This window comes from Schistocerca piceifrons, chromosome 11, assembly GCF_021461385.2.
Source record: "Schistocerca piceifrons isolate TAMUIC-IGC-003096 chromosome 11, iqSchPice1.1, whole genome shotgun sequence".
In the NCBI taxonomy this organism is placed as follows: Eukaryota; Metazoa; Arthropoda; class Insecta; order Orthoptera; family Acrididae; genus Schistocerca; species Schistocerca piceifrons.
Window position 1 is genome coordinate 19,682,978 of NC_060148.1, and position 288,358 is coordinate 19,971,335.

At 41.1% G+C, this 288,358-nt stretch overlaps 2 protein-coding genes and 2 non-coding genes across 5 annotated transcripts; 3 read left to right on the forward strand and 1 right to left on the reverse strand.

Annotated features, from left to right (window-relative positions):
* Positions 1–211: 211 nt before the first annotated feature.
* Positions 212–141,117, forward strand: LOC124719926 (6-phosphogluconate dehydrogenase, decarboxylating). The gene is made up of 9 exons (XM_047245123.1): positions 212–451; positions 77,389–77,609; positions 89,071–89,315; positions 103,898–104,074; positions 110,525–110,609; positions 114,531–114,766; positions 127,814–127,947; positions 133,995–134,217; positions 139,498–141,117. Exons 1-9 carry the CDS (start codon positions 441–443, stop codon positions 139,615–139,617), a joined length of 1,452 nt encoding a protein of 483 aa, XP_047101079.1. The 5' UTR covers positions 212–440; the 3' UTR covers positions 139,618–141,117.
* On the forward strand, positions 19,996–20,070 carry Trnas-cga. Its single transcript has one exon. It is a non-coding gene; the product is annotated as a tRNA-Ser (tRNA).
* Positions 77,113–77,187, forward strand: Trnat-ugu. The gene has a single exon. It is a non-coding gene; the product is annotated as a tRNA-Thr (tRNA).
* A 73,276-nt stretch (positions 141,118–214,393) lies between the features above and the next one.
* On the reverse strand, positions 214,394–237,947 carry LOC124720353. 2 transcript variants are annotated; one of them, XR_007006135.1, is made up of 9 exons: positions 237,515–237,947; positions 237,297–237,427; positions 235,924–236,055; positions 231,833–231,962; positions 216,007–216,103; positions 215,611–215,877; positions 215,317–215,428; positions 215,169–215,240; positions 214,394–214,904 (listed from the first exon to the last, which is right to left on the reverse strand). XR_007006135.1 is itself a non-coding variant. In XM_047245680.1 (9 exons), the coding sequence occupies exons 5-9, from the start codon at positions 216,040–216,042 to the stop codon at positions 214,725–214,727; spliced, it is 612 nt and encodes a 203-aa protein (XP_047101636.1). In that variant the 5' UTR covers positions 216,043–216,103; positions 231,833–231,962; positions 235,924–236,055; positions 237,297–237,427; positions 237,515–237,947; the 3' UTR covers positions 214,394–214,724. The 2 variants fall into 2 exon arrangements, 1 of the variants encoding a protein (XP_047101636.1); XM_047245680.1 differs by having other exon boundaries at positions 215,317–215,373.
* Between the last annotated feature and the right edge of the window lie 50,411 nt (positions 237,948–288,358).

Sequence of the window (288,358 nt, forward strand, 5' to 3'; positions counted from 1 at the left end):
AGATCCTCCTCTGCATGGCTTCAGTGTGTAATATTAAACTAATTGGCACTTACTGTCTAAAATGTCTTGGTTAAAAGTACGAGAGACAATGGATGTCGCGCGGAAAGCAAATTCATTCTTTCCGCGCAGTCAGTTTCAGCAGAAGTGCAATGATTGGCAGGTTCGGGTGCTTCGCGTGCCATCATCTTTGGCGAGCGCCGTCTACGTCACACGTGTGCTTCATGGCGGCCGAGTGACCGGTTCGTGACGTTGCCGACGTGTTAGAGTGCCGTTATGCAATAGGCGAGTGATTCTGTGCGCCTGATATAAGTCGTTAATATCGCCACCCGCCGTAGTTGCACTCTCACTGCGCCGCCGAGACGTGGACGCCCACGCTTGTCTCGAAATTCCGCTTGTTCCAGCACCTGTATCTCCAGACAACTACCTTCGCACGGAAAACAATGAGTGAAAAGTAAGTAAAAAGTCGTGTTACGTGCAATGAGGAAGTGCCTCAATAGATTCGTAACATTTTAGTGGGACGTTCGGATAACCGTTCGTCCTCTAACCTGCTTTTAGAGGTTATAACCTGCCGTTCCCAGATGATTCAGCACAAAACGAACCAGTAAGAAACTGCAGATTTACGCCCTTTTGTCCGCAGATTAAAATGCTGCCATATCGCCGGGCAATTGTTTAGTGCAGTATGTTTTGTTGCAAATAGAAATTAAGCAACTTACATTTCCTTGATGATTAAATAAATCGTTGAAATAAACTCAAATACGTCGCATTGGTTGACAACTACTTTTCCGAGTATTTTGAGGCATATTTTGTGCATGAATCGTAAATCACCTGTGAAAAGCCTGGGGTGTGGTCCGTGGGAAGAGTGGGGACATACTAATAACGCACGGTAGCTCTTTATGACGTTATTAGTGTACTATTTTTCGCTCTTAAAGTACTACTATTGTATATCGAAACTACCGTAATCGGTACATTCAAACATTTCATCCCGAATAATTGTTAACCTGGAAGACTATCGTGCAGAACTGTGACATTGGGCCCCCAGAAATCTTTGTAGTAGTGATATCTGTAGTGTAGTCCAAGGTCTAGGTCAGAGTGGAGTGATGATTTGTTTGAGGGTTGAAGCCAGCGAATGTGCCACACACAGGTTGTGGTAATAGATTAACTTATAATGTATCCTGATGTTTACATTCGCACCATATTTATTTCCACTGTTAACACACTTCGTGTCATAAAAACAAAAACTGCAAAGTAAATTCAGAAATTGTATATCGGATACTCTGACAACTATTTTGTATTATTTGCTTATACACTGAATAAAATTCGAGAAATTCAAGGAGTGATTCATTATGTGACTTTAGCAAACTTCGTAGGGAGTGATTTGTCATTGGTGTATAGGGAACTCCTTTGCAGTGAAGACCCTCTGGTATTTTTATTTAGTTTCACAATGACCACCTTCGACATAATCTTGCTGACATCATTGGAAAATTTTTATTAATATGCATACCAGCCACTAATGCAATAACACTTTTCGCTCAGGAAATGACACCACATTAGCTTGTCAAACACATAAGAATGGACATATAAAATATCCATTGGACATCTGCATGCTCAGGAATGGACAAAAGCAAATAGAAAGTGAAGTGGGGGGGTCCAAGCACAACACAGGAAAAACTTTTTTACCTGCTGGTACATGTAAATTTAATCACAGCAATTCATGTGGAATGTGGGGATTATTGGGCTCCATAATTTGTTATCCTTTTCGTATGCAAAGATATATGAATACCCTAGATTGCTTTTCTGCTTCTGCTAGAGTATTAAATCTGGTGGTGTTCCTGAATTATGATCAGCAGTTAATGATAATTGGTATAAAACAATTATATGTACTGTGTGCTTGTTAGCAATTTAAGCAAGGTGGCATGAGGATGTTTCAGTGTATGTTCCAGAAATTGTCCTCACTGTGTGCTGTTGATATTTAATATCATGTGTTTGCTGTGTTGTCTGTAACTCAGTGGTGAGTTCTAATCATAATTTAAGCTGGAGAGGGTATATGCTTTTTACTTGGTTTACATAATGTGTACAAATTGTAAAACCTGTGTGGGCTCTCTCTTCAACAGTCAATTGATAACTTTGAGGTTTAGCAAACTAGACAAACTATCAGTATATTCTGTCAAGTATTAAGTCCTAGGTTACATAGATGACATTTACAGTTATTTATTTTTATGTTTCAGTTTTACAGTTTTAGATTTTACTCATGTGTGTTTTTTCCTGTAATAAGTCATTTAGTTCTCATGTGTGTTTCTCCCCCCCCCCCCCCCCCCAAACCTACAAAGATTTAGTGTAGATGGTGATCCTTTGAGAGGAACAATATTTCATGTTGGCATATACCACAACCATGCAGGTTCCAATGGTAGTCTGTAGCATCTCCCGAAATCTGTGTTGGTTTGGAAGGTGTTTTGGTGATGAGTTGGCAAAGCCAACAAATGTGTGAACACACACACACAAACTGTACATTCCTAATATGGTCTAATATTTTCCTGTTTTTAATATGTTTGACGATAACAAGAAAATCCCAGTCTGAAAACCCTCGGTTTTCCTGGAGGTTTTCTTGGTTTTTGTTTTTCTAATGTATTTGAGTTGCTGGTGACATTGGTTGCATCTTGAGGCTCGCATCTTCACCATGTTAATGATCTCCCTCTATCACTATTGAACTGTTGACTAATTAATGATCATCTGCCATAGACCTACCTTTCGTGGTTTTGTTTGTGTGTGTGTGTGTGTGTGTGTGTGTGTGTGTGTGTGTGTGTGTGAGGGAGAGAGAGAAAGAGAGAGAGAGAGAGAGAGAGAGAGAGAGAGAGAGAGAGAGAGAGAGAGAGAGATGGATGTATGGTTTCCATTTCAGTTTTTAAAACAATTTATGGTGATAGGAGAACATTTTATTGGCTGGCCAGCGTCATTTTCTGAGCATTTTGATATGATTGACCCATGGTCTCTGGTGGCTTGTTATAGAGTAATTGTATTTCTTTTGATTTCTTATCCTCATTCATCCTTTTACTGGTATTGCAGTGGAAATATCTGCACAAAAATGCAAATGTTGAGTGTGTCCTTTGTATCTTGTTTGGAAACAACTTGTTCCATTCATCCACGGTATGTACTGTTGACAACAGTAATCACACTTTTCCCTCAAGCTCAAACTCAGTAATGCTCAGGTCTGTCTCAGATTAATTTTTGTGTTAGTGTTGGTAAAGTGATTACAAAGTGTGTCCCTATAGTGTGTCCACATATTCCTAGATGTCGCATTGTATTAATGTGGGATCATGGTAGTGGACAACTTTGACGTGGCGTGACTTCTTTATTGTTTATTCCAAAATGTTCATATGTATTTATGTGTGTATTTATAACAGAGTATAATTGTACACCATGAACAATGAGAAAATGTCAATATTGGCAGTGAGATGGCAGCAAATACATGTAAATAGCATCCCTAAGTTTGTCAACTGTCTTGTAATGTGCGGCACTAACTTTATGTGTAATGAATCCCCATAATGAATTGTCATGAGGTGACAAGTCGTGACTTCGGTGTAGCCAACTCAAAAGATGCAGGCAAATGGTCAGAAGCACATCCAAACCATTTATCAGGAAATATCTCCTTGAGATATTCTCTAATGGCAGCAACGTAATGGGGCACTGCTTCATCCTGCCGGAACTGTACATGACCGAGCAGTTCCTGATCTGGTGGATGTGCAATAAGCCAATCACCTAATGTGGTGAGATACGCACAGCATTCACCCACAGGCCTAGCAATGCTTTTGCATGTCATTATCACTCAATTTGTCCACAGTCGAAGATTTGAATCCCATAACTTCCAAATCATTCTTCATGTGTTTTTGTAATGTCAAACATGGAACGCAAAATTCTTTTGATTGGACATTTGTGGCAAACCTTTAACAAATGCTGCAGCCTCGACACACATTTCCAGTTGTGTTTCTGGTTGTCCTGAGTGTGGCTTACCTATTGTGCAACCAGCTGCAGAGAGCCTTTTCTCCCACTATGAAACTGTTGTTTTTTGTGGGGAAGGCTTCTGAAACCCTACAGTGAAATTGCAGAATTATCTCATTGATTTTACTGTATAGAGTTGTTTGTGAGCCCATATGGTTATTACGATCTGTTCCTGCATGGTGCAAGTAGGCCGATCAACTGGGATTAAGATGTATATCACCATCTGCAACAATAAGAAACAATCATTCATTAACACCTATGTAATACATAGGGGGTAATGGACTTTGTGCTCAGTCTGTACGTTAACAGCGAGAAATACGGAAGCGTCCGATCCCGCCTGTCTGCTTTGACCCACGACGTAACAAATATGGCGGAAACGACCATAAACCACGATTCTAATATGGCGCATATAAAGTCGTTTCGTACACATTATGAGGATGAAAATACATCGAAAAACAAACACCCACCCGTTCCACAAAAAGCCTAATGACACTAATGGGACATCGCGGGAAATGGGGGGGTTTTTGAGTGGGGACAAACTAAATATAAACAAATTTAGACACCCACCCCCATACAAAACCACACAAAACGACGAAAAAAACTGACTTCACAAAACTCTCCAAATACCACTAAACACAATATCATCTGGAATCGGACACTTCCCTTGACCTATATAGCTCAAAAACGTCTCCCGATACCAATACTGACATTAACAGCCACACTTTGGGATCGAACACTTCCCTTGACCTGTTATCCTTACGACATCTCTACATACATCCGCCCCCGGTCCGAGACGCTGGAACTTTAAATAGGCCTCATTTCTTCACAACATACTGAACACTTCACGACAAAATCCAAAAATCCGAATAGTTGAAGAAATTTTATTAGAGACAACGCACTGTCCCCCATCATAGCCGACAACCGAAAACTGTTGATCCTGACAGTCATATCCATACCTACCAAAGACATAAAAAAGCAATTTACCAAAATTCACACACGACGCCACACTCGCAAACTAAACCAAAAACATCACCTAGCACACCACCAGAGAGCACCACCGATCACATCAAAACGACACCTACAAACACGCCACTCTCACAAACTAAATTCCGCGCCGTCGTGGTGTCACACACCACAACAGCCTTACGTCACGGCTCAAAGCCGACAGGTGGGATCGAACGCTTCAGTCGACCCTAACAATGGTACACAGCAGTAAGGATAGCTTTACTGTAGGAGAGCTTGTTAGTAGGCAATTCATGTGTGGATCCATTGAATGCAATGAAAGAGCATCACAACAAGACTATGCTGAGCTGTTCTGGCAGTGATGGCAACTCTTGCATCTGTGCATGGGTATGACTATCTCAAAACTGAGTCTCTTGTACCAGAATACTTGGAAAATGTCGCTACGAGCAATCTCTGAAATTCTATCACGGTCGCTTTCGGGATCTCCCATATATGTGTCATCAACTCCTTAGTTTCCAGGTTTCCAGTTGCTGCCAGTTAAGTGGTCCGTGCATAATAGGGATCACATTTCTGTCCATTGGCCAAGGAAGGTTCATAAAGGGCAATTTGCTTTTCTCTGGGATGAGCATATGATACTGTTTGGTGGTGGCCTGAATGAAGTAATTTGTGAACTAACACTATAGCTTTAAAGGACTTGTCTGTACAGGATTTGTACATTAAACTCCTATGCCTTGTGCTTCGTTTTGAGTCAACTGAAGAATGTGGGCTATTAAAAACATAACCTAAAGATATTTCAGAACATTTAGTCAATTTGTATGAATTAAATCTTCTGTAATGTTAGATATTCTCAAAAGTTTCTGGTTGATTCTTAACTTCCAGATTCCCTAAATGCAATATCATTAGGAACTCCCAAAGCTTTCATTTTATTCCCTGAAGTGTAATTTGTTTTTCGTATTTCTGTTTTCCTTCACGGATGATTGAATGTACAGTAGAATAACCTTTCAGCCCCTGTATTATATTCTTCCTATCTTCAAAATTTCAAAGAGTGGTGTTCACTCAAAACCTTTCTACAAAATCTGTAGATGTAGGTTTGCCTTTCTTCATGCTGTAGTCTAAGACCAGTTGTAGTGTAAGTATCGCCGTACATGTTCCTACATTTTGTGTGGAGCCCAAACTGACCTTCCCTGAGGTTGGCTTCTACCAGTTGTTTCCTTTCTTCTGTGTTCTTGTCAGTACTTTGCAACCATGGCTTACCAAACTGATAGTTCAATAATATTCACATTTATCAGCAGCTGCCTTCTTTGGAATTGGGATTATTAGAATCTTCATGCCGTGTGTAGGTATTTTGTCTGTCCAAAAATGGGATTAAAGTGTCCAATTCCACCTGTCTGCTTCGACCCATGACGTCACCAGTATGGTGGAAATGACCATTCTCAAGGTCTCCAATATGGTGCCTATGATGTCATTACATAAACACAAAAATACATACAAAAACAACAAACGCATCTCCCTCCAAAAATATAATCAAACTAATGGGAGCAGTGCATGAAATTGGGGTGTTTTGGATGGGGAATAACTAAATATAAACATATAAAACCACACACCATGATCCCAAACCACACAAAATGACAGAAAAACAACACAAAATTCCCACGTTCTGCTACACTCAAAATAACCACAGGAGTCGGTCACTTCCCTTCACCTACATAGCTCAACTGAAATAGTTGATACCGCAAGATAAAAACCAACAACACCCAAAAACTATAATCAGACCGCAGCTATTGATACCACCAAAAACAACAAAAATTGGAATCGGACACTTCCCTTGACTTATATATAGGTCAACTACAACTAACGATACCAAAACACCTATGACAACATACGTTGGAATCGGACACTTCCTTTGACCTATATAGATCAACTACAACTGTCAATACCAAAAGCACAGGGAGCTGCTACGACACATTGGAATTGGACGCTTCCCCTAGACCTATGTAGGTCAATAACAGCTCAAGATACCAAAACGCATCGACTACAAAAAATTGGAATTGGGTACTTCCCTTAAGTTACATAAAACAACCCCAGATGACGATACCAAAACATCATTTACACCTGCGATAAATAACACTGAACAAACAACACATGGAAAAATCCCATAAAACTTCGTAAATTGCAAACACACTAGGTCAGCCGCCCCAGTCTCTCTCTCTCTCTCTCTCTCTCTCTCTCTCTCTCTCTCTCTCTCTCTCTCTCACACACACACACACACACACACACACACACACACACACACACACACACACACACACACACACAAAAACCAAAAACAATTCCCAACGCACCCACCACTTACCAACCCCAACCCTTCCCCCCTTCCTCAAACTTCACCCTCGCCTCAAAAACAAAAATCTCCCAACGAATAAAAACCAGAAAATAAACGGAACGCAATTGCACACTACAACTGAAAAACAACTGCAACAAAACAGATCATCTGTAACATAATTGTAACCCCCCCCCCCCACCCAATCTAAATTCACAAACATTACCAACAACCTGCTCCACCCACCCCCCCCCCCCTTGCCACATAAAAAAAAAACCCTGAACTAACCACCCTTGGGCTATTATACATTTTACTAACAGCCATAAAAAAATGCAGTACTTCCCAGGGATGCTCTTCCACCAGCAATACTCTTCTAAATGAGTTTGCAGGTTAGAAGAGTGCCTCTTCCCCCTACCTATGACTGATTTAACCACCACCCAAAACCCCTCTATTGTATTAGTACACGCCCCAGTTTCGTAATTCTTTAACTCTAAAACTATGATTTACAGCTAAATGATGATAACCCCTTGTCCCCAACTCCTTATACGACAAAAAACCTTCCGACACTATAGTACTCCCCTCTCTATATACTCTTCAACTAACCCCACCAATTCCCTCTTTGTACACTCCTCCAAAACTCTGAAAACACCATCTGCATCCTGCCCCTGCCCCCCCCCCCCCCTTGAAATAATGTCCCCCACACCCATAAACCTACTGGAGACTTATCCATCCCATATTTTCTCTTCCCAAATTGTGATTAATCTATCTTGACCACCAACTCCGGCCCACCCAACTTCCCCTATACTTCACGTATTCTGAACACACGTCCCTGAAAATGGTTCAAATGACTCTGAGCACTATGGGGCTTAACATCTGAGGTCATCAGTCCCCTAGAACTTAGAACTACTTAAACCTAACTAACCTAAGGACATCACACACATCCATGCCCGAGGCAGGATTCAAACCTGGGACTGTTGCAGTCGTGCGGTTCCAGACTATCGCCTAGAGCCGCTCGGCCACACCGGCCAGCTACACTTCCCTACAAAAAGAAAACCAATCTAAAACCATCCTTACACTCGCACCAGTCTCATGCACGCAAAAACTGGAGGAGGATCTATAACAAAAATAATAAGTCATCTAAACAATCTCTCTCATGGGCAACCTAGGCTTCTCGAACCAGGAACCGTGTCTGATGGAATGCCAAAGGTTATCCTTTTGCCACAGCGACATATACCAGTCCCTGGTCAGAGACACAGGAACGCTCGCCTACCGCATAGTGTCTTTACAGACACTGCACTTGATTATTTCAGCCAGCAGTTCAAACACCTGCAAAAATTTCGTCAGGGACAGCATGTGTCACCTATCTCAGCATGCAAATGCAAATTGTTAAATTTCACTGCCATATCCATACCTAAAAAAAAAAAACAAGAAGCCACAAAATAAACACCTTACCGCATGACAAACAGCAAACTAATAACACCAGTTGACACCGCGGTCACATAAACAAAACAAAAATTTCTCCTTCTTTCCTCTCTCTAACTGTCTTGACGTTCATTCCCCTTGTATAGCCCTTGTATACATGCCTTCAACCTTTCAGCTTTCCCTTCTTTGCATCGTAGTGGCATACAGTCTGAGCTCTAGCTATCCATACAGTTGTTTCTCTTTTCTCTAGAGGTCTCTAATTTTCCTGTAGGTGGTATTGTCTATGCCCTATTTGTGCATGCTTCCACAGCCCCGCATTTGTTATCTAATGTTTTTTATTAAGGTTCAGTGACAGTCTTTTGAAACAAAATTCTACGCTGTTTGTCAGTGCGTGGTACATACTGCTCTTGTAGATATATTTACATCCAAAAATGTAGCTCGTCAAATGTGGCACTAGATGTTCAATAACAATTTTAGAAACGTCTTGTTGCATCTTAGGTCTTCAGACAACAGCCAGAAAGCATCTAATGCAGTGGTTCCCAACCTTTCTTAGACCATCAATGAAAGACTTTTTTAGAGATATTTATTTTTAAAATGATGTAAGATGAATGATATTCAGTTTGCAGATGAATGAATTTGTGGTGCATCGCAAGTGCTACCCACAACTACTCAGAAAAGAAAGCTATCCACAGTGAGGTTAGACACATGTAACAAAACATGCTTCCCCTTCGTTACTCCTTTCCAGTATGGCACTTGCTTGACCTCACTGTGACCTCATTTAAAATCAAACAAGTTCAGATGTGTGCACTGTACTTACTGTTCATAATCACCTCATTGCTGCACTCCCTATTTTCCAACTGGCAGAAACTGGACGACTTCAGGCTGTTCGTGCTTCGTGTCCAACCTATCTAAAAATAATAAAACTGTACACCATACAGTAGTCCTTATGTAGTTACTGGTGTATTTTGTTGTCAATTAATTTATGTCTGTTTTGGAGTGAGTGAGGAAGCAATTTCTGGACTAATTCAGGTACCTCCTACAACTTGGAGAAAACATTTTGTTGAGTCATTTAGTATTTATGTATGTCTCACTTTTATCATGAGCAATGTACAGAACAAAGCACAACGTATGTGTGGAACCTGTAACCTCCACCACATTAATGCTACTAATTGAGAAAAAGTAGCTATTGATAACTTGCACAATCAATATTAAAGTATTACAAAATTGGGGAATACGGAAGTGTCATATTCCACCTGTCTGCTTTGACCTATGATGTCATCTGGCGGAAATGGCTATTTTAAGCGTCTCCAATATGGTGCCTATGATATCGCTACATACACACGGCAACAAACACCTAAATACGTATAAATAAGACAATAACATCTCCCTCCAAAAATACAATCAAACTAACGGGACAGCTGCGGGAAATTGGGGGTTTTAAGGAGGAACACGCTAAATATGACAGTAAAAAACACACAATGATCCCAAAACACATAAGATGACGAACAAAAAAAATCACAAAATCTACAGGAATCGGACACTTCCCTTGACCTATATAGGTCAACGGCAGCTGACGATACCAAGACACCAATGCCTACAGCAAATACTACGGAAATTGGAATCAGACATTTCCCTTGAACACAGCTAACGGTACCAAAACACCTATACCTACATATAAAAATACGAAAATTGGTATCGGTCATTTCTCTTGACCTATATATGTCAACTATAACTACTGATACGAAAAAATAAACACCTACATCTACGAAAAACAAAACCAAAACGCCTCAAAAATTAAAAACTTAAACATCCCTATGTAAATTAAAACACATTCAATACACAATAAATACTCAAAACATTACAACTCAATAAAAGTAGACCCAAAAAAAGTTACTTACCACCAACAAATTTCGGCTGGTCATCACACACACACACACACACACACACACACACACACACACACAACCAACTCAAACTCCGCACTTTAATGACGTCACACACCACAACTTGGAGAAAACATCTTGTTGAGGCATTTAGTATTTATGTATATGTCTCACTTTTATCATGAGCAATGTACGGAACAAAGCACAATGTATGTGTGGAACCTGTAACCTCCACCACATTACTTCATGGATCAAGAGAGACTGGTGGAATCGGACGCTTCCTTGACCTCAAAATTGTGATACCTAGTGGTTATGTTTTGATTGGTCATACGAACCCATTGGATTCCCTAGCACTATTGTCATTGATAAAGAATGCAAAAAGCTTGTAAACCCTCGCGATTCATCTTAGTCGATTGCTCAGCTAAGACCGTGCGTGCCAACACTCAAATGTCTGTGAAGAACTGGAGCCTAAAACAGCAGTTTCGTCCTGCAGTTGGCACAGCACTGCATCATTTTGGTCTGCGTTATCGAGCTGTACAAAATTCTTTCACGGCACAGACCATTAATCACAAAAGAACATAATGTCTTTCCAAGTTTCAACATTTTATAACCTTCAGATGCATTTAATACAGCACAGTGTGTGGTCTAAACAGTAGTGAAAGATCCATAGCTGAGGACTGGAAAGTTGCACAGGTCGCAGATTACACAGCAAAGGAAACAGATTTAATCAGCTGAGTTATAGACCCATATCACTGACACCAGTGTGCAGCAGAATTTTACATTATTATGCAGTATCTGGAAGAATACGATCTGTATATGGTTAGCAGAAAAAATCTTCTTCGAAACAGAAGTGGCTTTTTATTCACGGGAAGTGCTTAAGGGGAGTACGTACATCCTATACCTATAGTGTTAAATTTTCATTATTGATGACCCATTGTCTCAGAACCTTTGACAGGAAGTGTAGTCTCAGTCCTTTTCTGATTACTGAACCAGGATTATAATATAAAACAAATTATTAGTTATTTATGATTTTTAAAAATTTATGTTCACTTTTTTGTTCTTCTTCTGTAAGTAAAAAACCAATACAGGTAGAAATGTTTTGGTGGTTCAGTAGTAGCAGCAGCATACTAAGAGATAACACAGTTTAAATAGTTCCTGAGATAAAGTTAAATATTAAAAATAAGTCTTTTTCAGGAAAAAAGGTTAAACGTCTCATTGGATACTCACTCATGTAGGAAGCATGTCAGCTCCTAGAAACAGCCAGGCCCATAATCAGCATTATCTGGATCCTGTTCTTGATCAACCTGCAAACCTAAAAGCTTCTTTTTTTTCGTGCCTCGTGTTTCTTCAGTCATTTCCTCTGCTACACGCTGGGCTTTCATGACCGTAAATCGATCTATTCGGTGGAAGGTTTGCAGTGTGTTGGCCCCTGGAGTGATACCAAGTTGCTCTAGTACCCTAACTCTTATTGTCATCAGTAAACATTATCACAGCGTCACAGACTCCCAAGCATAGTTTTCATTCCTACAAAGACATTTTTTGGTGTGCGGGTCCAAATGACATTATTGAAAGACTCATTCGGGTTTTGCGTTCGGCAATAGACATTTGGAATGGAGGTCAGAATGAGCTGATTCAATTTTTGCGCCTAAATCGATCCTCTGCACCCGCTGCCTGAGCTTCGCGGTACTTGCACCATGAATCAGCACTAGGTTGGTGAAGGACCATGTATAACTGTATCGTAAGTGGATAATTTGTTGACAAAGGTAGCCCACACTGCTCTGTTCATCCCTTGTAGATCATTTGTATCGTTTCTTATTGCCATTTCATAATATTGCTGGAATTCATAGTCCCTCCCCCCCTCCCCACATGTCTTCCTTTGCCATTCAGTCTCCACAAACTGCATGTGCAATACCGCCATTTCTGTTTACACACTGCATCCAATCTTAACAAGAATTGAATGAATAAATATCTGAAAACCACAGCTGTCTAGATTAAATAGTTCCGGAGATGGAGATACTTAAGGAAGTCGGTGCAGAACTACCTTTTTTACGCTTGCAGTGTTAGCTTTGAAATAATAAAAACTGCACTTCCAATTGGAATTAATCAACAACAAATGACTCGTCAAATTATTCAGGAGAGATCAAATATTATTAACAGATAATAACCGTAAAATGTAACTTTTTGAACAATTTCTCCGTACGTACGTACGCCCCTTAATGAGTGCGGTTGACAGGGTGTCTCAAGTTGACTCCATGTTTCTGGAGATCCGGAAGGTTTTCGGCACCTTTCTTAAGCGGCTTCAAATCAGATCGCTTGCCTATCGAATATCGTCTGATTTGTGCGACCCGTCCTGTCAGATATGTCACAGTTCGTAGTAATTGACTGAAAGTCACAGAGTGAAACACAAGCGATATCTGGCGTTTCACAAGGAAGTTTTATACGCCCTTGCTATCTCTAATCTACGTAAACGATTTGGTGACAATCTGAGCAGCTCTCTTAGATAGTATGCGTATGTTACTGTCATTTACCATACAATAAAGTCATAAAATAGAAATGCCTTGTGGCTAGGGTCTCCCGTCGGGTAGACCGTTCGCCTGGTGCAAGTCTTTAGAGTTGACGCCACTTCGGCGACTTGCGTATCGATGATCATGAAGTGATGATGAGAAGGACAACACAACACCAAGTCCCCGAGCGGAGAAAATCTCCGATCCAGCCGGGAATCGAACCCGGGCCGTTAGGTATGACATTCCGTCGCGCGGACCACTCGGCTACCAGGGGCGGACAGTCATAAGATGAGCAAAACTAATTACGATATGGTTTAGACAAGATATGTGTATGATGCGAAAAGTTGCATTTGACCCTAAAAAAGGAGTGTGAGGTAATCCTTATTGAGTACTGAAAGGAAATCATTACAGTTGGGTTACACGATAAATCTCGCAAATTTAAGGGCTGTCATAATAACTACACACCTAAGTATTTCTATTAAGAACATCGTAAATTGAAACCTTCGCATAGAAAATGTTGGGGGAAGGCGGTCTTCTTCACACTGAGATGACTGACGCCATGGAATAGCTATTTCCACGCGCGCGCGCACATTATGGCGCTAGTATCGCATACAAAAGGGTTGAAAGGGCAGTGCATTGGCGGAGATGTCTTTCGTGCGTGGGTGATTCATGTGAAAAGGTTTCCGACGTGAATATGGCCACACAATGGGAATTAAGACTTTGAACGTGGGATGGTAATTGGAGCTAGCCGCATGGGACATTCCATGGAAATTCAATGTTCCTACAGGGTGGCGCACGAAATGTTACCATTTTGTTTCTGAATATAAACTTTGTCAATACAATCTGAAAGGAACATATACTACAATGAAGAGCCGTCCATGGAGATTTGTTCTAACTCAGCACATGCTTAATATGTCCACCATTTCGTTTCCTAACTCCCTTCCCATGACTTCTGACATCTAAGTGTGAAGAAGACCGCCTTCCCCCAACATTTTCTATGCGAAGGTTTCAATTTACGACGTTCATAACAGAAATACTTAGATGTTTAGTTATAATGACAGCCCTTAAATTTGTGAGATTTATCGTGTAACCGAAACGTAATGATTTCCTTTCAGTACTCAATAAGGATCACCTCACACTTAATTTTTAGGGTCAAATGCACCTTCTCGCATCATACACATGTTATCTAAAGCATTTCGTAATTCGTTTTGCTCATCTTATGACTGTCCGCCCCTGGTAGGCGAGTAGTCAGCGGGATGTATGGAAAGCAGATGTAAGTCTTGAGTCTGTGAATAGTGGAAGTTTAATTTTAAATCTTGTACATAATCTGACTGTTCTTAACTGAGGATCACTGAAATGAATAATTTACTTTAATTTTTGACAATAATTGGTTATAATAGCCAAGAAACTAGCAAATGTCTGAGTGATGGATTTAGTGAAAGCAGATGTAAGTATTAAACCTGTAACTATTAGAAGTTTAAATTCAATTCATGTACATAATTCTACTGTTTATTGTCTAAGGATCATTAAAATTAATGAAACTCAAGTTTTTCTAATTACATTTTTGTAATGTGTTTATCTGATATGTTCCACACCCAGGAGGATTCCCTCTTTTATGGGTCTGTGGAATGAATAATTAATCTAATCTAAAATACGCTTTAACCGCGTAGCCGCTACGTTCACCCTTCCAACGATCCATCGCAATTAAATGGCGGGACATGCAGGTAGAATGGAGCCGTCCACCATTACCCCCCCCCCCCCCCCCCCCACCACTAAGTCAAGGCCATCTCCGTTTCACTGGCTAACCCTGTATGTTCAGAGAACACCGAATTTGAGGCATTACCTTTTACCGCGGGTTAACGCGGTGGCCGACGGCCTGCACCGAGACCAGCGGCGTTTGCGTGTGGTTGTCAGTGCTAACAGACAAGTAACACTGCGTGCAGAAATCGATGTGGGACGTACAACGAATGTATTCGTTAGGACAGTGCGGCGAAATTTGGCCTTTAATGGGCTGTGGCAGCAGACGATCGACGCGAGTGTCTTTGCTAACAGCACAACATCGCCTCTCCTGGCCTCGTGACCATACCGGTTTTTTTTATTTTTATTTTTTTAAATCTCATTTTGGTCGTTAGTGTTCGTTTCAATTGTTCGTGGCGGACGTCACCTGACGCCCGTTGTAGTTCGTTATTGATCCATTCACTCAGTTTTTTTTTATTACAGAGGGCAACTAACCCTCTGACCGAACACGCTGAGCTACCGTGCCGGCTTACCGATTGGACCCAAGGTGGTTGGAAAACCGTGAGCTGGTCACATGAGTCCCGATCTCAGTTGGTAAGGGATGACGGTAGTATTAGTGTGGCACAGACCCCACGAAGCCACGGACCCAAGTTGTCAACAAGGCACTGCGCAAGCTTGTGCCGGTTATCCATAGATCTACGTTTATACTCCGCAAGCCACCCAAAGGTGTTTGGCGGAGGGCACTTTACGTGCCACTGCATTACCTCCCTTTCCTGTTCCAGTCGCGTCTGGTTCGCGTGAAGAACGACTGCCGCAAAGCCTCCGTGCGCGCTCGAATCTCTAATTTTACATTCGTGATCTCCTCGGGAGGTATAAGTAGGGGGAACCAATATATTCGATACCTCATCCAGAAACGCACCCTCTCGAAACCTCGACAGCGAGCTACACCGCGATGCAGAGCGCCTCTCTTGCAGAGTCTACCACTTGAGTTTGCTAAACATCTCCGCTTACCATATAACCCTGTGACGAAACGCGCCGCTCTTCTTTGGATCTTCTCTACCTCCTCCGCCAACCCGACCTGGTACGGATCCCACACTGGTGAGCAATGCTCAAGTATAGGTCGAACGAGTGTTTTGTAAGCCACCTCCTTTGTTGATGGACTACATTTTCTAAGGACTCTCCCAATGAATCTCAACCTGGTACCCGCCTTACCAACAATTAATTTTATATGATCATTCCACTTCAAATCGTTCCGTACACTTATTCCCAGATATTTTACAGAAGTAACTGCTACCAGTGTTTGTTCCGCTATCATATAATCGTACAATAAAGGATCCTTCTTTCTATGTATTCGCAATACATTACATTTGTCTATGTTAAGGATCAGTTGCCATTCCTTGCACCAAGTGCCTATCCGCTGCAGATCTTCCTGCATTACGCTGCAATTTTCTAATGCTGCAAGTTCTCTGTATACTACAGCATCATCCGCGAAAAGCAGCATACAACTTCTGACACTATCTACTAGGTCATTTATATACACTACTGGCCATTAAAATTGCTACACAAAAAAGAAATGCACATGATAAACGGGTATTCATTGGACAAATATATATACTAGAACTGACATGTGATAACATTTTCACGCAATTTGGGTGCATAGATCCTGAGAAATCAGTACCCAGAACAACCACCTCTGGCTGTAACAGCGGCCTCGATACGCCTGGGCATTGAGTCAAACAGAGCTTGGATGGCGTGTACAGGTACAGCTGCCCATGCAGCTTCAACACGATACCACAGTTCATCAAGAGTAGTGACTGGCGTATTGTGACGAGTCAGTTGCTCGGCCACGGTTGACCAGACGATTTCAATTGGTGAGAGATGTGGAGAATGTGCTGGCCAGGGGAGCAGTCCAACATTTGCTGTATCCAGAAAGGCCGGTACAAGACCTGCAGCATCCGGTCGTCCATTATCCTGCTGAAATGGTTTCGCAGAGATGGAATGAAGGGTGGTGCCAATTGTCGTAACACATCTGAAATGTAACGTCCACTGTTCAAAGTGCTGTCAATGCGAACAAGAGGTGACCGAGATTTGTAACCAATGGCAGCCCATACCATCACGACGGGTGATACGCCACTATGGTAATGACGAAGACACGGTTCCAATGTCGGTTCACTGCGATGTCGACAAATACGGATGCGACCATCGTGATGCTGTAAACAGAACCTGGATTCATTCGAAAAGTGACGTTTTGCCATTCGTGCACCCAGGTTCGTCGTACAGTACACCATCGCAGGCGTTCCTGTGTGTGATGCAGCGTCAAGGGTAACCGCAGCCACGGTCTCCGAGCTGATAGTCCGTGGTGCTGCAAACGACGTCGAACTGTTCGTGCAGATGGTTGTCGTCTTGCAAACGTCCCCATTTGTTGACTCGGAGATCGAGACGTGGCTGCACGATCCGTTACAGCCGTGCGGATAAGATGCCTGTCATCTCGACTGCTAGTGATACGAGGCCGTTGGGATCCAGCACGGCGTTCCGTATTACCCTCCTGAACCCACCGATTCCATATTCTGGTAACAGTCATCGGATCTCGACCAACGCGAGCTGCAATGTCGCGATACGATAATCCAAAATCGCGATAGGCTACAATCCGACCTTTATCAAAGTCGGAAACGTGATGGTGCGCATTTCTCCTCCTCACACGAGGCATCACAACGACGTTTCACCAGGCAACGCCGGTCAGATGTGTTTGTGTATGAGAAATCGGTTGGAAACTTTCCTCATGTCAGCACGTTGTGTGAATGCTCAGAAAAGCTAATCATTTGCATATCACAGCTTCTTCTTCCTGTAGGTTAAATTTCGCGTCTGTAGCGTGTCATCTTCGTTGGTGTAGCAATTTTAATGGCCAGTAGTGGATATTGTGAAAAGCAATGGTCCCATAACACTCCCGTGTGGCACGCCAGAGGTTACTTTAACGTCTGTAGACGTCTCTCCATTGAGAACAACATGCTGTGTTCTGTCTGCTAAAAACTCTTCAATCCAGCCACACAGCTGGTCTGATATTCCGTAGGCTCTTTGTTTATCAGGCGACAGTGCGGAACTGTATCGAACGCCCTCCGGAAGTCAACAGGTCTGGGCTGTGTTTACATGGGATGGACTGGGTTCTCAGGCGCAACTCAACCAATCATTAACAGGAAATCCTTATGCTCGGCTATTTAGAGACCACTTGCAGCAAACAGTGATGGAAATTTTATGGATGTCGATACGCCATGTCCACAATTTTTCGCGACTAGTTCGTGCACAAAACCCTTCACTGGCAACGCTTTCAGAATTGTGGACGGCTGTAGAGGCAGCATGTGTTGGTATTTCTGCAGGGAATGTCCAACGACCTGTCGAGTCCATGCCACGTCGGGTTGTTGCGTTACGCGAGGCAAAAGGGCGATCCGTCACGATATTAGGGAGTATTCCATGACCCTTTTCACCTCAGTGTATGTATAAAAATTCAGCCGGCGTTTGTTTGTCCTCGCTAACCTCTGAAAGTAGTCTGTCGATTGACTTGAAATTTCAACAAAGCGTTACATGCGAATATGCTAGTTTTTTCTATACCATTTTATAATAATATATGAATGATCAAATATGTAACATATAAAGGGGAAACATTGTGACCAAAAATCTGAGTACTTGACAGACTTCCTTCAAATTTTTACACGCTTCTTTAATAAACTTTTTATTTTTAATTTAGGGGGCGATGTCAAATACATTATAATTTTAGAATGATATAAAAATTTAAGGATATAACTTACAGAATTGGTAAAAGTCTCATTTTGCAACGGACCACATGAAGTTTGATTCAGGTAGTGCATAAGTACCTCATTTCCTCACGGAAGTTAGAGGTTTCCACGATAATCGCTTCTCAGGTCGGTGGATTGGCCGTGAAGGGCCAATCACATTACCTCCTCGCTCCCCAGATTTGACGCTACTGGATTTCTTTCTCTGCCTTTCGTTACAGGCCGTACGTATTTTCCTCACCCAAACAGTTTAGTCGACCTGAAAAATCGAATCTACTGCCGTTGCATTCTGTCTGGCCAGGCCTTTAAGCCACAGCGCCGGCCCGCTGTTACTGACCCCAGTACGATCAGGCGCTAAGGCCGGTATTACACTATCAAATTTCTTTGTCAAAGATTTGATCAAAGATGTGATCAAATATTCTGTCAAATATATTTGACAAAGATCTTTGACGTAGCGCTAGAAGGGGTATTACACTGTCATCCGATGTTTCGTCAAAGTTCAAGATGGCTGACAACAAGTTGTTATTAACCGCAGCAGTTGCATGTACCACAATTGCACTGGGTGCACATGCGGAAGAGAAGCGGGGGAAAAAAAAGGAAACGTACCTGGGTGAAGCCGTGGGTTTTACGACGACACGACAAAAGCACTCAACAAAACTTGTTACGTGAGCTTACAGTGGAGGACGTCAAGTCGTACATCAATTATTTAAGAATGGATGAGCACACATTTCTGAATGTGCTCAATGCAGTGTATCCTCATATCACAAAGCACAATATTCACTTAAGATCTGCGACATCTGCATAAGACAGGCTCACTGTAACACTCCGATTCCTTGCTACAGGAGAGGGTTATGTTAGGTTATGTTAGGTTAGGTCAGGTTAGGTCAGGTCAGGATCTTCTTAATCTATTTTTGTATTCAGGGTGCCTCACGTTGTAAAGCGCCTCATCAGCTTCAGACATCTCTATTAATTTTGTAGTTGTCGGCACACACCAATTGTATTTACCGGCAATGGTTATAAAAACACTACAGACGACAGAACGCTGCAGCGATGCTAGCGCTCCATGTGGTAACATGTCACATTGCAGTGAACAGAAGACAAGCGATTTGTTTGATCAAATCTACAGCGAGGCCCTAGATTTGATCAAATATTGGACGACATTTGACAAAGTTCCCTATTACTCCATCAAATATCTTTGGCAAAGGTATTGGACAAAGATATTTGACAAAGAAATTTGATAGTGTAATACCGGCCTAAGCCATGTCTGCAATATCCTTTCTTCCAGCAGAGCTAGTTCTGCAAGGTTCGTAGGAGAGCTTCTGTGAAGTTTGGAAGGTAGCAGACGAGGTACTGGCAGAAGTAAAGCTGTGAGGACGGGGCGTGAGTCGTGCTGGGGTAGCTCAGTTGGTAGAGCACTTGCCCGCGAAAGGCAAAGATCCCGAGTTCGAGTCTCGGCCCGGCAGACAGTTTTAATCTACCAGGAAGTTTCATATCACCGCACACTCCGCTGTAGAGTGGAAATTTCACTCTAGAAACATCCCCCAGGTTGTGGCTAAGGCCGGTATTACACTATCAAATTTCTTTGTCAAAGATTTGATCAAAGATGTGATCAAATATTCCCTCAAATATATTTGACAAATATCTTTGACGTAGCGCTAGAAGGGGTTTTACACTGTCATCATATTTTTCGTCAAAGTTCAAGATGGCTGACAACAACAACTTGTTTTTAACCGCAGCAGATGCATGTACAATTGCACTGTGTGCACATGCGGAAGAGAAGCGGAAAAAAGGAAACATACCTGGGTGAAGCCGTGGGTTTTACGACGACACGACAAAAGCACTCAACAAAACTTGTTACGTGAGCTTACAGTGGAGGACGTCAAGTCGTACATCAATTACTTAAGAATGGATGAGCACACATTTCTGCATGTGCTTAATGAAGTGTATCCTCATATCACAAAGCACAATATTCACTTAAGATCTGCGACATCTGCGGAAGACAGACTCACTATAACACTCAGATTCCTTGCTACAGGTTAGGTTAGGCCAGGTCTGGTCTGGTCTCCAATCTTCTTAATCTATTTTTGTATTCAGGGTGCCTCACGTTTTAAAGCGCCTCATCAGCTTCATACATCTCTATTAATTTTGTAGTTGTCGGCACCAGTGTGCGAATTGTGCTTTTACCCGTGGGGGGGGGGGGGGGGAATGTCTTAGGGGGTTATTACAAATGTTACTAGCTTGGACCGTGGCGTTACCCATGGTTAAACAGTTATTTATAAACAGATGTTAATGCCGAAACTCACTATTCACGCGTATGCAATGTCAGAAAAGCCATCCCTTGTTATATCTTTAAAAGTACTTTATAGGTAAAGCTTATTTACAAAATCATCTATATACAGATATACGACGGCAATTCAAAAAGTAAAGGCACATTTGTGAAAAGCTGCACTTATTCTGATGATGATAGAAAACTGAAACATGCGTTACTTTTCTACGTAACCTCCCTGGACTTCAATGCAGTTTTCCCGACGTTTTACGAGGTTTTTTTTTTTATTTCATCAGAAAATACTTTCATCGGTTGCATCTGTAACCAATTTTGCACCGCAGCAATGACGCCTTCATCACTTTCAAATCTTCCCTGTAGTGCTTCCGTTAAGCGTCCAAACATGTGAAAATCACTTGGAGCCAGGTCTGGACTGTATGGTGGATGTTCCAGCACCTCGAATCTCAACTCCTTTATTGCGACGGCTGTCCGTTTGGCAGAATGTGGGCGAGCGTTATCTTGCTGCAGGATGACACCTCTTCGCAGTTTTCCACGACGTTTGGATCTGGTTGCAGGTTTTAGTTTCGGACGCAGCACATCACATCGACCATACAATACAGACCTGGCTCTAAAGCCGCGTTTACGCTGGGGCGACGTCTGGCAACATTGTAGCATGCTACGGAAATGTGGCGTGCGTCGTCTTGCAGCATGCTACAACAGGTAAAAACTTGCGGCGTATGTTGCATGCGGCAGGTTAATTTGTACCAAAGCAACAGAATTTGTGCCACACGTGTGTCGGTCTTGCAGTATAAAGGATGATAAAGTATCGCAACGGCGGCCTACTTGGTACTTGCACGTGCAGCTGACAACGGAAATGAAAACCAAAGGAAAAGAAAAAGATGGTGGAAGAGAAGAGTATTTAAAGAAGGTCCACGAAATAGTATCCTAGGAACTAGAAGCAGACGATGGTGCGTTATTTAGTAATGTGTGCTTTCGTCCCAGGCGCGTTAATCCGCGCCATACTGTAACGGTGAATGTTCGCACAGGTAGCGGGCCGGCCGCCACCCCGTGTCAGGGCCCGGGGTGGGACTTCGAGCCACCAGCTCACCCAACTCTGCGGTACGACTGCTGCGGTATGACTGCCACACTACTTCCCTCGCAAGCTCGTAAGTAAACGGATGACGCACCTTAGACGAAAGCAACAATGACAACATGAGAATGATGATTTAGTTCTAAATGTTTTGAAATGCTTAACTACTACATAACACTTTTTCAAAATTAATAGGCAAACATATTAATAGTAAGACTGTATTAAAAACTTTCAGTGTTCGGCTCCACAAATTTAAATTATATGTAAAGTTTTACTCCAGTGCGTGGGAAATAAACATCCCAGGTTGGGATGCATAAACTAAAGTCAGAGGAGGGGATGGTCTGATGCAGAGGGGGGGAAATCCTCACCATCCCCCCCTGCAAATCGCACACTGGTCGGCACAGACCAATCGTATTTACCGGCAGTGTTTATAAAAAACACTACAGATGACAAACGACATTTGACACAGTTCCCTATCACACCATCAAATTTCTTTGACAAAGATATTTGACGAAGAAGTTTGTTAGTGTATTACCGGCCTAAGCCGTACTCGGTTCACAAGGTTTAAAAATTGCCGGCCGGATGCTAAAGATGAGCCTCGTTGAGGACGCCCTTCGACGTCTACCGATGTCGCTCATGTCGGGAACGTCAACGAAATTGTGCCTGCCAATCGAAGACTGTCCGAGAGATTGCAAGAGAATGTCACATTTCGGGTGGATCATGTCAAGAAAATGTGAGAAGCGAAAGGCCTGACATGTGGCGAGACAATTTGTGGCTCTTGCATCACGATAACACATCCGTACATTCATGCCTGCTGGTTCGCGACTGTTGCATAAGACGAAATCACTGTGCAGCCTCATCCTCCGTACTCTACAGAGCATGGCCCCCTCGGACTCTTTATTTCCAGTGTTGAAAACCCCGTTGAAAGGAGAGGATTTGCTACGATAGACGAGGAAAGGACTTGGAAGAGCAGTTGAACGGAATGGACAGTGTCTTGAAAGGAGGATATAAGGTGAAAAACAACAAAAGCAAAACGAGGATAATGGAATGTAGTCGAATTAAATAGGGTGATGCTGAGTGTATTAGATTAGGAAATGAGACACTTAAAGTAGTAAATGAGTTTTGCTGTTTGGGGAGCAAAATAACTGATGATGGTCGAAGTAGAGAGGATGTAAAATGTACACTGGCAATGGCAAGGAAAGCGTTTCTGAAGAAGAGAAATTTGTTAACATAGAGCAAAGATCTAAGTGTCAGGAAGTCATTTCTGAAAGTGTTTGTATGGAGTGTAGCCACGTACGGAAGTGTAACATGGACGATAAATAGTTGGGACAAGAAGAGAGTAGAAGCTTTCGAAATGTGGTGCTACAGAAGAATGCTGAAGATTAGGTGGGTAGATCACATAACTAATGAGGAGGTATTGAATAGAATTGGGGAGAAGAGGAGTTTGTGGCACAACTTGACCGGAAGAAGGGACCGGTTGGTATGACATGTTCTGAGGCATCAACGGATAACCAATTTAGTATTGGAGGGCAGCGTGGAGGGTAAAAATCGTAGACGGAGACCGAGAGATGAATACACTAGGCAGATTCAGAAGGATGTAGGCTGCAGTAGGTCCTGGGAGATGATGAAGCTTGCACAGGATAGGGTAGCATGGAGAGCTGCATCAAACTAGTCTCAGGACTGAAGACCACAACAACAGACGAGGAAAAGAAAATTAGCAGACGCCGGTTCTCGCGATGCAGCAAGAGGCGTATCAAGACTGCTTCCGGCAGTGGAAACGGCGTTGGCAGCGGTGTAGAATTGCGGAGGAGACTATTTCGAAGGAGACCATGCACAATAAGTAAAAGGTAAACGGAGAAAAAATTTTTGGACGAAGTTCCTTAATTTTTTGAACAGAAAACCTCGTAGAAGGACGTATTGCACAACTTGTGCGCAGCGTTGAGGATAACGTGCCGTTGCAAGTATTCCATTGCATTCCGTAGCTTCGGTTGACATCAGCACTCCGAATTACAACCTACGGCCTCACGGAGCGCCTTTTCGCCTAGTCATGTTTCGTGACATTCGGAACGTTTCCCGCCTTATCACGCTACCATAGGTGCCGTATTCTTCAAATAGGAACGTGGCGGTCTCCTTATCTTGCCGATTTCATTCCCAAGACGCGCTAATGAATGCGCGTTTTCACAGGGCAGCAAGCAAATTGATCTACGTTGCACAATTTTACACTGAAGCGCCAAAGAAACTCGTATACGCACGCGTATTTAAATATAGAGATATGAAAACAGGCGGAATACGGCGCTGCGGTCGGCAACGCCTATATAAGACAAGAAGTATCTGGCGCAGCTGTTAGATCGGTTACTGCTGCTACGATGGAGAGTTATTAACACTTAAGTGAGTTTGAACGTGGGGCAACAAGGATGGGACACAGCATCTCCGAGGTAGCGATGGAGTGGGGATTTTCCCGTACGACCATTCCACGAGTATGGCGTGAATATCAGGAATCCGGTAAAACACCAAATCTCCGACATCGCTGCGACCGCAAAAAGATCATGCAAGAAGTGCAACCCTTCTTTAGTTCACTGGGAGCATCACTGATATTGGTGAGGTATTTTTTATTTGACAAAGTTCCTCATTACACCATCAAATTTCTTTGCCATAAATATTTGAAATATTTCTTTGACAAAGAAATATGGCAGTGTAATACCGATCTTAGGCATGGTCGATTGTAAACAACCCTGACTGTCGATAGCTGGTTTTGGGAAGCATGGTTACCACCTTCCGATCTGTGAATACCCTAAGAATATGAAAATACAGACATAAATTCCATTAGAACTACTGACGAACTTGGGAGAGCCATCTGGTGAGCAAGATGTATAAGATAGGCGAAGTACCCTCAGACTTCGAGAAGAATATAATTATTCTAATCCCAAAGAAAGCAGGTGTTGACATATGTGAAAATTACCGAACTATCAGTTTAATAAGTCACAGCTGCAAAATACTAACACGAATTCTTTACAGACGAATGGAAAAACTGGTAGAAGCCGACCTCGGGGAAGACCAGTTTGGATTCCGTAGAAATGTTGGAACACGTGAGGCAATACTGACCCTGCGACTTACCTTAGAAAATAGATTAAGGAAAGGCAAACCTACGTTTCTAGCATTTGCAGACTTAGAGAAAGCTTTTGACAGTGTTGATTGGGATACTCTCTTTCAAATTCTGAAGGTGGCAGTGGTAAAATATAGGGAGCGAAACGCTATTCACAATGTGTACAGAAACCAGATGGCAGTTATAAGAGTCGAGGGACATGGAAAGGGATGCAGCAGTTGGGAAGGGAGTGAGACAGGGTTGTAGCCTCTCCCCGATGTTATTCGATCTGTGTATTGAGCAAGCAGTGAAGGAAACAAAAGAAAAATTCGGGATAGGTGTTAAAATCCATGGAGAAGAAATAAAAACTCTGAGGTTTGCCGATGACATTGTAATTCCGTCAGAGACAGCAACGGACTTGGAAGAGCAGTTGAACGGAATGGATTGTGTCTTGAAAGGAGGATATAAGATGAACATCAACAAAAGCAAAACGAGGATAATGGAATGTAGTCGAATTAAGTCGGGTGATGCTGTGGGAATTAGATTAGGGAATGAGACACTTAAAGTAGTAAAGGAGTTTTGCTATTTGGAGAGTAAAATAACTGATGATGGTCGAAGTAGAGAGGATATAAAATGTAGACTGGCAATGGCAAGGAAAGCGTTTCTGAAAAAGAGAAATTTGTTAGGAAGTCGTTTCTGAAAGTATTTGTATGGAGTGTAGCCATGTATGGAAGTGAAACATGGACGATAAATAGTTCAGAGAATAGAAGCTTTCGAAATGTGGTTCTACAGAAGAATGCTGAAGATTAGATGGGTAGATCACATAACTAATGAGGAAGTATTGAATAGAATTGGGGAGAAAAAGAGTTTGTGGCACAACTTGACTAGAAGAAGGGATCGGTTGGTAGCACATGTTCAATGGCATCAAGGGATCACCGATTTAGTATTGGAGGGCAGCGTGGAGGGTAAAAATCGTAGAGGGAGACCAAGATTTGAATACACTAAGCAGATTCAGAAGGATGTAGGCTGCAGTAGGTACTGGGAGATGATGAAGCTTGCACAGGATAGAGTAGCATGAAGAGCTGCATCAAACCAGTCCCTGGCCGGAAGTCCACACAACACCATAAAATTAATTTACAATAAATAGCATGTGCATTTTAATAGCAAAGCGGTGTTACAACATACCTTGTTAAAAGGTTATTTTGGTCTCTTCCATGCCAGCTGTAAGAGTATTCTCTCTGAAACATTTCCAGGTGTGTGAGAGTCGAGATGAACGATGCGGCGGCCAGTCAAAGTTTAAACCACAGCGTGCAGAGTAATTCGCCAAATATTCGTTTACGGTGTTATGTTAAGAGTCTCCTTAAATTTATATTCGATGTTAACAAATTTCGCGTCGTCAGTAACGCCTTTCTTATGTAAAGGCTTTTTTTAAAATTACCGCTACCAATCACAAACTTCGTAATTTATTGTATTATTTATTTAGCGACGTGTTTCGAGGGTTGTACCTGATCTTCAGGCTAAATGGCATTACAAAAACAACTTTACAATAAGGTCATACTGATGTTACATAGTCTTTTCGTAAATGCTGTGTTCATCTTTACGAAAAGACTACGTAAATTCAGTATGACTTTATTGTAAAGTTGTTTTTGTAATGCCATTTAGCCTGAAGAAGAGGTTTAACCCTCGAAACATGTCGCTAAATAAATCAATAATACAATAGTTGACAAAGTTTGTGACTGATAGCTGCAATTTAAAAAACCTTTACATATTTCTTGAGACAGTCACGGTCGAAAAATAGTCAAAATGGCTTCGAACGTCTTTCTTGCCTTTGTCAGTCTGAATTCTGTCGCCTCTACTTCGGCCATCGTCAGTTATTTTGCTACCTAAATAACAAAACTCAAACTTCTTTCTCTCTCATTTCGTAATCTTATTCCCTGAGCATCTCACGATTTAATTCAGGTACATTCCCATTACTCTACTTTTTAATTCGTGTTGATGTTCTCATTAAAACCTCCTCTCAGTAATATATCAATTTCATCCACCTGCATTTGCAAGTCCATTGTTGTCTCTGATTAATAACAAAGTCATCGCAAACCGCCAAGTTTTTATTTCTTCTCGCTGAATTTTAATTTCTTCGTCAAATTTGCCTTCGGTCTCCTTAGCTGCTTGCTCAGTGCACAGATTGAATAACATCGGGGATACAATGCAGCCGTAGCTTATTGACATCTTAGCTACTGCTTCTCTTTCTTGTCCTTAGATTTTTAATAACTGCACTCTGGTTGTAGACAACTTTCCTTTCGCTCCATGTGTTTTATTACTGCTGCCTTCAAAATTTCAGTGCGTATTTCAGTCGACATAGCGACCTGGTTTTTATAAATCTAAAACTGCTATAATACCTTTGCCTTTCTTGATTCTGTTCTGTAATATTCCTTATGACATATAAAAATTTACATTTTCGGCAAATACACTACTGGCCATAAAAATTGTTACACCAAGAAGAAATGCAGATGACAAATGGGTATTCATTGGACAAAAAGGCCTATATTACACTAGAACTGACATTTGATTACATTTTCACATTTTAGTGCATAAAACCTGAGAAATCGGCACCCAGAACAACCACCTCTGACCGTAATAACGGCCTCGATACACCTGGGAATTGAGTCAAAGACAGCTTGGATGGCGTGTACAGGTACAGCTGCCCATGCAGCTTCGACACGATACCACAGTTCATCGAGAGTAGTGACTGGCGTATTGTGACGAGCCAGTTGCTCGGCCACCATTGAACAGACGTATTCAATTGGTGAGAGATCTGGACAATGTGCTGGCCAGGGCAGCAGTCGAACATTTTCTGTATCCAGAAAGCCCCGTACAGGACCTGCAACTTGAGGTCGTGCATTATCCTGCTGAAATGTAGGGTTTCACAGGGGTCGAATGAAGGGTAGAGCCACGGGTGGTAACGCATCTGAAATGTAACGTCCACTGTTCAAAGTGCCGTCAATGCAAACAAGAGGTGACAGAGACGTGTAACCAATTGCACCCCATACCATCACCGCGATGTCGCCAAACACGGATGTGACAATCGTGATACTGTAAACAGAACCTGGATTCCTGCGAAAAATGACGTTTTGCCATTCGTGTCGAGTACACCATCGCAGATACTCCTGTCTGTGATGCAGCGTCAAGGGTAACGGCAGCCACGGTCTCCGAGCTGATAGTCCGTGCTGCTGCGAACGTCGTCGAACTGTTCGTGCAGATGGCTGTTGTCTTGCAAACGTCCCCATCTGTCGACGCAGGGATCGAGACGTGGCTGCACGATCCGTTACAGCCGTGCGGATAAGATGCCTGTCATCTCTAATGCTAGTGACACGAGGCCGATGGGATCCTGTACGGCGTTCCGTATTACCCTCCTCAACCCACCGATTCTATATTTTGCTAACAGTCATTGGATCTCGATCAACGCGAACAGCAGTGTCGCGATACGACAAACCGCAATGGCGATAGGCTACAATCCGGCCTTTATCAAAGTCGGAAACGTGATGGTACGCATTTCTCCTCCTTACACGAGGCATTACAACAACGTTTCACCAGGCAACGCCGGTCAACTGCTGTTTGTGTACGAGAAATCGGTTGGAAACTTTCCTCATGTCAGCGCGTTGTAGGTGTCACCACCGGCGCCAACCTTGTGTGAATGCTCTGAAAAGCTAATCATTTGCATATCACAGCATCTTCTTCCTGTCGGTTAATTTTCGCGTCTGTAGTACGTAATCTTCGTGGTGTAGCAATTTTAATGGCCAGTAGTGTACTTCGTTTCAAATCGCGTGATAGATTGGCGAAATGAAAAGTTGGGTGAAATGAAGGAAAAATCTCTCCGTAATATGAAAGGTAATGATTTGTTGAAAAATTAATCCGAGTACGGATGTGATACTCATTATTTTTTTTAAATACGGAAGTGAAATGGGACAAGTTACTAACAATGTAGCGGATGTATCACTTAGCTAGAAGTGAGAAGTTTAAGCGGTAGCCACAGTATGGGCCAGTTTCCTGTACGGCGGAATATCGCAGCGTGTGAAACAATTGAAGAGCGGTGACCTATGGCACCGTTAGCTTCTCACTGGCGTGCGTGACCTTGGACGAACACGTGGGTCAGCTGAGCCTCGTTCAAGGTCGGCGCGATAATCCAAGCCGCTTATCGTCTGTCGCAGTCTATTTGTGGCTCTTGCCCCACACTTCAAACATCGTATGGGCAGTTTCCCGAAGGAGTTTGCACTATACTCTGTTCATCATAAGAATGAACCTGATGTAAACATTACATCGTGTATCCTTCCCCGTTTGCTTGAATCTCATTGGATTTTGTCTCACGTGGAGCAGAAGCCAATTTGTGACCAGTACAGTCAAGTACGATCATAAGGATACGCTCTATGCCGTCTTTGCGCACATAGACTGAGCGATAATGCGCGGGACAACAGTTTTACCGGTGCTTTAAACTTGGACAGTCTGGCCAACCAGCGGTCCAACTAGCCTGCAACGATGTGAGCAGTTGCAGGTCAGACGTAATAGTTCGTTAATTACGTGTTCCATTGATCAATAGCACGGAAAACCGTTATAATGTGGAACGTGTCAAATGCACAAGAAATAAGTACAGGAAACAAGTTATCTATTCCATTCCCTTAAATGCCACAAAATGCATATATTATATCTCCAGATTTATTTACTCATATTCAAGAATTCATCTATGGTATAGGAGGAGTTGTCAACGAGGTATGATTTCAATTTGTTTTTGAAACTATTACTGCTGTCTGTCAGACATTTTATTTCATCTGGTAATTTATCAAAAAGTTTTATAGCAGCATATTTTACCCCTTTCTGTGTGCCAAAGATAGTTTAAGTGAAGGATAGTGTAGGTCTTTCTTTTTTCTTGTATTGTAATCATGAAAGTAGCTGTTGATTTTTAACTGGTCCATGTTGTTGAGAAAAAATTTCATTACTGTGTAAATGTACTGTGAAGCAGCTGCAAGAATTCCCAACCTTTTAAACAGATGCCTACAAGATATGCGACTATGAACCCCACACATTATTCTAACTACGAGTACTTTCTTTTGAGCAGTGAATACCTTTTGCCTAGGTGTTGAGTTGCCCCAGAGTATTATTCTGTATGACATCAGAGAGTGGAAGTATGCAAAGTATGTAAGCTTACTATTTTCTACATCCTTAAAATTGGCAGTTATCCTGATTGCAAAAAGTTGTGAACCTAGTCGCTTTAGGAGATCCAAAATATGAATTTTCCAATTAAGATTCTCATATATATACAGGGTGTTACAAAAAGGTACGGCCAAACTTTCAGGAAACATTCCTCACACACAAATAAAGAAAAGGTGTTATGTGGACATGTGTCCGGAAACGCTTAATTTCCATATTAGAACTCATTTTAGTTTCGTCAGTATGTACTGTACTTCCTCGATTCACCGCCAGTTGGCCCAATTGAAGGAAGGTAATGTTGACTTCGGTGCTAGTGTTGACATGCGACTCATTGCTCTACAGTACTAGCATCAAGCACATCAGTGCGTAGCATCAACAGGTTAGTGTTCATCACGAACATGGTTTTGCAGTCAGTGCAACGTTTACAAATGCGGAGTTGGCAGATGCCCATTTGATGTACGGATTAGCACGGGGCAATAGCCGTGGCGCGGTACGTTTGTATCGAGACAGATTTCCAGAACGAAGGTGTCCCGACAGGAAGACGTTCGAAGCAATTGATCGGCGTCTTAGGGAGCACGGAACATTCCAGCCTATGACTCGCGACTGGGGAAGACCTAGAACGACGAGGACACCTGCAACGGACGAGGCAATTCTTCGTGCAGTTGACGATAACCCTAATGTCAGCGTCAGAGAAGTTGCTGCTGTACAAGGTAACGTCGACCACGTCACTGTATGGAGAGTGCTACGGGAGAACCAGTTGTTTCCGTACCGTGTACAGCGTGTGCAGGCACTATCAGCAGCTGATTGGCCTCCACGGGTACACTTCTGCGAATGGTTCATCCGACAATGTGTCGATCCTCATTTCAGTGCAAATGTTCTCTTTACGGATGAGGCTTCATTCGAACGTGGTAAAATTGTAAATTTTCACAATAAACATGTGTGGGCTGACGAGAATCCGCACGCAATTGTGCAATCACGTCATCAACACAGATTTTCTGTGAACGTTTGGGCAGGCATTGTTGGTGAGGTTCGATTGGGCACATGTTCTTCCATCTACGCTCAATGGAGCACGTTATCATGATTTCATACGGGATACTCCACCTATGCTGCTAGAACATGTGCCTTTACAAGTACGACACAACATGTGGTTCATGCACGATGGAGCTCCTGCACATTTCAGTCCAAGTGTTCGTACGCTTCTCAACAACAGATTCGGTGACCGACGGATTGGTAGAGGCGGACCAATTCCGTGGGCTCCACGCTCTCCTGACCTCAACCCTCTTGACTTTCATTTATGGGGGCATTTGAAAGCTCTTGTCTACGCAACCCCGGTACTAAAAATGTAGAGACTCTTCGTGCTCGTATTGTGGACGGCTGTGATACAATACGCCATTCTCCAGGGCTGCATCAGCGCATCAGGGATTCCGTGCGACGGAGGGTGGATGCACGTATCCTCGCTAACGGAGGACATTTTGAACATTTCCTGTAACAAAGTGTTTGAAGCCACGCTGGTACGTTCTGTTACTGTGTGTTTCCATTCCATGGTTAATGTGATTTGAAGAGAAGTAATAAAATGAGCTCTAACATGGAAAGTAAGCGTTTGCGGACACATGTCCACATAACATCTTTTCTTTCTTTGTGTGTGAGGAATGTTTCCTGAAAGTTTGGCCGTACCTTTTTGTAAAAAAAAATACTTAGTATGCTCTACCCTGGCTACTGACTTCTATTGATGTGGTACGTTTATTGAAGGAATTATACTTTTTGCAGCAAAAAATTGGTTGTACCGTGTTTTTTCAAAGTTCAGAGCAAGCCCATTCGCAGAAAACCAATTACTAACTTTTCCAAAGACCTTATTTGTATCATTTTCTATCTGACTTTCTTTTACTGGATTAATAAATATGCTTCTATCAATAGCAAACAGTCAGTTCAGCATCTTGTTTCACATAAGAAGGAAGGTCATTCACTTATATCGAGAACAGGAGGGGACCCATGATCGAACCTTGTGGAACACCTAATGTAAATTCACGCCAGTTAGATGAAGTGGCAAACTCCTTTGTATCACTTGAAGCATGTAAGGAGACTTTTTGCTTTCTGTTCTGTGGATATGACTCAAACCACTCATATTCTGTTCCATTTATACCATAGAATTGTAATTTCTCTAACATGTCATGTTTCACACAATCAAATGCTTTGGATAAGTCACAGAATATTCCTACTGGTGACATTTTTCTATTTAAAGACCCTAAAAGAGAGGCAAAGAAACAGTATAGTTTAGAATGTCATTTAATTTATAAAGAGAATGAAATAATAATATTCGGAGAAACTCGAGCGCGCTACTGAGGTGACGAGACGGAAAGCATAGAATGCTCTCGTTCCCGCCTCCTGATATGCAATTCTAATAACAAACAGTAGTGATAATTCCTTACACACAGGGTAATTTTTCTGAGCCAGCTGTGACTGATGCAAAAACATGCTGCAGGGATTTCACTATATTGTTGAATACCGAAGCCATCGAAGGTTTCAATTACAGTCGTCTAGTAATCTCTTAGCTCCTTCCATATCCGAATCCAAGAAATAAATTTCAGTACTGGAACTGTCATCTGCTACGTTGATAGCGAGTCGATCAACAACAAAATCCACGAAGCCAAACAGGCGCCGCATTTTCTCCTCCTCTTTTGTGACGTGCAGGTCTGCATCTCGCCAACGTTGGCCACTGACATGTGAAAGAGCTGCGTGCGTTAGTTCCAGTACATCTGGTAGCGTAACAGTCCTGTTATTTCTCGGGCCAAATCCCTCAACTTGGCTCCAGGTCAGTTCTGTTGGGTTCCTATTGCAATGGTACCTTGGAAAATGTAAAAACGCAGCATTTGTATGGTGTGCTCGATGCTGTGAAAACGATTATTTTTCATGTTTCTACGACACATACCTACATCTTTGGTATAAAGCAATGGACAGTACTCAGTTTTTTATTTTTCCTTAAAAATTAAATTGTTAATTTACGCAACCTTTGTTAAGTCTTTCATAAAATATCGGCAATTAAGAATTTATATTTGAAATGAAAACTGAAATTTCGCGTCCAATGTGCAATTAAAAACAAGACGACGTGCATTATTCATAAAACATTATCATGGATTTTACAATTACGAGATGTGGGTAACTCAAATTGAACGAGAGAAAGATTGCTTCGGGCGATATTTGACGTAGCAAAACGTTTATTGTAATGCGTTATTAGGCTACTACGCTATCGGTTCTGCTACTGACGTATGTGCAAATCTATAGCGCCTCGGGAAACTTCAAAGCCAATTATCTCTTTAAATTTATGATAAATATTAAGAACAATACGATGTATTGGAATCCTGAAAAAATCCGATGTGCTTTCTGAGAAAGTGCTGCATTACATATTGAACGACGCTGTACAGAGTGGTCCTTTGATAGTGACCGGGCCAAATATCTCACTAAATAAACATCAAACGAAAAAACTGCAAAGAACGGGAAACTCGTCTAGCTTGAAGGGGGAAACCAGATGGCGCTATGGTTGACCCGCTAGATGGCGCTGCCATAGGTCAAATGGATATCAACTGCGCTTTTTTTAAATAGGAACCCCCATTCTTTATTATATATCCGTGTCGTACGTAAGGAAATATGAATGTTGTAGTTGGACCACTTTCTTCGCTTTTTGACAGATGGCGCAGTAATAGTCACAAACGAATAAGTACGTGGTAGTACGCAACATTCCGCCAGTGCGAACGGTATTTGCTTCGTGATACATTACCCGTGTTAAAATGGACCGTTTACCAACTGCAGAAAAGGTCGATATCGTGTTGATGTGTGGCTATTGTGATCAAAATGCCCAACGGGCGTGTGCTGTGTATGCAGCTCGGTATCCTGGACGACATCATCCAAGTGTCCGGACCGTTCGCCGGACAGTTACGTTATTTAAGGAAACAAAGTGTTCAGCCACGTGTGAAACGTCAACCACGACCTGCAACAAATGATGATGCCCAAGTAGGTATTTTAGCTGCTGTCGCGGCTAATCCGCACATCAGTAGCAGACAAATTGCGCGAGAATCGGGAATCTCAAAAACGTCGGTGTTGAGAATGCTACATCAACATCGATTGCACCCGTGCCATATTTCTGTGCACCAGGAATTGCATGGCGACGACTTTGAACGTCGTGTACAGTTCTGCCACTGGGCACAAGAGAAATTACGGGACGATGACACATTTTTTGCGCGCGTTGTATTTAGCGACGAAGCGTCATTCACCAACAGCGGTAACGTAAACCGGCATAATATGAACTATTGGGCAACGGAAAATCCACGATGGCTGCGTCAAGTGGAACATCAGCGACCTTGGCGGGGTAATGTACGGTGCGGCATTATGGGAGGAAGGATAATTGGCCCCCGTTTTATCGATGGCAGTCTAAATGGTACAATGTATGCTGATTTCCTACGTAATGTTCTACCGATGTTACTACAAGATGTTTCACTGCATGACAGAATGGCGATGTACTTCAAACGTGATGGATCACCGGCACATAGCTCGCGTGCGGTTGGAGTGGTATTGAGTAGCATATTTCACGACAGGTGGATTGGTCGTCGAAGCACCATACCGTGGCCCGCACGTTCACCGGATCTGACGTTCCCGGACTACTTTATGTCGAGAAAGTTGAAGGATATTTGCTATCGTGATCCACCGACAACGCCTGACAACATGCGTCAGCGCATTGTCAATGCATGTGCGAACAGTACGGAAGGCGGACTACTCTCTAGACAAGTTTCGTTCTTTGTAGTTTTTTCGTTTGACGCTAATTTCGTGACATATTTGGCTCGCTCACGATCAATGGACCACCCTGTACATGCAGGGCTCGGCGAGACGTAAAAGTGACGGGATTGGGACCTCCAGATGGCCAGGCGTTCAGACAGCACACCAGTTGTGGCGCGGGTCGGGCAAGGCATGAGCCATTTACACTGAAGAGCCAAAGAAAAGGGTACACCTGCCTAATATCGTGTAAGGCCCTCACGAGCACGCAGAAGAGTCGCAACACGACGTGCCACGGACTCGACTAATGTCTGAAGTAGTGCTGGAAGGAATTGACACCATGAATCCTGCTGGGCTGCCCATAAATCCGTAAGAGTACGAGGGGGTGGAGATCTCTTCTGAACAGCACGTTGCAAGACATCCCAGATATGCTCGATAATGTTCGTGTCTGGCAAATTTGGTGACCAGCGTGTAACGTCCTTCGGGTGTTCGGTCTTGGCTAACACTCAGCGGTAGAGCAATGAGATTGTTATTTCTTGTGTGTCGGTATCGACGTTACAAACATAACATTGATGAACTGAACTCGCGACTTGTGCGAGATATTTACTTCATAAAATGTCGTAATTAAATCGTTTATAATCTATGGTTTATCAGTTGCTATTTAAATATTGATAAGTTAAAATTGGTACCAGCGGCACCAAATTCCCTATAGACTGGTTGTAATCTCAAATCTATAATCAGTCGTAACAGTGTTATTAATTCCTAACGTCAAGGAGTTTCTTTATAAGCGCCGAGCGCTCCAGTCAAATAATATCTCAGCACGTTATCTCTATAAATAATATTGTAAAACTTGGATGATAAATGCATGAATTGACACGATATGCCGGTGTATTACCCAATATTAGTCACTTTCTAACAGAGCCGTGAGGAAGAAGCTTTCCCAGGTGTTGGGGGGGGGGGGGGAATTATAATTTATATGCTTCGTAACTATCGCCAAGTTCCATAGTCCATTAGTCATTACGAATGAAATTGTCTATCTGTGTTCACTTCCTGAATAGTGTTAACTTCAGGTTATCTAATTAAAAGTCGTTTCTGTCTAATATATGCAAGTCCTCTATCTGAATTCTAAAAAACGTAATATTTGAAGTCAAAGTATCGTTTCACTGCGTCATAGTAGATTGCAATAATCAATTCTGAAAAAAGTCTGATTGCGCCTACATATACGAGCATTCAAAAGTATGACCTACTTCGGCTAACTCTCGTAACGTAGTGACAAGGGATTGAATTATCCTTAGCCATTACTCACGAATCTCAGGGTACTCACACGGAGTATTCTTTGGGAACGTTGATTCTACTTTGCGAATTTTAATTATAGTGATTTTTGCGATTTACTATTTTTGAACTTTGAGTTTGATTTTACTGGAATCCTATCTTTCTTTCGTATGTTAATAAATTGCTAAGTATTAGATTCCTGGTTCAGTTACTGCTTAATATCCAAATAATAGTGTTAACTGGAAATCTGTTTGCTTGTTCATTTTTCATGGAATTTGGAACTTGTTTTGGGGAAATCTTTGGGAATTTTGGAGCTAATTTTTTATTTTCATTTCTCGTACGGGGAAGTACCATTACAAGCGGAAGTGCTTAAACTCAGAAGAGTGCTGCTGGAATCATTCTGCAGCAATTCTGAACATGTAGGGTATCACATTGTCCTGCTGGAATTGCACAAGTCCGATGTACATGAATGGATGCAGGTGATCAGACATGATACTTACGTACACATCACCTGTCAGTCGTATCTAGACTATCAGGACTCCCATATCACTCCAACTGCACACGCCCCACACAATTACAGAGCCTCCACCAGCCCTGCTGACATGCAGGGTCCATGGATTCATGAAGTTGTCTCCATACCCATACACGTCCATCCGCTAGATACAATTTGAAACGAGACTCGTGCGACCAGGCAACATGTTTCCTGTCATCAACAGTCCAATGTCGGTGTTGACGGGCCCAGGCGAGGCGTACAGCTTTGTGCCGTGCATAGAGGGAACACGAGTGGGCCTTCGGCTCTGAAAGCCCATATCGATGATGTTTCGTTGAGTAGTTCGCACGCTGACAATTGTGGATGGCCCAGCATTGAAATTTGCAGCAATCTGCGGAAGGGTTGCAATTCTGTCACGTTGAACGATTCCCTTCAGCCGTCGTTGCTCCCGTTCTTGCAGATTCTTTTTCCGGCCGCCGCGATGTCGGAGATTCGATGTTTTACCGGATTACTGGTGTTCACGGCACACGGGTGAAATGGTCGTGCGGGAAAATCCCCGTTTCACCGCTACCTCGGAGATGCTGTGTCCCATCGTTCGTGCGCCGACTACAACGCCACGCTCAAACTCACTTATATCTTGATAACCTGCCATTGTAGCAGAAGTAACTGATCTAACAACTGCACCAAATACTTGTCTTCTATAGGCACAGCCGACCGCTGCGCAATATTCTGCTTTTTTGTATCCCTGTAATTGAATATGCATGCCTGTACCAGTTTCTTTGGCGCTTCAGTTTACGTTATAGCAGCTTCCAGACAGCGATTGGCGCAGCGGAAATATTACAAAAGAGTAATCAGGGGGTCGTGGGGTCGAGTCCTTAGGCAGAAATCTTTTCTTTCTATTTTTTACTTTACTTACACTACAAAAAACCGAAATAATGCTCCGCATATTGTATCCATTAATATTTTCGTTGAAGGCAAGTAAAGGAAAGACAAAAAGATTTTTGGGAGTTCTACAGTAAACAGTAACGACATTTTTCGTGGAGGTAAAAGAGACTATTACAATGTAGACGGGACAAACTTTAACTACATAAACAGTTACTGCAATTATCTAATAAGCTGTAGAAAAACGTAATTAGGGTTTTTTGTAGAATTGTTGGGAGCTATTCAGAATTTTGATTATATTGTTTTTTCGGAAATCGGTAAATTTTTTTGTCACAAGATGAGTTTTCCCAAGTACTATATTTTACTTCGTGAACTTTTGCTGATCTCAAGTTTTGGGATGGAACGCTGCAAAAATTTATATTTCTCGAAAGTCTGGTGTCATCTTCACATGATAGGGAACCATGAACCGCATTAGTCGTTTAGTATGATAGAGACGCTCATAATATTTTGTACTCCATACGCGTCAGCGCTCGTAAATTTGCAAGTTTTTTTTTATTACTGAAAAGTGCGTCGCACTGCTTTAGGCAATTGATGCCCTTGGTCTGTCTCTCAAATCGTATAAGAACGAAGGAACCACCTGGGCTACCCTTTTAAGGCCACCTTTCTGGATGAGCTACTTGAATTTTTTTCATTAAATGTAACCTTTCGCTAGTAGACAGGCGGCTATCTCGATGGCGTATTAGATGAGAATTGTTATCGGCCACAGAATAAGCCTTGTGTGTAGCTAGCACAAGAGATTGGCACGTGAGATAAGAGTTGAGATATCTTTCTGCGGAATGTGTTGCATTATCGCCGGCCGTGTGCGTTATCTGTATTGCACCATCTGACATCATTCCCGTCTTTTTACTCCACGTTATATTTGGAAATGCTGTAGGAGCAGAAAGTGTCAGTTCATTTGCTGGAGCAGCTGTAGTTATGGTCACGAAGCGAAGTGTTGCCCTTATTGGAGGGAAGACGACGTTCGTTGGCTCTCGCGGAAGTTTTGAGCATATTAACACAGAAATCTTCACATTTTTACAGATGTGGTCACCACTCCGAAAATGGGTTGTACCAGGCTACGCTCAACGCAAATACCACCATAAAAGCCTTCATATTCGATTTACCAAATCTTTTTCAGAAATGCTTTTAGTACTATTGCTAGTCTGCATTTCATACCTTATCCGTTTCTGTCGTCTTCACTAATGTCTTACGTCTTAAAGTAATTCTATCTGCATCAGCTGGTTTTAACTCTGCTACATTCCATAATTCTTGTTTCAGTTTTACTAGTCTTCGTCTTGCTTCTTAGAATAGCTTTTCAAGACTCTTCTCCATTCAACTGCTCAAAATCCTTCGCCGCCTCCGACAGAATTAAAATATCAGCACCGCAAAGATTTTATTTCTTTACATGTTTTTTTCTTATTCCTGAACTTTAATTCTCTCTCCAAATGTCTCCTCAATTTCCTTTATGCGAGTAGTTTGCACTATGTACAGATTAACATGAGGGTTAGGTTACAATCCTGTCTTCTATACCTGAAGTGCTGCTTTCCGGTAAAGTCCTCAGACTCTTTTGTACCTGCATTCTGGTTTCTGTGCAAGTTTATCTAAAACTTTCGGTCCCTTTTTTATTCCTGCTACTTTCGGATTAGCTAAAACTGAGCATTTTCATTTATTTTTTTTTCCGTATTTTGGTAAAAGTCATTCAAAGTTAACGTTAACGAAGTACATCAGGTTCGAAATAACCCTGATTTTGCAACTCGGTGTTCAATAAGACAAACGGCGCACTTCCCGCCATAGTGGCCGAGCGGTTCTAGGCGCTTCAGTCTGGAACCGCGCGACCGCTACGATCGCAGGTTCGAATCCTGCCTCGGACATGGATGTGTGTGTGATGTGCTTAGGTTAGTTCGGTTTAAGTAGGTCTAACAAGGGGAGGCCGCGAATTGTGAAATTCAGATTCGATTCATACTGCGCATAATAAAATCTCATGGCCAGAGGTGTAATGTGGCAAAGCACCAAGATGCACTTCTCAGCCGTTGTCGAGAAAATCGACAGTTAAAAGAAACCGCTGCGGTGAAATACTCTCTACGATTAATAATTTTCTACAGCGTCGTGGCGCAGCGGTAAGCGCTCTGGTTCGTAATCCGAAGGTCGGCGGATTGAATCTCGCGCCATGCAATTTTTCTATTATTAGTTTTTTTTGTAATATATATATATATATATATATATATATATATATATATATATATATATATATATATAAATTACAAAAAAAACTAATAATAGAAAAATTGCATTATATATATATATATATATATAATGTGTGTGTTTGTACACAGATTTGAATTACAAAAAAGAAATACTAAAAAAAAGGTTGCATGGCGCGAGATTCGATCCGGCGACCTTCGGATTACGAACCAGAGCGCTTACCGCTGCGCCACGACGCTGTAGAAAATTATTAATCCTAGAGAGTATTTCACCGCAGCGGTTTCTTTTAACTGTCGATTTTCTCGACAACGGCTGAGAAGTGCATCTTGGTGCTTTGTCACATTACACCTGTGGCCATGAGCTTTTATTATGCGCAGTATGAATCGAATCTGAATTTCACAATTGGCGGCCTCCCCTTGTAAGTTCTAGGGGACTGATGACCTCCGATGTTAAGTCCCATAGTGCTCAGAGCCAAACGGCGCACCAAAGAAAAAAAATTGGCCAGCGCACTGACGGTTCCGTAGCAACTTAATTACGTATACAACAGACAGTCCATTCATCCATGATGTCTGTGGTAATTTCAACATTCTCGACTGAAAGTAAGCGATCGTCACGCTTCTTGTGTAACGCTGACATCCAAATTTTATCCAGTTTAACACCTACCTCTTTCCTGTAAAAATTATTACGGTGTTTATTAATCTCGATAGCCTCTCTGTACACGCGCGCATAATAATAAGAGGTTATAGAAACGAGGCTCGTCTCGCTGAATTTTATTTCAGGATTACCTTCGTGCTAAACATGTTCTGCTACGGCCACTTTATCCGGGTGATCCAGGCGGCAAATCCTCTTACGTTCTCTTTGTGGTACCAATATAAACCTGTCCACAATTACAAGGGATTTTATATACGCCCCCCCCCCCCCTCGGTGTAGCCGAAGGACATCGTGCATCTCTTGCCGATCTTAAATATTCTTTTATTTTCCTGGTTGTCCGAAAATAGTTTCCACCCCATGCTTGCTTAACACTTTCCCAATGCGATCTGTGACTTTACTTGCGGTTGGGCGACTGTTGTTCGTCGTTGCCCCTGGTTCTCTGCCTAGAGCAATGTGTTCGATCTCTACCCTTGCTAGAATAGCTATTCTTCACGAAAGCTTGACCATAGATGTTCAATCTCATCTTTTAAATACACGGGTTCACAAATTTTGTGCGCTCTGTCTACCAAAGTTTTTATTACACCCCATTTTTGTCTAGGGTGATGGTTGAAATCTTTATCCAGATACCGATCAGTATGTGTGGCCTTTCTATACGCCTTATGGCCTGTTATCGACATTTATACTGGCGACATACAGGTACCGGGAATTCCAAGACGTTCGAGAATGTTTTAATTTCAAGTTTGAAGTCTGGCAACAAATGATAAATTTTTTTTGTGCCATACAATTGCAAATTAACGATTTCCCCCCCCGCCCCTCCCCCGTGTTTAACCTGTATGGTGGTGCAGGTTAGTTTGCCAGCTATCACTCCCTGCAGTCATTTACCCTAAGGCCCTTGTTTGCAGGCAACCGCAAAAAAAACCTTATGGTTAGCTATAGCCTAGAAACTAGCCTGATTTTCAAACAGCACCATAGCGTGCGCATATTTGTTAAATAAAATTTGGCGTAGTGTCTGAGAGAAGCGTTTTGTTTGCTTAATGCTCTGTTGCATTTTCATGGAAACGATTAGTATCATTATTTCTGTATAGTTAACTGGTTTAAATATATTTTTGTTTTTCATTTCTCAATCCTTACTGCGACATTTTAATCATTTATTTGCTCCCATTTCTTATTTCCTTTTATTCTCTATTTTCATGTGGAACTTGATCAGTGTGATTGTAAATACAGGGCCATAAATGATTCGTTCGTTTTCAGAGCTGTATGTTTTAGCTGTAGATGAGAAACACCAGTATAGTTAACAACTTTCCTTCCTTTCGCAGTGGTGCTAACATGTAGCTCTAAAACTTATCCATGCCTGTCGTCTGGGCTCCGAGGTCATACCTAGGTCATTCCGGTGACTGGCAGAGACGGTTGAGAGGCCCAGCCTTGTGCACGGAGTTTCAACAAAGTTAATAATTTGCAGCATTGTCTCCAGAACTGATCGTGAACATTTGGTTCTGAGTGGAGTGGAAGAACTGAACCAGAGACTTCGAAGCTTATGTGGCAAACTAGGCTGCGACGTTCTGGACTTGGGCCATAGGGTTGAGAACTTCAGGGTCCCCCTAAATGGGTCAGGTGCGCACCACATATCACGTAGCTGACTGTGTCTGGGGTGCATCCAAGGGTTGCTTAGATAAGACTATTCTCCATCCATTCCAGATAACAATAGCTCTAGAAAACCCAGAAGTATCAGTGTAACATCGAAAAAAAAGTCTCCCACAGGTGAAAGTAATAAAATCCTAATGATAAACTGCCAAAGCATTCGCAACAAAGTGCCACAGTTTGAAGCACTCCTTAAGAAGCCGTGAAGCCCACATGATACTCGGTACAGAAAACTAGTCGAAATATGAAATTGATAAGTGAGATCTTCGGGTAAAATTTGAGTGTATAGGCAAATGGGAAATGGGGGTGGCGTATTTGTCGCAGTAGACAATAAAGTCAAATCCATCGAGATAGACGTTGAAGCTGCATGTGAGATTGTTTGCCAAAACTCAGAATCAGGGGTATGTATAAAATAATAATTGGATCCTTCTATTGCCCACCAGACTCATCTCCTAATGTAACTGAAAACCTCGGTTCACTTTTAAGTTTCCCAGCCAATTTGCATAAACGGTGGCGACTTTCATCACCTAACAATTAATTGGGAAAATTACGGTCTTGTTAGTGGTGGGTCTGTTAAAACAGTGTGTGAAACCTTACTTAAGGCCTTCTCAGAAAACTATGTAGAATAGATAGTTAGTAACCCCACATGATGAAAATACGAGGCTAAGTCAGTTATTATCCGCCAAGTTGTTATAAAATTTTATGGTAATCAAATACGAAACTTACAAGCTCTTCATTTTTCGACATAGTCTCCTTTCGTTTCGACGCACTCGGTCCATCGTTGTACAAGCTTCCTGATGCCCTCACCAAAAAAGTTTCTCGGTTGAGCTGCGAGCCAGGAATGCGCCGCTTCTTTCACTGCTTCGTCCGAGGCAAATCGACGGCCCCTTGATGCCTGTCTGAGTGGACCAAACAAGTGATAGTCAGAAGGGGCAATATTGGGACTACATGGAGGATCATCCAGCACTTCAAATGTAAGTTTCTGGAGCGTTTCAGCAGTGTGGGCAGCAATGTGCGGACGGGCATTGTCGTGCAACAACACAACACCTTTTGACAGCAATCCTCGGCGTTTGCTTCGAATTGCAGTCTTTAGCCTGGCAGTAAGCATCTCACTGCAACGTACACTGTTTACTGTTGTGCCCCTTTCCCCATAATGTTCCAGTAATGGACCTTGTGCGCCCCAAAAAACTCTGCCGTTTACTCTCCGGCTCGTTATGATGGATTCATGTTACGTCACCAGTAATGATCCTGTCTAAGAAGTTGTCCCATTCCTTACCATAGCGATCCAAATGTTTTTTGCAGATGTCCAAGCGGGTGCGTTTATGCAACTGTGTGAGTTGTTTTGGGACCCATCTCGCACAAACTTTACGAAACCCAAGTCTGTAGTGGATGGTTTCGTAGGCAGAACCGTGACTAATTTGCAGACGATGTGCCACTTTGTCAATAGTTAATCGTCTGCCTAAGAGAATCATTTCACGTGAACGCCGATTGGTTTCTTCATTTGTGGCGGTAAACGGTCGTCCGGCTCCTTCATCGTGCGTAACACTTGTGTGGTGTCACCGCCAGACTCCACACTTGCCAGGTGGTAGCCTTTAAATCGGCCGCGGTCCGTTAGTATACGTCGGACCCGCGTGTCGCCACTATCGGTGATTGCAGACCGAGCGCCGCCACACGGCAGGTCTAGAGAGACGTCCTAGCACTCGCCCCAGTTGTACGGACGACTTTGCTAGCGATGCTACACTGACAGATACGCTCTCATTTGCCGAGACGATAGTTAGCATAGCCTTCAGCTACGTCATTTGCTACGACCTAGCAAGGCGCCATTACCAGTTACTATTGATGCTGTAAAACATGTACTGTCAAGAGCGATGTTCACCAGTTATGAATTAAAGTTAAGTATTACATCAACTACGTACTTTGTTTGCTACTATAAATTCCCTTAACTGTTCCAGACCTCACGCCAGTCTGTGTGAGCTTAACGCGTGCCTTTCGGCTTCCTCGCATAGTGACTTGGCTGTCTTGCCAAGTCACAACAAGTTGTGCGACCATTTCGGAGTTCTTCAATTCATTCGTAGACACTCCGTTGTGGCAAAACAGTGTTCCCACACTGTACCGAAAGTCTTCGATGAATTTCGTCCCCTGATATGCCTTTCGACCACAAAAAACGGATCACTGAACTTAGCTCTTAATTGGTGCAAATAGCAGAGCAGCCATGACTAACAGCACGGCAGCGATAACGAAACTAGCCTAGCAGCTTGAAAATTGCAAAGATATAACAACAAATAAACAAAGAATGCGTCTTCAACGTAAAACGACAGTACTACCAAAATAAAGAAAAATATAAATAAATTGCGGATAATAATTGACTTACCCTCGTATATTGGATCTAACTGCAACAAATACACCTAGCCTCTTTGAGGATGCCCACATCAAAACTGGCATCAGTTACGATGATACGATTTTGGCAACAATGATTACCAAAGCGCGAAGGACAGTTAAAACAAGCAGAAAGATACATGTGTTCAGTAAACTACATAAATTCGTTGCGTCATATATCAGTGAGGAACTTGAAACTTCTAGCACAGGGCAGGAGCATGTAGAGGAACTTTGGCTCAAGTTTAAAAGAATAGTAGGCCATGGGCTGGATAGATACCCATTAGAACACTTCGCAATGGAAGGGAACCTTCATGGTGTACAGTCAATGTAAAGAAACTCTAAATAAACAGATTACCGCATAATATGTGCAAAACGAAGCTTAGGGCTATAGATAGAGAGAACTGAATGAGACACGGTTTGGCTGTCGAGAGAGCAATACGTGATACCTTCAGTGATTACAGTAGCAGAATATCACCAGATTATCTTCCGCTCTAAGACCCTGGTCATATATAAAGGCTGTTAATGCCACCGAAGTTGGTGTCCAGTCCCTAGCGAATGAGACAGGATCTGAAACTGAGGGTAGCAAAGCAAAAGCTGAAATGCTTAACTCCGTTTTTAAATATTTCTTTACAAAGGAAAAACGAGGAGAACTGTCTCAATCCTCGTGCCACTGAAAAGATAAATGACATACTGTATATTAGTGTCATTGGTGTTGAACACAGTTGCAGTCGTTAAAATTGAACAAAGCTCGAGGCCCTAGTGGAACCCTGTCAGATTCTATAATGAATTTTCGTCTGAGTCAGCCCATCTTCTAACTAAAATCCATCGTATATCCCTCGAACAAAAAACCGCGTCCAGTTCTTCGAAAAAAAGTATAGGTCGCACCCATCTGCAAGAAAGGCAGTAAAATCCACAAAACTACCATGCAATATCCTTAACATATATTTGTTGTAGAGTCTTAGAACATATCCTGAACTCGATCATAGTGAGGTATCTCGAACAGAGTGGCCACCTCAATGTTAACCAGCAGTGATTGTGGAAATATCGATCACGTGAAACCCAATTCACACTTTCCTCACATAACATACTGGAAGCATTGGATCAAGGCAGGCAGGTGGACGCAGTATTTATTTCTGAACAAGATTTGACTCAGTACCACACCGACGCTTATTGTCAAAAGTACGATAACATGGCGTGTCAATTCAAATTTGTGAGTGGATTGAGGCGTTTTTAGTAGGGAGGACACGAAGTGTTACCCTGGAAAGTGTGTCATCGTCGGATGTAGAAGTAACTTCGGGTGTACCCCAGGAAGTTGGGGCCCTTGCTGTTCATGTTGTATATTGATGATCCTGCGGACAATATTAATAGTAATCTCAGACTTTTTGCAGATGATGCAGTTATCTATAATGCAGTACTATCTGAAAGAAGCTGCATAAATATTCAGTCAGGTCTTGATAAGATTTCAAGCTTGTGGAACGATTGGCTACTTGCTTTAAATGTCCAGCAATGTAAAAGTGTGCACTTCACAAAACGAAAAATATAGTATGCTATAATACCAGTGAGTCACTGTTGGAAATGGCCAACTCATACAAATACTTGGGTGTAACACTCTGTAGGAATATGAAATGGAATGACCACGTATGTTAAGTCGTGGGTAAATCAGGTGGTAGATATCGGTTTATTGGGGAAGTGCAGTTGGTCTACAAAGGAGATCGCTTACAAATCACCCGTGCAACTAAGTCTAGAATATTGCTTTAGTGCGTGGGATCCGTACCAGATGGACTAAAAGGGATATTGAACGTATACAGAGAAGAGCAGCACGAATGGTCACAGGTTTGTTGAATCACTGGGAGAGAGTCACAGAGATACTGAAGTAACTGAACTGGAACTCTTGAAGATAGACGTAAACTATGCCGAGAAAGTCTATTAACAAAGTTTCCAGAACCGGCTTTAAAAAATGACCTTTGGCACATATTACAACCCCTCTCCCCAATTACGTATCACTCACACACGGGCCGTGGGGATAAGATCAGAATAATTACTGTACATACAAAGGCGTACAATTAAACATTCTTCCGTAAGTGAATGGAATGGGAAGAAGCCCTAATAACTGGTACAATGGGGCATACGCTATGTGATCAAAAGTATCCGGATACCGGGCAGAAAATGACTTAAGTTCGTGGCGCCCTCCGTCGATTAGCTGGAATTCAGTATGGTGTCGGCCCACCCTTAGCCTTGATGACAGCTTTCACTCTCGCAGGCATACGGTCAGTCAGTTGCTGGAATGTTTCTTGGGGAATGCCAGCCCGTTCTTCACGGAGTGCTGCACTGAGGAGAGGTATCGATGTCGGTCGGTGAGGCCTGGCACGAAGTCGGCGTTCCAAGACATCCCAAAGGTGTTCTGTAGGATTCCGGTCAGGACAGTACATTACAGGGATGTTATTGTCGTGTAACCTCTCCGCCACAGGCCGTGCATTATGAACAGCTGCTCGATCGTGTTGAAAGATGCAGTCGCCATCCACGAATTGCTCTTCAACAGTGGGAATCAAGAAGGTGCTTAAAACATCAATGTAGACCTCTGCTGTGATAGTGCCACGCAAAACAACAAGGGGTTCAAGCCCCTCCACAAAAACCGACCACACCATAACACCACCGCCTCCAAGTTTTGCTGTTGGCACTACACACGCTGGCAGATGACGTTCACCGGGCATTCGCCATACCGACACCCTGCCATTGGATCGCCACATTGTGTTCCGTGATTCGTCACTCCACACAACGTTTTTCCACTGTTCAGTCGTCCAATGTTTACGCTCCTTACACCGAGCGAGGCGTCGTTTTTCGTTTACCGGCGTGATGTGTGGCTTATGAGCAGCCGCTCGACCGTGAAATCTCAAGTTTTCTCATCTCCCGCATAACTCTCGTAGTACTCGCAGTGGATCCTGATGCAGTTTGGAATTCCTGTGTGGTGGTCTGGATAGATGCCTGCCTATTACAAATTACGACCCCCATTCAACTGTCGGCGGTCTGTCAGTCAACGGACGAGGTCGGCCTGTACGCTTTGTGCTGTACGTGTCCCTTCACGTTTCCACCTCACTATCACCTGGGAAACAGTGGACCTAGGGATGTTTAGGAGTGTGGAAATCTCGCGTACAGACGTATGACACAAGTGACACCCAATCACCTGACCACGTTCGAAGTCCGTGAGTTCCGCGGCGCGCCCCATTCTGCTCTCTCACGATTTCTAACTACTACTGAGGTCGCTGATACGGAGTACGTGGCAGTAGGTGTCAGCACAATGGACCTAATATGAAAAACGTATGTCTCTGGGGGTGTCCGGATACTTTTGATCACATAGTGTACCCTCAGCCATGCACGTCACAGTGCTTTGCAGAATATAGTTGTAGATGTGCTGTTCTATTAAAATGTATGCTGGTAAGATCGACGATATATGACTGATTGTGGGTGTTGATGTTTTTCCTTCGCTATTTCTAGAGGTCAACACGAAGCGTAACGGATAGAATTAAATACACTCCTGGAAATGGAAAAAAGAACACATTGACAACGGTGTGTCAGACCCACCATACTTGCTCCGGACACTGCGAGAGGGCTGTACAAGCAATGATCACACGCACGGCACAGCGGACACACCAGGAACCGCGGTGTTGGCCGTCGAATGGCGCTAGCTGCGCAGCATTTGTGCACCGCCGCCGTCAGTGTCAGCCAGTTTGCCGTGGCATACGGAGCTCCATCGCAGTCTTTAACACTGGTAGCATGCCGCGACAGCGTGGACGTGAACCGTATGTGCAGTTGACGGACTTTGAGCGAGGGCGTATAGTGGGCATGCGGGAGGCCGGGTGGACGTACCGCCGAATTGCTCAACACGTGGGGCGTGAGGTCTCCACAGTACATCGATGTTGTCGCCAGTGGTCGGCGGAAGGTGCACGTGCCCGTCGACCTGGGACCGGACCGCAGCGACGCACGCCAAGACCGTAGGATCCTACGCAGTGCCGTAGGGGACCGCACCGCCACTTCCCAGCAAATTAGGGACACTGTTGCTCCTGGGGTATCGGCGAGGACCATTCGCAACCGTCTCCATGAAGCTGGGCTACGGTCCCGCACACCGTTAGGCCGTCTTCCGCTCACGCCCCAACATCGTGCAGCCCGCCTCCAGTGGTGTCGCGACAGGCGTGAATGGAGGGACGAATGGAGACGTGTCGTCTTCAGCGATGAGAGTCGCTTCTGCCTTGGTGCCAATGATGGTCGTATGCGTGTTTGGCGCCGTGCAGGTGAGCGCCACAATCAGGACTGCATACGACCGAGGCACACAGGGCCAACACCCGGCATCATGGTGTGGGGAGCGATCTCCTACACTGGCCGTACACCACTGGTGATCGTCGAGGGGACACTGAATAGTGCACGGTACATCCAAACCGTCATCGAACCCATCGTTCTACCATTCCTAGACCGGCAAGGGAACTTGCTGTTCCAACAGGACAATGCACGTCCGCATGTATCCCGTGCCACCCAACGTGCTCTAGAAGGTGTAAGTCAACTACCCTGGCCAGCAAGATCTCCGGATCTGTCCCCCATTGAGCATGTTTGGGACTGGATGAAGCGTCGTCTCACGCGCTCTGCACGTCCAGCACGAACGCTGGTCCAACTGAGGCGCCAGGTGGAAATGGCATGGCAAGCCGTTCCACAGGACTACATCCAGCATCTCTACGATCGTCTCCATGGGAGAATAGCAGCCTGCATTGCTGCGAAAGGTGGATATACACTGTACTAGTGCCGACATTGTGCATGCTCTGTTGCCTGTGTCTATGTGCCTGTGGTTCTGTCAGTGTGATCATGTGATGTATCTGACCCCAGGAATGTGTCAATAAAGTTTCCCCTTCCTGGGACAATGAATTCACGGTGTTCTTATTTCAATTTCCAGGAGTGTAAAAGATCTAGCCTGTGCTAGCCGTTGTTAGGGAGACGTCAACATCATAGGAAATAAAATTTTTGTACGAATGATCCTTTATCTGTATGTACACAGAGATTGCCCTTATAATTTTCATTTATGCTACATACCTCATTTTAGATGGGGCTCGGTTGTTTGTAAACCGATGCACAGAACTGCTTCTGGTTAGCAGTTTAGAAATGCGGTTACATTAACAGATTTGCTTTCCCAACAATCGATATTCGTCCCCTATCCAAGCATTCAGCCGTTTTTGTCACTTACTTCCAGTGTCATATTGCACTCGCTTTAAGAATGTTGGTTAATGTGGACGAAGCAATTTTAGGTGCAGTTTTTTCAAAGTCCGCGTATGATTTGCAAATTTGTAATTTTTCCTTTCTTTTGCTTTAATTAATAGTAACGACAAAGCTGTCTCTATGGTGCATTTGCCTTTCTAAAAGCGAACTGGTACCAGTAAAATAAATCCCCAGTTCGGTTTCCCGTCCTTTTGTGCGTTATTTTGTGAACAAATTGCACGCACGAGATGTTAAGCTGATTGTGGTATAGTTCTCGCACTTACGTGCTGTTGCTATTTTCAGGTTTGCGTGGGTGGCATTCCTCCTGAAGTCAGGAGTTATATCTAAACTCAAGAGTCCACACACGAAGCTGAATATTCTTCTAGTTGCCAATTCATCCCACATTCTATTTTGCCATCAAGTCTGCTGACTTGTTCGATGCGGTACGTCATAAATTCCTCTCATGTGGCAATCACTTCAACTTTCTGAAGTACCACATCTCAGACGCTTCATCTCCCTCTTTTCTGGTTTTTCCGTAACCTGATCCAATAGCATACATACAATGCTGTGCTACAGAAGTACGTTCTCGAAAATGTATTCCTCACATTGTCACTGTTTGATACTAGCAAACTTATCCTGGCTACGAATACCCTCTTTGCTTGTAATAGTTCGTTTTTTATGTCTTCCTTACTTCGTTCGTCATGGTCTGTTTTACTGATCACTAATTTTAATAAGTTTCTCGCATTTCTCCATTTCTGCTGCTTCTAATTACTTTTGTTATTCCGCTTTTACTCGGAATTTATGTTCTCTGTTCATTAGACTGTTACTTCCATTCCGCAGACCCTGTAGTTGTTTTTCACTTTCGCCGAGGGTAGCAATGTCGTCAAAGGCTCTTATCATTGATATCCTGTCACCTTTAATTTTAATTCCACTCCTGAACCTTCCTTTTATTCCATTATTGCTTCTTCGATGTATGCATTATACAGTAGTGGAGAAACGATACATTCTTGCCTTACACCGAGCGAGGTGGCGCGGTGGTTAGCACACTGGACTCGCATTCGGGAGGACGACGGTTCAGTCCCGCGTCCGGCCATCCTGATTTAGGTTTTCCGTGATTTCCTTAAATCGCTTCAGGCAAATGCCGGGATGGTTCCTTTGAAAGGGCGCGGCCGACTTCCTTCCCCATCCTTCCCTAATCCTGTGAGACCGATGACCACGCTGTCTGGTCTCCTTCCCTGAATCAACCGACCAACCTGCCTTACATCCATTCCAATTCCAGCACTTCGTTCTTGGCCTTACATTCTTATTGTTCCCTCTTAATTTTGTTGTATATATTGTGTGTTACCCGTCTGATCAATGTACACTATTGGCCAATAAAATTTCTACACCAAGAAGAAATGCAGATCATAAACAGGTATTCATTGGACAAATATATTATACTAGAACTGACGTGTGATTACATTTTCACGCAATTTGGGTGCATAGATCCAGAGAAACCAGTACCCAGAACAACCGCCTCTGGCCGTAATAACGGACTTCATACGCCTGGGCATTGAGTCAAACAGAGCTTGGATGGCGTGTACAGGTACAACTGCCCATGCAGCTTCAACACGATACCACAGTTCATGGAGAATGTGCTGGCCAGGGCAGCAGTCAAACATTTTCTGTATCTAGAAGGGCCCGTACAGGACCTGCAACATGTGGTCGTGCATTATCCTGCTGAAATCTAGGGTTTCACAGGGATCGAATGAAGGGTAGAGCGCTGGGTGTAACCAATGGCACCCCATACCATCACGCCGGGTGATATGCCAGTATGGCGATGACGGATACACGCTTCCAATGTGCGTTCACCGCGATGTCGCCAAACACGTATGCGACCATCATGATGCCGTAAACAGAGCGTGGATTCATCCGAAAAAATGACGTTTTACCAATTCGTGCACCCAGGTTCGTCGTAGAGTACAGAATCGCAGGCGCTTCTGTCTGTGATACAGCGTCAAGGGTAACTGCAGCCGCGGTCTCCGAGCTGATAGTCCGTGCTGCTGCAAACTTCGTCGAACTGTTCGTGCAGATGGTTGTTGTCTTGCAAACGACCCTATCCGTCAACTCAGGGATCGAGACGTGGCTGCACGATCCATTACAGCCGTGCGGATAAGATGCCTGTCATCTCGACTGCTATTGATATGAGGCCGTTGGGATCCAGCACGGCGTTCCGTATTACCCTCCTGAACCCACCGATTCCATATTCTGCTTACAGTCATTGGATCTCGACCAACGCGAGCAGCAATGTCGCGATACGATAAACCGCAATCGTGATAGGCTACAGTCTGACCTTTATCAAAGTCGGGAACGTGATGGTACGCATTTCTCCTCCTTACACGGGGCATCACAAAAACGTATCACCAGGCAACGCCGGTCAACTGCTGTTTGTGTATGAGAAATCTGTTGGAAACTTTCCTCATGTCAGCACGTTGTATGTGTCGCCACCGTCGCCAAGCTTGTGTGAATGCTCTGAAAAGCTGATCATTTGCATATCACATCTTCTTCCTGTCGGTTAAATTTCGCGTCTGTAGCACGTCATCTTCGTGGTGTAGCAATTTTAATGGCCAGCAGTGTAGTTTACACCCATTTTCATGAGGATTCCCAATATCTTACACCGTTTTACAATGTCGACAAATTCTATGATGCGTCTTGATTTTTATTCGGTGTTGCTTCCATTAACAGCCACAACCTCAGAACTGCCTCTCTGATGCCCTTAATTTTCTTTTCCAGTTCTTGGACGTATAATTCTTGTCAGCAACTTGGGTGCATTAGCTGTCGAGCTGGTTGTGTACGATATTCCTCGCACTTATCTACTCTTTCTATCTTACGGATTGTATGATTAAGAAGGGAGACCTTCCAACTTCAAAAACAGACAAAACCTCTAACTTGTGCGTGTTCTTGCGAGATAATTCCTCCAGCCCAAACGGTTAACCAAGTTGTTGGATGTGAGGTCCGCCAGTTATGCAAAACACAGTTTTTCTCAGTACCCAAACTTGTTTTGGCACCACTGCGCCATCAGTGGGTTTTCGTTTTTATTTATTCTGAAATGTGAACATTTTTGTTAAATGATTGTAAAATTATGTGCATTTTAGTTCAAACAGAAGATCGTTTGTTTTTGTAAATACCTTTACATTTGGTGTGCATAAATTTTCTTGATCACTTCTGTGTTAATTACTACAGGTAGCTTGTTACGTGCAACCAAACGATAGGATACAGGGCGGAGAACACAACACAGAAAAAGATCAGAACACAAGAACCACCCATGTATAAATTTAACAGATCAGAATATATGAACTCACATGCAGCACTTGCCAGTCAGTGTACATAGGACAAAGATGCAGAAACTTCAAATGGCTCAAATGGCTCTGAGCACTATGGGACTCAACATCTTAGGTCATAAGTCCCCTAGAACTTAGAACTACTTAAACGTAACTAACCTAAGGACATCACACACCCGAGGCAGGATTCGAACCTGCGACCGTAGCAGCCTCGCGGTTCCGGACTGCAGCGCCAGAACCGCACGGCCACCGCGGCCGGCGCAGAAACTTCAAAACAAGATATTCAGAACATCTCAGAGCTTTAAAAAGCAACAGCTCCTATAGCACATTTCCTGACCTCCTTGTAGCCAACAATCACCACCCAACCACAATAGAAACAGACTTAAGAATACTAAAAGCCAGCCACAGCCTATACAGCAAACTGGCCATTGAGGAAAACTTCCACATACAGAAGGCAATAGCAGAAGGAAAACAGGTCTTATACAAATACACTACACTCTACAAAGGCACACAAACAAAGATAAAATGCAAACATAACTCAAATATGGCGCCGAACTCTGAACAAATGAACACTGACTGGGTTGGGACACATGACAAACCACAATCACACTGTGTTCTGGGGACGTGAAAAGTGTTTTACTACGTTATTTGTGAAGAATACTTGTTATAGTCACGTGTGCATCACAACACCTCAGCATTATGCGGAGAATGGAAGTACTTGTCACACGAAAACGTAAGTAAAAACGAATAAGGCGTGAAAACATCGCGAAAAACTGAATTACATTTGTAAGTAGGCTGTTCAGGTTTTTATGTTGGTAACGTCACATAGCGCTCTGTATGAAAATCACTGACTGTGCTGTGTGCGGTCTGTGGCTTGTTTGCATTGTTGGAATTTGCTATTGTAGTGTTGGGCAGCTGGATGTGAACAGCGCGTAGCGTTGTGCAGTTGGAGGTGAGCCGCCAGCAGTGGTGGATGTGGGGAGAGATGTGGCGTTATTTTTAGAGCGGATGATCTGGATGTGCGTACATCAGAAACAGTAAATTTGTAAGACTGGATGTCATGAGCTGATGTATATAGTATGACTTTTGAACACTATTGAGGTAAATACATTGTTTGTTCTCTATTAAAAGCTTTCATTTGCTAACTGTGCCTATCAGTAGTTAGTGCCTTCAGTAGTTAGAATCTTTTATTTAGCGGCAGTATTGGCGCTCGCTGTATTGCAGTAGTTCGAGTAACAAAGATTTTTGTGCGGTAAGTGATTCATGAAAGGTATAGGTTATTGTTAGTCAGGGCCATTCTTTTGTGGGGATTATTGAAAGTCAAAATATTGTGTGTCAGTTTAGTGATGATCAGAATAAGTAAAGAGAGAAATGCCTGAGTACGTTCAGGTTTGCTCAGCTGTTGGAAAATCAAATAACGTAAGGGGTTTATCAGCACAGTAATTCATTAATTTTTCTAAGGGGACATTTCACATTCTAGAAGGTAGGTTAACTCTGAGCAAAAAAAAAAAAAAAAAAAAAAAAAAAAAAAAAAAAAAAAAAAAAATTCTCATCAACATCGTTTGGTTGCAGATGACAAGCTACCTGTAGTAATTAACACACAAGTGATCCATAAAATTCATGCACACCGAATGTAAAGGTATTTACAAAAAGAAAATGCGCATAATTTTATTACCATTTAACAAAAACGTTCACATTGCAGAATAAATAAAAACGAAAACCCACTGATGATGGCACAGTGGTGCCGAAACATGTTTGGGTACTGAGAAAAACGGTGTTTTGCATAACTGGCGGACCTCACATCTAACAATTTTAACTGCAAACATGCCCAATACAAGAAGCTGCAAATCAAAATGATTGAGTCAACCAAGTGTTGGACAGAGATGTCCTTGAAAGACCCAGGAAAAGGGTGATTCGAATGAGAGTGGACATTGAAGACAAGTCATGACAACGCCCCGTGTCACACAGCCACTTACATCGCGGAACTTTTGACCGCAAAAGGCTTTCCTGTTGTTCCACAGCCGCCTTATTCCCCTGATCTGAGTCCACTTCCCTTCTTTTTACTTAATTAAAAAAGGCCGTAGAAGGACGTAGGACATCCATCTTACACAAACACTATCAGTTGAAGCCTTTCTGCGCCCTGCTATCAAACTGGGAACAAGTACTGCCGCGGCTGTACAGCTGCCGAAGGGAAATACGAGGGTGGTTTGAAAAGTTCTGGGAATCACCACGAGAGGTCAGCGCTAGCGCAATACGTTGTTCACGTGATATTCATCGGACTGTTGCCTGTAAACACGTGCCACGTCAGTGCTCTTGGTGGAAGAGAGATGTGGCGGTGATGTGGCTCTGTTGTTCCCGCGTAGTGATTTGCGAAGATGGAAAAAATCGAGATACGAGTGGTTAACTACTTCGTATAGAATGGTATGAAAGCAAAGGACTTTCGTGCCGATTTCCAGAATTCACTGGGGGACTCTCCTCGTCAATATTCAATTGTTACCAATTTGGTCGGGAGAGCTTAGATGATGATCGGCGCAATGGTCGGCCAAGATGTGTCACTACTCCAGAGATCATTGCAAAAGTGCACGAGGATCGTCGGTTGAAAGTGCGCCAAACTGCTCACTCTTGCCAGATGTCATCTGAAAGGGCATATCACGAAAAAATTACCTGCAAGATGGGTGCCGCGATTCTTGACGCTGGATCACAAACGCACGAGAACATTGTCTGGTCCGTTTTTGGAGAAACGAACAAAATTTTTTACGCCGGTTTGTAACCACAGATGAAACGTGGGAGCAGTACTATACCCCAGAGACAAAACAAGTCAGAGGAGTGGAAACATGCTGATGCTCCGCCACCAAAGAAAGCAAAGAAAATTCCTTCGATGGGAAAAGTCACGGTATCAGTGTTCTGGGATGCGACGGGGATTCAGCCAACTGGGCAAACAGTTACTAGAGAATGCCATGCTAATCTCCTGGACAAACTGCAACAAAAGGTACGCGAAAAAAGGCCGGGTTTAGCAAGGAAGAAAGTCATCTTCCATTAAAACAATGCGCTCCCGCGCAGATGTGCCGCCGCCGTGGCAAAATTAAACGAACTAAGGTACGAATTGCTGCCACACACGACTTATTCACCTTATATGGCTCTGTCAGACCTCCATATCTCCCCAAAACTGAAATTTTTTCTTGGTTGACGAAGATCCACTTCAAAAGAGGAAGACAACTATGTTGGAGGCCTGGAGGAAATTCATTTTCGAGTTGGGAACAAGGCACTTGAACATCGTTGGGCCGAGTTCATGAATCCACAAGGAGACTACATTGAAAAAAAGTTTCAGTGATGTAAATACTTTTTTTCTCTTCCGTTCCGTGAACTTTTCAAACCACCCTCGTATTTTCTGCATCTACATTTATACTCCGCAAGCCACCCAACGGTGTGTGGCGGAGGGCACTTTACTTGCTACTGACATTACCTCCCTTTCCTTTTCCAGTCGCGTATGGTTCGCGGGAAGAACGACTGCCGGAAAGCCTCCGTGCGCGCTCGAATCTCTCTAATTTTACATTCGTGATCTCCTCGGCAGGTATAAGTAGGGGGAAGCAATATATTCGATACCTCGTCCAGAAACGCACCCTCTCGAAACCTGGCGAGCAAGCTACACCGCGATGCAGAGCGCCTCTCTTGCAGAGTCTGTCACTCGAATTTGCTAAACATCTCCGTAACGCTATCACGCTTACCAAATAATCCTGTGACGAAACGCGCCGCTCTTCTTTGGATCTTCTCTATCTCCTCCGTCAACCCGACCTCGTACGGATCCCACACTAACGAGCAATACTCGAGTATAGGTCGAACGAGTGTTTTGTAAGCCACCTCCTTTGTTTATGGTCTAAATTTTCTGAGGACTCTCCCAATGAACCTCAACCTGGCACCCGCCTTACCAAGAATTAATTTTATACGATCATTCCACTTCAAATCGTTCCGTTCGCATACCCCCAGATATTTTACAGAAGTAACTGCTACCAGTGTTTGTTCCGCTATCATATAATCATACAATAAAGTATCCTTCTTTCTATGTATTCGCAATACATTACATTTGTCTACGTTAAGGGTCAGTTGCCACTCCCTGCATCAAGTGCGTATCCGCTGCAGATCTTCCTGCATTTCGCTGCAATTTTCTAATGCTGCAACTTCTCTGTGTACTACAGCATCATCCGCGAAAAGCCGCACGGAACTTCCGACACTATCTACTAGGTCATTTATATATATTGTGAAAAGCAATGGTCCCATAACACTCCCCTGTGACACGCCAGAGGTTACTTTAACGTCTGTAGACGTCTCTCCATTAAGAACAACATGCTGTGTTCTGTTTGCTAAAAAGTCTTCAATCCAGCCACACCTGGTCTGATATTCCGTAGGCTCTTTATCAGGCGACAATGCGGAACTGTATCGAACGCCTTCCAAAAGTCAAGGAAAATGGTATCTAATATTTTCTGGGTCTCATGGAAAAATAAAGAGCGTTGGGTCTCACACGATCGCTGTTTCCGGAATCCATGCTGATTCCTTCAGAGTAGATTCTGGGTTTCCAGAAATGACATAATATGCGAGCAAAAAAAAATGTTCTAAAATTCTACAACAGATCGATGTCTGAGATCTAGGCCTATAGTTTTGCGCATCTGCTCGACGACCCTTCTTGAAAACGGACTACCTGTGCTCCTTTGCAATCATTTAGAACCTTCCGTTCCTCTAGAGACTTGCGGTACACGGCTGTTAGAAGGGGGGGGCAAGTTCTTTGAAGGTGACAATATTGTTGTTTGAGGAAAACAAATTTAGTGGATAAAAAAGTAAATCTCGTAACTTTTCTCACCAGGTACAGTTTTTTAAAATGTTTCACGGACATAGTATTTACCGTTCATTTCACCACGTCATAACCACTCCCCGTATTTCACCGATCGTTCTGCTGATAGCGTGTGCCTTTTAGAAATGCATGCAGCAACGCGGCGTGTGGGTGGGTGTTGATTTGGCTGCCGTTAATAGCTGGGCTTTGGAAAAACGGGCTTTAATACGAATTGGAATTCCAGCCGCCTGTGTCCTTATCGGTGGATTTCGAAGGCTTTGCCAGGTAATGAGATAAAGCGCAGTGGAGCCCGCGATCCCGAGCAGTCGATAGCGTTCGTAGCCAGCGGCGTGGAGGCGGTAATAACTCAGCCGGGTCGCGGGAAATGTGGGCCGGCGTTTCCCAATGCTGCTGTTGGCCAACCGGCCCGGGATCCGGAACGTAAGTGTGCGGCGCGGCGCGGCGTGCCGTGCTGGAGCGAACTGGGCCAGTTCGTTACTCCCCGCGGCGCATTGCCTCACCCACCTGCACCCAGACCTGGAGCAGTTGCCGAGCCGACGGCTGCGACACAACACCGCGGGGTTTCTTCGTGGGCAGGGCGCGTCTCGGGTGGAGTCATCCACAGGTGTACAGTGTATCCCACACAAAACCCCCACGTCCCGAGATTCAAGAAACAACGAACTAACTAAAAAATCACACACAGCCTTAACATCAGCACCGAGCGAGGTGGCGCAGTGGTTAGACACTGGACTCGCATTCGGGAGGACGACTGTTCAGTCCCGCGTCCGGCCATCCTGATTTAGGTTTTCCGTGATTTCTCTAAATCGCTCCAGGCAAATGCCGGGATGGTTCCTTTGAAAGGGCACGGCCGACTTCCTTCCCCGTCCTCCCCTAACCCGATGCGACCGACGACCTCGCTGTCTGGTCTCCTTCCCAAACAACCCAACCCATTAACATTAAAAAAGATGCAGTTACCTGTTTAGAAGGCATTCTGCCCAAGGGCATAGGCATCCAGGCGTAACTGACTTCCAGTTCCGGATCTACGATACTTCCGAACCGGGACAAAATTTGATAGTAGTAGTCCCCTCCCCCCAACTGGAGCGTTTGAGTTGTTTTCTTCAGTCCTGAGACTGGTTTGATGCAGCTCTCCATGCTACTCTATCCTGTGCAAGCTTCATCATCTCCCAGTACCTACTGCAACCTACATCCTTCTGAATCTGCTTAGTGTATTCATCTGTTGGTCTCCCTCTACGATTTTTACCCTCCACGATGCCCTCCAATACCTAATTGGTGATCCCTTGATGCCTCAGAACATGTCCTACCAACCGATCCCTTCTTCTAGTCAAGTTGTGCCACAAACTCCTCCTCTCCCCAATTCTATTCAATACCTCCTCATTAGTTATATGATCTACCCACCTTATCTTCAGCATTCTTCTGTAGCACCACATTCCGAAAGCTTCTATTCTCTTCTTGTCCAAGCTAGTTATCGTCCATGTTTCACTTCCATACATGGCTACACTCCATACAAATACTTTCAGAAACGACTATACTCGATGTTAACAAATTTCTCTTCTTCAGAAACGCTTTCCTTGCCATTGCCAATCCACATTTTATATCCTCTCTACTTCGACCATCATCAGTTATTTTGCTCCCCAAATAGCAAAACTACTTTAAGTGTCTCATTTCCTAATCTAATTCCCTCAGCATCACCCGACTTAATTCGACTACATTCCATTATCCTCGTTTTGCTTTTGTTGATGTTCATCTTATATCCTTGTTTCAAGACACTGTCCATTCTGTTCAACTGCTCTTCCAAGTCCTCTGCTGTCTGTGACAGAATTACAATGTCATCGGCGAACCTTAAGTTTTTATTTCTTCTCCATGGATCTTAATGCCTACTCCGAATTTTTCTTTTGTTTCCTTTATTGCTTGCTCAATATACAGATTGAATAACATTGGGGAGAGGCTACAACCCTGTCTCACTCCCTTCCCCAACCACTGCTTCCCTTTCATGTCTCTCAACACTTATAACTGCCATCTGGTTTCTGTACAAATTGTCAATAGCCTTTCGCTACCTGTATTTTACCGCTGCCAGCTTCAGAATTTGAAAGAGAGTATTCCAGTCAACATTGTCAAAAGTCTTCTGGAAGTCTACAAATGCCAGAAACGTAGGTTTGCCTTTCCTTAATCTACCTTCTAAGAGAAGTCGTAGGGTCAGTATTGCCTCACGTGTTCCAACATTTGTACGAACTAACTAAAACATAACACATACTAGTAACTTTAAAAAACGTGTAGTTACCTGTTTATAAGGCATTGCTGGCCATGGGCATGGGCAGCCAGGCGTAACTGACATCCTGCTGCGGGTCTACGATATTTCCGAACCGGGGCAAAATTTGATAGTGGTAGTCCCCTCCTCCCACTCGAGCGTTTGAGATAGAACGTCAGAAATTTTAAAACATCGATTTTTCAAACATATGTTAATTTTGAAACTTCCTGTCAGATTAAAACTGTGGGCCGGACCGAGACTCGAACTCGGGACCTTTGCTTATCGCGCGGGCAAGTGCTCTGTCTGAGCTACCCAAGCACAACTCACGCCCCGTCCTCACAGCTTTACTTCTGCCAGTACCTCGTCTCCTACCTTCCGAACTGCACAGAAGCTCTCCTGTGAAACTTGCGCACCTCTGCTGCAGAGTGAAAATTTCATTTTGGAAACACCCTCCAACCTGTGGCAAATCCATGTCTCCGTAATATCCTTTCTTCCAGGAGTGCTAGTTCTTCAAGTTTTGCACGAGAGCTTCTGTAAAGTTTGCTAGGTAGGAGACGAAGTACTGGCAGAAGTAAAGCTGTAAGGAGGAGGCGGGAGTCTTGCTTGGGTAGCTCAGTTGGTAGAGCACTTGCCCCGAAAGACAAAGATCCCGAGTTCGTGTCTCGGTCCGGCACACAGTTTTAATCTGCCCGGAAGTTTCATATCAATGCACACTCCACTGCAGAGTGAAAATCTCATTCTGGATATGTTAATTTTGTAGCGCACTTTTTTCTGAAGAGTTTGATATGTAAAACATATACAATGTGTGATCAGAAGTATCCGGACACACCCAAAAACATAAGTTTTTCATATCAGGTGCATTGTTCTGGTACCTACTGCCAGGTACTCCATATCAGCGACCTCAGTAGTCATTAGACAGCGTGAGAGAGCGGAATGGGGCGCTCCGCGAAATTCACGGACTTCGAACGTGGTCTGGTGATTGGATGTGTCACTTGTGTCATACGTCTGTACGCGAGATTTCCACACTCCTAAACATCCCTAGGTCCACTGTTCCCGATGTGATAAGTGAAGTGGAAACGTGAAGGGACACGTACAGCACAAAAGCGTACAGGTCGACCTCGTCTGTTGACAGACAGAGACCGCCGGCAGTTGAAGAGGGTCGTAATGTGTAATAGGCAGACATCTATCCAGACCATCACACAGGAAATCCAGACTGCATTAGTATCCACTGCAAGTACTATGACAGTTAGGTGGGAGGTGAGAAAACTTTGATTTCGAGCGGCTGCTCATAAGCCCACATCACGCCAGTAAATGCCAAACGACGCCTCGCTTGGTGTAACGAGCGTAAACATTGGACGGTTGAATAGTGGAAAAACGTTGTGGAGTGACGAATCACGGTACACAATGTGGCGATCCGATGCAGGGTGTGGGTGTGGGGAATGCCAATTAAACGCCATCTGCCAGCGTGTGTAATGCCAACAGTAAAATTTTGAGGCGGTGGTGTTATGGTGTGGTCGTGTTTTTCATGGAGGGGGCTTGCACCCCTTGTTGATTTGCGTGGCACTATCACAGCACAGGCCTACACTGATGTTTTAGGCACCTTCTTGCTTCTCATTGTTGAAAAGCAATTCAACACGATCGAGCACCTGTTCATAATGGACGGCCTGTGACCGAGTGGTTACACGACAATAACATCCTTGTAATGGACTGGCCTGCACAGAGTCCTGACCTGAAACCTATAGAACACATTTGGGATGTTTTGGAACGCCGACTTCGTACCAGGCCTCACCGACCGACATCGATACCTTTGTTCAGTGCAGTGGAGCTACGGATGTTTAGGGGTGTGGAAATTTCCCATACAGACGTATGAGACAAGCGACACCGAATCACCTGACCACGTTCGAAGTCCGTGAGTTCTGCGGAGCGCCCCATTCTGCTCTCTCACGATGTCTAATGACTACAGAGGTCGCTGATATGGAGTATCTGGCAGTAGGTGCCAGCACAGTGCACCTAATAAGAAAAATGTATGAGCCAGCCGCTGTGGCCGAGCGGTTCTAGGCACTTTAGTCCGGAACCGCGTGTCTGCCACGGTCGCAGGTTCGAATCCTGCCTCTAGCATGGATGTGTGTGATGTCCTTACGTTAGTTAGGTTTAAGTTGTTTCAAATCTAGGGGCTGATGTCCTCAGATGTTAAGTCCCATAGTGCTTAGAGCCATTTGAGCCATTTGACTTGCCCTAGTGCATCAGACAGGCTTTCAGAAAATGATACAATCATCCGCAAAAGCTGGACAGTTTATTGCGGCATCTTTGTTCTTTCCCTATAGCACGAGGGATACTTTATGTTCATTCAGTTTCTCATTCCAAATTCTCACCATGACACAGTTGTGAAGAAGTGGAGATAAACAGTCACCTTACGTAACACCTGTATTTAATTTGGAAGGTCGATTTCACACACACTTTTGGGATTGTTTCTGTCATAGTTTGTCGAATTGTGTTTGTCAGCTTAGTTTTAACTCCAAATTCACGGATTACTTTGTGTAGTGTTTCCCTATTATGAAAGTCAAAATAAATGGTTCAAATGGCTCTAAGCACTATGGGACTTAACATCTGAGGTCATCAGTCTCCTCGACTTGGAACTACCTAAATCTAACTAACCTAAGGACATCACACACACCCATGCCCGAGGCAGGATTCGAACCTGCGACCGTAGCAGCAGCGCGGTTCCGGACTGAAGCGCCTAGAACCGTTCGGCCACAACGACCGGCAGTCAAAATGAAATGTTACTGTTTACGTAATGTAAATGCTTAAAACTGCAACCAGTCACTTTTTTGAATAGTAATTTATTATTCCATGGACCGGTTTTCTAACCTTATCAGGATCGTCATCAGATGGTTTTGTGGAAGTTCCATCGGTATTTCGAGTAGTATGCTGGGTGCTGGCTTATGGGTAGCTTTCTCCTGTTGGTGACCATTTGCTTCCATTTTAAAGGCAGTTCGTACATCACCTCACGCACTTTCACACAATCTGTATGCATTTACACAGCGATAGCGAAACTTTGTTACAAAGATCTTTGTAAAAAGCAACAGTTGTATAGCACATGCTTGAATGCTGCTGGCAAAGTTTCGCTATCACAGTGTAAATGCATGCAGATTGTGTAAAAGTGTATGAAGTGATATACCAACTGGCCATCAAAACGGACGCACACGTATGGACACTAACAAAAAAATCCGTGGATATTGTTGCATGCCAGCACCCAGCATTGTGCTAGAAACACGTTTAACATCCGGAAAAACATCTGAAGATGAACCTGAAAAGGTTGGAAAATTGGTTCATGGGATAATACGAGGGTTGAATAAAAAGTAATGGCTCCACTTTCTTTGATTAATTGGGTTTGGATGGGAGTATTTTAATAAATCAAACGCAGAAATAATCCTTAGAATGTGATCTTTAATTACCAGTGTTCACTTTTCCACATAATCACCAGGCAGTTGAATACATTTCTGCCAACGATGAACCAGTTTTCTGAAGCCGTCACGGAAGAAGCCGACACTCTGTTTGCGCAACCACAGTCTCTCAACGTCTTCATCAGAAGCGTAATGATGTCCCCGCAGATCATCTTTCACTATGGGGAACAGATGGAAGTCAGACGGTGCTAAATCTCTGAAGTTCTGCTTTGTTGGCACGTGAAGTGTGTGGTTTGGCAGTGTCATGCTGCAGGAAAACAATTCCTTTTTCCGTTCGCACCCTTGTTAACCGTAGTTTCAGGGTTCGCAGCGTTGTGGTGTAACGCTCTGAATTTATTGTTGTTCCACGAACAAGGAAACAACACGGATGACACCATCTGCGTCCCAAAACACGGTGGCCATGATTTTTCCAGCTGAGGGCTGCGTCTTGAATTTCTCTTTCTGGGGCAAGTCTTCGTGTCGATATTCCATAGACTGACGTTTCGTCTCCGGGTCGTAACGGTGTGCCCACTTTTCGTCTCCTGTCACAGCTGAATGGAGAAAGGCGTCACCTTCATTCACGTACAAATTTAAAGTATTTGCGCTTTCATTTCATGAGTCAGTTATAATGTCGCCCACACGTTCTTGTGAAATGAAATGCCGATTGTGCTTGAAGTTGTTTCTTTCTGAGTGATACGACGATCGTCCTGAATCAATCTGTCAACATTTTGCCTGTGAAACTCTGTGGTTGCTGTCAAAGGACGTCCCACTCTTTGTTTGTCAAGCAGGTCAGATGTTCCCGCCTCAACATCTTGAAACTTATTCGCCCAGTGACGCACAGAACTCACATCGACACAATCAACATAACCTGCTTTCATTCTCTGATGAATCTCCTTTGGGGTGACACCTTCTGCTGTCAAGAATTCAATGACTGCACGTTGCTTAAATCGCGTTGACCGACCGTCTGCGCAAGGTTCCATATTACACTGTAACAACACAACCGTTCCCGCCAACTAGAGCTGCAGAGAAGAGGCTACGGAACAAGCCAGTACCTGCCGTATACCAATGCTGCCATCTGTTGAAAAGTTACCAAGGTGGAGGCACTACTTTTCACTCAACCCCCGTAAATAACTGTTCAAAAAAGGTGACTGCTTGCAGTTTTATGTACTTTATATTCAATTAGCCGTCACGGGTTCTGAAATATCCGTATCGTCGTGGCTTTCCGCACGGCCACACGTGTACACCCTGCTTCCGGCGTATCAGCACCGCCTGTCGTCAGTCATACCTGTCTGGTGTAGTTAAACAGACGTAACTTACATAATTAGAGAGAGCTGTCAGAATGGTACGAGGGCACTCCACCGCGTGGAACCGTCGTCCAGTGTTCTGATCCAATCTGTGAAGACTTATAGAAGACGAAATAGATGAAGTTAAGGAATTGTACTACCAGGGCAGGAAAATAAACAGTGACGGACAGAGATAGGACGTCATCAAAAGCAGACGAGCACTGGCAAAAAGGCCATTCCTGCCAAGAGAAGTAGTATAAAACATAGGCCTTAATTTGAGGTATAAATTTCTGAGAATGTACGTCTGGAATACAGCATTGTATGGTAGTGAAGCATGGACTGTGACAAAACTGGAACGGAAGAGAATCGAAGCATTTGACATGTGGTGCTACAGACGAATGTTGAAAATTAGGTGGACTGATAAGGTAAGGAATCAGGTTCTGCTCAGGACCGGAAAGGAAAGGAACATGTGGAAAGCACTGATAAAGAGAAGGGACAGAATGATAGGACTTTTGTTAAGACATGTGGGAATGACTCACATGGTATTATAAGGAGCTGTAGAGGGTAAAAACTGTAGAGGAAGACAGAGATTGGAATACATCCAGCAAATAATTGAGGACGTAGGTTGCAAGCCGGAGTGGCCGAGCGGTTCTAGGCGCTTCAGTCTGGAACCGCACGACTGCTACGGTCGCAGGTTCGAATCCTGCCTCGGGCGGGGATGTCTGTGATGTCCTTAGGTTAGTTAGGTTTTAGTAGTTCTAAGTTCTAGGGGATTCATGACCTCAGATGTTAAGTCCCATAGTGCTCGGAGCCATTTGAACAGGAGAGGAATTCTTGGTAGGCCACATCAAACCAGTCAAAAGACTGACGACTCAAAAGACGTAAATAACGCTGGATGTGAAATTAAAAAAAAAAAGTACGATGCTATGTTTATTACACTAAGAAGAGTAGCACGTTTAAACAACTGAACATTATGGTGGATTAAATTTAGTTTGATAAACTACGACGTACATTTAAGTGTGCAAGATGTGACAGTCAGTGTATTCTGCAAATTTACAAAATTCGTCTCAATAACAGAAATCTGTAGTTTATGGAAGGTATGAAGAATACGAAGATTGCGTTGTATTAAAATATGTTTGTGATTGGCCTCTACATTGTCTTGGTGTTGTTGTTGTCCATGCTTGTGACCTGTGCGAGCCTCATCTCTGGGTAACTACCGCAACCTACACCCCTTTGAAACTGAGTACACTATTCAAGCCTTGGTTTCCACAGTTTTTATCTCCCACACTTCCTCACCTTACCAAATTGACAATTCCTTGATGGCTCACGATATGTATTATCACACACACCCTATTTCTAGTTAAGTTGTCAAATTCCTTTTTATCCAATTCGAAACAGTGTCATCTCATTTATCATTCGATCAGCCCATGTAATTTTTTTTAGAATTCTTTCATAGCACCATATTTCAAAAGCTTCTATTCTCTTTCCGTCTGGACTGCTTATCATCAGTGCTTCACGCTCCAGGCCGGCACATCTATCTTACCCCCTAGTGGTATATGCCTCTACATTCTTACTTTTGTCCTCTAGACATCTCTGCTTAGCCATTTTGCACTTCCTGTCGATCTCATTTTTGCGACATTTGTATTCCTTTTTGCCTGCTTCATTTACTACATTTTTATATTTTCTCCTTTCATCAATGAAATTCAATATTTCTTCTGTTACCCAAGGATTTCTACTAGCCCTCGTCTTTTTACCTACTTGATCCTCTGCTGCCTTCACTACTTCATCCCTCAGAGCTACCCATTCTTCTTCTACTGTATTTCTTTCATCCGTTCTTGTCAATCGTTCCCTAATGCTCTCCTTGAAACTCTTTATGACCTCTGGTTCTTTCAGTTTATCCATGGCCCATCTCCTTAATTTTCCACCTTCTCGACTTCTGCTTCCCTTTCATGTCCCACAAACCTTACAACTGCCGTCTGGTTTCTGCACAGGTTGTAAATACGAGGAAAATTTTATAAATAATGCACACCTTTTTATTTAGACCTTTATTTTTTTTCGGTAGCTCTTTACAGTTTTTCAGTAGAGTCTGCCTGCTTCTCTGATTGAATCCTCGCGTCTCAGAAGCTCTTGTTATTCCATCCAGGACACCACTTCTGTTCGTCTGTCGACTGGCTCGGGTGACGGTGGTAAAAGCTCATTCAGGAAAAGATAATGACGTCCACGGGTAGGTTTTTTTCAACGTCGTGAACAAGTCATGTTTGGGCTCCAGGGAGGATGCGGCAACACTTCCCATCCGTATTCGCGCAGTTTTTGGGGTACAGCATTGCCGATATGCGGCCGAGCATTATCTTGGAGAATGAGTTGCCCGGCCTCTAGGAACGGAGGTCGGGTTTTGTGCATTTTTCTGCGCAGGTTTTGCACGAAGTTACCGTTAACACTAGGAGGACCGCAAGCAGGCTACCACATACAAGGACCGGCAGGGCCAAATAGGCCCCATGTTTATTTGATCAGATTGTGATAGGTAATGGAATGTAACACACATATATACCTTTTGTTGATTTTTTATTAATAAAATAAATATATTACACACACACACACACACACACACACACACACACACACACTCCACCGTAATTCAAAAATGGTTCAAATGGCTCTGAGCACTATGTGACTTAACATCTGTGGTCATCAGTCCCCTAGAACTTAGAACTACTTAAACCTAACTAACCTATGGACATCACACGCATCCATGCCTGAGCACCGTAGTTCACTGCTGTTTACTGCTGCACTTGCGCACCGCACTCGTCTTCTCACATTTGCCAGACACACACACAACCAGAACAAAGAGTAGCAGTATGGTTTCCTTTACATGAGGTACGAATTTTACACTTCTCTCTCGTAGTTGCCCTCTGTGGTCCGCCTTTAGTGTCTGCATGATTCTGGTCTGGCATCTTTATTTCTTGATAATACACACGGCGCTCGAAGCTCTTCACACAAATCAAAAATATACTTCCGCCTGCTAAGTCGCGTACCAGTCACTTCCTTATACAACACCCAGGAATTGGTTGTTGTTGTGGTCTTCAGTCCTGAGACTGGTTTGATGCAGCTCTCCATGCTACTCTATCCTGTGCAAGCTTCTTCATCTCCCAGTACCTACTGCAGCCTACATCATTCTGAATCTGCTTAGAGTATTCATCTCTTGGTCTCCCTCTACCATTTTTACCCTCCACGCTGCCCTCCAACACCAAACTGGGTATCCCCTGATGCCTCAGAATATGTCCTACCAACCGATCCCTTCTTCTAGTCAAGTTGTTCCACAAACTCCTCCCCAATTCTATTCAATACCTCCTCATTAGTTATGTGATCTACCCATCTAATCTTCAGCGTTCTTCTATAGCACCACATTTCGAAAGCTTCTATTCTCTTCCCGTCCAAACTATTTATCGTCCATGTTTCACTTCCATACATGGCTACACTCCATACAAATACTTTCAGAAACGACTTCCTTACACTTCAGTCTATACTCGATGTTAACAAATTTCTCTTCTTCGAAACACTTTCCTTGCCATTGCCAGCCTACATTTTATATCCTCTCTACTTCGACCATCGTCAGTTATTTTGCTCCCCAAATAGCAAAACTCCTTTACCACTTTAAGTGTCTCATTTCCTAATCTAATTTTCTCAGCATCACCCGACTTAATTCGACTACGTTCCATTATCCTCATTTTGCTTTTGTTGATGTTCATATTATATCCTCGTTTCAAGACACTGTCCATTCCGTTCAACTGCTCTTCCAAGTCCTTTGCTGTCTCTGACAGAATTTATCGCAGCCAAATCAAGAATGTTATAAAGTACATGCATTGGCCAATGTCTTGTACCGGCTTTTGTGGAGTACATCCTTGTCATTTGATCGACAACGTCGACCCCAAACTTTGTTTCATTGTAGAATTGCACTGTTTCAGGAGTCTTCTTCTGACTATCGGACAGAGATACATGAGAGTGAAGTGAACTCAATAACAAAACATTCTCATTTGTTTTCCCTTGATAAACTTTTAGTGTTGTTCCATCATCATTTTTATACACAATAGTCGAGTGGAGTGGTTGTTTTCCGGTCTTTGCAGCAGGAGGTACCTCCCTTCGATTACGTTTCAAAATAGAAAAGTTGTGGATGCTTTTCTCCGACGGTTTGCAAGGCTTAGCGAAGTAAAGTAACTATCAGTATTGACATTCATCAAACTTTTGCCCGAGTATGGTCCCATAAGCCTAAGAACAACATTTTCACCTAGGCTTTGGTCAGCTGGTCGAAGGGAATCAGCACCAGTGTATGGGAATCCATTCAGTATGTATTTAGTAGAAACGCCTACAAGTAACCATAATTTTAAGCCAAACTTATCTGGCTTGCTTGCAATACATTGTGTGAATGGGCATCTTGTTTTAGACGGCAAAAGTTGTTCACCAACTGTAGGATAAGGAAAATTTTGTACATGGCTGCACGTTTAGAGACCGTGAATAGTTACAATTGAAAGAAAAACAGCCCTCGGTCACTATTTTTAACGAATTAACCGCTTTTCGACACTGCTAGGAGTGTCTTCCTCACAATTTAAATCAAAGAATGGTCTATATTCTATAACATGCTCACAGAATGGTGACTAAAAACATACCATAGGGTGTAAGTACGGAATCGTCGTGACAGACTGGCAGTACTTACATGTCATTTATAAAATAATAAATATGCCAAAAGGGCATTAGTCACAAAGATATTTAAGATAAAGAAAACTGTGATGGCGAGCCACTAAGGGCTGCTCGTTACTTGCGTGGTGCAGGTTGCAACACGGAGTACCTTCATAAATTATTTTCCGATTAGTTTTGCGTCGTACAAGTTATTATTGTTATGTGATAAAAATTAGAGAAGCAAAATTCGTTAACGAGAGAGGCAGCCGCATTCGACCAGAGATTACGAGTTTCGCTTCTATAGTATCGGCAAGCACAGTTAGTAAAGTTCTATGGAAACCTCTGAAGCAGTTAGATCTGCCTGACGATGACCTGTTCAAGCAATTAAAACTTTTTTTTTACACTTTGTGGTGATTTGGTGAAATTGACATGCATTTCGCAGACTTCTTACTAGTAATTGCAGATATGTAACGTATCTTTCGAAATGGGAACGTTTTTCAAAACTGCAATGTAACTCAACAATGTATACTATATTTTCAAAGTAATGAAGTAAGCAGTATCAAAGAGAATCGTCCGTTAATCATCCTAAAGTGGTATATACAATGATTACCTTTGCATAGGCCTGTTAAAATTCTTGTGTGTTAAGACTCGTTAAAAATTTGAATTTTAGGTATCATATACACAACGGCGAATTGAAATAAATAAATAAATAAATAAATAAACAGTGCTCGCTAACGCTGCGTGGCTGAAGCTCAGTCAAAATCTGAACGGAGAATATGGTCAAACCGTCAATATTTGACATCAGCCGTTCAGTATGTACTGACAATGCCGACAATTTTTTTAGACCCGTCAATACTGGTCATCAATATTTCTAGTATTGACAATGCGTCAATACGCACATTCAGACTGTCAGTATCTTGAAGTTTAACAGTAGTATTGAACGTGTGAGTGACCCCTTCTATGAAGATTTCCAAACTTTCGACCATCACCGAAAGTGTATGGTATCTTCAGGAGGCCAGGGCAGCTACAGAGGGTGTTCCAAAACTCGACGACAAAACTTCAAGAATGGATACTTCATCTAACAAAAAGAAAAAAAATTGTAGTAAACATGGGGCCCTAAAATGCATACCTTAAAGAGCTATGGGATTGTTCCGTAGGAGCGATGTTTCACTGTAGCGAAACTAGTGGCTCATAGCACCTAAGGTATGCACTTTAGAGCCTATGTATGTTTACTAGAATTTTTTTGTTGCTGTTAGATAAGGAATCCATTCCTGAAGTTTCACCGCCGATTTTTTGGAACACACTACGTATCCATTTTAATTCAGTGTAGCTGTGTGTACGAGTCTCATACACCGCCTGGAACATATGTATCAATTTCGTGCACATTGCCATCCTGGGAAGTCACATTGTGTATCCATGGCAGCCAATGTATTAATGGAAACTTCCCCTGGATTACGTGCCTTGTAATAAAAGCTATAATGAGCGATAACCAAATCAATTTGACTTCTTCGGGGAAGAAACGACTTTTTTGTTGACTTGCACAGCTTCTTGTGTTCTCTCCTGAATTGTGTTTTTAAATTGTGTATTTTTTCCATGTCGTGTTGCACCATTTGGTATTTTTTTGACCAAGCTTTTTCCGTCCCGCCCCCGTTCTGAAACACACATTATTTTGCCCCCGCCCCCTCCCCTCATTTTTCCCGTTCAGCGCTTCTCATACTTCGTACAAAAACGCCTCTCGATGCTTATTTTCTTCTGTATAATTATTGATGCTTATTTGCTTCTGTATAATTATTGCAACTGTTGATTCCCATAATAGCAGTAATTAATGTGTGCCCTTCGACAATATCTGAGTTAATTTTTTTTTAAATCATACATTTGAGTTGTTCAAAGGTGGTGAAATGGAACAATTCCAACTAGTTTGTAAATAACATGTGTAGTTATGGTATGTACGAATGACGAGAAGTCAAAAAGGAAATAAGCAAGAGTAAAAATGCACACAATTCGAAATTCCGAAATTTTATCACCTGCATATTTAGTGTTATGTGTGTGCTTGAATTTTTGAAGAAAGCAGTTCGTCTTGCTCGGATCTTCGAATTGTGTGAAACAGGCATTTTCATCATTATTTATTTTAATTACGATACATGTTACATAAGAACGAGAGCGTGTTTAACTTTCCATCTGACCTTCTAAGAAGCGTGCAGTATTGTTAAGAGTTCTGTCCAATATCATTTCATTCTCTTTAACACTGAAATGACATAAGAATAGTGCTTCCCAACCTGTGGGTAATTACCCCCTGAGGGGTAAAAACTAAACAATTAGATTCTCTTTCAGTCTGGAAACAAAGTTATTTTGAAAAGATCATTGCTATTATCACAATTTTGTAAGACTAATATTTTTTTTATTTATTGATTTGGCCAGCTATGGACCGCACACAACTTAAGACTTATGGTGTTTCTTTTTCTTTCTTTCTTCCCAGTACTTCATTTTCTCTCCGACTGCTTGTCTCTTCTCATCTGTCCACACTTTCTTGGATCGAGGTTTTGGCTCATCTTCTTCGCAGTTTGCATTTTCTGTCAGTAGCCCGAGGTGATTCCTGTCTTATTTCTTCTGTAATACCTATTTTGTTGGCATCTTTCTTTACTGCTTCTATCCATCCTACAATTTTTTAAGCTTACTAAAGTAATTACAAAGTTTCGTTGAAAAAATCCTTGTTTCTTCCATTCTTTTTAACATAAAATTTTAGCCGTCTCTTCCTCATTATATCTGATCTTTTCTGTATTTTTGTTGTTGTTGCGGTGGTGGTGGTGGTGGTGGTGGTGGTGGTGGTGGTGGTCTTCAGTCCTGAGACTGGTTTGATGCAGCTCTCCATGCTACTCTATCCTGTGCAAGCTTCATCTCCCAGTACATACTGCAGCCTACATCATTCTGAATCTGCTTAGAGTATTCATCTCTTGGTCTCCCTCTACCATTTTTACCCTCCACGCTATAAATCTTCATTTCTCCTTTTAATCTATTTTCATTGTTTTTTCTCAGCACCTAGAAATTTTCTATTTCCTCTCTCTTTTTTCTAGTTCTCTTAATTCGCCTTTTTTTAATTCAATACTAGGCACTCTGATCCATATGTTGCTTGTGTCCTAATAAGTGAATTATAGTGTCTAATCTACGCTTGTGTGGATATTAATTTCTTATTGCAGTAGTTTTGTGTTAATTTATATGCAAATTCTAACTTTATTATTCTTTCTTTATTTGTTGTGTTATCCAGTCCATTGGCTTCGATGCACTCCCCAAGGTATTTAAATTTATCAATTCTTTGAATTTTTCCATTATTTATTTTCATAAACTTTTCTGTATTATGTTTGCGTTCTATATACTCGTTTTTTTTCTTAGCGTATTTTTAGCCCAGTCTTTTCAGCAATCTCGTGTAACAGATCAAGCATAACTGTTGCGTCTGTACGGTTTTCAGTTACCAATGCCAGATCATCCGCAAAGGCTAAACATTTCACTTCAAATTTGTTCTTTCCTTGGCCCATTCTTGTACCTTTTGTGCCTCTGTTTTTTGATGTGCTTTCCTATGTTTTTACTATTTAACTAAAACCAAGTTAAAGAGAATTGGGGACAGTCCATCTCCTTGCCGAACTCCTGTTTTGATTTTGAATGGTTCAGAAATTTCGCCTTGAAACTTAATCGTTGAGGTTGTATCTGTGAGCGTTTGTTCAGCAAGTCTTCTGGTGTTTTCGTCTGTCCCTTACTCATAAAGTATCTGGAATAGTGTTTGTCTGTCAACTGAGTCGTAGGCCTTCTTGAAGTCTACGAAAGTAACTACTGTATTTTTATTTTGTATAGCTCCCTCTCTCAAAATTGTTTTTAAATTAAGAATCTGTTCTGCACACGATCTACCTTTCCTAAATCGTGCTTGACAATGTCCTATATTAGATACTGCTTGTTCCTCTATTCTATTTAAAAGTGCTTTAGACAGTATTTTGTATGTTACTGGTAACAAGGATATATATATACACACACACCTGTAGTTTTTGGTGTCTGTTTTATCTCCTTTTTACTCTAATATTGATTATATAAGTTACCAGTAATTACTTTTCCTCAGTTAGTAGCATTAATGCAGTGGAGGTTACAGGTTCTTCACATACTCTACACATTACACACACACGTTGTGCTTTGTCCCCCACATCGCTGATGATAAAAAGTGAGACATACACGTAACAAATGCTAAAAATAGCAAGATGTCTTTAAGTTGTTGATGTACCTGCAGTAGTCCAGAAGTTCCTCCCTTACTCTGTTCGCAACAGATAAATGCGACACAGCAGTAACTATATAAGGCCTGATATACTGCCGTACAGTTTTTTTTATTATTATTATTTCTTTCTTTTCTCAGACGTTATGTCTGGTCAAAAATGGAAAGTGATGCGGACCTTGATCAAGCGTGACTTCCTTTTAACTGTACGGTATTTGTTATATTGCATTTAGGAACTTTCAGGTGATTGAACATGTATCAATAATTACGGATTTCTGTAGTTGTATATACACTCCTGGAAATTGAAATAAGAACACCGTGAATTCATTGTCCCAGGAAGGGGAAACTTTATTGACACATTCCTGGGGTCAGATACATCACATGATCACACTGACAGAACCACAGGCACATAGACACAGGCAACAGAGCATGCACAATGTCGGCACTAGTACAGTGTATATCCACCTTTCGCAGCAATGCAGGCTGCTATTCTCCCATGGAGACGATCGTAGAGATGCTGGATGTAGTCCTGTGGAACGGCTTGCCATGCCATTTCCACCTGGCGCCTCAGTTGGACCAGCGTTCGTGCTGGACGTGCAGACCGCGTGAGACGACGCTTCATCCAGTCCCAAACATGCTCAATGGGGGACAGGTCCGGAGATCTCGCTGGCCAGGGTAGTTGACTTACACCTTCTAGAGCACGTTGGGTGGCACGGGATACATGCGGACGTGCATTGTCCTGTTGGAACAGCAAGTTCCCTTGCCGGTCTAGGAATGGTAGAACGATGGGTTCGATGACGGTTTGGATGTACCGTGCACTATTCAGTGTCCCCTCGACGATCACCAGTGGTGTACGGCCAGTGTAGGAGATCGCTCCCCACACCATGATGCCGGGTGTTGGCCCTGTGTGCCTCGGTCGTATGCAGTCCTGATTGTGGCGCTCACCTGCACGGCGCCAAACACGCATACGACCATCATTGGCACCAAGGCAGAAGCGACTCTCATCGCTGAAAACGACACGTCTCCATTCGTCCCTCCATTCACGCCTGTCGCGACACCACTGGAGGCGGGCTGCACGATGTTGGGGCGTGAGCGGAAGACGGCCTAACGGTGTGCGGGACCGTAGCCCAGCCTCATGGAGACGGTTGCGAATGGTCCTCGCCGATACCCCAGGAGCAACAGTGTCCCTAATTTGCTGGGAAGTGGCGGTGCGGTCCCCTACGGCACTGCGTAGGATCCTACGGTCTTGGCGTGCGTCGCTGCGGTCCGGTCCCAGGTCGACGGGCACGTGCACCTTCCGCCGACCACTGGCGACAACATCGATGTACTGTGGAGACCTCACGCCCCACGTGTTGAGCAATTCGGCGGTACGTCCACCCGGCCTCCCGCATGCCCACTATACGCCCTCGCTCAAAGTCCGTCAATTGCACATACGGTTCACGTCCACGCTGTCGCGGCATGCTACCAGTGTTAAAGACTGCGATGGAGCTGCGTATGCCACGGCAAACTGGCTGACACTGACGGCGGCGGTGCACAAATGCTGCGCAGCTAGCGCCATTCGACGGCCAACACCGCGGTTCCTGGTGTGTCCGCTGTGCCGTGCGTGTGATCATTGCTTGTACAGCCCTCTCGCAGTGTCCGGAGCAAGTATGGTGGGTCTGACACACCGGTGTCAATGTGTTCTTTTTTCCATTTCCAGGAGTGTATAACTTTGGATGTAGCTGTATTGCATTGATGTACTGATGGATATTGTGTTGTATGACTCCTGTTGTTGATAGTATAATTGGTATAATGTCAACTTTATCCTGATGCCGCATGTCCTTGACTTCCTCAGCCAGTTGGATATATTTTTCAATTTTTTCTCCTGTTTTCTTTTGTATATTTGTTGTATTGGGTACAGATATTTCGATTAGTTGTGTTAATTTCTTCTTTTTGTTGGTGAGTATGATGTCAGGTTTGTTATGTGGTGGTGTTTTATCTGTTATGATGATTCTGTTCCAGTATAATTTGTATTCATCATTCTCCAGTACATTTTGTGGTGCATACTTGTATGTGGGAACGTGTTGTTTTATAAGTTTATGTTGTAAGGCAAGATGTTGGTGTATTATTTTTGCTACATTGTCATGTCTTCGGGGGTATTCTGTATTTGCTAGTATTGTACATCCGCTTGTGGTGTGATCTACTATTTCTATTTGTTGTTTGCAAAGTCTTATTATTATTATTATTATTATGGCTAGACAAAAAGCATTAACAACCTGTTAGTTGTCCAGTTTCTGCCAGTTCAGCAGTAAGGAGTGCAGCAATCAAGTGATTTACCAACAGTAAATGTAGTGCACACATCTGAACTTTGTTGTTTTTAAATAGGTTTTCTGTGTACAGGTCAACAAAGTGCCACAATAGACAGTAGTAATGCAGGGGAAGTGTTTTGTTAAGAAATGTCTACCATCACTGTGGATAGTTAGCTTTCTTATCTCAGAAGGAGTTGTGGGTAGCACTTGCGATGCACCTCTAATTCTTTAGTCATTACACTAAATATCATTCATCTTCGAACATTTTAAAAGCAAAAGTGTTAAAGTGTTCTTAAAGTCCTTCATTCTACAGTTTAGTTAGGTGCTAAAGCTGGTGATAATGTTGGGGGATTGCATTCAGGGGTAATAATGACCGAAGAAAGGGTGAGAAACACTGCATCAGAAGCTATATTGTTTCTAAATGATAACTGAAAACCTCAGCTGCAGACAGGTGGTGTTGATATACCTCGATGTGGACAGCAGAGAATGTGTGCCCCGACCGGGACTCGAACCCGGGATCTCCTGCTTGCGTTCGCACAAGAAGGTCGGTGGCTGGGAAGCTATATCTTAACTATATATGACGGTAGCATACGCTATGCCCGAACTCGTACGGGACTTGCTAGATCAATCTACCACGAGTAATGAGTATGATGGGCAAACATCTATTAGGCGCACTACGAATGTAGTGGTGTGGACACGTTGGGAATGTGGGTCTCACGGGGAGCGTGCAACGGGTAAGTCCCTGCAGGCTCACTATCCTCTTTGCCCTCGGTGGCGTCCGCAGCTCGTGGTTGTGCGGTAGCATTCTCGCTTCCCACGCCCGGGTTCGATTCCCGGCGGGGTCAGGGATTTTCTCTGCCTCGTGATGACTGGGTGTTGTGTGCTGTCCTAAGGTTAGTTAGGTTTAAGTAGTTCTAAGTTCTTGGGGACTGATGACCATAGATGTTAAGTCCCATAGTGCTCAGAGCCATTTGAACCATTTAGCCCTCGGTGGCTCGGATGGGTAGAGCGTCTGCCATGTAAGCAGGAGATCCCGGGTTCGAGTCCCGGTGGGGGCACACATTTTCAGCATGTCCCCAATGAAGTACATCAACGCCTGTTTGCAGCTAGGGTGTCCATTTAATTATCATTTCATTTCTAACAAAGCTGCGTGGTCATCAATGGTAACTGTTCTTTCGGGAACAGATGCTACCGTCGTATATAGTCAGTATTTATTGTTTGTAGTCGAGTGTTCAGCAGTAACGAATTGTTGTTTGCAGGGCGGACATCGCGCTGATCGGGCTGGCGGTGATGGGCCAGAACCTGATCCTCAACATGAACGACCACGGCTTCACGGTGTGCGCCTACAACCGCACCACGGAGAAGGTGGACGCCTTCCTGGCCAACGAGGCCAAGGGCACCAAGGTCGTGGGCGCCAAGTCGCTGGAGGACATGGTGGCCAAGCTGAAGAAGCCGCGCCGCGTCATGATGCTCGTCAAGGGTGAGTCGGAGACTGCGGCATTCCTGTCGCTTAAACCTGAACGCCCACGTGGTCGAGGAGGAGCTGGTGACGTCACAGCGTTCCACTACACTGCGGAGATTGAAATACAACTACTGGCTTTTAAAATTGCTACACCACAAAGATGACGTGCGACAGACGCGAAATTTAACCGACAGGAAGAAGATGCTGTGATATGCAAATGATTAGCTTTTCAGAGCATTCGCACAAGGTTCGCGCCGCAACGTGCTGACATTAGGAAAGATTCCAACCGATTTCTCATACACAAACAACAGTTGACCGGCGTTGGCTGGTGAAACGTTGTAGTGATGCCTCGTGTAAGGAGGAGAAATGCGTACCATCACGTTTCCGACTTTGATAAATGTCGGATTGTGGCCTATCGCGACTGCTGTTTGTCGTATCGCGACATTGCTGCTCGCGTTGGTCGAGATCCAATGACTGTTAGCGGAATATGGAATCGGTGGGTTCAGTAGGGTAAGACGGAACGCCGTGCTGGATCCCAACGGCCTCGTATCACTAGCAGTCGAGATGACAGGCGTCTTATCCGCATGGCTGTAACGGATTGCTCAGCCACCTTCGATCCCTGAGTCGACAGATGGGGACTTTTGCAAGACGACAACCATCTGCACGAGCAGTTCGACGACGTTTGCAGTAGCATGGACTATCAGCTCGGAGACCGTGGCTGCGGTTACCCTTGACGCTACATCACAGACAGGAGCGCCTGAGATTGTGTACTCGACGAAGAGCCTGGGTGCACGAATGGCAAAACGTAATTTTTTCGGATGAATCCAGGTTCTGTTTACCAGCATCACGATGGTCGCATCCGTGTTTGGCGACATCGCAGTGAACGCACATTAGAAGCTTGTATTCGTCATCGCCATACTGGCGTATCGCCCACCGTGATGGTATGGGGTCTCATTGGTTACACGTCTCGGTCACCTCTTGTTCGCATTGACGGCACTTTGAACAGTGGACGCTACATTTCAGATGTGTCTACCTTCATTCAGTCCCTGCGAAACCCTACATTTCAGCAGGATAATGCGCGACCGCATGTTGCAGGTCCTGTACGGGCCTTTCTGGATATAGAAAATGTGCGACTGCTGCCCTGGCCAGCACATTCACCATATCTCTCACCAACTGAAAACGTCTGGTCAATGGTGGCCGAGCAACTGGCTCGTCACAATACGCCAGTCACTACTCTCGATGAACCGTGGTATCGTGTTAAAGCTGCATGGGCAGTTGTACCTGTACACACCATCCGAGCTCTGTTTGACTCAATGCCCAGGCGTATCGAGACCGTTATTACGGCCAGAGGTGGTTGTTCTGGGTACTGATTTCTCAGAATCTATGCACCCAAATTGCATGAAAATGTAATCACTTGTCAGTTCTAGTATAAAATATTTGTGCAATGAATACCCGTTTATCCTCTGCATTTCTTCTTGGTGTAGCAATTTTAATGGCCAGTAGTGTATTCAGTCTGACAGGTTAGATTTTTGCTTGCCGGAGAGGAACGTGGCCAGTGAGATGCGATGTCGTTTTACGTCAGAAGCAGAACATACACTGTAGAGCCAAAGACACCTGCCTAATATCGCGTAGGGCTCCCTTAAGAACGCAGAGTGCCGCAACACGACGTGGCATTGACCCGACTACTGTCTGAAGTAGTGCTCGAGGGAACTGACACCACGAATCCTGCAGGGCTGTCCATAAATCCGTAAGAGTAAGACGTGGTGGAGATCTTTCCTGACCAACACCTTGCAAGGGACGTCCGATGTGCTCAATGATTCTGGACGTGTGGGGTGGTGCAGTGTCCTGCTGGAATTGCCCAAGTACGATGGACATGAATGAATGCAGGTGATCAGACGGGATGCTTACGTACGTGTCATCTGTCAGAGTCGTAGCTAGACGCATCAGGGGTCCCGTATCACTCCAACTGCGCATGCCTCACACCATTGCTGAGCCTCCACCAGCTTGAACACTCCCCTGCTGAGATGCAGAGTCCACGGATTCGTGAGGTTGTCTCCCTACACGTACATGTCCATCGTCTCGATATAATTTGAAACGACACTCGTCCGACCAGACAACATGTTTCCAGCCATCAACAGTCCAATGTCGCTGTTGATGGGCCTAGACGATGCGTAAAGCATTGTGTCGTTCAGTCCTCAAGGGTACAACCGTGGGCCTTGGGCTCCGAAAGCCCATATTGACGATGTTTCGTTGAATGTTTCGCACGCTGACACTTGTTGGCCCAGCGTTTAAATCGGCAGCAGTTTGCAGACGGCTTGCACGTCTCTCGTGTCAACGATTCTCTTCAGTCGTCGTTGGTCCCGTTTGCAGTAGCTTTTTTTCGGCCGCAGAGATGTCGGAGATTTGATGTTTTACAGGATTCTTGATATTGACGGGACACTGGTGAAATGGTCATAGGGGTAAATCCCCACTTCATCGCTGCCTCGGAATGGTGTGTCCCATCGCTTATGCGCCGCATATAACACCACGTTCAAGCTCATTTAAATCCTGATACTCTGCCGTTGTAGCAGTAGTAACCGATCTAACAATTGCGTCAGGCAATTGTTTTATACAGGCGTTGCCGACCGCAGCGCCGCCTTACGCCTGTTTATACATATCTCTGTATTTGAATACGCATGACTATACTAGATTATTTGGCACTTCAGTGTATGAACTCTTAAGGCAAAGGTAGCAGCTTGGTGTCCACCTTTTAAATCTTTTTTCACAAATTGTTTTCTGAAAGATTCCAAATCTTTATTATTCACATAAAGTATCTCAAATTCCCGTGCTATTTGTTGTGTGTAATGTATTTGCTTCAATTATCGTTCCAGAGACCAGCGACTGGAATGCTTCCCCAGTGGCCAGAAAACTTGATCGCCAGTATGTGCCTGAAAGAAAAGTTACACACTGGAAGTTTTTGCCATTATGAAAGTCTCTGTAAAAAATGTAAAACTATCTGATGAAGATGAAATCGGAAATATAATTCTGCGTGAAGAGTTTGACAGAGCACTGAAAGACCTGAGTCGAAACGAGGCACCGGGAGTAGACAAAATTCCATTAGAACTTCTGACAGCTTTGGGAGAGCCAGTCCTGACAAAACTCTCCCATCTTGTGAGCAAGACTTCAAGAAGAATATAATATTTCCAATCCCTAAGAAAGCCGGTGTTGACAGATGTGAAAATTACCGAACTATCAGTTTAATAAGTCACGGCTGCAAAATACTAACATGAATTCTTTACAGACGAATGGAAAATCTGATAAAAGTTGACCTCGGGGAAGATCAGTTTGGATTCAGTAGAAATATTGGAACACGTGAGGCAATACTGACCCTACGACTTATCTTAGAAGCTAGATTAAGGAAAGGGAAACCTACGTTTCTAGCATTTGTAGATTTTGAGAAAGCTTTTGACAATGTTGACTGGAATACTCTCTCTCAAATTCTAAAGGTGGCAGGGGTAAAGTACAGGGAGCAAAAGGCTATTTTCAATTTCTGCAGAAACCGGATGGCATTTATAAGAGTCGAGGGGCACGAAAGGGAAGCAGTATATTGAGCAAGCAGTAAAGGAAACAAAAGAAAAGTTCAGGGTAGGTATTAAAATCCATGGAGAAGAAATAAAAACTTTAAGGTTCGCTGATGACATTGTAATTCTGCCAGAGGCAGCAAAGGACTTGGAAGAGCAGTTGAACGGAATGGACAGTGTCTTGAAAGGAGAATATAAGATGAACATCAACAAAAGCAAAACGAGGATAATGGAAAGTAGTCGAATTAAATCAGGTGATGCTGAGGGAATTAGATTAGGAAATGAGACACTTAAAGTAGCAAAGGAGTTTTGCTATTTGGGGAACAAAATAACTGATGATGGTCGAAGTAGAGAGGATATAAAATATAGACTGGCAATGGCAAGGAAAGCCTTTCTGAGGAAGATAAATTTGTTAATATCGAGTGTAGATCTAAGTGTCAGGTAGTCGTTTCTGAAAGTATTCATATAGAGTGTAGCCATGTATGGAAGTGAAACGTGGTCGATAACCAGTTTGGACAAGAAGAGAATAGAAGCTTTCGAAATGTGGTGCTACAGAAGACTGCTTAAGATTAGATGGGTGGATCACATAACTAATGATGAGGTATTGAATAGGATTCGGGAGAAGAGGAGTTTGTGGCACAACTTGACTAGAAGAAGGGATCGGTTGGTAGGACATGTTCTGAGGCATCAAGGGACCACCAATTTAGTCTTGGAGGGCAGCGTGGAGGGTAAAAATCGTAGAGGGAGACCAAGAGGTCAATACACTAAGGAGATTCAGAAGGATGTAGGCTGCAGTAGGTACTGGGAGGTGAAGAAGCTTGCACAGGATAGAGTAGCATGGAGAGCTGCATCAAACCAGTCTGACTGAAGACCACAACTACATCATCTCTGGGTTTATGGACTGGCTAATGTATGTTGTGTCTTGCCAGTAAACGTCGCTTTCGACGATGGTGAACAGCTTCGGAAAAATCTCCTATTCCATTCGGATAAAATTACGAAACGACTCTCCATTTTGAAATCTGTATGAAGTACGTCGTTTCAGTGTGTTGTCAGTCAATGCATCATCGAGAATAGGGATATTATGCACGTGCAAAGTGACGTTAGACACTACACATTAACGATATTCAATTTAAAAGCGAAAATGGGATAATTCAGTTAACAAGTAACTTCTACGAGAATACGTGTCAGATCATTGTAGAGAATTACGTATTGTTAGCGTTGCAGCAAATCGCAAATTCAAGGAATCGACGAGAGTGGAAATTTCTTCCCGTTTTTGTGTGTCTTTCGACGATCGCAAACGGAGACAACGTACCTCTTATACGTCAAGTCCTCTTTCGTAAAGAGACTGGAGTAGGAATGTTCATGTGTTTAAAAACATCGGGAATCCGATATATCGATATTTAATGAATATCGTCATCGGCGGTAGACATATCGAGAAAAATGTCGCTGTGTCGACGGATAAATTACCGGCGTACGACCTATAAAAATATCGGTTTGCACATTGTAAATATACTGCCGGATTTAGAGCTTTATATTTGAGTATTGATTCATTATTAGATATTCCGTACATCAGCAAGCTAACAGGCAGCTTACCGTCCTTAGAACAAGAACTGAAAGGAAAGTGATGCATGTTCACTCCTGGTGACAACCACTTTCCTAACCGTGTTAACTGCAGGTAAGTGGCACAATAAAAGGTGTCAGATGGGTCCGTCGTTTCGTCACATATCCGTTTTGTCCTTGATACTTCACGTCGACTTCCTCGTTTTTTTTCCATTTCTGTAAACGCCAGCGTCCTAGCAGTTCTATGTCACAATTGCGAGGTGAAGTTGAATGTTGCAGTTTCTGTTGGTAGCGCCGAGCGCTGATTATGTAGCATTTCCCCCTCTCAAGTCTCCGCCCACTGCAAAGACGAATCTTGGCATTTAGATTTTTGTTAATCATTTTCAGCACGTGTTTTTGTTTAATGCAGGTGTGAAGAAACCGCTCACTAGTTTCCTTAATTTTTAACACAACTGGTACACAATTTCTTCACTTCAGAAACCTTGTTACTCCATTCACACCACCACCTGCCAGTGCAATCGGACTTCTTACACTTATCTCAACAAAGAGAGAGACTGGACGTGATGAAAGCTCAAAAACTACTAAGAGTCCTTCACACAGTGAAAGTAAATTTGTTCATTTGCAATCTCAGAAGAACAGTTTCAAATATTTACCGCAGATTGCGAAAAAATACAATATAAAATAAAAATATCGGCATTCGATATTGCCATATCGATATTCGCTGGCAGAAATGCTGCCGACGCATACAGAATTTTTTTGGAAAACTATCAGTATATAACGACAGAAATATCGCCGATATACAGGGTGGTCGATTATCGTGACCGGGCCAAATATCTCACGAAATAAGCATCAAACGCAAAAACAACAAACAACGAAACTCGTCTAGCTTGAAGGGGGAAACCAGATGGCGCGCTATGGTTGGTCCGCTACATGGCGCTGCCATAGGTCAAACGGATATCAACAGCGTTTTTTAAAAATAGGAACCCGTATTTTTATTACATATTCGTGTAGTACGTAAATAAATTTGAATGTTTTAGTCAGACCACTTTTTTCGCTCTGAGATAAAATGGCGCTGTAATAGTCACAAACATTTGGCTTACAATTTTAGACGAACAGTTGGAAACAGGTAGGCTTTTTTAAATTGAAATACAGAACGTAGGTACGTTTGAACATTTTATTACGGTTGTTCCAATGTGATACATATACCTTTGTGAACTTATTATTCTGAGAACGCATGCAATAAATGCTCAACATGCTGTCCGTGAGCCTCAATGCATTTGGCAATACGTGTAACGACATTCCTCTCAACAGCGAGTTCTGTTCTGTTTGCAGTATCACGATGGTCGCATCCGTGGCATCACGATGGTCGCATCCGTGTTTGGCGACATTACCGTGAACGCACATTGGAAGCGTGTATTAGTCATCGCCATACTGGCGTATCACCCGGCGTGATGGTATGGGGTGCCATTGGTTACACGTCTCGGTCACCTCTTGGTCGCATTGACGGCACTTTGAACAGTGGAAGTTACATTTGAGATGTGTTACGACCCTTGGCCCTGCCCTTCATTCGATACCTGTGAAACCCTACATTTCAGCAGGATAATTCACGACCGCGTGTTGCTGGTCCTGTGCGGGCCTTTCTGGACACAGAAAATGTTCGACTGCTGCCCTGGTCAGCACATTCTCCAGATCTCTCACCAATTGAAAAGGTCTGGTCAATGGTGGCCGAGCAACTGGTTCGTCACAATGCGCCAGTCACTACTGTTGATGAACTGTGGTACCGTGTTGAAACTGCATGGGCAGCTGTACCTGTACACGCCATCCAAGCTCTGTTTGACTCAATGCCCAGGCGTATCGAGGCCGTTATTACGGCCAGAGGTGGTTGTTCTGGGTACTGATTTCTCAGGATCTATGCACCTAAATTGCGTGAAAATGTCACATGTCAGTTGTAGAATAATATATTTGTGCAATGAATACCCGTTTATCATCTGCATTTCCTCTTGGTGTAGCAATTTTAATGGCCAGTAGTGTATAAGCGCCAGGCCAAAGATAGTACAATGCGCGAATATCGATACACGCCCCTGCTGCTACTCGCAGAGAGAGAGGATTACAGCATAATCGCGATAACCGCGGGAGACTAAACACAGAATAGCAATCAAGGTTTAATCCAACGCATGACATGAGCCAGCCACGGCTCAAATATCCTGGAATTTTTTTATTTTTTTTCTTCAAATACACTTTTTCTAAACATATATAAAAATTGGAAAGACTTACTTTCCGAACATGATTCAGAATTCGACCAACTAATTAAAGTACCCAACAGCATACTGGCGTCTGTGACGATGTCAACAGAGGTGGTCGTCGAAAGCTCCATTTACTGTGTATGCTTGAAGCTGATACATATAGGAGAGAGTGACCGGGGGGGGTGTAAGTGTGGTAAGCAGCTATTGGTTGTGTGAAGGAGACACCCACTATCAAGTAGCCGCTGTTTACGTGTCAGATTGACTACTCGCGTGAAGGTAGATGGGCGGCGTAGTAAAACAATTTTTATCTTCGATGGAAAATAGGTTTGTATTGCACGTAAAATTTACCTGTCATTGATAAGAGTTTAGTCAGACGTTCCGAATATATGTTTTTATTGTTGAATTTTGTTTGTTCATTTAGAATGCTTTTTGGATTTTTTGCCATATGTGTAGATTTTTATTTCCTCCAGGGCTCTCGTGTAGCTTACTTTTTCGTCTGTGAAGAGTAGACACATTACTGCTTATATCTGCTGTAGTGTTGATTTTTCTCGAAGATGCATACTGAATATGGATTGTTTTCATTTTTGTTTGTATGCGCTTTGGGTTATTACCAAGAAACTATGGACATCGAAATACGTTGCTTCACTGCGAGTGATATGCATCGAACGCTTGACTGTCGAGATGTTGAGACAGGACAAAAAACGAACGTATTGAAAGCAAAGATACAACTTGGTATTGAAATCACTACGTACGTAGCGAACCAGTCTCTACGTGGGCGTAAAAGTTTAATTAATGGAAGCGGAATGGGAAAGCTATAATTTACATCTCCGTCAAATGTCATAATATAAGAGTATGTGGCTATGCAGGCTAAGATTGCAGGCTGAATTAATGCGACTGAAACGAGTGATTGGTTAAGATTTATAATGTTTGTCATCGTGCCCGATAACAAATTTATGCTTGCCGTCTCGGTTTACCTGTAACTTCCCCTTTCAGTTTCCATTAATGAAAAAGCCTGGTACAGCCGTGTAGTGACTCGTTCTCGATGTACTTCGTGATGTTCAGTAGCAGACCTCTAACGAGGGGACATTCTGAGAGGTGCATCGAGTTACGAGCTCCCACTTCGCCTGCTTATAGTGTGGGTAGGCACCTATCACACCCTACAATTGTAGGTGCCAATGCGGCCTCGTTTTTGAAACATTGCCTGTTAAAGTTAGGCAGCTCTTTATATATAGAAAAGTTTCACTGTTGTGGCAAGTGAGCAAGTAGCCGTGTGGCAAGCGAGCGAGACTCCCGTCCACGCGACCCTGGTTCGAGACCCGTCTATGCCACTTTTATTTCCTTTTTTTTTTCAAATGCCTGTTTTAATCTATAGTTAATCATGAAAATTCCGCAAGTAATTGATTAAAAAGAATTACAAGCTTCTATAAATCAAAATTACACATTGAATGTCAAATTTTGTTTCGAGCTTTTGCGTTTTTTTTAATTTTAACAGGAAATTAACCGTAATGTAATGTCTTGAAATATTTTATTATTGTTCAATTTTTTTCGTTGTATTTTTAATTTTGTTCTGTTGAGGTAGGGAATGTTAAAAAAATACCAACGAATGAGGGATTAAAAATATGTTTCATTTAATGGAAAGTTAATCGATGTTTCCTATATTTTGTCGATTGCAATCCGACGATTATACGTGTTATAAAAACAATCAAAACATTTGTACTTTCGACACCACGAACATTGTACTAATGCACATTCATTTTCGTCGAAATCGCATCTGTATTTTCTGAAGTCCGCAGGAAACGCCACTGTACTGACGTTATGGAATAGTGTTAAAATAAAAAAAACGCAAAAGATTGAAACAAAATTTAACATTAATGTATAATTTTGATTTAAAGAGGCTTGTAAATCTTTTTAAACAATTACCTGCGGAATTTTCATGATTAATTATAGACTAAAACAGGCATTTGAAAAAAGGAAACAAAGGTACCATAGACGGGTCTCGAACCAGGGTCGCCTGGATGGGAGTCTCGCTCGCTTGCCACTTTGTATTTTTTAATAAATGTTTAAAAAAATGTTACACATTCCAAATACATACTAAGTTACACATACATGAAGTTATTTAAACAAAACGGTTTGATCATTTCAATTACGCTGCCGGTAAGGAAAGACAACAGAAGATTCTGTTACTGACTAATTACCAGAAAGAATTAAGTTACACATCAAGAAATTTTTTTTTTTTAAAGACATTCAAACTTCAACCTGAAGAAGTACTCGGCTACTCGCCCACTTGCCACAACAGTAAAACTTTTATGTACATAAAGAGCTGCCCAAACTTTAACAGGCAATGTTTCAAAAACGAGGCCGCATTGGCACCTACAATTGTAGGGTGTGATAGGTGCCTACCCACACTATAAGCAGGCGAAGTGGGAGCTCGTAACTCGATGCACCTCCCAGAAGGTCCCCTCGTAAGCGTGGTCCTTACTTACGCAGCTTGCAAATCCTGGATGTCAGCAACGACCATCGACAGTTCGACTGCGCACGCATTGAAACCGCGTGTTGGTGGTTATGATAATTCTTCTGCATATTTTGCACATGAGCTCATTAAGGATTAAGTTTGACTTTCCTCTTGCACAGGGTAACTGAACTTGCGCCGCCACAGTGCACCGCAGTTTCTCGCATCGCGACTAGGAAGCAATCCATACTCCCAACGAAGTTCCAAAATTTCGTTGCACTGAAACGTGGAATAAACACCTTCCTCGTAAGTGAATCCGTGATTACTGAAAAGTGGGATACGACCCGTCGGCTTTGCCCAATGACGTCAGAAGTTACCCGAGATGATGTATTACACACATTTAACAACAGACGAATGTTGAGAAACAAAGGACAGAGAAAACAAATGGTAGGCATATCACGTACATTATTTCGAACATAATGTTAAGTATATATCGCTTTTTTGAGTACTAGTATCCTGTTTTTCAGTTGATCGATATAGCTCAACTGACGAATAGGATATTAATAAAAAAGGAGTAACATTAGGATGGAATATTTCAGTTGACGTAGAATTTGTATCCCTAACTTTGGTTGATCTGTATAGGTCAACTGAAGTACGGTATACAGATTTTTCTTATATCGATCTTCTCGCCTTGTATTAAGAATAGTGATAGCGAAGGCGAAAGAAAGCGTGTAAAATTTTTATTCCGTGCTGCAGTTTACGAACCCTGCTTGCAGCCTCCGTGTTCATAGTAATAGATAAATCCATAACTACAAACGAAAATCAAAAAGTAAAAATTGTCCAGAATGAATAACAATTCTTCCAAAATATATCAAAGTCACTAGGAATGAAAATAAGTTCCCAATGAATTGCGACGAACAAATGATTTAAATTAACACAGTGTGTAGCCTGGTCTTTAAAAAACACGCATTTATTTCAACTTACAATGATGACGCCTCGCCGCAGGAGATACTCGATTTATTATCTACGACTCGAAAATAAGGAGGTTAACATATATGAGTAAAGTATGACGTCGTTGGTCAAAGCCGATGGGCCGTATCCCATTCTTCAGTTGACCCGAGAATCCAGTACATTTTTCATCACGAGACTCACCCGATACAAATGCCTCCATCATGTAATACTTTATGCTCTCTGCCGACATTCCGCTGTCAAATCATACAACAATATCCGTATTTCCCGCTCCGATGCTCGACAAAGTCGGACTTCGTTATATATCGCTCGCAGTGGATCAGCAACTTCGATGTGCACAGATTCTAGAAAATTAACCTATTCTCTGCGCAGAAACTAATTTTAACATTACCGTTAAGAAATATTTTATGCGAGGAAATATTGTATGCGAAATATTTTCCTATGTCGCAGTGCGGCGATTTTTCTTTTTTCCTGATTTCTCTAATTTTCTTGCCGTATATTTTATCGATTGTATTGGGATAGTAAGCTGTTATTTGCGGCTATAGTTTTCTCTATTGTTTTTTAGGTGGACACACAAATGACACCGTGCGTCTGTAGCACGTCATCTTCGTGGTGTAGCTATTTTAATGCCCAGTAGTGTATCATTTGCTCGCATGTTCCCCTCGCAAGGTGAAGTAATTCTGTGTGTGTGTACGCAGCCGGGCAGGCGGTGGACGACTTCATCGAGAAGCTGGTGCCGCTGCTGGAGAAGGGCGACATCATCATCGACGGCGGCAACTCGGAGTACCACGACACGGAGCGGCGCACCAAGGCGCTGCGCGAGAAGGGCCTACTCTTCATCGGGACCGGCGTGTCCGGCGGGGAGGACGGCGCGCGGTACGGGCCCTCCCTCATGCCCGGCGGCGACAAGGGGGCGTGGCCGCACGTCAAGGACATCTTCCAGGTGCGGTCTCTCACTTCCTCCTCACCTCCACACCCCTCCCCAAAAGATAACCTGTGCCGTGACCACCACGTTTAGCATCTACATCTACATTTATACTCCGCATGCCACCCAGTGGTGTGTGGCGGAGGGCACTTTACGTGCCACTGTCATTACCTCCCTTTCCTGTTCCAGTCGCGTATGGCTCGCGGGAAGAACGACTGTCTGAAAGCCTCCGTACGTGCTCTAATGTCTCTAATTTTACATTCGTGATCTCCTCGGGAGGTATAAGTAGGGGGAAGCAATATATTCGATACCTCATCCAGAAACGCACCCTCTCGAAACCTGGCGAGCCAACTACACCGCGATGCAGAGCGCCTCTCTTGCAGAGTCTGCCACTTGAGTTTGTTAAACATCTCCGTAACGCTATCACGCTCACCAAATAACCCTGCGACGAAACGCGCCGCTCTTCTTTGGATCTTCTCTATCTCCTCCGTCAACCCGATCTGGTACGGATCCCACACTGATGAGCAATACTAAAGTATAGCTCGAACGAGTGTTTTGTAAGCCACCTCCTTTGTTGATGGACTACATTTTCTAAGGACTCTCCCAATGGATCTCAACCTGGTACCCGCCTTACCAACGATTAATTTTATATGATCATTCCACTTCAAATCGTTCCGCACGTATACTCCCAGATATTTTACAGAAGTAACTGCTACCAGTGTTTGTTCCGCTATCATATAATCATACAATAAAGAATCCTTCTTCCTATGTATTCGCAATACATTACATTTGTCTATGTTAAGGGTCCCTGCGCGAAATGCCTATCCACTGCAGATCGTCCTGCATTTCGCTACAATTTTCTGATGCTGCAACTTCTCTGTATACTACAGCATTCCGCAGATCTCTCCCATTCAACAACAATAAACGAGCTAGAATGACATTTTCACTCTACAGCGGAGTGTGCGCTGATATGAAACTTCCTGGCAGATTAAAACTGTCTGCCCGACCGAGACTCGAACTCGGGATCTTTGCCTTTCGCGGGCAAGTGCTCTACAGACAGAGCTACCCGAGCACGACTCACGCCCCGTCCTCACAGCTTTACTTCCGTCAGTACCTCGTCTCCTACCTACCAAACTTTACAGAAGCTCTCCTGCGAACCTCGTGCTTGGCTAGCTCAGTTGGTAGAGCACTTGCCAGCGAAAGGCAAAGGTCCCGAGTTCGAGTCTCGGTCCGGCACACAGTTTTCATCTGCCAGGAAGTTTCAGTAAACAAGCTGCAAACATTGCAAGAGAAACCTCGAGAGGCACAACTTTCAAAGTGAAGTTTATGGGAGATGGGTCCCAACCGTTTTAAATTGATACAGGTGTGCAACAAAGCGGTAGATTATCTCCGATATTATTTAACTGTGCCCTGCAGAAATTTGTGAGACTTTGGAATTCCAAACTTGAAATTCGAGGGATTAGCCCAATCTGTCTAGGAAGAAAATTGGGAGGGATTGAAGTCAACTCCTTGGCATTTGCTGATGATTTTGTGATACTTTCAGAGAACTTATAAGAAGCGGCCATACAGATCGACCTACTAGGAAGGATTCAGATACCGAAAGAGAAGACCAAATTCGTTAAGGGGGGTAGGACGTCAAACGGGCCGACTTGGAGCAGGAGAGTCACCACAGGACATTTTAATTTCCACTGCCTATACTTTTATAAATAAATTCATAAAACTTTGTCACCATGAGCAGGAAGGATTGAGGACTTACACTCATCGCAGTGGAAGTTCAAAAACGTAGCAAAACACCTTTTTTTTCAAGTGCAATTTCATCAGTTTTTCACTTATTACTGGCTGCATTTGTTGCTATAGGTACATTTTTTCTTCCTATGTAAGAGGAATTCTTCGATGAATTTTTCATAGCATACAAACAGTAGTTACAGGTGTATAATAGCTTTGGAAGATTCTAGAGTTTCATACACCTGTAACTACTGCTTGTATGCTATAAAAAAATTCATCAAAGAATCTCTCTTACTTAGGAAGAAAAGTGTACTTATAGCAACAAATGCATCCAGTAGAAAGCGAAAAAATGATGAAATTTCACATGTAAAAAATGTGTTTTGTTAAGTTTTTGAGCTTCCACTGCTATGAGTATGAATCCTGAATCCTTCCTGGTCATGCTGTTAAAGTTTTATGAATTTATTTGTAAAAGTATAGACAGTGGAAATTAAAAGGTCCTGTGGTGCCTCCCAAGCTCCAAGTTGGCCCGTTTGACGTCCTATCCTCCTTAAGTGACAAACATGGACCACAATTCCTTGAAACAGAGATTGGAAGGATTGAGAGAGTAAAAAAATTCAAATACTTTGGTGAAGCTGTACGAGAGTGCGGACTGGAAAAAGCTGCTGCAGGGGACCGCATCTCAAAAATTGGAGAGAGCTTACAGATTAACTAAAAACAATTTCAATAGAAGGTGCATTCTTTTGGAATGCCAAAATGAAGCAGTACAGTGCTATGGTAAAAACAGTGTGACCGTATGCCAGCATATGGCTCTCAATGAATTAAAAGTTGGAAAAGCTGGAGATACTAGAAAGAAGAATGTTACGGAAAATCGTGGGTCCGACCCAGGTCGAAACTGGCTGGAAACTTTCTAGCAAGAATGAAATCTACAAAAGGGTGGAGAATATCTCAGAGGCCATCAGAGAGAGGAGTTTCTCACTTCTAGGACACCTGCATGGAATGGACAAAACCAGACTAACCAAAAGGATATTAGGCTACTTGTGGAAAAAGAAGACTACTAAGATATGTATTAAGGAAGCTCTTAAAGATCTGGAAATGTTCAACATTCAGGAAGTTCAGATGTTAAATCTGGATACATTTCGGACAGTGCTTCAAAATTCGAAAGGGTTTAAAGTCTAAAAGAACTAAGAAGACTGGAAGAGCCTGGACGGATGAACAGAAGCAACAGCACAGCATTCATATGAAGGAGTACTGCAGAATGAGGAAATGAAATTGTAGTGCGTTCCTAAGTGGTAAATTTGCAAATAAAAAAAAAGTATATGTCGGAAATGTAAGTACTGATTAATATTAAAAATTACAGTAGAACTTCATTATAATGGACATTGGTTGCAATGACAACGTGGCTGTGCCGTTCTGATTTCTGTAGTACGGCCGTATTTCTCGTAAGGCTGCATTCACAGTGGCACAGACAACTGTCGTCGGAGGTCATCACTTGAGGTTGCCCGACAACTTGGTCACAGCGCATCTGGTCCCATTCGTCAGTTTTTGACAGGATGGAGGAGGCTAGGTTAGGTTAGAATCTATTGTGTTACAAAGCAGGTTAGATTTTAACATCCAAGGACTGAATGGGTACCACAATGCCTCTGTACTTGGAGACAAGTGCTGCAGTGCGGCATTTGCTGTTAAAAAGATACCGAATGCATGTCAATTAGCTATAGCTGTCTCGAAAAGAACGCGGTGAGTGCTATACACTCTTGTCTTCAGTTCTTCGAATTACACAAAACGTTCTATGAATATGAGATAAAGGGGAAAACGCTGTGCCACAAAAGTTAAAAATGAGTTAACTTTGTGCCACCAATTTTCTTCACCCACCATCGATTAGTATGTGGAGCAGCCACTACCTTTGAATCTAACATGCCGTTTTTGATGATTCACATTTATATGTGAATATTAAGTTAGTTACAATCATATACCACATTGAAGCTCTCTTCCAAACACTTTGTTCAGAGTATAGTTTATGATGTTGCTGTGGTAGGCTGTGAGAGTGTATAAATGACTTGCCAGTGCAGTTATGAGCACATGATGGTTAAGTTACATGGTGAAAGTACACTACTGGCCATTAAAATTGCTACACCAAGAAGAAATGCAGAAGATAAATAGGTTTTCATTGGACAGATATATTATACTAGAACTGACATGTGATTACATTTTCACACAGTTTGGGTGCATAGATCCTGAGAAATCAGTACCCAGAACAACCACCTCTGTCCGTAATAACGGGCCTCGATACGCCTGGACATTGACTCAAACAGTGCTTGGATGGCGTGTACAGTTACAGCTGCCCGTGCAGCTTCAGCACGATACCACAGTTCATCAAGAGTAGTGGCTGGCGTATTGTGACGAGCCAGTTGCTCGGCCACCATTGACCACACGTTTTCAGTTGGTGAGACATCTGGAGAATGTGGTGGCCAGGGCAGCAGTCGAACATTTTCTGTATCCAGAAAGGCCCATACAGGACCTGCAACATGCGGTCATGCGTTATCCTGTTGAAATGTAGGGTTTCGCAGGGATCGAACCAAGGGTAGAGCCACGGGTCGTAACTCATCTGAAATGTAATGTCCACTGTTCAAAGTGCCGTCAATGCGAACAAGAGGTGACAGTCGTGTAACCAATAGCACCCCATACCATCAAGCTGGGTGATACGCCAGTATGGTGATGAAGAATACATGCTTCCAATGTGCGTTCACTGCAATGTCGCCAAACACAGATGCAACCATCATGATGCTGTAAACAGAACCTGGATTCATCCGAAAGAATTACGTTTTGCCATTCGTGCACCCAGGTTCGTTTGAGAACAGCGTTACAAGTGCTCCTGTCTGTGATGCAGCGTCAAGGGTAACTACAGCCACTGGTAGTCCATGCTGCTGCAAACGACGTCGAATTGTTCGTGCAAATGGTTGTTGTCTTGCAAACGTCCCCATCTGTTGACTCAGAGATTGAGACGTGGCTGCACGATCCGTTACAGCCATGCAGATAAGATGCCTGTCATCTCAACTGCTAGTGATACGAGGCCGTTGGGATCCAGCACAGTGTTCCGTATTACCCTCCTGAACCCAGCGAGCAGCACTGTCGCGATATGATAAACCGCAATCGTGATAGGCTATAATCCGACCTTTGTCAAAGTCGGAAACGTGATGGTACGCATTTCTCCTCCTTACACGAGGCATCACAATGGCGTTTCACCAGGCAATGCCGATCAACTGCTGTTTGTGTATGAGAAATTGGTTGGAAACTTTCCTCATGTCAGCATGTTGTAGGTGTTGCCACCGTCGCCAACCTTGTGTGAATGCTCTGAAAAGCTAATCATTTGCATATCACAGCATCTTCTTCCTGTCATTTAGCGTATGTATGAAAGATAAACAAAGCTTAGAGTAAGATACTCCAAATATGTAAAGCACTGAAAACTGAACCTAAACAACATCTTCATGGTGTAGCAATTTTAATGGCCAGTAGTGTAGATGCTGTTTCTATCATACAATACACAGATAAATTTTGAGAGAGAATGAGGAGGAATTATTTAATTAGTGAAAGATAGATCAATGCAGTGGTGGCAGGGTATTAGGTAACCACATTCTAGCACGGGAAATTCTAGTGCCCTTCAAACATTTTCTCAGTGGATTTGAGAAAGAAAGCAACGAGGTTTCTAATGACAGATAGTGTACCCTCTAATAAAGGAAATCGTCTAAGTTATCACAGTGTCTTTTTAGTGCATTTGCATGAAGCATAACTTCAGAATTCAGTGTAGAAAAAATTTAACACTCTGTACTGTTCGGGGTGCAAGAGTGAAGATATTCCCTTTACTTTAGTCTTGGGGGCATCATAAATTGCATCCAGCATAACGCACACACAAACTTTGTATTTCTCGGAATGTGGTATAGGCTTGAATGTTGGAAAGATGTAATCACCAGATTTCAAAAACCTAAGTGTCACGTCTTTCCTTGAGTCATAACTGCATCTTTAATGTGAGTATCAGATTTTTTAACCGAGGTGTAATCACACCTCTAGAAGTACTTGAAATTAGCTTTCGTTATTCGAAAGTGTTTCACGTATGAGCCTTCTGCTTTACATACTCAGGATGATCAGTGATGACCCTGAAAGGCAAGATTACAAACACCATGTTTAGCTGAATTTATTTGAAGTTGTGCAAAGACGCGTTAATTAACCTTCAATGACTGTCATTTAGCATATGTATGAAAGATAAACAAAGCTTAGAGCAAGATACTCCAAATACGTAAAGCACTGAAATCTGAACCCAAATAATACCACATTTGCAAACCACTTCATGTAACAGAATCACCCCCTACTGGCATAAAAACGTCAGTAAGCAATAATAATAAATGGTAGACAGCTAATGTCCACCCACCAGAACACAAAAAAGATCCACAACAGTAATTTTGAGCATAAGATATGCCATCCTTCTCATTTGAACAAATTATTTTTTGAGGTTATAATTAGCACCTAAACCTGTGAGATCAGTAGACAGATTCCGAACTATATCTCGATAATGATATTTTTATCCTCGGGGTGCCACAAACTCATTCTTTGTTGAATTGAGCATCAGTTTCTCACAGCTCATATGTGAGGAACGTCAGTCGATTTGATCAAAGAAAACAAACTGATTGGAATTTCGTGAATTGTCATCCGAAGTATATACGTTCAGGCAGTGAGATCGGCTACAGTGTGATTGCACTCGTAGTGGTGTACTGATTTGAAAAGGTTGGCCGTCTTTGAACTACACGGGTCGTTGGCGAAATTCACCGTTATCAGTGCCACTATGACCACAGCCTATGTAGGGTCGCCATCCGTCCTGATAGATCAAGACCGTCACACTTATGGACTTTCTCGTCCCAACATATTGACAAGACCTAATTTTGTCCTGATTCTACATAATGCTGTTGCGGATAGGGCTATGTTTGAACCCTATTCAAACTGTTTGAACAGTTCACATTACAGTTTGGGAAATCGTGGGTTCTGTTCGATATTTTGGTTGGACTGTGATCTAGTGACTTGTGTTGGTGCTATCACAATGACCTATCCTTGCATTTTCAATTCACTACGTGTTTTAATATTAAAATAACAGTTACACACAGGCAGTGATATCTTATAGGGCACACGTTACAATGGCAACTAATAAATAAATAAATAAAAGATTGCAGTCATGGTTCTGTATACTTCAAGAGCTTTCGCTCATCCTAAGATCTGGCAAGGTCTGCTGATACTACCTGGAAGACGGGTCATTCCACTGTTATTTATTCTTGCGGTAAAAATTACAATCACTTTATTAAGGTACGTTTTGTTAGTTTGCAATTCAATTCTTGGTTAATTGTCTTGGCTGTTTCATCCGAATGTTGCTGTCCTTTGTTCAAAGTGATTAAAATATGGTAAAGTTATTGAACGTGTTATTGAAACGTGTGAACAGGGATTGAATTGCTCATTTGCAACCTACTTGGTGAATCATTACCGCCTCTCATAATAAAATAAAATATTGTATTGGGTTCAGTCAAGCAATATTTTGGAGAACAACATTTTCATCTATTTCTCTTGGCTTTACTTAAAAATCGGTGTAAATATTTATTTACCCGTACATACTGTATGAGAACTTGTATTCTAAATTTGCTAGAACACGATACGCCTTTGTGCATTGGTAGGATTTAATGCTGTTCCAACCACATTTTTCAAAACTGTGAAATTTATGGAGAGTCATAAATTATGGTTGTGGTAAGTTCGTACTTTGTGATTTAATTGAAGGAGATGGGAGGGTTGTGGTTAGTTGATACTTCATGAGGGAGGGCGGGAAGCAAAGGAAAGGGAAGCGAGTATTGATGTCAGCTGCATCGGGACATTATGTGGAATGTGTGCCCGACCGGGATCCGTACCCAAGATCTCCCGCCTACTAGGCAGGTACGCTAACAACTGCACCATCTGGACACAGTGTTCATCACAACTGCATGAACTATCTCGGCACGCCTCTCGGGCGACCCGTACTCCCGTCTCTCACCACCCATCAGCAGTCTGTGTCACTGTCTATGTACTCAATGCTCAATACTCAATACTCAGAGATACCCGCAGGAAGTCGTCGTATTTGTGCGTGCCCATCGAAGAAGGTGGATTCATTGCCCATAAAGGCGAACCAGTTAATATGAGTGTGCAATGTGGAATGGACATCATGCATTCGTATAAACTTATTGTAGCTTACAAAAATGCTTAAGGTTCAAAAGAAGAAGTGTCACTTTTCAGATGATTGCACAAAAGAGTTGCGTTTTGTCAAAGGATGTATGTATCAGGAAGTACTGTGTCAGATTTGTAGCTGTTTTATCTCAGCAACTGTGGGGGTAGGGCAGATGTGAGGCATCACATTTTTATGAAAATCGTACAAATAGATCCGCAGTAGCATCGACATCGAAGCCTATTTCTACATTTGTAATTACAGAAGATACCCAGGAAGACGCCCCCATGAACCGTGGACCTTGCCGTTGGTAGGGGGGGGGGGGGGGGTTGCGTGCCTCTACGATACAGATAGCCGTACCCATAGGTGCAACCACAATAGAGGGGTATCTGTTGAGAGGCCAGACAAACGTGTGGTTCCTGAAGAGGGGCAGCAGCCTTTTTCAGTAGTGCAGGGGCAACAGTCTGGATGATTGACTGATATGGCCTTGTAACACTAACCAAAACGGCCTTGCTGTTGTGGTACTGTGAACGGCTGAAAGCAACGGGAAACTACAGCCGTAATTTTTCCCGAGGGCATGCAGCTTAGTCCCCCATTCGGATCTCCGGACGGAGACTGCTCAAGAGGATGTCGTTATCAGGAGAAAGAAAACTGGCGTTCTACAGATCGGAGCGTGGAATGTCAGATCCCTTAATCGGGCAGGTAGGTTAGAAAATTTAAAAAGAGAAATGGATAGGTTAAAGTTAGATATAGTGGGAATTAGTGAAGTTCGGTGGCAGGAGGAACAAGACTTTTGGTCAGGTGAATACAGAGTTTTAAATACAAAATCAAATAGGGGTATGCAGGAGTAGGTTTAATAATAAATAAACAAATAGGAGTATGGGTAAGCTACTGCAAACAGCATAGTGAACGCATTGTTGTGGCCAAGATATACATGAAGCCCACCCCTACTACAGTAGTACAAGTTTATATGCCAACTAGCTCTGCATATGATGATGAAATTGATGAAATGTATGATGAGATAAAAGAAATTATTCAGGTAGTGAAGGGAGACGAAAATTTAATAGTCATGGGTGATTGGAATTCAATAGTAGGAAAAGGAAGAGAGGGAAACGTAGTAGGTGAATATGGATTAGGGCTAAGAAATGAAAGAGGAAGCCGCCTGGTAGAATTTTGCACAGAGCATAACTTAATCATAGCTAACACTTGGTTCAAGAATCATGAAAGAAGGTTGTATACATGGAGGAACCCTGGAGATACTAAAAGGTATCAGATAGATTATATAATGGTAAGACAGAGATTTAAGAACTAGGTTTTAAATTGTAAGGCATTTCTAGGGGCAGATGTGGACTCTGAACACAATCTATTGGTTATGAACTATAGATTAAAACTGAAGAAACTGCAAAAAGGTGGGAATTTAAGGAGATGGGACCTGGACAAACTGAAAGAACCAGAGGTTGTACAGAGTTTCATGGAGAGCAAAGGGAACAATTGACAAGAACGGGGGAAAGAAATACAGTAGAAGAAGAATGGGTAGCTTTGAGGGGTGAAGTAGTGAAGTCAGCAGAGGATCAAGCAGGTACAAAAACGGGGGATAGTATAAATCCTTGGGTAACAGAAGAAATATTGAATTTAATTGATGAAAGGAGAAAATACGAAAATGCAGTAAATGAAGCAGGCTAAAGGAATACAAACGTCTCAAAAATGAGATCGACAGGAAGTGCAAAATGGCTAAGTAGGGATTTCTAGAGTACGAATGTAAGGATATAGAGGCTTATCTCACGAGGGGTAAGATAGATACTGCCTACAGGAAAATTAGAGAGACCTTTGGAGAAAAGAGAACCACTTGCATGAATATCAAGAGCTCAGATGGAAACCCAGTTCTAAACAAAGAAGGGAAAGCAGAAGGTGGAAGGAGTATATAGAGGGTCTATACAGGGGCGATGTTCTTGAGGACAATATTATGGAAATGGAAGAGAATGTAGATGAAGATTAAATGGGAGATATGATACTGCGTGAGGAGTTTGACAGAGCACTGAAAGACCTGAGTCAAAACAAGGCCCTGGGAGTAGACAACATTCCTTTGGAACTACTGACGGCCTTGGGAGAGCCAGCCCTGACAAAACTCTACCATCTGGTGAGCAAGATGTATGAGACAGGCAAAATTCCCTCAGACTTCAAGAAGAATATAATAATTCCAATCCCAAAGAAAGCAGGTTTTGACAGATGTGAAAATTACCGAACTATCAGTTTAATAAGTCACAGCTGCAAAATACTGACGCGAATTATTTACAGACGAATGGAAAAACTGATAGAAGCCGACATCGGGGAAGGTCAGTTTGGATTCCATAGAAATGTTGGAACACGTGAGGCAATACTGATCCTACGACTTATCTTAGAAGAAAGATTGAGGAAAGGCAAACAGACGTTTCTAGCATTTGTAGACTTAGAGAAAGCTTTTGACAATGTTGACTGGAATACTCTCTTTCAAATTCTGAAGGTGGCAGGGCTAAAACACAGGGAGTGAAAGGCTATTTATAATTTGTACAGAAACCAGATGGCAGTTATAATAGTCGAGGGGCATGAAAGGGAAGCAGTGGTTGGGAAGGGAGTGAGCCAGGGTTGTAGCCTCTCCCTGTTGTTACTGAATCTGTATATTGAGCAAGCAGTAAAGGAAATAAGAGAGAAATTCGGAGTAGGCATTAAAATCCATGGAGAAGAAATAAAAACTTTGAGGTTCGCCAATGACATTGTAATTCTGTCGGAGACAGCAAAGGACTTGGAAGAACAGTAGAATGGAATGGACAGTGTCTTGAAAGGAGGATATAAGATGAACATCAACAAAAGCAAAACGAGGATAATGCAATGTAATGGAATTAAGTCGGGTGATGCTGAGGGAATTAGATTAGGAAATGAGACACTTAAAGTAGTAAAGGGGTTTTGCTATTTGGGGAGCAAAGTAACTGGTGATGGTCGAAATCGAGAGGATATAAAATGTAGACTGGCAATGGCAAGGAAAGTGTTTCTGAAAAAGAGGAATCTGTTAACATGGAATATAGATTTAAGTGTCAGGAAGTCGTTTCTGAAAGTATTTCTATGGAGTGTAGCCATGTATGGGAGTGAAACATGGACGATAAATAGTTAGGACAAGAAGAGAATAGAAACTTTTGAAATGTGGTGCTACAGAAGAATGCTGAAGATTAGATGAGTAGATCACATAGCTAATGAGGAGGTATTGAACAGAATTGTGGTGAAGAGGAGTTTGTGGCACAATTTGACTAGAAGAAGGGATTGGTTGATAGGACATGTTCTGAGGCATCGAGGGATTACAAATTTAGTATTGGAGGGCAGCGTGGAGGGTAAAAATCGTAGAGGGAGACCAAGAGATGAATACACTAAGCAGATTCAGAAGGATGTAGGCTGCAGTAGGTACTGGGAGATGAAGAAGCTTGCACAGGATAGAGTAGCATGGAGAGCTGCATCAAACCAGTCTCAGGACTGAAGACCACAACAAACCCATTAAGAATTGCTCATTGCTGCTGCTAATAATAGCCTATAATATCATCAAGCATCAATCCTTCAGTTCTCTTGACTGTACTGTAAAACTGAATGCCACAATATATACTGACTCCTAAGTCACCACAAAGGAGTGTACACGCAGGATCAAAGCAGCAGCATTTGTTGAAAATATTTTCGCACCACATTGTGTGTCCAAATGCGTAAAACAATTGAAACAATTTTCATTTTACAGCATACACACCGATGCATCGAAGCATGAGGCTGAAAAGATGGTTCCTTTACTTATTCAATAATTGTGGAATCCAAAAGAAGCTGAAGATGGATTCACTGAATAACGAAACATCGGAGACAGTTGCAGAGTTATGTCTAGATACTTTAAGACAGCTGCAGATTCCATTAGGTTAATTCATCACTTTCTTGGAGACAATACCGACACCAGTTTTGGAGGGGTTCGTTGATATCTCCAGCAGAATGCGTTTCATACAATTAAAGAAAAGCTAGGAGATAATGTAGAAGGAATTGGATGCCTTGCCCATATTCTCCCAATACTATATCAATTGCTGGCGAGACTTCACTGCTGACATTGAAATAATTGTCATGAAAATATTTAATTATTTTTCAGTATACACAGTAAGGACAGAGAAACTGAAAGAGTGCTGCTTATACGTTGATGTCAGTCATCAGGCTCTTCTACCTCATCCTAACACAAGACAGTTGTCGTCAATACCCTCATTTGAGAGAATTCTCTGCTTTGGATTCCATTAAAACAATTTTTGACACTGAATACAGGCCACGTGAAATATTTTCAGATGGTTTCAGTACTTACTGAATCATTATGTTCATGAAAATCTTGGGGGTGAAAATTTTGAATGGATACAGTAGCAGATTGAGAATGATGTAATTTGCAGTGGTTCTTCAGAGATGAAGAGGAATGCACAGGATAGATTAGCACGGAGAGCTGCATGAAACAAGTCTTTGGACTGAAGACCACAAGAGCAGTAACGACATTATCCAAGATTTTGTAAATGCTAAGAGGGACTTCTTCAGAGTGCTATGTTCATATTTCTTAATAGTTACAAGAATGTGTCAAACGAAAACCTTAAATATTTTTCTAAATATTATTTATTGTGCAGAAGTGGTACAAAGCTGTATCACTTTTCAACATAATCTCCCTCATGCTCAATGCAAATCCTCCAGGTCTTACAAAGTGCATAAATTCCTTTAGAAAAAAATTATTTTGGTAGTCCGTACAACCACTCATGCACCGCGTGGCGTACCTCTTGATCAGAACGGAACTTCTTTCCTCCCGTTGCGTCTTTGAGAGGTCCAAACATATGGGAATCACGCGTGGCAAGATCTGGTGAGTATGGTGGATGAGGAAGACACTCAAAATGCAGGTCTGTGATTGTTGTAACTGTTGTACGGGCAGTGTGGGGCCTTGCATTGTCATGTTGCAAAAGGACACCTGCTGACAGCAATCCACGTCGCTTTGATTTGATTGCAGGCCGCAGATGATTTTTTAGGAGATCTGTGCATGATGCACTGGTGACAGTGGTCCCTCTAGGGATGTAATGCTCCAAAATGACGCCTTTTTGCGTCCCAAAACAGAGTCAGCATAACCTTCCCTGCTGATGGTTCTGTTCGAAACTTCTTTGGTTTTGGTGTTGAGGAAAAGTGCCATTTCTCGCTCGCTCTCTTCGTTTCCGATTGGTGGAAGTGAACCCAGGCTTCGTCCCCAGTAACGATTCTTCGATTCTTGCAAGGAAGCCATCACCTTCTCGTTCAAAGCGCCGAAGAAGTTCTTCACAAGCAGCAACACGTCGTTCTCTCATTTCAGGAGTCATATGCCGTGGCACCCATCTTGCAGACACTTTGTGAAACTGGGGCACATCGTACACGATGTGGAGTGCTGACCCGTGACTAACCTGTAAACATGTTGCAATGTCATTTAGTATCACTCGGCGGTTTTCCTTCACTACGGCTTCAACTACTGCAATGTTCTGTAGAGTCACGACTAGCTGTGCCTGACCTGGACGAGGAGCATCTTCCACTGAAGTCACACCATTTGTTAACTTCCTACTTCATTCGTAGACTTCCTGCTGTGACAAACATGCATCACCGTACTGAACCTTCATAGGTTTCACACCTTCACTACGCAAAAACTGAATAACAGAACACAATTCTTCCCTGGTGCAAGTCGCAAGTGGGCCAGCCATCTTTATACTGATACTGCGACAGGATGTGTGCATCTGCACTATGCTGCCATCTACAAGCCATTCTGCACACTGTTGCATGCTTACCAACTTACAGGATAACGTTGCGAAATTTCAATTTGTTATTACAAATTTAAGGTTTTCATTTGACTCACCTTTGTAGAATAAAATAGTTGTAAGACTGGGTTTTGAAAAACTTAATCGTAAGAATTTATACTGAAGTATACAGTTGTCAATATGTAAATAATCCCAAAAATCCCACTGAAACCCAATTTAACCCACTCGTTTGGTTTTCAAAAAAATACTGGGGTTATTCCTAACCCTGCTGCAGTCTGAATGTTGACCTATGGACTTTGTTCACCATTGCTCTTGAGGATTATTGATATTTTGAATCAAACTGTCATATAACTAGAATTTCCAATTTCTTGGACTTGACCCACATTGCTCTCAGCCCCTCATATAGTGAATTGCTGTAATTAATTATTGTGTTTAGTGTCACCTTTCTTAGCACAGTCACTACTGAAAAAAAAGTTCTATTTTTCTAAATCTTTGGGAAAATGTGCACAGTGTTGTTGTTTAAAATAGCTGAAGGAGGGTGGTAGTTTATAGAGCATTAATTTTAATCAGAGCTAACTGTCTGTATTTTAGCTAAGCTGTATCTAATACAACCCTGAAAAAAACTACCACTTTTATCCTCTATCTAAAAAAAAGAAATACTCGTTTCCTCGTCGGGTTTTGACCGTCAGATAACGACATAAATTATGGCCGCACTTAATATCTGAATCTAAGTGGTAGTATAGCTGGGATGCCACACAGTGACTTGCTTCAAAATAGAAACACAGACACTAAATTCCCGCTCCCCCCCTCCCAATTAGTGTTTCCTTTTCATGTCATAATTTGTTTTCCTCTTACGTGTGCAGGGGATAGCGGCAAAGGCGAACGGGGAGCCGTGCTGTGACTGGGTGGGTGACGGCGGTGCGGGCCACTTTGTGAAGATGGTGCACAACGGGATCGAGTACGGCGACATGCAGCTCATCTGCGAGGCCTACGACCTGATGCGGCTCGCGCTCAAGATGGACCACCAGGAGATGAGTGACGTGAGTACTGCCCCGCGCTGTACTGCTGTGGGGCCTGACTTGCAGTTCTGCCGCAAAGACAGGTGTTGAAAGTGTGCAATTTTCCTCAAGTTTTGTTTCCATTATCAAACATCTCGTAGCAGTCTCAGTGCTGCCTTACCTTTTCTTACGTCAAACTGATCATCCTGTAACAGATCCGGCACTTGGTATTCCATCCTTGTGTGGCTTATTTGTCGAGCAATTGGGATATGCGAACTGTTAACAGTTTCCGCATTTATCTGCCCTCGTTATCTTCGGGATTGTGTGAATGATACTTCTTCTGAAGTCTGATGCTGTGACTCCTATTTCAGAGAGTGCACACGTGAACTGTATAATCTTTTGGTTGTCATTTACGTCAACCTTCTCTTTCTCTTTGCCATGTGGCTCTAATTCCATCTCCTGTGGCAACATCTTTATCTTAAAACAACAAGTGCACCCTTCATCTTCAGTTTTTTGTTGGATGTATTTCAGTTTCTGTCTTTCCCTGTAGTTTTCGCACTCTGGCACTATCAGATTTCTCTCTTTGATGATGCTGTGAAGAACCCTCTCAGTTCTTATCTTACCGGTTGTGTTAGTCTGTTGGTCGTTTTTGGAATAACGGTGCTGGGAGGCAGCCCAACAACTAACACAAAAGAGATGAATCGGCATGAAATTTACACAATGAGAGACAGTTACTACTTGCAGTACTGCAATTAAAGCACAGATTCTTGATGAATCTAGAGTGGTGCCATGAACAGTCTTCCCTGTAGCGTAAGAAAGAAAAGTACAGTGCTATGCACAAATACTGAAATAACAAAAATGTGTTTTGTATCTTATTGTGTCCATAGAAATTTTTAGTGTCTGATTTTGCAGCAAACTTGGTGCTTAACAAAAAGTAAGTTGTTCGATTATTACACATATATATTTACTATATTTAGGTTGCACTGATATCATGAAATTTCTGTTGTTGCCGATGAAGTAGTCCATCCACTAAATCTTGATGATTAGTGCATATATATTTGAGATGTCTTGCAGGATGCAAGAAATTACTGCCTCTTCCTATGATTGCATGCAAAAGTGATGCTTATGAAGGAATATAGAATTTACTACACACATTGTTGACACGCAAGTAAAAATTACACGTTCTTTTTATGTGAGATCTTAAACATAAGTACTCTAGAGCTAGATTGAAACAAAAGTCATTAAAAAAATTGAATATTCTCTGGACATTGTTCTTATGTTACAAAGATAATCTTAAAAGCCTATCTCTGCAGTCTTCTGTGGCAACGTACAGATTTCTTATTACTAATGAGTAAAAGAAAACATTATTACAAATTAATAACTAGAAAAATAAAAAGGTATGATATTGAGAGCTATGTGTTTAAGTATTACAAACAGTGCACTTAATTTTAAGCATCCTTCTATAGCACCAAACATTTCAGTACTATTTTCCAATTTTCCCATTGTCTGTGTTCACTACCATACAATGTTGTGCTCCAAATATACATTTGCAGAAATTTCTTTCACTAACTAATACCCATATTTGACACTAATAGACCTCTTTTGGCCAGGAATTTCCTCTTTGCTTTTGCTAGTCTGCTTTTTGTAAGGTAGCAGAATTCCATAATTTGACATTGCTTCTCTGCAGCATAACGTAAGTTATATATTTTTCTCTGTACTTGGACTAAACATGTGTAAGCAATGTGTCTTGTCTCATAGTGTACAAAATATTTATAGACCCATCGTATTATGTATAAAGGTATGGCACACTTGATAATGACAAAATACAAAAGGTGAAACTGATAATCTTGTTCACTTCATTACTTTTGTCTTTCTTCAGTTCTTTCTCAATCTATTCTGTACTCGTTATACCGGTGACCAGTAAATTTATCCCAAAACCTCTGCCTCCTTGCCAGTCAAACACAGTGAAAATTTCATCCACCACCACGATTCAAACTGGCATACATCAGTTGGACATGTCAGTATGGACGTGCTGTAGTGGCCTGAGCCACAGATATGGCATTAATGGTTCCAGAGATTAGCTTTCACATATAGACCAATGAACACGATGGGGGACTTCTACTTTATAATATGTATGGATGGTTCCAAGGTGCTCTGCCATTCACTGGTAGATGGCTATGGCATCATTCTAACAATGGGGAATTAGTATAATTCATCATAGTTCAGTCATCTTACATGGAACATCTATAAATTATCTACAAGTGGCTTCTCAAAAAGTTTTGCACAGCCGTCTCTGATTTTTTGTATTTTTTGCGGGAGGAGAATGAAATTTTTTGTGAACATACTTGAAACATTTAGCTATACATTGAGCCCACTCAGTGTTGCCTCCGTCAGCCGTGACGCATCTGCCCCATGATGTAAATGCACTTTGGTAAAATTCTGGAGATTGACTTTTTTACCATCACTTGACACAGGAAATAAGGTCTTTCTCACTATAAAATGTTTTAGCGTGCAGGTGAGCCTTCAGACAACCAGAGGTAAAAATCGGACGGAGCCAAGTCCGGACAGTAGGGAGGATGAGGAACAATTTCCCAACCCATTTTCCTGATTTTTCTCTGTGTCATAAGGGCTGTGTGCAGTTTGGCATTGTCACGGTGTAGTCTGATGAGCTGACCCTGAAGCTGTGGTCTGTGGGTCTTGATGGCACATCACAGCTTGTCCAATGACAAACAGTAACGGTCTTGGTTAATTGTGGACCCCGGGGGGGGAGGGGGGGGGGATATAGCGAGGGCAAGTTGGCAAATCCACAGAACTTATAAGCTGTGTGGTTGATTATTAAAATGGAACAAATGTATAATAGTGGCCGGTAGTACCTGTGAGAGTCAAGTGAGAATGAAGTGGTTTCTGTGACAGTACAGGAAGCTCTTGTCTCGGTCGATCAGGTTGTCTGCCAGTTGTATTTCCACAGCTTCCTCGGACACTGAATCTGTGTAAGGTGAGGCTGTGGCCAGTATGTTGACTTCCATTAATGAAGTTACCAATGAAATAGTGTTCAGCCACTGCAGATTTGTGGGGCTGTGCAAGGTGGTTGTATCCCTGGTGTTAGACGTACTGTACCCGTGCACAATGGGTGTCTTTTCTGTGTAAAGTTTACCTCACCGACACAAATTCTTACAAAGGCGTCTGACTGCTCGGCAGATCTAGATAGCGATTCGCAGATAGTGCTTCAATTTTTTTACGTCAGCCTCACATTTCTCGTTCTTCCTTTTTGATCGCATAAGATTCCAAGACAGCAGCACAAAAATATGGGGGCCACTCCAAAAGAAACGCACAATTTTCTTATAAAAATAGAATTTATGTTCTGTGCACCTTACATTATTACAGTACGTTCGTATGTTCTCGAGAACTTACATGCCATTCTTCCTCCCCATCTCCATTAGTTTAAACTGGATTATGCCACTGTGGAACTGAGGGCTGTACAATGGGGGACACAAAATAACAGGAATTGAAAAGCTGCACATAGTGTACTTGCAGTACCAGGTTGCGCCACCAGAGGGCCGTTGTAGAATCTCTCTCGAGAGTTATTCTTCCGGCCACCGCCGTCTGACAGCGACTAGTGTCGTTTCTCTGGCAGTTCTGCGAGTGTGCGTACAGTGCAGACGTGGCACGAGAAAATGCGTACTACTTACGAAAAATGTGCGGCTGTGAAATTTTGTTGTCTACTCTGCAAGAATGAAGTGGAAATTGTGGTGACGATGCAAACATCGTGCAAATAACGTGTTCTTAGTAAAACTCGAGTGTACGAATGGTTTTCTCAGTTTAAAAAGGTAGAAATAGCCATTGAAGATTGGCCCCATTCTGGTTGGCCTTCAGTTGCTTCGTCAGATGAATGAAGATTGACACAGGACAATTGACAGTCTCGAAGACTTGTGTGGTGGTCCTGGAGCTCAATTCAGGGCATTTTGACCGTTAGTTTGGGAATGTGAAGAGTGGCAGAAAAGTTTATGGTGCAACTTCTCACAGGACATCTATTATGGTGTTCTGCTAAGTCAGTGTACTGCCATTTGAGAGGATGACTGTTCAAAGACCCCATCTGGCCATCCAAATGAAAGGTTTTCTTGTAATCTCCTTGAATGGCTTCAAGAGGAAGCTGGGACGTGCTTTCAAAGTTTGGTTCACGTTCTGTATACACTGATGAGCCCAAATGTTAGGACCACTGTCTGCCGTGAGACGGAATACTGCCTTGTGACACTACGGGCGGAGGACACTGTAAGGAAAGTACACAGGGTATGACAGGATGAATGGTCAATATTCTGGCACCCTTATTTTATTGTGCTGATCGTTCCTCCGTACATAGGTCGGTGTCGACAAAATATTTTCCCATTTGTAGGAGAAAGTTGGTGATTGGAATTTCGTGAGAAGATTCCGTCACAACGCAAAACGCCTTTCTTTTAATGATGTCCAGCCCAAATCCTGTATCATTTCAGTGACACACCGTCCCATATTTCGCGATAATACAAAACGTGCCGCCCTTCTTTGAACTTTTTCGATGTACTGCTTCAGTCCTATCTGGTAAGGATCCCACACCGTGCAGCAGTATTCTAAAAGAGGACAGACAAGCGTAGTGTAGGCAGTCTCCTTTGCAAGTCTGTTACATTTTCTAAGTGCCCTGCCAATGAAATGCTGTCTTTGGTTAGTCTTCCCCACAATATTTTCTGTGTTCCTTCCAGTTTAAGTTGTTCATAATTGTAATTCCTAGGTATTTAGTTGAATTTATGGCCTTCGGAGCTTACTGATTTATCATGTAACCGAAATTTAACGGATTCCTTTTAGCACTCATGGATGACTTCACTCTTTTTGTTATTTAGGGTCAACTGCCAGTTATCACACCATACAGATATTTTTTCCAAATTGTTTTGCAATTTGTTTTGATCTTCTGATGACTTTATTAGTCGATAAATGACATTGTCATCTGCAGAAACCCAAACAGCTGCTCAGATTTTCTCCCAAATTGTTTATATAGATAAGGCACAGCAAAGGGCCTATAACACTACCTTGGGGAATCCGAGAAATCACTTCTGTTTTTACTCAATGACTCTCCATCAATTACTGCGAACTGTGACCTCTCTGCTAGAAAATCACAAATCCAGTCATGTAACTGACATGATATTCCATAAGCATGCAATTTCACTACAAGCCACTTGTGTGGTACAGTGTCATAAGTCTTCCAGAAATACAGAATCAATCTGAAATTCCTTGTCAGTAGCACTCAACACTTGATGTGAATAAAGAGCTAGTTTGTTCAATTGGCATGAGAGCAGTACGGAGATATAAAACTATCTCTGTTGTCAGACACTGTAAGAAAGGTTTTGTGCATCATGAAGAGATTTACTGTTGAAATTCCTAGTGTATATGTCCCAAGAAAAGTTGGCCAGACAATTGGCAAAGATATTACTTCCTCCCACATAACATCTTACAGAATTCCCATGATGGGAAAATCTGAGAAGGTTAGCTTATGCGGACGTTTACTGACAAGCATTTGCAATTGCAACAGGGAATTAGGGGAACGCACTGTAACGCGACTTGAACAGTATGGACATAGACATCAGTGAATTGAAATATTGTAAAAATGTCATTAAATTATTGACAGAATAAATGATAATTAATTGAAACCCTCAGCTGCCGACAGGCGGTGTTGATATACCTCTTATGGGAATCGTCACCTTAGTTGGCGTGAGTAATGAGTGGATGGGCAAATATCTATTAGGAACATTACATATGTCGATTGTGGACAGTTTGGAATGTGGGTCTCACGGGAAGAGTGCAAGGGATAAGTCCCTGCAGTTGCGCTGTTCATCTGTGTCCTTGATGCCTCAGATGGATAGAGCGTCTGCCATGTAAGCAGGAGATCCCAGGTTCGAGTCCCGGTCGGGGCACACATTTTCAGCTGTCCCCATCAAGGTATAACACCACCACCTGTCAGCAGCTGGGAGTTTCAATTAATTATAATTTATTCCAGAGAAGCTGCATGGTAATCAGTTGTATCTGTTCTTTTGGGAACAGTTACTATCTTCGTATTTACTGACAGAAGTTTGAAGTAGTGTGTATGCAGCTCCCACTCACGTTTGAACACTGAACTGCATACAATAGCAAAAACTATCAAGAGATTGTTTGAGTAAAGATAGGCAGTGCCGTGTAATTCAAAATGTTACACGACCATCCCAACGTGCAAATACAAAGCTGACATCCCTAATCAAAGACACAGATATTTTGTTCATAGCTTAAGTACTTTAGTGACTTTGTTTGATAACTTAGTTGTTAATAGTTTACTGTGTTTTTTAAATAATGGGTTTACTTCATGGAAAGGGAAGAATGCAGTATTCTTAATTGCATTTGTTCCCTATCTTTTTGTAATCTGAAGGAAAAATCATTAATGAATTGGAGATTTGTAACAAGTAAAGTAAAGTAAATCAACCTATTCCTGTGCTGCAGGTGTTAGCTGAGTGGAACAAAGGGGAGCTGGACTCCTTCCTGATTGAAATAACGAGGGACATCCTCAAGTTCAAGGACAAGGATGGTTAGTATCACTGCATTTAGATTCTGTATTTTTTCCACAATCTACATTAATAGCAACAATGTATATTGTTGATATTCCTACATGGATTTTCCATCGTGTTTAATAGAAAAAATATGGAGGGCATCACTCGAACTTAAGTGTCCACAGTACCAAATGAAGGTGTCACATTGTTTAATGTGTTGATTGGAAACCATTTCCAGCATCTTCAAAATGCAGGTCATATAGTGCCTAAAGTGCTTTCATCACTTATATGATCTCTGCACAATGTAGGAACAGGCAAAAGGCAGAGGGGCTGGATTTAGTGAGTAGCGGGAACTATTTTCCATTTTGTTTTTGGCCTGTCTCACATTTATGTTATTTGACTGGGAGCATTGTTGTGTTGAAGAAGATAACACTGTGATTTCTCCTATACAGGTAATCTTTTTTTGCAGTGCATTATGGAATCATTTTACCACTTGAAGACAGTATGTGTATAGAATAAAAAAATTAATTATATGAATATAATAGAGGGAAACATTCCACGTGGGAAAAATATATCTAGAATAAAATAATTATGTAGTTGACGCATTGAGGTGTGGCATATCCATAAGCAAGATTGAAGAGCTGTGTGTGTGTGTGTGTGTGTGTGTGTGTGTGTGTGTGTGTGTGTGTGTGTGTTGGGGGGGGGGGGGGGTCGTATGATGTGCTTGTGCGTATTAATTAAGGAATCTCAAGAATATCTGTCTGCTAGGTGTCACTTCTGTAGGGACTACAAATACAAGATCTGAATTAGAACACCCCCCCCCCCCCCCCCCACACACACACACACACACACATACACACACATACATGTGCTTGCGCATTTAAGTAGTTGTTAATCCTGTGTACTGTAGGTGCATACCGTAAGAAATACTAACATGTGGTAGAACGCACCATGCACTGCTCAGTGGTTTGGTTTGTAGATTACAGATGTAGCTATAATACAGATCGAGCTTATTCTTCAGTGATCAGTTGATTTTTATTTATTTATCATTTGGTAATGACAGCAGAATTAAGAAATGCATGTACTTTGCAATTATACATTTGAGGATTTAGAAATAAAGCTAAATTCTGAAAATTAATAATTTAGTAATAGTAACAAAGAGAACATTTAAACTATAAAATTAAAATAATTCATTTAATCAGTTGAACATGTAGTGAATGAAGCCAATTTATAGCAGCGGGAGCAACATCAATAAGTCACTAAATAGTCCTGGAGGCTTTCCCAAAGGCTCTCTCTGGTAATATGCTGAATGGTTCGTTCTGGGGCCACACAGTTGAAGGCTGGAGAGTTTTGGAGTCCCCACTTGTGTAACACGGCATTGCAGCTGGCGTGACTGGTTCTTGTCCCGTTCAGTCCTGTCCATTCACTTCACTTCTTTTCAGATTAAATCATGATAGGGTGGCAGATGGCTGCATTGGTATTGTAGAGCTGAGAAAAGATTTGATCAGTATAGGCTGGAGGGGGGCTGCCTTTAAGGGAAGTTGAATTAAAAGGTATAGTTTATTCCTGATTCAAAATACAAATGTGCTCACCCAGATTGGTTTGTAAGTCTTACTCATGGCAGGAATAAAATGATGAGAATTTTAATGCTGGAACGAAGTCCAAGAAAAACTGAGTGGGAAAGGAATTGTTGTTGCTAGCTGAGAGGTGAGACAGTGTCCAGCTTGGGCCAGTGCTCCAGGAAGTGACCAGCAGTTAACATTTGACCTTTCTCCCACACATTGGCTACTGGTAACAAATGTGTAGGCAAGTAGCCAGTGGGTCACATTCCCCGGTAACTAGACTTGGAAATTAGGAAAAGGGGAGCCTTTTACTGGTTAATGAAGGGAAATCGAGTGGAAGTATGAAGGGAGCTTGGAACTGAGGCCAGTTGAAAAAGGCAATAAAAGACCACACATTAAAACTGTGAAAAAATGTATGGGACACTTCAGGCACAGGCAGGAGAATATAGAAATTATATAGAAATTTCTCCCTAAAATAAGGAGTGATTAAAAATGGGATTCTTAATCTGGTGAGTGGATTGGTACTGGCCAGAATGCTACATTTCTATACAAAATCAGAAGACAGATGAATTATAGCTGTGCGTGAAGCAGTGTGGGCACACCGGAACACACATTGTGAAACTGCACACGGTATGAAGATGTGGCGGGTGATGGATGTCGGATATTAAGGATTTTGCATCCCAAAGCAGCAGTAAGGAGCGAGTCGACCTGGCGTATGTCGGATCATACTGCAGCTGCAGTATCTAGGAAGGCAAAGGGAGATTCTAAGAGGCACTCGACCACACGCCAGCGTGTTCCCGTCCGAGCTAAACAACACACTCCGCAGGTGGAGAGAAGACAACTGAGGTCAGTGACCACCGAATAGGATAGTGTCCTAAGAATCTACATTGCGCTGGTGCATGTGGTGGAAGTGTGGACTTTGTGGTAACACTGATGGTGGAATTGCTCGCTGTAGTGGAAATGCTTCCGACTTGCTGCCCGACGTCTTAGGACGCCAGGCGACAGTGATTGTTGACTGGGATAGTATGAAGGTGGATCCAGTAGCAGAAATAACCATCTACTTGTTAAATGAAGCAAGATAAATGAACAAATACAGAACATATTCTTTAGTACTAGTAATTGGGTAACTGGTTAAGGATTTTATTGTAGTGTAGTAGTAGTAGTAGTAGTAGTAGTAGTAGTAGTAGTATTTTAAAAATTAAGTAGCAGAAATAAATAGGTGTTTTATAATTTATTACTATCCAAGGAAATGTGATTTATATGGCCTATTTTAGCTTTTCAGATAATAGGCTGTAATTATGAAGAATAAACAAAATACGAGGGTTGGAACTTTAATAGTGGCAACTATTTATTTACAGCTCATACAAAATAGAAACGTGTTTCCAAGTTTTACTGACCTTCAAAGTAGTCACCAGCATTGTGTATAACCCATTGCCAGCGATGTGGTCGTCGTAGGATACTCTTAGCAGTGCCAGTTGTGTTGACAGTTCGAGCTGCACGGTCTATCGCCCGGCGAATTTGTAGCAGTTCTGAAGCGAATGCCGTGAAGTGTTTCCTTCAGTTTAGAAATAGAGTTGAATTCACGAGGGCTTAAGTAAGGGGAGTGCAGTAGGTGGTACAGCACTTAGCAGCCCCATCAGTCAAACAAATAACAGCTTGCACTGTACGTGCTTGAGCATTGTCCTGCAAGATGATGGTCAGGTCCTGCAGAAAGTGTCATCTGTTCTGTCTCTGTGCTGTTCATTTTTGGAACACAACCTACGACCAGCTTAGAGACGGAAGTGCTAACATTTCTGCAGGACCTGACCATCATTTTGCAGGAAATGCTCAAGCACATACAGTGCAAGCTGTTACTGATTTGTTTGACTGATGGGGCTGCTAGGTGCTGTACCACCTACTGCACTCCCCCCACGTGAGCCCTCGTGAGTTCAAATCGGTTTCTTAACTGAAGGAAACACTTCACGCCATTCGCTTCAGAACCGCTACAAATTTGTTCGGCAATAGACCACGCCGCTCGAACTGCCAACACAACTGGCACTGTTAAGAGTATCCTAAGACTTCCAAGTCGCCAGCAACGGGTTATACACAATACTGGTGATTACTTTGAAGGTCAGTAAAACTTTGAAACACGTTTCTATTTTGTACGAGCTGTAAATAAATAGTTGCCACTATTAAAGTTCCATCCCTCGTAAATAAAAATTCCTCATTAGCAAACAAGTGTTGCTGAAGTGATGATCCTACTTTGTATGAAGGCCACAACGAATTGTACTTAAACATTATGTGGGAATTATGAAATGGGAAATTGAAAATGAATTTTTTTTTAATACCATTCAGACTGGCTAGGCAGATGCACAATATACATATTGTTTCTTCTTCATTATTTGTAACTTGAAACAGGTTCGTACCTGGTGGAGAAGATCCTGGACTCTGCCGGTCAGAAGGGTACGGGCAAGTGGACGGCGATAGCCGCACTGGAGTACGGGATGCCCGTCACACTGATCGGGGAGGCGGTGTTCGCGAGATGCCTCTCGTCCCTGAAGGCGGAGCGTGTGGAGGCGTCGAAGCTCCTTAGCGGACCCATCAAGAAGCCCATCCTCAAGGACAAGGCACTCTTCCTGGAGGACATCAGGCAGGTCAGTGGGCAACATTGAACGCTTTTAAGTTTTACGTTAGAGCCGGGAAGTGTTGTCGGAGGTGGACTTCCTAGGAGTGCTGCATTCGGTGGAGGGACAGCTCAGAGTTAAAGGCCCTGGGGCAGAGCTGTCCCAGGTGATGTATTGCAGAACTGCATTTACCAGAAAGCATTTCGAAAATTTTTGGAAGTGGTTTTAAGTAGTGAAAGTCAACATTCTTAGAACAGTTGATACTGAGTGATGTTTTTCAAATGGGTAGTAGCCAGTCTTGAGTCTATGACTTGATTTACCAGTTAGCACTTTGTAGTAGAGTTGTGGAGGGGGGGGGGGGGGGTCACGGGAGCAGATCTTTATGTAGGTCCAGATTATGTAGGTCTCGGATTAAGGCCGTGGTACCAACCTCCACACAATTTTCGTGTACCACTGCTTACAGTGAAAGTAAATAGAGAGTGGCTCAACATTCCCTGTCAAACCACAAGTCTGGGTTTTCTCTATTGTACTCTGATATTACGGGATAAAAATATTCAGCAGGTGTTTGACACTTTTCCGCACGGTTGTAAATTATGGCAGTCAGCTGTTTCAGAACTGCTCATACAGAGTGGCATTTTTCACACAGATAGTAACTAGGTTCAAGGCTGCACCTTGAAATGTGGGTTAACTCCACACAGCAGAGGTTTGGAGGTATGGCTTATGAGTGATCTCATAGGCTTCCGTAAGACTCGACTACACGAGACTAAGGAAGTCGTACCAAACTTTACAAAATTTTCACGTTATAGTGCATATGACAATGGGGAATCAACAGAGGGCACAGCTTTACAATATTGCCAACCTCTCCTCGAAATACATTTTCCTGATTGCTCTAAACACATTTTTCATATTTAATAACTTTCAACATCACACTAGTTTTGGACGATGGAGAACAAAATGAAGAAGCCTGACGTCCTAAGACAACAAAATGAGAATTGGAGAAAGCATTTCGGGAGCCCCAGGAAAACAAAGCAATGGGCTATGACAGAATACCATCTGAGACAATGAAAGTCTTTGGTCCAAATTCAATAGCCAACTGGACTGAGGTAGTAAACAGAATTTATTACACAGGAATTTGACTCCAAGGTCTACTTAAGATCATTCTAGTTCTTTTACCAAGTGCAATATAAAAAAATGCAATGAGTATAGGACAATTATATTTATCAGTCACATCATAATGAATCGTACTGAGGAGAGCGGTAATGAAAATTGAGTTAAATGTGTGGGAGGACCAGTTTGGATTCAGAAATGGTAAAGGAACAAGAGCTGCTGTATATTGTATGATGATGACTGGAGAAGCAATGAAGGAAAATAAATAAAAGAGTTGTATATTTGTCTCGTCAACTGGGAAAAGACTGAAATACATTGATGAGAATTTTAAAAGATGTGGGTAGAGACTGGAAAGATAGACGGTTAATAAGGGAGATAGGTACAAAGCAAAAATTAACAGACTAGGGAATGAGAGGAGATGAAAGAAATGAACATTGGAAATGGTATAGGGCTAGGGTGCTCACTGTCAGCAAAGCTATTCAACATATAAGGAGAACAAGGTAAGGCCTTAGGGGGTGCAAGAGGCATTGAAATTAGAGTAGAAAGGATAAAATTTATAAAATACGTGAATGATCAAGCAATGCGGAGGTGGAATCGTAAGAGGTGCTGCAGATAATGTTCAGGAGGCAGCAAGGAGTGTGGAATCAAATATAGGAAAGATAAAATTGGCAAGAATAAGCAAGAAGGAAGCACAAGTTAACACATTCTCATGCAGATAAAAGATAGAACAAGTAAAATATTTTGTTTACCTGAGAAGTTTAGGATCGTGGAACAAAAGCTGTACAGAAGAAATGACGAGGAGGAGGAGGATATTCATGGGAAAGAGAGCATGTGATGAAAAGGTGAAGCAATCACTAACAGGCAGCAGAAGAATTCAAATTGAGCAGAGAAGAAGAATTGCTGAATGTTACATGTGGAGTATAGTGCTATACAGCAGTGAATGCTGGACATTTAAAGAGAAAGAAAGGAGTTACTTAGACAGTTCTGAAATGTGGCTATGGAGAAGAATGCTTAAGAGGAAGTGAACTGACACTTAAGAATGGGGTGAAGTGGATTGACATTTAAGAATGAAGAGAACAGATGAAGATAGAAGATTATTGAAAGGTACCAGAAAGAGAAAAAAATCTTGACTGGGACATACATTGTGTATGAATTGTCTGCAACAAGGAACTATAGAGGCAAAAGTGGAAGGAATGAGAGGAAGTGGACTGGAACAGTGGACAACGATAAAACAGGTCAAAAATACAAACAGTTGGAGGAAGATGCTTGGAATAGGACATGATGGAGGATCTCCAGTTGAAATCTATCATAAGACAGATACACCAAAGAACTACTTCCAGACCTTAGCACTTGTTAACTATCATATTACAACTGCTAATACAGTTGTGGCAGTTGCAACTGCTTTTATTTATTCTTCATTTGATGCTTGTTGTCCTCAGTGTCATCGTAGTGTGTTGCTACACTGACTGAAAAAATGGCTGTGGATTCTGACACTGAGTACTGCAAACTATGTAACCGAAAGGTGCACAGTTGAGTTTCACAGTACTGTTCACAACCCCCCAATAATACACAGTTATATGGCCACTGCACTATTGTTTCACTTTCGATAAGCCTCAGTATTAGTTTGCGTGCGAATCCTGCATATACTGCTACAATAGTTTCCTGTTGAACATCTACGAGCAGTAAATGCCTAACTACAAAGTTCACAGTTCTTGAAGAATACACAGGTTCATATGGAGCAGACACTGTCACTATTTTTACACAGGGTCCAATAGTGTAACAATTGTTCCACAGTTAATTTGAAGCATTGTTGTTGTTTCTCTAAGCAACACAGATTCCTCATCTAAAACTCTGCCGTGGACTGATTGTCTCGTGACCAAAAACTGGGCCCTTATATATCCTCAGAATAATAGTTACTGAAACTTCACATTGTTCGAAGTTAAATTTACAGAAATTGCAATTAAAACTTAACTCATATTAAATTAACTGAATACATTGAAAAACTGGTTCTTTTTAACAGTTTCTCCCACTGCAAGGGTAAAGCTGAATCATTTGTTTAAATCATGAAATTAACAAATATAAGTACACAAACAATACTTTTGACAAAACTGTTAATTACTTTGTAATTAATAAAGGGCTGGCTTTGCTAACATGTTTTCGAATAGAGCCAAATAAATACTTAGTTTACTAGCATTTCATCTTCCAAATGTTTACAATTATTTCAGAATTTACATTTGTTTACCAGGTGTACTGGTATGAAATAAGCGTTTTTTTGTGAAAATGAAACACTAATTTTGAATTGAAAAGTAAAAACATTTTATTCAAAGTACTGACCATTGCTTTCTATACATTTTGACCACCTTTCTGGCAATTTGTGGACACCACACCAATAGAAATGTTCGTCTTTTGAAGCAAACCAATCAGACACCCAATTTTCGACTTCTTCGTAGGAATCGAAGTGTTCCTCAGCTAATGCGTGTCCCATTGATGAAAACAAATGGTAGTCGGAAGGGGCCAAGTCTGGTGAATACGGCGGGTGGGGTAGCAGCTCCCAGCCAAGTGTTTTGATTGTATCCTGAACCAGTTTTGCTTTGTGTGCAGGTGCATTGTTGTGTAAAAAAATTACTTTGCCATGTCTTCTGGCCCATTCTGGTCTTTTTTCAATCAATGCATAGTTCAAATTGATCATTTGTTGTCTGTAGCAATTAGTATTCACAGTTTCACCGGGTTTTCGAAGCGCATGATATACCACACCTTTCTGATCCCACCAAACACAGAGCATTGTCTTCTTGCCGAATCAATCTGGTTTTGCAGACGATGTTGACGGTTGTCCCGGATTAACCCATTATTTTTCCCGTTTAGGATTCTTAAAGTAAATCCATTTTTCGTCGTCAGTAACAATTCGATGCAAAATTGATTTTCTTTCATGTCTTTGAAGCAAAATTTGACAAATGGTTTTTCAGTTTTCCATCTGTCTTTCGTTCAATTCATGTGGCACCCATTTTCCACACTTTTGGATCTTTCCCATAGCTTTCAAACGGCCAGAAATTGTTTGTTGTGCATTATTTAGCATTGCTGCCATTTGCTTCTGACTCAAAGTATCATCTTCATCCAATATTGCTCGCAAATTGATGCCTTCGAACTTTTTTGGTGGTCTTCCACGTTCTTCATTTCTTACATCAAGATCATTATTTCTGAACCGTTGAAACCATCTTTTGCATGTTGCTTCTGATAGAGCACCATCACCATATGCCTCGACAAGCATTGGTGCGACTCTGCAGCACTTTTTTTTTTTTTTTTCAAATGAAAACAAAAAAGTAATGCTTTCCGCAAATCATCACTTTCTGGTACAAAATTCGACATTGTTAACACGATGAAAACATATGATGTTGTTTGTTTCATGACTTGATGTATACTAAATATCTTTGACAGATGTCATATCAACCAAACAAAGAAAAAAAATTAAGGCTAATTTACAACAAATGTTCCCTATTGACACATTTGTATCTTAACGCACATTTCATACCGGTACACCTGGTATATGTCAACAATAGAATTTAAGTTATGAAAAAATTGCTGATTTTGCCCTATGATGAAAGATACTAAATAGTAATAGTCAAAATTAATTAGAAAATCAATTACATACATAAAACTAAGCACAAAAGAAGATCTGGTGTTATCTTATTTAAAACTGTGGGCCAGCCTTTCTCTTCTATGAAAATGTAGATTGTATTCACGAATGTTAATGGTAATTAGTCAAAATTGAAAAAAAAAATGAACTTTAAGGAGGCAGATGGCAAAACAAGAGGGGAATTCAAATTATCCCAGCTTGCTTTGTCACACAGTGCTTTAAAATTACGTGCAGAGCGGCGCACTGTAATCTCAAAAACAACACTGTGTGGTTAACTTGGCTCTTACACGTAAGCTTACAGCCACAGCCTTTGTCAGAAAGAGAGAAACTCACACCATTCATTTGTACAAGCAAGTGCACCTCGTGCACACGTGACCGCCAGCTCGGGTATGTGTGAGTTCCTATTAATTGTGCCTATCTGCAACTTAACGTGTCATCTTTATAGTAAGTAGCAATTTCTTCTCGTACATTGTTGATATTTGTACCTGGAGTTTCCGTTGTAGCTCAGTTATAAAGTGACTTAGGTCTTCGTAACTCGATGACTAAAGACATAGATAAAAATATTACTACTTTTCCTGACATCAGAATTGTATTACAACAGCACATAATGGGACTGGCAACTTATCTATACAGAGAGATACTGCGCAAATACGTACTGGGCCTGTCAAAACAGTTCATGTCTTACTTACTCATCAGTGGCTTGGGCCTTAGTGACCATATGCCTACTCTACACTCCTCCTCCATCGTACCCAGTTGCGAGCCTCCTGCCACCACTCGCCTGCTCCTAGTCCCATGTCCTCGGTGTCCCTGTCAGTAGTGCCCTTCCATCTTGTCCGCGGTACCTCCTCCCAGCTACAGCTCCCAGAAACACGTCATTAGGTATCCTCCCTTCATTCATCCTTGCTACATGTCCAGCTCAGGTCAGCCTCCTTCTTCTTATCATCATTTTTATGATGTCAGGCTCTGCACAAAGCTCTTTTAATTCTTGTGTTTTTCTTTTTTTTTTTAAATTCTCCATTCCCTATTTGTGAACCTATGACAGGACCATATATTTTTCGGAGGATTTTTCGTTCTAAAACAAGTAGTTTCTCTTCGTTTGTTCTCCTAAAGGTGAGGCTTCCACAGCCGTACATAACCACTGGTATAATCATACTTTCGACGGTTCTGCGGTTAGCTTTATGTGGGTTCTTGGCCATATCGGTATCCCTGGGAACGAAGCTGCAGATGCCGCGGCCAAGGCTGCGGTCCTCCAGCCTCGGACAGCTTCTTGTTGTGTCCCTTCATCACATTGTAGCAGGGTCATTTGTCAGCGCATTTTATCGCTGTGGCATGCCGATCGGGCTGCACTTACGGACAACAAGCTTCGGGCCTCGAAACCTCTTCCCGCGGATCGGACGTCCTCCTCACGCCCTTCTCGGCAGGAGGAGGTAGTTTTGGCCCGGTTACGAATTGAACACTGCCGGTTCGGCGGAGGTCGTTTTGGCCCGGTTACGAATTGAACACTGCCGGTTCGGCCATCGCCATCTGCTGACGGCTGCTCCGGTGCAGTTCTGCCCGTGTGGGCAATTGCTGACGGTCCGCCACATTTTAACGTCCTGTCCGGATTTTAATACACTGCGTCTTGATCTTGGCCTGCCATGTACTCTGGATGCCATTTTAGCGGATGACCCACGAGCAGCTGCTCGCGTTCTTCGTTTTATCAACTTGACAAACCTGTCTAAGGACATTTGATTATGCTGTTTTTTTTTTTTTTTTTCTTTAATCCTCTGCCTGTCTGTCTTTTATAGTATTGTCCCTTTTAGTTGCTGTTTTAACCTTGTTCCTTGCGGTGCATTCCTAACTTAGCCTGGGCGCTAATGACCATTGTAGTTGTGTGCCCTAAAACCACAAAAAAAAAAAAAAAAAAATCTTACTTTGGTACAGCCTGATCTTAAAACTTCTTGACCGGCATCGTTTCTTCAGCACATCATGAAGGCTAAAGTATGCTCTGTTGCCTTCAATAATTCTTGAATTTATTTCAGTTTCACAGTGATACTGATCACTGCAGAGACTACCAAGGTATTTGAAAGTGTTTGACCTTTTGAATCTGGGACTGTCCACCGTGAGCGGGTCCCCATCTCTCGCTGACTGGCTCGGGACCGTGTATTCTGTCTTATCTTCACTGACTTGCAGGCCTGCCCTACTGGCAATCTTGCAGTACGAGCCTGCCATTCTTCTGAGCCCTTCTCTGCTACCGCTGATTAGGATTATATCATCCACGTATGCCAGTAGAGTCATTGATGTGTTACGAATGGTGGGCTCCATGTGGTTCCCAAGTCGTGCAGCGACCGTAAACCATAAAATTACCAGATATGCTGCAACCAGTCTCAAAATCATGTTTTATTTATTCACTTTTGCAAATCGATTTCAATTGATTAGCAGCCATCATCGGTGCTTTCAACCAATATGTGCCCTGAGTAGTACTACTGTCTTAAGCAGAGGTCAAACATGTTTGACCTCTGCTTAAGACAGTACTACTGCTCAGGGCACATGGCTGGAAAAAGTGTATAGACACCCCAGGGTGCCATTTTGAAGAACACTAGATGTTTCTACTTTCGTTTTCAATAAATTGTTCTTTACGGATTTATTCGACTTCTTTTTTCTGCACGTCCTTGACTTACTGTAGAGCCCCACTTCTACACTTTTGAGAGGAGACTTAAAAGTGTAAAAGGTGCGCGCGCCTGCTGAATAGAGCATCCGTGTGATTTGTCAAGAAACCTAACTGCCCATTTGTAAACACTACTTCAAGGCCTGTACCATGCCAGCATCATTTTATGTCAATTATTTCAGTTTTTTCTCCACAAACATTGTTTCATGATGGATGAATCACAGGACAATAACAAGATGGTTAACTCACACTCGTGTGAATTAACTTTTTGAACAAACGAAATTTGATGGGAGTGATAAAAAATGTTTCAAATGGTCGGAAAACATTAATTCCGGGAATGTAAAAGGGGGTTCTACTATGTTCTAAACAGGAGTGGCTCTGTAATACTCAGTAGTACATACACTCCTGAAATTACCTATTCACCATTTGATTAAGAAAGAAGAGTAAAGATCAGTCTGAAGGAAGTTGTGAATCTGATTGAGATGTAACACTGTGTTTTCAAAGTGTTTGTTCACAATTATTGCAGTTACATTGTGACTGAGTTTTGCATCTACTTCCAGACTTTAATTAATTTCTATTAAGTTTTTCTACTTGGAATTGAATTTTGAGTGCACTAAAGGCAACTAGTTCAAATACATCAGTGAAACAAGTCATTCACATGGTTTTTCTTCCTCCTTTTAAGGATCTGTGAAATTTTCTTGGGCTACTGGGAATAGTTTTGATGAGCTATAGGATTACCACATCTGACATGTCTTCCAGTTTTGAAGTTCCCCGTATTCTGCTGAGACTGGATCAAAGCTGCTGCGATTGTGTGTGTGTGTGTGTGTGTGTGTGTGTGTGTGTGTGTGTGTGTGTGTGTGTGTGTGTGTACTTTTCAGTGAACTAACATGGCTGAATTTGTAGCTTATTTCTCCATGACTGGTGATACAGATTTTGGCGAAACTGTGTCAAGAGATATACAATGGTAAATTATTGCACAAATTCCACATACCTGTAACACTGCTAACACAGTTTTATGAACAGGTGACTGCCTTTCATAACTAGCTCAGCAGATAACGAAGAGATTGATGAAATGTATGATGAAATAAAAGAAATTACTCAGATAGTGAAGGGAGATGAAAATTTAATAGTCATGGGTGACCGGAACTTAATAGTAGGAAAAGGGAGAGAAGGAATGAAAGAGGAAGCCGCCTGGTAGAATTTTGCTTCAAGAATCATAAAAGAAGGTTGTATACATTGAAAAATCCTGGAGATACTAGAAGGTATCAGATAGATTATATAATGTTAAGACAGAGATTTAGGAACCAGGTTTTAAATTGTAAGACATTTCCAGGGGCAGATGTGGACTCTGACCACAATCTGTTGGTTATGAACTGTAGATTAAAACTGAAGAAACTGCAAAAAGGTAGGAATTTGAGGAAATGGGACCTGGATAAACTGAAAGAACCAGAGGTTGTAGAGAGCTTCAGGGAGAGCATCAGGGAACAATTGACAAGAATGGGGGAAAGAAATACAGTAGAAGAAGAATGGGTAGCTTTGAGGGATGAAATAGTGAAGGTAGCAGAGGGGTTCAAGTAGGTAAAAAGATGAGGGCTAATACAAATCCTTGGGTAACAGAAGAGATATTGAATTTAATTGATGAAAGGAGAAAATATAAAATGCAATAAATAAAGCGGGCAAAAAGGAATACAAACGTTTCAAAAATGAGATCGACAGGAAGTGCAAAATGGCTAAGCAGGAATGGCTAGAGGACAAATGTAAGGATGTAGAGGCACATATCACTAGGAGTAAGATAGATACTGCCGACAGGAAAATTAAAGAGACCTTTGGAGAAAGGAGAACCGCTTGTATGAATATCAGGAGCTCAGATGGAAACTCAGTTCTAAGCAAAGAAGGGAAAGCATAAAGGTGGAAGGAGTACATAGAGGGTTTATACAGGGGCGATGTTCTTGAGGACTATATTGTAGAACTGGAGGAGAATGTAGATGAAGGTACAGGTGATATGATACTGTGTGAAGAGTTTGACAGAGCATTGAAAGACCTGAGTCGAAACAAGGCCAGGTGTTTACAGATATGAAAATTACCAAACAATCAGTTTAATGAGGCACGGCAGCAGAATACTAACACAAATTCTTTACAGATGAATGAAAAAACTGGTAGAAGCAGACCTCGGGGAAGATCAGTTTCGATTCCGTGGAAATGTTGGAACATGTGAGGCAATATTGACCCTATGACACCGTAGAAAATAGATTAAGGAAAGGCAAACCTATGTTTCTCACATTTGTAGACTAAGAGAAAGCTTTTGACAATGTTGACTGGAAAACTCTTTCAAATTCTGAAGGTGGCAGGGGTCAAATACAGGGAGCAAATTGGTACTTACAATTCGTCCAGAAACCAGATGGCAGAGACTAGAGGGCACGAAAGGGGAGCAGTGGTTGGGAAGGGAGTGTGACAGGTTTGTAGCCTATCCCCAATGCTACTCAATCTGTATATTGAGCAAGCAGTAAAGGAAACAATAGAAAAATTCGGAGTAGGAATTAAAATCCATGGAGAAGAAATAATAACTTTAAGGTTCGCCAATGACATTGTAATTCTTTCAGAGACAGCAAAGGACTTGGAAGAGCAGTTGAATGGAATGGACAGTGTCTTGAAAGGAGGATATAAGATGAAGATCAACAGAAGCAAAACGAGGATAATGGAATGTAGTCTATTAAGTCGGGTGATGCTGTGGGAATTAGATTAGGAAATGAGACGCTTAAAGCGGTGAATGAGTTTTGCTATTTGGGGAGCAAAATAACTGATGATGGTCGAAGTAGAGAGGATATAAAATGTAGACTGGCAATGGCAAAGAAATCGTTTCTGAATAAGAGAAATTTGTTAACATCAAGTATAGATTTAAGTGTCAGGAAGTCGTTTCTGAAAGTATTTGTGTGGAGTGTGGCCATGTATGGAAGTGAAACGTGGACGATAAATAGTTTGAACAAGAAGAGAATAGAAGCTTTTGAAACGTGGTGCTACAGAAGAATGCTGAAGATTAGATGGGTAGATCACATAACTAATGAGGAGGTATTGAATAGAATTGGAGAGAAGTTTGTGGCACAACTTGACTAGAAGAAGGGGTAGGTTGGTAGGACATGTTCTGAGGCATCGAGGTATCACCAATTTACTATTGGAGGGCGGTGTGGAGGGTAAAAATCGTAGAGGGAGACCAAGAGATGAATACACTAAGCAGATTCAGAAGGATGTAGGTTGCAGTAGGTACTGGGAGATGAAGAAGCTTGCACAGGATAGAGTAGCATGGAGAGCGGCATCATACCAGTCTCTGGACTGAAGACCACAGCAACAACAGCAGCAGCAACAACAACAACAACAACAGGCTGTATTAACCTATTATGATACAAGCAGTGCCGGACAAGGCCTGCTGCCCTGACTATTTGATAAGGGTGCAAACACTGGACCAGCATCCTAGAGTTGGTTGCTCTAGTGTCTTCTGTGTGATCTCCTTTACAGGTGGTCTGCACTCTCACAACCCTTCCAGTGAATCAGTTTTCCATTCACCAGCCCTACATGTACACTATGTGATATGAATGACCTTAAACAAATGTATGCCAAGCAGGTAAATGTGAGATGAGATCTATATCTACATCTATACTCTGCAAATGGCTGTGATGTGTGTGGGAGAGGGTACATCCCATAGTACCAGTTATTAGGGTTTCTGCCCATTCTGTTCACATGTGGAGTGGGGAAAGAATTATTGTTTTAATGTCTCTGTACATGCAGAAATTATTCTAATTTTATCCTCACAATCCCTATGTGAGCGACATGAAGGGGGTTATAGTATATTTCTAGAGTTATCGTTTAAAGCCGTTTTTTAAGAACTGTTCAGATTTTCTTGGGATAGTTTACGTCTGCCAGTTCAATTTCTTCAGTATCTCTGTGACACTCTCTCACGGATCAAACAAAGCTGTCACTATATGTGTTGCCCTTCTCTGTATACATTCAGTATCACCTGTCAGTATCATCTGGTACGGGTCTCTCTCACACATAAGCAGTATTCTAGACCCAGTCACACGAGTGATTTGTAGACTAGTTGCACTTTCCCAGTATTTTACCAATAAACTGAAGTCTACCACCTGCTTTATGCATGACTGAGCATATGTGATCATTGCATTTCACATCCCTACGAAGTGTTACACCCAAGTGTTTGTAGGAGCTGGTCGATCCCAACAGTGACTCGTTGATATTAGTCATAAGATATTACATATTTTCATTTTGTGAAGTGCACAATTTTACATTTCTGAACATTTAAAGCAAGTTTCCAAATTTTGCACAATTTTAAAAATCTCGTCGAGATATGACTGAATATTTATGCAACTTCTTTCAGACAGTACTTCATTATAGATAATGCATAATCCGCAAAATGTCCGAGGCTGCTAATAGTAGTGTCTGCTAGGTTGTTAATATTTACATCTACATGGTTACTCTGCAATTCACACTTAAGTGCCTGGCAGAGGGTTCATCGAACCACTTTGTACTACTTGTCTACCATTTCACTCTCGAATGGTGCGTGCGAAAAATCTTTCTGTTAAGAGCTCTGACTTCTCTTATTTTATTATGATGATCATTTCTCCCTGCGTAGGTGGGTGTCAACAAAATATTTTCACGTTTGGAAGAGAAAGTTGGTGATTGAAATTTCGTAAATAGATCTCGCCGCAAAGAAAACAACCTTTGTTTCAGTGACTGTCACCCCAACTCACTTATATCAGTGACACTCTCACCCCAATTGCGCGATAACACGAAACGAGCTGCCCTTTTTCAATGTCCTCCGTCAATCCTACCTGGTAAGGATCCCACACCGCGCAGCAATATTTCAGCAGTGGATGGACAAGTGTAATGTGGCTGTCTCTTTAGTGGGTTTGTCAAATCTTCTAACTGTTCTGCCAACAAAGCGCAGTCTTTGTTTCGCCTTCGCCACAATATTATCTATATGGTCTTTCCAATTTAAGTTGCTCCTAATAATAATTCCTAGGTATTTAGTCAAATTGACAGCCCTTAGATTTGTGCGATTTATCGTATATCCAAAATTTATCGGATTTCTTTTAGTACCTGTGTGGATGACCTCGCACTTTCCTTTGTTTAGTGACAATTGCCACCTTTCGTACGATACAGAAATTCTCTCTAGATCATTTTGTAATTGGAGTTGACTGTCTGATTTTACTAGACGGTAAATTACAGCATCATCTGCAAACAATCTAGGGGGGCTGCTCAGATGATCACCTAGATCGTTTGTGTAAATCAGGAACGGAAGAGGGCCTTTGACACTACCTTGTGGATCACCAGATATCACTTCTGTTCTACTCAATGATTACCGTCTATCACTACGAACTGTCTGCTCTCTGAGAGGAAATCACGAATCCAGTCACACAACTGAGACGATACTCCGTACAAACGCAATTTGATTAATAGTCGCTTGTGAGGAACAGTATCGAGATGAAGAGCGAGGGTCCCAACAAACTTCCCACGGGCACACCCGAAGTTACATCTGATGTGACTCTTCGTCTGAGATAACATACTCTGGCCTCCCTATCGTAAAGTCCTCAGTCCAGCTACAAACAGACCTTTGCATTAATCCAGTTGTACTATCAGGTAAAGCTGTGTACAGAGAATTGCTTAGACGCGTTCTTCTTTGCAGGCCCTGTACGCGTCTAAAATAGTGTCGTACGCGCAAGGCTTCATGCTGCTGCGAGAGGCGGCCAAAGTGCACAACTGGGACCTGAACTACGGAGCCATCGCCCTGATGTGGCGCGGCGGCTGCATCATCAGGAGGTGAGTGTGGAGAGCGGGGCAGTGCGGCTCGACACGCTTGTCGGGTCTGGTGCGCTTACTCGCAAATGTGGGTGGTCTTGTGAAAGTCGTTCGGGGCAGTCTTTTGCTTCTACCTGTAATCTGGGATGGCTCACTGTTTCCTGCCACATTGAGTCAGAGAGAAAGTTTGTTCTATTACTTTGTGGGGTAAAGGATGTAGCGATACAGTGATAGTAAGATAAAAATGCCTTGTCACATCGTAAGGGTACTGACAAGGGAACCTCCCCATTGCACCCCCCTCAGATTTAGTTATAAGGTGCCACAGTGGATAGGCCTTGGAAAACTGAACAGAGTACAATCGAGAAAACAGGAAGAAGTTGTGTGGAACTATGAAAAAATTAAGCAAAATATACAAACAGAGTAGTCCATTTGCAAGTAGGCAACATCAAGGAGAATGTGAGCTCGAGACTGCCGTGGTCGCGTGGTTAGTATGAGCAGCTGTGGAACGAGAGGTCCTTGGTTCAAGTCTTCCCTGGAGTGAAAAGTTTAATTTTTTATTTTCAGACAATTATTATCTGTCTGTCCATCCGTCTGATGCAAGGTAACTGCTCCGTGGTTTGGGACGCTACACCTAAACAAACATCGAAACACATGACGACAGTCAACTACAGCACACGGAAGAGAGTATTCCTGCTAACGAGGCTCCCTGGCTGGCAGTTGACTGTTCGCTTCTTTCGACGAGAGTGCATTAAATACGTGAGATGTATTCCGTGGGCAATATGAATCCAGCAAATATAGCTCGAGACTTCAATAATGAGGTCAATGAATATTTTCCGAATTTTTGCGGTGCGGTCGCAAAACACAGACACTAAACTTATTACAGTGAACAAAGACGGCAATGAACGAACGGACAGATTATAATTTGCTGAAATAAAGAAAGTAAACTTTTCACTCCAGGGAAGAATTGAACCAAGGACCTCTCGTTCCGCAGCTGCTCACAGTAACCACGGCGCTCCTGCACTCGTGCCATCCTTTATGTTGCATATCTTGTCCATGGACTACTCAGTTTGTATATTTTGCTTATTTTTTCATAGTTCCACACAACTTCTTCCTGTTTTCTCGATTGATATGTGTTCAGTTTTTCAAGGCCTATCCACTGTGCCAACTTATAACTAAATCTGAGGGGGGTGCGATGCGGAGGTTCCCTTGAGAGCTGCTGTACGTACTTAGTGACACATTAAGAATTGAGGACTCCTACTGGGGAATAACTTCAATTGGTGGTCTCACAACTCTATGACATACAAGGGGCATTTGAAAAGTCTGTGCAAAAATACAAACTACTTACATGTTTGAGGTAAATAATAGGAATTGTCCAAGTCTGCAAAATAGCTATTAGTTGCTCCAATCACCTCCTTGTTTCAATAAAATCTTTGTCCTGCAAGCCATTTCTTCAAATTGGGCAACAAATAGTAGTCCGAGGGAGCCAAGTGTGCAGAATAGGGGAGGATGTGAAAAGAGTTGGAATTCCATTTCCATTAATTTTTTTCGACCACAATTGCTGAGGCGTGCGCTGATGCATTGTTGTGATAGAAAAGGACCTTTTTTGTGGTCCAATCGCCAGCGTTTTTCTTGCAGCTCAGTTTTCAAATGGTCCAATAACAATGAATAATATGCATCTGTAATAGTTTTAACCTTTTCCAAATAGTGGATGAGGGTTATCCCTTGCGAATCCCAAAAGACAGTCGCCATAACCTTTCTGGCCAAAGGAATGGTCTTCGCCTTTTTTGGTGCAGATTCTCCCTTGGTAACCCAATGTTTAGATTGTCCTTTGGTCTCAGGAGTATAGTAATGTATCCATGTTTCATCCACAGTGACGAAACGACGCTTAAAGTCCTGCGGATTCTTCCTGAACAGCTGCAAACCATCCTTGCAACACTTCACACTATTCCATTTTTGGTCAAGTGTGAGCAATCTCGGAACCCATCTTGCGGATAGTTTTTTCATGTCCAAATGTTTATGCAAAATATTATGTACCCATTCATTTGAGATGCCCACGGGACTAGCAAGCTCACGCACCTTAACTCTTCCTTCATTCATCACCATATCATGGATTTTATCAATGATTTCTAGACTCGTAACTTCCACAGGGTGTCCAGAATGTCCAGCATCACTTGTGCCCATATGGCCACTCTGAAAATTTTGAAACCACTTATTAACTGTTCTAATCGAAGGTGCAGAGTCACCGTAATGTTTATCAAGCTTCTCTTTAGTCTCCTGAGGCCTTTTGCCTTTCATAAACCCATGTTTAATCACCATACGAAATTATTTTTTGTCCATTTTTTGACAATCGCTAGACTTCCTTGATTCACACGAATGCCAAACACAATGAAATAGACCAATATGGCTGAAACATGGTGTGGGTTCTTTCCAAAGATGTTAGTAACTAAACATGACCTTGATCCGTGCCAGTGGTGCCATCTCTCGGACTTTGCACGGACTTTTTAAACGGCCCTCGTACACGACATCACTTATTTAGGTTGGATATATTCTCACTTTTATTCGTGTAAAAACACACTTCACTGATTGCCAGGTCACAAACAGTCCTCTTTATATTATTAGTTGTTCGACAGTTAGCATATAATGATTAACTGTGTTCTGACCAGTTTAGTTTCCTTCATGCGGATACTACAAGTAGTTAGTTATTGCTTAAACTGATTTTTGGACAGTAGCATTGGCTCCTGTACAGATTACCATCTTCAAGTAAGACTGATGCCAATGACTGTGCGCCAGAAAATGTAGCATCTATTTTTGACAAAATTTGTGTCAGTTATTTTGCAAAACTCACATCTATTATTGCTAAAATTTGCATCTCCTATTTTTTATAAATGATTAGACAGATTTAGAAGGTTGTCACATTACATGGGTGAAGGCAAACAGACTGTTCAAGCTGTAGCATTTCCCCATCAGTGAACTGAATGTCTCTCTAATATAAGGTGTTTCTGAACATTATCTGTCTTTTTGTGCCCGGTTCCAGGATTACAAAGTTGGCAGGATACAATTCGTAAGGGTGCAAACTGTGCTTCTGATTTACAGCACTTGAGATAGAGCTGACAAGGCACTTCGCGTAGCACTAGAACTGAAAGTAATATTTTAAAGTTAGTGGAGCAATTTTGGCGCAGTAAAAAATGTGGCAGATTTTGCTTTCCAGTCTCTATAGAGGCAGATGACCATGAATGTAAACAAACAAGAATTTTGACCGTCATAGGAGTGGTGTGGGGGAATGAGCCCCGGCTTCCTGTTAACAGGGCATCCGCCTACATCCATGTTCTGTGAAAACAGAACTGAGACTGTTACAGGAATCGCCAATCTCTTCTGGTGTTGTAATGGTCGTAATTGGGATCTGTTTTGGACCGGGAGTTGTCACTTCACTCTTGTCAAAATAATAAAAGAAAACGACGAGCGACACACTACACGAAGCATTTGGGAAAGGCTGCTGTGTAATTGCTTGTTGATGTTGGCAAAGTATTATTAACAACATTGTTCAGGTTCAACCGATGCAACCACAGTGCAAAACAGTCACCAGCTAATTTGTCACTTTAAGTGTTCGCATTATACCAAGTTTGAACTTTAGCTAATAAACAAATATGCGAGTGTTTCTTTGTTAAAAATGCTAGATCACATGACAGAGTATTACGTTGCATTATGTGGCATGTATCTTAAAGACTGTTAGACTGCCAACAATTGGTGTTTGCCTGTTGCCAACCTTAGCTACTAAGCAAAATGTGCTGTAGTATTGTGGTGGTGGTGAATACTAACATCATATCCCATCATCTCTCCTCCCCCTGCAATACTCCAGAAGCTAGGTGGCGATTTTGTGCTTACGCTTCCAGCTTCCCCTGCAAAAGGGCCACGTTTTATTGCGCATGTCGTGGTATGTGACAGTGAGGCACTATCGGACACTGCTCGTTATAAAACAGGCGACTGCTGCTCTAAACACATTTACATATTAAATAACTTTTAAACGAGAGCACTTTTTGGCTATGATACTCCACCTACTAAACTAGTGCTTTACAATTACCTGCAGAGTGGCACATTATAACGGCAAAACGTGTACTTCAGAGCCAACTTGGCTTAGTTAATGGATGATTTTTGGCACATAATGAAGCACACAAATGTAAACATTTGTGCTTCAAATGACTTCATACCGTTGTTGCAACTGATTCTCGTCACTGACAACTTAACTTTACAAAGGGATAGTGAACCTGTTTCATACAGAATACTCTGCCTCCCAAATACATACTGAGTCCATCAATCGTGCTACCATGTCAGATACTTGTGTGCGAGCTATTTATAAAATTTTTAACTCTGCAGAAGCATACGTCAGTGTTAGTATGTAACAACTACACCGTGTGATCAAAAGTATCTGGACACCAACAGAAACATATATTTTTCATATTAGGTGCATTGTGCTGCCACCTACTGCCAGGTACTCTGTATCCGCAACCTCAGTAGTCATTAGGCATCATGATAGAGCAGAATGGGGTGTCCCGCGGAACTCTCAGACTTCGAAGGTGGTCAGGTGATTGGGTGTCACTTGTGTCATACATCTGTACTCGAGATTTCCACATTCCTAAATATCCCTAGGTCTGCTGTTTCCGGTGTGATAGTGAAATGGAAACGTGAAGGGACATGTACAGCACAAAAGAGTACAGGCCGACCTCGTCTGTTGAATGACAGACCACCGACAGTTGAAGGGGGTCATAATTTGTAATTGGCAGGCATCTGTCCGTACCATCACACAGGAATTCCAAACTGCATTGGGATCCACTGCAAGCACTATGACAGTTAGGCAGGAGGCGAAAAAACTAGGATTTCACGGTCGAGCGGCTGCTCATAAGTGACACATCACGCTGGTAAATGCCAAATGACACCTCGCTTGGTGTAAGGAGCGTAAACATTGGACGATCGAACAATGGAAAAACATTGTGTGGAGTGAGTAATCAAATGTGGCGATCCGATGGCAGGGTGTGGGTGAATTCTCAGTGAACGTCATCTGCCAGCGTAGGTAGTGCCAACAGTAACATTCGGAGGAGGTGGTGTTATGGCGTGGTCATGTTCTTCATGGAGGGGGCTTGCACCCCTTGTTGTTTTGCGTGGCACTATCAGAGCACAGGCCTACATTGATGTTTTAAGCACCTTCTTACTTCCAACTGTTGAAGATCAATTCGGGGATGGCGGTTGCATCTTTCAACGCGATCAAGCACCTGTTCATAACGCACGGCCTGTGGCAGAGTGGTTGCACGACAATAGCATCCCTGTAATGGACTAGTCTGCACAGAGTCCTGACCTGATGTTTTGGAATGCCAACTTCGTGCCGTGCCTCACCGACCGACATTGATACCTCTCCTCAGTGCAGCATTCCGTGAAGAATGGGCTGCTATTCCCCAAGAAACCTTCAAACACCTGATTGTGTATATGCATGTGAGTGGAAGCTGTCATCTAGGCTAAGGGTGGGCCAACACCATACTCGGGCATTACCAATGGAGGGCGCCATGAACTTGTAAGTCATTTTCAGCCAGGTGTCCGGATTCTTTTGATCACATAGTGAATTTGTAAATATCGAAAAATGGCAAATAAATTACATCAGTGCTTGTCAATTTGCAAAAATAGTTTTTCTTTTGATGATTTACATTTAAACTCAATGTAGTGTTAACATTTTTATGTAGATTTTACATTATTCTTTTCAGTGTTGCATATGTCTCTCAGATATTGAAAAGTTATTGAAACTCTGCAAGTCTTTTATTTACAAACAACTATTAATGAAATTTAAAATGTCTTAAGAACTGATATTAACCCAAAAGAAATGTTAAAAAAAGTCAGAAAACATTTAATTGACTGTGATGAAATTAAATGTTGTCTACGAGTAAAATGGTGTAGTAAAAATACATGTGTATAAGATTTTACTGAACTGAAATTGTTGTCTTCAGTTAAAAGTCCAGATTCAGTTATATCACAGTGTGCATTTACTCTGAACCACTCCTGACCAGTCTTCTGCACTTTACCCCCAGCGTCTTCCTGGGTAACATAAAGGCGGCGTTCGACAAGAACCCTTCGCTGCCGAACCTGCTGTTGGACGACTTCTTCAAGAGCGCAGTAGAGCGGTGCCAGAACTCGTGGCGCGATGTGGTGTCGGCGGCGGTGCAGCTGGGCATCCCGACGCCCACCTTCAGCACGGCACTCGCCTTCTACGACGGCTACCGCAGCCCGCGCCTGCCGGCCAACCTCATCCAGGTGAGGGGTCCAAGTGTCTGGTTGTTGAGGTTGCTTTTTTTTGTGTTTGTACATGGGTATTTATTCCTGTGTATTCTGATTCTCTCTCTCTTTCTCTCTCTCTCTCTCTCTCTCGTGTGTGTGTGTGTGTGTGTGTGTGTGTGTGTGTGTGTGTGTGTGTGTGTGTGTGTGTGTGTGACAAGCAATATTAATTTTTGTGTGTTCTGTTTTCTTGGCAAATTTCATTGCCGAAATCCTCTTCACTTATACCAGTCATCACTCAACATTTCAATGAGTTTTCTACTCGTCTCCAGTTGAAGTGATAAGAAGGAAACTCATTGAAACCTTACGACAATCTAACTTGGCTGATAACCCAGGAAGATTTCACTAAACTTGATGACTTTAGTATTTTTGTGGTTGAGTCCACAGTGACTGTCACCGACGGGGGTGGCACAACAGTCAGCACACGGGACTCGCATTCAGGAGGACAATGGTTCAAATCCCTGTCCAGCCACCTAGATTTAGGTTTCCCAATCCCCCCCACCCCTCCGTCATGAACAGTTTAATTTTTTTCCAAGCTGTCGGCATTTGCGCCAAAGATTTGTCAGGTGAACATTAGTGTTAGCCCCCACAGCAATTTTTGTGTTTGAAGGCAAGTGCTTTGTTTAGAATGGCACTGAAACAGTTGACCAGTTTCACCTATGCTGAAAATATCGTTCATTTAGTATTGCTGTGTAAGTTACTGTAATCTGCCATTCACTAACAATTTTTATATCTACACCACTTCCTTTGCCCCATACTGTTTTGTAAGACACATTGTAGTGTTCTTCGAACCTATCAATCCTCCTGCTATATGTGGAGAAGTCCTAGATTCCTAGCACCTTGGCCATTGCCTTTTCGGGCAACATCGTGCCATTCACTTGCTGTATGAATCCAGATCTGTGTAATTTCTCTCTCTTCTTTTTTTTAATTTGGCCCCATTACTTCCAAAATGTAAGGATGTAGAGGCCTATCTCACTAGGGTAAGATAGATACTGCCTACAGGAAAATTAGAGAGACCTTTGGAGATAAGAGAACGACTTGTATGAATATCAAGAACTCAGATGGAAACCCAGTTCTAAGCAAAGAAGGGAAAGCAGAAAGGTGGAAGGAGTATATAGAGGGTCTATACAAGGGCGATGTACTTGAGGACAATATTATGGAAATGGAAGAGGATGTAGGTGAAGATGAAATCGGAGATATGATGCTGCATGAAGAGTTCGACAGAGCACTGAAAGACCTGAGTCGAAACAAGGCCCCCCGGAGTAGACAACATTCCATTGGAACTACTGACGGCCTTGGGAGAGCCAGTCCTGACAAAACTCTACCATCTGGTGAGCAAGATGTATGAAACAGGCGAAATACCCTCAGACTTCAAGAATATAATAATTCCAATCCCAAAGAAAGCAGGTGTTGACAGATGTGAAAATTACCGAACTATCAGTTTAATAAGTCACAGCTGCAAAATACTAACACGAATTCTTTACAGACGAATGGAAAAACTAGTAGAAGCCAACCTCGGGGAAGATCAGTTTGGATTCCGTAGAAACACTGGAACACGTGAGGCAATACTGACCTTACGACTTATCTTAGAAGAAAGATTAAGGAAAGGCAAACCTACGTTTCTAGCATTTGTAGACTTAGAGAAAGCTTTTGACAATGTTGACGGAATACTCTCTTTCAAATTCTAAAGGTGGCAGGGGTAAAATACAAGGAGCGAAAGGCTATTTACAATTTGTACAGAAACCAAATGGCAGTTATAAGAGTCGAGGGACATGAAAGGGAAGCAGTGGTTGGGAAGGGAGTAAGACAGGGTTGTAGCCTCTCCCCGATGTTGTTCAATCTGTATATTGTGCAAGCAGTAAAGGAAACAAAAGAAAAATTTGGAGTAGGTATTAAAATTCATGGAGAAGAAATAAAAACTTTGAGGTTCGCCGATGACATTGTAATTCTGTCAGAGACAGCAAAGGACTTGGAAGAGCAGTTGAATGGAATGGACAGTGTCTTGAAAGGAGGATATAAGATGAACATCAACAAAAGCAAAACATGGATAATGGAATGTAGTCTAATTAAGTCGGGTGATGCTGAGGGAATTAGATTAGGAAATGAGGCACTTAAAGTAGTAAAGGACTTTTGCTATTTGGGGAGCAAAATAACTGATGATGGTCGAAGTAGAGAGGATATAAAATGTAGGCTGGCAATAGCAAGAAAGCGTTTCTGAAGAAGAGAAATTTGTTAACATCGAGTATAGATTTAAGTGTCAGGAAGTCTTTTCTGAAAGTATTCGTATGGAGTGTAGCCATGTATGGAAGTGAAACATGGACGATAAATAGTTTGGACAAGAAGAGAATAGAAGCTTTCGAAATGTGGTACTACAGAAAAATGCTGAAGATTAGATGGGTAGATCACATAACTAATGAGGAAGTATTGAATAGGATTGGGGAGAAGAGAAGTTTGTGGCACAACTTGACTAGAAGAAGGGATTGGTTGGTAGGACATGTTCTGAGGCATCAAGGGATCACCAATTTAGTATTGGAGGGCAGCGTGGAGGGTAAAAATCGTAGAGGGAGACCAAGAGATGAACACACTAAGCAGATTCAGAAGGATGTACGTTGCAGTAACTACTGGTAGATGAAGAAGCTTGCACAGGATAGAGTAGCATGGAGAGCTGCATCAAACCAGTCTCAGGACTGAAGACCACCACAACAACAACAACAACAACAACAACAACAACAACTTCCAAAATAGTCTTTGTTTTTAATGACTGTGTTCAGCAAGACGCAGGTATTCCTATACTCTGTGCTAATGCAATATGTGACCTGTGACGAACTTCAACTCCTTTGGGAATTTTTACTTTCTGTTCCATTCAAAGGGTTTTCCTGTCCCTCCAAACCACTGAATTGCATGGCAGAGGGTATTTAGTGTCTGACCACATGTCATGTGTAAGGAATATTGCTATCTTCGATGTCATCATTTATCTGTATTATCTACCTCAATTATTGCTGGCTTCTGCATCTTCTCTGGAGCCGGGTGTGCTTTTTCTCTGAGGCAGTGTTATGGTGCTGTATAATGAAAACAGTGCCTCAGTGTCAGCACTTGTGCGCCGTTTCGGAGTATGCAGGAAGAATTTCTGGGAGCCTCTGGATGGAACAGCTGTACGCAGCTGTGTGGAGGATAAGTAGTAGGAAGAATTGGTAGAAAGTGCAACTAATAGTAGTTGAAAGTGGTACGTCAATTTGTAGGAGAAATGTATTTCGGTAATTCAATTATTTCATGGAAAGCCATGCAGGATTAGTTAAGAGATTTACGTTTGATATGGTGTTGTGTTTGAGAATAAGTAATTGCTTTGGAGAAGCATGTGAATAGTAGAATGTAAAAGGAAAAATTTCTGTGATCAGTGATTTCCTGTTTAATTAATGTGGGGAAACAATGTAGCAATGACTACTTCACTGTGGATGTGAATCAGACATAACTGTTAATATTAGATGGGATGAGTATGCATTATGGAAGTGTGTTGCAAGGTAAAGGGACAATAAAACAAAGTAATTTTACTTGTACTGTTACTACTTCAAATTGAAATTTGATTCTTTAGTTGAATAACTTTATACTTGCAATGTACAATAGATACATATTCACTTTTATTTCTTAACTAAGTGTGTTTCCTATGCAGAGTTTCCATACTTGAGTCAGACAGTCTTGTGAGTGACACAAGAAGCTATAGTATACTCCTAGATTCGTCACTTAAAGACGATTCTTGAAACTTTGTAAGTAGGCTTTCTCAAGATAGATAGCATCTATCTTAAGTGTCTGCCAGTTCAGTTTCTTCAGAATCTCTGTAATACTTTGGCACAGATCAAACAAACCCGTGAACATTTTATTTGTGCGGCCCTTGTCTGTATACACTCAATATCCCCTGTTTCTCCTATCTGGTCTGGGTCCCACACACATGAGCAATATTCTAGAACTAGTTTCACAAGTGATTTGTAAGCAATCTCCTTTGTAGTGTGATTACACTTCTCCAATATTCTACCAATAAACCAATGTCTGCGTCCTGCTTTACCTACAACTGAGTGTGTGTGATCATTCCATTCCATGTCCCTACAAAATGTGACACCTTGGCATTTGTATGAGTTGTCTGATTCCAACTCTGACATGTTGATTTACGATTTTTAGTTGAGAAGTGCCAATTTCGTGTTTCTAAACATTTAAAGCAAATTGTCAGTCTTTGCATCATATGGAAATCTTGATTGAACTCAGTATTTGCACAGCTTTCCCCCCCCCCCCCCCCCCCCATACAGTATTTCATTATATAGATAACTACAGAATTTTTACCAATCAGTTAATCCCAGTTCATCATGAAATAATCTGTGAGTAACCTTGGTATAACACAGGTTTCCCATTTAGTTAATCCAGGTTCATTTTTATGGTTATCTAAGATTTACTGCTTTATGGAGTTGGCCACCAATATGGAGACCAGATAAGTACATAGACCAGTTTTTCTACAGTGGTTTACATCAGTTTACAGCTTCAACATTTAGCTATTTTTCGACATAATCAACATGTCTGTCGATGAATTTTTGTAGACGCTGTGACAGATTTTGTATGCCTGTGTCATACCAGCTTGCTACCGTGCTGTTCAGAAGGTTATGGACCTCTTCCCACCTCGTCGTCGGAGCTGAATCACTGGGACCACAATTAATGCTGACTGAAAAAACCCAAACGGGCAATTCAGAACCGGAGAAGAGGAATGTTGAGCAAGGGCGTACACATTCTCCGTGACAACGCTCGCCCACACATCTCTCGGCAAACCGTTGCTCTCCTGCAACAGTTCCAGTGGAACATCATCATCCACCCACCCTATAGTCCTGACTCGGTGCCCGGTGACTATCAGCTGTCCCCTAGGTTAAAAGAACATTTGGCCGGAAAGCGATTCAGCTCCGACGACGAGGTGAAAGAAGAAGTTCATAAGTTTCTGAACAGCATGGCGGCGAGTTGGTACGACATGAGCATACAAAAACTGCCACAGCGTTTACAAAAATGTGTCGACAGTAATGGTGATTATGTCGAAAAATAGCTAAATGTTAAGCTGTAAACTGATGTAAACCATTGTAGAAATAAACAGGTCTACGGACCTATAAAAAAATTGAGAGACCTTACTTTTGGGATTACCCTCGTAGTTTACACGTATAGAGATTGTGTTTCCAATGGGACTCCTGTGTAAATTAGTGACTAAAACAAACTTGGTGTGGATGTCGTTCGCAGGCTCAGCGGGACTACTTCGGTGCGCACACGTACGAGCTGGTGAACCAACCCGGAAAGTTCATCCACACCAACTGGACGGGCCACGGCGGGAACGTCTCTGCCAGCACCTACCAGGCGTGAGGAGGGACCTTCACAGTTCCCGACAGCTGCATTCACTGACAGGGCAGTGATACGGATGTCTGCTCAAAACTTTCCAAACCGAAACGGGGACTAATCGAGTGAAGTGTGGTTGTGGATGCTCGCGCTCTCTGGTGATGTCGACTTCTGAAACTGGCGTGCTTCCATTTGCCGGCTGTTGTAGGGTGAAGGTTTAAATTAGCATGGTTTTATTGTACTCTAAACAGTTTATTTAATTTTAATGCAGTGGTGTCAGTGCTGGCTGAAAGAGGCTGTTTTGGTTTCTCCGTCTGTCATTCTTTGTCTGTTCCTCTGATAGAAAACAAATCATTGTACAGGTATGAGATGTCTCGTGGAATGGTTGTGTTAGCATTGTAACATCTGAGAATGATCTTGAGGTGGGCTATTATTAAGGTGCTGTTTTTAAACTCAGTTGTGTAGCAATTTTACTAAACTCTACGCCATTTTTAGCAAGCTTCTCTCGGAATCCTGGCCATTTTTTTGCATCTCTTTAAGTACTACATTTTCACTATCATAAGCTTGTAAACAGATAATGAGAATATATTTTGGAAGTAGAGAGCTGCTTTAGAAGTGGAATGGGAATATAGTGGCATCATTAAAGTCAAATTACTTTATGATGTGTCCATGATGATGAATATACTAATAGCATAACCTTGAGGAAAGCAGCAGCTAATCAATTTTATTCAGTATGGGGAACAAGGTTTTCAAATTATTTGGCATATTTCAGTTCCTCTAGAAAGTGTTTTCATATGTTTCTTACAGTTAGGGCTTACCTCCAGTTTCCATTTGTTACATTTTGAACCTTTGTATTCAGCCTCAGTGATGGTGAATTTTGATGATTTTTGTGAAAAGAAGGAAATTACTGTGATGTTATTACAGGAGAGAGCAAATTGAATTTTTATAGGTAATTTAAAGTTCAGAGGGAGTCCATACCCTTATACTTACTATTATTTTTCAATGTCAGATGGTGAGCCAGTATTCAGTTAACTGATGTGCCTTAATGTTATGTAATAAGATTACTGTTACATTTAGTGTAGTCGGAGAAAGTTGAACGTGTCAGTGTGTGGTGAAATATTTATGTAAGCAAGTGAAATGTGAGTCTTTGATATGAAAAAAAGAAATGTAATAATTTGTGGAAGCATATTTTATACTGTTTGAAAAAATGTGAGCTTATAATATTGTATCCAGGTTCATTAATTATGTGCCATGCTAATGTGTTGCTTATATTGATATTTTTGGATTCTGTAATTTTCTATTTTGCAGAATTTGGCCTATAGCTATTGTTATAATGAATTCATGCATTCCAGTCTTCCATTTATTTTTGAGAGCATTTTATATTTTTTTTCCTTCTGAGCATTAGAATTTCCTGATGGTGGGATCAGACCTGTAATGAGGGTTTGTACTGTATAGCAGGTGGCCGCGGGTTGGACACCTTTATTTTTTGCTTTATGTGATATTAACAATAAAACTTACTCCAGAGAAGCAATCTAATTACTTGAATCCTTCTATCACACCCTTCTATCTTATTGAAATTGTCCAGTTCACACACTGCAATCAGGCAGCAGACGGTGTTGTTGTTGTCGCCCCCCCCCCCCCCCCCCAATGGGGTACAACTTGACTCTTCTCCTGGTATCCAGTGGTATTTGTGAGTTTCTCTGCCCAAGGTACCACTGTGGGTGTGCAGTCTGTGTGTTTATTTCTAAGGCATTATTTGGCCAACGTCTAGTTGTTACTTCGAGGGAATACTAAATACTTAACTATTCATCTGCCTTACAAAGTGATTCTCTGTCTCTCTCCCCCACCCCCTCTCCCTCGTCCTCCCTACTCAAATTGCAGACTTAACGACCATTCTTACTAAGAAGCAGCCACTGTGGAAAAAACAGAATTTTTCTTCGAAGAATGGCATTATTCCACAAAGGTGTATTTTAAATTATCTTATGTGCAGTACTAGTTTCCCCCTATCCAACGCATGTGTAGTAAAAGATGTGGATACATAATTCTCGCCTTATCAAAAATCAGGTGTTGTGCAGATTTGTGGACAGCATGGACATCAACAGTCCTCATCTTGTAATGTTTACTACAAAACACAGTGTGTACACTTGTTTATCTAACTGTCAGCATATAGTGTGACTTGTAAATGTTAAAAGATAAGGACCATTAATGACCATTCTGTGCACAAATATCCAGGGCATACGATGTTTTTTTTTTTTACAATGTATAGATGTCAGTTACTATAGCTGCACTTCAGAATAGGCAGCGTCTGAATTTATTGGTGCAAATAAAATAATTTAAACACAGCCTGGAGGAGTAATGTCCTCCTTTAAATTTATTGATACTGTGGGTCCCAGCCAGAAGAAATTCCTCAGAATTTTCGTCGCTGTGATGTTTAACTAGTCTAGCTAATTATGCTGATATATCTAAAAACAAAGATGATGTAACTTACCAAACGAAAGCGTTGGTATGTTGATAGAGACACAACACACACACACACACACACACACACACACACACACACACACACAATTCAAGCTTTCGCAACCCACGGTTGCTTCATCAGGAAAGAGGGAAGGAGAGGGAAAGACGAAAGGATGTGGGTTTTAAGGGAGAGGGTAAGGAGTCATTCGTATTCGTTTCACTTTGTATTCACGTCCTCCTTTTTACTGTAGATACATTTTTCCCACGTGGAATGTTTCCCTCTATTGTATTCATTTCATTAATTATGCTGATACATTTTCAATTTTTTTTTTTCATCTATGTTGCATTCTTCTCATTGGACCTATTTAACATCTCTCTCTCTCTCTCTCTCTCTCTCTCTCTCTCTCTCTCTCTCTCTCTCTCCTCCCCCTCCCCCTCCCCCTCCCCCCCCCCTCCTCCTCCTCCAGCATGAGAATCAATCCTTATCAAAGTGCAATAAAATATGTTAACATGGTAGTGCATTAAAACCACAATATGTATCAGCTTTATGATACCTGAACTGAACTGCAAAAGCGAAGCTAAGCTTGACACTACCTGTGATTGCACAAGTGGTAGGAGTATAAATGTTGGTGTCAAAAATTCTGTGGCACAAAAAATAAAACCACAAAGCTGTTACAAAAAAATTTTGTTCTAGTGTCATACACTTGCACATTAAAAACATGGTTGAATTTCTCTTCCAGAAAATGGAGGTTTCTTCATTTCTTATCAATCCGCAGAATTTCCAAGCCTTTGTCTATACTGTATAAGGGGTAGCTTGTTTCATACTTATGGTGACTTGTAATTCCTCAATTTGACAACATGTTTAATTGAATCTGACTGAAAAGGTTCTTCCTGTCTTGTATAGTGTAAGGGGCATTCAAATGAAACCTGGTCACTAGTGTAAAGTAACAGTAATGATTTTACTAACTCAACAATGTAGTTATACACAGTACACTTACTCAAAAATAGTCACCAAAACTGTTGGCACGTGTATTCCATTGTGACACTAGCCAGTAGAGTCCATCCTTGAAGTAGTTAGTAGGCTGCTGTTGGATCCAGATCTGGACTCGGTCACAGACTTAGTCGTCCACTGCGAATCGATGTCCACGAATAGCTTGTTTTAGAGGTCCAAACACACAAAAGTGACACAGTGAAAGGCCGGGACTGTACAGTGGATGTTCCAGCATTTCCTACCGAAACCGCTGCAATGTTGTATTCACTGCATCGACCGTGTGTGGGTGGGCATTATCGCGCAGTAGGATAACGCCATTGGGCAGTGTGCCTCGGTGTTTAGCCTCGATGGCTGATCTAAGGTTCTGTAAAGCGGCTCGATAACGCAGGACGTTGATGGTTGTTCCCTGTTCCAGGAACTCGACAAGCAGTGGGCCCTTCTGGCCAAAAAAGGACATCCTGACCTTACCAGAACTGGTGTGCCCGGTCTTAGATTTCTTTTGAGGTTGTGAAGTCGCATGTTCCCACTGCTTGCTCTGACACTTGCTTTCCGGATCAAAATGGCGACACCACGTTTCGTCACGTGTGACGATATGCAACGGAAAGCTGCATTCCTCCTCATGATGATGTTGCAGACGACTAAAAGACAGCACCATTCAAATACTGCACTGTTTGGCAGACAGTTGATGGGGAACCCACCACGCACAGATTTTTCGAAAGTTCAAGTGTCGACACATTATGGCGTGGGTGGTGCCCACGCTAATACACAGTAACCGATGGATCTCTTCCACGGTGATTCTGCAGTTGTGCGAGACTAAAGCATTCACTTCTGCAAACGTTTCTGGTGTGATGATGCGGTGAGCCCGTCCGGGAGGAGTATCGTCTTCCAGTGACTCTCGCCACTCGAGGAATTGTTATCGCCATTCCACAACACTTAAATGGCTCAGACTGTACTTACTGTACACAGCCTAATACATTTCACGGCCTCCAACTCCCTCTGCTCCCAAAAATCGAATCGCTCCCTGCTGTTCCTGCTTACTCGCCTGCACATTTTGTAGTGGACGATAACTTGTGTGACCACATTCTCTTCAGCGTGAAACCAAACTGGCGCTATGCAGCATCAAACGGTGTGCACTTGTCAGTCTCTCTACCAACAGGTTGTGCAATTATGTGGTGCCACTTCACATGTAAGGCAAAGGTAGATCCACTGACCAGGTTTCATTTGAATGAACCTCATATATTGCACTGCATTTTATATACTTCCAACCTTTTAAATTTGTTCGTCTTGTCACCAACATCAAGTTTAAGGACATACCTCACTAAACTATTTGCCTCGAACAGTACTTTGATGTCAAGTGTTTGAATGCAAATGGTTATTACTGGCAATGTACAGGGTGATTCAAAAAGAATACCACAACTTTAAAAATGTGTATTTAATGAAAGAAACATAATATAACCTTCTGTTATACATCATTACAAAGAGTATTTAAAAAGGGTTTTTTTTTCACTCAAAAACAAGTTCAGAGATGTTCAATATGGCCCCCTCCAGACACTCGAGCAATATCAACCCGATACTCCAACTCGTTCCACACTCTCAGTAGCATATAAGGCGTAACAGTTTGGATAGCTGCTGTTATTTCTCATTTCAAATCATCAATGGTGGCTGGGAGAGGTGGCCGAAACACCATATCCTTAACATACCCCCATAAGAAAAAATCGCAGGGGGTAAGATCAGGGCTTCTTGGAGGCCAGTGATGAAGTGCTCTGTCACGGGCTGCCTGGCGGCCGATCCATCACCTCGGGTAGTTGACGTTCAGGTAGTTACGGACAGATAAGTGCCAATGTGGTGGCGCTCCATCCTGCTGAAATATGAATTATTGTGCTTCTTGTTCGAGCTGAGGGAACAGCCAATTCTCTAACATCTCCAGATACTGTAGTCCAGTTACAGTAGCACCTTCGAAGAAAAAGGGACCAAAAACTTTATTGGCTGAAATGGCACAGAAAACGTTCACCTTAGGCGAGTCACGTTCATACCGAGTTGTTTCCTGCGGATTCTCAGTGCCCCATATACAGACATTGTGACAGTTGACTTTCCCGTTAGCGTGGAAAGTTGCTTCATCATTAAACACAATCTTTGAAACAAAAGATCTTAGCATCAACTGACGCTGATGCCTAGTCAACAGCGCCTCAAGCGAACAAATGTACAACTAAATGAAACTTTATAGCTCCCTTAATTCGCCGACAGATAGTGCTTAGCTCTCCCTTTTATCGTTGCAGAGTTTTAAATTCCTAAAGTTGTGGTATTCTTTTTGAATCACCCTGTATAATGACTGGTACGTCGTGTTAAAGAAATGGAAATAACTAAATCTATAAGTATGTGTAAAGAAACTCGTCAGTGGAAGAAGAGCTATTGTATGACAGAAAGTGCCTTAAATCAGTCTTGAAACTCCATCACATTATCTAAATGATAAGTACACTGAGATGACAAGTAAGGAATTCATAAGTAAGTCATTGGATGTATATGCGTTGAAAAGGTTTCAGACGTGATTGTGGCTGCACATCGGGGTATTAACAGAATTTGAATGTGGAAGGGTAGTGGGATAGATGCATGGGACATTTTATTTTGGAAATCATTAGGGAATTTAGTATTCTGAGATCAAGTGTCGAGAGTGTGCCCAGAATATAAAATTTCGGGCATTACCATTCACCAGGAACTATCAGCTTAATAAGTCACAGCTGCAAAATACTAACACGAATTCTTTACAGACGAATGGAAAAACTAGTAGAAGCCAACCTCGGGGAAGATCAGTTTGGATTCCGTAGAAACACTGGAACACGTGAGGCAATACTGACCTTACGACTTATCTTAGAAGAAAGATTAAGGAAAGGCAAACCTACGTTTCTAGCATTTGTAGACTTAGAGAAAGCTTTTGACAATGTTGACTGGAATACTCTCTTTCAAATTCTAAAGGTGGCAGGGGTAAAATACAAGGAGCGAAAGGCTATTTACAATTTGTACAGAAACCAGATGGCAGTTATAAGAGTCGAGGGACATGAAAGGGAAGCAGTGGTTGGGAAGGGAGTAAGACAGGGTTGTAGCCTCTCCCCGATGTTGTTCAATCTGTATATTGAGCAAGCAGTAAAGGAAACAAAAGAAAAATTCGGAGTAGGTATTAAAATTCATGGAGAAGAAATAAAAACTTTGAGGTTCGCTGATGACATTGTAATTCTGTCAGAGACAGCAAAGGACTTGGAAGAGCAGTTGAATGGAATGGACAGTGTCTTGAAAGGAGGATATAAGGTGAACATCAACAAAAGCAAAACAAGGATAATGGAATGTAGTCTAATTAAGTCGGGTGATGCTGAGGGAATTAGATTAGGAAATGAGGCACTTAAAGTAGTAAAGGAGTTTTGCTATTTGGGGAGCAAAATAACTGATGATGGTCGAAGTAGGGAGGATATAAAATGTAGGCTGGCAATGGCAAGGAAAGCGTTTCTGAAGAAGAGAAATTTGTTAACATCCAGTATTGATTTAAGTGTCAGGAAGTCATTTCTGAAAGTATTCGTATGGAGTGTAGCCATGTATGGAAGTGAAAAATGGACAATAAATAGTTTGGACAAGAAGAGAATAGAAGCTTTCGAAATGTGGTGCTACAGAAGAATGCTGAAGATTAGATGGGTAGATCACATAACTAATGAGGAAGTATTGAATAGGATTGGGGAGAAGAGAAGTTTGTGGCACAACTTGACCAGAAGAAGGGATCGGTTGGTAGGACATGTTCTGAGGCATCAAGGGATCACCAATTTAGTATTGGAGGGCAGCGTGGAGGGTAAAAATCGTAGAGGGAGACCAAGAGATGAATACACTAAGCAGATTCAGAAGGATGTAGGTTGCAGTAGGTACTGGGAGATGAAAAAGCTTGCACAGGATAGAGTAGCATGGAGAGCTGCATCAAACCAGTCTCAGGACTGAAGACCACAACAACAACAACAACAACAACAACCATTCACCAGAGACAATGCAGTGCCCAATTGCCTTCACTTAATAACTGAGAGCAGGAGCGTTTGCATAGAGTTGTCAGTGCTGACAGACAAGCAACACTGTGTGAAATAACAGCATAAATCAATGTGGGACATATGACAAATGTATCCATTAGGACAGTGTGGCAACATTTGGCGTTAATGGGCTACGGGAGCAGACTACTGTGCGAGGGCCTTCGCTAACGAGAAGACATCGCCTGCAGCGCCTCCCTCGGGCTTGTGACCCTGTCGGTTGGACGTTAGACTGTGGTCTGGTCAGATGAGTCCAGATTTCAGTTGGGAAGAACTCTAAATGTAGGGTTTGAGTGTAGTGCAGACACCACAAGGCACTGTGCAAGCCAGTGGCGTCTCCGTAATGGTGTGGGCTGTTTTTACGAGGAATGGACTGGGTCCTCTGATCCGACTGAACTGACCATTGACCGAAAATGTGTGTGTTCGGCCACTTGGACACAATTTGGAGCCATTCGTGGACTCGAAGTTCCCAAACACTTATGTCGTATCACCAGACCAGAATTTTTCACGATTAGTTTGAAGAACACTCCGGACAGTTCGACGGAATGATTGGGCTGCCCGGATTGCCCGACACGAATCCCATCGAACATTTATGGTACATAATCGAGAGGTAAGTTCGTGCAAAAGATCCGGCACTGCCAATACTTCCGCAGTTACGGATGGCTATAGAGACAGCGTTGGCTCAATATTTCTGTAGGGGACTTCCAACTACTTCCCGAGTCGATGCCATCTCGAGTTACTTCACTATGCCATGCAAAAGGTCCGACACGTTATTAGGAGATATCTGATGACTGGTCATGTTGTAACATGCCGGGACATGTCCTTTTATTATTAGTGCCACTTAAAGTTCACATCCCAACCGGATGTACCGGTATTGAAACATTTCCTCACCCAGTAGATAGTGCGCAGTGTTCTCGACCTACCTTGCTTTGCTTATTCAATATTGTCTTCCCGGTAGCTGCGTCCATCTCACCTAAATCACACTGAAATTAAGAAGCCAGGATCCTAGGTAAAGTTTTCCAAAATCAAAAGTCAAGATCGTATTCATTGTTGAATATTTATGTCAACCAGAGTGCGATTTATTTGTTATCACTCGCACACACAATATGCATGTGACCAGGCCTCTTACACTTAATCGTCACATTAGATAGGTCAAAAACTTCCAGTAACAAAGTTAACAATTACAATTACCAAAAAAATTAACCAACTTGCCGCACTTTTGCTCCAAGAGAATCTGACTGAGAACTAACTGAGAACTGCACCAGCTCAGCCCTTATATAGACGAGCGCTTGAATATTTGACTATTTCTGTTAATATATTATAGTTTATAATTTCCCAGGGTTAAAATGATCCTTTCTAACTGGTTTTGACGTTAACTATTGGGTTTTATTATTTGAATAACATGAGTGAGCTGTACCAATTTAAATACGCGGAACTAACTTATGCATCCGCCATGGGAATTCCCGACTTATAACCATGGCAGCTCTTTTAAACAATAATTTTTACATATTCAAATTTACTTAATTCTTAATTAATGCATTTACAAAGTTGAGACTGGAGTTATTTTACGTAGAAAAATAAAGGTCGCAAAAGTATCGAAAAAGATCTCTGAATTATTTGGCACTGAAAGTCATACAGGCTACCAATTTTAAGTCTTAATATCTATTTAACTATTAGACTTTAGCTTAATTTAAACACTTTGCTGGAATCAGTAAAATTTAGGCTTTCTTTTGGATGCAGTCTTATAGCTGAATTTGATCTATTAGCTCACTCGACTTTTACTTAATATGTATTGCACAATATACGTCATTGTCGATAACTGTTAATAGTATGCATTTCCAATAAAACTGATTGGCTCATTACTTTCAGAATAGACATTAGAATGTACTGAAATAATAGATTTTTCCCGGGGAATTTTATTTAAACTATTTCTGAATTCTGTACTATGAGGCTGAAGGCCACAGAATCTGTAGTCAGGATCTGAGTAGTGAAAATGAAAAAAAAAACAAAAGTTCATTGCTTAACTAAGTTACTGAAGGAGTGTAAAACTAAAACAGGATAGCAGTGGGCAACCCTGCTTCGTTACAACGTCAGTGTAATGTGCTCTGGTACACTATTGTATACATGTGTACCTATTATGAGCACCTGATACCTAACTTTTTATACAATTTTTGTCTAGTGACTGTAGTCAAGTGATGCCTAGTAGAAACTAGCTGGTGCCACGACTATTGGAATTACTGCTTTGTCTGAGGTACCTTCCACAACTTACACTCTGCCACTATCATTTCTGAATTCAGTGTCCATTAATGGCAACATTCTAATCGTTCTGCACCATGTGATGGATGAAACAGTAAATAAACAGAAATTCTTCTTTGGGATTGGAGAGGTGGTCAAGGAGAAGCTTTTTCAGTTTGCCGTCTGTCAGAACTGTTGTATCATTGTGTAGGTGATAAAAAAAATTGTGCTGGAAGAACTTTGCGCACCTTTCTATGCTAAATATAATTTTAATGTGATCTAATGAATGTAATTTTTTCTTTTGGTATTGTTGCTACATTCATCATTGTTTTTAAGAACTGTAGTGACTTATTCGCAACAAACTTCACGGTGGTACGATGCACGGTGGACGGTACCTTATACCACAACTAGTCATTTCCTTTCTTGTTGCACTTGCAAGTACAGCAAGGCGAAAACAAGTGCTTATATCCCGCTATATGAGCCCTAATTTCTGTTTCCTTTGTGGTTCTTATGCAAAATGTACATTGGCGGCAGTAAAATTGTTATGCAGTCAGCTTCAAATGCCAGTTTCCTAAATTTTCTCAGCAGTGTTCCTCGAGAAGAATGTCGCTCTCCCTCCGAGTTTCTGAAGCTTGTCTGTGATACTTGTGTGTTGTTCGAACCTACCGGTAACAAATCTAGCAAGTGAACCACTCTTTCCTAAAATTCTCCATTAAACAGAAGTCAACCATTCACACACAGTTCTCACATGGTCGTTCCTGCCCCGGGTTAGATTCCTGGCTGGGTTGCAGATTTTCTTTGCCCAGAGACTGGGTGTTTCTGTTGTCCTCATCTTTTCATCATCATCATCATCATCATCATCATCATTCGTGACAGTGGCTAGATTTGACTGTGTACAAAAACTGGACTGTGTAAAAATTGGGACTTCGTACAGGTGCTGATGACCATGCAGTTGAGCACCCCACAAACCCATCATCATCATCATCATCATCATCATCATCATCATCATCATATGCTTGTTCCACCTCATATTGCTTTGCAACATTACGCATAGATATTTAAACAGCTTGACTGTGTCAAGCACGACACTAGTAATACTGTATCTGAACATTACAGGTTTGTTCTTCCTGCTCATCCACATTAACTTACATTTTTCTACATTGAGAGCTAGCTGCTGTTCATTGCATCACGTAGAAATTTTGTGTTAGTCATCTTGCGCTGTCCTACAGTCACTCAACTTCGACACCTTACCATTCACCACAGTGCCATCAACAAAGTCACAGATGGCTGCAGACTCTGTCATCATCATCATCATCATCATCATCATTTAAGACTGATTATGCCTTTCAGCGTTCAGTCTGGAGCATAGCCCCCCTTATAAAATTCCTCCATGATCCCCTATTCAGTGCTAACATTTGTGCCTCTTCTGATGTTAAACCTATTACTTCAAAATCATTCTTAACCGAATCCAGGTACCTTCTCCTTGGTCTGCCCCGACTCCTCCTACCCTCTACTGCTGAACCCATGAGTCTCTTGGGTAACCTTGCTTCTCCCATGCGTGTAACATGACCCCACCATCTAAGCCTGTTCGCCCTGACTGCTACATCTATAGAGTTCATTCCCAGTTTTTCTTTGATTTCCTCATTGTGGACACCCTCCTGCCATTGTTCCCATCTACTAGTACCTGCAATCATCCTAGCTACTTTCATATCTGTAACCTCAACCTTATTGATAAGGTAACCTGAATCCACCCAGCTTTCGCTCCCATACAACAAAGTTGGTCGAAAGATTGAACGGTGCACAGATAGCTTAGTCTTGGTACTGACTTCCTTCTTGCAGAAGAGAGTAGATCGTAGCTGAGCGCTCACTGCATTAGCCTTGCTACACCTCGCTTCCAGTTCTTTCACTATGTTGCCATCCTGTGAGAATATGCATCCTAAGTACTTGAAACCGTCCACCTGTTCTAACTTTGTTCCTCCTATTTGGCACTCAATCCATTTATATTTCTTTCCCACTGACATTACTTTCGTTTTGGAGATGCTAATCTTCATACCATAGTCCTTACATTTCTGATCTAGCTCTGAAATATTACTCTGTAAACTTTCAATCGAATCTGCCATCGCAACTAAGTCATCTGCATATGCAAGACTGCTTATTTTGTGTCCACATATCTTAATCTCACCCAGCCAGTCTATTGTTTTCAACATATGATCCATAAATAATATGAACAACAGTGGAGACAGGTTGCAGCCTTGTCTTACCCCTGAAACTACTCTGAACCATGAACTCAGTTTACCGTCAACTCTAACTGCTGCCTGACTATCCATGTAAAGACCTTTAATTGCTTGCAAAAGTTTGCCTCCTATTCCATAATCTCGTAGAACAGACAATAACTTCCTCCTAGGAACCCGGTCATATGCCTTTTCTAGATCTATAAAGCATAGATACAATTCCCTGTTCCACTCATAACACTTCTCCATTATTTGTCGTAAGCTAAAGATCTGGTCCTGACAACCTCTAAGAGGCCTAAACCCACACTGATTTTCATCCAATTGCTCCTCAACTAATACTCGCACTTTCCTTTCAACAATACCTGAGAAGATTTTACCCACAACGCTGATTAAAGAGATACCTCTGTAGTTGTTACAATCTTTTCTGTTTCCATGTTTAAAGATTGGTGTGATTACTGCTTTTGTCCAGTCTGATGGAACCTGTCCCGACTCCCAGGCCATTTCAATTATCCTGTGTAGCCATTTAAGACCTGACATTCCACTGTACTTGATGAGTTCCGACTTAATTTCATCCACCCCAGCTGCTTTATTGCACTGCAATCTATTGACCATTTTCTCCACTTCCTCAAACGTGATCCTATTTCCATCATCATTCCTATCCCATTCTACCTCGAAATCTGAAACATTACTGATCGTATTTTCACCTACATTGAGCAACTCTTCAAAATATTCCCTCCATCTGCCCAAGGCATCCACAGGATTCACCAGCAGTTTTCCTGACCTGTCCAAAATACTTGTCATTTCCTTCTTACCTCCCTTTCGAAGACTGCTAATTACACTACAGAATGGTTTTCCAGCAGCTTGACCCAATGTCTCCAACCTGTTTCCAAAGTCTTCCCAAGATTTCTTCTTGGATGCTGCAATTATCTGTTTGGCTTTGTTTCTTTCTTCAACATAACTTTCTCTGTCTACCTGAGTTCTAGTATGTAGCCATTTTTTATACGCCTTCTTTTTCCTTTTACAGGCTGCCTTGACTGTGTCATTCCACCAAGCTGTTTGCTTCCTCCTACTTTTACATACTACTGTTCCAAGACATTCTTTAGCCACTTCTAGTACTGTGTCCCTGTACCTTGTCCATTCCTTTTCCAATGACTGTAATTGACTACATTCAACTAACTGGTACCTTTCTGAGATCGCTGTTATGTACTTGTGCCTGATTTCCTTATCCTGAAGTTTCTCCACTCTTATCCTCCTACATATGGACCTGACCTCCTGCACTTTCGGCCTCGCAATCCCAATTTCACTGCAGATTAAATAATGATCAGTGTCATCAAAGAATCCCCTGAATACACGTGTGTCCCTCACGGCCTTTCTGAATTACTGATCTGTTATTATATAGTCAATGACAGATCTGGTTTCCCTGCTTTCCCAAGTATACCGGTGAATGTTCTTATGTTTAAAAAAGGAGTTTGTGATTACTAAGCCCATACTGGCACAGAAATCCAAGAGTTGCTGCCCGTTCCTGTTGGCCTCCATATCCTCTCCAAATTTACCCATAACCTTTTCGTACCCTTCTGTTCGATTTCCAATCCTGGCGTTAAAATCACCCATGAGCAGAACACTGTCCTTGTCCTTTACTCTAACAACTACATCACTGAGTGCCTCATAAAAACTATCCATCTTATCTTGATCAGTCCATTCACAATGCGAATATACTGACACAATCCTAATTTTCTTGCTAGACACTGTCAAATCTATCCACATCAGTCGTTCGTTTACATACCTTATTGCAACTACGCTGGGTTCCATTTCTTTCCTGATGTAAAGCCCTACACCCCATTGTGCTATTCCTGCTTTGACTCCTGACAAGTAGACCTTGTATTCTCCCACTTCTTCTTCTTTCTCACCCCTTACCCGAATGTCACTAACAGCTAAAACGTCCAGCCCCATCTTACTTGCAGCCTCTGCCAGCTCTACCTTCTTCCAAGAGTAGCCCCCATTGATATTAATAGCTCCCCATCTCATTACCATTTGTTTGCCAAGTCGTATCTTAGGAGTCCCTGGTTTGTCAGTTAGAGGTGGGACTCCGTCACCTCCAAAGGTCCGAGGCCTTTTGCTCTGATTGTTGCCAGCATCATATTTAAAGTACCAGGGAAGCAGGTTGCTAGCCTTACTTGCCCCGAGTCCCATTGGGTTTTACCCCTAACGGCTGAGGGACTAACCGGTGGATTTGGTAGTCTTTGCCGTATGAGCACAAAGGTGACCACGACTCAGAATATGTCCGAGATGCCCAGCCTTATTCCAAAGTAACTGGTATCCCGACTGCCGGGACCACTTACTTGGTCACTCATACATTGCCCATGGTTCATGAACTAGGACATGACTACAGGAACCCACACCATGAACCACTGCAGACTCTGTGCATCGGATAATTTGTATGTAAAAAAAAAACAACGGTGGTCCTATCGCACTTCCCTGGGCACTCCCGATGATACCCTTTCCCTGATGAACACTTGCTGTCGAGGACAACATTATGGGTTCTATTCTTAAAAATTCTTGGAGCCATTCATATGTGGGAACCTATCAATTTATTAACAATCTGCTGTGGACAACCATTTTAAATGTTTTTCGTAAGTCTACGAATATGGAATCTGCCTGTTACCCTGCAATTCGAAGGATATTGTACGAGAAAAGGCGAGCTCAATTCTGCATGCAATACTTTCTAAAACCTTGGTGATTTATGAAAAGGAGCTTTTTCGTCTCAGGGCAATTTATTATACTTGAACTGAGAATTATGTTCAAGAATTCGACAGACAACCAATGTTACGGATATTGATCTGTACTTTTGCAGGTCTGTTCTATTACACTTATATACAGGAAATCTTGTGTGTATTTTTCGATTCTCTTGGGACTTTGTGCTGGACAAAGGATGGCAATAAATACAAGCTAAGTAAGGGGGCCAGTGCTGTAGAGCACGGAATTGGGATTCCATCAGTACATGGTGACATTTGTTTTCAATTCTTTCAGTTGCTTTTCTGTGCCAGGGATGCCTACTACTATGTCATTCAATTGGAGTATAGGTAATGGTTGGACTACACTATGTTTGTACGATCATCCTGCACGAATGATACTGTTAATGTGAAATTTTGAAACTTCAGCTATGCTTTTTCTTGGTCAACAGGTGACTGTATAGTAGTCTTCGACCTGCTTATCGATTTTACATAGAACTAGAATTTTCTCGGGTTCTCGACAAGATCTTTAGCTCAGGTATGACGGTGATAGTTGTACACTTCATGCATGTATCTTTCTACAGAGGCACAAATCTCAATCAACTTTTGGCTGTCATTATTTGCACATTCTCTTTTGAACTGAGGGTGCAACAGTCTTTGATTTCTAATTTTTTTCTAAATTTTGTTATTAAACCATGGGTGTCTTTTGTGTCTTTAATTTGTTCACTCAGTACATACAGAGGTCTCCAGAGCACGGTTTACAATTTGTTTAGACCTTGCCAATAACCCCTGTGTCAATCATATTAGAGCAAAGTGAAGTCCATTCACTGTCTAAATGGGATGCTAAAAACTGCTTGCCTGCTCTTGTGAGCAAAAATAGTCTCCTAGCATTTCTGATTGATTTATCAACATTGGTAACAATTGCCACTGTGATGACATAATGATCACCAGTCCCAGCCCCTATATTGACACCGTGGATAAGAACAGTCCTATTTGTAGCTATGAGGTCTAAAATATTTCCTTTGTGTGTGGGCTCCCGAAGTAGCTTCTTCCCACAGTTTTCGGAAAATGTTCAAAAATATTTCACAAACTGCCTGTACATACCACCTTTAATGAATCCACATTATTATTATTATTATTATTATTATTATTATTATTATTATTATTATTACAGTGCATTTTCAAGCAGTTTAATCATTCTTGAAGTTGAGTTACCTCGGAACATTATCCCAAGGAATATAACTGAATGAAAATATGCAAAGTGTATTAATTTTCCAGTTTCTCTCTCTCTCCTAAGATTACAATGATTCAAAGTGCAAATGTGGCTGAACTGAGTTGTTTTAAGAGTTCAAAAGTATATTTTTTTCCTGTACAAATTGTCATCAATATGGATACCTTACATTTTTGAAATTTCCACCCTACTTGTTATTTCCTCGCCATGTGTTACATGTATCACTGGTGTAGTACTTCTAGACGTGCAGAACTGGGTATGGTAAATCTTTTTGAGATTGAGACTGAAAGTTGGCAATTCCATAAAATCTCAGTTAATCTAGGAAGATGTTCCGGTTCACCAAGTCAGATGCCTTATGCAGATCACAGAAAATACCAACTGGTGCTATTTTGTTATTGAATGGTGGTAAAATTTTTGTGGTGTCTTATTCACATTCGTGTGATGTGTTATTTTTCCCACATGAAAAGAATTGATGGCCTCAGTTGAGAGGAAGGCACCCTGCAGAATGAAATGTGTACACTTTTAGGGCAATGCCCTTGATAAATTACACCACTTCTTACATATTACAGAAAACTCGGCGTTACTTTTATCACCAATACTTTTACAAAGACACTTTGCCTGACACAGCGTATACTAACATTGTATGGCTAACTGTCCAAATGGAGTCACTGAGAGGTGACAATATTACTGTTTTCGCGTTCCTCATTTGTTATTGGCAAAGGAATGTAATGGGAAGGATTCTGTTGGAACTCCTTTCTTTCTTTCTTTCTTTCTTCTTCTTCTTCTTCTTCTTTTTTTCCACATAAATGTTTAATTCAGCAACAGAACCTCAGATCATACCATTCAACATCTTGTAATGAGTCATCTTCAGGAAAGACTGGTTACAATTTATTCCCAGAATTTTTGGCAGTGAAGTTTCCATCAGCAATGAACTTCATGAAGTTTGACCAAAATCTGCTGCTGTTCCAAAAAATGGCAATGCTGTGTGCTACACTACTAAAGAGAGAAAATATGTGGCTTACCATGAAGTAGATGGCTTTAGGCACGATACAACTGAGTTGCACAAACATTTAGCTGTGCAATTCTTTGGTTTCACACAATACGCTCAAAAACAAGTGCGTGTATACTGGAAGGTACGGCTGAAAAAAATTTTGAGCTAGAAAATGTGCATTATCACAACAAGAGATAAAACTTGGATGGTTGATAGGAGCCAGGAGCTAAGTAGCAGTCAACTGTTTGCATATCCTAGGATGAATCAAAGCCAACAAAAATCATTCACCAAGCAGTTCCCAGAAAATGGTGGCTTCTCTCCTCCCCCCCCCCCCCCCCCCCTCCTCTCTCTCTCTCTCTCTCTCTCTCTCTCTCTCTCTCTCTCTCTCTCTCTCTCTCTGTCCCTGTCTCCCCCTTCTTTCAGTATGTGGGATGTATCATGACTATGACTTTAGGGGACTGAAGAACAGCTGATGCTGAATGGTATACAACAGGGTTGTCCAACACAACATGCCTGTCTGCTGTGGTTCCTGTGGTATGTTCTCCTGGTGCCCTTCATAAGCAAATTTCTGCTCCAATGACTTCTAATATGAAATCAAATTTCAGAACAAAGTTATTTGCATACACACAAAGCTGTGCTCATTGTTTTCCTGAAGAAATATTAGACATGAGTTGTTGGGAAATGGAGACAATCACATTATTCCTAAAAAAGGTTTGCCACAAGCAAAAAGTTCACTCATCTTGAACATTGTTGTTTGTACTGACAAACTTCCTGTGCATTGTTTTTGGGTGCTATAGCCATTGTAACTTTAGAACTTGTGTGTGTAGGTTTAGTTGTGTGTGATTAATTATTCTTAAAGACAAAGAAGTTAAGTTTTAATAACTGATAGGAGTGGTATTGTTGACAATTTCAGAGGAAAAACCTTGTATTTGTGCAACAGTACTGTATCTGTTCCCAAGAAAAGTAATATAGAACGTCATTTTTTCAGCAAATCGAATAAACTTTAATAGTGATTTTACTGTTCTGCATTGTGAAAACACATAAAGTTAGAGATTTAAAATCTAAATTAAAGTTACACCAAACTATTTACAATGCCAGCTCAGCTAAACAGTAATGTGATAATGGCCTCTTACAAAGTCTGTAGGTTTTAGCACAAAGGAAAGACTTTTCAGTGACAGGGAAGTATGATGGTGTGCTGAAAAGTAATGCCTTTGAATTTTTTTTAAATTCTGTACTCAATATTGATTGAGGTAGTATGTGTCGTGCATGTTACTTGGTCAACTTTCCCCACTTCACTGATCCAAGTCTGCCTGTAGAGGTCTCCGAATTGTAGCATGTAACATGGCAGTGTCTAACATGACTGTTGCATGAGAAGCAGTGCCTGTAACAGAGCTGCTAAGCGCAGAAACTGTGCAACCTATTGAAATGCATTGAATAGTGAAAGATGCCTACAGTGACGATTATATTGACGCCAGTAATGTGCGACATGGGGTTGTTAGTAGTTGTAATAAGGGAACAGTGGTGCTAACCTCAATGTGTGTGAAAGAACTTGGAGTGCTTGCAACACAGTCGATGACTACACTTTTACAGTGATGATGCGGTGCAAGCAGAGGTGAGGATGTGGTCCCGTCAACAAAGTCAAACATTACACATTGGTGGTATCGACAAACTGGTCTCTTGTTGAGAGAAATCTGTTCGTTGCCAGGCTGACTACGTTGAGAAATAAATATGTAGCCATGAACAATAAATATGTAGAATGTTAATAATGTTTCTTTTTTAATTAAAAAGCTTTAAGAGTTTTCACATAAAAAGTTCAGTGGCATTACTGTTTAGCATTGCCTTGTAATTAAAGAACAATGATCAGTGCTGCAGAATCTCTGTTCGATGATCACAAAGATTAATCTGCACTTAAGTCTTCTGTAAAAATAGTTAAATTGTTTCACCAAACTGTTGCTAGATATGTTGAACACATTTCAAAAATTTTAGAATCTCAATTACATAAGGACCTGCAACTGTGGGAATATTTTTCGCTTCAGTTTGGTGGAAGTGATGATGTTTCAGATATTGGAGAGTTGTGTTTATTCTTAGAATGGACTTTCATGACTTAATGCTTAAGGAGTAGTTTGTAAAAGTGCTGCCATCATTAACTTACTAGAGGACACGATGTTTAATGCAACTCTGAAAGTTGCGAAAGGCAGCAACTTTCCACCCTCTAATCTTGTGGTGCATTCAGTGACTGAAAAGAATAATGGTTTCTTGCTCTTTGTGTTAAAAATGATTCATTTCCAAAATTTCTTTCACTGTATTATGCACCAGGAACCTTTGTGAAAAGGTTTTGAAATTTGACAATGCCATGAAAGCTGTAACTAGTGTAGTATATTACATCCGATCATCATCTACAAATCACTGATTTTCATAAGTCTTTTGAAGGTATCAGATTCTGAGTATAGTGAAATAATTCTTCATGCAGACATAAGATGGCTAAGTAGAGGGAAAACTCTGAAACGATTATGCAGTCATCAGAGGGGAGATTTCCTGAAATCATATGCTGGGCAATATTGTCAAGAACTTGATGAAATACCATCATTCTTAGTTTTGTTTTTTGGCAGATATGACCTCAGAATTAAATGAGTTAAACCTACAATTGCAAGAGAAAAATCACATCATTCAGGTGTGATATGTACAGTAACTGAATCGGCTAGTTTTTAAAATGCCTCAATAATTTTTTTTTTTTTTTGAGAATTCTGTTTTATGTGGGAAAATGAATGTTGAGATATAGAGGTCTGTTCAAAAAAATTCTGGAAAATTTGTAATTTTATGCCAATGGTGAGTTGGAGCGAAAATCGGTGGGCATCCTGGCACACGCCTTTGTGTAGTGTGTAACTATTGGAAGTTTCATTATTGCATGTTTGTTAGTTATTATTTACTGCTGTACTGAGTAGAATGTTGTGTCACACAGTTTGCGAATTTCCAGATGGCAGGGTTAGAGGTGCAAATAGTCTGCATTAAATTTTCCATGAAACTCAAGAAAACTTTTACAGAAACACACCAAATGATGCACGAAGCCTATGGTGATCGGTGCTCAAGTCATACTCAGTGTTACGAATGGTTCACATGGTTCAAAAATAGCCAGATGGAAGTTAAAGACGACCCTCGCTCATACGCCCTTCGGTGTCTACTGACGACGCTCGTGTCAGAAACGTCAATGAAATCGTGCGTGTCAGTCGAAGGCTGACTCTGCGAGAGGTTGCAGAAGAATGAAACATTTCAGTTGGATCATGTCACGAAATCCTGACACAGCATCTCGGAACGCATCGCGTTGCCGCCAAGTTCGTCCCACAGCTCACGAGTCGAGACCAGAAAGACCTTTGCGTCACAATCTGTGAAGAGCTTTTGGATCGCACAAATGAGAATGAGATATGCCTTAACGGTGAAGATACATGGGTCTAAGGTTACGAAGTTGAGACCGAGGTGAAATCTTCACAATGAGTCAGGAAAGGTTCTCCAAGACCAAAAAAATCTTGTCAGGTCATGTCACATGTCAAAGCCATGCTGATGGTTTTCTTTGACTCTGAAGGATTTGTTCCACAGGGAGAAACTGTTAATCGGTGGTACCATCGGGACATGTTGCAGTGCCTGAGAGAAAATGTGACAAGGAAACGGCCTGAAATGTAGCGAGACAATACCTGGCTCTCGCATCACGATAACGTACCCACACATCCGTCCCTGTTGGTGCGCGACTATTCCACAAAAAACCAAATCTGTGCTACCTCATCCACCATACTCTCTGGACCTGGCTCCTCCAGACTTATTTTTATTTCCAAAGTTGCAAACCACGTTGAAAGGAAGATGATTTGCAGTGATACCAGAGATAAAAGAAAATTCGCATACGGTGCTTCGTGTGATCCAGCAGGTCATACGGAGACTGCTTCCGGAAGTGGAAACGGTGCTGAGAGCGGTTATCAGCTGTGGAGGAGAGAATTTTGAAGGATACCGTGCACAATAAGTAATAAGAAAGTGTAGAAAAATTTTGTGGACTAAGTTCTGGAATTGGACCTCGTATGTCTTATAGGTACCACGTTAGCGTGCTGTACACAGTGGCCGTGAGGGGATGGCAAATATTTGCTTTGGTTTTGAACCTCTGTAAATCCTTGACTTATGGGGTTTCTCAACATAACAATCAGCGTTTTGCTGCTAGAGTACGTTGTCAGCATCAGCAGTGAGTAACACGAATTTCACTAATCGTGGGAAGTACATTGTTGTACATATGTTATAGAAGCTTCTCTGATCATTTAAACTTTGCAAGCAGGTCTTCTTCGGACAATAATGATGTTCGTGTCAAAGAAAATAGGAATTAGAAATACACATGTATATAAGTGTAACATAATAAAAACTTAGAGAGTGAAACAAACACATTAAGTGGGCTACAGTAACAAAGCAGTGTAGCCATGAAATAGTAATGTTTCTTGAAAGGAAGTTTTCTATGTAGCCTACTACTTACCAATGATAACAATTTAGTTGTAAGTAACTGTTAACTTACTCCAAACAGTTTATATCTAAGGGCTGGGATATCTGTGAGAGTTTTTGCTCTCGGAGAGATAGCACTTACAGAACTGTCTTCACTAGAGGTGAATGCTCGCTGACAGTTACTGTAAGATATTTCCTTGTGAGTACTTTCTGTAAGTGCCCAAGAGTCCTGTGAAAGGAGATTGTAATGGATCTGGGAGATGTTATTTTTTTTACTGTATTTGTCGATACCAAATTGTAAATGTTTTTTTTTATACTTTTTGTCAGAATTTATTGTAATTTGCCTTATTATATGTTAATTAACTTCTGTTTTTGAGAGTGAAAGCATATTGATTACTATTAGTAAATGTATCGAAGAATAGCAAAGAGACTGATTACAAGTGGAAGCTTGTGTATTGTGTAAAGTGTCTTTGACATTGGAGTCGTCTTTGACTATAGTCAGTCGGCAGCTAACTCTTGGTGTGTGTTGACGGAAGAACAATGTGAAGGTCGCCGTCATAAATAATTTTCAATTATGTTACTATTTTTTTTTGTATTAACTATAAAAAAGAAACTACATTTGAAGAAATGGTATTTGAAACACCAAAATGAGGCAAACACGTTGAACCACGTCATTTCTGCAGCCGACAAAGATGCATTGTGGAATGATACTTAGACAACTGAAGCCAAGACTAATATCGCCTTGCAAACGTCTAACGGAAAAGGTACTGTCACGAAATATGGCAAATTTAAGTAAATAAAAAATAGTGACCATATTTTCAACTTGTGTCTCAGCCGGGATACACAATATTTCAAGATGTCAGAAGTGTTTACACACAGCAGACTGAGGGTGTGTGTGAGAGCTGAGAGAACACACTCTGCAGCATTTTTCTTTCGTAGCCCTGTGCATGAAGGACGAGGTTGAAATAAAGTTTGGCTGCAGCTGCACTTTTGATACATTCAGTGGCAAAGAAGAAACATAAACAACTGTAGTAGTGTTACACAACGGAGCAGATTTGGCAGTGGTATGATTCTGGAGCATGCAAGAATCTCATTGTAGGGCTTATGATGGAAAATCCACAACAGTACCAAAATTTTATGAAAATTAGTGTGGTGAAGGGTCATACATAATTGGACCCAAAATTGCCAAGCTAGATACATTATGCGTAGCTTGATTAGTATTAAAGACAGATTGCTTGTGACACTAATATTTCCAGCATCAGCTACGTTTATTTTTTTTCGATATTTGGTAAAGTAACAGCTATGATCAAATAACTTTGTTACCCATAGATGTTCAAAAGCAAAATAGGGTGGATACCTGATTATAAGCATTTCTGGACATAAATTAATTTGAATGTTTTTAGTTGTATTTATGTAAGCAACCACCTGTAGATACCTGAAAGTCTGTTCAATAACCAAAATAATAATATAATCAATAACTACCATGCCTTATAAAATTACAGATACAGCTGAATTACTTGAAGTTGAATGGCAATTTTCCTAGCTCCAAAATGGTTACTTTTAAACAGTACTTCACTTGTTTCACTATGTTAATTAACATATGTCATAAAACTCCTTTACCTAATTCCTTGAATTGTGGATGTTCTAGTAAATTTCTTCTGTGGAGGTGTTAAAAACAGTAACCACTATAGCCACCAAGCTTTGGTTCTTATCTCATTTCCTGTTGTCCAGTAACTTTAAAATCCATAATGCTGACCTTTCCTCGTACAAAGTAATTAAATGTACAGTTTCGTCCTCAGCCCACTTGCTGGCAGCTTTCTGAGATTCACCAACAGTGCCTATCCATTGTGACAGTAGTCTTAACCTTTTGCTGTGGACCTTGACCTTAAATGTCACAACAGCACCTTGTTGCAGTGTTAATGTGACATAGGGACTAGAGTGTTAGTCTTGTCATCCATATTTTCCTATCTAATGTGGGATAGAGCCTCTTCTGTGGCAATTTTATTTTAGTTTCTTACTTCTACAGAGTCATTCATACTGGAACTGACCAAGATCGGCCAGGAATGGGAGAAGTTGGAATAATGTTGAGAAAAACTATGGCTCACGTGTCACTTCCAGAAATGTATCATTGTTCCTACAGCAAAGAAGGCAGCAGCTACAAAATGCAAACAGTACCGAACTCTAAGCCTAATATAGCTCTTGAATAATAATAGTCAAACTTGAAACTAAACCAAAGGACACTGTGATAATACAAATATACATGCCAACATCCAAAGAAGAAGATGCAGTCATTGATGAAATATACGAAGAAATATGTAATGTGATGAGAAATTTTAAGGGAGATGAAAACCTGATTGCCATTGGGAACTGGAACGCGATTCTGGGTGAAGAACCGGAGGAAGGAATTGTTGGCAAATATGGACTTGGAAGAAGAAATTAAAGAGGAGATCGGCTTATCGAGTTCTGCTCGAGGAACCAATTAGTTGTTGCAAACGCGCTTTTCCAACATCACAAATTAAGAAGATACCCCTGAAAGGCCCCTGGAGACCTGAGGAGACAACAGATTGATTACATTCTAGTGAAAGCACGTTTTAAGAACCGGATAAAAGATTGCAGGAGCTGTCCATCTGCAGACACAGGCAGTGATCATAACCTGGTCCTGATGAAAAGTTCACTGGGATTCAAACGTTTGCAGAAGAAGCCAGTAAAACTTAAACGGGAACTAGAAAAACTGAAAACTGAGGGACTGGCAAAGCGCTATGCTCACAAAACAGATAATCTAGCTAAGAATTTTCAACATGGTGGAGTAAATGAAGACTGGGATCAAATTAAACCTGGTTTATACAAAGCAGCAGAAAAGACAGCTGGAAGAACTGAACCCAAAAACAAGAGGAAATGGATTACAGCAGATGTTACTGAGCTTATAGAAAACAGGAGATTATACAAAAATCCAACTTATGGACAAGGAAAAGCTGATTACAGAAGACTAACGAAGTTAGTTAATAGAGAAGCTAGAAAAGCAAAAAAAAATTTTCTTGAAGACATGTGCAGAGAAGTGGAAGAAAATATGCAAAACAGAAGAACTGATTTAGCCTACAGAACAGCAAATCAATTTTTTAACGAACGTAAAATGACACTCTCAGGCACAATAGAAAATAAAGAGGGGAAAATGATGTTTGGTGAAGACACGGTGAAAAGATGGAAAGAAAACATAGAGGAGTTGTATGCCGGAACACCTCTTTCTGAGGAAGTAATAGGAAGAGAAGAGCAAGTAGATGAAGATGACAAGGGAGATGACATTCTGCAAGAATTTGACAGAGCTCTAAAAGAACTAGGGGACAACAAAGCAACGAGTATTGATGACATCCCTGCAGAACTAATAAATAATGCTGGTGACGGCATGAAAATGGTGCTGCTTAAACTTATTAGGTCCATCTATAACGCAGGAGAGATACCGACAGACTTCCAGAAATGTATCATTGTTCCTACACCAAAGAAGGCAGCAGCTACAAAATGCAAACAGTACCGAACTCTAAGCCTAATATCACATGCATCAAAAATTGTCATAAAAATAGTTCTGAAGAGAATTGAAGAGAAGGTGGAGGATATGCCGAGTGAAGATCTGTTTGGCTTCAGAAGGGGATTGGGAACAAGAGAGGCAATTCTGGCACAGACTCGTTATCGAAAAGCAATTACCGAAAAATAAACCAACTTATATTGCCTCTGTAGACGTGGAAAAGGCATTTGATAACGTTATCTGGCAAGAGATGTTCAGAGTGCTGAGGAAAAGTGGAATAAAGTACAAAGACATCCATGTGATACTCAGTTTCTATAAGAATGAGGTGGCAGTGATTAGGAACTGTCACCATGAACAAGAAGCAAATATTAGAAAAGGGGTAGGGCAAGGATGTGCTCTCTCTCCTCTTATATTCAATGCTTACATCCTGGAAGCTATAGACCAAGTTCAAGAAACTACTGAGGTGGGGATCACAATTAATGGGCAGAAGATAGACATGCTATGTTATGCAGATGATATTGCTATAGTCACGGAGACAAAAGATCTAGAGGAAGTCCTCAGAACAATGTAAAAAATTCTATGCAATCAGTATGGAATGAGAATAAACAAGAAAAAGACTAAAGTGGTGGTATGCAGTACAGGAGCAGAATATGAACCTTCGAGAATGATAATTGGAAGAGAGGGGCTGGAAGTGACAGAGGAATTTACTTACCTGGGAAGCAAAATCACAAGAGACGGTAGAAGCCGGAAAGAAATTGCGACCAGAATACAAAAGGCCAAAATTGCATTTAATCGAAGAAGGAACTTACTCACCAGCAACGACATCGGTCTGAAAATAAGGAAACGTATCGTGATAGGTTTCGTTTGGAGTGTGGCCCTATACGGATGTGAAACTTGGACGATTGGAACAGAAGAGAAAAGATGGCTAGAGGCCCTGGAGATGTGGTGCTATAGAAGGATGATGAAGATGATCACCTGGAGAGAGAAAGTAACAAATGAAGAGGTGCTTAGAAGAGTACAGGAAACTAGATCTCTGTGAAGGCACATCCAAACAAGAAGAGACAAACTTGTAGGGCACATCCTACGACACAACAACATCATTGGAACAGTAGCAGAAGGAGCTACCGAGAGAAGGAATCGGCAGGGGCAACCGAGGATATCATACATGCAACAGGTCACGAATGACGTTAGATGTAAGACATACGTGAAAATGAAGAGGAAGGCAGGCAGAAGAGAGGAATGGCGCTCTGCTGCAAACCGACCTCAGGGTTGAACACTAAAATAAAAGAACTTCTATGTAATTTGTCTATGATGCTTTTACATTTTATTTGCTGTGTAGCATTTTTTAAGTCTAGAACTTTCAGAATAGGCTAACTGCTCTTTCTGTTCATTTAGGAGGTAAACCGGGTGATTCCTTCACTAAAAAATACGCCACGGCCACATATTAAGGCTCAAAACATGCAGTTTTGTGGGTACTGCTGTTTAATGTGTGCGCGAGTGACAGCAAAGTATGTTACCAACATGTGGTAGTGCAGCAACTGAAATACGGTACAAATCTGAGATACAATAATGGTACTCCGATGTACTCTCAGCTCTGTTGTCAATGCTAGTCTATTGTTTCTTGTCTGAGAGCTATGGTGAGCACCTCTTGAGAGAAGGAAGTTGGCATCTCTATGAGAGCTCTAAACTTGCACAGAGCAACTTTCTGATATCTCGCCCAGCTCTCGGGTGCTGCCTGCAAGCTGTCTCTCACTGCTGTTTACGTGAAACGAGTGGGAAAACTCTCACATGCATACGTAGCTTAATGTTGGAAATGGTGAAAGAGAATCTATTTTATACCCAGTATGACCTATTTTGGATTCCATAGAAATGTTGGAACATGAGAGGCAATACTGACCCTATGACTTATCTTAGAAGCTAGATTAAGGAAGGGCAAACCTACGTTTCTAGCATTTGTAGACTTAGAGAAAGCTTTTGACAATGTTGACTGGAATAGTCACTTTCAGATTCTGAAGGTGACAGGGGTGAAATACAGGGAGCGAAAGGCTATTTACAATTTGTACAGAAACCAGATGGCAGTTATAAGAGTCGAGGGACACGAAAGGGAAGCAGTGGTTGGGAAGGGAGTGAGATAGGGTTGTAGCCTCTCCCCGATGCTATTCAATCTGTATATTGAGCAAGCAGTAAAGGAAATGAAAGAAAAGTTCGGAGTAGCTATTAAAATCCATGGAGAAGAAATAAAAACTTTGAGGTTCGTCGATGACATTGTAATTCAGTCAGAGACAGCAAAGGACTTGGAAGAGCAGTTGAACGGAATGGACAGTGTCTTGAAAGGAGGATATAAGATGAACATCAACAAAAGCAAAACGAGGATAATGGAATGTAGTTGAATGAAGTCGGGTGATGCTGAGGGAATTAGATTAGGAAATGAGACACTTAATGTAGTAAAGGAGTTTTGCTATTTGGGGAGCAAAATAACTGATGATGGTTGAACTAGAGAGGATATAAAATGTAGACTGGCAATGGCAAGGAAAGCGTTTCTGAAGAAGAGAAATTTGTTAACATCGAGCATAGATTTAAGTGTCAGGATATCGTTTCTGAAAGTATTTGTATGGAGTGTAGCCATGTATGGAAGTGAAACGTGGACGATAAATAGTTTGCACAAGAAGAGAATAGAAGCTTTCGAAATGTGGTGCTACAGAAGAATCCTGAAGATTAGATGGGTAGATCACATAACTAATGAGGAGGTATTGAATAGAATAGGGGAGAAGAGGAGTTTGTGGCACAACTTGACTAGAAGAAGGGACCGGTTGGTAGGACATTTTCTGAGGCATCAAGGATCACCAATTTAGTACTGGAGGGTGGCGTGGAGGGTAAAAATCGTAGAGGGAGACCAAGAGATGAATACACTAAGGAGATTCAGAAGGATGTAGGTTGCAGGAAGTACTGCGAGATGAAGAAACTTGTACAGGATAGAGTAACATGGAGAGCTCCATCAAACCAGTCTCATGACTGAAGACAACAACAACAACATGACCTATGATGTAATTATTTGATGTCAAATCGAATACCTTTCAGCTGTCTAATTTATAACGGTTTTTGTATTTGGTTACCAGTTCCGGCAATTTACCGTGCTATCTTCAGGGCCCCTGACCGATGTCTAGGATGATTCCAACCTCGGTCCTGTTCAAAATAGTGGCCAGCATTCAAAGACTGACACCTGTAGATACCTGCTTGATAGTGTGATGATTGTTGAAGCGATCACTGTATGGAGCAGAAACCTACAGGTACCAGTATTTGAATGCTTGTCTGTATTTTGACTGGAAACGAGATTGGAATCTGCCTACATGTAGGTCGGGGACCCAGAAGATGGCATAGTAAATCACTGAAACTGGTAGCCAAATATAACAGTAGTTTGTTAATTAGATTGCTGAAAGGTGTTTGATTTGACATACTGTACCAAAAGAGTGAGTTCCGCAACCATCTCAGAAAAGATGGACACACGGAGATACGATGTAATTATCTGTTCTTAATTCGCCTTGCCGCAGTGGATACACCGGTTCCCGTGAGATCACCGAAGTTAAGCGCTGTCGGGCGTGGTCGACTCTCGGATGGGTGACCATCCAGACCACAATGCGCTGTTACCATTTTTCGGGGTGCACTCAGCCTCGTGATGCCAATTGAGGAGCTACTCGACCAAATAGTAGCAGCTTCAGTCAAGAATACCGGGAGAGTGGTGTGCTGACCCCACGCCCCTCCTATCCGCATCCTCCTCTGAGTATGACACGGCGGTTGGATGGTCCCGGTAGGCCACTCGTGCTTGATTCTAGGTGACAGGAAATTTAAATACACAACTGATGGAGCACATGTCACTGGTTACTAATGCGTCCAGGCATAATACATTTGCAGTTAGTGTTGTAGAAGGTATGATACTGTTGCTTACAAAAACTGGAGGCTTTCTCTATCAAGAAAACTGCCCTATCTGTTGAATCTCATGGTAGAGCAGTGTCTCAATTAGGTAAATTATTATAGTATAACCATTTTTCTTACTTCGGATATCATTTTGGTGCAGTCAAGACTAGCTAAATGATTAATGGCCTTACATCTGAAACATTTGACTTCGAAACTGTGAGCCCAGCATGATTGAGATACCAGAAAACAGAGTATATATACTCCAGTAATTTTATGATTGATATGAAGAAAAAGATACATCCTGGGGAGCTAGAGGAATAGCTGCCTAATGAGAAGGAAATTGAATGTTTCTGGAGTACTATACAGGGTGATTTTTTTTTCCACTGTGTACAAACTCTAGGGTTTGATCAATGAAAGGATGCTGAACAAAAAATGTCTAATGAACTTACATTCAGAAGTGCATGGTTTTCATGCTAGAGACTATTTACTCAATTATACTTCGTTACAGAGGCTTTCGTCTAATTCACCCTGTACTGTGGAACCACAGTTACAGTATGCATGGTTTCCTCCTAGAGAGTGGTACTGTTTCTTGTATGTCATGGCCTAGCACCCCCTCCTGCCATAGTACTTGGTAACGTAGAATGTGATTCACTTCTCTTACTGACTCACCTAGTAGTGGATACGATACAGCGTTGCATATTCAAATCGAGAGCATGCTGACATGGTGTTTACTTGCGGAAAGGCAAATGGCAACAGGCAGCAAGGTTGTATCAGGAGACGTATCCCCGCCAATGGATCGGACAAGCGGATCCAGTTGCATGGCCTGCTCATTCACCGGACCTCAACCTGTGCGATTTCTGGTTATGGGGCCATCTCAAAACTATCACGTAGGCAGAGCCCATCCCAGATGTCGAGACCCTGGAGCAGCATTTTTGTGCTGCATTCGATACTGTTCAGATGTAGTCTGACCACTGTGAAGGTGTGAGACAGAACATGCTACGGCGTGTACACGCGTGCGTTGAGACACACAGAAACCATTTTGAACACCTACTGTAACTGTGGCTGCTTGGTACAGCACATATTAGACTGCAGTCTGTAACAATGTATGATTGAATAAATGGTCTCTAGCATGGAAACCATGCATTTCTGGACGTACATTCATTAGGCCTTTTTTTGTTCCGTATCCTCTCATCGATCAATCCCTAGGGTTTGGGTTATTCTTCTCAGTTTTCCTTCTTCAAAACTTATGATATCTTATTGTTTACGGAAATATGATAATTGATTTTTATCTAATACGTGACCTTGGGGCAACACATCTCTAACATTTGTTCAAATAACCTTCAGAGGCAGCATTACACACGACTTTTTTTTTCTTTGCCATAATCATCTATAAATTTAAGCATGCTTCCTTTGGAGCACAAATGTGCATGTGTAGTTGCCCTATTGGAAATTTATGCACATGCGAAAAGTGAACACAGAAACAGACATCGTGTTGACGCACATTTACAGAGTGCAGCAGGTTTTCCTGGGTGCAGAATCATCTACATCTATATCCTTAGCCTGTAAACCACCCTGAAGTGCATGGCAGTGTGTACTTCCCCCAGCACCAGCTATTAGGGCTTTTTCCTGTTCCATTCACATATGGAGCACCGGAAGAATGAACGGTTAAACACCTCTCTGTTCTCTTTAATTGGCCTAATTTTGTGTTTGCAGTCCCTACTAGAGTGACACATAGAAAGTTGTGGTACAAGGGATCTTCCAAAACCAAGCTTTGTCATCATTTTTAAAGTTGTGGTACAAGGGATCTTCCAAAACCAAGCTTTGTCATCATTTTTGAAAAGAGGGTGAACCACTAGATGACACAAAAGAACACTATATAAATCCACATCCATTGCTGGTTCAATGGTGAAGGGGCATCAGCGAAGGAATGATACGTGCGCAGAGCACTGGAGAAGAGCACCAGCAGACCGACATGTTAGAGGTTACTGGAGTACACATCACGATGGCAGACGGATGTGTACTGACATTGTGGACGCCAGAGGAACTGCGTGCTGTTATACGGTACGGCTGGGTATGTGAGATTGGTGTGTCTATCATTAAAATTGATCAAACTACCAGGCCGATGGAGTACCTATCACATTCTATACTGAGTTTGCTGCTGAGTTAGTCCCTGTTCTAACTATAATCTGTCATACATCTCTCTAACAAAACACCATGCCCAGTTCTTATTAAAAAGCACAGGTCTCGCCCGTCTACAAGAAGGATAGTAGAAGTGATCCATAAAACTACCGTCCCACACCCTTCACATCGATTTGTTGAAGAATCTTAGAACATATTCTGAGCTCAAACATAATGGGTTATCTCGAGCAGAACGACGTCCTCAGTACCAGCCAGCATGGTTTTCGAAAATATCGATAGTGTGAAATGCGACTGCACTTTTCTCACATGACATACTGAAAGCTTTAGATCAAAGCAATTAGGGAGATGCAGTGTTTCTTGATTTCTGAAAAGCATTTTGCTCATTACCACATCAAAGCTTATTGTCAAAAGTATGACAATATGGCATATAGAGTGAGATTTATGACGATTAAGGACCCTGTAGTAGGAAGGACACAGCATGTTATCTTGGATGGAGGGTCATCGTCAGATATAGAAGTAACTTTGGTTGTATCCCAGGGAAGTGTGTTGGGACCCTTGCTGTTCTTGTAGTGTAGTAATGACCTTCCTTGCAGACACTATTAATACACACATCAGGAAAACTTTTGCATCACCTCAGTTCTGAGAGTTCTGGAACCTGTACAGAAAATTGGAATAGAGATGAACATAAACATCATTTCTGCCCTTTTTATTGCTCATGAAAACCACACATTGAATGATGTACCACCATACAGTGAGACCTTCAGAGGTGATGGTCCAGATTTCTGTATGCACCGGTACCTCTAATACCCAGTAGCACGTCCTCTCACATTGATGCATGCCTGTATTTGTCATGGCATACTATCCACAAGTTCATCAAGGCATTGTTGGTCCTGATTGTCCCACTCCTCAACAGTGACTCGGCATAGATCCCTCAGAGTGGTTGGTGGGTCCCATCGTCCATAAACAGCCTTTTTCAATCTGTCCCAGGTATGTTCGATAGGGTTCATGTCTGGAGAACATGCTGGCCACTCTGGTCGAGCAATGTCGTTATCCTGAAGGAAGTCATCCACAAGATATGCATAGTGGGGGCGCGAATTGTCATCCACGAAGACGCATGCCTCACCAATATGCTGACGATATAGTTGCACTATCAGTCGGAGGATGGCATTCACGTATCGTACAGCCATTGCGTCGACTTCCGTGACCACCAGCGGCGTACGTCGGCCTCACATAATGCCACCCCAAAACAGCAGGGAACCTCCACCTTGCTGCACTCACTGGACAGTGTGTGTAAGGCGTTGCCTCCAAACACCTCTCCAACGATTGTCTGATTGAAGACATATGCGACACTTATCGGTGAAGAGAATGTGATGCCAGTCTTGAGTGGCCTATTCGGCATGTTGTTGGGCCCATCTGTACTGCACTGCATGGTGTCGTGGTTGCAAAGATGGTTGTTGGGAGTGAAGTTGCACATCATGCAGCCTATGCGCAGAGTTTGAGTCATAACATTACATCCTGTGGTTGCACGAAAAGCATTATCCAACATGGTGGTATCCAACATGGTGGCGTTGCTGTCAGAGTTCCTCTGAGACATAATCCTGAGATAACGGTCATCCACTGCAGTAGTAGCCATTGGGCAACCTGAGTGAGGAATGTCATCGACAGTTCCTGTCTCTGTATCTCCTCCATGCCCGAACAACAACGCTCTGGATCACTCCGAGACGCCTGGACACTTCCCTTGTTGAGAGCTCTTCCTGACACAATGGGACATGCGGATGCGATCGAACCGCGGTATTGACCGTCTAGGCATGGTTAGACAACACGAGCCGTGCACCTCCTTCCTGGTGGAATGACTGGAACTGATTGGCTGTTGAACAGCCTCTGTCTAATAGGTGCTGCCCATGCATTGTTGTTTACATCTTTGGGTGGGTTTAGTGACATCTCTGAACAGTCAAAGGGACTGTGTCTGTGATACTGTATTCACAGTCAACATCTGTCTTCAGGAGTTCTGGGAATTGGGGTGATGCAAAACTTTTTTGATGTGTGTATATCATGTATAAACTCATGTGGAAAGTATTTTAAATTATTTAAAAAAATATAATCTGCACCGGTTGAAAATGTTAAAATTTTTATGTGCACTACTTCAAGATCTAATAAAATCTGTATTCTTTTAATATAGAAGTCTGTGGATTGCTGTGTTATAAAGGTCATGTCCAGAAGAGGATGCACACCAGGTTGAGGAAGTTGAAACAAAGTTTGAGTGACAAGAAACCATAAGAGGCAGGCTGACAGGCAAAATGATTGATGAACTACAGCAATGTGTGGGATGGCCATTAGAAATAATACTGAGGATTTGTTGAAAATGAAGCAGGCAGTATGGGCTACATTCTTCCACAGACTGTCAACTGATGAAAAACCAGTACACCATCTTTGCCCTCCTGGACCTGATTCATAGTGCAATTACCACAATTCCCAGTACTCAAACAGTTCAAACAATCATACACATTCCATCCCAGCAGCAGTCTTGGATATCATAAAACCTATATACAGAGACCTGGCAAATCCTGAATTACTGAAGAAGGGTCTGCACGGTCAGGCTCAGAATCCCAATGAGTCTTTCAATAATCTTACATGGACTCGCTTACCAAAAAATGTTTTTGTTGGAATGGAGACACTAAAGTGGGTTGGGCAGGGTGGGGTCAGTAATGCTGTTACTGATTTTAATGATGGCAACATTGGTAGGGTGAAAGTGCTACAGCATATGGGAATTAATCCTGGAGCAAACTGCATCAGAGAAGTTGAACAGATGGACAAGGTTCGCACTGATAAAGCAGAGTACGCAGCAAAGGTGGCCAATAAGGAGTCTGAAAAGAAGAAAAAACATAGAAAAAGATCAAGTGGATGATACACAGTATACTGCAGGGTGCTTCTAAGTGACTAAAGATAAAAAAAATGAAGCATATACTGAGTTACAGTCTTTCGAAACTTTAGTAGCCATTCCTGAAAATATACATTTTCTGTTGCATTTTTCCCTAAATCTCAGAAACCACTTCGAGTAGAGTATTCAAATTTTCGGGTAGTAATAACATACATGTCCTGAGTCTACTGAACTAAAAGAAGAGCAAAATGTTATGTATAATAAAAATTATTTAGGACAACATACAAAAAAGTACACATAATTTTAACCGTGTAATTAAAAATCTGTATTTCCGAAACCAGTGGCTGAAATGCAATAATTGTAGTTCAATAGACTCAGAACATACAATGTAATGTCCTGTAAAAGTTGCATGTCAGTGGCTACAGTGCTTCCTGAAATGCAGGGAAGCCAAGTCACTAAATTTAACATTGTCGGCATACGGCGTTCCAACTGGCCTTAAATGCAAAAAACACGCCAGATATTTCTGAACACAGGACGAGTTGGTCCATAATCAGTTTGTGTATTTATTCATTCATGCATTCATTTATTCATTCATTCATTCATCTTCCATACATACTGTACACAACAGAATTATATGGATGTGGAACGAGTCATAATTATACATGAGAACAGTACCCTGCTTATAGATGCTAATAGATACAAATTGCAATATGTATAAATGAACAAAATTCGTTAACATTTACAAGCTTAGGCACTTCCTAAAGTAAATCAGAGATACAAGAGAATACAATAATATGTGATCTGAGGTTTTACCGCGTCGTCCAAAAGGCGCGATATTTATTTTGGCAAGCCGACTTCTTGCCATCTACAGGCGTTCTAGGTGTCTGATCGATCTCCGACGGATGCCGACTTTATACAATCTCCACCCCTCTCCCGCAGCCTCCGTCTGGGCACTTCCGAATGGTCCGCAGCTGGTTACAACAACCGGCAGATAAAACGGGCCTTAAGACTGAAGAAGCCGAGATTGCAGCCTTCCGAGGACGAAGACAAACCGGTTGTGATGGCGATCATACCATATGTCGGGAACACATCAGCAAAGATTGGCAGAATACTCAGAAAATATAATGTCAAGTGCGCGTTTTGCCCTCCATCCAAAACGAAAACATTATTAGGACCAGTCAAGGACGACTTAGGACTTTGGAAACTGGGAGTTTACAGCATCGCTTGCCAGTGCGGGAAAATGTATATAGGTCAGACCGTCTGGACGGTACAGGAGAGATGTAGTGAACATAAATGCCACACAGACAACGCACAGTCGATCAAGTCCACCGTGGCAGAGCACTGCATCTCACACGGACACGACCTGAATTATGATGGCACAAAGGTGTTACAGCAATCGAACACCTTCTGGGATTGTCTCCTTAAACAGGCAGTGGAGATCCAGCTGCATGATGAACTAATAAATAAAGACAGTGGTTTCCAGTCAAGCAAAGCCTCGAATCCAGCTTTAAGCATGATTAAAACACAACGACAGTCTACATGGAAATCCACTCCTGTCAGGACACCTGAAGAAGAAGAAGAAGAAGAAGAAGCATTATCACCACAACGGCAGAGTTCCGCAAGTGGCCGTAGCCGCGGAAGGACTGCGCCCACGATCTGTCGCCAGGTGCCGCGCTTCCCCCACCACCGGCCGTGGACTGCTCGGAAGTGCCCAGACGGAGGCTGCAGGAGAGGGGTGGAGATTATATAAAGTTGGCATCCGTCAGAGATCAATCAGACACCAAGAGCGCCTGAAGATGGCAAGAAGTCGGCTTGCCAAAATATCGTGCCTTTTGGACGATGCTGCCTGGCTGAATACCCGAGAAATTTTCGAGAGAATACAATAATAAAGTACAATTATTCCAAATTATGTTATAACGTTTCTAGAAGTCAAGTACATTGTTATTCTGACATAGGTTCTCATGTTCAGTTACAAAGTGGTAAAACGATTGACAACTACATCTACATCTACATTTATATTCTGCAAGCTACCCAACGGTGTGTGGCGGAGGGCATTTTACATGCCACTGTCATTACCTCCCTTTCCTGTTCCAGTCGTGTACGGTTCACGGGAAGAACGACTGCCGGAAAGCCTCCGTGCGCGCTCGAATCTCTCTAATTTTACATTCATGATCTCCTCAGGAGGTATAAGTGGGGGGAAGCAATATATTCGATACCTCATCCAGAAACGCACCCTCTCGAAACCTGGACAGCGAGCTACACCGCGATGCAGAGCGCCTCTCTTGCACAGTCTGCCACTTGAGTTTGCTAAACATCTCCGTAACGCTGTCACGCTTACCAAATAACCCTGTGATGAAATGCGCCGCTCTTCTTTGGATCTTCTCTATCTCCTCCATCAACCCGACCTGGTACAGATCCCACACTGATGAGCAATACTTTAGTATAGGTCGGACGAGTGTTGTGTAGGCCACCTCCTTTGTTGATGGACTACATTTTCTAAGAACTCTCCCAATGAATCTCAACCTGGCACCCGCTTTACCAACAATTAATTTTATATGATCATTCCACTTCAAACCGTTCCACACCAATACTCCCAGATGTTTTACTGAAGTAACTGCTACCAGTGTTTGTTCCGCTAACTTATAATCATAGAATAAGGGATCCTTCTTTCTATGTATTCGCAGTACATTACATTTGTCTATGTTAAGGGTCAGTTGCCACACCCTGCACCAAGTGCCTATCCGCTGCAGATCTTCCTGCATTTCGCTACAATTTTCTAATGCTGCAACTTCTCTGTATAGTACAGCATCATCCGTGAAAAGCTGCGTGGAACTTCCGACACTATCTACTAGGTCATTTATATATATTGTGAATCAATGTGTTGGAAGAGCTCCCAATCTCAAGTGCCATCCTCTCCTGTGGACCGTGTCTCCTCTGCAGAAACTGCAGGATCTATCATAACTTGTCCACTTGACTGTGAGTGACATGTTAATGGTAGATCCAGGTGTCCTGTACAAGGTGGATGGGGAACAGGGAGGACTCAGTATGTTTTACTGATCTCCCTAACCGACAAGTCTGAGCTGCTGTCTGCCACTATAACTTAAACTTGACCAGTGGGACTCACTTCACCCGTTTTGGGGAAACCTGTTTTGTCCGGTATCGAGAGGAGGCACACGCAAAAATGTAGGGGGGTGTATTAATCGTCGGCAGTTTTGAGCGTACTGCGAATGATGGTACCCTTTAGGGAAACGGCAGTGAGGGACGGGAAAGGACACCAGGTGCACTCAGTGTGCGTTCCTCGATCGTCGCACTCGACACGTTGAAGAGCTATTCCAGCAGCCGCTGAGGAAACAGGGTGCAGCCGACTGGAGACTGTGGCGCACGTTGGAACAAATTATGCCTGTCGCCTGGGCTCCCAGATCTTACTTTGGTCATTCCAGCGACTGGCAGAGAAGGTTGCGAAGACCAGTCTCGCACGTGGAGTTTCAAAGGAGCCCACAATTTGCAGCATTGCTCCCCAGAACTGATTGTGGGCCTTTGGTTCTGACTTGAGTGTAAGGACTGAAACGGAGACTTCGAAGGTTCTGTGACGAGCTAGGCTGCAACTTTTAGGATTTCCGCCGTAGGGTCGAGAACTGTAGGGTCCCCCTAAATAGGTCAGGTGCGCACTACACATCAGAAGCAGCTACTCAGGTTGCTAACTATGTGTGGGGTACATCCGAGGGTTTCTTAGATCAGGCGACTCGCCATCCGATCCAGATAACGATAGCTGTAGGACACCCAGATGTATTAGTGTAAGATCGAAACAAACGCCTCCCACAGATGAGGGTATTAAAATCCTAATGGTAAACTGCTGAAGGATTTTCAACAAAATGCCAGAGTTAAAAGCACTCGTCAAAAGCGGTGAAGCCCACATAATACTAGGTACAGAAAACTGGTTGAAATATGAAATTGATAGCAGTGAGATTTTTGGGCAAGATGAAGTGTTTATTGAAAGTATAGGCAAATGGGAAATGGAGGTGGTGCATTTGTCACAGTAGACAAGAAAGTCAGATCCACCGAGATAAGCACCGAAGCTGTATGTGAGATTGTTTGGGCGAGACACAGTATTGGGGATGGGCATAAAATGATACCTGTATCCTTCCATTGCCAGACAGACTCATCTCCTGATATAACCAAAATTATGTAGAAAAAACCACAGTTCAGTTGTAAATAAGTGCCGCAGCCATATTGTAATCATCAGTGGAAATTTTAATCATCCAACAATAAATTGGGAACAGTACAGTTTTCTTAGTGGTGGGTGTGATAAGACCTCCTGTGAAACATTACAAAATGCCATCTGTGAAAACTACCTAGAACAGATAGTTACATACCCCATTCATGATGGAAATATATTGGATCTAATGGCAACAAATAGAACCATTTTCTTTGAGGATGTCCTTGTCAAAACTGGTATCAGTGAACGTGATGTGGCTGTGGCAACAATGATTACTGAAGTTAAAAGGACAACTAAGAAGCAGAAAGGTGTATATGTGTAGTAAACTAAATAGTGTCATATCTCAATGAATAACTTGAAACATTCAGCACAGGGCAGGAGCATGTAGAGGAATTATAGCTAAAGTTTAAAAGAATGGTTTACAGATATGGATCCAGTAGAACACTCCATCACAGGAAGGAACCTCTGTGGTATACAGTCACTGTTAAAAAAGCTTCTAAAGAAACAGGGATTACTGCATAATAGGTGTAAATCATAGGGCTATAGATACAGAGGTGCTGAATGAAACATGTTCGGCTGTCAAGGAAGCAATGTTTGATGCCTTCAATGATTACCATAGCAGAATATTGTCAAATGATCTTTCACAGAAACCAAAGAATTTCTGATCATATGTAAAGGCTGTTGGTGGTACCAAAGTGAATGTCCAGTACCAGCGAACAAGACAGAAACTGAAATTGGAGATAACAAAGCAAAAATTGAAATGCCTAACTCAGTTTTCAAATGTTTACAAAGGAAAATCCAATATAATTGCCCCATTTCAATCCTCATACCACTGAAAAATGACTGAAATAAGTATTAGCATCATTGGTGTTGAGAAACAGTTGAACTCATTAAAACTGAAGAAAGCTCCAGGGCTCAACAGAATCCCTGTCAGAGTCTATACTGGATTTGTGGCTGACTTAGCCCCTCTTCAAACTAAAATGTACTGTAGATCTCACAACCAGAAAAACCTGCCCAGTTCTTTGAAAAAAAGCCCATGTCATAGCCAACTACAAAAAGGATGATAGAAAAGACTCACAAAACTGCCACCTGTTATCCTTGACGTCGATTTGCCATAGAATCTTAGATGATATTCTGAGCTCAAACATAATGAGGTATCTTGTACAGAATGACCTCGTCAATGCCAGCCAGCATAGATTCTGGAAACATCAATCATGTGAAACCCAATGAGCACTCTTCTCACAACAGATACTGTAATCTTTGTATCAAGGCAATCGATTAGATGCAGTATTTCTTGATTTCTAAAAAGCATTTCACTCAGTAACACACCTACATTTATACTCAATAAAGTATGATCGTATGGGGTATCAAGCAAAATTTGTGACTGGATTGATGACTTTTTGGTAGGGAGGACACAGGATGTTAAATTGGATGGAGAGTCATCGTCAGATGTAGTCGTAACTTTGGGGGAGTGACCCAGGGAAGTGTGTTGGGACTTGTGCTGTTCATGTTGTATATTAATGATCTTGCAGTAAATTTAGGTTTTTTGCAGATAATACAGTTATCTATATTCAGTCAGATCTTGACAATAATTCAAAGTGGTGGAGAGACTGGCAACTTACTTCAGATGCAGAGAAATGTAAAATTTTGTACTTCACAAAATGAAAACTAACGTAGTATCCTATGAGTATAACATCGGTGAGTCACTGTTGGAATTGGCCAACTCGTCCAAATATGTGGATGTAGCACTTTATAGAGATATGAAACGGAATAATCACACAGGCTCAGCCGTGGGTAAAGCAGGTGGTAGACTTCGGTTTGTTGGCAGAATACAGGGGAAGCACAGTCAGTCTACAAAGCAGATTGCTTACATATTACTCATATGACCCATCCTAGAATATTACTTGAGTGTGTGGGACCCGTACCACATATGACTAACAGGGTATACTGAACTTTTACAGAGAAGGGCAGCATCAATAGACACAGGTTTTTTAATCTGTGGGAGAGTGTCATAGAGACACTGAAGGAAGTGAATTGGCAGACTCTTGCAGACAGATGTATACTATCCTGAGAAAGTCTGTTAACCTGCTTTAAACGATGACTATAGGAATTATTACAACCCCCTATGTATCACTCACATAGGGATCATGAAGATAAGATTAGAATAACTACTGGATGCACAGAGGGATTCAAACAGTCATTCTTCCCACACTCCATACATGAATGGGATGTGAAAAAACCCTAATAGCTGGTACAGTGGGACATACCCTCTGCCATGCACCTCGCAGTGGTTTGCAGAGTATAGATGTAGAATATAAATGTAGCAGTCAAAATAAGCAAACTGGATGAATTGCTATGAATATAGAAAACTTTTTGAGTTCAGAAATAAATTAAATAAATTGAGTAACTTGACACAGATGGTCTGTTTAACATGAAAAAGGAGACTGTAAGTGAGCTGTAATAAATCGCAGTAGCACTAAAGTAATATACGTAGAGCCATGTAATAGCACTGGTAGTAGAAAGGTCTAAGAACTTCATCTGACTACTCCACTAAGCCTAAAAGTATTGTACCTGATCATTTATTTGTCCTCACATTTACGTGTTGTACAAATTAAATAATACAGATGAAAACGCTAAGTACATCCTGTAACTAAATTGTCACAAATTTCAGCAGCACCAACAATTCCTTTGACCAAATTATTGCTTATTTCTTATCATCAGCAACTACATCTTTAGCAAAAATATGCAGCCTCAAGGAGAAAAAAAAGGTCTTATGATCAGGGCAAAAAGAGCATTTCATACATTCAACAGAACTGCACAATTTTCTTAACATGAAGATGTGACTTCACTACTTTAACAGTCCCTGTTTCTGAAAGACCTCTTCAGTGTGACCTAGAAAGGTAAAAGTACCCTAAGTAAGATGCACAAGTGGATTTTGACTTGCAGCTTAAGTTCACTCACAGAGATGGTTCACTGGAGGTGATTTTATGGCATGTGACTGACTTACATACACTTACAAGATTATACACAATCCAATAATACATTTCTGGTTTATGGATAACATTAACATTTTAACAGGATGTGATATTCATGGCACGAACACAGTCAGAGTATCTGACTGTTTCGATTAATTTTTGAAGAAAAGTTTCAGCACCATTTGCTGATGATACACTAGCTGGCACATAATGAATCGAGTATTTGGAACAGAGTTCCACAAATAATTGCAAAGCAGTTGTAGTTGAAAGTTGAAGTACAGTCGGTGTTGGCTTCCATTGCTTGTTACCACTCAGTGGTTGAACCGTTCAGTGTTTGTTTCGGCCAAAGTGCACTCAGTGTTGTAGACACATTCACTACGTGCTGATTTTGGTGGTTTGTTGACGCCAGTCGTATTGAATTGAGTGATTGCATACGGTACCCGATGAGAATAACTGAATCTAGGTTTTTCCTGCTAAAAATCTGAATTGATGACATTTGTTTTTCATATGGATAGCGCCAGAAGAAGTTTGAGTCGACTGGTTACTATGGGTTTTACGGTTGCTTCCTGATTTTAATATGTTTTTGGTGATGAAGAGGAAACTAGATGAGGCGACACTGACTTGTAGCATAGCCCGAGATGTAGGACAGGGTGCAGTGTGACAGTTGGTTTTCGAGCTGGCTGAACCAACGAATCTCATAATGACATTATACATAGATGTGTAATGTACCAAAGATATACATTCATCATTGCAATAACCTGTCTGTGTGCCTTACTTTGGATTTTTATGAGAATTCTGACTATGTCATTGAATAATTCAATTATTGTAACCTAACAAAACAAGAAACCAACTAACTTTGTTTACTAACTACAGAAAATTATGAACAAGAATATCATTAGCTACTACATTCTATGATTCATTGTGCAAATTACTATCAATAGTAGCAAGTAAGAGAGAGGCCACCAGCATGGTAAGTACAAGAAACTTCCTGGCAGATTAAAACTGTGTGCTGGACCGAGACTCGAACTCGGGACCTTTGCCTTTCGCGGGCAAGTGCTCTACCAACTGAGCTACCCAAGCACGACTCACGCCCCATCCTCACAGCTTTACTTGTGCCAGTACCTCATCTCCTACCTTGGTCCCGAGTTCGAGTCTCGGTCCAGCACACAGTTTTAATCTGGCAGGAAGTTTCATATCAGTAGACACTCCGCTGCAGAGTGAAAATTTCATTCTGTATGGTAACTACACTTTTACCTTTCCCTCAAATGCATCGTCCTGTCTGCATTGTTTCTACAGAGAGACTTTATTCACTTTGAACATTGTGTTTCACCATATTTTAAACTAATTTACAAGCCAGATGATTCTTACAGCCTCTTTCAAAAGAAGTGTTGCTTATGTTGCAGACTTATAATTTAACAAGTTTTGTAGCAACTGCAACTATCACAGTATTCAGACAAGAACCTTCTGTGTACAGTGTATCACGGACTTTTTGAACCATACTTACAGTATGGAGTGACTGTGTGGGAAACTCAAACAAACAAGAGAAAAAACGAGTGTTCACATTACAAAAAAAGGCAATTAGGATCATTTTAAGAAGAAAGACCTCTGAATTCACAGAAACTGTTTCAAGAAGTTAGGTATCTTAACTTTTTCATCGTTGGATATATACAAAACAATAATGTACATCACAAAAGGTAATGAGGACTGGATTACAAATGCTAGTCTACACACCCACAATACAAGAAGGAAGAAAGAAGAATGAAATACGAAACATACCCCAGTGACTGGCAATGCTAGAAAAAGGACCCCAGTACTCTGGTATCAGACTACTAAGAAGTCTGCCTAAAAACCAGCAAGACAGTGTACTTGACAATGACTTTCCAAAGAAACTTAAAGACCATCTCGTTGGAAAAGAGTTTTACAGTGTTGCAGAATACTTATGCCATTAAATTTGTATATATTGTTATTCATTATCAATGATGTAAAAATGTAAGCTAAATGGGTAGAAAAATAAGTGATAATGAATGATACTACTTTGACATGTCCTATACTACATGTACATTTACTGTACACAATATAATCCTACAGGATAAAATAAAATTCAATTCAACTCAACTCAGCACCTTGGTTAATCTCCCTTGCTGACAAACTAATAACCACCCCTTGAAATCAAACTAAATGAGTAACATACATTTATGAAAAGTGGGAGGGGGGGGGGGAGGGGGGATAGAGAGGGTTTTTTTTCTTTATCTTTTTCAGAATTCGCTGATCTTCACCCAGGGGATTGCACAGAATACCACATGAGAACAGTACATATGTAGAATTACAGGGATAAAAGATGAAATTTACACATGAAAAGGGGAAACAGTTGGAGTAAAAGTATTAAAAAAAGGGGTTGTTTGAAGTGGCATGTTTGCGTAAAATCCACATAAAGTTAAATTGGCACGTAAACACTGATGGCATGAATAGCACAATTCAAACTGTATTCACAGTATAGGATGACAACACTGAACACACACTGCACTTATACTACGTAAACAGCAAGCACCACAACGCAATGAAGTAATTGCAGTTAAAGTTGAAGGGCCTACCAAGTGAAGGGAGGTCAGGGAGGAGGGAGTCATGGGGGTTGGCGGAGGAGGGGGACAAGAAAGAGGAGAGCTTCTGTAAAGTTTGGAAGGTAGGAGACGAGATACTGGCAGAAGTAGAGCTGTGAGTACCGGGCGTGAGTCGTGCTTCGGTAGCTCAGATGGTAGAGCACTTGCCCGCGAAAGGCAAAGGTCCCGAGTTCGAGTCTCGGTCGGGCACACAGTTTTAATCTGCCAGGAAGTTTCAAGAAAGAGGAGGTTTTCTTTTTTTTCCTTTATTGTAATTTTATGCCTCTGCCCTGTATGGGGAAGGGAGGGCTGACAGCAGCACAGTATGCCGCTCTTCAGCCGAGTGGCTTTACAAAAAATATAAAAATGGGAACTCGTACACAAAAAGGGTGAGAAAAGGGGGATATAAAAACACAGTAAATGGGGATAATGTAAGTTAAAATATACACTAACACTGGGACATTCATGGGGGGGGGGGACAGTTAAAAAGTTGACATAAAGTTAAAAGAACATAGATGGCAATTTGTGGAGCACTTAAAATACACTGGAGTCACACCCAAATTAAGTCAGCCACACTATAAAAAAGACACCCAGAGGGGGGAGTCAGAGAAGAAGATTTGGATATTTTTTTCCATTATTGAGTTATGATTCCCCCCTCCCCAGAGGGGGGGCTGGGCTGGCAGCAGCTTAGTATGCCTCTCTTCAGCCTACAGAATATTTAAAAACATGATAAGAAGATAATACACCATAAAAGCAGGTGATAAAAATGGTGACTTTTTAAAAACTGTAAAATGGCAGAAAGTTGTGGGAGTTAAAATAGAAAAACAAAGGGTTGGTAATGTTAATTAAGACACACAGTAAGTAGACATGTACAATAGTAGACAGACAATTAAAAAACATCATGACAGTCTGGTTTCTGTGTGCAAGAGATAAAAAATCGCACCTAGCGACAGTATGGTTTCTGTTCACAACACTTAAAATGCATAAAACTTAACAATCACTTAAACACTGCACTAAAGAGTAGACATGAAAATGACACACCACAGTCTAAGGCAGATGGGGAGGGGGTTGGGGCGGGGGAGGATCCAGACAGATGAAGGGAAAAAAGATGGGGAGGAGACCCCACTAATACCATCATTTATACCTCCCCTTTCCTTGCACCCACTGTTACCTCACGGAATGCTTCCTCTGGGCTTAACCCGTCTACTTCACCTCCTCTCCTCACAGTCTCCTCCCCTTAAATCTCCTCCTAATTTCTATATCCCCACCTGTATGTTGCCCCCACCACTGCTCCTACTCCTGCCTCCCCTCCCACTGCTATCGCCTGCCGCGTAAAGACTCGGAGTGGTAAATGCAAACTGTGCACGTTGTGTAATGTGCACATTGTTTACCAAATCCGTATGTATTTGGCCTGTAAGGCAAATTAGTCACGCCGGTTGGGCATGCGCAAAAGCTTCTTAAAACGTGCACAACCAAAGGTGTACTTGCAACAGAGTCTTTACAGGAGTAGCAATACAGCAGAGCGTGGTAGATTTAGCACTGTGTATATCGTATTACCGCAACTACATTATGTTCAACAGCATTAAAAATTTGCCAAGATACTAAAAGTTAGGGTGTTCACGCGCACTTGTACTCTAACACAAAGGCAGACACTGCCTAACCTCCTGGCCCCCCAACATGCACTACCAAAAACTTTGCCCTTCCCATAATCTTTCCACCCTGTAAATCTTCCTTTTGGCAAATTCTTTCCTCCACTTTGGTCTGCCCCTTCACTCCCTTCTCATAAACATTCTTCACTGCCTGCCTTTTGCTTCATTATACTACAATTATTTATTGTCGAATGGTAGTGTGGCTCCTGGGACGACTCGGTCTACATTAGTTCGTTTGCTAGTTTATGCCACAACAAAAGGCGCAATTTCGGGTCTTCTGGGATGAAAGTATAGAAATAACACTCATCAGGCAGATCTCGCAACAAGAGCTTTTCCCCCTAGGGTAGCTGATGTCCCATCGTGTGTGCAAACTGAATAGAAATAGGATAGATTCGTTTTTGGTACAATATTTTATACATTATGAATGAAAACACACACAAACAATTCAAAATGGTTCAAATGGCTCTGAGCACTATGGGACTTAACATCTATGGTCATCAGTCCACAAACAGTTACTACATATAATTACGGTTGCTTCACTTATCTGTTTAATCTCAGTAGTGTATCTTATCTGCTTGTAATTCAGGACTGATTTAAGACGCCTACAAGTCACTGCCTGTTAACTTTCAAGAATTTCTTAACCTCAAACCTTGCCTCACCATCATTCACCAAATCCCTCAACACTCAAACCAACCTTACATCTGCCGAAAGAACTGCAGTCTGTCTACCATCTAAAAACTCATCCCAACCTTATAATCCTCCTGCGGACAAACTCTCCACACAGTTGTTTTGAACTACAAGGATTAGCTGGCGGAAGGACTGTAATCTATCAGGTACTTCCACCTATGTCTATGGGCACCTGCATGGCACCATCCTACGCCAACATATTCAAGGGCTAGCTGTAGGAATCCTTCCTAAAAACCCAGAATCCTAAACCCCTCACCTGGTTCAGATTCACTGATGACATCTTTGCAAGTTGGATCGAGGCTGAGGACACCTTATCCACATTCCTCCAGAACCTCAACAACTTCTCCCCCATTTGCTTCACCAGGTCCTACTCAACCCAAGAAACCACTTTCCTAGATGTTGACCTCCACCTCAAAGATGGCTACATCAGTACCTCCATCCGTATCAAACCTACTAACAGTTGGCAGCTGTTGAAATGGAGGTCCACTTAGATGGCTGCCAACAGTTCCATACCAAGAAGTCCCTTCTGTAAAGCCTAGCCACCCACTGTCGTCGCATCTGCAGTGACGAGCAGTCCCTCTTCAAATATACCGAAGGTCTCACTGAAGCCTTCGCACATCGTAATCCATTATTAATCTCCCAACCTTGTACAAAAACAAATCTCCTCTGCCTTATCTTTCCAGTCTCTCACCACCTCCCAAAGCCCCACCGTCCGTCCACTGAGGAGCATTCCCCTCATAACTCAGTGCCACCCAGTACTGGAGCAACTGAATTACATTCTCCGCGCACGGTCTGAGGTGTCTCGTTACGGTCCGGGGCGGCTTACCCCGCCGGAGGTTCAAGTCCTCCCTCGGGCACGGGTGTGTGCGTGTGTGTTGTTCTTAGCGTAAATAGTGTGCAAGCTTAGGGACCGATGACCTCAGGAGCTTTGTCCCATAAGACCTTACCACAAATTTTCAATTTACATTCTCTGCCAGGGTTTCAACTACTTTTTGTCGTGCTCTGTAATGAGAAATGTCCTGCCCACTATCTTTCCACCTCTCCCACAGTGGTATTCCTTGTCCAATGAATCTACACAATATACTTGAGTCCTTACACAATCCCTGCTCCCAATCCCTTACCTCATGGCTCATATCCCTGTAATAGGCCTAGACATCTTGTCCTATACATCCTCCCACCACCACCGACTCCATTCTGGTCACGAATGTTGGGTCGGGTTGGGTTGTTTGGGGGAGGAGACCAAACAGCGAGGTCATCGGTCTCATCGGATTAGGGAAGGAAGTCGGCCAAGCCCTTTCAAAGGAACCATCCCGGCATTTGCCTGGAGCAATTTAGGCAAATCCTGTAAAACCTAAATCAGGATGGCCAGACACGCCGTCCTCTTGAATGCGAGTCCAGTGGGCTAGCTACTGGTCACAAATGTCAACTATTCCGTCAAAGGCAGGGCTACCTGTGAAACCAGTCATGTGATCTACAAGCTAAGCTGCAACCACTGTGCTGCATTCTATGTGGGCACGACAACCGACAAGCTGCCTGGCGGTATGAATGGCCACTGACAAACTGTGGCCAAAAAACAAGTGGACCACCCTGTTGCTGAACATGCTGCCAATCACGACATCCTTCATTTCCATGACTGCTTCACAGCCTGTGCCATACAGATCCTTCCCACCGACACCAGGTTTTTTGAATTGCACAGATTGGAACCTTCCCTCCTACGTTCCCGTAACCCTCCCGGCCTCAATCTTCGTTAGTCACGGTCCTCACCCATCCAGCCTCTTCCCTGTTTCCACTTCAGCACTACACAGCCGTCATCCGACCATCACAGACAGTCTTTTCACTTCTCTCCTTTTTTGGTACTTCCTCCCTCCCTCTCCAGCCCATTGTCTAAACTGCAGTACTTCACTGTCCACCCCCGCCTCCCGCACTATCCCTCCCCCTCCCTGCCCCATTCTCCTCCTTACCACCACCCAGTCATCACTCCCATCATGCACTGGTGCTGCTGCCTTTTTTGTGTGTGTATGTGTATGTGTGTGTGTGTGTGTGTGTGTGTGTGTGTGTGTGTGTGTGTGTGTGAGTGTGTTTGTACGTCTATTGTTGACGAAGGCCTTAATGGCCAAAAGCTTTATTTGTAACAGTCTTTTTGTTGTGCTTATCTGTGACTCAGCACCTCCACTATATGATGAGTAGCAACTTTCCCTTTCATAATATTGTTAAAGACAAATTTATTTTGTTCAGCCACAACTTTGGAATATGTCAGCGATTACCGTTCTATTCATTTGTTTGTATGAACAACTGTTATAATTTGTACATACTCCATTGGATAATGCCACATATTTTGTTTTAGTTAAAGCCGAGGGTAAAATACGATTTAGAGACGGTACACTCTTTTTGGTCTGTTACGCAGTTTACAGTGACTTGGTACATATATACTAAAATATTTGTGTGCATTGAATGTGGTAATTTACTCATCACAGTTGTCTCAATGGAAAACGTTGAAGGCGGCTGACATCCTGCAAGTAGTGTACGTGCTGCCATCTGCCGGGAATGTAGAAGAATAGATTAGAGGTTAACTTAGATGCCACTAGATGTCCACATGAGTATCCATACTGTACTTCTGTATACACTTATCAAACAAACTCACAGTTATGACAGATTGTTACACAATTTAATAGTTGAAATTTTTATCAGCAAGCACAGAAAGAAGAAAAGACACACAAAAAGATGAGCCAAAAATGAATTCACACAGTATGCAAGAATTAGGTAAGCTAGATCACCACTCTCCAAAGAGCAGAAAGTGTATGGAGGAGAAATCTGTTGATGAAGACTTAAGTTGTAAACAATGTAAAGCAGTAAAATATCTGTACTGTAAGGATATTTTTTCCCTTAACACATTCTGAACATCAAAAATGTTGCAGTGAGCAACAGAAGAGAACTTCAACTCACTTTCATTAAAGGTTGTGTACAGTGTATAAGATTTATTGGGTTTTACTGTTGAAAATATTGTATATGTAAATATTACTGAACGCACGTTGTTTACCTTTCACTGTGTACTTCGTGAAAAACAGTATACTTCACCATTTACAGGTACTGGGATTGTCTTCTTCTGACACTTCGAGTAGTAATTCAGAACAGGTTTTTTCGATCTCTCTGTTTCATTTTGAGTGTAAGCAATGGATGAGCTGAGAGTTCTACGTATGACAGAAATTCCAGTTGCAGGCTGCCTTCAGTGAAACCTCAACATATGTTAGCAACTGCATTAATTTTTAATTAAAATATCACTTGTGGGGAAAGTCAATTAAAAATTCATGCTGTTGTATTCCTTTTCAGCTCACACGATTTAGTTCCACAAGCAGCTGCGAGTGCCGTTGTGTCCACTGTCCCATTTCTCACTCTTGTGGAAAGAGTAATGCATACAAAGAAGATTCCTGTTGGGCATTACCTGGTTGTGTAACACTGAGGTATGTTTGGAGAGAACATTTGTTTGCATCAATGCATATCACTTTGAAAAGATTCAATCCTTAGCATGTCAGCCTTCTCAGCCCCTTTACCACTGTGAACTAAAAATTTAAAATCTCTCCAGTGGTGGTGCACTGGACTATGCAACTGTACGCATCTTAAGTGAAAACACGGACACTTGGTATTGCTATTTACGGACAGTTTATTGCCATAACGTATGTAGTATGGTTGCTGACACATAAGATTCACAAATACAGGGCTATTACAAATGATTGAAGCGATTTCATAAATTCACTGTAGCTCCATTCATTGACATATGGTCACGACACACTACAGATACGTAGAAAAACTCATAAAGTTTTGTTCGTCTGAAGCCGCACTTCAGGTTTCTGCCGCCAGAGCGCTCGAGAGCGCAGTGAGACAAATTGGCGACAGGAGCCGAGAAAGCGTATGTCGTGCTTGAAATGCACTCACATCAGTCAGTCATAACAGTGCAACGACACTTCAGGACGAAGTTCAACAAAGATACACCAACTGCTAACTCCATTCGGCGATGGTATGCGCAGTTTAAAGCTTCTGGATGCCTCTGTAAGGGGAAATCAACGGGTTGACCTGCAGTGAGTGAAGAAACGGTTGAACGCGTGCGGGCAAGTTTCACGCGTAGCCCGCGGAAGTCGACGAATAAAGCAAGCAGGGAGCTAAACGTACCACAGCCGACGGTTTGGAAAATCTTACGGAAAAGGCTAAAGCAGAAGCCTTACCATTTACAATTGCTACAAGCCCTGACACACGATGACAAAGTCAAACGCTTTGAATTTCCGGCGCGGTTGCAACACCTTATGGAAGAGGATGCGTTCAGTGCGAAACTTGTTTTCAGTGATGAAGCAACATTTTTTCTTAATGGTGAAGTGAACAGACACAATGTGCGAATCTGGGCAGTAGAGAATCCTCATGCACTCACCAAAAGTTAACGTGTTTTGTGCAATCTCACGGTTTAAAGTTTACGGCCCCTTTTTCTTCTGCGAAAAAAACGTTACAGGACACGTGTATCTGGACATGTTGGAAAATTGGCTCATGCCGCAACTGGAGAGCAACAGCGACGACTTCATCTTTCAACAGGATGGTGCTCCACCGCACTTCCATCGTGATGTTCGGCATTTCTTAAACAGGAGATTGGAAAACCAATGGATTGGTTGTGGTGGAGATCATGATCAGCAATTCATGTCATAGCCTCTACGCTCTCCCGACTTGACCCCATGCGATTTCTTTCTGTGGGGTTATGTGAAAGATTCAGTGTTTAAACCTCCTCTACCAAGAAACGTGCCAGAACTGCGAGCTCGCATCAACGGTGCTTTCGAACTCATTGATGGGGACATGTTGTGCCGAGTGTGGGAGGGACTTGATTATCGGTTTGATGTCTGCCGAATCACTAAAGGGGCACATATCGAACATTTGTGAATGCCTAAAAAAACTTTTTGAGTTTTTGTATGTGTGTGCAAAGCATTGTGAAAATATCTCAAATAATAAAGTTATTGTAGAGCTGTGAAATCGCTTCAATCATTTGTAATAACCCTGTACATATACGAAATTACAATTAATTGTTCCCACCCCACCTACATATATGTACGTTGGTGATGACTCAGTACTTAATTGCTCACCCACCACTGTCTTTACGTTAACACACTCCTTGATAATCTATACAATATTCCAGTGTGATACATTTCATAATGTTTACATAGGTGTGCATCCTTACCATTGAAATAGTCCATTCTCTTGTGCCCAATTGTCTCTTTCATCTTCAAGTATGACAATTTATAGACTCAGTCTTTGCAGCAACTCTTACCTTTGTGGTTTTGAATCAGTTGCAAGAGAATGACACCTTAATCAGCAATACAAAAGAAAGTATGTTCTAAAGATAACCAGACCAGATTTTTAGAACTAATTATTTCTTGTACCAATAGATTGGTTTTGTAAAACACATTTTTAAATTCCAGATGGGCTACTAACTTTTGAACTGCAGAAATTGAGGAGAATTTTTTCAAAACTTGATAAATGCAACAGGTACAGTTGTTCATAAAATGAATTTTTTAGTTTTCCCCTAGATAGATGTGTTTGAATTTTTACAAGACTACTAGAGCTCACCGACATTAGTAAAGCATTGTAATGAAACATATTAAAATTTAATTTTTGTAGCAGTATGTGATGGTGTGATTTTTCTGTAAGTCCAAAAATGTTTATAATTACTGCTGGTATCTGTCAGGTTGCCTTCTTTTAATTCTGAGTATTTTTTTATACAAAATAATTTTTTATGTGCTGTAGTGTTTATTATATGCCTGCATTGTTGTGAAATGGGTATTTTTGTATATACGATTATATTTTTCATTTTTAAATTATAGCTTTTTACTTTATTGAGATTACAAACAATACTAATAGATAAAAGCATGAAATAAAAATAGCCATGATAGCTATTTTAACATAATTGTTTAGCTTATATTATTGTTATCGGCACTACATGATCTATGAAATGATTAACACAAGAAGTATTGCATGTTACACATTGTTATTGTCAAATTTTCTGTCTTATATCTATACATTATTCATCTAGGATGTCTTTGTAAAACTCCTTTGCATCATCTGGAATTTAAAAATGCTTGAGCTAGGCAGACACTCTTTCTTCTTTTCTGTGCTGACCATATTTTGTTTTGGTAAAAAAGTGGATATTAGTACTGTTGGATGGCATGATTTCTTTCAACTCAAGATGTCAACTTTTTCTGGATCTCCAGTGTGTGTATCACTTACTGACACATTAACAATTTCCCTTGCTTTCTTGTATGAGGTGACACGCTGGCTGTTCATTTTGAATGAGAGCTTGGATTTTAGTACTTTCTGCTCACTATCTCTTAGATTTTTTAACAGTCCAGTCCGTGTTCAGAACTTTGGTGAGTTTCATGCTCTTCCAAAACACCGTAATAGGAGACAAGATGCTTTCTATTCTTTCTGTAAGACTCCTCAATTCTGCACTCAGTCTGTGGCCTATAGCTATGACCTTGGACGGGGAAGAAGTGATGAATATTATCATTCAGATGTTTTTATTGTTGCTGCTGCAAGAATCTGAGAACAGATGAATAGTATTGGTGCCATCATTTTGTTGTTTTTTAATCAGAGTCCAAAAGAAATACCAACTAAGCCAAAGCAACTCGATTGCATCGTCTTGAAGATTCTGTCTCCAGCCAGGAACAGAAAACGATGCTTTCATTATCTTGTTCTTTATTGTGGCTCATGATGCACAGATTGTATAACCATATTTGTCTAGTATAGATAACCTCACTGACTGATAGTTTTGGATTAGGTTGTTTTTGCTGCACATCAAAGCAGATCCTAATGACAATAGGATTACCTTCTTCATTGTATCGTAAAATTGCTTTGCATGAATTTTATGTAATCTGTGTATAGTTTGTAGTTCATTCTTCTCTTGCAGACATGTGTATGCCTTTATTTCCTTTAAACTAACCTCACAAGTGGAGGAAATATCGCCATGAGGTTTCCTGAATGATAGATTAAATTGTTTGTAAAATATATGCTTGTATTTTGATAAGGAGCATAGTTTCAGTCTTAAATTGTTTTGTTTCTTCATAGAATCTCTTAAACTTTTTGTTGAATGTGAGATCTGAAAGCAAATAACCTCTCTTAGACTTCCCCCTGCCATTATGGCTCTCTCCGCATTTACATTTTTTGTATAATTCTAATTTAAAATGGGACACACATATAAACAACTTATCGAAGAAACTCTCATCATTGTGCTATGGACTAAGAATACCAAAATCTACTACAAGTAAATCCACACTAATGCAAGCATACCATGCGCAGTTCCACTCATTGCTCCGCTATGGAATTATCTTTTGGGGAAATTCAACTCACAGCACAAATATATTTAAACTACAAAAAAGAGCACTGAGGATAATCTGTGGCCTCAAAAAGCTGGAATCCTGTAAATGTCAATTTATAAAACTTAATGTTCTAAGCATCCCATCCCTATTCATTCAAGAAACAATCCTATTCACCAGGGAATACCTCTCAAGAACAGGCAAATTAATCCAAAACAATGATATACACGCTCATTATACCAGAGGGCAATCTAAAATCCATCAAATTTTTTCAAGGACATCATCATAGCAAAAATATATAACTCAACACAATAAAATTCCAGAACAAATAAAAACTGCTCCAGATCCAATATTTAAAAATAAACTAAAGGCATTTCTGACAAAGCACTGTTTCTATTCAGGAGGATAGTAGTGTGTAACGTCCCGTCGACAACGAGGTCATTAGAGACGGAGCGCAAGCTCGGGTGAGGGAAGGATGGGGAAGGAAATCGGCCGTGCCCTTTCAAAGGAACCATCCCGGCATTTGCCTGAAGCGAGTTAGGGAAATCACGGAAAACCTAAATCAGGATGGCCGGAGACGGGATTGAACCGTCGTCCTCCCGAATGCGAGTCCAGTGTGCTAACCACTGCGCCACCTCGCTCGGTCTGTTTCTATTCAGTACAAGAATTCCTGGAAATGAAAAATTATAAAGTTCCTTTGTAAAATACTGTGATTAGAGTAAAACATTCTGTAGGCAAAATAATAACCTAATTTCTACTATACACAACTATGTTTCAGTTTCACTTCCCAAAATGTTTCAACTCGCTTTTTGAATGTACAAGTACACATTCTATTAGTATTAAAACTTAATTGTCTGTGAAATCTCAATGTTAATTTCATGTTTAATGTAGTTTTTAAATGACATTGTCCTTCTGTTGTGTTTCCAGTTGACATTTTCACTATTCTGTAATCTCAGTGATTATTTGTGTAAATTTAAAGTAGCACTACACTGCCTACATGTTTCTTAGTTCCCCATGTAAATTGTTTGTATTCTCTGTATGTGAAGTTACTATATTCATCAATGAACAATTTTGTGTACATTTTTTTAAATGGCAGTCCATTGCCTATTTTTTTCTCCAAACTACATATTTGTTAAGAAAAATGACTTGTCCTATATCATGTGTACTTTGTACAATATGTGATCCACAGGATAAATAAATAAATACAAATACAAATGGCAATAGTTACTTCCTTATGATCCTTTCCCATTCTGTCCCCCCCCCCCCCCCTCCCCTCCTTTCCTTGGCAACCTTTCTCTTTCATGGACCCTGCTTACTAGATAGAATAATCTGTCCTTTAGACACACAAGATACCCCTTGGAAAGTGGCAGCACCATTCCCTTGTCTAATGGTATACTTCATCGTCACTGTTTTCTTCCTGGCTGTCTACTGCTTTGCTCTGAGGTGAAGAAATATTAAGAACTTTGAACAGGAACGTATCTTCATCCATTTGATTTAATAATGTCATGTGATAATGAAAGTGCTAAATATCTTCATAGCAGAGTTCAGCAGCTTTACATTATTTCATTTCTTTTACTTTTGAAGGTGAAATGTGAAGTCCACGACTTTTGCTATGCGATTCAGGTCAATGTAATCTCTTCTTGAATTGGAGTTTTCTCCCATCTGAATGTTCTTTGACCTGTATGCTGTTTTGAGAACCACAAGAATCATCATCCATGCTGCTTCCAGTTGCAATACTTCTTCGTAGACATACTCATGAGTGTCAAGTGAATACTTGTCTGAAAGCAAGCTGCAGGTGTTATGACAACAATGAAGTTTGGTTGCAACACTCTTCCCATCAGTAAATATTGTTAACACAATGAGTAACATCATTTAAAGTGACAAGTATACACTACTGTTGTTAGCTGCTTGCTGCGGAACGAGAGTTGAGATGTGGAAAGAGAGTTGAGATGTGGAAAGAGAGTTGAGATGTGGAAAGAGAGTTGAGATGTGGAAAGAGAGTTGAGATGTGGAAAGAGAGTTGAGATGTGGAAAGAGAGTTGAGATGTGGAAAGAGAGTTGAGATGTGGAAAGAGAGTTGAGATGTGGAAAGAGAGTTGAGATGTGGAAAGAGAGTTGAGATGTGGAAAGAGAGTTGAGATGCAAGAGAGTAATTATATTACATTTGTTGACTTGTTCTTTTGCAAAATAAGAACATAGCTTTATTAGGAATGCCTTAGTTTTTTTTTACTGACTCTCAAGTAATATTTATTTCTTATGGTGTATTATTGTGTATGATGCCAAGTGGATTACTCATTTCTCATACAAAGTTGATCTGGAAAATATTTTATGCATATTTGACTGACACCTGGTGTCACAATAGTGCACATCCTTATTCTGCATTCATTAATTACTTTTTGTGAGGTAGTCCTAACGAATAAACGTGTTTAAATGGTAAACAAACATAGTATATTTGTAACACACGTTAAGTGCACCACTGGCCTAATTCTAGACATTTACCGATAAATAGTAACATGTGGAGTATTACATTAAGTCTCAGAAGTCTTTGGGTACAGCAAAAAAGTCACAGCGCAGCCAGAGTGCCCACCAAGTGTCAGCACATTGGGTGGCCACAGATAACGATAACACTATAATCTACGAACACAGTGATCCGAGGCCATTTGAGAGTACCACTGACAGGCATAGCTCAAAGTGTACTCAGTATACATGTCGAGAATATTAGTGGACTGAGCATTTCCCAGCTAGACAAAGAGTGTGGGCCAAGAGGGATAAAGAGAGGGTCTCCAGTAGGGACACCGATATATAATGCAAAGCCAACGGCAGGCTTAGGACGCAGTGTGTGACCGTACAGGGAGAGACATCTCTCCCTCCACCAAGGCTCTAGAAAACTACTGACTAGCAGAACACATTTGGGGCCAATGAGAGGGTGAGAGGACTTTGGCATCACATTGTAACCTCCCCCTCACTTATCGACCTTAATGACAGTGAAAAATTAAACCGCGTGTACCTAATGGAAATTTGGGAAAAGCAATCGTCACCGAAGTTAATCTGTCGGTAAAGAGGGAGGAAAGGGTTACATCTAAATGAAAGGAAAAATGCAAATGAAACTGGTGGAAATTAATTTTGAAAAGGGGTAAAGTTAATAAAGAAAGTAAATGTGCGGCCATTACGTTAACAATTAACTAGCGGTAATTAGATATTTGAGATTTGGGGGAAATTACGGTCACCAGTCCTAAGGACAATTACTATAGTAACTGAAAAAGAAAGGATATTACACATATAATTAGCACTATAAGTGTGGCAACTGAAGGTTGACACGTGTAGTGTGAAAACTGAAAGTTTGTCAGAAGTAATAAATTTCGCTACACTCTGACTTAATTTAGCAAAAGAATTAATAAAACCGGAAAATCGAAAGTTAATTTAGTGACTGAGGTTAATAGTGAGCTTTCTTTCTGAAGCACATCAAAATTCAGTAAAATACGGTTAGTCTTGGACTACCTCAACAATCATTTCAAAAGCTACTTGAATCTACGCAATTTAGAAATAAGAGATTTAACTTTGAACTTGAACTAAATGATTCTGAACAATTAACAATAGTAAAATTTAGTACGTACCAAGCTGAGCTGCAGTCACAGGTAAGCTAAAATATGGTAACAAAACTCGCACTCTTAATTTGTGCTTGTGTAATCTAAATAAATATTGTAGCCAGCTATGAATACTTTAACTAAACTTTGAAATTAAAGCAGTGAAATCGAATTATATTACTTTAATGCTGGCGTTTGAATTTCAACGACACTCGGGTTCATTCCAGAAAAGGAAGGGACCCTGCTTGGTAATGCAAATGGGACAATTTTGTGATTTGAACAGTTTGAAAAGCTGAGGTCTGCCATACAGTTCTAAAACTTTACGTGCTTCCAGTCTTCCTTGTTGGTTGATTGAAGGTTTGAAGCCGTCGGTCGAGGAGGTGGCGACAGTCACTCATTGTCGGCCGTCGCTGTTGCAGAAGCTGGATGTTGGCGCGCCTGCTTCTCGACACGGTCACCAGGCGAAACGGGCTCTTGATGTGCGCCAGCTAATGCTTCCCGTCCGCGACACCGTGTCAGAAACTATCGTAGCAAGTCGAGCGCAATTACATGCTGCCAAACCCCGAACGCGCGGCAACTCGCGGGAGCGTCACACAACACACCTGCTCCACTGCACTACTCCAGCCAGACTCTCTCTGCCCGCGCTCCACGCAACAGAGTTAACACTGCCAAAGATCCTAAACACTATCGTTCTCCACGTTCGATAGCATAGTTTTCCCTAGGCCAGACCCAGCGTATAAATACAAATAATATTCACAAAACAAACCAATTATACATCGACATAAATGCATATATGTACAAATAGTAAAACAATTACAATATACAAAGACACAGAAATGTTATATCTTCAGGTAACAAAATAAGGAAAAATCTATAGTACAATAGATGGAAACAGGAGGATATGCATTTCCGGCGTTACAACATCACATCAAGGACAGGTGGGGGCAAAGGGGAAGCAAGCAAAATTGGAGGCAGAATTCTCCAATTGCAGTATCAGCACAATTAATCAAATCATAGGCAAATAGTTGGAGTTTTCTTGTGTGTCATATCGTGTGCGTGCAGGCACTGTTAATACTTACAGTCTCATTTCTAAGCAGTTCTAATGGTGCTAGCCATTCACTGTACTCAGACTTGGCCTCGTCGTGGGTACAACTCCTTTGAGGCAAGTACAGCAAGAGTTGAAACTGTTTCCTGTACAAAGTTAGATGTTGCAAAACACTTCTAGTTGAGATTATTCCAAGTCACTTTCCAATCCTTACCTTGTGTAATAAGGAATTTAGCATTATCCCTCTCACACAGGCCAAATGGCTGATTCCCTTCTCACAAACATTGTCACCCAATCTTGGTAGTACTCATACTCGGGATACCATATCATATAGTACGTTTTGATGAACGTATGAAGTGTTTCAAAAGTGAAAATATCCAAAAATTAAAACATTTCAGTGGTGTTTAAATTTATTACATGACATGGGGACTGGAGAAATTTATAGATAGACCATTAAAATTAAAAGTCTAGATTAGGTATATAGGTGTGGCTTGAACACAAGTTTCTACGCATGTGCCGACATTGCATCAAATGGTTTGAAGGAAACCAGTAGTCAACTTAAAAAAACTTAGACACCTAAGGCAACAGCAACACAGCAACAGGAAACAAGACAGTTTGGTAAACATGTTGTAAATTTGGCACACAATAGCAGTAACATAAAAGCATTACATAGAACAAGCGACAGACTTGGAGAATGCGGTCACAATTTATATTGTCAAACCCTGAAGTTGAGGTTCTTCCAGTACACTCAATCAGGGTATTTTACCAGCCAAGGTATCTTTGTACCACTTATTGCTTCTGTTACAAATGGCTGTTCCACCTATTTGCTTATTTGATACTAAAAGTGACAGTTTTATTACCTCTGTGATTTCTAGTTACTATTTCAGTTGTCTTTCCAACTTCCTACAAGCTCTTAGGCTTGTGATTATTCTTTCATTGCGGTGGCTGCGAATAGAGTTTCTGACGACTGTGTGATTTAAGTGTAACAGTGCCAGGTTGATACAAATATCTTAATACTTCAAAATAAATCCTCAGTACTGAATTCACACTATTGTTTTTATTCTTTTTAACACCTGATTTCCTCCTCGTGTGATCTAAATTTACCCAAAGCAATAGATTATGGAAACATTGTTTTTTAAAACTGGTCTAAAGTTATCTGGAATGACAGTGTAACTTTATAACCGCATTAAAACAGAAATTTTATTTTAATAGGGCATAGTTGAGATACATCTACACTTTCCTAAGCACTCAGTAACTATAGATGCAAAATATTAAAATGTCTGTTGCAATGTGTAATTTATTTTGAATCCAGTGCTTTCAAAAATGTTAAAAAGTGGCACAGATTTACTCCAACTGACTGTAGCAGTATTACCAGCAAAACTTCAGAAACTGAAAGTGGTCTACTTTCCTTTATCTCATCTCAACACTAACATCAAATTATGCAGCATCCTTAATTCTTGCTTCAGGATTACAGATAACTTGTAATACAATACAAATGTATGGATACTGGATGCTTAAATAACATGTTTATACAAGTACAGTTCTGAAACTGATACTCTCCTTTGTATTCCAGTGATGATATCCTTACTGAATAGAAAACCTGCGCAGTGCTAATGCATATGCAACTGTGGCTGAGCACTCTCGTTTGGCATTCTCTACATTCTGTCCTTGGACTGGCTGTAACTATAGAGCATAACATGAAATTAGAATTTAAAAATAATTTGCCTGGGAGCTGAAACATAGCATGGTGGGATCAGCAGGGGTTTCACAGACGAAAGCAGTTAACAAAGTGAGTCATCAAGTGGATGAACAGGTATGTGACTATCATAACACATATGATCACAGTGCATCAAGATTAAAGACATTAACGGAACCTACAACTTCAAATGTAAAGTCAAATTGCTCTCAGAGGAATACAGACAGAGACAAACTACTTACTTTTCTACAAGTTAACATACGTTGCATTAGAAATAAAATTTTAGAATTAGAACATTTATGCAACACTGAGCATGTAGATGTTATATGTGTATCTGAGCACTGGTTAACACAAGAAAATCAATAAAGGGGAAAAAATAGAACTAGCGAGCCCAACAAATATGTAAGATAAATGGATAATATCCAAAACCTTTTTATGACTTCATCCCCTTCTCACATCTTACACTACTTGTAGCAACTGCACAGTCTTGTTTCAAGTCTCTTGTATCTCAAACGTTCTAAAATTTTTGCTACTGAAGAGAAGATTTTTACAGCTTCTAGTAAAACACTTCCTGAACAGAAAGGGGATGGAAGTGAAAATATTTAAGCATAATCTCCCCAAGTCATGGTTTTGTGGAATCATTTATGAGAAAATACAAAGATCAATTTACATAAAACACTCCAGAGTCAGTGTACATCTACATCTACATGGATACTCTGCAAACCACACTTAAGTGGCTGACAGAGGATAACACCAGAAACCATCAACAGTTACTTCAATGAACTGTCAAACAAAATAGAGAATGTGCCACTGTCTAATATAATAAATTATGATGAGACAGGCCTTACGGACAGTTGTCGAAAATGAAGTATAATCACACAGAGGGGAACTAAATACCATTAAAGGGTGATGGACTCTAGAAAGGTATCAACCCCCACGATGTTTCCAGCGACTGTAGATGGCACTATGCTATCCCCTTATGTTGAGTATAAGGCTTTGCATTTATATCAAAGCTGCACCAAAGGCAGGCCAAAATGCGCAAGATACATTCAGATGAAGTCTGGCTGGTTCAGTGTGTTCTGCTTCGAGGATTGGGTCCTTGCGGTTGCTGTCCTATGTATGAAAAAGCAATAAGGGAAGAAATTTCTCACTGGAGACTATTTATCATCACCCCTGTTGAAGAATCAGTTAAGCTGTGTCAAGACAATGACATCAGATTTATATACCTTTCAGCAAATTCAGCTCACCTGACACAGCCACTGAGCAGGGCTTTTTTTGGAATCTTAAAAACAGAAGAATGAAAGAAAGGACCAGGAACAAATAAGGCAACAGTTCCTAAGGATGAATTCCCTCTCCTTTTGACTGCATACTTCTCAATATCTGCATAACATATGAAATAAAGACACATTTTGATTACTTAAATAAGGAGTGCTCCTTTGAAAGTTGTTATGTTCAACTAAAAGACATGAACAGAATAGTCTATCAATTTACAGAATTCCAGAAAGTGCAGTTACTAAAACTTTCTTGTCCAAAGTCCAGTGTCTTCTTGATAAACTGAAGAAAGTAAGGAGGAAAAATATCATTGTAGCAGCTGATTGTAGTGTAAATGTGATAAGTCAAGACAGTGACTCAAAACAATTTGTTGACATAATACAGTACTCTAGTTTTAAACTAAATTTTTGTGAGTGCACTAGAGAAAATGCCAATTCAGCTACTTGTATAGAAAACAGCTTAACAAATTATGTGTTTGAACATTGAAAACAGGTCTTGTTTAGACTTAGGAATTTCTGACCATTCTGCAATGTTTATTCAGCTGCCAGGAAAAAAAATAAACCAAATGTTACGGAAGTTTTTATGAAAAGAGACTTTAGTAAAAATAACTTGAACCTGTTCCATAACAAGATAGATGCAGTGAGATGGCCCATAAATAATAGTGTGTCAAGTTTTGAGAACTTTGATAATTTTCTAAGAAGTTTTCTAGAGGTATTCAATGAATCATTCCCACCTACGATCTGCCACCAAAAAGTTAAAAGTAAACTAAACTGTATTACTCCAGGCTCAAAAGTATCTAGTGCTCGAAAACGAGAGCTACATAACGAAATAAAACTAAATAAAAACCTTGAATTTGTTAACTATGTGAGACGTTAGAGAGTTGTATTTAAAAGTGCTGTTAAAGCAGCCACAAGAATGTCAAATACTAAGTTCATTTTAGGACATAACAATAAGACTAAACAGTATGGTCTGTTATTAAATCATAATTAGGTACAACAATTAACCTCCCGGAGATTGCATAAATCAAACAAAACAATGATACTATTTCAAACCCTGCTCAAATAGCTCAATGTTTCTCATAAATGTAACAAAAACTGGAGTAAATGTGACTACTTATCAAAACAGTGGGAATTTCTTTGGCCTGCACCAGAATAGTGACCCCTTTGTGACATTTAGTAAAGGCTCAGCCAAAGATGTAAAAAGTGTTGTGGGTTGGCAGGAGAGCCAACCCACTAAATTGAGAGGAAGCCAAAAGGCACGCGTTTTAGCTCACGCAGGCTGGTGTGAGGTCTGGAACAGGACAAAGAATTTAGAAAAACGGACGAAGCTGGTGGAATACTCAACTTTAATCCATAAATGGTGAGCGTCGCTCTTGACGGTACATTATTCAGTATCGATAGTAACTGGTAATGGCGCCTTGCTAGGTCGTAGCAAATGACGTAGCTGAAGGCTATGCTAACTATCGTCTCGGCAAATGAGAGCGTATTTTGTCAGTGAACCATCGCTAGCAAAGTCGGCTGTCCAACTGGGGCGAGTGCTAGGACGTCTCTCTAGACCTGCCGTGTGGCGGCGCTCGGTCTGCAATCACTGACAGTGGCGACACGCGGGTCCGACGTATACTAACGGACCGCGGCCGATTTAAAGGCTACCACCTAGCAAGTGTGGTGTCTGGCGGTGACACCACAAAAATATGCTATTTTGTCCTTAGAAAAGCAAAAACGCTACAGGGTGGTATCAAATACGCATCAAAGTAATTAAATTTGTGCATAATAAAATAGCATACTTTCTGTCCTTAATAATCAATCGGTCATTTGAGCAAGCCAATTTCCCTGATGTGCTTAAGAATACAGAGGTGAAAGCACTACACAAAATAGGACCATTTGAAAAAATCTGCTCATCACTAGTCAAAAGCAACAAAGTAGCAGGTATCTTCTGCAACATTACATAGGCATTTGATTCTGCGAATCACTCCATGCTGCTTTATAAACTAGACAGATATGGCATCAGACAAAATGCTCTGCAGTGGCTCAGGCGTTATCTGACAAACAGGAAGTAAAGGGTAATCATAACATCTAATTCCATAAATTATGCATGTCAGTGGGATACAATATCACAAGGAGTCCCTCAAGGCTCATTCTTAGGGCCAATATTGTTTCTCTTTTACATAAATGATTTACCTCTTAATATCAATGCCCAGCCCATCATGTTTGCTGATGATACTTCAGCACTTCTTGAAAAACAGAATGTGGGAGACATTCCATATGTTGTTATAAACACACTAAACAACCTAGATACATGGTGTCTATAAAATGACCTAAAAACTTAACTTTTCAAAGATCTTGTTTACAAAATTTCGAACCAAACAATCAAAAAACAGTGACATAGGTACTGTACATAAAAATCAAGTTGGACAAAAATCTAAGCTGGCAAGCACATATAGATTATTTAACTACAAAATTAAACAGCTTTGCCTTTGCAATGGATATACTATCTGGTATAACAGACACAAGCTGCAGAAAAGTGGTGTACAACAGTTACTTTGAATCCATAATTAGATATGGTGTAATTTTTGGGGGAAATTCAAGCTACATGTCATGAATCCCGCTACTTCAAAAAAGGATTGTTAGAAAAATGTGTGCTGCCCCTCCAAGAACATTCTACCACCCATTATTCAAGAACCTAACAATATTACCTATCCCTGCATGGTACATATTTGAAATAATGGCCTTTTTACATAGTAAGCATGAGATAACAGAAGAAAACCATTTCAAACATGTGTATAATACTACACATAAAGAAATTTTCACGCTTCTACATCACTTAGAACTCAACCGACAGACACCCCAGTACATGGGAATGAAAATTTACTAAAATTTCAAGGGTAGAGATGTACTGAGCATGGAGATAGTTTCACTGAAGAGAAAACTACATGTTCTCCCCATGGAAAAATGCTACTAATCAATTCAGAAATTTATGAACAATGAAATGATCATTTGAACAGAGTGACAGTATAATATTATAGCATTGTGTATAATATTGTATACATAAATAAAGATAATGTACTGTTACATCATAAGAAAAACAATTAAATAATATTACTATGTCCAGTATCAACCTGTACTTCTAAAAAGTAGTGTTAGGGAATTATGTATATCATAAGGCCTCTTGTACAGCGTGATTGGATGATCTGTAAAGGTGTGATATGAGACGAATAAAATACAAATACAAATAAAAAATTGAAAATGGTGTGACTCTTTGAAGGAAGAAAATGTTATTGCTGGATTTAGGAAACGCAGGATTCCATGTCAGACAGCAGTAATGTGTTGTCAGTGCACGTGGGTACTGGTGTACAGGTAGATAAAAGCCAGGTTAAGAACACTAATGCTGTTGTCAATGGTTCTTTCTCCTTAGACAAGCCGAGACTCCTAAACCAAGAAAAAATGACAAAAGTAAATGTCCAGCCCAGTAGAAGTTTGATTTTGAGGATGTGTATGGGGAGGATATATCCCCCTGCGCCCCCTCCCCTTTACAGTGACTGAACCCCTTGTACATATAAACATTGATTCATCATCAGAGGATGAAGGTGCCTTCTCTGTGCAGGACAACGATGAAGATCTGTTTTTGTCCTCTTCAGATTCTTTTGCACAAGACAAAAATACTGGTATCTTCCATAAACCAAGATGAGTGTATGGTGATCAAAGTATATGGAAATACAGTAACATCTGTTAGATGTTACGATGGCAAAGTTGGTTACCTCATTGACAGTGGCTTTGTTGGAACATCTTTTTAAAGAAAGTCCTCAGACAAAAAGTTCACAATGAGTAAAGAAGATTCTTTTGTTTCGAGAAATGATGATGTCCTAAAACTGTCATCGCCAGTTCTCAGTTCAAGTACTTGTTCCAAAGACATGCTATGTTTTGAGGATTATCTGTCTGATTTAACAGTTTATTAGCGATTCAGTGCCAGGGTCATGGTAAAGAGTTGTGTTCTCTTCTTCACTTTAAGTTTAAATACATTACCGCTGTGACATAAACATTTTTGGATATTTTAATTATTTTAAATTAATAAACCATTATCTTGTGGTATAAATTTTTATTTATTTATTTACTAATGGAAGAATATACACTACTGACCATTAAAATTGCTACACCATGAAGATGATGTGCTACAGACGTGAAATTTAACTGACAGGAAGAAGATGCTGTGATATGCAAATGATTAGCTTTTCAGAGCATTCACACAAGGCTGGCGCCGATGGCGACACCTACAACGTGCTGACATGAGGAAAGTTTCCAACAGATTTCTCATACACAAACAGCAGTTGACCAGTGTTGCCTGGTGAAATGTTGTTGTGATGCCTCGTGTAAGGAGGAGAAATGCGTACCATCATGTTTCCAACTTTGATAAAGGTCAGACTGTAGCCTATCGCAATTGCAGTGTATTGTATTGCTGCTCGCGTTGGTCGAGATCCAATGACTGTTAGCGAAATATGGAATCAGTGGGTTCAAGAGGGTAATACGGAACGCCGTGGTGGATCCCAACACCCTCATATCAATAGCAGTCGAGATGACAGGCATCTTATCTGCATGACTGTAACGGATCGTACAGCCACGTCTCGATCCCTGAGTCAACAGATGGGGACGTTTGCAAGACAACAACCATCTGCACAAACAGTTCGACGACGTTTGCAGCAGCACGGACTATCAGCTCGGAGACCGTGGCTGCGGTTACCCTTGAGGCTTCATCACAGAGAGGAGCGCCTGTGATGATGTACTTGACGACGAACCTGGGTGCACGAAAGGCAAAACGTCATTTTTTCAGATGAATCCAAGTTCTGTTTACAGCATCGTGACGGTCAAATTCGCGTTTGGCGACATCGCAGTGAACGCACATTGGGAAGCGTGTATTCATCATCGCCATAATGGCGTATCACCCGGCGTGATGGTATGGGGTGCCATTGGTTACACGTCTCGGTCACCTCTTGTTCGCATTGACGGCACTTTGAACAGTGGACGTTACATTTCAGATGTATTACGACCGTGGCTCTACCCTTCATTCGATCCCTACGAAACCCTACTTTTCAGCAGGATAATGCACAACCGCATGTTGCAGGTCCTGTACGGGCCTTTCTGGATACAGAAAATGTTCGACTGCTGCCCTGGCCAGCACATTCTCCAGACCTCTCACCAATTCTGGTCAATCGTGGCCGAGCAACTGGCTCATCACAATACGCCAGTCACTACTCTTGATGAACTGTGGTATCGTGTTGAAGCTCCATGGGCAGCTGTACCTGTACACGCCATCCAAGCTCTGTTTGACTTAATGCCCAGGTGTATCAAGGCCATTATTATGGCCAGAGGTGGGTGTTCTGGGTACTGATTTCTCAGGATCTATGCACCCAAATTGCATGAAAATGTAATCACATGTCAGTTCTAGTATAATATATTTGTCCAATGAATACCCATTTATCATCTGCATTTCTTCTTGGTGTAGCAATTTTAATGGCCAGTTGTGTATATTTCATAGTTTCCATTCACCTCTCTTAGCTTTGAAAAGAAACAACCATGGTTCTATAATATTGTTTCTGATAATCCTTATCCTAATTGCAGTGTTATTGGAAACACCATGTTAACATATTTGTTAAAAATTTATCGAAATAAAACAATTTAATGATAATATCATAAGCTGACATGGATAATAAAGAAATGAGGTTTGATTAGTACTTTTTGTTTTAACCCAACAAACAATTCAAATTTCAAATTTGTTTCTATTAAGCCCATTTTACAGTAACTATCACAAGATTACCTTATCACTGTTCTAAATTATAGGCAGGACAACCCATTTTATATATTGACATGTATCATCACTTGCACACTATTGTAAAATTCTAAGGGCATTCTTATTAGATCATTGCTTCTCTTCAGTAGCAGAAATTTTAGAACGTTTGAGATACAAGAGACTTGAAACAAGACAGTGCAGCTGCTGCAAGTAGTGTAAGATGTGGGAAGGCGACGAGGTCGTAAAGAGATTTGGATATTATTCCTTTAATCTTAAAAACCACTTACATAGTCACTGAGAAAGGTGTACACTTCATTGGGACCTCGATTGCCTTGTGAAGTGAAGTAGGCCAAAATACAATACCTTTCTTAACTTTACCATGATCAAAACACTGCAGATAGTTTTTGGAATCATATCTGTTTTGCACCCTACATTACATGGAAAAGAAATTTATCTGTGACCAGCAACACTGGAATGTTAGATGCTTGTGGTACCTGCAATTTCAAATGAAGCATAGCTCATAACATACAAGGCAAATCATGTTGTCTATTGCAAAATCTCACAAGCTTGATGTGAAATGTGGTTAATTAAGAAAGCAGAATTACCGTAAATTATTTTAAAACTATTATTTCTTTAATTATAATAATGTAATGTGGATGTATTTATTGAAAGATTTTACACAATTTTACAAGTATAACTTCAAAAAATATCTCTTGCAAGATATAACAAATACATCCACAACTTATTTCTTGGGATAGTATTATAGACAATTTTCTTTTCTTTGTTTTTCTGTATTAACAGATTCCTATACTGTGTTGTTACTTACCTGGACTCCATATGGTGCTATCAGGGGAGAACAGATAGTGGAAAGTTGAGGAGGGCTACAGAGACAGCAAGCGACAAGCTCAAGGGTCGCACACAGGGTAGAGAGGCTTCTATGAATTGCTCCTTAGTGCTGTCTCCTGTCTACCTGCCGCCATTTTAAGTTCTTATCTTCCTCTTGTGAGGTAAAAAAATCCATAAGCTAAACTTTAAAGAGGTTGCTTGCATTGCTACTTTATTCTCATACCCGTGTAATCTAGTGGATAATTCACAAGACATCACAAAATCTCTCTTCTTAAATGTTGATGACACATTGTTATAATAGCGTTCATAATGAATCAACTGGGTTGGTGAATAAGTTCATAGGGTTTCTCTGTGAGTTTAATAATCACAACAGATACACATATCAGAGACTCCAGGCATCAATAATATATTGTCTTTCACTATTAACAAAAGTGAGCCAATACTGAGAACCTTTCAATTCCATGACTGTAGAAATCACACAGTTTTCACGAAAAGCGCTCATTTAACCATGTTTGGAGCACATTTTCAGCCAGAAAGGAAGTTTCCCTTAGGCTGTTCAATAGAAAGTCAAAAAGGTGAAAATCAGAGAACACAAGATCAGGTGAATACGGTTGTTATGGATTGACTTCCCAAAACAACTCTTGTATAGTGTTATTTGTCAGTCTAGCAAAATGCGGGTGGGCATTATTGTGGAATAGCATAACTTCTCCTTGGTCACTGATCTTGGATTGCATCTGCAAGACGTCTCAGTTGTTGACAATAAATGTCAGCAGTGGTAGTTACACCTTGGACAACCAATTCGTAGTACATCCACCAGATGCATAACATACAGGGTGCATCAAAAAATGTACACACTTTGAAGCACCATAGAAAATTTATTTCCCGTTCTACAATGTTAAATTTCTGGAAATGGAAAGCTTAAAGTCCAATTGGAAAAATAAATGTATTTTGCAAATGTGATTAATGTTCAAACTGGTGGCCTTCAGGATCAATACATTTCTGAGTATGAGTCACCACTGATTCTGTACATCGTATCAAAGTGTCCAATGAGATTTCTGCGCACACCGCCTGAATCTCATTCCAAAGTGTGTACAGGTTACGTGGTTTACGTTTGTACACCTCATCTTTTACTGTGCCCCATAAGAAGAAATCTGGTGGCGTGAGGTCTGGAGAGCGTGCAGGAAACTTGATTGGTCCCCTGCATCCTATCCACTGGCCTGGCACATTGTGATCCAGGTATGCTCGTATGTCCCTATGATAGTGCAGCGGGGCGCCATCTTGTTGGAAATAAAACTCATCATTACCGTATAATGCACGAATGGCGGGGAATATGGAGTCAGCAAGCATTGTTAGGTATGTTTCTCCAGTAACAGTACCTTCCAAGCGGAAAGGTCCAATGAGTCCCCTTGCAGACAAACCACACCACACATTAACACCAGGCAAATTCACTGCCTTTTCAACTACAATGTGAGGATTATCTTCAGCCCAGTACACACAATTGTGCCAATTGACAGTTCCACTGAGTTTTAATTGGGCTTCATCCGACCAAATTATGCTACCCATAAGCCCCAGTTCACGTCTCACCATCTCCTGAACCCATTCACAAAATTCTAACCTTCGATCTCGATCATCATTACTTAGCTGTTGCATCAGCCTTGGAATGTACACACGAAACTTGCCTTTCTTCAGAATGTGTAGCACACTACTAGCACTTACATTACTCTCACGTGCCGCTTGCTTGAAGATTTTTGAGGCGAACGCTGAAACAGTTCCGAGACCGCAGGTGTGGAATCGTCACTTGTAGCTGTACGAGATAGCCCTGATCGACCTTTATGCACATCACACACTGTTCCATGAATTTCGAATTTGTCTCGTAGACGTGTAATTGTTAACTTTGAAGGTGGTTCTGTACCATACTCACTTCTCCACTGTCTTCGAACCGCAGCCACATTCTCAAACTTCCAGTACCACTTAATTATCTGCTTCCGCGCTTCAAAGCTCAAACGCACATCCGCCATGTTGCAGTTACTTCCTTGCCACTGCTGCCACCTGTTGAAGAAACGTAACATTACTTTCTCGCGGATATTTAGCCTTGTAGAATGGAAAATAAATTGTCTATGACAGTTCAAAGTGTGTATACATTTTTTTGATGCAAACTGTATTCTTTTGTGGATGGGCACAGGTCTTTGTACCAGGAGTTGCTGTATTTTTTGGTCTCAACTTGTTTTCCCTATGTTAGCATAAGGACGCCATTTCTTGTCACCAGTAATGATACATTATAGGAATGATTGGTGGTGGTGTTCATGAATCAATTAACGACAAGTGAGCAGAGATTCACATGTGGCCTCCCACTGATTTTTGTGATTTTGGATTAGAGCACGTGGTACCCACACACACAACTGGAGAACCTTCCCCACTGCATTCTAATGTTTCATTATGGTGGAACCATCACAGTTTGTCACATCTGTCAGTTTTCAAGTACACTGACATGGATCACTGTCCATCAATGTCTTTAACCGTCTTCATCAAACGCCAAAGCTCTTCCTGAACATGGAGAGTCACTAACATCAAAACAATCCTCCTTAAAATGAGAAAACTATTTTCTTGCCGTGCCCTGTCCAATGGCATTATTCCCGTGCAAGATGCAACGGTTTCCATTGCTGTCACCCTCTACTGAACTTGAGCAGAAGAACATATCAGAAATGTTCTGATTTGTCCATTTGGCCTGTGAACTACAAATAAAAAATGACAATCTAAAAACTAACCCATGATAACCGAAATACCAACAGGAAAAACAAAAATACTACAAACTTATCCACTAACCTAGAACTAAGGTTACTCTTAATTTACAAAATGATAATTACACAAATTAATTTATTTGTATCAATAGAGCATAGGTGTTACAAATTCACATAAAAAGTCCATTTGTGATGATATAAATGCGAAACTTGCATCTCAAATATGTGTTGACATACACAGCAGTATCACGTTTGAAAGACAATATGACTAGTCAATTTTCACAACAGATGATTCATAAACATAAAGGAGCAGTGCATATACAAAAGTGAACTCTCATACAAAGACAGTAAGACATTGTTAAAACACACCACAGCTATTCAGAGTGCTCAACAATTTATGGCTATGTCTAAATGAGTAGTGCATACAAAACATTGTTTTGTGCTACCAGGTTTCTATAGAAAAAAACCATACCTGAAGTGCTACTACTCTTTTACACCCAAGATTGAATGACTTACATCCATGTGTATAGAGGCAGCACCTCATAAAGAAAGAAAGCTCCACACATCGGCCGTGACATCACAACATGGCGTCATCCATATTCTCCAAAAGCTCGTAAACACTGTGCTGCATGCTACTGAATCATAACTTAGCTCATTGGTGATTGGAGTTATCAATTATTATATTGACATAATGCCATTTAGTTGCTGTGTGCTGAACTTTTCTGAGTTTAAATATCCAGAGGATGAAAAAATGAGGAAGACATAGTTATGATGAATTCACAGGAAGAGCCTTACTCCTTCCGCAAGTTCAAATGTGGTTTTTTTTTTTTAAATTGTTAAAGCATGTATAACACGATGCGCAAAAGCGTACACCTATGCACCAGCGCCCCTACCGTGCATACCTGTTACTACATACTGGATCACGTCCGACCTACTACACCATCCACACGGGATATACCTAGTGCGCGTGCACAGCAGCAGACGACGATATTCACGAGCAGCAGACGATACGCGCATGAAAAGAAAACATAAGTGTGTGCTGTCTTGTAAAGTCGTCTGTTCTACCGCGAGCAACTCACGAGTGAGTGTATGATACACTGGATACGTTCAAATTATTTCTGTGAGCTCAAGGTTCGTATTTAATAAGAAATTGTTTTCTTTACCATTATTTATTAAGTAATTGTTTTTCTCTTATGTAGGCTACTACTGTTCTGAATTACAGACTCACTATTTTTATATTACGACACTTGATTACACTGGTATATGTATATCGAAATTTACATTTATACAGCATATTACACATGGAGGATCTACTTGTTTTTGAAGCTATTGCCCTGGCAGTAAATCTTCAGATTAGGGCAGAACGGCGACGAAAACGAAAAGCCAGGCGTTGTTGGGTTCGACCCTGGCTGAAAAGAAGGGACGAAGGCAGGGGAATATATTCACTTTTAATGAAAGAACTGAGGCCCGAAGATCCGCAAGAATTTCGGAACTTCGTTAGGATGGACATTGCCTGTTTCGAGAAGCTGCTGTCTATGATAGAAGATAGAATCAAAAGGTATGACATAGTCATGAGGGAGGCTATCTCACCTTCTCGAAGGTAAGAATTGTATGTTTATACGTTTTGTGATCATACCAACCAAGATGTCTCATACAATTTCGTTACATGCCCTGTTATGTTGCAGGCTGGCTGTAACATTACGGTTCCTGGCGACTGGGAAATCTTTTAAGAGTCTGGCTTTCAGCCACAGAATTGCACAGCCCACCATTTCAAAAGTTGTTGTGGATGTATGCACTGCAATTTGCGAAACTTTAAAGGACCAATACTTAAAGGTACATTTGTGTTATTTTTTCGAGTTTGGAATATATATATGTGTGTATTTATATGTGCCATTCAGACAGTAATTAAGTATAAAGATTACAGGCACCTTCAACAGAAGAATAGTGGAATAAAATTGCCAAAGAATTTGATGAACTGTGGCAGTTCCCAAACTGCATTGGTAAGCCACAGAATTAAGTTACATAATATGGGGAAAATCTGACAATAATGAAATGTATTTAAAATGCTTTTAATGAAGTACATCAGACTCAGCTTTAAGCAGTTTTTTATCTCCCACACTGCAAGTCTATGTACTGCTATAGCTGGCCGGTGTGGCCGTGCGGTTCTAAGCGCGTTAGTTTGGAACAGCGTGACCGCTACGGTCGCAGGTTCGAATCCTGCCTCGGGCATGGATGTGTGTGATGTCCTTAGGTTAGTTAGGTTTAAGTAGTTCTAAGTTCTAGGGGACTGATGACCTCAGTAGTTAAGTCCCATAGTGCTCAGAGCCATTTGAACCATTTTGTACTGCTATATAAAACTACTTACTTTTATTTTCAGGAGCAATGGATGGGAAACACACAGCATTTGCCCCACCACAAACTGCTGGCTCAACATACTTCAATTATAAAAAATTCCACAGTGTTGTTTTACTAGCTATTGTGGACACTAGGTACCGATTCTCTGTAATTGACATTGGGTGCATTGGAAGAGTGAGCGATGGTGGGGTGTATGAAAACAGTCTGATCAGTAGTGCACTTCGAGGAAACTGGTTGAAGGTACCACAGCAAAAATCACTTCCTGGCACAAACACTGAAGTGCCATATGTGATTCATGCTGATGATGCCTTTCACCTGAAGCCATATATCATGAAACCCTATAGAGACTGCCAGAACCAGAAGTCCAAACAGATTTTTAACTACAGACTGTCAAGAGGAAGGCGAATAGTGGAAAACACTTTCGGAATTCTGGCCAATCGCTTCAGAGTTCTTCTCAGTGCAATTCGACTACCTGTTGAGAAAGTGGAATTAATTGTTCAGACTTTATGCATACTGCACAACTACTTGACTGAAGAGGCAGATACCACATATCTGACAGCTGCTGATACAGAAAACACAGACTTGTGCACCATAAACAATGGCTCCTGGCGAGGAGAAAAATCTCTCTCTTGCATACCCCAGCAGAGTGGAAATCGCACATCACTGTGTGCCAGGGAAGTGCGCAAAAAATTTTGTGAATTCTTTAGTACAGGGTGGCGCAGATGGATCGGGTGGTTTTAAAATACTTGTCAAACTGTCAATTGTAAAGGTATTGGATTGAAATAAAGTGCAAAACGTGTAGTTACAATGGAAGTTTATTAACAAAAAAATAGTAATGTTAGTTTTTAAAAATTACATCCATCAAATGCCCTCCTTCTCGAGCGACGCATTCTTGGAGTCGGTCCTTAACGTTCCGCATTGCCCGCTCAAGCACATCACCAGGAATTGATGTGATTTCGGTGTGAATTGCTGCCTTCAACTCCTGAATGGTCCGGGGTTTGTTCATGTAGACCCTTGCTTTTAAATAGCCCCATAAGAAAAAGTCACATACCGTGAGGTCCGGCGAGCGAGGGGGCCAATGGACATCTCCATTACGGGAAATCAAACGGCCAGGGAACAGAGCGCGTACAGCTTGCATTGATATCCTAGCGGTATGTGCAGTTGCCCCGTCTTGTTGGAACCACATATTGCCCATGTCGTAATTGTTCTCTTCAAGTTTTGGGAGAAGAAAATCTTCAATCATGTTCACATAACGCTGCGAATTAACAGTAACTGCCTGCTCCCTTTCATTTTCAAAAAAGTAAGGATCAATTATCCCTACCTTAGAAACCCCACACCAAACCGTCACTTTGTCACTATGGAGAGGCCGTTGGTGTAGATCTCTTGGGTTAGTGTCGGCCCAGTAACGGCAATTTTGCTTGTTTACGTATCCGTTAATGTGAAAGTGAGCCTCGTCAGACATCATGATAATCAGGTTTACATCTTCCAATAACTCCAACATCTGTTGGCTAAACTGAAGCCTTTGAAGATGGTCTGTTGGGAGAATCTTCTGTACCAACAGGATTTTATAGGGGTGGAATTTCAGTTCTTCGTTAAGAATCCTTTGAAGGCTCCGACGTGACATTCCAAGAGCTTGAGCACGACGTCTCGTTGATCGACGTGGGCTCGCAGTGACATCGCGTCTCACATGCTCCACGTTCTCAGGCGTTGTTATTGTTGGCGGTCTAGGCGTCCATTTTGGAGCACATGAACCAGTAGTGCGGAAATTATGCACCCAACTCAATATCGTATCTCGCTTAGGAACACTACCGCGAGGTGGGATGTTGAAACGCCGGCGAAAGGCACGCGTCACAGCAACAATTGACTCGTTATTGCGTATGAACTCTTCCACTGCGAAAACACGATGCTCAACGTACCACGTAGCCATCGCGACTGACTGCCAGCCTGCAACTGAAACTCCCCCCCCCCCCCCCCCCCCCCCCCCCACCACAGGACGAAGTTGCCGAACACCTGGCTCCCCCCCTCCAGACGTACAGTCCACTTCAAAACCACCCGATCCATCTGCGCCACCCTGTACAACAGGTTATGCTTCATGGCAGTGGGAAGGTGTTAAGAAGTACAACTTTCAGCAGTAATAATGTACAAAAGGCAATCTTTTATTTAAAAATAACTCATCAATGAAATGCAATGCCTTAACTTTAAAATCAGTTACAGATTTCTTTACGTATGCCATCCATGATACATTTCATGACATTCAATTTCACATCAGCCTTAACTGCTGGATTTTTCAATTTCTTCAATTCAGCAGCAACATACTGCCCAAACTTGACATCTTCATTGCTGCCATTAATGGAAACTTCAATGTCTCTTAAGACTGACAATGTTGAGGTGGCTAATTCATCCTCAGTGTAGTGGTTCTGGCGCTGCAGTCCGGAACCACGGGACTGCTACGGTCGCAGGTTCGAATCCTGCCTCGGGCATGGGTGTGTGTGATGTCCTTAGGTTAGTTAGGTTTAAGTAGTTCTAAGTTCTAGGGGACTTATGACCTAAGATGTTGAGTCCCATAGTGCTCAGAGCCATTTGAACCATTTTTTCATCCTCAGTGTCCCTACTACGCCTCTTTCTGGCTGAAGCGTAAGGTGATGGTATTGATACAGGCGTACTTCCCTCTGACGATTCCACAGTAAATATGTCTTGGGAGTACTGGAAATAGAAAACTGATACAGTATTGTGCTAAATACGTATTACAATATCTAACATCAAAGTGGTTATGTAAACTACAGTGGTCTGTTTAAAGTTCTCTGTGTAAAATATAAGTAATGTAAGTAGCTTGTATGAAAGTGAAGTACTATTTTGTTGGAGCAAATATATACACTATAATCAAAATGTTACATTCTTTTGGTCAAGAGAGCTTCATGGCTAATGAAATGTCATTGACATACATGAGAATTCTGTTTATGCACTTACATTGCTGTTGTCATCTTCAATATATCCCTCATTTACTATGGTCTCTTCAGTAACTGTGGTCATCTCAGTATTCTGAAACAGTTGATGTGTTATTCACTTGTTGCAATTACTGTTTACAACTTTTATTTAAATGTAGGTAAATACTTACACAAGAGTCATTGAAAATGGTCGTGCTACATGGATTTGATGAGAGTGGCTGTGGTATCTAAAATATTAAAGGCCCATGTTAGTCTATAGCACATTGTGAACCGCTCATAACACTGAAAAATACAAACACACATGGTAGTGTTAAAGCGTGATTTGTTTTCCAAAATACCATTCACTAATATAAGCATAGATACTACTTGAGTTGGAATATCCATCTACAATTTGAAATCAGAATAAGCTGTCTTACACAAAGCAGAATTCCTACAAAGGAAGGCAACAAAATATTCGTACTTACCATACGGCTTGGGACATTTGTCACTGTTTTCCTTGGTGTCACGTAGTCCTTCAAAAACTTCAAAGCATTGAACCACCACACAGCAGGCTCATAAAGTTTATGATCTGCCCCTGCACCACTATGCTCACTGGCTCTAATTTTTTTTAGCTCTCCACAAAAGTGCGACTGCAGTGACATGAAGTGAGTTTTGCAGTCCTCATCTGTTGGGTTGGGCAAAACTTCGCGAACTTTACAGCCTATCACTGCCAGTTTCTCTTTCCTGGCATCCTGAAATAAAGCAAGAGATGCAATAAAATCAAACACGAACTTTCGTAAGCTAAGACACTGACATACGAATCGAGAATCATCATGTAACATAATATACATATTACTCAGAAATAAATGATGCCAACGTACCTTATTACGATATAGCGGGTCCTGTGGGTTATACATACACTTTTCTTCACTGTAGGCTTGAAGAGGATGCTTAAAGCCTGTTTGTTCCGTTCCATTTCTAGAATATGAAGCAATAAATAGAACAATAAGTGTTCACAAACAGCTAGCATAAAAGAAAGTCTACTGGAGAGAAAAAAAGAATTTTACTGCATTTATGAAAACCTACTTACTGAAAAAATTGCGGAAAATCTCGAACACGAAAAACTGTAATTTGCCTCTAGACACCCAACCATAAACAAACAACAAGCAGAAAGCACTGCGGTACCCATTTCTGCGCATGCGCAAGTTTTGCAGCCTAGTGCGCATGCGCGGGTTGATGGCAATTTGGAACTGCTCTCTATTCCGGAGCGCGGATAATGTGTCTGCTACTTTTCGTAGTTTAGCCCGTTCTACCACTAGATGGCTGTCGCACTAGACCAGTACTGGCCACAGCAGATCGTCATGTAATACCGGCTTAAGAAAGTTTAATTTTAATGACTTGGTGACTCCTCCCAACATTAGGCTCTTTACATTATGTAAATTCTTTATTCCACAAGTGCAAGAAGTAGGAATCTGTATAAAACTGATAACTGAGTCAAAGAGAAGTCTCTTCAAGAACATCAAGTACCTTATACCGCATTTACATGGCATTACATTTCCTCTTTAGTACATGTTGCGATTAAACAAATCAGTTTCCGATGAAGTGTGATATGTGCAGAATCTAAGTCGCTTCCAATGGACTGGAAGCAGTATTCAGCTCTGTTTTCTGCTGTAAAAACTTTCATTAGCTGCCTGTTCATATAGGTCAACCTAGTAAATCAAAACTAAGTTCCAAGTAGCTATTGCACATAGTACATCTACAATAAATTATCTCTAGCAAAAAGATGTTTAAAATTCCTGAAAGTAATTTTGGGTATAGCACTGAGTGAAAAATGCTTCAGATTTTATAATGGACAAATAATTATTTTTCTTTAGAAATGCGAATCGAGTTTCACAAAAGGGAAAAATGCGTATGTAGGTTACAGTAAATGGAAAGACAGGAACTATTTTTACATTCAAGGACTTTTAGTCCATCATCATATACAAAAACAAAGAAAAAAATCTGTCAACATACATGTCTTAGAAAAAGTTACAAGTGTCTTGTATCAGTTCTTTCAACAAATTGTCTTAATTTCTGGGTCTGAATTTCAAACATATGTGAGTGCTCTAGACTTCCCTAATTAAGTATGCAATTAAATTATTTGAAACAGATTGAATGCATTTGTCTCTGCTAATATGCAACATTTTAAGTGGAAAAGATCCAGCTTTCTTAATGCTGTCAATTTTTGGGTAGCCTATGAAATAATGTACAGAATGTGAATTAATTGTCGAACCACAGAGATGCAGAAGGACCTCATGGATATTTTATAGAAAGCACTATCATTTAAATAGTTCATATCTACACAGCCCATACAAAGGTTTTGATAGCTACATAAATCCACAACTTTCAGTAATTATTTTGTATTCTTTCATACCAGCCTCCAAAGAGACTAGTGTGTGTGTGTGTGTGTGTGTGTGTGTGTGTGTGTGTGTGTGTGTGTTTTCTCTTTCTAGTGAATTTATGAACATGTAACTCCCACCAGATTTCTGAGATTCATATTACCAAACTATGAACATCTGTATTATCACTATTATTAATTTATATTGGGCATTTTACAATACTAAATACTTTTAATTTATCATGAAATAAGTTAACCACTTCCTCTTCCTGCTGTTTTTAGTTATTCTGTCAAATTTATTGTCATGGTGCATTAGTACATGGAGCAGCTGCCCCTCCCACATGTTTCATATTTATGAGAATCTCTCTGTCTCTGAGCAGAGAGGCTTCTTCTGTTTTTATAGCAGGACAGTATCTTTGTATACATATAGTGGTTTTGATAAATCCGTTAAAGAGTATAAATACCTGGTCGTGCAATACCCATTATTTATTCACTTTTATTTGCAGATATGATATCTCCACTTTCATAAGTTTGACGTCCCGTGGGAAATACAAATTTGGGATGAAAGCACTGAACAATTATGTGCTCCCCTTGAAAACCCACATTTGAAGTCACATGAAGTTCCATTGATATTCCAAGACCGCTTCACTACTTATCATCTGAAGAAAGGAGATGTCAAGGGCCAAAGCAAAAAAAGTTGAAGTTTGAAAATGAACTAGCAGCAGCATTACACTATAGTCTGTCTACTAAAAATGACTATGATGAAGTTTCCCGTTCAGTTCTTTACAAGAGTTACATGGCACGAATTTGAAACTGCAAGGAAGAGTGAGTGTGTCAATTTTTTGGAGATCACAAGAAACCCAGCACCATTGATTACTCATTCTGTTGTTGTAGATACAAATTTAAATATTTCATTTATGAAAAACATGCAACTTGAGCTGTTGGGAAGTAAGTCCTTTCCTAGAGTAGTAAATAACAGACATGAAATTTTGAGTCTGTTGTAGGAGTTTTAAGACAGATTCTGAGTGCTCAGAAAGTTGCATAGAGAATATAGTAGAGATAATGAGAGAGAATTTAGTAGTGTCATTCCATGTCAGTTCAACTAGGGGCTCCAGCTCATAGTCTCATATTTGACTGAAATTCAGTACACTAATTCTACCATGTGTGGAACACTTGTGTACAAAGTATTAGTTTCCCCTGCCAATCAGTTCCAGAATTATGACTTGTGAAAGAAGGTGGCGTCACCCAGAAATTGCAACCCGCATCTGGCAATCTATCTTCAGACCCAACTTCAGGGCTTAATAACTTTGGAACTATTCCACACAGTCCAGTGAAATTTTTACAACCCAGTAACATCAATTTAGAGAACACACTCAATGAATCAAAACACCAACAACATATTTCTGAGGGAAAATAAAAAAATCCAAAATGTCAAGGGCCAAAGCAAAAAAAGTTGAAGCTTGAAAATGAACTAGCAGCAGCATTACACTATAGTCTGTCTACTAAAAATGACTATGATGAAGTTTCCCGTTCAGTTCTTTACAATTTTTTTGTGGTAAGCTTAAAGTGGCCTAAACACACACAGAACTCATCATCCCCATACCAGTCACAAAAACTGAGTTACATGCACACGAAACTACAAAAATTTGAAAAATTACCTGAAAAACATGGATTTTCGAAGTGTGGTAGCACTACATATTTGACAGTGGAAATAAGCACAAATACTGCTTAGACTTGGGTATTTCAGATCACTCAGCTCTGTTTATTGAGCTCCCAAAAGCAAATAACCTAAAGTCTCCAGAAGTGTGTATAAAAAGGGATCTCAGTAAAAGTAAAATGGATTTATTCCGCAGTAAATTAAGTATAATAAGCTGGCCTGTAGACTACAATAGTTCAAGCTCGATTAACTATGACAAATTCTTAAATTGTTTCTTAGAGGTATTTAATGAATCATTTCCTCGTAGATATAAGCAAAAGAAGGTTAATGGTAAACTCAAATGGATTACAACAGGAATAAAGATCTCTAGTGCCAGAAAGAGAGAGCTCCACAATGAGTTAAAATCAAACAGAAATCCAGATTTTGTCATTTATGTCAAACAGTATAAAGCTGTATTTAGGAAAGTTGTAGCGGCAGCTAAAAAAATGGCAAATAATAAATTCATACGAGAACACAGAAATAAGACAAAAGCAGTGTGGTCAGTTGTTCAGTCTGAACTAGGAGCCAAAGTAAAAATTCATGAGATTTTGAAAATTAGACATGAAAATGAAATTATAGTAAACCCTGTTCAGATGTCAAGTTGTTTCAATGAATTCTTCCTAAACGTAGTAAGATTGGATGTGGATATGACATTCTATCAGGGCATCACAAATTTGGAAAACAGCCAGAACACATCTTTTAAACAATTTGAAAAAATAACCCAAAGGGATGTGGAAAAGGAAATATTGTCTCTAAAAAACAAAACCTCACATGGGTGGGATGAAATAACAACATCTGTAATCAAGTATGTGTATGATATTATTTCCCAACCACTGTCAACTATTATAAATCAATCTTATCTACAGGGATGCTTTCCAGAGGTATTGAAATATGGTGAGATCAAACCTCTATTCAAGAAAAGATCGACAGAAGATATGGGGAATTACCGCCCTCTCTCTCTCTTGCCGGTCTTCTCTAAAGTGTTTGAAAAGATTGCAGCAAAACAAATTAATAACTTTCTTACTGTAAATGATATGATTTTTAAAAACCAGTTCGGATTCCAACAGGGTAAAAGCACTGCAAATGCTATAAATGAGTTTATCCAAAAAATATGCTCCACGTTAGATAACGGTAGAAAGGTCACAGGTATATTCTGTGATCTAACTAAAGCTTTTGATTCAGTGAACCATGCATTACTCCTCCACAAATTACAGATGTATGGAATCAGAGACACTGCTTTAAAATGGTTTAGCTCTTACCTGTCAGGTAGGAAACAAAGAGTAATTTTAACTTCAAATGGAACCAATTATTCATCAGACTGGAAAACAGTTCCCCAAGGAGTCCCACAAGGTTCGATATTGGGTCCCTATCTGTTTCTTTTTTACGTAAATGACCTACCACTTGCTATTGATGTTCATTCAGTCTTATTTGCTGATGATACACCAGTTCTAATTGGAAATGAGGTATCTGAAAATATTCCAGAAAAAGCCAAAAACACTTTAGAAAAACTTGAATCTTGGTTCTATCAAAATGGACTAAAACTAAATGTAGCTAAAACCAAAATGATGCAATTTGAAGCTAAATCAGTAGAAAGGAGTGAAATAAAGATAACTTGCAATGATCAGGATATCACAGAAGCAAACCACGTGAAGTTCTTAGGCCTAAATCTTGACAAAAATTTAAATTGGAAGGTACACATAGATTACTTAGCAAATCAACTGAACAACTTAGCATTTGCAATGTGTATTTTGTCAGGTGCCACAAACATAGATACCAGAAAGATAGTTTATCACTGCTACTTTGAGTCACTTATTCGTTATGGCATAATCTTCTGGGGAAATTCAGCAAATGTCACTAGGCTCCTAGTATTACAAAAGAAAGTAATTAGAAACATGTGTGTTGCAAAAAAAACGGGAATCCTGTCGACCACTGTTAAAAAATTTAAAAGTACTATCTATCCCCTCACTTTACATATATGAGATGGTGGTGTTCCTATATAGAAATCAACATACACTAGACAATTTCCGTTTTGACCACAACTACAGCACTCGCCACATAGATAACTTCAAACTTCCAACACATCGTTTAAAACTTTATGCCCAAACGCCAGAGTATATGGGGTTAAAAATTTTCAATAAAATAAAAGGCAGTAATATATTTAAAATAGAGATTGGTTCACTGAAAAGATTGCTCTTTACTCTCCTGGTGGAAAAGTGTTATTATTCTGTTGATGAATTCATTGAGGACAGCTTCACAATCTGAACACAGGGATTGTAATACATTTATTATTTTATGTACATGTGTAGCTGTAACTTAGAAATGTAAAATATAATGTAAACTTTTGTAGTTCTCTTAAAAAAGTGAAAAAAGTTTCTTTTGTAAACCTTGACATGTCTCCTGTACATCAAATCAAATGATTTGAAAATTGTATGTAATGAGATGAATAAACCACATAACCACATAACACATAACATAACAAAAGGGACATGTGGTATCCAAGTCAAATTTCACACAGTGCATAAGTAGACCATAATGATATATATCTCAAAATTTCAGCATGTTATTGCAAGACATTTGTGTACACTGGAAGTTGACAGATGTAATTGGTGATGTGGCCATTGTTCCACAAAATAATTTTGTAAAAACATATGGTAAACTGTTCTCCCTCTTCTTATCCTCTCCACAACTGTTTAATCACCAAGCAACAACATATAGACAGATTAACACAACCTATCATTAATGTTTACTGCACCTTAACTGCTAAAAAACCAGCCGATTGTGCTTCGAACAGAAGTTCTCCCACACTTTAGCTACTTTACTCTGAACATTGAGTGGGAAATGGTGCTGTCTTTCTGACACTGTGGTAGGAACTAGAACTGTCATTAGAATATGTTCAAAAGGAATCCAACACTTGTCTGCCAAACGTGACCAACGAAATGATCTTGCTGGTCCTGTTGGTGCCATGGAGTTCACAAATACACCACCTTCTGCTTCACAGCACTCTGCAACACATCCCAAGTACCATTTGTCATCATAAACAGTAATAACATGGCAACCTGGTTGTATGGTGCTGCTTTTGCTTCTGAATCCTGAGTCAGACACACGGTGATGACACATGTTGTGCATGAGCCTATAGTTATAACCGGACAGTCTGCACATCTGCACACTGTCAGAGTCCACTGGAGAGAAGTGATGATGGCTCCTTGTGCCTGCAACAGTTTCAACGTGTTCTAGTCTGCTTTTTAGCATCTCTTCCACTGATTTCACCTCATCTTTCGAAACATAGAATGATTGTATGCCAGAGATAATTTTCTGTACCCAGGTAAATAATCGATGAGGTGTTAAATTGTGACCTTCTGTAGGGTGCTGCAGACTAGCTCTTGATGCCATGCGCTTAATGGTAGCACCAATACAATCATGTACATTTTTACCATGACTTCTTGTGAAAAATTCCATTCTACGTGAATCTGAAAATCATGGTAATGCATGCATAAATTTTTGAGATTTTTACAGTTTATGTACTGACTAGCTGCCCCATCACTGAAGTATTTCACAAAATGTATGTGAGGCAGCTTCTTTTTCACATATGCCATGACTGTGAATGTGGGCATGAACTGCAATGGCATCATGAATTAAACCGTCACTAAAAACACACAGGTTCATGACAGACACATCAGCTAACTCACCTCTATGGTAAATTGCAAATGGCTGGAGAGTTGTTTGACTGTTGTCCCAATGATATCCTTTGATGGCATCTTTAACTATAAATGCATAATTTTCAGAAAAGTCTAGTATTACTATAATTTCATCTTGTTTCAAATTATTCTTACAAAACTGGAGATAAGCCAATTGTGCAGTTGCTGTGAAGCTGTGTGTGGTCAGTTTGTCTGTTTTTTGACAACACATTTCAACAAAATCTTCCACAGTACTTTGCTTTGTTTCAAGACTTGTGCTATCCATGTGTGTCCATTGTTTATAAGAAACAAGTTCATCGTCATCCATAAGGAGTCCACCGTACAGTTTGTTATTCGTGTGTTCTGCAAGATTTGCCTTACCAGGACACTTTTCACACCTGTGTACCATGCACTGGTAGGAACTGATGTCACACACTAGCAGCTTCATTGCACCTTTGTAATACAGACCAGAATCATTTATAGCCGCAAACATCAGCTTAACATTTTGACGGGTCTCACATACACAAACATTGTGTGTGCCCCTTTTCTCGGACAACCAATTTTGGCCGAAGATTGAAAAAAGATGATAGACCTACTTTGGTACTGGGATACTTTTCCATGAAATCTACATATAGTTCTGATATGTTGCATAGCAACAGTCTTTTTTGCATCTGTACATGTACATTTCCCATTTTCACCGTTACACAGTCTTTTTTTCCAGGCATTATTCGGCTGTTTCCATAAAACTCCGACACTAGTACCTTTATTTCTGAACTCAATTGCTTAACCTGAGCCTGCTGAAGTTGTGGAAGCACTGCTTGGAATGCTTTTATTTTCCTAGCTTGCTTTACAATATATGTAGAAACATTGAATTCCTTTGCAGTGTAGTCAATAGACCAGCTGGAAGGTGCAAGGGTAAGGATAGCTACTTTTTTCTGGCGTGTGGATATGGCACACTTTTCTTTCAAAACATGCACAATTTTGTCCAAATCAGAGCATTTCTGGCACGATTTCTGTTCCTTTGGAGCAGATAGTTCTTCCTCTTCCACCATTAGTGTGTCAGCTATTTTGTGTTTTAATTCCATTTGTGTTTCTTGTAGTTTTCTTCTACCATAGCTGGGCCTGTCTCTTTTCCCAACTTTGTGTGTTTTCATGGGAGACAAACCATGAGCAGTCACTGAAGTATTTAATTGCTCATCCACTGTGGTTGTAGGTGGCTGATACTCTTCGTCACTGTCATGTAAATTGTCAGAATATTCTTCATTTTTTAGCAGTGTAACACACCTGGAACATAACTTTTGTCCTGGTTTCATGTTTATCCCATACACTGATTCACTTTCAATACTCATTTTGTATCAATTACTCTGAGGCTACACTTCACTGTCTTCTTATGAATCCGAAATGGATCAAAACAACTTCTTTGTAGGAAAGAATATTTATCCAGAAACACTTTCATACGATGATAACAATCACTAAAGTTTCCTGGAACTGTACTTCTTGTGCCCACAGGGTGTATCCCGGGCCTCCACAGCAACAAATCTTGGTTCGATTCATCCAGATCATACAGTAAAAAGCGAATGCCACATTTTGTTCCATGTGCTGTTTTATGACATTCAGATGCTTGTGGTCTAGCAATACTGCCACTTGTTTGAACAAAAGCACCACTAGTACACTCTTCTGCCTCCGTACTGACTTTCCACAACAGTACTGACAATCTGAACTAGAATCTCAAAAACATAAGTAACCCGTAATTGTTGCTTGTTTCCTTTGTTGTTCCTACCTGACAATGACTCATTTTGTCCCTGAAAACTACCATTCTTTAACTTTCTGTTGCCTAATTCCCAACAATTGCTGCAGCTTTATCTGAAACAAGCTGTCTGCATAATCACTATTACTTGCTAAATCATGTTAAAAGAAACTTAACCAAATACATCTCTGTCAACTTTTATTGTACACAAATGCCCTGCAATAACAAACTGAAATTTTGCCACATATTATATTATGGTCTACTTATGCAGTGTTTGAAATTTGGCTTGGATATCACTTGTCCCTTTTGTGCTACCACACTTAGAAAATCCATGTTTTTCAGGTAATTTTTCAAATTTTTGTATTTTCGTGTGCATGTAACTCTGTATGTGTGGCTGATATGGGCAAGATGAGTTCTGTGTTTGTTTAGGCCTCATTAAGCTTACTACAAAAAAATTTATACCCTTTTTGAGTGAATTATATTTGGCATAGAGGGCGCCTACAATATGTACCTTTTAATGTATTACATTTCTTTAATCACATTTTGGAATTTTTTATTTTCCCTCAGAAATACGTTGGTGGTGTTTTGATTCATAGAGTGTGTTCTCTAAGTGAATTTTACTGGGTTGTAAAAATTTCACTGGACTTTGTGGAATAGTTCCAAAGTTATTAAGACCTGAAGTTGGGTCTGAAGATAGATTGCCAGATGCGGGTTGCAATTTCCGGGTCATGCCACCTTCTTTCACAAGCCATAATTATGGAACTAATTGGCAGGGGAACTTAAAATTTTGTACACGAGTGTTCCCCACTTGGTAGCATTGGTGTGCTAAATTTTCGGCCAAATCTGACACTATCAGCTGGAACATTTTCTCAGATTGGTTGAATTGACATGGAATGACCGAGTGGTGTTGGAAAAAGTACAGGAGTGTGAAAAGGAGATGCTGGAACTCATATCTTTACATATAAGATTTATAAATGTCTCAAAATTTTAATCACAGGTTGTAACACCAGTAATCCATAGATTTATGTATATCCCATAAATTTATCTGCTGACATTGTACTAGTGTATCTGCATACTCAAGAACTTTGGTTGTGTAAACATGTAATAATTATGTTAAGATTTTGGCGTTTTAAGAAATTATATTGTAACTGTACCTCTGGTTTTATATGTAATACTCCGTGAATGTAATAATTTGTGAAAACTCTGTATATTTTACTGGTCCACATGTAGTGTAAAACCTGTAGTAAAGTCCTGTCGCTACCGAAATAGTTTGGCAGGACTGAAGAAAGTGGATTTGGTGCACAAGGCTCTTGATTCCTTTGTGCCGAGTGACAATATGAGTTCCGACTGTAATACTGAGTGGTCAGCATGTGACGAAGCAAGCTGGGATCTTTTTACTTCCACTCTTGTTTTGCCATCTGCCTCCTTAAATTCATTTTTGCCTAATTTCCATTAACATACAAGACTATAATCTGCATTTTCATAAAAGAGTAAAGGTTGGCTCTCAGTCTTAAGACTTATAACACCAGGTCTAATTTTGTGCTTGGTTTTGTGTACATAATTAATTTCCTAATTTATTCACACCATTCCTAGTTAATATCTTTTATTATAGGGAGTTGTTTCATGACTTAAATTCTATTGTTGACTTATAAACAAATATAAATTCTGTAATAATTATGAACATTTGGAAGAAGAACTACTAGGATTCATAAAGTATTTATTTGGCTCTGTTCGAAACCATATTAACTGTTGTGACAGTGCCATGACATTTAACAGTGCCGCCACGACAGTACGCGCAAACGGCGATAGAGGCGCTCCGCAACTTGGCTGAGCGCAGGAGCGCCACCTAGCTACGAGCGGCACCAGCCGCATGTCACGGCACGGCAGTAGAAAAAGAGATACTGAGTTGTTATCATGTAACCAGCTATTGTTTCTAAGTGAGTGTGTTTGAATATCCACGCAATTATTGGTGATTAAAGGTTATAACATTAACTAAGCCAGCTCTTAATTAATTCCAAAATAATTACCAGGTTTGTCAAAACTATTGTTTGTAGCACTATATCTGTTAATTTCATTATTTAAACAAATAATTTGGCCTCACCTTTGTGCTAGAAGGAACTGTTAAAAAGTAAGATTTTTCAGTGTATTCAGTTAATTGAGTAAGATACAATTTTGTTAGAATAGATATACAAAATAGCTGCTTATAATAAGCAATCTTAATTTATAACTGACTGTTACGGCTTAATCGCCATTTTCAAGTACATCAAGTTTGATGTGAGGTCCATATTGCATTGTTACTTGACTGTTTTAACTGTCACTGCTTTATTAAGATCATAAATGGTGTCAAGGAGTTGAAATTAAATGTTTGTTATGACATGACAGCAGTTATGTTATAATTGTAATTTCTGTAACTTAAACATGAAACAATGTATAGTTTCTGTTCCTATTATTGCGAGGATATATAAAGGACCAAGTTTTGGTCCCGAGACAGTCAGTTGACAGTCGTTTTTCAGACGGAAAATATGTATTGGTTAAATTACCAACAATGCATCAATTTAACAGTGGAATAAGTGTAACACAAATAGGGTATGTGCTAGAACAATTAATAACAATCTCTACTTAATTTATTTGAAAAATAGCATCACACATGTTGTATTATTCTGCACGAAGTGTGAACTGTGTGGTTAGGTTTTTACTGATCATTGTTGTTCAGCAGCAAACTGCTGTAGTAGTATGCTGATGTTGCCTTCAACTTACTAATGAGGCTTATCAACATTTACCAGTAGTGAAGTGGCCATATAATTGTGCAATATTGGGGAGTTGTGAACAGAGAACTGTGAACGCAGTTGTGCAACTGTTGGCTACATCATTTACAGTAGTCAGTGATATACATCCAACCCCCCCCCCCTTTTTTTCAGTCAGCATAACAATGCAGTACGTCGACACCGAGGACTATCAACAAAGAAATAAAGCAGGCTAATGACACAAGCAGCAACCTTGGTCAGCTACTGTGATTAATTTGGGTCTGTAAATTGGGGCAAGAAGAACCTGTGAACATGTTAATTAGCCTCGGATGGAATGTAAAGTGGCCTATCACCCACGATATCATTATTGGCCCTATTGGTATTAACAATGCCAATGCACGTGGCTAACATCAAGAACCATGGTTGCTTTACTGCCAATTTTAGAGCCCCTGTTATTTGCCACTAGTGCCGCCATCTTCAGCAGAACTGTTATCTAAATATCTATGTCCAACAGACCAGGTGTTATGTATTGAATAATAACTTGTGTGAAACTTCTGACCAAGTGTACTCACCCGTGATGATCCCCAGTCACATTCCTAGACAGGGCCGTTTCCAAGTGAGTTAATTCCGAGTATACTGTTTTTATTAAACTGACAATTCTGGCAGTAAAACATTTTGCAGTTTTGTTTAACTTTGTTGAGTATGGAGTTTGGTTAGCTTTCTGAACAGTAAATGATTTACTACACATAATTTGTCATCTTAAAGTTTCTTAAAGTGTATTAATAAAGAAAGCTTTGTCATTAAATAAGAAGCTGATATTAAAATAATTAATGACTATAGTATAAAGTGCTTATAGCTGTCTGCGAGTAAATGTTATAAAAGTGCAGCAGTAATATTTCACTTTGAACAGGTTTGTAAACTTGCAATTGTTTGTTTCTTTGTACATGTTGTTTCAATGTAGTTTTTCAAGTTGTTTACTCATTTACAAAGTCAGTTTGACTTTGTTCCTTATGCACACTGCACAAAAAACATTGAAACGTGCTACAGAAGTTTTTAATAAGTAAGTTTCTTTCCGGACTGAATACAAGAAGTTTTCTGCAGTATTTGGGCAGCAAACATTGCAACAAAGAAGTCCCTGGTGCAATTCACAAGAAAAAATGCATCAGAGTGTTGGGTGACAAAAAAAAATATTTTTTTCATTGCAACAGATGAGGGATCTATCTATTTTTTTTTTTTAAGTGCACTGTCCAGAGTCTCATTGTCGTAGCCACAGAAAACAGTAAAGTCTTATAGAAAAATAGGGCTAAAATCTAGACCAGGGGATCGGGGCCAGCGGCAGTGCTTATCTACTGCTCACAGGTTGACGTGTCAGTTTCGCGTAGCCAATGGGATGACTCTTTAATATAACCAAAAAGAGGCAATGTATTTATGGCACCAAAAAGGAAACCACTGGCTTGTTTGCTGTTTTTCGGTGCACTGGTGAATTAAGTATATTTTTTGTGATTATGACAGTGAGTGCTATAAAGTGGACTGATTCAAGGGATTTACATCTGCACAGCGACTTCATCCACTGGTGCGTCTCGTGGATTATTTGTATCAAAAATGTGTCAAATTGGTAGTGAAATCACTACTACTGCTACTGCGGAGAGCGGGCAGCATATGGTCCAAATCAAGTATTCGTGCAGAGCATGGTCCCCAGCCACACTTAAAATACTTAGAGAGACAGTAATATTTTAAGATTTGCTTGGTTTTAATTGATATCAGTGAATATGGTGAAGTAAAGTTGGCAGCATACCTTGGGGGTGGACAACAGAAGTTAGCAGCACAGAGCCTGTGGGATGGAGGACATAAGAGGGGGAGGCCCTTTTTTATTGTTTCTTTTCTGACAACTCACGGGCATGTCAACTCATTCCAGTCAGCTGCTACGGGATAAGTTCACACACAGAAGTAACACAGATTTGTTAATGCCTATTGTAGAAGAAATTATCTTTAAATGCAGTACATATTACTAATAAAAAATATGAAATTAAATTACGCCTCTTGCAATACAACACAATGAGTGGAAGAGCGACGACATTCAAAACATTTGGTAAACGTTTATGATCGCATCTCATACTGCATTTCAATCTAAGTACAATTACTGTTGTTAATCAACTAATTATTCACTCTCACAAACAATAGCCAGGCAGTTACAGAGTCACAGTTTTGGGGGTTGCTGAGGGTTGCAGCAGTCTGAAACAGAACAGCTGACACAAAGTGATCTGACTGGTGCCGCCTCTTTAACAATTAGTATTTCGTGAGCAGGCAGCCAACTTACCGTGCCCTCATTATAGCTATTCTATCAGCGGCTCCACATCATCTGCCTGCTGCTCTATCACTGGCTGCGTAATACAAACAGCTGACACACCTTCTTTTGTTCCCATCACGCATCACGGCAGGCGCTGACAACATTCCTGCACGAAACACTTTAAGTGCACCACTGGCCCTATTCTAGACTTTTACTGATGAATAGTAACATGTGGAGAATAACATTAAGTCACAGAAGTCTTAGGGCACGGCAAAGAAGTCACAGTGCAGCTAGCGTGTCCACCAGGAGTCAGCACGTCGGGTGGCCAAAGACAATGGTATGAAAACAGAGTGATCAGAGGCCATTTTAGAGTACCACTGACAGGCATAGCTCCAACTGCACTCAGTACACATGTTGACAATATTAGTGCAGCGAGCATTTCCCAGTGACACAGAGAGCATGGGAGAAGAGGGATAAAGAAAGGGTCTCCGGTAGGGACACCGATACATAACGAAAAGCCGACAGCAGGCTTAGGACGCAGTGTGAGACCGTACAGGGGTTACGCTTCTCTCCCTACAACCAAGCTCTAGAAAACTAATGACTAGCAGTAAAAAACGAGAGCCAATGATGTGGTGAGAGGACTTGGGTGGCACATCACATCGGGGACAAGTGGGAGCGAAAGGGAAAGCTGAACAAAACTTGGAGGCAGAGCGCTCCAAGTGCAGTACCAGCGCAGTTAATCAAATTGTAGGCAAATAGTTTTGGAAATCTTGTGTGTCGTATTGTGGGTGCGGGCGCTGTTAATACTGACAGCCTCATTTCTAAGCACATCAAATGGTGCTAGCCAGTCACTGTCACTGCACTAAGAGTCAGCCTCGTCATAGGTACAAGTATTTTGAGGCGAGTACAGCAGGAGTTGACATTGTTTTCTGTATCAATTTAAACATTGCAAAACACTTCTAGTTGGGAGTATTTCAAGTCACTTTCCATTGCTTACCTTGAGTAACAATGGATTAAACATTATAGCCAGGTCAAGACTCCCTCTCACACAGGCCAAATGACTAATTCCCTTCTCACAAACATTGTCACCCAATCTCAGGTAGTACTCATACTTAGGATACCACATCATGTAGTATGTTTTGATTAACATATGCAGCGTTCCAAGAGCAGAAGTATAAAAAAAAAAAATAAATAAATAAATAAATAAATAAATAAAAATAAAACTTTTCAGTGGCATTTAAATTTATTACCCCAAATGGGAACTGCAGACATTTAGAGAAATAGCCCATTAAAATTAAAAGTCTAGATTAGGTATGTAGGGGTGGCTTGAACACAAGTTTCTATGCATGTACCAGCATAGTCTGAAGCAAACCAGTAGTGATGTCAAAACAAAACTTAGAAGCCTAAGGCAACAACAACAGAAGAACAGGAGACAAGAGAGTTAGGTAAACATGTTGTAAGCTTGGCGCACAAGAGCAGTGACAGAAAAGCATTACAGAGAACAAGCAACAGACTTGGAGGATGTGCTCACAATGTATATGGTCAAACCCTGAAGTTGAGGTTCTTCCAGTACATTCAATCAGGATAACATTTTACCAGTCAGGGTATCTTTGTACCACTTACTACCTCTGTTTCAAATGACTGTTCCACCTATTTGCTTATTTGATGCTAAAAGTGACAGTTTTATTACCTCTGTGATTTCTAGTTACTATTTCAGTTGTCTTTCCAACTTCCTACAAGCTCTTAGGCTTGTGATTATTCTTTCATTGCTTTGCTGTGAATAGAGTTTCTGATGCCTGCGTGATTTAAGTTGAACACTGCCAGGTTTATACAAATATCTTGATATTTCAAAATAAATCCTCAGTACTGAATTCACCCTACTTGTTTTTATTCTTTTTAACACTTGATTTTCTTCTGGTGTGATCTAAATTTAACCAAAGCAATAGATTTTGGAAAAATTCTTTGTTTCTTAAGACTGGTCTAAAGTTATATGGAAGGACAGTATAACTTTATACCAGCATTAAAACAGAAACTTTATTCTAATGGGGCATAGTTGATATTCATCTTCACTTTTCCAAGCACTCAGTAACTATAGATGTAAAAGGTTGAAATGTCTGTTGCATTATGTAATTTATTTTGTGTCCTATACTTTCAAAAAATGTTAAAAAGTGGCACAACTTACCCCAACTGACTGTAGCAGTATTACCAACAAAATTTCAGAAACAGAAAGTCGACTTATTTCCTTTATCTCATTTCAACACTAATGTCAATTCTGCAGCAACCTTCATTCTTGCTTCAAAATTACCGGTAACCTGTAACACAACACAAATGTCAATACTTGATGATTACATAATGTGTTTCTACAAGTACAGTTCTGAAACTGATGCTCTTAGTTTGTATCCCAGTTATCATATACCTACTGAATAGACACCCTGGTCAATGCTAATGCATATGACTGCAACTATGGCTGAGCACTCTCTTATAGGCATTCAATACAATCTGCCCTTGGACTGACATTGTCTAGTTCTAACTATAGAGCATAACATTCAATTAGTATTTAAAAATAATTGGCCTGAAAGATGAAACATAGCCAGTTTAAACCAAACCATTATGTGCTACATCCATCCTCATTTTCTTATTATCACAGATATAGAACTCTGATTACACCAAAGTGCATATATCTGTATTTATCAACTTTCCCATTTGGTTATGGGTTTCACTTTTGTATAATTAAAGATAAAATATCTCCAACCCCTTAACCCCCACACAAAGCTCAACACCAGAAAATTCCTAAACTGAGTTGGATATAGTAATGGTATAATGTTGGCCTTTTACACTAACCCATGAACCAAGTTTTAGCAAAAGCCAACTACTGCTATGAACACTTCGAATCACCAGGTTTTAGCAAAACACGATATATGCATTCTTAGAGTTACAGCACAAGTCGACAAAGGCACTTTGTCTCTCTTACCACAACAAGCAGTTAATAACAATGCAGTATACTGGTTGCGTTAAGTGATGTTACTCAAATTTTTAACAATATTTACTGGTGGGAATAGTACTGAAACCAGACTTCATTGTTGTCAGAACATTTGCAGCATACTTTTAGACAAGTATTCACTTTATGTTCATGTTAATGTCTACAAAGAAGTACTGCAAGTGGAAGCAAAATGTATGATGATTCTTGTCATTCTGGAAACAGCATACGATTCAAAGAACGTTTGGATGGGAGAAAACTCCAATTCAAGCAGAGCTTAGATTGGCCTGAATCGCAAAGCAAAAAGCATAGACTTCACATTTCACCTTGAAAAGCTAAAGAAATGAAAAAGTGTAAAGCTGCTGAACCCTGCTATGAAGATATTTTCCACTTTCACCATCATGTGACATTATTAAATAGAGTTTCCATTCAAAGTTCTTAATATCTCTTCACTTTACCGCAAAGCAGCGAACAGCCAGAAACCAAAAAAGAAGAAAACAGTGACAGTAACAATGAAGCATACCATTAAAAAAAGGAAAGGTGAGGTAGTGCCTGTTTGTGGTGCCACTTCCCAAGGAGTATTTTCTGTGTCAAATGACAGGTTATACTATCTAGCAAGCAGGTTCCATGAAAGAGGAAGGTTGCCAAGGAAAGGGAGAGGAGGTGACAGAATGGGAAAGGATCATAAGGTGGTGACTAGTGCCATGAAGAATTATATAAAAAATGTAAACGCAGAGAGAGCCATCATTGAAGGGGAAAGTCTACAAGAGGTTATTTGCCTTCAGATCTCACATTAAAAATAATGTTTATGAGATTCTGTGAAGGAACAACACAATATAGGACTGAAACTATGCTCCTTATCCACATACAAGCATATATTTTACAAACATTTTAATCTATCATTCAGAAAACCTTATACCACCTGCTCCACTTGTGAGGTCGGTTTAAAGGTCATAAAGACATATACATGTCTGCAGGAGAAGAATGAACTACAAATTAGACACAGATTACATACAATTCATGCAAAGCGATTTTACAATATAAAGAAAGAAGATAATCATATTGTCATTTAGATTTGTTTTGACTTCCAGCAAAACCAGCTTGTTGCGAAAGTATCAGTCAGTAAGGTTTTCTATGCCCATGATCCACACTAAGGAGCAAAAAAGTGAAAGCACTGTTTTCTCCATTTGGCTGGAGACTGAATCTTCAAAAGAACACAAACAAGTAGCTTTGTCTTTGCTGGACTTTCTTTTGGACTTAGATAAAAAAAAACAACCAAATGACGGCACCAATACTAAACATACTTTCTCAGATTCTCGCAGCAGCAACAATAAAAACAACTGAATGATGGTGATGGTTACAGTGTTCTTGGAAAGGAGCACAAAATTCAATAGCTATGTGCCTCCAGACAGTGTGTTCGGTACAACTGAGAAGTTTTACAGAAAAAAAGAAAGCATCTTGTCTCCTAAAGAATATTACAATTTTTTACAAGAGTATGGTACACTCAAAGTTCTAAACACAGATGGACTGTTAAAACTCTAAAAGACAGTACAGGGAAAGTACTAAAATCCAAGCTCTCATTCTACATGAACAGCCAAGTGTCATCTCATACAAGAAAGCATAGCAAATTGTTAATGTGTCAGTACGCACTCTGGAGATCCATAAAAAGTTGACATCCTGAGTTGAAAGAAATCTTGCCATCCAACAGTGCTAACATCCACCCTCTTACCAAAACAAAATATGGTCAGCAAAGAAAAGAGGAAAGATATGACTGCCTTGCAAAGTATTTTGAAATTCCAGACGATGCAAAGGAGTTTTACAAAGACGTCCTAGACAAATAATGTCATTGTAACATGCAACACTTTTTGTGTTATTCATTTCATACTTTATGTGGTGCTGATAACAATGATATAAGCTAAACAATTATGTTAAAACAGTTAGCACTGCTATTATTGTTGTACACTATCATCTATTAGCATTGTTTGTATTATCAATAAAATAAACAAAAAATTATAATTAAAAAATGTTATATATAATAATATGTGCAAAAATATGCATTTCACAACAATGCAGGTACATAATAAACACTACAGCACATAAAATATTAGCTGTACAAAAAATACAGAGACTAAAAGAAGGCAATGTAACTAATACCAGCAACAATCATAAGCATTTATCAACTTGTGGAAAAATCACACCATCATATACCACTATAAAAATTAAATTTTTATATTTTTCATTACAATGCTTTACTACTGTACGTGAGATCTAGTAGTCATGTAACAATTCAAACACACCTCGGTGAAAAAAGAAAAACTCATTTTACGAACAACTGTATCTGCTGTATTTATCGAGTTTTGAAAAAATGCTCCTCTATTTCCATAATTCAAAAGTTAGTAGCCCATTTAATTAAAACTCAATATCGAGACACCAACCATTTTTATATCCTGTACTGTTTCTGTTCTGATAAAACTGAATTACACAAATTTACTGAATATGGTGAAGTTCTTAGATTTTCCATATTTTCGATTTTAAGGGAAATATACGAAACTGAAATTTTCATTAAGTTAAAGTAAATGATGATGATCAGAAGCCAGAGAAGTGTTGTTGCACATGAAGTTATGATATAAAAAGGTGGTGCCTTGTGTTTTACAAAACCTATCTATTGATACAAGAATTAATTAGCCCTAAAAATCTGCTCTGGTTACTTTTAGAACATATTTTCTTTTCTATTACTAACGTCTCATACTCCTGCAACTGATTCAAAACCACTAAGTTAAGAGTTGCTGCCAAGGGTGAGTCCATAAATTCTCGGACTTGAAGGTGAAAAACGACAGTTGGGCACAAGAGAATGGATTATTTCAATGGTAAGGGTGCACACCTATGTAAACATCATGTGAAGTGTATCACATAAGAATATTGTAGAAATCATCAAGGAGTGCATTAATGTAAAGACAATGGCGGGTGAGCAATTACGTACTGAGCCATCATCAATGTATGTATATCTAAGTGGGCTGGGAACAATTAATTATAACTTTGTATGTATTTGTGAATCTTATCTGTCAGCAAACCATACTATACACGTTATGGCAATAAACTGCCCATAAATAGCAAGGTCATGTGTCCGTGTTTTCAGTTAAGATGCATACAATTTCATATTCTGATGCACCATCGCTGTTGACATTTTAAATTTTCAGTTTACAATGATAAATGGATGGAGAAGCTTGACATGGTAAGGATTGAAACATTTCAAAGTGATATGCACTGATGCAAATATATGTTCTCTCTTAACATACCTCAGTGTTACACAACCAGGTTATGCACAACAGCAATCTTCTTTGTGTGCATTACATTTTCCACAAGAGCAAGAAGCAGGGCAGTGAACACAATGGTGCCTCTCAGCTGCTGGCAGAACTAAATCGTGTGACCTGAAAAGGAATGCAATGGCAAGAATTTTTAATTACCTTTGCCCACAAGAGATATTTTAATTAAGAAATAATGCAGTTGCTAACATGTGTTGAGGTTTCACTGAAGGCAGTCTGCAACTGGAATCTCTTTTGTACGTAGATCTTGTAGCTCATCCATTGCTTACACTCAAAATGAAAGTAGTTGTTGTTGTGGTCTTCAGTCCTGAGACTGGTTTGATGCAGCTCTCCATGCTACTCTATCCTGCGCAAGCTTCATCTCCCATTACCTACTGCAGCCTACATCCTTCTGAATCTGCTTTGTGTATTCATCTCTTGGTCTCCCTCTACGGTTTTTACCCTCCATGCTACCCTCCAGTACCAAATTGGTGATTCCTTGATGCCTCAGAACATGTCCTACCAACTGATCCCTTCTTCTAGTCAAGTTGTGCCACAAACTCCTCTTCTCCCAAATTCTATTCAATACCTCCTCATTAGTTATGTGATCTAACCATCTAAAAATGAAAGAGAGATTCAAAAAACCTGTTCTGAATTCTCTACTCGAAGTATCAGAAGAAGACAATCCCAGTACCTGTAAATGGTGAAGTAAACTGTTTTTCATTACGTACACAGTAGAAGGTAAACAACATGTATTTAGTAACATTCACATACACAGTATGTTCTATGGTAAAACTCAATAAATCTACTACACAGCCCACAACATTCAATGAAAGTGAGTTTGAAATTGTCATCTATTGTTTACTGCAATCTGTATGATGTTAAAAATGTGTTAAGGGACAAAATATCCTTACAGCACAGATATTTTACTGCATCAAATTGCCTACAACTTAAGTCCTCGTCAACATTCTTCATCAACAGATTTCTCCTTCATACACTTTCTGCTCTTTGGATAGTGAAGATCTAACTTATGGAATTCTTGGGTCTAGTGTAGCAGGGGATACAAGCCGTCGGCTTTGGACAATGATGTCGCCAGAGAGCAGTTTACCATTTTCGCTTTTGCTGTTATGTTTCAGTTTCGTTTTTTTTACTGATTGCTTAATAAAGTGGATCTGTTTATTGTATCTCGTGAGATTTTTTTTTTAAAAGCCAAAAAACACTTATCAGCCACTGAAGGGGGCTACAACACTAAGAAGAATCGCTTCTCGATTGGCGACTTGTGACGTCATTGTCCAAAGCCGACGGGTTGTATCCCCTGCTACACTAGTCCCGAATTCTTATACTGTGTGAATACGTATTTAACTCACCTTTTTGTGTTGCTCTACTTCTTTCCGCGAATGATGACAAAAATGCCGCCTTATGCAAGACGCTGTTTGATTTTCCCCAAATTGCTTCTCTTTCTGTGCGTTCATCGAGTGAGACATTTGTTTTTTCCAGTCTGAAAATTATTATGTTACGGTTACGGTCAAATTTCACCTGAAGGAGTGATCATTAGGCATGAAATTTGCGTTACAATGGCACTTACCCGATACATTACGCATTAAATGGTTATGTTGTGACGAATATAAGGCATAGAATACAGGTTTCGATAATAGTTTTTTACACAGTTCTGTGCATACTTTACATTATGCTAACGAGGTGCACTTTTGTTGGTAAATTTGTAATACCACACCTTTTCTTACAACATGCCATTTGAAAAACAAAACCAACGGCTTCTTTTTCTCTTCCATTACAGATCGAAACTCGCGTTATTTATACTGTTTTTCACTATTATTGCTTCCTCCAGTCTGTTTTCGCTATTTACGATGTGATATGGGACTTATTTTCTTTATAAGAGATGATCTGACTGCTTGACTCACGATTATCTACATAGCGAATGCATAAAATGTTTCTGTTTATCTGTTATGACTTATGATCTAGAATGTTAGTCCGACTGTTTGCTGTTCATTTGTTTCATTGTGCGTTGATTTGTTCACTGGCGCGCGAATTTCGAAATATTTATTTTTAAACCGGAACTTCCACTGTGTAGACTATTGCTATTTTTAAAAACTTGTGAATCATTTTATGTTTTTGTTGGGTGGTGACTCTCTGCTATTAGATGGCCTGCAAATGTTGAGTGTGAGCTGTTACCTTTTAATGCTCTCAGATGATCTCTGTATCTGGTACAATGGGTCAGTGTATTTCAGCAAAATTTAGGACGTTGCCTATCATAATATGCAAATTTCATTGTTTGAAATTCCAGTTTGCGGGGTACTTTTAGCACCGGCAGTTAAGGGCTAAGCACATTATCTTGGAACTATATAACAACAAGCAAAGATCCCATATCAATACTTTTCTGTACTGTTTATTTCTGTATTCAATGAACTGATAAAATACCTGGTACTACCTAAAAGAATCATTAGTAGTATACATCTGTTATTTTATATCCCCGCACATTTGTATGCCAACGAAAATGTCAGAGCTACTGAAGTACACTTTTCAAATGGCGACTTTTAAGTAGCCATAAAAAAAAGTTCCAGCTCCATCCCTGTCAAAAATCTGAGAAAATCTACCTTTTAAATCATTTTCTAGAAAGAAAAACGCCTGACTATACTTTATTTTTCCTTTTGATGAGAGCTGGAGGAGGAAGGGAGTGGTGCCTTGCTCCTGGGTAAGGGTGCCCTTAGAGATAAATATTTGTACTAGCATAATCTTTTGCCAAATTTATAACAGTATCGTTACAGATTTACAATATTGTTTTGTAATGGAAATAAGTGCAGTTTTGTACGTCCTGTTGATGGCCATGGTCATTAGAGATAGGGTTTGATCAGACTTTTGGGAAAAGAAGTGGCTTTTCACTTCTGAGGGAACCATATCTGCACCTGGTTTGTTATAATATCTAAATAAATACTGTTTCGTGCATAACTGATTCATGCGGCTGAGTTGTACTGATGCTCATTTTTTAGTCCCTACTGGCCATCACATGCATACGAGGATTATCAGATGATAATCATTAACTGCAAGTACCGAGTTCTGTTTCGCCAACGCTATATAGTTAAACTGCATTAAGTTTTGAGATGTATACACAATGTGATTGATTTGTACTTACACATTCTTGCAGCTACATATGCTTTAGCACAGAAGAGGAGTACCTCAGATGCCATATATACAAGCCTTGCATGCTTCCCCTCGCATTCCTTCCTCTGCCCACTTTCTTGTGGTGTCCACGGTGTCAGCCGAAGAGGATAACAACTACTCGTATATAATTATGTAATGCTAAATCCTTAGGATAAAAATTACGAACGAATTCTCTTACGTCCGTTAAACATTTGAAGTGCAGGGTAGCAGCTGACGTCTGCATCCCAAACTAACATACCCAGACGTTGAGCCTAACGTAATCCAATTAGCAATTAATTTCTACATGAGAGGACGTGCTTGCACATCCTTTACGTGATCCAATCATCAATTAATATCCACATGAGAGGACGGGCTTGCACATCCTCTTCCAAAAATTATCCGAGTCTTAACTCACCCCAAACAAATCGTTCGGGTTAGAGCGAAGCACTGTAGTTGGAAACAGCTCCATTTTTTTTTTTAATGGACTTGTAGTCCGGGGTGATTTTTTTTTTTTTTTTTTTTCTTTATTGTATTTCAATTCCCCATCGGGGCGGGCTGGCAGCGGCATATGCGCTGCTCTTCAGCCGAAAGACATAGAACAAAACAATAGAATACATTTAAAAACAGCAAAGGAGAGAAGAAGGCGAACATAGATATAAAAAAGGGAGAACATCATGGAAGGCAATATACAAAAAAACGGGGTGACTGTAAAATGGAGATAAAAAACTGTTTAAAAGTAGCACACACAAAAAGCCACACACTGCGACGATTAAAAGAACACAAGGCACGGTATGACTGGAGCATAAAGGTGTTGACGGATGGCAGAGCACACAACGTAACACTGACGGCGAACCTCAAGGCAGTACACAATTAAAATCACACCTCTTGACGCACACGAGAAACAGCACGAAACACAACACTGACGTGGCACACTGATGATGATCAATACAGAGGATCTGCCAGGTTCAAGGAGATGAGGGAGACCTGAAGAAGGGAGGGAGGGGAAGAGATGGGGGAGGGGAATGGGGGGCGCTCGGAAGAGGGCCAGGTAGGGAGGGATGTGGGAAGGAGAGAGGCAAGTATGGGGTGCAGGGTCTCAGGGGAGGGGGGGATGGAGGAAAATCCGCTCTGGGAGAAGGAGGAAAGAGGAGAAGGGCGCCCTGGGGAGGGGGGGGGGAACAAGGCCGGGTTATAGTTGGAAGGAAGGGTGTATGTCACGGCGAAGTTCGTCATCCGGGAGGGGGAGGCGTTGGAAATTGCCCTGATGAAGGATCCGGGGTGATTTTTTTTTTTTTCTTTATTGTGATTTTAACACCTTATACAAAGGCGGGCTGGCAGCAGCACAATACGCCGCTCTTCAGCCTTGAGTGTTACAACAAGTAGTACATAAAGGTGGCACAGAGTAGACAGTAATAACAGTGGGCAAAAAAAAAATGTAGACACTAAAAATCGAAAAAACATGTAGCCGTTCACGCTGGACGAGAAACATCACTAACACTGGGCGACACAATGCACAGAACATGGATGATGGCGACGGCACGTGAACGGTGGGGGCGTGACGGCGAACAACACTACACACAAACGAAGGCACACACACGAAACACTGACGGCGATGACCTCCGGCGCGCGAATGTTCACTGAGCGTGTACGAGTCCGGGGACCTGCCAAGAGAGGAGGTGGAGGAGGAGGAATGGGAAGGGGAATGGGAGAGGGGGGAGCAGAGATGCCATGGGCAAAGGAGAGAGGGGGAGGGAGGAAGGGGGAGGGGAAGCCCGGTGGAGAGGGGAGGAGGGAGGGGGGAAAGGAAAGAGGAGGGAAGGGAAGGGAAGGAGGGAGGGTGCCTAAAGGAGAGGACACAGGAGGTGGGGGGGAGGATTAAAATTGATAAGAGGGGTAGATGGAGGGGACAAGGACATCATCAGGGAGGGGGAGCTGGCGGAAGCCACCTTGGGAGAGGGTAAGGAGGGTGGAGAGATGGAGACCGGGTGGGACGTGGGAATACAGGCGCGGCAGCGGGCGGGGGTGGGAGAGGATCGGGGACACGAGCGGGTGAGGAGGATCAAGTTTACGGGAGGTGTACAGGATCCGTATCCTTTCAAGGAAAAGGAGGAGGTGGGGGAAGGGGATGAGATCATACAGGATCCACGTGGGGGAGGGGAGATGGACGCGATAGGCAAGGCGGAGAGCATGGCGTTCAAGGATTTGGAGGGATTTATAGAAGGTAGGGGGGGCGGAGATCCAGGCTGGATGGGCGTAACAAAGGATAGGGCGGATGAGGGATTTATAGGTGTGGAGGATTGTGGAGGGGTCCAGACCCCACGTGCGGCCGGAAAGGAGCTTGAGGAGACGGAGTCGGGAACGTGCCTTGGCTTGGATTGTCTGGAGATGGGGAGTCCAGGAGAGGCGACGGTCGAGGGTGACGCCAAGGTACTTGAGGGTGGGAGTGAGGGCGATAGGACGGCCATAGACGGTGAGATAGAAATCAAGGAGGCGGAAGGAAGGGGTGGTTTTGCCTACAATGATCGCCTGGGTTTTGGAGGGATTGACCTTGAGCAACCACTGGTTGCACCAAGCGGTGAACCGGTCAAGATGGGATTGGAGAAGGCGTTGGGAGCGTTGCAGGGTGGGGGCAAGGGCGAGGAAGGCGGTGTCATCGGCAAACTGGAGGAGGTGGACGGGGGGCGACGGCGGCGGCATGTCCGCCGTGTACAAAAGGTACAGAAGGGGGGAGAGGACGGAGCCTTGGGGCACACCGGCGGAGGGGAAAAAGGTGTAGGAATCGGTGTTATGGATGGTGACATAGGAAGGACGGCGGGAGAGAAAGGAACCGATCAGGCGGACGTAGTTAATGGGAAGGGCAAAGGTTTGGAGCTTGAAGAGGAGACCGGAATGCCAGACGCGGTCATAAGCGCGTTCGAGGTCGAGTGAGAGGAAGATGGCGGAGCGACGGGAATTAAGCTGTTCGGAAAGGACATGAGTGAGGTGAAGGAGAAGATCGTCGGAAGAGAAGGGTGGCCGAAAGCCACACTGGGTGACGGGAAGGAGGCGGTGCTGGCGGAGATGCTGGTGGATGCGGCGGGTGAGGATAGATTCTAGGACCTTGCTGAAGACCGAGGTAAGGCTGATGGGACGGTAGGAGGAGACGGCGGACGGCGGTTTGCCAGGTTTAAGTAACATGAGGATATGGGAGGTTTTCCACAGGTCGGGGTAGTAACCGGTGGACAGGACTACATTGTAGAGCCTGGCCAGGGTGGAGAGGAAAGAGACAGGAGCTTCACGAAGGTGACGGTAGGTGGCACGATCGTGACCAGGAGCGGTGTTGCGTTTGGTGCGGAGTGTATCAATGAGATCCTGTGTAGTGATAGGGGCATCGAGTTCCGTGTGTGTAATGTTGTCCAAGTACTGGAAACCAGGAGCGAGGGGAGGGACAGAGGTGTCAGTTCGATCGCGGATATCCAGGAAGAGGGAGTAATCGAACTGGGGATCGTCGGGGATGGAGAAAACATCGGAGAGGTAGGAGGCAAAGTGATTGGCCTTACTAAGGGTGTCAGGGAAGGGGTGATCATCGTGGAGAAGAGGGTAGTAGGGGGAGGGTTTAGTTCCGGTAAGGCGACGGAAGGCCGACCAGAACTTGGACGAGTTGATTGGTAGGGTGGCATTTAAACGGGTGCATGTCTGTCGCCAGTCCCGGCGTTTCTTAGCCGCGAGCAAATTACGAACGTGTCACTGGAGCTGCCGGTGGCGTCGTAGTGTGTCCGGGTCACGCGTGTGGAGGAAGGCACGGTAGAGACGACGGGATTCATGGAGGAGGAGAACGGCCTGTGGGGGTAAGGTAGGACGGTGGGGGTGGATGGCGACAGTAGGAACGTGGGCCTCCACGGCCTCAGACAAGGTCTGCTGGAGAAAGGAGGCGACGTGGGTGACATCGTCAGGGTGGTGGTAGGTGAGAGGGTGGCTATCGACCTGGGTGGAAAGGGTATCCCGGTAGGCATTCCAGTCGGCTCGGGAATAGTCGTGGACATACTTAGGGGGAGGATCAGTACGAGGGTCGGGGCGAGGGCGACGACCGTCTGAAATGGTGAGGAGGACAGGGAGATGGTCGCTACCAATAGGCTCCAGGACATCCACCGTTATGCGGCCAAAGAGGTTGGGGGAGGATAGGACAACATCAGGAGTGGAGTTGGATTCGGGACGGGTGTGCTGGGGGATGGGAATGAGGTCGCCTTGAAGGGAGGAGAGGAACCGATGCCACCGCCGTAACTGGGCGGCGGAACGACTATGGATGTTGAGGTCGGCGGCGATCACGTAGGAGGAGAAGGTACGGTCAATGTGGGAGAGGAAGTCGAAGGGAAGAAGAGCGTTGGGGCGAACATAGATGGTGGCGCAGGTAATGGTAAGGCCGGGGAAGAAGACACTAAGGATCAGGTGTTCGGTGGGGTCGGGAAGGAGAGGTTGGAGCCGAACGGGGATCTGGCGGTGGTGCCCAATGGCAACTCCGCCACGCGCAATCGGGAGGGGATTATCGGAGCGGTGGAGGAGGTAGGGCGAAGTGTGGACTGTGTGGTGCGGTTGGAGGAAGGTTTCATTGAGGAGAAAGGCATCCACGCGGTGGGTGGCAAGGGTGTGCAGGAAGAGGTTTTTGTTGGCGGGAAGGGAGCGTATGTTGTTGAAAAGGATACGTTGCTGTCGCGCCATGACTGGGATTTAAACGAGGGTGTCAAGACGGGAGAAGGTGAAATGGCAGCGCAGGGATTGAGGAGGGGAACGGGAGGGGTCGACCTTGTACCGCTGGTTAAAAAGGAGGGCACCCTCCTTCAGGAGACAGTCAATGGAGGGGGCGTGCTCAGAAAAAACCCGCATAAGGCGGGTGGGGCCGGCAGCGTTATGTATGCGGCGAACCGCACGCACCTCCAAATGGGGATGCGCCTTGAGCTCCGCCAACACCTCCTCCTCCGTGATCACTGGACTAAGCCGAGTGATCACGGCGGTGAGAGTGGGCGGGCGACGCGGAGGTTGGGGTTGGTGGGAGGGAGGTGGTGAAGGAGCAGGAGTGAGAGAGGCATGAGGGCCAAAGCGGGTGACAGGGATGCGGGAAAGGAGGTGTGTGTGGAGGGTGGGGCTGGGGGAGGAGATGAGGACCGAATCACGGCGAGGAGTGAGGAGGGAGATGGGGGCACCAGGACAATGCTGGCGAAGGAAGAGGGTGAGGTTCCGGGCTTCAAGGAGAGAGGGATCAGGACGGGAGAGGAGGTAGCGGTAGGAGGAGGGGGTAGAGGAGGAGGATGAGGGGGCAGGGACAGGCGGGGAGACATCCATGGCATCATGGGTGGGGGAAGGAGGACGAGGCGAAGCCTTTTTGGAAGCAGAGGGAGCAGGGGTGCCACTGGGGTGCTTGACGGTGGTGGAGGAGGTGTGGGGAATGGGAACAACGGGAATGTGGCGGGGAGGGGCAGGTCCCGGGGCCGGAGTCGGCGCCGGAGATGGTGACGGTGACGGCGAAGGCAAAGGTGACGATGACGATGACGATGACGGTGGCAGTGGCGGCGGTGATGGCGAAGGTGACGGGGAGAGCTGGGCGTGGACAGTGGCCCGACGGGCCACCACCCGAGCCGGAGCTGCAGTGACAGGCTGGGGGAGTGGGGGGAAGGGATCAGAACGAGAGGAGCGAGAGGAAGAAGCGGGAGAGGGGGCGACAAAGAGCGAGGGCGAAGGGAGAGTGAGGAGAGGTGGGATGGAAGAAGGGGGGTGGGACTGGGCACACCAAGTTATAGTGGTGGAGGCGGCGGAAGGGGAAGTATAAACTATGGCGGTGGTGGTAGCGGTGGCAGCGGTGGTGGGGGCGGACATGACGGTAGAGAGAAGCAATAACGAACAGAACGAAGAGGAAAGGACAGAAACTGGGGACAGACAAAGACGAAGATGGATGAAGACGAAGACGGCCGTAGACCAGGGTCAGGACGGCGGCGATGGCGGCGACCAGGCGGCACCGGATGGCGGCGGCGGCGAACAGACGGATGGACGGACAGCAGACGGCAGCGAACAGGCAGACGGACGGACGGACGGACGGACAGCGACAGCAGGAAGCGACGGGCAGGCAGACAGACAGACAGACAGACACAACCGCCGAAGACGGAGATCACAACCTGAGAGCAGCCCAGGCGTTGCAACCTGACGTCGTCGACTGAGGGGATCCAACCCTCTGATGGATCCGGGGTGAATGAGAACGTTATACTTAAAGATGTTATTGGCAGTATACATTGTGAGAACAGCCACATCTTTCCTAATTTCTTTAAGGAATCATCCATTTTTAACCTGCAACAAGTTCTATGTCACACAAACGTCCATCTTTGTTTCAATTGTGTAACAATTTGTCATACTTGTGAGTTTCATTGTCAAGTATATATGGAAGTAAAGTATGGTAACTTATGTGGACATCTGGCGGCATTACGTTAACCTCTAGTGATTAATCTATTCTTTCACGTTGCCGGCAGATGGCAGCGCGTACACTCCTTGTAGGAGATTGGCGGCCTTCAATGTTTTCCATAGAGAACTGTAGTGGGTAACTGTAAGTTTACACTGACTGTGATGCGACGCGACGCGAGGCCTAATGGCCAAAGCGATTAGATCTCCGTCCACAAGAAACACACGGCACTAATATTTCCAGACGTACAAATGAATCCATTAGCCAAAATAAGCAAATTCAAAATAACTTACCAGAAAGCCAGCACAAATCCTTTCATTACCAACATGAAACATTCAATTCATGTCAAACTACTTACTAACAAGGGAACCTCCCCATCGCACCCCCCTCAGATTTAGTTATAAGTTGGCACAGTGGATAGGCCTTGGAACACTGAACACAGATCAGTCGAGAAAACAGGAAGAAGTTGTATGGAACTATGAAAAAAATAAGCAAAATATACAAACTGACAATTCCATCTGCATGATAAGCAATATCAAGGATATTGTGACCTCAGGATCGCCGTGGTCCCGTGGTTAGGGTGCGCAGCTGCGAAACAAAAAGTCCTTGGTTCAATTCTTCCCCCGAGCGAAAATTTCACTTTCTTTATTTTCGCAAAGTTATGATCTGTCCGTTCGTTCATTGACGTCTCTGTTCACTATAATAAGTTTAGTGTCTGTGTTTTGCGACCGCACCGCAAAACCGTGCGATTAGTAGACGAAAGGATGTGCCTCTCCAATGGGAACCGAAAATATTTTATCGCAAGGCCATAGCTCAACCGATTCCTCCACAGGAAAACACGTCTGATATATTCTATACGACACTGGTGACGGCATGTGCGTCACATGACAGGGATATGTAGTCGACCCACCTAACTTGTACACTTGGCGAATGGGTAAAAAGATTCTTCTACCTTGCCCTATTTAGGTTTTCTTGTGGATGTGATAATCACTCCCAAAAAAGTGATGAAAACATAAGAGTTTGTCACATAAACTGCAACAAATGAATGCAACAGTTTCACAGTCGCTCAGTTTTTCCTGTGCTCTGTCAAAGCATATGTTTTTAATGTTTTCAAATTTTTCCGTGTGTAGACCGTCAAATCCTGCATATGTCCAAGCAAATCTGAACATGTCCTGGAATTTTGGAGAGCGAAGTTGATTTTGTGTGAGTGCCTGAACTTTGATAATTGTCTGAAAATAAAAAGTTAAAATTTTTTACTCTAGGGAAGACTTGAACCAAGGACCTTTCGTTCCGCAGGTGCTCACGCTAACCACAGAACCACGGCGCTCCTCAGCTTCCACTGACCTTGATGTTGCCTATCTTGCACAAGGACTACTCAGTTTGTATATTATGCGTATTTTTTTCCTAGTTCCACACAACTTCGTCCTGTTTTCTCGAGTGATATGTGTTCAGTTTTTCAAGGCCTATCCACTGTGCCAACTTATACCTAATCTGAGGGGGATGCGATGGGGAGGTTCCCTTGTAAGAAAGATACAGCACAACAGAGAGCCACCAAATACTACAACACACAATCTACAAACACAAAGACTTAAAAACATCAAGGATCACCATGACATTATGGGTCAAAGCAGTTGGGTGTAGCGCCAGGACCTGATCTTATGTGAATAACCTCAAGTTACCATCAGGTAGGTAATAGTAATGAGGCAATGACTGCCAATCGGCAAGAAAACAGGACTAAATTATCAAGAATGAAACTTTATTACTGTTGGAACATTTGTTCGGGGTTTGCATGTTTTTGTTTCAACCCAAGAACGCCAGTACTGCCTGCTTTGCACTTAGGAGATCTTTCTCACTATACTGGCCCACAAACAGGACTGATAGCATACTTTTATTCCATCTGTCCTACAGCATTTTACAGCATATTACACCTTCAATAATCCATTTATTCAGTTGTAGATGTTTCTACTTAGTGAGATAATTTAATTATTCTATCTTATCTATATTCTGTCTGTATCTCATATATGTGTTCTGCTATGTGCAGTATGCACCACCGTCATCTCTCATCACACACCACCTTTTTTTATATTTTGACTATATATATTCTGCATTTGAGTTAGGTGCCACTACTGTCATCTCTTGACAAATACCATCTTAACATAATTTTTCAAATTGACTTGTCCTATATCATGATGTGCCTCGCTGTGCAAATTGTATGATATACAGGACCAATAATAAATCAAATCAAATTTTAACTAAAACAAAATATGTAACATTAACTAATGAAGTGTATGCAAATACAACACTTGTTCATATAAGAAAATGAAATGGACAATGAACTTTACTGAGATATTCCAAAGGTGTGGCTGAACAACATAAACTTGTTTTTTTGCGGTCATAAATTGCAAACTGAGAAGATATACTAGTGAGATTAAGTAGGTAACTGAAGCAGCTGTGATTATACAAAGTAATTCTTTGTGTGTTTTTAAATTTGTTGTTGTTGTTGTGGTCTTCAGTCCTGAGACTGGTTTGATGCAGCTCTCCATGCTACTCGATCCTGTGCAAGCTTCTTCATCTCCCAGTACCTACTGCAACCTACATCCTTCTGAATCTGCTTAGTGTATTCAATCTCTCGGTCTCCCTCTACGATTTTTACCCTCCACGCTGCCCTCCAACACTAATTTGGTGATCCCTCGATGCCTCAGAACATGTCCTACCAACCGATCCCTTCTTCTAGTCAAGTTGTGCCAAAAACTCCTCTTCTCCCCAATTCTATTCAATACATCCTCATTAGTTATGTGATCTATCCACCTAATCTTCAGCAATCTTCTGTAGCACCACATTTTGAAAGCTTCTATTCTCTTCTTGTCCAAACTATTTATTGTCCATGTTTCACTTCCACTTCCATACATGGCTACACTCCACAGAAATACTTTCAGTAAAGACTTCCTAATACTCAAATCTATACTCGATGTTAGCAAATTTCTCTTCTTCAGAAACGCCTTCCTTACTATTGCCAGTCTACATTTATATCATCTCTAGTTTGACCATCATCAATTATTTTGCTCCCCAAATAGCAAAACTCCTTTACTACTTTAAGTGTCTCATTTCCCAATCTAATTCCCTCAGCATCACCCGACTTAATTCGACTACATTCCATTATCCTCGTTTTGCTTTTATTGGTGTTCATCTTATATCTTCCTTTCAAGACACTGTCCATTCCGCTCAACTGCTCTTCCAGGTCCTTTGCTGTCTCTGACGCAATTACAATGTCATCGGCAAACCTCAAAGTTTTTATTTCTTCTCCATGGATTTTAATACCTACTCCGAATATTTCTTTTGTTTCCTCTACTGCTTGCTCAATATACAGATTGAATAACATCGGGGAGAGGCTACAACCCTGTCTCACTCCCTTCCCCAACCACTGCTCCCCTTTCATGCCCCTTGACTCTTATAACTGCCATCTGGTTTCTGTACAAATTGTAAATAGCATCTCCCTCCCTGTATTTTACCCCTGCCACCTTCATAATTTGAAAGAGAGTATTCCTGTCAACATTGTCAAAAGCTTTCTCTAAGTCTACAAATAGTAGAAACGTATGTTTGCCTTTCCTTAATCTATTTTTTAAGATAAGTTGTAGGGTCAGTATTGCCTCACGTGTTCCAGTATTTCTACGGAATCCAAACTGATCTTCCCCGAGGTAGGCACCTACCAGTTTTTCCATTCATCTGTAAAGAATTCGCGTTAGTATTTTGCAGCTCTGATTTATTAAACTGATAGTTCGGTAATTTTCGCATCTGTCAACACCTGCTTTCTTTGGGATTGGAATTATTATATTCTTCTTGAAGTCTGAGGGTATTTCGCCTGGCTCATACATTTTGCTCACTAGATGGCAAAGTTTTGTCAGGGCTGGCTCTCCCAAGGCTATCAGTAGTACTAATGGAATGTTGTCTACTCCCTGGACCTTGTTTCGACTTAGGTCTTTCAGTGCTATGTCGAACTCTTCATGCAGTATCACATCTCCCATTTCATCTTCATCTACATCCTCTTCCATTGCCATAATATTGTCCTCAAGTACACTGCCCTTGTATGGACCCTCTATATACTCCTTCCACCTTTCTGCTTCCCTTCTTTGCTTAGAACTGGGTTTCCATCTGAGATCTTGATATTCATACAAGTGGTCCTCTTTTCTCCAAAAGTCTCTTTAATTTTCCTGTAGGCAGTATCTATCTTACCCCTAGTGAGATAAGCCTCTACATCTTTATATTTGTCCTCTAGACATCCCTGCTTAGCCATTTTGCACTTCCTGTCGATCTCATTTTTGAGACGTTTGTATTCCTTTTCGCCTGCTTCATTTACTGCACTTTTATATTTTCTCCTTTCATCAATTAAATTCAATATTTCTTCTGTTACCCAAGGATTTCTACTAGCCCTTGTATTTTTACCTACTTGATCCTCTGCTGCCTTCACTATTTAATCTCCCAAAGCTACGCATTCTTCTTCTAGTGTATTTCTTTCCCCCATTCCTGTCAATTGTTCCCTAATGTTCTCCCTGAAACTCTCTACAACCTCTGGTTCTGTCAGTTTATCCAGCTCCCATCTCCTTTAATTCCCAAATTTCTCAATTTCTTCAGTTCATAACCAATAGATGGTGGTCACACTTCGCGTCTGCCCCTGAAAATGTCTTACAATTCAAAACCTGGTTCCTAAATCTCTGTCTTACCATTATATAATCTATCTGATACCTTCTAATATCTCCAGGCTTCTTCCATGTATGCAACCTCCTTTCATGATTGTTGTACCAAGTGTTAGCTATGATTAAGTTATGCTCTGTGTGAAATTCTACCAGGCAGCTTCCTCTTTCATTTCTTACCCCCAATCCATATTGACCTACTACGTTTCCTTCTCTCCCTTTTCCTACTATCAAATTCCAGTCACCCATGACTATTACATTTTCGTCTCCCTTCACTATCTGAATAATTTCTTTTATCTCATCATACATTTCAACGATTTCTTCATCATCTGCAGAGCTAGTTGGCATATAAACTTGTGCTATTGCAGTAGGTGGGGGCTTCATGTCTATCTTGCCCACAATAATGCGTTCACTATGCTGTTTGCAGTAGCTTACCTCTACTCTTATTTTTTTATTCATTATTAAAACAACTCCTGTATTACCCCTTTTTGATTTTGTATTTATAACCCTGTATTCACCTGACCAAAAGTCTTGTTCCTCCTGCCACTGAACTTCAGTACCTATCTTTAACCTATCCGTTTCCCTTTTTAAATTTTCTAACCTACCTACCTGATTAAGGGGTCTGAGATTCCACACTCTAATCTGTAGAACGCCAGTTTTCTTTCTCGTTATAATGACGTCTTCTTGAGTAATCACCGCCTGGAGATCCGAATGGGGGACTATTTTATCTTCGGAATGTTTTACCCAAGAGGACGCCATCATCATTTAACCATACAGTAAAGCTGCATGCCCTCGGGAAAAATTATGGCTGTAGTTTCCCCTTGCCTTCAGTCGTTCGCAGTACCAGCACAGCAAGGCCGTTTTGGTTAGTGTTACAAGGCCAGGTCAGTCAATCATCCAGACTGTTGCCCCTGCAACTACTGAAGAGGCTGCTGCCCCTCTTCAGGAACCACACGTTTGTCTGGCCTCTCAACAGATACCCCTCCGTTGTGGTTACACCTACGATACGGCTATCTGTATCGCTGAGGCGTGCAAGCCGCCTCACCTATGGCAAGATCCGCAGTTCGTGGGGGGGACATTCATAATATGTAAAATATTGTACCAAGAACCAATGGAACAGTCAAGCAATCCAATCTCTATTCAATTTGTACACACAATGGGACATCAGTTACCCTAGGGGGAAAACCTCTTGTTGCGAGATCTGTCTGACAAGTATCATATCGCTACTTTCATCCGAGGATACCAGAAATTGCGCTCTTTAGTGTGGTACAAATGAGCAAACTAAGTAATGTAGACTGAGTTTTCCCAGGAGCCACACTACTGCTCAACAATAATTAAATATAGTATAACTGACAATCTTGACTGAAATACTCTCTTTCAAATTCTAAAGGTGGCAGGGGTAAAATACAGGGAGGGAAAGGCTATTTACAATTTGTACAGAAACCAGATGGCAGTTATAAGAGTCGAGGGGCATGAAAGGGAAAGCAGTGGTTGGGGAAGGGAGTGAGACAGGGTTGAAGCCACTCCCCAATGTTATTCAGTCTGTGTATTGAGCAAGCAGTAAATGAAACAAAAGAAAAATTCGGAGTAGGTATTAAAATCCATGGAGAAGAAATAAAAACTTTGAGGTTTGCCGATGACATTGTAAGTCTGTCAGAGACGGCAAAGGACTTGGAAGAGCAGTTGAAGGGAATGGACAGTGTCTTGAAAGGAGGATATAAGATGAACATCAACAAAAGCAAAACGAGGATAATGGAGTGTAATCGAATTAAGTCGGGTGATGCTGAGGGAATTAGATTAGGAAATGAGACACTTAAAGCAGTAAAGGAGTTTTGCTATTTGGGGAGCAAAATAACTGACGATGGTTGAAGTAGAGAGGATACTAAATGTAGACTGGCAATGGCAAGGAAAGCATTTCTGAAGAAGAGAAATTTGTTAATATCGAGTATAGATTTAAGTGTCAGGAAGTCGTTTCTGAAAGTATTTGTATGGAGTGTAGCCCTGTATGGAAGTGAAACGTGGACAATAAATAGTTTGGACAAGAAGAGAATAGAAGCTTTCGAAATGTGGTGCTACAGAAGACTGCTGAAGATTAGATGGGTAGATCACATAACTAATGAGGAGGTATTGAAGAGAATTGGGTTGAAGAGAAGTTTGTGGCACAATTTGACTAGAAGAAGGTATTGGTTGGTAGGACATGTTCTGAGGCATTGAGGGATCACCAATTTAGTATTGGAGGGCAGCGTGGAGGGTAAAAATCGTAGAGGGAGACCAAGAGATGAATACACTAAGCAGATTTAGAAGGATCTAGGTTGCAGTAGGTACTGGGAGATGAAGAAGCTTGCACGGGATAGAGTAGCATGGAGAGCTTCATCAAACCAGTGAAGATTTATTGTTATGTTTTGCTCCAGGAAATTATGTTGTTACATTAAAGACCTGACAAAACATCAGTTGTATTCTTTTTTTTTTCATCATTATTTTCCCTGTATTGTTACATGTATAGCTATTGACTATGTATGAGTTTTACTGCTTTTCTATATTTATGTCCAAACAGTTACATATTGTTAGACCTTTGTCCAATGCAATCATAAGCAATTATTGAACGTTACGGATGCTGTAGCTGTTGGAATAAATGTATGCACTTGTGCCCATCGCAAATGGGTTTTATGTAAATAAAAGTTGTACAAATCCTTTACGAACATGAAATTCATACATAAACGTTCAACAACAACAAATTGATTAAATAAAAGTAAAATAATGATCCTGCTGGGGGTCAAACCCAGGACCTTGCATTTCTCATGTCTAGCCTTCTACCCCCAGACCATGCCGCCTGATAAGGCAACAGCCTTTAATATATAGCCTTATACCATATGCTTACAACATGAAACATACGCTTGGCAACACCGCCCCTCGCAGGCCATTTGAATCTGAGCGCAATACGACCTGATTGGCTAGCTTCTAAGCTACATATCTCGGAAACGGCACAACATATCGCATTTTTTTCTTAACATTTATGTCTCAGTACAATCTGCCCTACAACATCATGACAAGCGTTACAGACATTTTATGACCACCCTGTATATATACACTGGTATATATATACTGATATAAAATATTTGTATTTATTATCCAAGTTTTTGAAACAAATTAAAGATAAGAAACAACACTACTGGCCATTAAAATTGCTACACCACAAAGATGACGTGCTACAGACGTGAAATTTAACCGACATGAAGAAGGTCCTGTGATATGCAAATGATTAGCTTTTCAGAGCATTCACACAAGGTTGGTGCCAGTGGCGACACCTACGATGTGCTGACATGAGGAAAGTTTCCAACCGATTTCTCATACACAGACAGCAGTTGACTGGCGTTGCCTGGTGAAACGTTTTTGTGATGCCTCATGTAAGGAGGAGAAATGCGTACCAATGACTGTTAGCAGACTATGGAATCGGTGGGTTCAGGAGGGTAATATGGAACGCCATGCTGGATCCCAATGGCCTCATATCACTAGCAGTCAAGATGACAGGCATCTTATCCGCAAGGCTGTACCGGATCGTGCGTCCACGTCTCGATCCCTGAGTCAACAGATGGGGACGTTTGCAAGACAACAACCATCTGCACGAACAGTTCGACAATGTTTGCAGCAGCACAGACTATCAGCTCGGAGACCGTGGCTGTGGTTACGCTTGACGCTGCAACACAGACAGAAGCGCCTGTGATGGTGTACTCGACGATGATCCCGGGTGCACGAATCGCAAAACGTCATCTTTTTGGATGAATCCAGGTTCTGTTTACAGCATCACGATGGTCGCATCCGTGTTTGTCGACATCGCGGTCGAACGCACATTGGAAGTGGGTATTTGTCATTGCCATACTGGCGTACCACCCAGCGTGATGGTATGGGGTGCCATTGGTTACACGTCTTGGTCACTTCTTGTTTGCATTGACGTCACTTTGAACAGTGGACGTTACATTTCAGGTGTGTTACGACCCGTGGCTCTACCCTTCATTCGACCCTGCAAAACCCTACATTTCAGCAGGATAATGCATAACCGCATGTCGCAGGTCCTGTATGGACCTTTCTGGATACAGAAAATGTTCAACTGCTGCACTGGGCAGCACATTCTCCAAATATCTCACCAATTGAAAATGTCTGGTCAATGGTGGCCGAGCAAATGGCTCGTCTCAATACGCCAGTCACTACTCTTGATGAACTGTGGTATCGTGTTAAAGCTGCATGGGCAGCTGTACCTGTACACACTATCCAAGCTCTGTTCGACTCAATGCCCAGGCGTATCAAGGCCGTAATTGCGGCCAGAAGTAATTGTTCTGGGTACTGATTTCTCAGGATCTATGCCCTCAAATTGCGTGAAAATGTAAACACATGTCAGTTCTCGTATAATATATTTGTCCAATGAATACCCGTTTATCATCTGCATTTCTTCTTGGCGTAGCAATTTTAATGGCCAGTAGTGTACATTGTTCACAAACTGCCATAAATGAAATGGCGGGCTAGTAACTTTTACCAAATACCTTCTTTACAATAATTCTTTCCTGCACATCCATAACACTTCTGCTCGTTTTATACCACACAGAACATCTGTATTTATGAATTCTGCGTTAAGTGACATTACTGCTTATTTACAGCAAGAAAAGCTACTGTTCACGGAACACTACTGGGGATCAAATCCAAACGGAGGATGACAGTCTGCCATCCAGTTTCTGATTTTTTGTGATTTCTCTAACTCACTCGAGAAAAATGTAGGGGTGCTTAATTTTTAAGGGCAAGGCTAGTTTCCTTTCCTCTCCTCAAAACATGGTGAGCTCATGCTTCACCACAGATGACCTCAATCCCGATGGGACATTGAATCCTAATCTCTATTCGTTCCAGTCCAAAAATCCGTAGCAGTGTAGGTTGCTTATATTAACATGTTTGATGAAATAAACAATCACTCATTGGTTATTGTAGGGTATATTAGCACATTACACCATGTTCTAAACACACACTGTTCGAAAATTACCAAAAATGAACAGAAATGATTTTTCTTTCTCGAGAACGTGCTGACACTGCATTAAACACTTCTTTCTTTTCCTTCTCTTAAGCAGATGCTGCTAACTTATGGGAACATGCAGAATGGTAAAGAAGTAATTAGACTGAAAGCATATAGTGGGCAGTATGCACTCCAATTGGAGACCTTGGGTTTAATTTATACCCAGAGCTAGGGGAATAATAATAATAATAATAATAATAATAATAATAATAGTTCAGGACAGAACTAATGAAACATCGGACAAGTGCTGTCATGGTCGGGGATGACGCTTGAACCCTATGCCCGTCCACTATGGTAACGACACTGCTAGCTACACGGAAAATGATTTAAATCCAAATAGAGGTGTTTTGCAGGATATGCTTCCTAAAAACCACTCCAGAAGGAAAACAAAGACAGAGGATGACATGGTCAGATGAAGTTAACCGACACCTCATGTTCTGTTATTACCAAGCAACAAACTTAGGAACCAACACAACTGGATACAGATCACAAGTATACACAACATTTATTACCAGATACTCAGAATCAAAATTTTTAACAGAACAACGACTAGCTGATCAGATCCATGTAATAATCAAAAATAACAGGATACCCCAGTCACAATTAGAAAACATCAAACAACAAGTACAACAAATACTGGAACAAAATAATGTGCAATCAGAAGAAGAAGAAGAAGAAGAAAATACAGTAATGGACTCAAACATCACAGAGCAAACAAACAAAGAGCAACACGCATCAATTAAACAATCAGAGGAAAACGAAATCTTAAGACAGCCACCAGAACAAGCACAAATAGAACACGAAGTGACACACATATCAGATATAGAAGAAAAAATTCAGCTGACATATATAGAATACAAAGACACAAATACAGACATTAGACCATTCTTGCATACACCACCAAATAACCCACAAGTCGAAACAACAATAACAACTATCAACACAATCATACACAACAAAATAAATGAAAATAAAACTATGGAAGAGTTACAAATACTGGTTTATATAGGATCACTTACTACACTAAATATACACACTAGGCAGAGATCAGAACCAACCAACACACAGAAGAAGCCCACAAAACCAGCATGGCAACACAGGCTACAGATGTTGTTGTTGTTGTGGTCTTCAGTCCTGAGACTGGTTTGATGCAGCTCTCCATGCTACTCTATCCTGTGCAAGCTTTTTCATCTCCCAGTACCTACTGCAACCTACATCCTTCTGAATCTGCTTAGTGTATTCATCTCTTGGTCTCCCTCTACGATTTTTACCCTCCACGCTGCCCTCCAATACTAAATTGGTGATCCCTTGATGCCTCAGAACATGTCCTACCAACCGATCCCTTCTTCTGGTCAAGTTGTGCCACAAACTTCTCTTATCCCCAATCCTATTCAATACTTCCTCATTAGTTATGTGATCTACCCATCTAATCTTCAGCATTCTTCTGTAGCACCACATTTCGAAAGCTTCTATTCTCTTCTTGTCCAAACTAGTTATCGTCCATGTTTCACTTCCATACATGGCTACACTCCATACAAATACTTTCAGAAATGACTTCCTGACACTTAAATCAATACTGGATGTTAACAAATTTCTCTTCTTCAGAAACGCTTTCCTTGCCATTGCCAGCCTACATTTTATATCCTCCCTACTTCGACCATCATCAGTTATTTTGCTCCCCAAATAGCAAAACTCCTTTACTACTTTAAGTGCCTCATTTCCTAATCTAATTCCCTCAGCATCACCTGACTTAATTAGACTACATTCCATTATCCTTGTTTTGCTTTTGTTGATGTTCATCTTATATCCTCCTTTCAAGACACTGTCCATTCCATTCAACTGCTCTTCCAAGTCCTTTGCTGTCTCTGACAGAATTACAATGTCATCGGCGAACCTCAAAGTTCTTATTTCTTCTCCATTAATTTTAATACCTACTCCGAATTTTTCTTTTGCTTCCTTTACTGCTTTCTCAATATACAGATTGAATAACATCGGGGAGAGGCTATAACCCTGTCTTACTCCCTTCCCAACCACTGCTTCCCTTTCATGTCCCTCGACTCTTATAACTGCCATCTGGTTTCTGTACAAATTGTAAATAGTCTTTCGCTCCCTGTATTTTACCCCTGCCACGTTTAGAATTTGAAAGAGAGTATTCCAGTCAAGATTGTCAAAAGCTTTCTCTAAGTCTACAAATGCTAGAAACGTAGGTTTGCCTTTCCTTAATCTTTCTTCTAAGATAAGTCGTAAGGTCAGTATTGCCTCACGTGTTCCAGTATTTCTACGGAATCCAAACTGATCTTCCCCAAGGTCGGCTTCTACTAGTTTTTTCATTCGTCTGTAAAGAATTCGTGTTAGTATTTTGCAGCCGTGACTTATTAAACTGATAGTTCGGTAATTTTCACATCTGTCAACACCTGCTTTCTTTGGGATTGGAATTATTATATTCTTCTTGAAGTCTGAGGGTATTTCGCGTGTCTCATACATCTTCCTCACCAGATGGAAGACTTTTGTCAGGACTGGCTCTCCCAAGGCCGTCAGTAGTTCCAATGGAATGTTGTCTACTCCGGGGGCCTTGTTTCGACTCAGGTCTTTCAGTGCTCTGTCAAACTCTTCACGCAGTATCGTATCTCCCATTTCATCTTCATCTACATCCTCTTCCATTTCCATAATATTGTCCTCAAGTACATCACCCTTGAATAGACCCTCTATACACTCCTTCCACCTCTCTGCTTTCCCTTCTTTGCTTAGAACTGGGTTTCCATCTGAGCTCTTGATATTCATACAAGTCGTTCTCTTATCTCCAAAGGTCTCTTTAATTTTCCTGTAGGCAGTATCTATCTTACCCCTAGTGAGATAGGCCTCTACATCCTTACATTTGTCCTCTAGCCATCCCTGCTTAGCCATTTTGCACTTCCTGTCGATCTCATTTTTGAGACGTTTGTATTCCTTTTTGCCTGATTCATTTACTGCATTTTTATATTTTCTCCTTTCATCAATTAAATTCAATATTTCTTCTGTTACCCAAGGATTTCTACTAGCCCTCGTCTTTTTACCTACTTGATCCTCTGCTGCCTTCTCTACTTCGTCCCTCAAAGCTACCCATTCTTCTTCTACTGTATTTCTTTCCCCCATTCCTGTCAATTGTTCCCTTATGCTCTCCCTGAAACTCTGTAGAACCTCTGGTTCTTTAAGTTTATCCAGGTCCCATCTCCTTAAATTCCCACCTTTTTGCAGTTTCTTCAGTTTTAATCTACAGGTCATAACCAATAGATTGTGGTCAGAGTCCACATCTGCCCCTGGAAATGTCTTACAATTTAAAACCTGGTTCCTAAATCTCTGTCTTACCATTATATAATCTAACTGATACCTTTTAGTATCTCCAGGGTTCTTCCATGTATACAACCTTCTTTTATGATTCTTAAATCAAGTGTTAGTTATTATTATGTTGTGCTCTGTGCAAAATTCAACCAGGCGGCTTCCTCTTTCATTTCTTAGCCCCAATCCATATTCACCTACTATGTTTCCTTCTCTCCCTTTTCCTACACTCGAATTCCAGTCACCCATGACTATTAAATTTTCGTCTCCCTTCACAATCTGAATAATTTCTTTTATATCATCATACATTTCTTCAATTTCTTCGTCATCTGCAGAGCTAATTGGCATATAAACTTGTACTACTGTAGTAGGTGTGGGCTTCGTATCTATCTTGGCCACAATAATGCGTTCACTATGCTGTTTGTAGTAGCTTACCCGCATTCCTATTTTCCTATTCATTATTAAACCTACTCCTGCATTACCCCTATTTGATTTTGTGTTTATAACCCTGTAGTCACCTGACCAGAAGTCTTGTTCCTCCTGTCACCGAACTTCACTAATTCCCACTATATCTAACTTCAACCTATCCATTTCCCTTTTTAAATTTTCTAACCTACCTGCCCGATTAAGGGATCTGACATCCACGCTCCGATCCGTAGAATGCCAGTTTTCTTTCTCCTGATAACGACGTCCTCTTGAGTAGTCCCCGCCCGGAGATCCGAATGGGGGACTATTTTACCTCCGGAATATTTTACCCAAGAGGACGCCATCATCATTTAATCTTACAGTAAAGCTGCATGCCGTCGGGAAAAATTACGGCTGTAGTTTCCCCTTGCTTTCAGCCGTTCGCAGTACCAGCACAGCAAGGCCGATTTGGTTATTGTTACAAGGCTGGATCAGTCAATCATCCAGACTGTTGCCCTTGCAACTACTGAAAAGGCTGCTGCCCCTCTTCAGGAACCACACGTTTGTCTGGCCTCTCAACAGATACCCCTCCATTGTGGTTGCACCTACGGTACAACTATCTGTATCGCTGAGGCACGCAAGCCTCCCCACCAACGGCAAGGTCCATGGTTCATGGGGGGCTACAGATAAGAATAGAAAAACTGAGGAAAGACATCGGACAGCTAACACAATTTATAAGAAATGAAATATCAGACAAAAAACGAAAAAGGTTAAGTAAAATCTCACAACAAGAAGCGATAGAGCAATTAGATGAAAAGAAGCAGAAATTACAAGCATTGGCCAAACGACTTAGAAGATACAACAAAGTGAAAATAGAAGGAAACAAAACCAAACATTCAACACAAACCAAAAGAAATTTTACCAGACAATAGATAACACACACATTAAAATAGACAATCCAACAAACATTAGAGACATGGAACACTTCTGGAGCAACATATGGTCAAACCCGGGACAGCATAACAGGCATGCATGGCGGATACAAGCAGAAACAGACACATACAAGATGATACCACAAATGCCTGAAGTGATAATTTTGCAACATGAAGTCACCCAAGCAATTAATTCTACTCACAATTAGAGAGCCCCTGGAAAAGATAAAATAGCTAATTTCTGGTTAAAGAAGTTCACCTCAACACATTCACATCTAACTAAATTATTTAACAGTTACATTGCAGACCCATACACATTCCCTGATACACTTACACGTGGAATAACTTACCTGAAACCTAAAGATCAAGCAGACACAGCAAACCCAGCTAAATATCACCCCATAATATGCCTACCAATAATATACAAAATATTAACTTCAGTCATTACACAGAAATTAGTGACACATACAACACAGCACAAAATTATAAATGAAGAACAAAAAGACTGCTGCAAAGGAGCACGAGGATGTAAAGAGCAACTGATAGTAGATGCAGAGGTGACATATCAAGCTAAAACCAAACAAAGGTCACTACACTACGCATTCATTGATTACAAAAAAGCTTTTGATAGTGTACCCCACTCAAGGTTACTACAAATATTGGAAATCTACAAAGTAGATCCTAAATTGATACAGTTCCTAAACATAGTAATGAAAAATTGGAGAACCACACTTAATATCCAAACAAATTCAAATAATATCACATCACAGCCAATACAGATTAAGCTTGGAATATACCAAGGAAACTCATTAAGTCCTTTCTGGTTCTGCCTTGCTCTGAACCCATTATCCAGCATGCTAAATAATACAAATTATGGATATAATATTACTGGAACATACCAACACAAAATCACACATTTGCTATACATGGATGATCTAAAACTACTGGCAGCAACAAATCAACAGCTCAACCAATTACTAAAGATAACAGAAGTATTCAGCAATGATATAATTATGGCTTTTGGAACAGACAAATGTAAGAAAAATAGCACAGTCAAGGGAAAACACACTAAACAAGAATATTACATATTGGATAACCACACCGACTGCATAGAAGCGATGGAAAAAACAGATACCTATAAATATCTAGGATACAGACAAAAAATAGGAAAGACTAACAAAAATACTGAAAACAGAATTGACAGCGAGAAACAAGACAAAAGCTATAAATACTTATGCTATACCAATATTGACCTACTCATTTGGAGTTGTGAAATGGAGTAACACAGACCTAGAAGCACTCAATACACTTACACGATCACAATGCCACAAATATAGAATACATTACATACATTCAACAACAGAAAAATTCACATTAAGCAGAAAGGAAGGGGATTCATCGACATAAAAAACCTACATTATGGACAGGTAGAAAATTTAGGAAAATTCTTTATAGAACGAGCAGAAACTAGCGAAATACACAAAGCAATCACTCATATAAATACATCGGCTACACCACTACAATTTCATAACCACCTCTACAACCCTTTAGGTCACATAACATCAACAGATACGAAGAAAGTAAATTGGAAAAAGAAAACACTACATGGCAAGCACCCTATCATCTAACACAGCCACACATCGATCAAGACGCATCCAACACATGGCTAAGAAAAGGCAATGTATACAGTGAGACAGAAGGATTCAAGATTGCAATACAGGATCAAACGTAAACACCAGATATTACAGCAAGCATATTAATAAAGATCCCAATACCACAACAGATAAATGCAGACTTTGCAAACAACAAATAGAAACAGTAGATCACATCACAAGCGGATGTACAATACTAGCAAATAGAGAATACCCCGCAAGACATGACAATGTAGCGAAAATAATACATCAACAACTTGCCATACAACATAAACTAATAAAACAACACGTTCCCACATACAAGTATGCACCACAAAATGTACTGGAGAATGATGAATACAAATTATACTGGAACAGAACCATTACAACAGATAAAACAACACCACATAACAAACCTGACATCATACTCACCAATAAAAAGAAGAAATTAACACAACTAATCGAAATATCCATACCCAATACAACAAATATACAGAAGAGGACAGGAGAAAAAATTGAAAAATACATCCAACTGGCTGAGGAAGTCAAGGACATGTGGCATCAGGATAAAGTTGACATTATACCAATTATACTATCAACTACAGGAGTCATACCACACAATATCCACCAGTACATCAACGCAATACAGCTACATCCAAACATATATTTACAACTACAAAAATCTGTAATTATTGATACATGTTCAATTACTCGAAAGTTCCTAAATGCAATGTAACATATACCGTACAGTTAAAAGGAAGTCACGCTTGATCAAGGTCCACGTCACTTTCCATTTTTAACCAGACATAACGTCTGAGAAAGGAAAGGAATAACAACAACAACAACAACAACAACAATAATAATAATAATAATAATAATAATAATAATAATAATAATAATAATAATAATAATTGGAGGTAGCATATATGCTACACAAGAACTGAGGAGGCTATGCACAACCAAAAAGTTTCCATTATGGGCAATGTGTGCAAATTCTCTTAAAAATGAAATAAATCTCGAACTTGTGAAATTTCAAATGTGTGCATTAATTGTCTCTATAGAGAGGTAAGTGACTACTTGAAAGATGAAAAATTTGTGGCAAATGAGAGTCACACTGAAAAATACAAGTTGTATGGCATAAAGTGTGCAGTTGAGCTCATTACACATATGAAGAGCATTCCTCTTGTTAAAACGTAGCTGCTACTAGAGCAACATTTTTAAGACACAGCCTGTCAGACCAACAAGTCATGACAGATCATAGTACTCCCACTCACTGAAACTGACCATTTGAGAGCAAAATTATTTCAGTAGCTTGTGTACGAGAAGATTTCCAGTTTGTTCTTTCCAGATAATGACACATGAAGTGAAGAAGGCCAAAATACATATATTAATTTTTTTTTTTTTACTTTAAAAACACTGTAGATAGATTTTAGAATCATATCTGTTTTGCACCCCTATATTACATGGGAAAAATTTATCTGTGACCAGTGACACTGGAATGTTAAATGCTTGTGGTACCCGCAATGTCAAATGAAACGTATCTCATAACATACAAGGCAAATCGTGTCATCTGTTGCAAAAACTGACAAGCTCGATGTGAAAGATGGTTAATTAAAGAAGTAGAATTACTGTAAATTATTTAAAACTATTACTTCTTTAATTATAACAATGTAATGAGGATGTATTTATTGAAGAGTTTACACAATTTTACAATTGTAACTTAAAACTTCCAGAAATTCTTTCTTGGGATATTACCATAGATCTCTTGATTTTTGTTTACCTGTATTAACAGCTTTGAGTTGATTCTCTCCACAGATTCCTATATTGTATTGTTACTTACCAGGACCCCATATGGTGCTATCAGGGGAGAACAGATAATGGAAAGTTGAGGAGGGCTAGAGAGAGAACAAATGACAAGCTCAGGGGTCACACACAAGGTAGAGATGCTCCTCTGAATTGGTCTCCTTAGTGCTGTCTCCTGTCTACCTGCCGCCATTTTAAGTTCTTATCTTCCTCTTGTGAGGTAAACAAATCTTAAGGCTGAACTTAAATGAGGCTGCTTGCATTGCTACTTTATTTTCATATCTGTGGAACCTGTCACAAGACATCACAAAAACTCTCTTCTTAAATATTGATGACACATTCTTATAATAGATTTAATAATAAATCTACTGGGTTGATGAACAAGTTCATAGGATTTCTCTGTGAGTTTAATAACCACAACATACACACATAAGAGACTTTACCCACCAATAATATATTCTCTTCCACTACTGACAAAAGTCTGCCAACACGGGGGGTAACTTTACAGTTCCACGACTGTAGAAATCACACAGTTTTGAGGCAAAGTACTCGTCTAACCACGTTCAGAGCACATTTTCATCTGGAAAGGAAGTTTCTTGTACGCTGTTCAATAGAGAGTGGGAAACATGAAAATCTGAGAACACAAGATCCGGAGAATATGGTCAGCATGGATTGACTTCCCAACCCAACACCTGTATAGTGTTTTTTGCCAGTCTAGCAAAATGCAGGTGGCATTATTGTGGAACAGCATCACTTCATGCAGTCTCCCTGGTCAATGTTCTTGGATTGCATCTGCAAGACATCTCAGTTGTTGACAATAAATGTCAGAGGTGATGGTTATACCTTGGACAACCAATTCATAGTACATCACACCATTGCTGTTCCCCCAGATGCATAACAAATTCTTTTGCGGGTGGGCACAGTTCTTTGTACTGGGAGTTGCTGCCTTGTTTGGGCTCAACAACTGCTTTCTTTTCCTTACGTTAGCATGAAGACACCACTTCTTGTCACCAGTAATGATACAAGATAGGAATGGTTGGTGATGTTCATGAGCCAATTGATGAGAAGCAAGCAGAGGTTCAGATGTGGCCACCCGCTGATTTTCGTGATTTTGGCTTAGAGCATGCCGTACCAACACACACAACTGGAGAACCTTCCCCATTGCATTCTAATGTTGCCTGATGGTGGAATCGTCAGGGTTCGACACATCTGTCAGTTATCGAGTACAGTGACATGGATCATTGTCGATCGACACCTTTCACAGTCTTCGTCACACCCCAAAGCCCTTCCTGAATGTGGAGAGTCACTAACATCAAAACAATCCTCCTCAAAATGAGGAAACTATTTTCTTGCCGTGCTCTGTCCAGTGGCATTACCCCCATGCAAGATGCATGTCCATTTGGCACTCCATTTTCTAATGTCCATAGCTCCACTGACCATCTCAAAGTGACAGTATGTAAACTCAGACAACCGTGAACTACAAATAAAAAATGACAATTGATAATAAATCCATGATAACAAAAATACCAACATGCAAAACAAAAACACTGTGAACTTATGCAACAACCGAAAATTAAGCTTACTGTGCATTTGCAAAATGATAATTACATAAATTAATTCATTTGTATAAACAGAGCATAGGTGTTACAAATTCGCCTACAAAGTCCATTTGTGATGATATAAATTTGAAACTTGCATCTCAAATGTGTGTTGACATGCACAGCAATATCACATTTGAAAGACAATACGACTAGCCAGTTTTCACAACTGGCGATTCATAAACAAAGGAGAAGTGCACATACAAAACTGAACTCTGATACAAAGACGGTAAGATATTGTTAAAACACACCACGCCTATTCACAGTGGATAACAAATTATGGCTATGTCTAAATGAGCAGGGGATATAAAACAGTGTTTTGAGCTGCCAAGTTTCTACATGAAAAACCTTATCTAGTGTGTTAATACTGTTTCACCACGAAGACTGAACGACTTACATTTACAAGTACAGACGCAGCACCTTCTACAGAAAGAAAGCTCCACACGTTGGATGTGACATCATAACATGGCGTCGTCGGTAGTCTCCAAAAGCTAGTAAACACTGTGCTGCATGCTATTGTATCATAACTTAGCTGGTTGGTAATTGGAATTACAACTTATTATATTGACATAATGCCATTTAGCTGCTGTGTGTGGAACTGTAGAGACAACTACAATAGAGACCCAAAAGTTTCTGTGTTTAAATATCCAGAGGTTGAAACAATGAGGAAGACATAGTTATGATGAATTCATAGGAAGAGCCTTACTCCTTCTGCAAGTTCAAGTGTGAGTTTTTGTTTTTTTTAAGTTGTTGAGAAATTTTAATTTTAATGACTTAGCGACCGATACGAACATTAGGTTTTTTACATTATGTAAATTCTTTATTCCATAAGTGCAAGAAGGAGAAATTTGTATAAAACTGATAACTGAGTCAAGCAGAAGTTTCTTCAAGAACATGAAGTATCTTACACTGCATTTACATGGTGTTACATTTCCTCTGTAGTACCCATTGTTAGTAAACAAATCAGTTTCCAATGAAGTGTGGTATATGCAGAATATAAGTCACTTCCAATGGACTGGAAGTAGTATTCAATTCTGTTTTCTGCTGTAAAAACTTTCAGTAGCTGTCTGTTCATATAGGTCAACCTAGTAAATCAAAACTAAGTTTTGTACATCATACATCTCCAATACATTATCTCTAGCAACCGGATGTTTAAAATTCGTGTAAGTAATTTTGGGTATAACACTGAGTGAAAAATGCTTCTGATTTTATAATACACAAATAATTTTTTTATTTATTAGAAATGCAGATGGAGTTTCACAAAAGGGAAAAATGCATATGTAGGTTACAGCAAATGGAAAGATGGGAACTAATTTTTGTGTTCAAGATTTGTAGTTTATCAGCAGACACGCAATAATAATAATAATAATAATAATAATAATAATAATAATAATACATATGCGAGTGCCCTAGACTTCCCTTATTAAGTATGCAATTAAATTATTTGGAACGAATTGAATGCATATGTCTCTGTTAACATGCAGCACTTAAGTGGCAAAGATCCAGCATTCTTAATGCTGTCAATTTTTGGGTAGCCTATGAAATAATGTACAGAATGTGAATTAATAGTCAAAACACAGAGATGCAGAAGGGCCTAATAGATTTCTATAAAAAGCACTATCATTTAAAATAGTTCATATTTACGCAGCCCACACAAAGGTTTTGATAGCTACATACATTCACAGCTTTTAGTAATTATTTTGTATTCTTTCATAACAGCCTCCAAAGAGACTAGTGTGTGTGTGTGTGTGTGTGTGTGTGTGTGTGTGTGTTTCTAGGGAATTTATGAACATGCAGCTTCCACCAGATTTCCAAGATTCATATTACCAAACTATAAACATATGTATTATCACCATTATTAATTTATATTGGGCATTTTACAATACCTTTAATTTACCATGAAACAAGTTAACCCTTTCCTCTCTCCACTGTTTTTATTTATTCTGTCAAATTTTTTGTCATGATGGGTGCACGGAGTAGCTGTCCCTTCCTCATGTTTCATATTCACGAGTAGATCTCTGTCTCTGAGCAGAGACGCTTCTTGTGTTTTTATAGCAGGACAGTAACTTTATTTACATATATTGGTTTTGATAAATCTCTTATGGGGTATAAATACCTGGTTGTGAAATACCCATTACTTATTCACTTATTTGCTGTTCTGCCATGTCTACTTTCAGAAGGTTGATGTTCCGTGGGAAATACAAATTTAGGATGAAAGCATGGAACAATTATTATGTGCTCCCCTTGATAACGCACATTTGAAGTCACATGAAGTTCCATTGATATTCCAAGACTGCTTCACTACTTATCGGCTGAAGACAGCAAATGTCAAGGGCCAAAGCAGAAAAAGCTGAGGCTTGAAAATGAACTAGCAGGAGCATTACACTATAATCTGTCTACTAAAAATGACTATGATGAAGTTTCCCCCTCAGTTCTTTACAAGAGTTATATGCCAAGAATTTGGAACTGCAAGGAAGAGTGAGTGTGTGTATTTTTTTTTAAATCACAAGAAACCCAGTAACAATGATTACTCATTCTGTTGTAGATACAAATTTAAATATTTCCATTTATAAAAAACATGCAACTTCAGCTGTTAGGAAATGGGTCCTTTCCTCAAGTAGTAAATAACAGACATGAAATTGTGAGTCTGTTCCAAGAGTTTTAATACATAGATTCTGAGTGCTCAGAAAGTTGCATGGTTAATATAGTAGAGATAATGAGAGAGAATTTAGTAGCACTGGAAAAAAGGTCAGGAGTGCGAAAAGGAGATGCTGGAACTCATATCTTTACAAATATTTATAAATAAGTGTCTCAAAATTTTAATAACAGGTTGCAACACCAGTAATCCATAGATTTATGTATATCCCATAAATTTCTCTGCTGACATTGTAATAGTGTACCTGCATACTCAAGATCTTTGGTTGTGTAGATATGTAATAATTATGTTAAGTTTTGGTGTTTTAAGAAATTATATTGTATCTGTACCTCTGGTTTTATATGTAATGCTCCATGAATGTAATAATTTGTGAAAACTCTGTATAGTTTACCGGTCCACAAGTAGTGTAAAACATGTAGTAAAGTCCTGTCGCTACCAAAATAGTTTGGCAGGACTGAAAAAGGTGGACTTTGTGAGCAAGGCTTTTCATTCCTTTGTGGCAAGTAACAATTCGGCTTCTGACTGTGATACTGAGTGGTCAGCCATGCGATAAAGCAAGCTGGGATCTTTTTACTTCCACTCTTGTTTTGCCATCTCCCTCTTTCAATCCATTTTATTTTCATAAAAGAATAAAGGTTGGCTCTCAGTCTTAAGAAATATAACATCAGGTCTAATTTTGTGCTTAGTTTTGTGTATGTAATTAATTTCCTAATTGATTTTGACCATTCCCAGATAATATTTTTTGTAATAGGGTGAAATCAGTAACTTTTTCATGACTTAGATTCTATTGTTGACTCATAAACAAATATAAATTCTGTAATAATTATAAACATTTGGATAAGAACTACAAGGATTCTTAAAGTATATATTTGGCTCTGTTCAAAAACATATAGCCAAGCCAGCTCTTAATTAATTCCAAAATAATTACCAGGTTTGCAAAAGTATTGTTTGTATAGCTATATCTTTTAATTTCATCATTTAAACAAATAATTTGATCTCACCTTTGTGATAGAAGGAAGCATTAAAAATGAAGTTTTTTCAATGTATTCAGTTAATTGAGTGAGTAACGTTTTTGTTAGAGTAGATACACCAAACAGCTGCTTATAATAAGTAAACTTTATTTACAACAGACTGTTACAGCTTATTCACCATTTTCAAGTACATCTAGTTTGATGTGATGTCCATACTGCATTGTTAGTTGACTGCTGGAACTGTCACTGCTTTATTAACCCTCCGACAGTCGCGCATGTATCTGTGAGATACATTACCTACTCTTTCTCTAATATTACCACAATGAACAGTGGTAACGGTTTGCTGGCCCATGACATCTTGTGTCATACCTTTCTTATTGCTTCACAGAAATTTCAGTCTTATCCCGATACTGACAAGGTCATAAATGAGTCAGGTGTGGGAACGTGTACTGCCTGTATCTCTCAGATACAGCGCGCCTACTCGGGTAACGCTTTGTCGCCGCTAATGACTGCAGCTGTTGCATTGTTTGCAGCGTATGCAAGTCTGCAGTTGTGTTGTTGTCTTCTAAATGAAGCAACGTTTCGTTGTAGCTACGTGTACTCTCTTTCAAAATGAGTAAACGATATGACCTAGAAAATCCTAAGGATTTGGAAGAAGTACATCGCCTTCTTCTCGACGACGAGGTAGCCATTGAAGATGAAGATGATCTTGCAGAAACTGAAGATATACTCGAAACACGATCTGTAGACTCAGACATAGCTCATGAATTTGATGAAGAGGAAAATAATGAAGCGCAGGAAACTGATGAACATTACTATTTTGGTGAGTAGAAAAGACAATAAATATGCTTTCAGATGTAATAATAACAATATCTAATAATGATGTAATGTACTTATTTTTTAATTTTAGGTAAGGGTGGAACTAAATGGAGGAAAGTGCCTTGGAAAGCAACACAGACACGGCCTCATAATATACTAACCAAACTGCCTGGGCTAGTCGGAGACGCAGAGAAAATGGTAACTGAAATTGACTGCTGGAGTCTATTCATCAGTAATGATATCCTAGACCTAATTGTGGTCAACACTAACAGGCGTATAGATGATCTAAAAGGAAACTTTGCTCGCGAGAGTGACTGCAAGGACACAGACACAATCGAAATAAAAGCCTTTCTTGGCTTGTTATACCTTGCTGGTGTGTTCCGTGGTGGGCGACGGAATGTTCACGACTTGTGGACAGCAGATGACCTTGGTCTGAATATTTTTAGAATGACCATGTCCGAAAAACGTTTCCTGTTCCTAATAAGATGTGTTCGTTTTGATGATGGAGCCACAAGACAAGAACGGCGCAAGACAGACAAATTAGCAGCCGTGAGGGAAATGTTCACCATGGGTTTGAATCTTCAAGACACATTACTCCCTCGGTCACAACGTCACAGTTGATGAGCAGCTACCAGCATATCGAGGCCGGTGTGGATTTCGCCAGTTCATACCATCCAAACCATCTAAATATGGCATAAAAATTTTCTGCCTATGTGATGCCAAGCTTTATTAAACTTACAACATGGAAATATATTGTGGATTACAACCAGAAGGACCCTTTCAGAATAACAACTCCGCCAAAGTAGTAGTTCTGAGACTTGCCGAACCAATATATGGGACGGGTAGAAACATTACAGCAGATAACTGGTTCACTAGTTTGGAGTTAGTAAGAGAACCGCATAAAAGGAGACTGTCATTTGTAGGCACAAGTAGAAAAAGCAAGAAGGAACTTCCATCGAATTTCGTAGCACCAAAAAGTAGACAGCAATATGATAGCGTATTTGACTACAGCAAGAATGAAACCCTTGTGTCGTATGTCCCGAAAAAAGGGAAAACTATAGTCCTCCTTTCGAGTATGCATGTATCGTCAAGTGAGGTTTTGGAAGGTTTAGAGAAAAAACCAGCAACTATTCTACACTATAATGACACCAAATCTGGAGTTGATATAGTTGACAAACTCTGTGCAACCTACAGTGTAGCTAGGTCAACAAGAAGATGGCCTGTGGTGATTTTTTTCCACCTGTTGAACATTGCAGGCATCAACTCAAGAGTAATTTTCTTGGGCAACAAGAATAAATACTCAAATCGGTGCGAGTACCTCAAAACATTGGCTCTGACTCTACTGCAAGATCATCTCAAAAGAAGAGCTCTTATTATGACTCTACCTGATGATATAAAGTCAATGCTAGTGAAGTACAAACCTAAAGGAAAAGAGCAAGAAAACGCTGAACAATCCTTGGAATCAGAAAACAAGAAAAGAAAAATGTGCCAGTCATGCTACAGGGAGACAAAAAAGACCTGTCTCAGCAAGTATACATGTGAAAAATGCGGTACACATCTTTGTTTGCAAAACCACGCAAAAATAATTTGTGAATATGTCTTTCTGTAGAGAGCAATCAGCAAAAAGAGACATGCTTTTATTAGTTCAATAATTTATTTGTATCTATAATAAAATCAATTTTTAAAAGAATTTCATGTACTTCTCCATTATAAAATGCCAAATATTTCTGTTAATTTGAAAGTGTAATGAGGCTGATGTTCACTTCTGTATTTGTAAAATCTGTAACAGTAAAGATAACTGCAATTTAAAACAAAAACAAAAGAAACAGAACCTGCAAACAAACAAAAAACCACAAAAATCGTCGCATGTATCCAAGAGATACATCGCGACTAGTGGCGTCATGAAAGTTGACGCGCCTGCTGGAGGGTTAAGATTATAAATGGTGTCAAGAAGTTGAAATTAAATGTTTGTTATGACATGACAGCAGTTATGTTATAATTGTAATTTCTGTTACTTAAACATGAAACAATGAATAGCTTCAGTGCCTATTATTGTGAGGATATATAAAGGACCGATTTTTGGTCACGAGACAGACAGTTGCCAGCCGTTTTTCAGAAGAAAATTATGTATTGTTTAAATTAACAACAATGCATCAACTTAACAGTGGAATAAGTGTAATACAAATAAGTGGTTTGCTGGAACAATTACGAACAATCTCTGCTTGATTGTTTTGAAAAATAGTGTCACACATATCGTATTATTCTGCAGGAACAGTGAACTGTGTGGTTAGGTTTTTACTGCTCATAGATGTTCAGCAGCAAACTGCTGTAGCAGGATGCTGATGTCTTCAACTTACTAACAAGGCTTATCAACATTTACCAATAGTGAACCGGCAATATAATTGTGTAATATTGGTTGTTATGAACGGTTAAAGTAAAGAACTGTGAAACACAGTTGTGCAGCTGTTGCCTACATCATTTACAGTAGTCAGTGATATACTTCCAACCCCCCCCCCCCCTTTTCAGTCAGTATAACAATGCAGTACATCGACACTGAGGACTATCAACGAAGAAATAAAGCAGGCTAATGTCACAAGCAGCAACCTTGGTCCGCTGTTGTGATTAATTTGGGTGTGCAAATTGGGGCAAGAAGAACTTGTGAACATGTAAATTAGCCTCGGATGGTGGCCCTATTGGTATTAACAATGCCAATGCACGTGGCTAACATCATGAACCATGGTTGCTTTACTGCCAATTTTGTAGCCACTATAATTTGCCACTAGCAGCAGAACTGTTGTCTAAATATGTACATCCAACGGACCAGGTGTTATGTATTGAATAATAACTTTTGTGGAACTTCTGACCAAGTGTACTCACCCGTTATGATCCCCAGTCACATTCATAGACAGGGCCCTCTCCAAGTGAGTTAATTCCGAGTATCCTACTTTTATTAGACTGACCATTCTGGCAGTAAAATATTTTGCAGTTTTTTTTAACTTTGTGGAGTATGAAGTTTGGTTAGCTTTCTGAACAGTAAATGATTTACTACATATAATTTGTCATCTTAAAGTTTCCTAAAGTGTATTAATAAAGAAAGCTTTGTCATTAAATAAGAAGCTGATGTTAAAATAATCAATGACTATAGTTGTTGTTGTGGTATTCAGTCCTGAGACTGGTATGACTATAATATAAAGTGCTTATAGCTGTCTGTACGTAAATGTTATAAAAATGCAGCAGTAATATTTCACTTTGAACAGGTTTGTAAACTTCCAATTGTTTCTTTCTTTGTACATGTTGTTTCAATGCATTTTTTCAAGTTGTTTACTCATTTACAAAGCCAGTTTGGCTTTGTTCCTTATGCACACTTCAAGCAAAACATTGAAACACACTGCAGAAGTTTTTAGTTAGTAATTTTCTTTAGACTGAATAAGAAAAGTTTTCTGTGGTATTTGAAAAGTAAATGTTGCAACAAAGAAATCCCTGGTGCAATTGATTAGAAGAAATGAATCAGAGTGTTGTGTGAAAAAAAAAAAAACTTTTTTCAGTGCAAGACTGAAATTATCGAGTCAGTGACAACAGATGAGGGATCTATCAATTTTTTTTAAGTGCACTGTCCAGAGACTCATTATCATAGTGACAGAAAACAGTAAAGTCTTTTAGAAAAATAGGGCTAAAATCTAGACCAGGGGATCGGGGCCAGCGGCAGTCACAGAAGTGCTTATTTACTGCTCACAGGTTCACGTGTCAGTTTCGCGTAGCCAACGGGATGATTCTTTAATATAACCAAAAAGAGGCAATATGAGAGGCAATGTATTTATGGCACCAAAAAGGAAACCACTGCCTTCTTTGCTGTTTTTCGGTGCACTGGCAAGTTTCGAGAGAAATATTTTTTGTGATCATGACAGTGAGTGCTATAAAGTGGACTGATTCGAGTGATTTAATTCTGCACAGCAACTTCATCCACTGCTGCATGTCTCGTGGATTAATTGTACCAAGAATGTATCAAATTGGTAGTGAAATCACTACAACTATAACAATTACTACTACTAATACCACCAATACTTTTACTACTGCAGTCTGCAAGCAGCCCGAATCGAGTATTCGTGCAGCGCATGGTCCTCAGTCAAACTAAAAATACTTGCAGAGACAGTAATATGTTAAGAAGTACATAATTTTAATTGATATCAGTGAGGTAAAGCATACCTTTGGGGAGGGGGTGGTGGGAGGGGTAAGCAGTGTAGCGGCTGTAGGGTTGGAGGACATCAGAGAGAGGACCTCTTTTATTGTTTGTTTTTTGACAACTCACGGGCATGTTCAACTCATTCCAGTCAGCTGCTACAGGATAAGTTCTGGCGCAGAAGTAACACAGATTTGTGAATGCCTATTGTAGGTGCAATTATCTTTAAATGCAGTACATATTACTAGTAAAAATTATGAAATTAAATTACGCCTCTTATAATACAACACAATGAGTGGAAGAGCAACGACATTCAAACCATTTGGCAAACATTTATGATTGTATCTCATACTTCATTTCAATCTAAGTACAATTACAATCTAAGTACAATTACTGTTGTTAATCAACTAATTATTCACTCTCACAAACAACAATAGCCAGCCAGTTACAGAGTCACAGTTTTGGGGTTGTTGAGGGTGGCCACAGTCTGAAACAGAACAGCCGACACAAAGTGATCTGAACGGTGCTGCCTCTTTAACAATTAGTATTTCGCGAGCAGGCAGTCAACTTACCGTGCCCTCTTTATAGCTATTCTATCGGCGGCTACACATCTGCTGCTCTACCACTGGCTGCGTAATACAAACGCCTTCTATTGTTCCCATTACGCATCAAGGTAGGCGCTGACAACATTCCTGCACGAAACACGTGAAGTGCACCACTGGCCCTATTCTAGACTTTTACCGATGAATAGTAACACGTGGAGAGTAACATTAAGTCACAGAAATCTTAGGGCACGGCAAAGAAGCCACAGTGCAGCTAGCGTGTCCACCAGAAGTCAGCACGTCGGGTGGCCAAAGACAATGGTATGAAAACAGAGTGATCAGAGGCCATTTTAGAGTACCACTGACAGGCATAGCTCCAACTGTACTCAGTACACATGTTGACAATATTAGTGGAGCGAGCATTTCCCAGTTACACACAGGGCATGAGAGAAGAGGGATAAAGAAAGGGTCTCTGGTAGGGACACTGGTACATAACAAAAAGCTGACGGCAGGCTTGGGATGCAGTGTGAGACTGGGGGGAAGAGACACCTCTCTCCCTACACCCAGGCTCTAGGAAACTACTGACTAGCAGTACGCAATTAGAGCCAAGATGTGGTGAGAGGACTTGCGTGTCACATCACATCAGGGACAGGTGGGGGCGAAAGGGAAGGCCGAACAAAACTTGGAGGCAGTACCCTCCAAGTGCAGTACCAGTACAGTTAATCAAATGGTAAGCGAATACTTTTGGAACTCTTGTGTGTCGCATTGTGGGTGCGGATGCTGTTAATACTGACTGTAGAGATGGGCAAACTTGTTAATCCTTGGGAACTAGTTCACTGCCGATCGTTCATTTTTGGGAACCGTTCATTTTTACTCGTTCACCGTTCATTTGTGCTTGGTCTATGGTTCTTGTGAAAAACTGAAAACTAGTAGTGTAGGTGACTGAAGGATGGAGTGCACCAAGAGGGGGCACTTGCCTCCCCCATGCAGCAAAGTCTTTATTCATTACAGAATTCTTACACACTTTTAGAAGTAATTTCTATGATTCTACAGAACCTCTCGTTTAGCCAACTGTAGCGTTGTGTGGCAGGGAAATAATACAGTGTGGCACATGGAAAACCGGCCCCGAGTACAGACTGCTCGCCAATTACGGACGATGTGTTGCCTGTTACGAGCAGATACAACAAACAGACAAACATGTAATAATTAGGCAGTGAAGAAATAACAAGCTAATGCAAGCAACAACTGCGAAACAATCGATGACGATGTGTAGAGAGTTGGAGAAGAGAACATGAAAATCTCATGCGACGTGCATGGGCTCATGTAGTCTTGTAAACCTGTTGGTGGTTGTTTCCCAACTTAATAGACCACAAGTGTCTTGTATAAAATTCTTCATTTCGACTTCCACTACACAGCTACGCTAAGTTGTAAACAATAATCGTTTACACCCTGTGTATACTTCATGTTGTCTCTGAGTTCGTAGGCGAAGCAGAGACTTTACGGAAGCATAAAATGAAATGTGGTTTTCTTATACTTGCGTCACACGCTTAGTAAAAATTATGTTTTTATGTTGCACTATTAAAGTTAATGCAGCAATAATAATAAGAATAGTAATAATAATAATAATAATAATAATAATAATAATAATAATAATAATAATAATAATAATAATCCCCGTGGAGGCCCGGGAAAAGAATAGGGCTCTGGTATGTTCTGCCAGTCGTAAAAGGCGACGAAAAGAACAAACCACTAATAGGGCTAACCCCCCTTTTAGTGTGATTAGTTGGTTCAGGACAGAACTAAAGAAGCCTCGGACAAGCGCCGTCATGGTCGGGGACGACGCTTGAACCCTATGCCCGCCCACAATGGTAACGACATTGCTAGCCAACTGGAAAATGATTTAAATCCAAATAGAGGTGTTTTGCAGGATATGCTTCCTGCAACCACCCTAGAAGGAAAACAAAGACAGAGGATGACACGGTCAGATGAAGTTAATCGACACCTCATGTTCTGTTATTACCAAACAACAAACCTAGGAACCAACACAACTGGATACAGATCACAAGTATACACAACATTTATTACCAGATACCCAGAATTAAAATTTTTAACAGAACAACGACTAGCTGATCAGATCTGTGTAATAATCAAAAATAACAGGATACCCCAGTCAGAATTAGAAAACATCAAACAACAAGTACAACAAATACTGGAACAAAATAATGTGCAATCAGAAGAAGAAGAAGAAGAAGAAGAAGAAAATACAGTAATGGACTCAAACATCACAGAGCAAACAAACAATGAACAACACGCATCAATTAAACAATCAGAGGAAAACGAAATCTTAAGACAGCCACCAGAACAAGCACAAATAGAACACGAAGTGACACAGATGTTAGATATAGAAGAAAAATTTCAGCTGACATATATAGAATACAAAGGCCAAATACAGACATTAGACCATTCTTGCATAGACTGCCAAATAACCCACAAGTCAAAACAACAATAAAAACTATCAACACAATCATACACAACAAAATAAATGAAAACAACTATGGAAGAGTTACAACTACTGGTTTATATAGGAGCACTCACTACACTAAATATACACACTAGACAGAGATCAGAACCAACCAACACACAGAAGAAACCCACAAAACCAGCATGGCAACACAGGCTACAGATCAGAACAGAAAAACTGAGAAAAGACATCGGACAGCTAACACAATTTATAAGAAATGAAATCTCGGAAAAAAACCGAAAAAGGTTAGGTAAAATCTCACAACAAGAAGCGACAGAGCAATTAGATGAAAAGAAGCAGAAATTACTAGCATTCGCCAAACGACTTAGAAGATACAACAAACTGAAAATAGAAGGAAACAAAACCAAACATTCAACACAAACCAAAAGAAATTTTACCAGACAATAGATAACACACACATTAAAATAGACAATCCAACAAACATTAGAGACATGGAACACTTCTGGAGCAACATATGGTCAAACCCGGGACAGCATAACAGGCATGCATGGCGGATACAAGCAGAAACAGACACATACAAGATGATACCACAAATGCCTGAAGTGATAATTTTGCAACATGAAGTCACCCAAGCAATTAATTCTACTCACAATTAGAGAGCCCCTGGAAAAGATAAAATAGCTAATTTCTGGTTAAAGAAGTTCACCTCAACACATTCACATGTAACTAAATTATTTAACAGTTACATTGCAGACCCATACACATTCCCTGATACACTTACACAAGGAATAACTTATCTGAAACCTAAAGATCAAGCAGACACAGCAAACCCAGCTAAATATCGCCCCATAACATGCCTACCAACAATATACAAAATATTAACTTCAGTCATTAAACAGAAATTAATGACACATACAAAACAGAATAAAATTATAAATGAAGAACAAAAAGGCTGTTGCAAAGGAGCACGAGGATGTAAAGAGCAACTGATAATAGATGCAGAGGTGACATATCAAGCTAAAACTAAACAAAGGTCGCTACACTATGCATACATTGATTACCAAAAAGCTTTTGATAGTGTACCCCACTCACGGTTACTACAAATATTGGAAATATACAAAGTAGATCCTAAATTGATACAGTTCCTAAACATAGTAATGAAAAATTGGAAAACCACACTTAATATCCAAACAAATTCAAATAATATCACATCACAGCCAATACAGATTAAGCGTGGAATATACCAAGGAGACTCATTAAGTCCTTTCTGGTTCTGCCTTGCTCTGAACCCACTATCCAACATGCTAAATAATACAAACTATGGATACAATATTACTGGAACATACCCACACAAAATCACACATTTGCTATACATGGATGATCTAAAACCACTGGCAGCAACAAATCAACAACTCAACCAATTACTAAAGATAACAGAAGTATTCAGCAATGATATAAGTATGGCTTTTGGAACAGACAAATGTAAGAAAAATAGCATAGTCAAGGGAAAACACACTAAACAATACTTATGCTATACCAATATTGACCTACTCATTTGGAGTAGTGAAATGGAGTAACACAGACCTAGAAGCACTCAATACACTTACACGATCACAATGCCACAAATATAGAATACATCACATACATTCAGCAACAGAAAGATTCACATTAAGCAGAAAGGAAGGAGGAAGGGGGTATATCGACATAAAAAACCTACATTATGGACAGGTAGACAATTTAAGAAAATTCTTTATAGAATGAGCAGAAACTAGCAAAATACACAAAGCAATCACACATATAAATACATCAGCTACACCACTGCAATTTCATAACCACTTCTACAACCCTTTAGATCACATAACATCAACAGATACGAAGAAAGTAAATTGGAAAATGAAAACACTACATGGCAAGCACCCGTATCATCTAACACAGCCACACATCGATCAAGACGCATCCAACACATGGCTAAGAAACGGGAATATATACAGTGAGACAGAAGAATTCATGATTGCAATACAGGATCAAACAATAAACACCAGGTATTACAGCAAGCATATTATTAAAGATCCCAATACCACAACAGATAAATGCAGACTTTGCAAACAACAAATAGAAACAGTAGATCACATCACAAGCGGATGTACAATACCAGCAAATACAGAATACCCCAGGAGACATGACAATGTCACAAAAATAATACATCAACAGCTTGCCTTACAAAAAACTTATAAAACAACACGTTCCTACATACAAGTATGCACCACAAAATGTACTGGAGAATGATGAATACAAATTATACTGGAACAGAACCATTATAACAGATAAAACTACGCCACATAACAAACCTGACATCATACTCACCAATAAAAAGAAGAAATTAACACAACTAATCGAAATATCCATACCCAATACAACAAATTTACAAAAGAAAACAGGAGAAAAAATTGAAAAATACATCCAACTGGCTGAGGAAGTCACAGACATGTGGCATCAGGATAAAGTTGACATCATACCAATTATACTATCAACTACTGGAGTCATACCGCACAATATCCACCAGTACATCAACGCAATACAGCTACATCCAAACATATATATACAACTACAGAAATCCGTAATTACTGATACATGTTCAATTACCCGAAAGTTCCTAAATGCAATATAACATATACCGTACAGTTAAAAGGAAGTGACGCTTGATCAAGGTCCGCGTCACTCCATTTTTAACCAGACTTAATGTCTGAGAAAGTAAAGAAATAATAATAAAGTTTGCAGTAATAAAGTTTTTCGTTTGAAAGCTCCTTCTGAACAAATGTTTTTGAAATAATAAGTAAATACGATTTTATGACAATCTATGTCTTTTCAAATAGAGAGGCACCGCTTTTCCTACTGAGCCAAAATGACTCAGAAACCAATTCCCCCCCCCCAAAGGAACCAAACTAGCAGGTAACGCAAATTGGAAACAACCAAACTTAAAAATAATTAGAGCTTTCCTAAATTAAATGTAATGTTTTGTACATGAAAGATACACGAAAATCGTTTTATATGAATTTTCTTACACTAAAAATTAAGCAAATTATTGAAAGTTAGCTGCTAAATGAAGTCAATGAATCCAAAAAATATATGAATAACAAAATACACTTGCCTTGTTGTAAGTATGTCTTGGGCTGTTCATCGATATAATGAAGTGAGCTGATATTCCCTTTTGTTACCTGAAAAGACATACCTATTACATACAACATAATTTTTATGTAATTTACGTACCTATGAAATACTTTTTGATTACCGGTCGTGGACGCTGAATAGCCAGAACCAAGTGCAAGAACAGCTTGGAACAGATGTAAAATAATGAAACGAAACGAACAACTGGATACCGAACTTACTATATAGGAGCAGTCGGCAGTGGAACTGAGATAGGTGGTCATGCAAAGAATGACGAGAGTGGCCGAGGGAGACCGAGACTGAGACGAGCTCGCAATCAAGGCTGGAACAAGAACTGCTGAAGTGACCGCCGCGACCGAAGTGAACAAGTGAACTATGAACCGATCGTTCCTCGTTCCCGGGAACTATAAGTAGACCGCCACAACTGAAGTGAACTATGAACCGATCGTTCCTTGGAATTCGTTCCTCGTTCCTTTCGTTCATCTTGGTGAACCGTTCCTTTGCACCCATTCGTTCGCGAACTACCCATCTCAAACTGACAGCCTCATTTCTCAGCAGATCGAATAGTGCTAGCCAGTCACTGTCACTGCACTAAGAGTTGGCCTCGTCATAGGTATAAGCCCTTTGAGGCAAGTACAGCAAGAGTTGAAACTGTTTCCTGTATAAAGTTAGATGTTGGAAAACACTTCTAGTTGAGATTATTTCAAGTCACTTTACAATCCTTACGGTGTTTAATAAGCGATTTAAGATTTTACCCAGGTCAAGACTCCCTCTCACACAGGCCAAATGGCTAATCCCCTTCTCACAAACACTGTCACCCAATCTCATGTAGTACTCATACTTGGGATACCATATCATGTAGTATGTTTTGATGAGCATATGGTGTGTTCCAAAAGCAGAAATATCCAAAAAATAAAACTTTTCAGTGGCATTTATATTTATTACCTGGAATGGGAAATTTACAGAAATAGCCCATTAAAATTAAAAATCTAGATTAGGTATATAGGGGTGGCTTGAACACAAGTTTCTATGCATGTACCAGCATTGTGTCAAATGGTCTGAAGCAAATCAGTAGTGAAGTCAAAACAAAACTTAGAAGCCTAGGGCAATAGCAACAGAGCAACAGGAGACAAGGGAGTTAGGTAAACATGTTGTAAACTTGGCACACAATAGCAGCAACAGAAAAGCATTACACAGAACAAGTGACAGACTTAGAGAATGTACTCACAATTAAAATTGTCAAATCGTGAAGTCGAGATTCTTCCAGTACACTCAACCAGGCTAACATTTCACCAGCCAGGATATCTTTGTACCACTTACTACTTCTGTTTCAAATGGCTGTTCCACCTACAGGGTGGCGCACCAAATGTGTTACCAATTGTTTCTTTCACAATTTACGACGCACATTAGATATTCCGCTGGGATCTCTACAGCACTACCAGCAGAGCTTGGAAAAACAAATGAGTTACGAAATGACATTTAATTCATGATACTGCCGCTAGGAGACTAGTAAGCAGCAATGGCTGACGATGGAAAACTGACGACACAGCAACGATCGGCAATTGTGTAACTTTTTCATGAAACGAAAAGCCTTGTTGTGACTCAGAGGCGTTTTCGACAACATTTTAACACACGATGGGTCCCTTGCAAGAAGACCATCCACACATTGTACGATAAATTTGTACAGGTAGGAACAGTATTGGAAACTGAGCGACCTCAGCCTAAGCCTGTTTGTTCGCCGGAGAATATTGAAGCGGTACGAGTTGCTGAACAGAGAAGTCCCGGGAAATCGTGTAGAAAGGCTGCAGTGCAACTGGGAATATCCAGACGCTTCGTTCAACGCATTCTTAAAAGTGACCTCCATATGTACCCATACAAGATGACCTGTGCACAGAAGCTCACTGAAGAGCACAAGCAGCACAGACTACTGTTTACTCAGTGGATGGAGGATAGGGAAGAAACTCTCAACAATGCTTGGTTTTCAGACGAGGTGCATTTTCATTTACACAGTGTGTTTAACGAACAAAATGTACGCTTTTGGGCCACTTAAAACCCACAAGTGCTTCATGAATGACAACATTATGCTCCGAGGATTACAGCGTGGGCAGCAATTTCCAGTCACGGACTTACTGGACCCTTTTTCTTTGAAGAAACTGTGAACAGCGAACGTTATTTGAGCACGCTTTACAATAGCTTCTTGCTACTGCCTTGCCCTTCGACACGCAATGCTTCATGCAAGATGGATCAAGACCACATACTGCAAACACTGTGTTGGAGTTTTTACACGAACATTTCGACACGCGGATCATTGCACTAAGGTTTCCAGGTCGCTTCAATGACGCACAAAATTGACCCCCAATAGTCCAGACCTCAATCAACGTGACTTTTTTCTTTGGGGGTACCTAAAGGAAAAAATTTTCCCCGAAACATCCACGTGATTTAATGAGCTCAGAAGACTTATTCTTCGAGCTCGCAGTGAAATTACGGAAGACATGTGCCATAGGGTAATCACTAACTTCAGTGTTCATTTGAAGGAAGTTAGGAAACGAAATGGTTGACATCTTGAGGATGTACTGAGTTACAACAAATCTCCATGGACGGCTCTTCATTGTAGTATATGTTCCTTTCAGATTGTACTGACAATAAAGTTTATATTCAAAAACAAAATGGTAACACATTTCGTGTGCCACTCTGTATTTGCTTATGTTGTGCTAAAAGTGAAAGTTTTATAACCCCTGTGATTTCTAGTTACTATTTCAGCTGTCTTTCCAATTTCCTACAAGCTCTTAGGCTTGTGATTATTCTTTCATTGCGGTGGCTGTGAATCGAGCTTCTGATGACTGGATTAAAATGAACAATGCCAGGTTGATACAAATATTTTGATATTTCAAAATAAACCCGCAGTATTGAATTGACACTATTTGTTTTTATTTCTTTTTAAAACCTGATTTCCTTCTGGTGTGATCTAAATTTACAAAGGGCATTAGATTTTGGAAAAATTCTTTATATTTTAAGACTGGTCTATAGTTATGTGGGATGACAGTGTAACGTTACACCCGCATTAAAACAGAAATTTTATTCTAATGGGGCATAGTTGAGCTACATCTTCACTTGTCCAAACACTCAGTAACTATAGACGTAAAATGCTAAAATATCTGTTGCAATTTATTTTGTGACCAGTACTTTCAAAAAATGTTAAAAAGTTGCACAACTTTGCCCCGACTGACTGTAGCAGTATTACCAATAAAATTTCTGAAACAGAAAGTGGCATTATTTCCTTTACCTCAACTCATCACTAATGTCAATTCTGCAGCAACCTAAATTCTTGCTTCAGGATTACCAATAACCTGTAACACAATACAAACGTGTAGATAACGTGTTATTACAAATACAGTTCTGAAACTGAGACTCTCATTTTGTATCCTAGTTACGATATCCCTACCGAATAGACACCCTGGTCAATGCTAATGCATACGACTGCAACTGTGGCTGGGCACTCTCTCACTGGCATTCTCTACGTTCTTCCCTTGGACAGACATTGTCTGGCTGTAATTATGGCGCATAACATTAAAATAGTATTTAAAAATAATTTGCCTGGAAGTTGAAACATAGCATGTTTAAACCAGACAATTACATGCTACATCCGCCCTTATTATCTTGTTATCGTAACTACAGAACTTTATTAACACCAAAGTGCACATATATATATTTATCAACTTTTCCATTTGGTTATGGGTTTAACTTTTGTATAATTAAAGATATAATAACCCCTGAGTTGCCCCCCCCTCCCCCCCAAAGCTCAATACTTCAAAAAACTTCTAAATTGAATTAGATATGGTAATGGCATAATGTCTGACTCAGTTAACAGGGAAAGTCTGGGACGAACTGAAGAAGATAGATATAGAAGATGGATACATTAATGTTATAAAGACAATGTACAGAGGCCACAATTGTAGAATTAGAACACCATTGGGGAACTCTGAATACTTCGAAATAAGACAAGGACTTAAGCAAGGAAGTATTCTATCTCCTGCGCTTTTTAATGTTATGATGGAGGGAATGAATAGGGCAGTTAAAGATATAGTAAAAGAAAAAGACAAAAAGATGATTTTTGCAGATGATATGGTAATATGGGGTGATAAAGAGGTGTATGTACAGTTACAGCTTGATGCGTGGAAGGAAATAATGAAAAGGTATGGATTAAAAATAAATAAAGATAAGAGTGAAGTAATGGTATTTGGAAGGGAGAAAGGAATCAACGGAAATATTACCTTGAATGGAGAATCCCTCAAAGTGGTAGAAAGTTTCACTTATTTACGGAGTGAAATATCTAGGTATGGAAGAATAACTAACGAAATTAATAGGAGGTTACAAAAGGGAGGCAGTTTCTACCAACCAATAAAACATCTGATTTGGAATAATGAAGTTTCAGAAAGAGCAAAACTCCTTATGTATAAGAATTATTACATCCCTATTGTCACCTATGGTGGAGAAACATGGACAATGACAGAAAGGGACTGGAGCAGACTGCAAGCAGGGGAAATGAAATTTCTCAGAGCAGTTAAGGGAAAAACAAGAATGGACAGAGTAAGGAATGTAGAGATTAGAAAGGACCGCAAACAAAAAAGTGTGAGAGAAGAAATTGAAAGAAAGAGATTAAGATGGTATGGGCATGTTAAGAGGATGCATGGGCAGAGACTCCCCAAAATTATGGAAGAACTAAAGATGGATGGCGAAAGACCTAGAGGGCGCCCAAGAACACGGTGGAATATGGGAGTGAGAATATCTGTTGAAAGGAGAGGTGTGACCTGGCAGCAAGTGGAGGAAGAAAAGTGGTGGGAGGACCGAGCCACATGGAGAGGACTTGTCAGCACCCAGACCCGGCAGTAGCTGGAGCGGGATTTGGATATAGATAGAATGGCATAATGTTGGCCTTTTACACCAATCCACGTACCAAGTTTTAGCAACACTCCAAATCACTAGGTTTTAGCAAAAAACAATATATGCAATTTTAGAGTTACAGCACAAGTCGACAAAGGCACCTTGTCTCTCTTTCCATTTCTCCACTCTCTTTCCATAGCAAGCAGTTAATAACAATGGAGTATACCGGTTGCATTAAGCGATGTTACGCATACTTGTAACAATATTTACTGGTGGGAACAGTGTTGCAACCAGACTTCATTGTTGTCAGAACATCTGCAGCATACTTTTAGACAAGTATTCACTTGACGTTCATGTTAACGTCTACAAAGAAGTACTGCAAGTGGAAGCAGAATGCATGATGATTCTTGTCATTCTGAAAACAGCATACGCTTCAAAGAACGTTTCAATGGAAGAAAACTTCAATCCTAGAAGAGCTTACGTTGTCCTGAATTGCAAAGCAAAAAGCATGGACTTCACATTTCACCTTCAAAAGCTAAAGAAAGGAATGAATGTAAAGCTGCTGAACTCTGCTATGATGATATTTTGCACTTTCATCATCACGTGACATTACACAAAGTGGATCAAGATAAGTTTCCAGTCACCTCAGCGCAAAGCAGTGGTCAGCCAGGAAGCAAAAATGAAGAAAACATCCTATCTAGCAAGCAAGTTGAATGAGGAAGGTTGCCAAGGAAAGGGAGAGGAGGCGACAGAATGGGAAAGGATCATAAGGTGGTGACTCGGGCCATGAAGAATTATATAAAAAATGTAAATGCAGAGAGAGCCATCATGGAAGGAGAAAGTCTACAAGAAGTTATTTGCCTGCAGATCTCACATTCAATATAATGTTCATGAGATTCTGTGAAGAAACAACACAATGTTGGACTGAAACTATGCTCCTTATCCACATACAAGCATATATTTTACAAACTTTTAATCTATCAGTCAAAAAACTTCATACTGATATCTGCTCCAAGTGTGAGGTTGATTTAAAGGAAATAAAGATATAAACATGTCTGCAGGATAAGAATGAACTACGAATTAGACACAAAATACATAAAATCATGAAAAGCGATTTTACCGTTTAAAGAAAGAAGATAATCCTATTGTCATTAACATTAGCTTTGACTTGCAACAAACCCAGCTTGTTCCAAAATTATCAGTCAGTAAGGTTTTCTATGGTAGTAAAGTATGGTTATACAATGTTTGCATCATGATCCACACTAAGGAGCAAAAAAGTGAAAGCATCGTTTTCTACATTTGGCTGGAGACAGAATCTTCAAGAGGACACAATCAAGTAGCTTTGTCTTTGCTGGACTTTCTTTTGGACTTAGATTAAAAAAACAACCAAATGATGGCACCAATACTATACATATGTTCTCAGATTCTTGCAGCAGCAACAATAAAAACAATTGAATGGTGGTGATGCTTGCAGTGTTCTTGGAAAGGAGCACAAAATTCAATAGCTATATGCCCCCAGACAGAGTGTTTGGTAGAAATGAGAAGTCTTACAGAAAAAAAGAAAGCATCTTGTCTCCTAAAGAATATTACAATTTTTTAGAAGAGCATGGTACACTCAAAGTTCTAAAACACAGACAGGACTGTTAAAAATCTAATAGATAGTGCACAGAAAGTACTAAAATCCAAGCTATCATTCAAAATGAACAGCCAGCATGTCATCTCATACAAGAAAGCACAGAAAATGTTACTATGTCAGTAAGTGATACACACTCTGGAGATCCACAAAAAGTTGACATCCTCAGTTGAAAGAAATCATGCCATCCAACAGTATTAACATCCACCTTCTTACCAAAACAAAATATAGTCAGCAAAGAAAAGAGGAAAGATATGTCTGCCTTGCTAAGTATTTTGAAATTACAGATGATGCAAGGAGTTTTACAAAGACGTCCTAGATGAATAACATATGGATGTAAGAGGGAAAATTAACAATAACAACGTGATTGTAACATGCAATATTTTTTGTGTTAGTCATTTCATACTTTATGTGGTGCTGATAACAATGATATAAGCTACACAATTATGTTAAAACAGTTATCATGGGATTACATAAGTGTCAGATTCCACCCATCTGCTTTGACCAATGAAGTCACCAATATGGTGGAAACGACCATTAAAAATGACTTCAATATGGCACCTATGACATCATTATGTAAACATGACAACAAACATGAAAATAAATTAAAAAACCCACACACACACATCTTCCTCCAAAAATATAATCAAACTAACGGGACCAGCGTGGGAAATTGGGTATTTTTCGGTGGGACTAACTAAATATAAAAACATATAAACACACACCACCATCCCAAACCACACTAAACGACGACATAAATGGACAACACAGAATTCCCAAATTCCACTACAATATCCTCAGGAATCTGTCACTTCCCTTCAGCTACATACCTCAACCGCAGTTGCCGATACCACAATATAAAACCTCAAAAACTCCAAAAATTAGACCACCATCACAACTATTGATACACAAAACCAACACATAAACAAACAAAACTGGAATCTAACACTTCACTTGACCTATATAGATCAACAGCAGCTCACGATACTAAATACACTTAACTACGACAGCGCATTGCAATCAGACATTTCCCTTGACCTATATAACTCAAAAACAACTAACGATACCAAAAAAATTTAAATCGAGTACTTCCCCAAAGATACAAGAATCGACCCCAAGTGCCAGTACCAAAACATCAACCACAAACACATGCAGTAAATACCAATGACCAATAAACACAGAAATACCCTACCAAATATCAGACATGCGAAAAATACACAAAAAAAACCACCAACAAAAAACCACAACCAAAACAAACTCCCAATCGCCCACAATCTACCAACCCCCCCCCCCCCCCCCACCACACCCAACCTTCACCCTCTCTCCAAAATCAAAGATCCATCAACAAATAAAACCCGCAAAATAAAATAAAACAGATCTTCTGCAACATAATCACAAAAAAACCACCACCACCCTACATCCACAAACGTTACCAACAACTTCCCCCCCCCCCCCCTCTCTCTCACCAGAGCTGTAGCCCCCCACCCTCACAACACATTCTTAACCAACCACCCTCGGCCTATACATTTTACTAACAGCCATTAAAAAGAAAAATGGAAAATATAATAGCCCCCAGGGATGCTGTTCTGGCAACAATACTCGTCTAAATGAGACTAAAGGTTAGAAGAGTGCCTCTTCCTCCTCCCAATAACTGACTTAACCACCCCCCTCCCCCCCCCCATAACCCTTGTATCGTATTTGTGCCTGCCCCTATCTCATAATTCTTGAATTCTAAACTATGGTTAACAACTAAATGATTATAACCCCTCTGGCCCAACCCCCAATAAGATGAAAAAGCATGGGAAATTATTTATTATTTTCCTCCCTGTACTCCTATCCCACCAATTCCCTCTTCGTATGCCCCTCCAAAACCCTAAAAACACACACTGAATAACCACCCCCAGTAACAACAGCCCCCCACACCCATAAACCAACCAGAGACTTACTCCCCCCGTACTTCCTCTTCCCAAACTGCGACTCGTCAACCTCCGCCACCACCACCCCCCAGGCCCACCCAACTTACACCTGTACGTAATATATTCAGAACAAACTTCCCTACAAAACGAAAAACAGTCAAAAACGGTCCTCTCGCTCACACCAG

Excerpts from the sequence above, each read along its gene's own strand:
- LOC124719926 (XM_047245123.1), top strand. Across the intron at positions 110,610-114,530 it reads CAAGTTCAAGGACAAGGATG|GTTCGTACCTGGTGGAGAAG; the intron begins GTTAGTATCACT and ends AACTTGAAACAG. Across the intron at positions 134,218-139,497 it reads TGCCGGCCAACCTCATCCAG|GCTCAGCGGGACTACTTCGG; the intron begins GTGAGGGGTCCA and ends TGTCGTTCGCAG.
- LOC124720353 (XM_047245680.1), bottom strand. The coding sequence starts at position 216,042 with ATGTATAACCCACAGGACCCGCTATATCGTAATAAG. Across the intron at positions 215,878-216,006 it reads ACCCGCTATATCGTAATAAG|GATGCCAGGAAAGAGAAACT; the intron begins GTACGTTGGCAT and ends GCTTTATTTCAG. Across the intron at positions 214,905-215,168 it reads TTGAAGATGACAACAGCAAT|TACTCCCAAGACATATTTAC; the intron begins GTAAGTGCATAA and ends TTCTATTTCCAG.